The 288,358-nt window shown below is 41.9% G+C and overlaps 1 protein-coding gene across 1 annotated transcript; it reads left to right on the top strand.

The window, feature by feature from the left end:
• Positions 1-61,328: 61,328 nt before the first annotated feature.
• On the top strand, positions 61,329-269,587 carry LOC124795255 (protein 60A-like). The gene is made up of 6 exons (XM_047259200.1): positions 61,329-61,794; positions 210,512-210,683; positions 233,979-234,130; positions 256,940-257,125; positions 269,049-269,125; positions 269,210-269,587. The coding sequence occupies exons 1-6, from the start codon at positions 61,425-61,427 to the stop codon at positions 269,465-269,467; spliced, it is 1,215 nt and encodes a 404-aa protein (XP_047115156.1). The 5' UTR covers positions 61,329-61,424; the 3' UTR covers positions 269,468-269,587.
• Positions 269,588-288,358: the final 18,771 nt, after the last annotated feature.

The following is a 288,358-nucleotide window of genomic DNA, read 5'->3' as shown; positions in this document are numbered from 1 at the left end:
CAGAGCCATTTGAACCATGAAGTTTCATTGTCCTATGATCACTCGTTTTTCAGGTGGCCCTCTCAAGTAGCGAAAGTTTGTTAATTAGTTTGTCCATAAGTCCGTAGCGTTTTTCCGTAAGTTAAGTGAACACAACAGATACACACAACATAGACTTCAGTCATCAACAGTATGTTCTTTAATATTTACAAGTCTGCCAACGCTGGGGTAGCTTTTCGATTCAGTGACAGTGGAAATCACGCGATTTTGGGCGAAGAACGCGTCGAGCTATTTTCGGGGCGCATGTTCATCCGGAAATGAATTTCCTTAAAGGTTGTTCGATAGAGAGCGGCAAGTGTGAAAATCTGAGGGTGCAAAATCAGGTTAATAAGGTGGGTGCGGAATGCCTTCCCAAACGAATTTCTATGCAGTGTTTTTTGTCAAACAGTATTTGGGCAATCGTTATCGTGGAGCAGCATCACTTCACGCAGTCTTCCTGGTCGTTGTTCTTGGACTGCATCTGCAAGATGTCTCAGTTTTTGACAAGTCGAAGTACACCACACCGTCGCTGTTCCACCAGAATCATTATCTTTTGTGGATGCACGCAGGTCTTTGTGTGGGAAATTCCTGCTTTGTCTGGGCTCATTCATTCCTTTCTGTCCCTCGTGTCAGCCTAAAGTAAAATTACAGAATAGAAATGGTCGCTATTGTCCACGAGCTAAATGATGACGAGCACCAGAGATGCACATATGGCAACCCACTGATGATTTTGGCTTAGAGCGTGCGGTTCCCACACACACGATTTTTCACCAACCCCATAGCATTCAAAAGTCTCACGATGGAATGATAACACTTCATATTTTCCAGTTCTTGAGTACCGTAAAAGAGGGTAAAATCGATCACTTGCGACTTTCTTTATGTTGAGTCCGCTAGTTCGATAAATTTTAGTATTTCGCTAGATGGCAACACTGACATACAGTTAAAATAGTATTTTCAGTTATCATCTATAAAACGAAATCAAACTGCAGCACAGAGAGCCGTGTTTTCAAGTCGATCATGCCAGCGAATTACAAGAACAAGGTTGGACCTGCAGGAAAAAGAAATTATTATTCCAAGTATCTGGAACTGACATTCAGGGCTGTTCAGTCTGGTAGAATGAGTATCAGGCGAGCATCAGTGGAGTATGGGTGCCATACGCAACTTTGAATGACAGAATCCACAACAGACATCCCCTTACTAATGGCCGCCAAACTGTACTTAATGTTGTAGACGACAACAATTTAGTTGAAGGTATCAAGCTTAGTGCAGCACGGGGATTTCCACTACATGTTAGAGAGATGTTGCACATATTGTCCGGTACTATCTGAATCGTGAGGGTAGGCGCGAGAAGCGTTTCAAAGATAATAGACCTGGCAAAGATTGAATGAAAAGTTTCCTCCGACATCACAAGCAGCTTTAACATACAATGTCTAAGAATGTGAAGCGATCAAGATGCGCTATAACTAGAAAAGAAATGAAAAACTACTTTGACAACCTTCAAGAATCTATTGATGGAGTGCCCCCAGAAAACATAATAAATTTTGACGAAACCAACTTTTCCGATGCCCACAAAAGTCTTAGTTAAGGGAAGACAGACGCGAGCTATCTTCCATATGCCGGCAACGCAAATTTCCGAGTTATTCAGATACTGTTTCCGAACAAACTATTAAACATAGAACCTTGAAACCTGGTAGGCATATTATCAGTAATAATTGCTTTAATCTAGTACAAATTCATGCACATCGAATTAGTAGAGACCGTTTGACATTTTTTCAAACATTTGGTTTCTTTTATACATATAATTGTTTTTGGCCTACCTCAAAATAAATACACACACAATGCCAAATGTGCATGTGTTTGTTCATTTGGTGTCTTGGAACAACTGCACAAAATTTCAACGTTCTGTGAAAAACCATTCAGGAAATAATGGTACCTACAGGATAAAAAATGTAGTTTACAGAAAACTTGGTTTAAAGTTTTATTTGTATATTATTTACAAATTTTTGTTACAGTACATACAATTAATATTTTCCTGCACCATATTCAGCATCATCTGAATTGTAGGCATCTTCCCTTCTTTTATTCTTGGCTCTTCTTCATTTTCTCTCTTCTTTTGTGCAATTGAGAGCAGCTATGTCCGCTTTACGAATTCTTGAAAAATCTATATTACGCAATGCCAGTCTAAGTGTTTGCACCTACATTTACTCCAAGTCTCTCCAATACCTCAATTATTCTTGATGTTTCATGATTAAAACACAGAACAGTGTCTAATACCCCAAATTTTAAAGTTTCATTGTGTACAAAGACCGTTTTCGGTTGGCGATTCCAAATTACAGAGTTCAAACTTTTATTCAAATTTTGAGTTTTTTCCATGTAAGCACTTCTTGAGTAGATCAGTACTAGCTAAGTCCCTAATAGGTTTTATTGCAGTCATAACTGCTAGACGTAAAGAGTGTTTGTGTTTATAATTTTCACCAGAACATAATGCTCAATTATATTTGCACAAAGTTTCAGGACCGTTTGGGCAAAGGCTGTGTTGTGGGTCTTCATCACTTGATACTTTATGGAAAAATATTGCCCGTACAGCTCTTCTCATATTTTCCAAATCATTACAGTTCCTTGCCGGCCGCGGTGGTCTCGCGGTTCTAGGCGCACAGTCCGGAACCGTGCGACTGCTACGGTCGCAGGTTCGAATCCTGCCTCGGGCATGGATGTGTGTGATGTCCTTAGGTTAGTTAGGTTTAAGTAGTTCTAAGTTCTAGGAGACTGATAACCACAGCAGTTGAGTCCCATAGTGCTCAGAGCCATTTGAACCATTACAGTTCCTTCTTATGGCTAACCCATGGTAAACCTGCAGATTCTCTATTTCGCAGTTTGTAAGACGTCCTTTTCCTCCAAGTTTTTTTCCATCTTCTAATTTATTTCCTGCCTTTTTCTTTAGAAGCTTACTCACCCTTGAGCCAAGTCTTTTCTGAACATTTCCTATGCATTCTAGTTTTGTAATTTGAATTTCAGGGCCATGTGGCTTCTCTTCACAGATTTTTGCGAAGGCTTTACTGTCTCCATCACCGAGATATTTCGTGTACATGACGCCTCTTGCACTGACAGAGTGCTGAAATATTTTTCGTACCTCAGACACCTCCATACCCCCACTTGGTCCACTATAATTTTTTTTAAGGAAGTGTTTTGATCCTGGGTCATTTTGACAAACAAAGCAAAATTTACTCATCACTTCTACATCTAAAACTTTTCCAGTGTCAAAAGATGTGACAAAAATGATGCCATTGACAGACGTGTGCCCTTGTTTTTGCCATGAACCATCCAAACAAGCTGTTATGTGTGTGGAATCTTCGGTGTTTTCATTTATCGCTTGTGGAGCTGGTTCTTTCATTGGCCTCATTGAAAATCCCGTAGGAGGCTGAGTGTACCGAAAGTCTTTCCTGCCTGCTTACCTTTACCTATTGATCTGAGTCCATATACAAGGCGTATATTATTGTCATGTAACTTCGTTGGACCTAAGCTAAACGTCATTGTTGCCGCAGTATAATTGCACTTAGCACATTCTAAAACTAGCTGACTCACAATACCCTTGCGAATCTTTCTGTTCACGCCCAAAGATATAATACCACCAAACGCCTTACATCGTTTATGTGAACTGATAAATTCACTCAGTATGTTCAAGTAAATTATAATATCTCTGTTTTGAAGGTTTATGCGACAGTCAGACAAAGAATCAAGTTTTACTTTCAACTTCATTCTTGATGCACTTACGGGTTGCTTGTTTGAAGTACGTGAAGGCAGACATTCTTCTTGTTTGTTGCTGCTTTTATTACTCGTGTATTGATTTCCTCCGAATCTTGTCTTTGGTGAAAACTTCTTTGTTCTCCAGCATTTCCTTTGCAGAAATGAATCAGAACAGCAGTTCACGTATGTAAATAAACAAAAGAAAGTGATCACCGTCTGTTGTCAAACGACGTTCAATTGTCACCCTTATTACAGTCTGGAAAACAATTGAAATGTAAATCAAAGATAACATCACAAGGACATACTACGAGGTCATATCATAGAGTAAATATCTCTGGAATGAGCTTTCACATGCGCAGAACAGATTCTGTGTTGTCAACATCCATTACCGGCCTGGTCACGTGTTCTCGGGACGTCAAGTGTTTGTCCGTACAGCACCCTGTATATTTAGAATGTCACTACATCCCTAGTACAGACGGATTCTTTTCGTACGTGTTCGCAATTATTTGTATATGTTGCGCAGACATTTTAACAGTATCCATTTGATACCGGGAATAAACCAGCTACGTAACTTTTAAGGGCAAGTGATATTGCATTCTGCTTCTTTGCGATAGGTGTCAGTTCAGATGCACTCGATTTTTGGTAGTTTTCGGTATGATACGACACTTTATAGTATTACAGAGCCTGATGTACATTTTTGCAGTGATAGTGTTGCAAAACGACTTGACTACGCTAGTATTTTTGAAAGTGTCCGAAAAACACCGAATTTGCCACACATTAGTGATTATATCCCTGCTAATTCGTCCTTTTTTTCTGCTATTTCTGCGTATTTATTTTCTCGTTTTTGCGACCTAAAGCACAATGTTTCTTACTGGTGACACTTTGAAGTATTTATTCAACGCGTTTTACGTACCTGCTCCCAGTTTATTAAATAAATAGTAGACTGATTAAGAAGGGGGGAAAAAAGGCGATCGGACAATAAATGTACTGTAAAGCAAATACAGTTGGTCATGTAACAGTCAATCCATATAACACCATTAAGGTGGAAAGCGACACAAATGAAAGAGTTTGGGGACATGTTTACTAATGTTTTACGCTTCTTAATCAAATGGCGAAGAAAATAAATTGAAGGTAAAACACACCAAAGAAGATGAACGTGTACTTTGATAGCTACCTTCAGCCACACACGTCCAAATTTTTCTCTGTCTAAACATTCCTCTTCGAAGTGTTTTGAACATACCGGTACTTTGGAATATTTTGTGGGGACAAAATTACTCCTTGTTTTCTGGCGCCACATCATTACTTGTTCATCCTTCGGGACACTAAAATATAAATCACACATAATCATTCTCCATGTCCTAGACACACTTAACATGGTCTCCTACTGTAACTTTATAGTAAACAAAAAGGTTTGGGCACACATATTATACGAAGACAATTACGGACTCCCACTCTATTGAATTTATCTGTCTCCCGTCTTTCAAATCTATATACATAATCGACAAGTCACTGATAATTGCATGGAGGATAGTATTTGCTGAAACAACTAACCATTCCCTTTCCTGTTCCACTAGAAAATTTACGAGAGCAAGCGACTGTTTGTAAGCTTTCGTACGAGCCGTAAAATCTATTATACAGTCATAAAATCGTAGAAAAATAGGTCTACAGAATCAAGCCTTAATTATAATACGTCTCGAAATTTTTAAACATATATAGTGTCTCTTATAACAACTTATGATAACTATAATTAGAGCTACATGGTATGTACCCATGAAAAGTTACTATCCCTCCTTTCACATATTTTTTTTTTTTTTTTTTTTTGCATCCCTAACAACAACAGTAATTCACCATCGCTATTACACTATCAACTAACGGTGAAAACACAACAAAACTCTTGATATTATAAACTTCGAACTCTGCGGAAAGCACACACGCACAGCGAAGTCCCGAAAACACGTGACAATCCTGGTTTAATGTTGACAACATGCGCAGAAAGCAATGCTCACTCCAGAGATATTCACTCCAAGGGTCATATGGCACGAAATATTACAGTAATACGAAAATGGGTGTGGCACTTGCAGACAGCGTATTGTAAAATTGACGATATCTCGGAAAATTATTGTCAGATTTGCATGAGACAAAGCTTATTTTACAAAGAAAACTAGAAAGCTTTTGAAATGACCGTAAAAGAAATCTCGATTTTTTGAGCCGATTTCGCGCATATCTCCCCTTCAGCGTGGTGTAAAGCGTGCTGAAAAGGTCGTAGACACATCAAAGGCTAGCACGAGTGTAGTGGTGTCTGCAGCTGCTGGCGAATCCTCTCCCTCCATATACGGTTTATAAAGCCAAACACTTATACCCTGGGTGGCGTGAAGGAGGGATATAAGGTTCAGCATTCAATAGAAATTCAAATGGCTGTTTCGACATAATAATTTTGAATGGTTGGTTCATCAAGATTCTCCTACCATATGCAAAACGAAAGGATGGGCGTAAGGTGATGAAATGAAGTGCCGTGTGTCGAGGGCCTCCCAGCGGGTAGACCTGATAGCCTGGTGCAAGTCTTTTGAAGTGACGTCACTTCGGCGGCTTGCGCGTCGATGAGGATGAAATGACGACGATGAAGACGACACAAACACCCAGTCCTAGAGCGGAGAAAATCTCCAACTCTGCTGCCTTATCCAATCACGTGTTCATTCACGCCGGCCGGTTTGGCCGTGCGGTTCTAGGCGCTTCAGTCTGGAACTGCGTGACCGCTACGGTCGCAGGTTCGAATCCTGCCCCGGGCATGGATGTGTGTGATGTCCTTAGGTTAGTTAGGTTTAAGTAGTTCTAAGTTCTAGGGCACTGATGATCACAGATGTTAAGTCCCATAGTGCTCAGAGCCATTTGAACCATCTTTGTTCATTCGCATAGTCCGTTTCAGCGAAGAAAACAACATAAGTTTTGAGCTACATCCAAAATAACTGCAATGACAGGAGATGAGTTTTCTGAGGAAGAAGGTGACTCCCAAGGGAACGTATTTTCTGCGTCCCACCTCAATTGATGAAACAATTGTCAACCCAAGTGATATTATGACAGGAGCTGCAGCTAGGGAAATAAGACAGAGAAGATTTCAACTCATTGTAAGATTAATTTAAAAGATGTTGAATAAGAAAAACTTTCTTTGTGACCATTTCATTTCCATTAAGAGTGATCATTTTTTTGTATAACGTGTAAATCGTTAACAGCTCACAATAATTTTTGTTCATTTTATTAATGACTTCACGTTAATTACACTGAAGCGCCAAAGATACTGGAATAGGTATGCGTATTGAAATGCAGAGATATGTAAATAGGCAGAATAACGGCTCTGTTGCCGGCAACGCCTATATAAGACAAGTGCCTGGCGCAGTTGTTGATCGATTACTGCTGCTACAGTGGCACGTTATTAAGATTTAAATGCATTATTCCAGCGCACTAGCGATGTGGCATAGCATATCCGAGGTATCGATAAAGCAGCGATTTTCCCGTACGACCATTAAACGAGTGTACAGTGAATAACGGGAATCCGGTAAAACATCAGATCTCCGACATCGCTGCGGCCGGAAAAAGACACTGCAAGAACGGGACAAACGACGACTGAAGAGAATCGTTCAACGTGCCAGAAGTGCAACTCTTCCGCAGATTGCTGCAGATTTGAATATTGGGCCATCAACAAGTGTCAGCATGCAAATCATCCAACGAAACGTCATCGATATGGGCTTTCGGAGCCGAAGGCCCCCTCGTGTTCCCTTGATGGCTGCACGACACGAAGCTGTACGCCTCGCCTGCGCCAGTCAACACCGACGTTGGACGGTTGATGACTGGAAACATGTTGCGTGGTCGGACGAGTATTGTTTCAAACTGTATCGAGTGGATGGACGTGTAAGGGTATGGAGACAACTTCATGAATCCATGGACCCTGGATGCCAGCAGGCTGTTCAAGCTGGTGGAGGATCTGTAATGGTGTAGGGCGTGTTCAGTTGGAGTGACATGGGGCCCTTGATTCGTCTAGATACGACTCTGACAGGTTACACGTAAGTAAGCATCCTGTCTGATACTTGCATCCATTCATGTCAATTGTGCATTCCGACGGACTTGGTCAATGCCAGCAGGGCACCCCACAGGTCCAGATTTGCTACAGAGTGGCTCCAGGAACACTCTTCTGAGTTTAAACACATCCGCTGGCCACCAAATTCCCCGACATGAACATTATTGAGCATATCTGGGATGCCTTGCAATGCGCTCTTCGGAAGAGATCTCCACCCCCTCGTACTCTTGCGGATTTATAAACAGCCCTGCAGGATTCGTGGTGTCAGTTCCCTTCAGCACTAACTACTTCATACTTCAGCCGAGTCCATGCCACGTCGTGTTGCGGCAGTTGTGCGTGCTCGCGGGGGCCCTGCACGACATTAGGCAGGTGTGCCAGTTTCTTTGCCTCTTCAGTGTATATGAATAACAGCTGTAACCATGTCCGCTGTATTAAAATAAATACTAAGATATTCTTTTTGTATGTGACTGTAATTAAATAATTAATAAAACATAAATAATTAAATTCAAGACATATAGATAACTAATATATTTATTCATTTTTACTGGTCGATTTCAGTCTTATAGCCGGCCGGAGTGACCGAGCGGTTCTAGGCGGTACAGTCTGGAACCGCGCGACCGCTACGGTCGCAGGTTCGAATCCTGCCTCGGGCTTGGATGTGTGAGATGTCCTTAGGTTAGTTAGGTTTAATTAGTTCTAAGTTCTAGGGGGTTGTTGACCTCAGAAGTTAAGTCTCATAGTGCTCAGAGCCATTTGAACCATTTTAGTCTTATATTATTCTAAAGTCGATTTCCCATTGAATTTAACCAGTGACCGACTTTACTCTATTTAGGCGGGTTACTTCGATCATTAAAAAAATGACATTCTTTTAAAATAGTTTAAGCCTTCTGATAACGAAAGAATGCTGTAATAAAATATCAAATTTCTGGTCATCTGACTTTGTAACATAACATCAAAATCAATTTAAAAAGTCGTAAAATCTGATCGATTTTACACTCTTTTACGGTAACTGACGTGAATCATTCTGGATTAATGCTTTTAAATTATTTTCATGAAATCCCGAAGATGGAGAGTCGGTAATGTCAAAATGATACTCCTTAAATCTAGATAACCACTTTCTTGTCGTGCTCTCTCCAACGGAATTATCGCCATACACAGCGCAAATGCTTCTGGCTGCCTCCGCTGCTGTCACTCCTCTACTGAACTCAGACAGAATAATGTATCGAAAATGTTCCGATTGAACCAACTGGACTCCATTTTCTGACGTCCACAGCCCCACTCACAATCTTCATATGACAAAATGACAATATATAAACTCAAATAGGAACAGTGAGCTACGAAGAAAAAATGACAATTGATAAATAAACCCCTAGCAACTGGAATACTAACAAGTAACGCAAAAACGCTATGAACTTATGCACCATCCTAATGGATCAAACAAAGACAGCGATACCTGACCACCTCCCTCAAACACACGCTAAATAAACAAGATAATCGAAAAACACACACACGAATTTCTCTAGAATAAACCGAACAAAATAATGAAAAATCGCACAATTGGTATCGAATTTTTTGCTTGACCTATATAACTCATACGAAGACAGCGATACCAGACACCATCCACCGCCCCCCTTGTACACACACACACACACACACACACACACACACAAAACGAACAACGACATAATCTACAAATTTGAACAAAAAGCCCTCCAGAATAAACCGAAGGAAAACAAAAAACACACACACAAGTGGAAATGCAGCGTGCACTTGTTCTATGAATCTCAAACGAACACAACGGTAGGAGATCCTCCCCCCCCCCCCCCCAAAAAAAAGAAACCACATAATCGAGAAGTGACATCCACGAATTCCTCTAAAATAAACCAAACAAAAAAACACTGAGTGAGAATCAAATATATCACTGGACCTATTTAGCTGAAATGAAGACAAGGCTACCAGCTTACCTGCACAAAACAACAGCTTAATCGAAAAATAACACACACAAGTACCGCATAAATTCTAGTGTCCGATTACACCCATCGGCATTGACCAATGACATAATACATAAGTCAAAGCGTTACATAGAGGCGATGTTTCAAGGCAACGAGGCTTATTCACAAACGAATGTACATGGAGGTAAAAAGAAAGAAAGGGTTTGTCATTACGTCACAAACTTGAAGCCGAGGCACACGAGAAAGACAGGCCGCGGCGCGTACGTCACGAAGCTAGTCCTGAGCTCGCTCGCTCGCTCAGCTCAGCACACAAAATGCGTTTCTAATGAAAGCTGAGCGTGTACATACCAACGAGAATTGCACCTTACACTGGAATCTACTATTATGAAGTTTTACTGATTAACAGTACTGCAGCAAAATTTAATTTAAGGTCAGTACTCGATATAAATGGTATAAAGGCTTGTTTATAGCATTTAGTCTCTTCTGCTTAACAGTACTCATTACATGTTGGAAGTGCTGCCTTATGCAACTGATAAACATTTTAGTACGATTTTATTTTACTGTACGCCACTACAGCCGTAACACATTATAAGTAGGCCCATGGACTTCCCATCATTATAGGACTAATAACAGTAAGATTCCATAATAGCGGATTCCAGTAGAAGATTAAGTTTTGTTTGTATGGACACGCCTAGTTACGAGTTAACAGGTGTAGAGTGTGTCTGCTGATTTGAGCGAGCGCAGGACTACCTTCGTGACGTACGCGCCGCGGCCTGCCTCGCTTGAAGCCGACTTCCGCCGTATTAAGTAGCCCAAAACATTAGGTTCGTCGCATTCATATCCCCACGGTTCACAGCGGTGAAACTTCCCCATGACGTCACGTTGACATACCCGTGCCCAAATTCGAGCGTGTTGGGCGCTTTGACTGAGTGGAAACGTAGTGTTTCATGAAAAATGCCAGCATGCGTTGTTTACTGGCGTACTAATCGATACAGGAACCACATTTCATTCGTGGTGGAGCCGTTCAAGCAATTTACTTTTATACATGAATCATGGTTTGGGCTCTGAGCACTTAACATCTGAGGTCATCAGTCCCCTAGAACTTAGAACTAATTAAACCTGACTAACCTAAGGACATCACACACATCCATGCCCGAGGCAGGATTCGAACCTGCGACCGTAGAGGTCGCGCGGTTCCAAACTGAAGCGCCTAGAACCGCTCGGCCACTCCAGCCGGCTGAATTATGGTTTGCTTTTGTTGTAGTTGTTTTATTTCTGTTACTTGACTTTAGATATGCTTTACTTTACTCAGTGTCCTTTCATTCTCTTCATTCCTGTGATTTTTATTGCTTTCCAAGCTGCAAACGTTCCGACACCCTAGCGACATTGTATCAATGGTCTCGTACCCACATACCACAGGGCGCGTAACCGGCCTGATTTCTGGGGCAGTATCTCATGCCCTTTATTCCGCCCGCCGATATTTATTCATTGTTCACATTTCCTATTCCTTTAAAAAAGATTCTGGCTAGAACAGCCAGAGACAGCAGTCGTGTGTGTGTGTGTGTGTGTGTGTGTGTGTGTGTGAGAGAGAGAGAGAGAGAGAGAGAGAGAGAGAGAGTTTTATGTGTATGAAAGTGTACGTGTGCTTTGCTCCCTTTCTGAAGAAGGCTTTGGCTGAAAACTTACGTGAACGCTCTTCTCGTCGTTCCTGCCTGCTGCTCGTCGTGTAAGTTTCAATCTGACCGTTTCACAATATAGTTATTCCCTCATGAAGTTTGTTGGAAATAATCCACAGCACTTCAACAGGTGCAATGATGTACACAATTACAATACCAGAAGAAAAAAACCACATTCATTAAGCCACATTCAGGTTTGCATGTGCGACAAACAGGGGTTCACAATGCTGCTGTCAAAAATTTTGATCACCTACCCGTTGATATAAAATGTCCGACAGACAGAAAAGCATAATTTGAAACTAATCCGAAGACGTTCCTCTTTGACAACTCCTCCTGTTCCACAGAAGACTGTCTACTAAAGTAATGTGTAAATGGTGATGGGTAGGAATTACTAACATCTGTCCTTAATTAAAAACCAAAAAAGAGATAAATGATCAAAATGGAAGCATATTTACAAAAAAAAGAGGATGTTAATATAAAATGACTCGTTCCACATCATTACGATTTATAGGGCAAATGATACATGGAACGTGAAACTAACACACTATTGGTATCTCAAAAATCACGGTATAAGACTTATATACTTTTAAAACCGCAAAATGAAATTACAAGCCGGCCGTTGTGACCGATCGGTGCTAGGTGCTTCTGTCCGGCACCGCGCTGCTGCTACGGTCGCCGGTTCGAATCCTGCCTCGGGCATGGATGTGTGTGATGTCCTTACGTTAGTTAGGTTTAAGTAGTTCTAAGTCTAGGGGTCTGATGACCTCAGATGTTAAGTCCCATAGTGCTCAGAACCATTTGAACCACTTTTTTTTAAAAAAATTAAAACATAAAATCAAGTAGATGATCAAAGTAGAATTACATTGTAATTGCGATGTCGGTACTTTTGGCTACTCTCGAAAAACTGACAAGAGTTACCAGCGAGAAGTATTCCTGGAAGAGAAGCAAACAGGCTGCTGTTGGAGAAATAGGTCTACAAGTTATATACACAGGTTAGGTTATCATTGGCAAAAAATGACTTACATACATGTTTCATATTTACAAGATGACGCAGATGCACATATGTTGTGACCCTTTGCAGTTGCTTACTTCCAACAGTTATATTTCCTTCGGTGTCCAATCACTCATCGTGATCTTGGTTTTATCGTAGTTCATTTTTAGACTAACTACAGAGCAGACGGTGTTCTAAAGTGACAGAAAAAAATTTGTGCGTGCGCAGTCCGGGTCCGCGCTGTATTTTTTCCGTGAAAACGCCGGGATAAAATCATAATAATTGGTTGGTATTAATACGCAGTTTAATTATCAGACTCTTTAATACAATGGTAACACAGTAGTATAACGGCTACAAACAGCTATATCACAAGCTTGGACTTTCGCTAACCGCTATGCCCGTTGGCCAGATACGTAACCGCTTTAGGCCGTCTTTTCGTTTCCGATGCTCGCATTCTTACGGCACTGAACTTTTTTTTAGGCTTTTTGCATACCTTTCGACACGAGATTTTCTTTGGCTTACATTTCCCACAATTCCAAGCATATTTACTAGTCATGACACTTTATTTTTTAACCTTCAATTTAATAACGATTTTCACATATATTCTGGCGAATACGTTTACTGTCTCACTTTGGCTTCTAGTTAGTGTTGCCAGACCTCCCGTATTTCCGGCATAATTTTAAATGTTCTGCCGGGACAAACTCTGTCCCGTATTTCAACCTTGTTCGATTACTGTTGCGAAATCTTTCGCCCTTAGCTGGCAAGTACCAATTATCTACGCACGCGCCGCATGAAGATACGATTAGCTCAACTGTCAGTCTATGATAGTGCCGGGCTTGGCCGATATTCACCGATTTCCACCCTCTCTCCCAGAGCCGCGCGTCTCTGTTTGCCTCTGCCTGTTTGTTTTACATTCTTCCATTTGTTTATTATCCATCTCACTTTAAGCAAGGGGAAACTATAGCCGTAATTTTTCCCGAGGGTATGCAGCTCTTCTGTATGGTTAAATGATGATGACATCCTCTTGGATAAAATATTCCAAAGGTAAAGTAGTATCCCATTCGGATCTGGGGTGGAAACTGCTCAAGAAAATGCTGTTATCAGGAGAAACAAAACTGGCTTTCTACGGATCGGAGCGTGGAATGTCTGATTGCTTAATCGCGGGGCACGCAGGTTAGAAAATCTAAAAGGGGAAATGGATAGGTTACAGTTAGATATAGTGGGAATTAGTGAAGTTCGATAAATACAAAATTAAATAGGGGTAATGCATATGTGGGGTTAATAATGAATAAGAAAATAGTAGTGTGGGTCACCAGATCTGTTTGCAGGTGAGAACTTAAGGGCCGTCATCGGACGCCAATCCAAAAATATAATCTGTACTAAAATCTCATTTTCTGGAATTCCGCACTGAATGTCCTCGTCTAGCAGAAAAGATAATCACATGTGAAGAGAAGAAGAGAAAAAACTTTGGCGTATTCGTCGTTTCTGCATAATGTAATGTTTTCGGTAGAAACAACGAAAATGATTGAATCAGATTCCGTGTCGGTTGTCGAGATGAATTCTGAAATGCGCGGGATTCCTGAAAAGACTGAGAAAAGAATAAAAGACAACTTTTTCGTAAGTAAGTCAAGCGGAATAATGGATGAATTAAGCATTAACACAAAAAAATCTATTCGGAACGATTGTCTATAGTTCTACACCAGTTTTGTAGGATATTTGTTTCCACGATATGATTTCTCAGAAAACAACATCCTTTCCAAGATACTGCTTTTAAACCTAAAATCACCAATACATTAAAGACTATTTTCAAAAAACTGCGCATCTTTTAAGGACCGATCAACTGAACATGGATACCTTAAATGATGAATTTCAAATAATTAAAATACGCCTGGAAATGGCATAGTGTTTTGATGATAAAAATAAGGGTGGGACTGAGAAATGGAATAAAATCATGGTAGGGTTTTCCAAGAATGACATCCCTAATATTTTGCACGTCTTATTGTTCAGCTTTACTATCTCTAATTCCAACTGCTTCGTAGCAAGGGTTTTTTCACAATTACTTTAAAATACACTGATGTACGAAATAAAAGTAACCCGAGTTTGATAAACAAATAAATTAATGACAATTTTCAACTATAATTATAGCTTTACTGATATTTTTAAATATGTAAGATCAAACAAAAGCACGTTAAAACTTCTTAAACAAACTTCATTAAAATATAACAAAGACCAATAAAACACAAGAAAATAATTTTTGCTTTTCACTTGTCCCGGGTAAAAAAATGGAATCCCGTTGGTTTTTTTCCCACCTGAACATTTGTCCCTTACAGAGTAAAAAAATCTGACAATACTAGTCTTTACTTACTTACTCTATTGTATCATGATCGTCCAGTAAAATACCATGAATCTGAGTGACTTTTCACGTGAAATACGTATAAAATAAGTATAAAATTCTATCCTTCAGAGCATTAGTTTAGATAAATTTTAAACGTTACTGAGTGGGGCAGCACATTTCGATTTCGCAGTGAAATGTTATTGTGATTCTGTACAAGATAAATTTCTGAAAATTTAACGAACAAAAATGTACTTAAGAAAAAAAATTATTGTCAGGGCATAACGACCACCGTGAGCAACTCAATAAGCTATTAGTAGTCTCCTGTCCCTAATTTAAGGCCACTGACTAGTGTAGGGAAAGAGCCAGAGCCTTTAGGCAAACGCAACATCTATGCCTCACCGGGTTTCGAACTCGGACCCATCTCGAACGAATGATCAGAAGCCAAGCGCTTACACCACTGCGCCGGGTAATAAAAGTTGTAGAACTCTCACTAGAAAATACATACAAGGGGTCATTTATTTACTTTATCGCAAGAAAGTGAATCCTGGAGAGGATGAGCTTTATTCCTCAGTTTCAGTTAAAACAGAGACGAAATAACACCACAATTATCCAGATGGCCAAATGTGATGCTTCGGTATGTCTGCCGTCAGTATAGCACAATTTCTAAATTCAAGAAAAAATTCACTCGTGCCAGAAAATAGTTCCATACCTATATTAGTTCAGCTTTTTGCAATAAAATAAAATAAATAATAGGTGCTCCATTGGTATATTCAACTGAGTTTTAGTTTAAAATGTTCAGCACATTTTTTCTATTTCAATTATTTTTGGAAATTTCAAAAACTGAGAACAAAAAATAAGAAATTGAGGGTATTTGTTGTTCTCAGTCAGTTTTAAAGGAACTGAGGACAAAGTATGGGCCGGCTGGAGTGTCCGTGCGGTTCTAGGCGCTACAGTCTGGAACCAAGCGACCGCTACGATCGCAGGTTCGAATCCTGCCGCGGGCATGGATGTGTGTGATGTTCTTAGGTTAGTTAGGTTTAATTAGTTCTAAGTTCTAGGCGACTGATGACCTCAGATGTTAAGTCGCATAGTGCTCAGAGCAATTTGAACCATTTGACAAAGAATGAAAAGTAAAGACTGTCTCCAGAAAATGAGAACTTCTGGTCGTCTTAGTTCAATGATTAAAAGTATAACAGGAGATTTGCATTGTTGTGCCGTTGGATATTGTTGGTGATGGAGGTGAGGGGGGAATATCGGGGAGACCGATGGTAGCAAAAAGCAGAGGCGTCATTTTTGGGCAAAACACTAGCAATGGCAACTTTAAAGAATGCAACGCTCGGAGATGTAGATACATTTTAAGCAATAAAAATACATATTATAGAAGTCTTTCGTAAATTAGCCTTTTAGTTTTGTTTTATTTTCCTCATAGGAACTGATGAAAGAGTAATAGGTAATGAAGAATTTGTCAACTACAAGATGTAACGTACACTTCTAACAGAAAGAGATCAATACTCTTTTAAATTATACGCCCAGTTATTTCCAAAAACAGTTGCTAATTTCGCCAAAGAGGATGTTACACTTTCAGGTCCCTGTCAACAACATACATTTCTTTAAAATGACCTGGTAAACCTATTTAGAAGATGATGATGGTTCATTAAACTTGTGAAAAAAGAACTGAATCTTATGCATGGACAAGTTCCATTTTAAAACGTAATGAAAACGACGCCCAAGCATATCGTTGCTTGCCCATGCGTACGATCAAGCGACTCTGCAGTCTGCACTCTGCAGGGTGCGGTGTAAAGTTCTGGTAGCGTGTCGACACGCCCGCCACCTACCCGCCGAAACTGGAAGCACGGCAATCCTCAAGGTTTCAACCGACACGCCGTGCTCCGTGTCAGTCGTCTTGCCTAGTTCCCGCCAGTAGTAGCTGGTAATAACGGATGCAGCCAAGTGGAACGGAAAGGATTTCCTTACTCTAAGAAACACACTTTGTTCAATTATTATGACTTGAATATATTGTCTGGTCGATAAAACTTTCATTCCCAGTTTTGAATATTTTATAGTTCTTTTATTTTACTTCAACTTAATGCCATTTTTACCCAGCGAGATTTACTGGGTAAGTGGACCTTGTGGGGTTAATAATAATTAAAATGACAACAACGTCATGAAAAACGTGAACGGGGGGAAGAGCAGTAAGCTCGGACAAGCGGGAACGACACGTCACCCGGTTCAAAGGTAAGTACTGCCGGCTGGGAGTTCTGGCGCACTCCTGTAATCCAAGCTACTGGGAGGCCGTTGTGTGGGAGAGATCTGTAACAAGTCTACAGATGCGGTCGTTACAAGAGCTCAGAAACGTCCGCGGTGCCGTCATCGAGTTCTGGAGAAGCACCAAGCCAACGCTGAGATTGTTGACAAATGTCGCTCCCGGAGTTAGAGACGCCGAAAACCTCAAATCGTCGGGAAACCGCAACAAAGGATCACAAATCACAATTCGGGAAACCGAAGCGCTAACTCATGACAGATCTATAACGATCGGCATCAATTGCGAAAGCAAACCTTCGAGAAGACGAACTTCAGAGCAATCATTCAGCTGACATTCTCGCGGCGCAGTCAATGCTAGAACAGAGCTTGGCGTCGATGCCACTCCACCACACAACATTTTTTTTTTTTTTTTAATAAAACAGTTCTTGGTTTGGTGATGTTTCACTCACAGAACGCCCTGAAACACGCACCTTATCATCTTATATTCACATATACGTGAACATCATTGCGCAAGGTAAGAAAGCTGCGAACTGTAATTACTTCAGTAATACGTAGATGAAGAGAGAAAAATTAAGGAAATACTGCATGCCAGCAAGAAAAAATGAAGCTTCCATGCAAGTGATTTTGTGTATCAACTCTACATCTAAACCCAAAATCTGCGAATTAAAGTGAAGTGTGTGCAAAGGGTAATTATTATTATTATACAATTCATTTACGTTTCTTTTTGTCCCATCTACTGGACGGAGACTGGAAGCAAAGGGTGTATGTGTGGGTGCGATTATTTGTTTTCCTGGTTTTATCTGCACTATCCCTGCAGGTTGGATATACAGGGGCCTGAAGATTTTTTTAAGCAGGTTTACGCGAGATATACGGCATCTTTCTTGCAGTGCCTGTACGTTTAGTATTTTCATCTTTTCTCCAACAATCTCCTGCTACTGACACACGCCTGCGACGATTCACTTCGCACTTCTTTGTACGCAGTCATTATCCCCTGTTATTCAGGCCTGTTCTAGGCACCATACGTTCGAACAACATTCAGATGTGGGTGGTACAAGTGTTCTGCGCGCAGTCTCATTTCTAGAGAAACACCAGTTTACCTGTATCCCACTGTTGCTGTTGTGGTCCTCAGTTCGAACCCTGATTTAACGCAACTCTCCATGCTACTCTATCCTGTGCAAGTTACTTCAACCCCGAATAACTACTGAATACTACATCTTTCTGAATCTGCTTACTGTATTCATCTCTTGGTCTCCCTCTACAATTTAACCCCCCACACTTCCCTTGATGTCTCATAATATGTCCTATCAACCGATCCGTTCTTCTAGTCAGGTTGTCGCGCAGGTTTCTTTTCTTTCCCAGTTCTACACAGTAGCTCCCCATTAGTTACATGTACCCATCTAATCTTCAGCGTTCATTTGTAGAACCATGTTTCAAAAGGTGCTATTCTCTCCTTGTCTAAACTGCTTATCGCCCATGTTTCACTTCCATAGATGGCTACGTTCCAGACAAATACTTACAGAAAAGACTTCCTGACACTAAGTCTATATGCGATATTAACAAATTTCGTTCTTTAGAAACGCTTTTCTTGTCATAGTCAATCTACATATTATATCCTCCCTACTTCGGTCATCATTAGTCATTTTGCTGGCTGATTCAGATCGTGAAGATATCCCAGGGCCAAATACTGACGGAGGTAGAAGCAGTCCCAGAGACAATCTTGTGCTTGGAAAAAGTGGACGAAAACGGAAGCAGCTTGAATCTGAAAATTCTAACGAATCCATATCTGAAAGTGAAGAAAATGATAGAATTTCTTCAGCACCAAGAAGTACACGTATTGTGTTGCCACCAAGAAAGGTTCTAAAGATAAGAACAATTACCGCTGGTCTGCAATATCTACCAGTCGTTGAAGTTGTCGCACACCAAGCAGAAACATCCATTTCGTTCAGGCGCCCATTGGACAGGCTAAGGCAGCCAAGACTCCTCGGGAGACATTTTCTTTGTTTTTCACGACTGAGATGGTAAACGCTGCAGTAGCACATACCAATGAAGAAATAGATAGGAGAAAATCACTATACAAAACAACACACACACACACACACACACACACACAACCAAACCTGCATAGCATGGTTAAAAGGCATTCTTTGAATCTTCCTAAAAACAGCATCTTTGAAAAACAACCATCTGTTTGTAAGGAAATTTTCAAGACAGATTTATGCTGTTCTCTGTACAAAGCCACAACGAGTTCCGAAAAGCTCGAATTTTTAGTTTATTTATTTATTGTTCCGTGGGACCAAATTAAGGAGAAGTTTCCATGGTCATGGAACGATTCAATACATGAAATTATAACACGATATTAGAAACAGATAAAATGAAATATAAAAAAAAAAAAACATATTCAGGTGACAAGTCGTAAGTTTAAATAAAGAAAATCAACACTGTTTAACACTGGAATTTGCTTAATTTTTTGGCTCTTCCAGGAGCTCCTCAACAGAATAGAAGGAGTGAGCCATGAGGAAACTCTTCAGTTTAGACTTAAAAGAGTTTGGGCTACTGCTAAGATTTTTGAGTTCTTGTGGTAGCTTATTGAAAATGGATGCAGCAGAATACTGCACTCCTTTCTGCACAAGTCTCATGCTAGATATTTGATAGCACAGAAAGTCGTCAAGCAAGAAGAAAAAGCGATTATTTCGAACCAACACGCGAAATTTGCGAGCAGTTTGTTCATAACTGCAGAACCTGTTATAAGCCAGGCCCATTTGTTGCTGTAGATAAGCAACTGTTGGGTTTTCGTGGGCGATGTCCTTTCCGCATGTATATCCCAAATAAACCAAGTAAATATGGGATCAAAATGGGAATGGCCTGTGACACAAAAACACTTTATGGGCAACGTTACTGAAGGAAATGCACAGAGACAAATGAAATGCCTCTCGGGGAATTTTATGTAAAGGAAATGACCAAGGCTCTTCGAGGGTCAAATAGAAATATCACAGTAGACAACTGGTTTATCTCAGTGAAACTTGCAGATGACCTTTTGAAGTATAAACTCACATCGGTTGACACTTCGCTCCAACAAACCTGAAATGCCGCCTGAGCTTCTGTCCACGAAAAACAGGAATGTAGGTACGTCTATGTTTTACTTTGACAAAGAAAAAAACCCTGGTTTCATACAAAGCAAAACCAAATATAATGGTTGTCCAGCTGTCAATCGCTCACGATCAGCCCACTATCAATGACAGCAGTAAGAAATCACACATAACGGAGGACTACAATGATATCAGATTTGGCATAGACCTGCGGCACGTATTCATGTAGTCTGTAAATCAGAGGATGGCCACTATATATTGGGTGTGTGATTGCTTGGGTTATCCATACACACAATAATCAGCAGCAGAGAGCCAACAGATTGCCAAGAAAGGGCTTTCTTATACGCCTAACTGAAGAACTCGCTAAACGCTGGATGACGAAGACTCCCAGTCTACAAACACACCTTCGAATAGCCAGACAAGATGTCCTAACTAAAGACTCACCATCGCAGAGGTAAGAACAACCTACGACTGGCAAGAGAACTGTTTGTCACACCTGCCCTTCTAAAAAACAAGGAGAATGACAGTCACATATTGCAGAGAATGTCGTCGTGCTTACTGCATAGGACATCGAGCAAATTTGTGCACAAACTGCTCTAAATGAAACAATAAAACTGTAAAAGTGCAATAAAAAGCTTAAAGAGATGTTTTTGTTTTGCATTATACCATTTTCGTTATATCTTCAATTTATTGTAGTGAGGATATGTGTTTATGTACTATAGGAATAGGCTTTGTAATCTAGGGTTAACATTGTCAGAAGGTTTCTCTATCCTACAAATGCTAGAAACGTATTTTTTAAAAGAATACATCGGCATTTACTGTCTTATTGTTTATTTAAGTACATCGCAGGTTTCGGCCTTTTGGTTACCAACGTAAGCATATTTTTATTAAAAATGACGTGCTCCCTCGATTATTTACTTATCTATTACAAGATGGTGAATTTAAATACATCTGACACTTCGTGATAAGCCTATATACATATATATATATATATATATATATATATATATATATATATATATATATATATATATATTTTATTTTTTTTGCCGACTTTGAGTCTGACAACATGTTAAATGTCCTGCAGTGTATGTTAAAGACATAATATCATATACTTGAAAATGGCATAAAAGACTGACACCTGGTTTGTACTTCGATAAACAATAACACAGTCAAATGGTGCTGCACCCCTTTGAAAAAAATATTGTATGACTGTTGATCAGCAACAGCAAAAACTGCTATAAACGTAGTTTTGCATTTTCTTAACCTATCCTATAAGGTAACTAGTAGGGTCAGCATTGCCTCACGTGTTCCTACACTTCTCCAAAATCCAAACTATCTTCCCCGAGGGCAGCTTCTACCAGTTTTTCCAATCTCTTGTGAAGAATTTGTGTTGGTATTTTGTAACCATAACTTATTAAGCTGATAGTTCGGATTCTTTGCCCACTTCTAAATCTACACAGTCGTCCCACTTCATATCTTTACACACTGTTTTTCCCAAATGTTTGTGACTCCAGCTCTGTAGTCACTTTTCATGACATTCACAGCTCCAGATTTCTTTGGAGCTGGTTGCCAGTCTGTACCAAGTTGATATTTTGTCCAGACATAACTGCAAATTTTACCAGATGGCATTGCCTCATAGAAAACTGCACTACGAACTCAGCTTATTGCGAAGTCTCGTTTTAACTACATTCACTTTGTAACGGCGCTTATACGCGATCTGAGCAGTAAAAGAACTGCAAAGAATCGTTACGTTTAAACAATGTCCAATGTGGGACTGGTTCAATAGCGAACCATGTTCCAGATCTCATTAAATACGCCGTAATATCAGAGAGAGAGAGAGAAAATTGACTTAATTCATCTCGTAGTAATAACAATATTGTTTCCCTATCAACTACGTGAAAGAAACGGAAAACTAAATGTTTCTTTAGAAGTGACTGGCTTGGTTTAAAGAATTCAATGGCCGCGAAAATTAAAATAATACGTGTGTCAATTTCTGTTCGCATTTTTGGGTAATTTCCAAGAATGTTTGCCTATCGAAGCCGCGGGCTGCAAACGATATATACCGAACGTGCGATTCTAAATCGATCACGCGACTGTGGTGGCGGGCGATATGATAAATTATTTGTGAGTGGCTAGGAAAACCCACACGATTTAAGTCGGTGGTTAGTGGGATGTCTGGCACTGTAGACGTTTCTTCGACCGATTGCCACACGTGGAAGAAGCTACTTACATGCTTACGCAATGGAGAAAATTGTTTGGATTTCTGTCGGAAATGAGACACTATACCCATACTTGCGCGTGACATTGTCAGAGTCTGCCCAGGTCACGGCAAAAAGGGAATGCTTCCCGTAGCATACACATCAAATGGACTTTCTCATGACGACAACGTCTACTACGAGCTAGGTAAGTCGTTTCCTTTGTAATTACAACTATTTCAGTAACGCTATTCTTTTGTCGTTCCTGTAGTGACCGCTATAAACGTGTTCATAACGTCCGCCACCACAGTCGCGTGATTGAGTTAGAATCGCACTTCGATATCTATCGTTTGGAGCCAACGGCTTCGATAGGCAAACATTCTTGGAAATTACCCGCTTTTGCAATGGAGTTCGTCAAATGAAATACACATCCCTGTGAGACAAAGGTAAGTAATTATTATGTCACTGAGCTGAACGAAATGGCGGCTGAACGGATTGCGACCACGCCGGTTAATTCTGGTTATAAAAGCTCACCGCTTGTTCCTTCAGATGAGCTGTTAAAATGCAGTATTGTGGTTAAAACGAATAAAACCAAAATACAGTGGATTCATTTTGATTTAAAGTTATTATTGGAGAAATAACTGATTCACTTAGGCCATATCCACACAGACATAACTAAGAACAGATAACAAGAGAAGAGTAAAGGAAGGAAGGCAAAAGAAAACACGAAGAACTGACGAAGGTACTGTCTTACTCATGTTGTAAAAGTTAAAATAAGCGTTATTAAATATTCATGTCCCAACATTATACAAGTTCCTTTCTCGTCCTAGTCATATTGTTTTCCGTTCCATTAAATATCGCTGTCCATTCAGATAAATTATATATGCTGAAGTAAACCTCTGTTGTTAAACAACAGGTTTGTGGGATCGACGGTGTTAGACTGAAATGCTTTCATTACATGCTGTAATTCCTTTAAATCAGAATGTACACATATAAGAAATGCACAGTGTCCTCGTTGTCGGCCGGACGTTAAACTCCTAACCTCCTCCTCCAGCAATATACAGGTGGTACACTACTACTGCTCTGTAACATTTTTCTTTTGCCTTCCGATACTGAAATGGGTCCGCAGTTAGAGTTGCCACGTGTCCCGATTTTGTCGAGAGCCTCCCAACTTTTCTATAATTGTCCTGTGTCGGTGTTGTTGTGGTCTTCAGTCCTGAGACTGGTTTGGTGCAGCTCTCCATGCTACTCTATCCTGTGCAAGCTTCTTCATCTCCCAGTACCTACTGCAACCTACATCCTTCTTAATCTGCTTAGTGTATTCATCTCTTGGTCTCCCTCTACGATTTTTACCCTCCACGCTGCCCTCCAATACTAAATTGGTGATCCCTTGATGCCTCAAAACATGTCCTACCAACCGATCCCTTCTTCTAGTCAAGTTGTGCCACAAACATCTCCTCTCCCCAATCCTATTCAATACCTCATCGTTAGTTATATGATCTACCCATCTAATCTTCAGCATTCTTCTGTAGCACCACATTTCGAAAGCTTCTATTCTCTTCTTGTCCAAACTATTTATCGTCAATGTTTCACTTCCATACATGGCTACACTCCATACAAATACTTTCAGAAACGACTTCCTGACACTTCAATCTATACTCGATGTTAACAAATTTCTCTTCTTCAGAAACGATTTCCTTGCCATTGCCAGTCTACATTTTATATCCTCTCTACTTTGACCATCATCAGTTATTTTGCTCCCCAAATAGCAAAACTCCTTTACTACTTTAAGTGTCTCATTTCCTATTCCAATTCCCTCAGCATCACCCGATTTAATTGGACTACATTCCATTGTCCTCGTTTTGCTTTTGTTGATGTTGATGTCCTTTCAAGACTGTCCATTCCGTTCAACTGCTCTTCCAAGTCCTTTGCTGGCTCTGACAGAATTACAATGTCATCGCCGAACCTCAAAGTTTTTATTTCTTCTCCATGGATTTTAATTTTTCTTTTGTTTCCTTTACTACTTGCTCAATATACGGATTGAATAACATCGGGGAGAGGCTACAACCCTGTCTCACTCCCTTCCCAACCACTGCTTCCCTTTCATGCCCCTCGACTCTTATAACTGCCATCTGCATCCTGTACAAATTATAAATAGCCTTTCGCTCCCTGTATTTTACCCCTCCCACCTGCAGAATTTGAAAGAGAGTATTCCAGTCAACATTGTCAAAAGCTTTCTCTAAGTCTACAAATGCTAGAAATGTAGGTTTGCCTTTGCTTAATCTTTCTTCTAAGATAAGTCGCAAGGTCAGTATTGTCTCATGTGTTCCAATATTTCTACGGAAACCAAACTAATCTTCCCCAAGGTCGGCTTCTACCAGTTTTTCCATTCGTCCGTAAAGAATTCGCGTTAGTATTTTGCAGCTGTGACTTATTAAACTGATAGTTCGGTAATTTTCACATCTGTCAACACCTGCTTTCTTTGGGATTGGAATTATTATATTCTTCTTGAAGTCTGAGGGTATTTCGCCTGTCTCATACATCGTGCTCACCAGATAGTAGAGTTTTGTCAGAACTGTCTCTCCCAAGGCCGTCAGTAGTTCTAATGGAATATTGTCTACTCCCGTGGCCTTGTTTCGACTCAGGTCTTTCAGTGCTCTGTCAAACTCTTCACGCAGTATCGTATCTCCTATTTCATCTTCGTCTACATCCTCTTCCATTTCCATAATATTGTCCTCAAGTACATTGCCCTTGTATAGACTCTCTATATACTGCTCCCACCTTTCTGCTTTCCCTTCTTTGCTTAGAACTTCGTTTCCATCAAAGCTCTTGATATTCAAACAAGTGGTTCTCTTATCTCCAAAGGTCTTTTTAATTTTCCTGTAGGCAGTATCTATCTTACCCCTAGTGAGATAAGCCACTACATCCTTACATTTGTCCTCTAGCCATCCCTGCTTAGGTATTTTGCACTTTCTGTCATTCATATTTTTGAGACGTTTGTATTCCTTTTTGCCTGCTTCATTTACTGAATTTTTATATTTTCTCCTTTCATCAATTAAATTCAATATTTCTTCCGTTACCCAAGGATTTCTACTAGCCCTCGTCTTTTTACCTACTAGATCCTCTGCTGCCTTCACTATTTCATCCCTCAGAGCTACCCATTCTTCTTCTACTGTATTTCTTTCCCCCATTCCTGACAATTGTTCCCCTATGCTCTCCCTGAAACTCTGTACAACTTCTGGTTTAGTCAGTTTATCCAGGTCCCATATCCTTAATTTCCCAACTTTTTGCAGTTTCTTCAGTTTTAATCTACAGTTCATAACCAATAGATTGTGGTCAGAGTCCACATCTTCCCCTGGAAATGTCTTGCAATTTAAAACCTGGTTCCTAAATCTCTGTCTTACCATTATATAATCTATCTGAAACCTGTCAGTATCTCCAGGCTTCTTCCATGTATACAACCTTCTTTTATGATTCTTGAACCAAGTGTTAGCTATGATTAAGTTTTGCTCTGTGCAAAATTCTATCAGGCGGCTTCCTCTTTCATTTCTTAGCCCCAATCCATATTCACCTACTATGTTTCCTTCTCTCCCTTTTCCTACTACCGAATTCCAGTCACCCATGACTATTAAATTTTCGACTCCCTTCACTATCTGAATACTTTCTTTTATTTCATCATACATTTCTTCAGTTTCTTCGTCATCTGCAGAGCTAGTTGGCATATAAACTTGTACTACTGTAGTAGGCGTGGGCTTCGTGTCTATCTTGGCCACAATAATGCGTTCACTATGCTGTTTGCAGTAGGTTACCCGCACTCCTATTTTTTTTTATTCATTATTAAACCGACTCCTGCATTACCCCTATTTGATTTTGTATTTATAACCCTGTATTCGCCTGACCAAAAGTCTTGTTCCTTCACTAATTCCCACTATATCTAACTTTAACCTATCCATCTCCATTTTTAAATTTTGTAACCTACCTGCCCGATTAATGGTTCTGACTTTCCACGCTCCGATCCATAGAACGCCAGTTTTCTTTCTCCTGATAACGACGTCTACCTGATTAGTCCCCGTCCTTTGTCGGTACAAGAGTAAAAACTGACGAAGTTTAGTACGAATATTAAGTGCTACAATTTGTGTGAAGTGCCTCGACTTTCGACTTGCCAAAGGTGGCAACCCTAGTTCGCAATCCCAGCCACTGGTCTAAAATTCTGCTAACCACAGACTCCGTTGATCGTCACATTGTTATACAAGCTGTTAAGATCCTCAGTGGGCTATTGCCGTTATTAACTGAACCATAAATCTCTCTCTAAGCGTGTTGCCTAATAGATGATTTGGAAAACCAATTGTAAGTTTCATGAACAATGAATTCAAGATGATATGTAAGCGCAACTTCAGATATGGCTGATACCGCTAGCAGTAATGAGTGGGCGCACACGCTTTCCCAAAATTAAATTCGGCACGTACTGTTTCAACTTCTGATACACTCCATCAACAATGCCTACATTAACAGTGGTGTTATTGGCTCAAAGTGCTTGTAGATTAGACGATTTAGGACTGTATTCAGTTAACGTGTTCTTAACGCTAAATACAGTAGGATTGCCTTTTTCAAGATCAGATAGTCCAAGAAAGGATAAAAAAATATTTCCATAGTTCTCACTGGAGTACTGAAAACTGTACTCAAGTATTTGCTTAAGCAAATGTCTGTTGACTCTTCGGTACGCAAACTAAATGGCCTATCACCTAATCCTTTGCAGGGATCCTCGCTGAAGTTTCAACGAATATTATGAGCATTTAATGTTTACTATCATTTTAAGCGTTTTTAGACCCATTTCTCCCCACAAAAGGGATGCCAAGTGTAACGAATATTAGGGTCGGTGCTAAAATGTAGTCTCACTGTAAAGGCTGATCTGACCCCCATAAGGTACACAGTGTGTTACAGGAAGTGGAACTTAACAAACACGGTGTATTTTAACTGGAAATGTCTGCTGTCACTTTTCCTAGCACAACTGGAAGCAACTTGCTTACCTCACATTTTCTACAGATGTACCGTAACCGTTGTCCCACTTCGTTTCATCTACGTCGGTCGCCAGCCCTGCTTCTGCCGTACACAGTGAATAATATTATGACAAGTAGTAGGTTTAAATGCTATGCGTAATAAGAATCGTACAATGTCAGCATGCCAGCTATTTTGGTTTTATTTCATTAGTCGCAAAATTAGTAAAATGATTTCTAAAGCCAGTCTATGATTAATATTCAAAACAAGACTTCAGGTCGTTAATCATTAGTCCCAAGCATCGCGAAAGTCACAACAATGCTTCACATAATCTTAGAATCAACATGAGAGCGCACAAATATTTTCTTCCGAGGCAACTTTAACAATTAATTATGTATCTACGCGGAGTTGCACTTTACACTCTACATCACGTGTTGCCACCTCGAAAATCGATCGTAAACCGGAAGTGAGCTGTCTTCGTAATTTGGCGCCTGTCCTTCCAGGGCGCACTTGTTATTGGTCGATGCTGTCTATCAGTAAGCAGTGACAGTAACTAAATTTTGTAATTAGCATTTCCTGATGAATTGAGTGATAATGAAACTGTTAGTAACAAGTTCTCAGTGCAAGTAAGTTCATCAGAACAGTTGGAGCTGTATATCAACAGTAAATATAAATCATAGAGGGTTCGCTTCTTAGCGCCCAGCGTGGTAGGGCAATCCCCACTGTCTCTGCTCCAGTACGATACCGCTCTTGCTCGCCCCGTTGTTCTCACGCTATGTGACCATTTGGCGCGTCTTCTATGAGTCTGCTTTGTGATCCTACCAACTCGCTAGCCTCCCATAACATAATCTACCTATACTGTGCGTTAAAACATAGCAACGAAATGTAATAAATGCGAGCAGCGACGTCGGATAAACGCATGTTGCTTGCTAGGGCATTCTTAATAACAGCGCTACATTTAGTACGTAGCATGTGAATATATTGGGCTGTGTTGCTATCGGAGAGTTCTGAACGGCAAATTTCACCAAAGTGAGGAGTTGCTGTTATAGCAGTATGTGCGCATACAAACAGTACATGAGTTCCCTCAGAATGACGTTTTCTCAATCTTAATAATGGGCTGGTACTCTAGTTTCCTCGGGGATGAGAATGGTTTCATAGCAGAGCGTTGTTAGGAGTCCACATCGACACAATTTGCAATAACACTATGTTGCGTCAACTTCAGCAAGCCTATCCTTCCTCTCTAAGCCACTCTTTGCGGAATTTCTTGTGTAAGGTACTTGTCGAGGCATTTCGAACACTCAGTGGTTACAAGCCCGCAAAACAATAAAGAAGCTATCGTCGGTGATCTATATTTTACTGCAGCAGGTATTTAAGGGGTGGGGGTGGGGGTGGGGGGTAGACTGTTATATACGTCCAGCCGTACGAACAACAGTTTGATCTAATTTTGTGCAACTCCAAGCCAAAATGCAATCAACGCTTATATATTGTGATAGATATTTTTTTATTTTGGAATCAAGTTCTTGAAAAATAATTTACTCGGATTACTGATACTGGGTATGTAAATCAGTTTAAAACAGTCTCAGGAGATAACTGTTCCACAAGATTTTGCGTCGGGAAATGGGTGTACGACGTTTCATTTTTATGGCTTTAATAGCCAGGGAGATAATGTTTAAATACATAAAAACGCCAAATTTCGGGAAAGCACGGAAGAAGAAAAATTTAGAGACGTGCTTTGTGAAACTCATTACGAAAATAATTTCTGGATGCACTTATACTTCGAACGCAGGCATAACAATTTCATATTTTGTTTCTACGATATGCATGTAAAATATCAAATCATTTTTAGAACGTCTACAGTCTGACGCAAAAAGTAATGAAATAAACATTTTCGCATCAGTTTCTTTCGCACAACTTTCTTTTTATCACAAAAAATATAAACAATGTTTCTGCTACGCACTTACTGGACAAACGTCGTAGTATCACACTCTAATTTCATTGTTTCTTACACGTAGCCAACTACTGCACTGAAAAGAAATTCCCTCTTCCTTTCCCCAGTTCAGTCGCTGGCCCATTGTTTATTCTTATTCGTCCCGAATAAATCAAAATCTGCTTTACGTAGGATAGATTCCTTCATTATTGTGAAGTTGCGAAACTTTGCTGATGTCAGATACGTAGCAACAGCTTTAACACTCTCCACTGCTTATATTTCGTGGTTATGTTTTTGGTCTTGCGTATGTGTATTCTGACGAGCGCGTTAAACACACCAACACAGCTTTGTGCTTTTTAATTCAATCTAATAATACATTTTAATGGGATATTAAAGCGTGTTTTGAAATCTCAGCTCAGTGCAAATAATTTTCTTATTGCCAACGTGAATTTTAATGCTTTCACACAGCCAAGGAAAAAGGCCAGAAAAAAAGCAAAATGATTGTGAAAAGACCCGAAGCCAGAGGTAGCTGATTTGGCAATAGTGGGCGGTACACTGTGCATAGGATTACCGTCTTTTTCCCGGCGCCGTTGAGCAATAAAACAGTGAACAGGGATTCAAATCCAACAGAGGTAATATAACGCAAAAAAGTTCAGGTAATGAGAATATCGAAACGAAGTTTTTCGGACGGCACTTATGTATAAAACATTCTCGGTATTCTTGCTGCGTCAGTTCTAGATAAAATCTCGAGCTTTCGACGATTACCTCCATCGTCATCGACAGGAGCTGACTGTCTCCTCTGTTGCTATGGTAGCCTCCTATATAGCCCGAAGACGGCTTCTGATTGGTCGGCTTATGATTGCACAGGGTTTCCATCATCCTGCTCAGAAGAGAGCCGTTTTGAACACGTTGGTATATAGAGCCAAAACTGTTTCTGACGAGGACCACTTAAGGTCCGAGATTAACCACCTGAAGAACGTGTTCCGAAAGAATGGCTATGGTGCACGCGATATAAAGGCAGCGTTCTCCAAAAGAAGGAAACGTGAAAATGCTGCAACCTCACAGGATGAAACACCGATTGCGGTTCTTCCTTTTTGTGGCGAGATTTCCAGCAAAATAGGAAGAGTCCTGCGTAGACGTGGTGTTAGACCGATTTTTCGTCCTCCTAAGAAAATTAAGGAGATGCGCTCTGTTAAGGACAATCTCGGCCTCAGGCTCCCTGGAGTTTATAATATACCCTGTGAGTGTGAAGCAATTATATAGGTCAGACGATTCGTACCGTTTCCGGCCGCTGTGCAGAACATCAACGCCGTATTAAAAGTAGAGAACTGGAGAAATCGGCAATTGCGGAGCACAGACTCACGAACAAACATAAAATATTGTTCGATGAAACTAAAATTCTGTCCCATGCCTCCAAGTACTGGGATTCTGTTATTAAGGAGGCTGTTGAAATAAGAATGAGCCAAAAGAACTTTAACCGCGATAGCGGATACCATCTGAGCTGTGCGTGGAAACGAGCGCTTGATGCAGAGAAGCAGCAAAGACGTTCCTTCCAAGGTTTACGTTCAAACGGAAACGGTGGCGCCACCGGCGCACACAGTGACACCGTCTGAGACAGCAGTACGTAATCGCCGACCAATCATAAGGCCACCAATCGGAAGCCGTCTTCGGACTATATCGAGGCTACTACAGCAGCAGTGGAGACAGTCAGCTCCTGTCGATGACGATGAAGGTAATCGTCGAAAGCTCGAGATTTTATCTAGAACTGACGCGGCAAGAATACCGAGAATGTTTTATACACAATGAAAATATCATAAGACGAAATCCTTCGTTAAAAAGCCTCAAAAAGGCACTTATGTATGAGCAGAGAGAACGTTGAGATGTTTTTGATCGTGATTTAAGTAAACTGAGAGCCGCATCTTACGGTTTACTTAAGCCTAGAGTGACCTCACGGTACCTCACAGATATCAAAAGCGCTTTTATTCGACAGACGCAATGGCGGATTTGTGGTGTCATCTGTCTTGTAGTTAATTTAATGCAAACTTATTTTGGTTATCGACACCGCATTAGTTGCAATACAGTGCTGGAGGGAAGAGGCTGTTTCAGAAGATGCATCGCTGGAGTCTACCAACCGCCCCGCGACCTTTGCCATTACTAAAGTTAAATACTTCGTTTTCATATCATCTTGTAGTTTTTAATATTTGTTGGTAATAGCTGTTGCTAATAGGTATTTATTTATATTCAGATCCAATATGACCTCACAGATGTTCAACATCTACAATATGGGAAGTGCGCTTAACAGGGCAATCGTACTCTGGCTGTTGTAAGAAGAGGATGAAGCAGCTGAAGACTTTCGTATTTATAGTGTAGTGCAAGAAGACGGTGTGGAAACAAAAGAAATGAAGACACTGAGCATGAAATGTACTGCAGCAGTAATGATTGTGATATTCATGTTACGAATGTTTTCTAAGGAGAAACACTTGTACAAAATGGTCAAAAGTGTTTCTATCAAAAAATGTTCTTACCTGAACACGAAAACACTGGCAGTCATTTACCAGGAGTGAAAGGTGTCTCGAAGAACACCACAACACCAATGGAATGTTGGGAATGCTTTTTCAACAATGAGTTGCTCTCTAGCATTGTTGAGTACACTAATAAAAAGATATCTGAAGCAGAGGGACAATATATCAGAGAAAGGTATGCTCGTCTGAAAGAGGGAACTGAAATAAAAGCTCTGTTTGGAATATTGTATTTATATGCAGCAAGAAAAGACAACCATGAGTACACCCAAGATACACGGGCCTCCAACAAAATGGGAATTGAGGTATGTCGTCTGGTAATGACTGAAAGACGATTTGCATTCCTCTTATACTGTTTGAGGCTCGACAACAGAGATACCGACACGAATGAAATAAGGTTGATAATTTGGCACCTATACGTGAAGTATTTACGTCCTTTGTGAACAATTGTAAAAATGATTATTCAGTTGGGAAGCACTGCACTATTACTGAAACGCTAGAAGCTTTCAGCGATAGTTGTTTTTTCAGGCTGTACGTCACTAGCAAACCGAGTAAGCATACGCTAAAAATATTTGCTTTGGTGGATGCTAGGATGTATTACACCGCAAATCTGCAAACAGATGCTGGCAAACAACCTGTAGGGCTTTTGCAGTTAGTAACAAACAACAGATGGTGAAACACTTCTGTGATCTCAGGGACTGGGCGTAACACGAGGTTTATTCGGAAAGCAAGGAACGATAGGTCGCAAAATGGAAAATATGGTGGAAATCTGATGAAGCTTTGCACAGATGCGTTGGGCACTGTGTCTCGTACTCCCATCGATCGCATCACGTCGCTCTTCTCAGTTCTGAGCTCACAGTGAGAATGTAAAGATGGCTAGAAATAAGCGTCTCCCGCCAAGTATGAGGGCCTGGCGAAAGATTTCGTCTGCAACCCACGTACCATAACTGTCACACCGTTCTCTCTACACGACAATTCTCGGCCGCACTCTGCAGGGGCAATGAAGATGCTCCTGAAGCGTTTTGGATGGGAAGTGTTTGATCACTCACAATACAGCCCGTAATTGGCTACCCCTAAGGTTCATCTCTGCTCAGATGAACTGCTGGCTATGAAGACAATATTTTGACAGAGACAACGAGCTGCAGTCCAGAGCAGAAAATTGTCGAAAAGCAGTGGCGGCTGTCTTCTTTGACGAGGGAATTGAAAAGTTGGTACAACTCTACGACAGATGTCTAAGTCTGAGCGGCGACTGTGTAGAGAAGTAGCTGGAAGGTGTAGCTAACCGTTGCAAATAAAACAGTTTTGATTTTCACTGTGGTTTCCATTTCGCGACCTATCGTTGCTTTCTTTCCGAATAGCTCTCGTATAACCACTGGTAATTAGTTCACCTTCTTAAAATTAGCTGATTTCTTGCTTCAAAACAGTGTTACTCTGGTTGTAACTATGAAGAAGAATAAACCAGAAACTTCCCCAGAGTTTACACGAACAAAGAGCCGGGAGGTGGGAACAACACTGTTTTTGGTTTCAGAAAAACTCAATACTATAGTCACACGTCGCCAAGAAAAACAAGGCAGTTCTAATACTCTCCAACATGTATCATCATAATGCAACTGATTACGCATCTGGCGACAAGGAAAAGCCATACATGGTAACCTTTTATAATGCAACCAAATCAGAAGTCGATCAGCTATGCAGTATGTATAACGTCTCCAGAAAGACAGATGGCCTAAGGTGATTTTTTATAGCATGACGATCATTGCATCTATAAACGCACAAGTAATACGCCGTGCATATAATACTGATGCTAGCACGAGGCGCAGTCGATTTCTGAAACTTCTAGCACGTAATCTAGCTGACCATCATTTGCGTCGACTTTGGCAGTTTTCATCATTGCCAAGAAATCTCATTTCCAGATGAAAGCGCAGTCCAACGCACAGACAGAGATGATCTGAATGTGGTGGTTCAGAAAATCGATGCACCATGTACAGATGCCACTGCTATAAGAAATTTCTCTGTTTGGAACATGCGCAGGAGGTATGCACCGAACTGCGGATTGTACAGCTCACTCAGTGTGGTATTTTTATTACAAACGGAATAATACACTGTTATATTATTTTCTGAAAAGGGGGTGGTAATGTTTTTTCGACTTTATGGTGAATGAGATCAGTACTTTTAGATGAGTTAGAATGTATACATCTCTCTCATTTCACTTAATCAGTACTTTTACACTCTTAAATTTGAACAGATTAACCTAAATACACATTGTTAACGCAGTAATGTTGTTGACGTCTGTGAGACCCCATTAAGACCTCTGTCTCAGTTGATTAAATCATCTGCCTCCTTTATTACACTGTACCAGAAATTCGTCGCCTGCACCAGGTGCTAGTTACTCATCATTTCATTTCACGCTCGCAGGTGACCCACTGTTCGGCGACAGCTGATTTGTGGGGCGTTTGAGTCGTGTGTAACAAGGATTGCCGTATCTAGCTCAGCTAGGACCTCGTCGGGACACTCTGAGATGGGGTGTAAAAACGAAGTAAAAAATTTTATTTAATATAATTACTTTTTATCTAGAACACAGTTACATAGACCTTGTTGCGGCAGAAGTTGTTGGTGCACCAAATTTTTCAGAAGATTTCACCGTTTTCAGGAAGTCTTTTTTCCCTATTACGAATTAGAAAACCCCATGCAAGTCAGCTTGCAGTTAAACTGGCACTGTAAGACTGATTCCACAGACCCTGACGGCAGTCGATTTCCTTCATCAGTCCATTGGGCCGACATCAGCGAAAATACTCTTTTCACAGCGGCGTTGTTTACGGGAATAGGAAACAATTACTCGCATAATTTTAGCAGTTGGCATTTGCGTCTAGGATTTTCTGTTTCTTTAAGAAAGTAAATCCTCCTTTCTTCCATGGAGTGATTAGACTCGCATTCTTCCGAGTCACGCTTAGTTTCTAAAAAGCTCTTGAGGTACATATATTCCTCAAACCAAATGTCGCCTGAAATCTTCACATCATTTTTAGTCAAGTATATAATACTTTTTTCAATCATAAACCAATCTGGGGTTTCAGGCAGCGTCATCCAATCAAATACTTGATATTTAATAAAAGAAATAGCTCAATTCTCTAAGAAATCAATTGCTGTGGTACAGAAAGCCATTGTCTTCCTCAGATTTCGAAATCAAATTAATTATTTCTTGGTTAGGGTTCTCATTATTTAATTTGTTCAAGTTGATCTTGGTTTGCATGCCAAAAAAGCTGGCAGTCTTCCTTTCATTCAGACACCTTTGAGTGTCGATTAATATAGTTCATATTTCAATATCGAGACTTTATTCTTCTCCACGCTTTTATATTTTTTTTCAAACAGAGACAAGTTTGACTGCAGAAACATGAAGTAAATTTCACTGATCGGACTATGAAAAAATCTGAAATTATTTTAAGTAGTCTGGCTTCGGCATCAAAAAATTGTTTTAATGGAATCCAAGGCTTAAGAATTCTCTTAGCTGCGGGAATTAACCACAGTCATCTTGTTTTCGAGTGAGAGAGAAGAGCCTGATGATTGACACCAACGTACAAGCAGAAATATTTCAGCTTCTCTGTCCTTGCAGCATATACTGAAAAATAATGAAATATTTTCATGACGATTATTTTAATGTTGACAGTTAACACTCCAGCAGCGCTTGCTGTAGCACTGTGGAGAACGTGGGTAGGGCATACAATTCCTACTACATTTGTTACTACAGTCCGATCCCCGAACGATAGCGGTTCGCGCATGTCAACGCACAGACGGGGATTGTATTGTTGCCGGTTCCAAACGACGGTTGCAGTGCATGTGTACACGTGCTTTGAGTTGAAGAAAGCGTGTATCCTGCAAATTAAGTCTCCCGATTGCTTATGCACAATTTGTTGCTTAACACCACCATCAGCGATGACAACTCGCAACAAATGGAATAAGAAGTTGAAAGGGTACAGTACCGCCCGACATTGAAAATAGGTACAACATTCTTCGTTATTCTTGTCAGAACAACATATTTTTTCTAATAATAACTCAATTTCAATTAATACAGCGAAGCCAGATACCAGTGTGGGAAAGAATGACAATTTATTTATTTAATTGATCACATGTGCACTCCCACAAAATAAATCCCTACATCCAGTTTGATGAGATCTGTGAAATGAATAAATGTATGGTCGTCTGTTAACCGCAGATAGTGAATGTGAATATATGATCATCTTTGAGACAGTACTTGGGTCACCTTTGGTGGGACCAAAGAGATGAAATTTACCTGAGCTTTGAGCACCTGAAATGTGGCTGACCAATACGGTAGCAAGGTGCTCCCCCACTTCGGCAGAGGTGCGAGAGGACCTGAAGAATGGCCATGTTTCAGCACTCTGCCGCTGGATCTAGTGTTGGTGAGACCTGTCTTAGGTGTGCTCCGTAAAGACAAAAGAGTGGAGATATGGTATGCATGTGGAATACTTAAGAGTAGTTTGAAATAATAATTTCTCTATTTCAGGAACTTTTGAGGGAAGAATTAAATGTCAGGCAGGTAATATTAATGAGATCGTAGTAATCTTCGGAAGTGACCAACGGTCACAATGAAACCATGTGTAGCAATAAGTTGAAATACTTCCGTGTGCTTAAGTTAAGCTGAATTACTAGCGTGTGTGCTATAAGTTGAAATATTTAAGAAATGGCGTGTGCAGGACTTGAAATTAGAGACGAGTGCTTCCACGTGGTAAGTACTGTGTGAGTGTCAATCTGTGTATGAGACAAAGGATAAAGAGAAGTACTCGTCCATGGTATCAGTTGAGGACTCGCGTGTGTGATGAATATGTTCTTAATATTACTTTGCGTGTTATGTTTCCGTGTGACTCTTGATTCAAACTATAATACTCTGAGAGAGAAGCAAGGTGAGTCAGCTGTCTAACCTGCAACGCCACTTGGCTTGCATTGCACAGGAAGACGTGCATATATCCTCCAGAGTTCGTATTAGGAAAGAAAAGTTACGAAGTGGGGCAGTGTCGTGTGAAACTGGGATGAATAGTAATTGAAGTGGAAAAGCTGAAAGTGATAATGTTGTGACTATTCCTTGTTTTGTATTCCATGTTCCAGTGTGGTGTATGTCATGTAATTTAAGTATGTGTGGTTTGCATGGAGAGTAACAAGGTAGTTTCAGAGGTAGTGGGTATGCTTGTTCCTTTTGTATCGCTCGGTCTGGAGGAAAGTTTCGTGATGATGGTTGTGAGAGTCGAAGTGTGAGATACAGCAAAAGATCCACCTTCCTATCCAGAAAGTGCACTGTAGCGTTAAATAATTACGAGACCATAAGATAGAGAATCACCAATGTAAAGCCATGCCCACTGGGCGGAATTTCTCATGTGTTATTGTTATAGGTTATAGAATTTGTGTGTTTAGGTTATAGAATTTATTGGAATAAATAAGATAGTGAAAAGAGAAAGATTGGTGGCCTTCGAATAGTATGTTGTCATGATACCCAGAATTTATAATGTGTGCGCCATTCATATTCAGTGCGATGGCCACGTGTTGTTCAAAGCCGTTGAATGAGAAAGAAAATGTGGTATTGCCAGTGTGTAGTGAACAGTCAGAGTTGTGTAAATTACTAACAGTCAGATGTGCGTTATCCGTTGCGTAATATTCATACAGGAGGATAATTTGTAACTTAATTGTGAGTACTAGAGTTCATGTTACTCGATAAATAAGAATGAGTCCACTCGCTTGGCAGACCACTCATCTTGCAGGCCTGACTGCTTGATGCCACAGTATGAGCAGGGCATGTGGGTGCCTCTCAAAGTCACCAAACAACTCGCTACGATCACTTTTAATGTTCGCATGAACTACGACATTCAGAGTAGAGCATTCAGAACACCGCTGAACGCTTATTGGGTGTCGGAGAATGCGTGACGTTGGTGCGCAGAACAAACCTAAACTCTATTGCCATCATTCGTGACTCTAACTATAGTTCCTCTTTCATTTGCTGAAACACATTCCGCTGGCCGCGTCGATGAAGCCCTGCGAAGTTGGTATTGGTACTGTCTCCGCCTAAAGCTATCAATTTATGTAATGAAATTTGCAGTTGCATTAAAGTTTCTAGACAAAACTTTGCAATTGTCTGCGATGTTTTGTTATTCAGCGAGTCAAACTTCAACACCTTCTGTTGGATTCCGTCAGTTTCAAAAAAGTATTGAATAGCGACAGGAAACATCTTTTCAGCCTTGTGGTTCGCTGCATCGGTGCCAATGCCGTAAAATGAACCTTTCTGTAATTTTTTATGCATTCGGACACAGAGTGTGGTGCGAGAATATTTTTAACATCCGCTGTAGCTTTTGGTCCTGGCTGTAGACTGCTTTGCGTCCAGTTTTACGGTACATTCAAGAATTGACAGCTTTATAAGCTATTGTTAGTTCTGCAGCAGCAACGAGCAATTCTTCCTGCGTTCTTCTTTAATCATGAATTTAGAAACAGACTTTGTTGTCGATGCCACCGCTAGTCTGTTTGTACGATTCTTCGTAGAAATGTGATGCCTCACATCTGCCTTCCCTCTGTGAGTTATACTTACAAATCTCATACAACTCTTCCTGATCCGTACGTCCTTTCTTGACCAAAGACCACTCTTTTGTGTAATCGTCCGAAAAGTGACACTTTCTCTTTCCATCCTTCGGCATTTTCGTAAGGTAGGGTAAGATAAGAAACTTCCTGACAGATTAAAACTGTGTGCCCGACCGAGACTCGAACACGGGACCTTTGCCTTTCGTGGGCAGGTGCTCTACCATCTGAGCTACCGAAGCACGACTCACGCCCGGTACTCACAGCTTTACTTCTGCCAGTACCTCGTCTCCTACCTTCCAAACTTTACAGAAGCTCTCCTGCGAACCTTGCAGAACTAGCACTCCTGAAAGAAAGGTATCGGCAGAAGTAAAGCTGTGACTACCGGGCGTGAGTCGTAATTCGGTAGCTCAGATGGTAGAGCACCTGCCCGCAAAAGGCAAAGGTCCCGAGTTCGAGTCTCGGTCGGGCACACAGTTTTAATCTGCCAGGAAGTTTCATATCAGCGCACACTCCGCTGCAGAGTGAAAATCTCATTCTAGGGTAAGATAAGTTTATTAGAACGTAAACATTCGACAATAAAACTATAGTCATCGAAGTTGACGTTAGTATACACTTCAGGAATACTAACTTGCACTCGTTGTTCGTATTAAGTTTAGAAAGAATCGACTTATCAGATCGCTATTCAAATATGAACTGCCCGATTTTTACGCGTGGTGCTCCTCCAATACACTCATGCTCATAAATTAAGGATAACTGCAGAATGTGGTGCCACACAACGTGGCACTACACAAAACTGGCGCTAATAGCACACGACACAGATCTGTAAGTCCACGGTATTGGTGATAAGTTGAGAAAACCATCCCGAAACACATGTGCTACAAAACGCCACTGTTTCCTGCGCGTGTACCCTGACATCAATTTGGGATATGATCACCATGCACATGTACACAGACCGCACAACGGGTTGGCATACTCTGGATCAGGTGGTCGAGCCGCTGCTGCGGTATAGTCTCCCATTATTGCACCAGTGCTTGTCGGAGCTCCTGAAGTGTCCTAGGAGTTTGAAGACGTGCAGCGATACGTCGACCGGGAGCATCCCAGACGTGCTCGATGGGGTTTAGGTATGGAGAACAGCCAGGCGACTCCATTCGCCTGATATCTTTTGTTTCAAGGTACTCCTCCACGCCGGCCGGAGTGGCCGAGCGGTTCTAGGCGCTACAGTCTAGAACCGCAGGACCGCTACGGTCGCAGGTTCGAATCCTGCCTCGGGCATGGGTGTGTGTGATGTCCTTTGGTTAGGTTTAAGTAGTTCTAAGTTCTAGGGGACTGATGACCTGAGAAGTTAAGTCTCATAGTGCCCAGAGCCATTTGAACCATTTTACTCCTCCACGATGGCAGCTCGGTGGGGCCGTGCATTATCATCCATCAGGAGGAAGGTGGGACCCACTGCACCCCTGAAAAGGCGGACATACTGGTGCAAAATGACGTCCCAATACACCTGACCCTGTTACAGTTCCTCTGTCAAAGACATGCAGGGGTGTACGTGCACCAATCCAAATCCCACCCCACAACTTCAAACCATGATCTCCATACAGGTCCCTTTCAAGGGCATTAAGGGGTTGGTATCTGGTTCCTGATTCACGTCAGATGAAAACCCGGTGAGAATCACTGTTCAGACTATATCTGGACTCGTCTGTGAGCATAACCAGGGACCACTGTTCCAAAGACCATGTACTGTGTCCTTGACATCAGGCTTTACAGGCTCTCCTGTGACCAGGGGTCGGTGGAATGCACCTTACAGGTCTCCGGGCGAATAAATCATGTCTGTTCAGTCGTCTGTAGACTGTGTGTCTGGAGACAACTGTTCCAGTGACTTCAGTAAGGTCCCGAGCAAGGCTACCTGGAGTACTCCGTAGCCGTCTGCGGGCACTAATGGTGAGATATTGGTCTTCTTGTGATGTTGTGCACTGTGGACATCCCGTACTGTTGCGCCCGGACACGTTTCCTGTCTGCTGGAATCGTTGCCATAATCTTGAGATCACACTTTGTAGCACACGGAGGGCCCGTGCTACGACCTGCTGTGTTTGACCAGCCTCCAGTCGCCCTAGTATTCTACCCCTCACAACGTCATCAATATGTGTTCTTTGAGCCATTTTCAACACACAGTCACCATTAGCACGACTGAAAAGGTCTGCACACTTACTCGCTGCAGCGTACTCTGACATGCACCAACACACCTCTGCATATGTGGACTGCTGCCAGCGCCACCGTGCGACGATAGCAGCTCAGATGCACTGCATGGTCGTACCCGGGGTGATTTAAACCCACAAACCGCCCACCAGAGTGTTGTTTCATCATGTATCAGCATTATCCTTAATTTATAAGCATGAGTGTAGTTACAGCCCCATATTACCGGAGAAGCCTGGTATTTTTCATGTTTCATCGTCGATACAGGATACACAACTTGCAACGCCGTCTCTGAGACCTTGTCAACATAAACTTATTGGCATAAATAAAACTAACTGATGTTGCACTTACATGTTGCGCTAACAGATGCTGTTAGTTAGGTATTTGAGCCAAGCTCGTAACAGTATTTTGCAAAATCGGTACAAAATTGATTTTTGTCGGGATATCGGGACAAGAAGGTCCACAACAGTGACGGACCCGATATATTGGGACGGACGACAACTATAGACGTAATGCTTGTGTTCTTTACACCTTGTTTGACAGCATTTACAGTTCCATAAGAACTATTGGGTTGGGTTGTTTGTGGGAAGAGACCAATCTGCGAGGTCAACGGTCTCGTCGGATCAGGGAAGGACGGGGAAGGAAGTCAGCCGTGCCCTCTCAGAGGAACCATCCCGTCATTTGCCTGGAGCGATTTAGGGAAATCACGGAAAACCTAAATCAGGATGGCCAGACCCGGGATTGAACCGTCGTCCTCCCGAATGCGAGTCCAGTGTGCTAACTTCTGCGCCGCCTCGCTCGGTAAGAACTATTGAACAAATATGTAAACATAGGATTGCCAGTGTCCCGATTAATCGGGGATGGTTCCGGTTTGGAATTTGAAGTCCTGGTGTCCCCCCTACATCTTACGGGGAGTTCAAATGTCCCGATTTATCGCCTTTTTTAGACTTCATAGTGTTTGCAATGGCACACTGGCAGTACCTCTTCTACTCGGCGCACAGCACGCCCTATTCCGTACAAACGAGTTGTCACGTGTATGATAAAGATTATACGCATACCATAATTTCAGGTCCTATGTTATGTATCATCCTAAGTGAAGGATTATACAGGAAAATATGATAATTTTGGGGTTTTTGCTTAGTGAGCGAGAAACCGTTGCGAAACAAATCAACTCTACATACACTATCAGGTTACTATCAAGCTATTACGGAGCACGTGCGCACCAACGGACTACTAGCACATTAAGATTATTTATTTGAGTGTAAGAACGATTTACAATACACGCGCCTCGCAGGGACATTGTTGTGGGGTAAGATTCATTTTAACGTGGTGTGTCCCTTACACTTCGGCTTAATATTTAAATATCTAACTACAATGTATTTTGGCTAGGTGCTTCCTGTAGTGCGTGATTTTTCATTGCGCCTGGTTGTACCGGCAGCTGTGCTATGAGCTGTTCAACAACCATTCTCAGCTCTTCGTGCTCCAGTTCGGTATGTAGCATGCTGTGTCAAACAACATATGTATAACATTAATATTTTCTGTTAATTTGTGTAATTTATGAAGCAGATGTAGTGTCAAGAAGCGACGAAGAGATGTGCGGTATTTCTACGCCAAAGAAAAAGAAGATGGAAAGAGATGAGTTGCCAAAAAGTGACAAACTTCAGCACAGGCTTCAAAACTGTCGCACTGCATAGTAGGAGGTTCCGGCATTTCGTTCATGGGTGTCAAGGGACCCTAATAACTGGTATAAGGTAAAATGCAAACACAGTGCTGATTCTAAAGTAGCTACTCTTATTGTATTAAAGAATCAAATGCAGTCAAAAAATGGTTCAAATGGCTCTGAGCACTATGGGACTTAACATCTGAGGTCATTAGTCCCCTAGAACATAGAACTACTTAAACTTAACTAACCTAAGGACATCACACACATCCATGCCCGAGGCAGGCTTCGAACTTGCGACCGTAGCAATCGCGCGGTTCCGGACTGAAGCGCCTAAAACCGCTCGGCCAGCACGGTCGGCATGCAATCAAAAAAGCATACTAATAAAATGAGTGGTATCGTGCCCAAGTTCTGCGAAGATTTTCTATGAAGGCACGACAACATTCAACATACTGCGGAAGCCGAGGTTAAAATTGCCGCATTCCTATTAGCTCACGATATTCCTTTTAATAGAACTGACCATTTGACAGCTATGTTAAAAAGTGCTTTTCCTGATTCTCAGGTACCGCTAGCACGAAATGCTGTTATGAAAAGGAACAAAAACATGGCTATTATAAGAAATGCTATTGCAACTCATAAAAATGATCTTATTTTCCAGCTTCAAAAAGTAAAATTCTCCACTCTTACAGACGAAACTACCAATATTGCTTCAGTCCTTTCCGCATGGATTGTTGGGTGGTGTTCTGATGGAATGGAAGTCTAATTTTAGTATACTCTTCTATTTGATTGAAATATTAAAACTGTTTGCAATTGGGAAAATTGTGGAAAACATGTATGAGAAACTCATGCCTTAGTAAACATAATGTTTCACTATAAAACGTCAATGGTTTTGGCTGAGATTGGGCAGGTGCTATGGTGGGGAAGCACAATTAAGTATCCACTCGACTAAAAGAGTTTCTTCCTGGAATCGTATTAGCAAAATACATTTGTCTTTCAGTTCACTTGCGTGCTAATGATGGTATGATGACTGTAAGGCACTTCCTAGTCTTTGTGAGGAATTTGTAAGAGATGTATATAATTACTATATAATTACTTAAGACTAAGCTGCAGACGGCAATGTCATCTAGCTCAGTTTCAAAAATATATTCAATTTAAAGTACACAAAATAATTCACCCAGCGCAGATTCATTGGCTTTTACTTCTTTCTGTTATTGAACGAATATTCGAATAGTGGGAGGCAATAGAAAAGATTAGTAAATCCAAGGAAATCCTAAACATGCTCCGTGATCCATTTATTAAACTGTATTTCCGAATTTCTAAAGTGTATTTTCCCCAAATTTAATACAATGAATGCTTACTTCCAATCTTCAAAAGTTGTAACTGTAAATTGAAAGAAACAAGTGGAAAATTTTTTAAAGACTTTTGTTAACCTCCATGAAACATGGTCGTGTTCACAGAAAGTCTCTGGATACTATTAGCGCGGAACCTGAGAGCCTGCAGATTAAACCAGTTTTTCGTGTATTAACAACATGTACTCTAAAAAGCCAAAGAAACTGGTACACCTGCCTAATACCGTGCAGGGCCCCCGCGGGCACGAAGAGGTACCGCAACACGACGTGGCATGGACTCGACTAATCTCTGAAGTACTGCTGGAGGGAACTGACACCATGAATCCTGCAGGGCTGTTCATAAATCCGTAACAGTGCGAAGGGGTGGAGATCTCTTCTGAACAGCACGTTGCAAGGTATCTCAGATATGCGCAATAATCCAGAATGAGGTTTTCACTCTGCAGCGGAGTGTGCGCTGATATGAAACTTCCTGGCGGATAAAAATTGTGTGCCGGACCGAGACTCGAACTCAGGACCTTTACCTTTCGCGGGCAAGTGCTCTACCAACTGAGCTACCCAAGCACGACTCACGCCCCGTCCTCACAGCTTTACTTCTGCCAGTATCTCGTCTCCTACCTTCCAAACTTTACAGAAGCTGTCCTGAGAACCCTGCAGAACTAGCTCAGTTCGTAGAGCACTTGCCCGCGAAAGGCAAAGGTCCCGAGTTCGAGTCTCAGTCCGGCACACATTTTAATCTGCCAGGAAGTTTCATGCGCAATAATGTTCATGTCTGGGGAGTTTGGGGACCAACGGAAGTGTTTAAACTCCGAAGACTGTCCCTGGGGCCACTCTGAAGCAATTATGGACGTGTGGGGTGTCGCATTGTCCTGCTAGAATTGCCCAAGTCCTCGGAATGCACAATGGACATAAATGGATGCAGGTGAGCAGACAGGAAGCTTACATAAGTGTCACCTGTCAGAGTCGTATCTAGACGCATCATGGGTCCCACATCAAACTTCACACGCCCCATACCATTACAGAGCTCCACCAGCTTGAACAGTCCCCTGCTGACATGCAGGCTCCATGGGTTCACGAGGTTGTCCGCATACCCTAGACATCCATCAGCTCGATACAATCTGATACGAGCCTCGTCGGACGAGGCAACATGTTTCCAGTCATCAACAGTCCAATGTCTGTGTTGATGGGCCCTGGCGAGGCGTAAAGCTTTGTGTCGTGCAGTCATCAAAGGTACACGAGTGGGTCATCGGCTCCGAAAGCCCATATCGATGATGTTTCGTTGAGTGGTTTGCATACTGACACTTGTTGATGGCCCAGCACTGAAATCTGCAGCAATTTGCGGAAGGGCTGCATTTCTGTCACGCTCAACGATTTTCTTCAGTCGTCGTGGTCCTGTTCTTGCAGGATGTTTTTCCGACCACAGCGATGTCGGAGATTTGATGTTTTACCGGATTCCAGATATTCATGGTTGTTGTTGTTGTTGTTGTTGTTGTCTTCAGTCCTAAGACTGGTTTGATGCAGCTCTCCATGCTACTCTATCCTGTGCATGCTTCTTCATCTCCCCATACTTACTGCAACCTACATCCTTCTGAATCTGCTTAGTGTGTTGATCTCTTGGTCTCCCTCTACGATTTTTACCCTTCACGCTGCCCTCCAATGCAAAATTTGTGATCCCTTGATGTCTCAGAACATGTCCTACCAACTGGTCCCTTCTTCTTGTCAAGTTGTGCCACAAACTCCTTTTCTCCCTAATTCTGTTCAATACCTCCTCATTAGTTATGTGATCTACCCATCCAATCTTCAGCATTCTTCTGTAGCACCACATTTCGAAAGCTTCTATTCTCTTCTTGTCCAAACTATTTATCGTCAATGTTTCACTTCCATACAAATACTTTCAGAAACGACTTCCTGACTCTTAAATCTATACTCCATGTTAACAAATTTCTCTTCTTCAGAAACGCTTTCCTTGCCATTGCCAGTCTACATTTTATATCCTCTCTACTTCGACCATCATCAGTTATTTTGCTCCCCAAATAGCAAAACTCCTTTACTACTTTAAGTGTCTCATTTCCTAAACTAATTCCCTCAGCATCACGCGACTTAATTCGACTACATTCCATTATCCTCGTTTTGCTTTTGTTGATGTTCATCTTATACCCTCCTTTCAAGACACTGTCCATTCCGTTCAACAGCTCTTCCAAGTCCTTTGCTGTCTCTGACAGAATTACAATGTCATCGGCGAACCTCAAAGTTTTTATTTCTTCTCCGTGGACTTTAATACCTACTCCGAATGTCTCCTTTGTTTCCTTTACTGCTTGCTCAATATACAGATTGAATAACATCGTGGACAGGCTACAACCCTGTCTCACTCCCTTCCCAACCACTGCTTCCCTTTCATGCCCCTTGACTCATAACTGCCATCTGGTTTCTGTACAAATTGTAAATAGTCTTTCGCTCCCTGTATTTTATCCCTGCCACCTTTGGAATTAGAAAGAGAGTATTCCAGTCAACATTGTCAAAAGCTTTATCTAAGTCTACAAATGCTAGAAATGTAGGTTTGCCTTTCCTTAATCTATTTTCTAAGATAAGTCGTAGAGTCAGTATTGCCTCACGTGTTCCAACATTTCTACGCAACCCAAACTGATCTTCCCCGAGGTCGGCTTCTACCAGTTTTTCCATTCGTCTGTAAAGAATTCGCGTTAGTATTTTGCATCCGTGACTTATTAAACTGACTGATCGCTAATTTTCACATCTGACAGTACCTGATTTCTCTGGGTTTGGAATTATTATATTCTTCTTGAAGTCTGAGGGTATTTCGCCTGTCTCATACATCGTGCTCACCAGATGGTAGAATTTTGTCAAAACTGGCTCTCCCAAGGCCGTCAGTAGTTCTAATCCCGGGGTCTTGTTTCGACTCAGGTCTTTCAGTGCTCTGTCAAACTCTCCACGCAGTATCGTATCTCCCATTTTATCTTCATCTACATCCTCTTCCATTTCCATAATATTGTCCTCAAGTACATCGCCTCTGTATAGACCCTCTATATACTGCTCCCACCTTTCTGCTTTCCCTTCTTTGCTTAGAACTGGGTTTCCATCTGAGCTCTTGATATTCATACAAGTGGTTCTCTTTTCTCCAAAGGTCTCTTTAATTTTCCTGTAGGCAGTATCTATCTTACCCCTAGTGAGATAAGCCTCTACATCCTTGCATTTGTCCTCTAGCCGTCCCTGCTTAGCCATTTTGCACTTCCTGTCGATCTCATTTATGAGACGTTTGTATTCCCTCTTGCCTGGTTCATTTACTGCGTTTTTATATTTTCTCCTTTTATGAATTAAATTCAATATTTTTTCTGTTACCCAAGGCTTTCTACTAGCCCTCGTATTTTTACCTACTTGATCCTCTGCTGCCTTCACTATTTCATCCCTCAGAGCTATCCATTCTTCTTATACTGTATTTTTTTCCCCCATTCCTGTCAATTGTTCCCTTATGCTCTCCCTGAAACTCTGTACAACCTCTGGTTCTTTCAGTTTATCTAGGTCCCATCTCCTTAAATTCCCACCTTTTTGCGGTTTCTTCAGTTTTAATCTACAGTTCATAACCAATAGATTGTGGTCAGAGTCCACATCGGCCCCTGGAAATGCCTTACAATTTAAAACCTGATCCCTAAATCTCTGTCTTACCATTATATAATCTATCTGATACCTTCTAGTATCTCCAGGATTTTTCCATGTGTACAACCTTTTTTATGATTCTTGAACCAAGTGTTAGCTATGATTAAGTTATGCTCTGTGCAAAATTCTACCAGACGGCTTCCTCTTTCATTTCTGTCCCCCAATCCATATTCACCCACTATGTTTCCTTCTCTCCCTTTTCCTACTCTCGAATTCCAGTCACCCATGACTATTAAATTTTCATCTCCCTTCACTACCTGAATAATTTATTTTATCTCATCATACATTTCATCAATTTCTTTATCATCTGCTGAGCTAGTTGGCATATAAACTTGTACTACTGTAGTAGGCATGGGCTTCGTGTCTATCTTGGCTACAATAATGCGTTCACTATGCTGTTTGTAGTAGCTTACCCGTACACCTATTTTTTTTATTCATTATTAAACCTACTCCTGCATTAGCCCTATTTGATTTTGTATTTATAACCCTGTAATCACCTGACCAAAAGTCTTGTTCCTCCTGCCCCCGAACTTCACCAATTCCCACTATATCTAAATTCAACCTATCCATTTCCCTTTTTAAATTTTCTAACCTACCTGCCCGATTAATGGATCTGACATTCCACGCTCCGATCCGTAGAACGCCAGTTTTCTTTCTCTTGATAACGAAGTCCTCTTGAGTAGTCCCCGCCCGGAGATCCGGATGGGGGACTATTTTACCTCCGGAATATTTGACCCAAGAGGACGCCATCATCATTTAACCATACAGTAAAGTTGCATGCCCTCGGGAAAAATTAAGGCTGTAGTTTCCCCTTGCTTTCAGCCGTTTGCAGTACCAGCACAGCAAGGCCGTTTTGGTTAGTGTTGCAAGGCCAGATCAGTCAGTCGTCCAGGGTGTTGCCCCTGCAACTACTGAAAAGGTTGCTGCCGCTCTTCAGGAATCACACGTTTGTCTGGCCTCTCAACAGATACCCCTCCGTTGTGGTTGCACCTACGGTATGGCCATCTGTATCGCTGAGGGACCCAAGCCTACCCACCAACGGCAAGGTCCATGGCCATGCGTACACTCGTGAAATGGTCGTAAGTGAAAATCCGCACTTCATAGCTACCTCGGAGACGCCGTGTCCCATCGCTGGTGCGCCGATTATAACACCACGTTGAAACTTGCTTAAATCTTGATCACCTGCGATTGTAGCAGCCGTAACCGATCTAACAACTGGGCCAGACACCTGTTGTCTTATATTGGCGTTGCCGACCACAGCGCCATATTGTCTGTTTACATATATCTGTATTTAAATACGCATGCGTATACTAGTTTCTTTGGTGATTCAGTGCATTTATGTGTAGAAATTCTGGAAACAATGAAGTCGAAGGATGTTTTGGCGCCGGCCGCGGTGGTCTAGCGGTTCTGGCGCTGCAGTCCGGAACCGCGGGACTGCTACGGTCGCAGGTTCGAATCCTGCCTCGGGCATGGGTGTGTGTGATGTCCTTAGGTTAGTTAGGTTTAAGTGGTTCTAAGTTCTAGGGGACGTATGACCTAAGATGTTGAGTCCCATAGTGCTCAGAGCCATTTGAACCATTTTTTTTATGTTTTGGCCATGCGTTATGTCATAAGGGCATTTAGGGAGAAGTGCCCCAGCTTCTTCATTCGTGGATGTAAAGAAATTCTGATGCGGTTTAAATTTAATGAACATTTACCTGTATTATCTCCAAAAAGAGCCTTGTCTCGTACAGAGAGAAAGAAGTTACACCTACTTTAACAACACTGGCAAAACTTGTATCACAGATTAAACACACTGAAATGCAGAAAGTGTATGATGAATGGCGCTGTTTGCCCTTGGATGTGCTTCCATCAGATGTTTCTTCGGAATCTGAAACTGATTTAAGTTTTCATAATATTATGCGGCGTATGACCTTTTAGAATAATTTTAGTTTGAATCAGTACACGAAGGGAAAAGCGTTATGTCATCCTTTAAATGCCCATAAATACAGGCCTTATTAAAGGACAATGTATATCCAGGTTCCGAGTTCGAGTCTCGGTCCGGCACACAGTTTTAATCAACCAGGAAGTTTCGACAATGTATGTATTTTTCAGATTGGACAAATCTCATCCGACGTCAGTATACAATTGTACTACGCTTTAGCTGACTTCGCCCTAGCACTACTATCACTTCCGTATTCCACAACAGAATACGAGCGAGTATTGAGGTAAGATAAAAATCAGTATTGTCAGATGATCGCAAGCTGTTCGGTTGTTACTGTTACCATCCTTATCGGCAACAAGTGAGATTATTTAATGGCGAGGAACAGTGAAAGGTGAGACAGCCCAATTTAAAAATCATCTGTGTCATTTTTTTAAATTAATTTTTATTGAGATTTCGTTTTCAGCAAGATATTCAGATTGAAAAGCAGATTGAGAAACTGACTGTCTACATCAACAATGAATGGAACTCTCCTGACATCACAGTGCTTCAAATGGTCCGACGGCTGCTGCACTGCATTTCAGCCGATCAAGGCTACGATAGAATGACCACAGCTCATCTTTACCCTCCTCCGGCCGTTGTGGTCGAGCAGTTCTAGGTGCTTCAGTCTGGAACCGCGCGACCGCTACGGTCCTTAGGTTAAGTTTAAGTAGTTCTAAGTTCTAGAGGACTGATGACCTCACATGTTAAGTCCTTAGTACTGAGAGCCATTTGATCCACGTTTCATCTTTACCCATCGAGGGATGTAGATGAAGTTGATAAGTTTTCAACTATATCAGACGATTATATTGATCTCAGTGCCACTGAACAGACTAATCCAGACAAGTGCAAACAGTTCTAGTAGTGACATTGTTTATTTTTTTTATTTTGTTAAATAATTTTAATGCTTTTTGGTAACTATGCAACATAGGTCAACTGCTACTATCAACGTAGGTCGAGATGGTAGTAGTGGGCAGAGATTTAAAAATAAAAATACATGATTTTTCAGTGGTAACATGACATTTTTGTAGTTGGTTGTATCATCCACTCGCTATGATTCCCTAACAACACTGCCTCACAACCATGTTCTCACAACACTCAGTCGGCAATTGAAGGCGCAGCGGTTCCGACTTTTATTACAAGGGGCATTCTAATGAAACCCGGTCGCTAGTGTAAAGCAACGGTAACGGTTTCATTAACTCAAAAATGTAGCTATACGCAGTACACATACTCAAAACAGTCGCCGAAACTGTTGGCTCATTTATCCGTTTGCGACACTAGCCGGTCGATTCCGTCCTTGGAGAAGCTAGTAGGCTACTGTCGGAGCGCATGTCTCCACTGCTTGCTCTGACGCTTGGTTTCCGGTTCAAAACGGTGACACCACGTTTCGTCACCTGTGACAATACGCGACACAAAGCCGTATTCCTCCTCATCATAACGTTGCAGATCGCTCAAAGACAGCGCCATTCGATTATTTGCTGTTCGGCGGTCAGTTTTTGGGGAACCCACTGCGCACAGATTTTACGAAATTTGATGCATTATGGTGTGGACGGTGCCCACGCTAATACCCAGTAACCGATGGATCTCGTCCACGGTGATTCTGCGGTTGTCCAAGACTAAAGCATTCACTTTCGCAACCATTTCGGGTGTGATGACAGGATGAGCCTGTCCAGGACGAACATCGTCTTCCATTGACTTGCGCCCCTCAAGGAATCATTTGCGCCATTCCACAACACTTGAACGACTCAGACTGTACTCACTGTACACAACCTTCATCCGTCGATACATCTCACGGCCTTCAACTTCCTCCGCCGCAAAAGAAATGTTCAAATGTGCGTGAAATCTTATGGGACTTAACTGCTAAGGTCATCAGTCCCTAAGCTTACACACTACTTAACCTAAATTATGCTAAGGACAAACACACACACCCATGCCCGAGGGAGGACTCGAACCTCCGCCGGGGCCTGCCACACAGCGCCTTAGACCGCTCGGCTAATCCAGCCCCTCCGCCGCCAAACATCCAATCACTCCTCCTTACTCGCCTGCATATTCGGTACTGGACGATAACTTGTGTGACCACCTTGTCTTCGGCGTGAAACCACTGGCGTTATACAACATCAAACGGTGTACACGCGTCAGTCTCTCTTCAAATAGATGGCGCCACCATACCCGGAGGTACGTGGTGCCACTTTACGTATAAAACAAAGGTAGACGCACTGACCAAGTTTCATTTGAATGAACCTCATATATTCAGCTGATTAGAAGGTGTTTGACGACAAGATTTGAAAATATTTATGTAGATATCGTATATTTCTACAACTTCTGTCTAGAGCTTGCTATCGATGTAAGCAAGTTTTACTAAAGTTAGTAATTACAGTGCGACAACTTAAGCCACCCTCCGGTCAGGTAGTGTCAGTAGAAGTCCACAGATATTGTTCCTTTTCTTGTTGCTCTCAAAACTTGCGGTCTAACAGTCTCACATGGAGTAAATACGCTAATGATGTTTAAAAGTCGGCCGCGGTGGCCGCGCGGTTCTAGGCGCTTCGGTCCGGAATCGCACGACTGCTACGGTCGCAGGTTCAAATCTTGCTTCGGGCACAGATGTGTGTCATGTCCTTAGGTTAGTTAGGTTTAAGTACTTCTAAGTTCTAGGGGACTGATGACCTCAGATGTTGAGTCCCATAGTGCTCAGAGCCATTTGAACCAATTTGATGTTAAATATGTAATTGGTGTTCTACTTATTCTACATCTACCTGCATATTTTGCAAATCACATTTAAGTGCCTGGAAGAGGGTTCATCGAACCACCTTCGCAATTCTCTGTTATTCCAATCTCGTGTAGCGCGCGGAAAGAACGAACACCTATATCTTTCCGTACGAGCTCTGATTTCCTTTATTTTATCGTGGTGATCGTTTCTCCCTATGTAGGTCGGTGTGAAAAAATATTTTCGCATTCGGAGGAGAAAGTTGGTGATTGGAATTTCGTGAGAAGATTCCGTCGCAACGAAAAACGCCTTTCTTTTAATGATGTCCAGCCCAAATCCTGTATCATTTCAGTGACACTCTCTCCCATATTTCGCGGTAGTACAAACGTGCTGCCCTTCTTTGAACTTTTTCGATGTACTCCGTCAATCCTATCTGGTAAGGACTCCACACCGCGCAGCCATATTCTATAAGAGGACGCACAAGCGCAGTGAAGGTAGTCTCCTTAGTAGATCTGTTACATTTTCTAAGTGTCCTGCCAATAAAATGCAGTCTTTGTTAACCTTCCCCACAACAATTTCTGTGTGTTCCCTCCAATTTAAGTTGTTCGTAATTGTAATTCCTAGGTATTTAGTTGAATTTACGGCCTTTAGATTTGACTGATTTATGGTGTAGCTGAAGTTTAATGGATTCCTTTTAGCACTCATGTGGATGACCCCACACTTATCGTTGTTTAGGTTCAACTGCCAATTTTCCCATCATTCAGATATCTTTTCTAAGCCGTTTTGCAATTTGTTTTGATCTTATGATGAGTTTATTAGTCAATAAACGACAGCGTCATCTCAGATTGTCTCCAAAATTGTTTATATAGATAAGGAAAATCAAAAGGCCTATAACACTACCTTGGGGAACACCAGAAATCACTTCTGTTTTACTCGATGACTTTCCGTCAGTTACTATGAACTGTGGCCTCTCTGACAGGAAATCACAAACCCAGTCACATAACTGAGAATATATTCCATAAGCATGCAATTTCACTACAAGCCGTTTGTGTGATACAGTGTCCAAAGCCTTCCGGAAATAAAGAAAAACGGAATCGATCTGAAATCTCTTGTCAATAGAACTCAGCACTTCAAGCGAATAAAGAGTTAGTTGTGTTTCACAAGAACGATGTTTTCTAAACCCATGTTGACTGTGCGTCAATAGACCGTTTTCTTGTAGGTAATTCATAATGTTCGAACACACTATATGTTCCAAAATCCTACCGCATATCGACGTTAACGATATGGGCCTGTAATTAGGTGGATTACTCCTACTACCTTTCTTGAATATTGGTGTGACCTGTGCAACTTTCCACTCTTTGAGTACGGATCTTTCGTCGAGCGAACGGTTGTATATGATTGTTAAGTATGGAGCTAATGCATCAGCATACTCTGAAAGGAACCTAACTGGTATACAGTCTGGACCAGAAGACTTGCTTTTATTAAGTGACAGAAGTTGCTTCACTACTCCGAGGATATTTGCTTCTAAGTTACTCATGTTGGCATCTGTTCTTGATTCGAATTCTGGAATATTTACCTCACCTTATTTTGTGAAGGCATTTCGGAAGGCTGTGTCGCTGCCACTTGAATTTACTTTATTTAATATTTATTATTACCAATAATACCATATCTGAATGTGTGCGTCCTTACAGTGTGCAATCGCGAAACCTTGTTAATTGCGTGTGACATTTGTAGCGTAGCGGATGCTCGGGCAGAGCTCACATCGCCAGCAATGCAGGAGATACTGTCAACCTGATCACCCCTGCACTGCCCCTCCCCCTTCACTCCCTTCTAAAGCGAACTTTTTAAAAAGTTGTCGTGCTATATGAGAAGTACAGTTCTTTATTAGATTAATCAGGAAGTTTCTAAGTACTGTTTTTATAGTCTTTTAGTCCTCTCCAAAATGTCAAAGAGAAAGTGCAAATTTTCCAACAAATATAGCGAGAAATATCCCTTTATTAAAAAAATCAGAACAGGATATGAAGCCTTCTGCAAACTCTGTAATACATATTTAAGTATTGGTCATGGAGATATTGCACATATAAATGACTATGTTAGAAAAGAGAAACATAAATCCAACGTATCATCCTCAAGCACACATAAAACTCTCAGAAATTATTTTGTAACGCACCATAGTTTGGAAGGAGAAAAAATTACTGCAGCTGAATTGCGTTTTGCTTATCATGTATTCTAAACACATCATTCTTTTGCTTCTGCAGGCTGCCTTAATAAGTTAATAAAACGCATATTAAGTAACTCAAAAACTGCCACTCACTACGTCTCAGATAGAACGAAAACAACATGTTTGATTAAGGAAGTTCTTGCACCTCTTTCAGTTTATCTCATTCGTAATTAAGTTCAAAGATGCTCGTTTTATAGCATTATCACCGAAGAAAGTAAACATAAAAGTCAATTTTTGATTCAGTATTTTACCAAGACAACAAATATTGAAACTGGGAAGTTTAAGAGAGATGTCAGATACGGTGATTAGTAATGCAAGTTATTTAGATTTTATTTAGTGCAAATATGTCTGATTAATTTTTGCATTAGCAACTGACTTGGTAAGTCTTCGTTATTGGGATTGGCTTATATTTAGTTTGCCCCCACCCAAAACCCCTTAATTCCTGTGCTTGTCCCTTTGGTTTGATTTTCTTTCTCCAATTAAATATTTTTTATGTTGTGATCGTTTTATACTCAAAAGCCCCATTTTCTACCCACTACAAACCGTTCTAAAAATGAAGTGTTTTCGAAAGAAGCAAATGTAATTACGTGAACAGTTAAATACAACACGTTAGCTTTGGAGAGCAAAAAAATAGCTTCGTGTCTTCCTACACTGTGTGTGTATAAATACCTGTGATTGTGTCTACCTGCATTAATGAATGACGTCAAGGTCGGCCGTATTTTAAGAGTTGACCACCATGTTGATAAAGTCACGAGTCAAATTCCAGGTTTGGTATCGCAATCTTTGGTACCCATATGTGTCCCGTATTTTTATTTGGAAATCTGGTCAGCCTACCATACGCGTGTTACAGACATCTTAACAACTGGATACTGGGAACTGAAGTTGGCTTAAAGACGTCTGTGGTAACGTGCTGACCTGTAAAAAAGCGTCTGTTCTGGTTCGCGGTTCCAGTCTCGCTGACAGTAAAGTTTTTGCTTTTTGCGGATGATGCTGTAGTATATCGAGAGGTTGTAACAATGGAAAATTGTACTGAAATGCTGGAGGATCTGCAACGAATTGACGCATGGTGCAGGGAATGGCAATTGAATCTCAATGTAGACAACAGCAATGTGCTGCGAATACATAGAAAGAAGGATCCTTTATCATTTAGCTACAATATAGCAGGTCAGCAATTGGAAGCAGTAAATTCCATAAATTATGTGGGAGTAGGCAGTAGGAGTGATTTAAAATGGAATGACCATATAAATTTAATCGTCGGTAAAGTAGATGCCAGAGCCAGACTGAGATACATTGGAAGAATCCTAAGGAAATGCAGTCCGAAAACAAAGGAAGTAAGTTACAGTACACTTGTTCGCCCACTGCTTGAATACTGCTCACCGGTGTGGTATCCGTACCAGATAGGGTTGATAGAAGATATAGAGAAGATCCAACGGAGAGCAGCGCGCTTCGTTACAGGATGCGTTACGGAGATGATAGATAAACTCCAGTGGAAGACTCTGCAAGAGAGATGCTCAGTAGCTCGGTATGGGCTATTGTTGAAGTTTCGAGAACATACCTTCACCGAGGAGTCAAGCAGTATATTGCTCCCTCCTACGTATATCTCGCGAAGAGACCATGAGGATAGAATCAGAGAGATTAGAGCCCACACAGAGGCATACCGACAATATTTCTTTCCACCAACAAAACAAGACTGGAATACCTGGAAGGGAGAACCGATAGAGTTACTCAAGGTACCCTCCGCCACACACCGTCAAGTGGCTTGCGGAGTATGGATGTAGATGTATATGTAGATTGAACGGCGCTCGGGAAAAACGAACACTTTAATTTTTCTGTGCGAGCCCTGATTTCTCTTATTTTATCGTTATGATCATTTCTCCCCGTGTAGGTGGGTGCCAACAGAATGTTTTCGCAATCAGTGGAGAAAACTGGTGATTGACATTTCATGAGAAGATCCCGTCGCAAAGAAAAACGCCTTTGTTTTAATGATTGCCACTCCAATTCACGTATCATGTCTGCGCCACTATCTCCCCTGTTTCGCGACAATAGAAATCGAGCTGTCCTTCGAAATTTTTCGATGTCATCAGTCAGTCCCCACCTGATGCGGATCCCACACCGAACAGCAATCATTGCGCAGATTCCATTTTATTTGTGTTTTTTCGGTAACAAGATAAAAAGAGACAGCTATTAATGTTTTTTTGTTTCTGTTACACTTATTTATATTGTCGATTCTCTGTTCTAATTAATACGTTACAGTGGCGCTGTAGACGATGCCAAAGTGTCACGAACAAAGAACGCATGTACAACTACGAAACTGTTACAGTAACTGCGGTAAGCGATTTGCACATCTGTTTGTCCATCATTATTTTCATCTTTCCTTTATTTACACTTCTACTTTTTATAGCGAAGTAAAATATCAATAACATTTTTTCTCCATCACATCAGAAAAGTTGAACTATACATGACGTTCAGACAAATAAAAAATACAAAATCAGTGCTCGAATTCTGGAGTAAGAAAAGAAGTGACTGCCAACAATTTTTTTAGGTTTTGTATTGCACTGTTTCATATTGTCGAATTTGTTCTAATTAATTAATTGCAGTGACACTGTATAGGAGACCCGTTACATTTCTGGCTTGACAGACATCATATTCAGCTACAAGAAGCTCTTGTTACAGCGGTTGAGAAGGCAGCAGTGGCAAGATGTACGAGTAATGCGGTGTGAGGAACCGGTTGTTTATTCGGTACGTGTATCGTGAGGAAGACCGCCTAAATTGTGCTCCTTCTCCGCGATTGACTGCTGCGTTCGGAGATTGCGGTCCAAAATGATAAACTTCTGTTATTAATATTACAGAAATTAAACAGTGATTTTAATTACATTTCATATAGCCTCTGTAGGAGGCTGTGGTTCCATTATTTCAAAAGTGCTAATTACCATCAGAATGATAAATGAGAGTAATAAATAATTAATAAAGGCAAGCGCAGCACTTCAGAGATCTTCGGATCACGTCTGACTTTGATGGCGGGCGAGGTGGTTTGGCTGTAAGATCAGAGCTGGTTCTTCAGTCTCGGGGGAGAGACATGTTGTCTGCAGCTGTCGGTATCAGTTAAAACCTAGTTAGCAATTTCTAATTTGTAAATATAAAAGCTCAATCGCCAGTCTTGGAGGGCAAACACGTTGTCTGCCGCTGTAGGTGTCGATTATTAAGAACTTAAACAGTAGTCTCTGGTTTTTTGGACTTGTAATTGAGAACTAGTTTGATAATAATTACGCAAACAGGCAGTTCATTACTTTGCTCATTTTCTGTGAAAGTGTCAAGAGTGGAAATTGTTTGTGATTCGTAAAGTTGATTATAATTCTGAAGTTTCTCGTATTCTGCTAGCAAAAAAAGCCGGTGGCATCCTGTTTAAACAAACCAATTCAAAATTGAATCATTTTTACGATAGCAGTTCCTCGCTAACAGTTTATAACAAGCACAAGATAACAGACTCACGACATAAGTGCTGTTTACTGCGAAGGGACAGCAGCTGTACAACACTGTGAACACAGTTCAGAAATTATGCATTCCTTCCAGGGTGGCGGAAGCAGCTAGGTGCCTTCCGTGTACTGCAACCTTAATACTAATGAGATAGTGACACGCATCTGTGGTAACACAGAGGACGTATGAAGGAGGAAATTTTCGAGGGATGAGATTAATCATATTTAAATCCCTATCGCTATCTCTCTCTCTCACTCTGTCTCTCTCCCTTTCCCTCTCTCTCTTTCATTTGCCGTAGATTGTCTCATGCAAAAATAGTTCGATACAGACATGGGTTGGAGAACCTCCATGGAATGGAGAAAATGAATTAAACTCTCGTGTATAAATTCATCTGTGTATGAAGGTACCACCAATATGTATATACTGACTGGCGGTTTACTCACACTCGCAAATTTATCTAGCCCTTATCTCGTAAACATATGACCATAAAATCACATAAATTATCTCTATAATACAAGACTTTATAATACCGTGGCTCGATACTTTTCAACATACAAAGTGCCTCATATCAATATGACATTTACAATTATACATTGGTTGTACATACCTATCTAAAGTTACTGGTCCTCCTTTCACATATTTCTCTTTACATCCGTAGCATCGACAGTGCTTCAGCACAAATGTCACTAAACTAAAACTCAAACATGCAGAAATGTATACAAAACAAGGCGAATACGTGTAATATTTAAGTTTCGCTGTTACCGCAAATTGCAGCGTCGTCCAAAATCACGTGACTAGCACTGTTTGATGCTGAGAACATGCACAGTAGACTATGATCACACACTATGGTCTAGACGTATTGCTGATGCGACTCTAACGCCCCAAGCGGCGAGAAAGCAGACGTAAAATTGAAGTTTGTTTTTATTCATTTTTCTAGTTAATTAGCGAAATAATTATTAAATTTTTGCGTTCCAAGCTTTATTAAATTGTCAAAAGGCGATTGATCATGAAACACATATAAAAACAACTGAATCTACTAGATTCAACGACATAAGCTACAACTGAATGCTGAAGAAATACTTTCCAACATGTGTATTACTGCAGCGCTCTCAACTGAAAACAAGAGAATATAAACACATATTTCAGACATGAGACGAATGTATTTCTTTTGTTACCTGTTATTATTATGACAGGCATTTTCCTTGACACAGAACTTTATAAGGGGGCTAAATTGTCGCAGACTCTTACACTTCACTCTACTTTGTAACAGATATTTATTTTTGTAACTGTAGTTACTTTTGTTTCAAAAGCGAATGTCCTGAAGAAAAAAATGGCTCTGAGCACTATGGGACTTAACATCTGAGGTCATCAGTCCCCTAGAACTTAGAACTACTTAAACCTAACTAACCCAAGGACATCACACACATCCATGCCCGAGGTAGGATTCGAACCTGCGACCGTAGCGGTCGCGCGGTTCCAGACTGAAGCGCCTAGAACCACTCGGCCACAACGGCCGGCTGTTCTGAAGATTCTTGCCGGTTTTACTCAAATGCAGCAACGATTGTGGAAATGGTTTCTTCTGTGTTGGGAAACGGTTTTATTGCTTTTGTTCTTTTATTATCACGTCCGTGTATTTTTTTCTTCAGCTACACTTGTGGTAGCTTATCTGCTACGTTAAATAATGTAGTCATTGCATTCCATACACGCTACCTATGTCGCACATTCACTGATTTTACTGGAAGTGTAGCGAAGAAAACTTCACGTTTTTGAATAGGTATACAACGCCTTTCTGCAAATAAAATGGGTCTTTTGCTGTTTACTAGCAATTATTTTGTTCTTGAAGGATACGAAATTCTCTAGCAAATATCCTTAGGTTACAAGAGATGCGTAAATAAACAGTCGTTTAATGTAGGAGTCCAGTCTCCTACGTTAGTTAGGAAACCTAAAAAAAGGAAAATCTGGTGCCTTTTTCTTGTTGCACCAGTTTATTGCTCTACAAACGCTCCCGTTCGCAAAAACCACTCTACAGACCAATATAAACAATAACAATTCGCTTTCACTTTCACAAGATCTCGACGAACTCAACAGTGTAACTTACTGGCCGCTTGGCGCCCTGCAGTGACGGTGGATAACGAAAAAGAGACGCAGTGTTGCGACCACAGTCTAACATAACAGTCGTGACACTTCGCCTCAGTTTTGTAACCTACCGCGCCAGCAGCGCCCCAAGCGGCCAGTAACTTAAACTGTGAGTTCGGCGCGATCGTGAAAGCGAATAGTGGTTGTTTATTTTGATTTCTACGATGATTTTTTACAAGTGGGAGTGTTTGTAGCAACAACAGGGAGAAGACACCACAGCTGTCTTTTATTAGCTTTCCTAAGGATCCTGAGAGGTATATACCATCATGTTACTAAACTGTATCGTCAGGATTCACTTGCAAATTACATGTGTATTAATGATTAATGTTTCGTTTTAGGAGCAGAAAATGGCTAGTTAATAGCAGATGAGAAGACCTTATGAAAATAGACCCAGTTTACCTGTATAATATTAGGTTTTGTTCGCTGCATTTAGAATAGAACCAGTTCATGAGCGCAGACAATAATAAGCTTGTGTGGAATGCAGTACCCACACTGTTTGACACCCCAAATAAACCACCTCTACTGAATATGAAGAGGAAACTGCCACGGAGATTCGACAATCCATCCAAAGCTGTAAAACAGTCCTATGATACAGAAGCAGCCAGTTCAGCTCTCCATGTATCAGTGCCAGATCCGTGTGAATCGTCAACACAGACCTGCTTTGAGGATGGCTGGTTCAAATGGCACTGAGCAGTGTGCAACTTAACTTCTGAGGTCATCAGTCGCCTCTTTGAGGATGAAGTGGTTAGATTAAGTGCAGTTATTCGTGTCTTACAAAATCGTAATGTTTGGTATGTATTTAATTAACTTCTGTTGCTAGTCACATAATTTTCCTTGCTTCCTTCGTGTGATGACATTATTTTGTTAGCACTTTGTTCGCTGACAGATTGTTTGAAAATTATTCAAATATTTGGTTTTGTGTGGAAGGTAATGTAATGAGCTCCTTATAATGTTTTCGACATATTTCACCCAGTATTTAGCAGTTGCTTGTACCACTTAGAATAATATAAAGACGAAGGTCGTACTTGTGGCAATAGGCGACAATGACAAACACAGTAGGCCTACAGAACGATAAATGAGCTGTCGATCGCTTTTGCATCTAGAGGTACATGTCTGTGCTTCTTATGTGTGAATCTGTGTGTTTCTAAACTTTTGATATCAACGAGGTAAGCTGCAATTCTATCCAACGTCACAAGTGTTTCTTCACATATGTGTTGTAACTTGTCACTCGATCCATACTTGCACTTATTTTAGAATCATTTTTAGAAACATATATGCCTTCTGATACTACACAAACCCTTGGAGGCAAGAAAATAACTCAAATATTTCGTAAATTACGTAGGAAATGGATGCAAAACAAACATTATGCTTACGACGTGTCCGATGTTCACCTTACTCGCCGTTTGGAGCGCTAGTGTCGCTCCATCTGTCAAACGGTAACAACTTTTACAGCAGTGAGTGTCGCGACCGCTATGTTAGACTGTGGTTGTGACTGTGGTACCGGTTGTTGCCACAGGCATAGGGTGTACGGAACAGCAGTGGCTCGAGCGGACCGCGCCGGCAGGTTGGCAACCCTGCGGCGGCCCGTCTGGCGCGGCGACAGCCTCCCCGCAGTCTGCAGGCGAGACGCGAGCATGACCGGTCAGTGCGTCAGCGTCCGCCAGAGAGGAAAGAGGAGTCGCGGTGCGCCGTGCTGTGCTAGTGAAGTGCCGTGCTGCTGCTGTGATGCGGTCTCGCTGCGCGCTGCTGCTGCTGGCCGCGCTGGCGGCGGCGTGCTGGCCCGGGGGCGGCGGTTCACTGTCGGGCCTGTACGCGGACAACGGCCTGGACCAGACGGTGATCCAGCGCGCCACGTCGCGCGCCGAGAAGCGGCAGGTGGAGCGCGAGATCCTCAACCTGCTGGGGCTGCCGCGCCGGCCGCACGCCGCGGCGCCTCAGCTGCTGCACAGCGCCGCGCCCCGCTTCATGCTCGACGTCTACCAGTCGCTGCTCGAGCCGCGCACCACTAGGAGCTCCCGCTCAGAGTTCCGCCTCAGCGGGCAGGAGCTCAGCGCCATCGACACCAGCGACGCCATCATGAGCTTCATCAGCCAGAGTGAGTTCCCTCCTATCTCGCTGTCCTACTGTAGTCCGATCGAAAGTAATTGACATTTGAGAGTTTGCGGGCTGGACTGCTGCGGCTAGCAGCACACCAGTGGGAGCATGGCACTGTCTACTCCCACTGCGTTGCCTCCTCTTGTTCACAAACCATTGCGACTGCTACTTCTGAAATATGAAACATTCATGGACAAAAAAATTTCGTCTATTTCATAGCAAAAGTAATGCGAAGCCCTAATTAAATTCAAGAAAACCATTTTGACACACTTAGACACACTATGGAACTGTGTACCATATGTGAATTTCAGATTCTTTGCGTGATTTTTGTGGTAGATAAAAACTTCAAAGCGAATTTCTCTCCCTGTGAGTCCAGGATGCTGTGATGGCTGTCTGAAGACAGTACTTGTTGCGACAACATCGCAGTTTTCGACCTCAGAGTCAGATGCTAACTAATTTAAATCGCATTGTAGCATTGAGACACTACTGTATCATAGACCCGGAGTCAGCTGAACGTACACCCCCCCCCCCCCCCCCTGCAATTCGCCCTGTGAAACTATCTTTCTGCACTTTTTTTCTAAGCATTTCTAATAAATTTTATAATCTTATACATATAAAAAAGGATGTATGTGTATGTAATTCGTGGTAAACCACTGGATTACCTTCAACCTAATGTGGTACGATATGTTGCATTGTCTGGAAAGAAGTACTGTAGGAGAAACAACTATGTCACTTTGGAGTGGGTGTGAGGATGAAGAGGGGGTGACTAGGATGTGGACAGGGAGATGGGGAGGAGGATGTGGACAAAGAGAGATGGAGGAGATGGACAAGCGAGGGAGGAGAGGAAGAGTTGAAGATAGAGAGGAGGGCAGATGGAGAAAGAGGGGAGGAGGAGTGGAAAGAGAGAAGTTAGGAGGAGGTGGATGGAGAGAGGGTGAGGAGAAGGAGGGTGCAAGGGGGCAAGAGCAGTTGGCACATGGGGAGATGGTATGAAATGGGCAGAGAGGAAGATGGGAGGAGATGGAAAGAGAGAAGCAGGAGAGGAACAGTTGGACAGAATGAGTGCAGGGAGGTAGAGACGGGAGAAAGAGTGCAGGGAGGAAGGTATGGTTAGAGGGAGAGGAGAGATAGAGAAAGAGGAGAAGGAGGAGGTTGAAAGAGAGGAGGGGACGTAGAGGTGGACAGAGACAGGATGGAGTGGCGATGGACAGAGAGAGAGTGAGTGAAGAGGAGAAAGGCAGAGAGGGGGTAGGAGGAGTTTGTCATATAGTGAGGGAAGGGGAGAGGGGTAGGACGAGGTCGACTGAGAGAGGATGGAATCAGAATGGACGGAAGTGAGTGAAGAGGAGAGGTGGCAGGAGGAGTTGGATAAATAAAGGGGGGGGGGGGAGATGGAGGGCAGCTGGAGAGGCGAAGGAGGAGAAGGATAAGGAAGGATATTTGCAGTATGTGACATATGCATAAGTGGGTGTAGCTGCAAGTGAAAACCTGTTTTTTATATATAAAAGTGATGCACGAACCTGCAATGGTAAATCAAACCCACTAATTGATGGCGCATGTAACTTGCTAGGGCTACTCCACTCGTCGTGGTTCGCTCGGATATGTGCATACGAATGACGCATCCCTATGGGCTCCATTGGCAGACACTTCTAACCGCCTGTTCTGTGAGATTTGATACAAGAACTACTTCGTTTACACGGTTAGTACAGCAATTATCAAAGACACGTAAGAATTTCAATGCATTAGCATGTGCCAAAGTGTAATTCAGGCTAGATCAACAAGAAAGGAGCTAATACATAAGCAAGTACTCACTTCCAGTGAAATCACATTCTTGACTAATGCAGCCGATGACAAAGGGCAGCACATATTTGTTTACACGAAGGTTCAACAGAGTTCTGAATATATCAACTGAAAACTAGCACAACGACTAAAGCTCCCAAATGTTAATCACTCAGAGAAAGCTTATTCTTGAATTCTGTTTTATGTACATAAATTACTTATCTCCTCAAACTTTTTTGATTGTGTCCTCTACCATCGCTTCCCTCTCCAATCCTCAGCCATCAGAAATCTGCAAAGATCAGAAGCTTGGAACAAATAGCATACGAAGCAGCAGCAGGAACTCCGTTGATAAACATGAGCGAGCGATTTAGGTGGCAGCTGTGCTAACCAACCGCACTGTTGTCACATAAATCAAGTAGCGACAGACGTCATTTCGATAGGTGGTCGTTACTGTTTGATGCTACTGGGACAAAAGAGACTGTGACAATAGCCTTCGTGTACAGTTGCACCCCGAGGAAAGGCTTCTTCTCGTAACAGGAGATAGTCACAGACACAATTTCGCAGGTCAGATTAAACAGCTTCACCTAGCAGATGATACAGCGTTCAGTGGCTGTGCATACTCTTTTTTTTTTATTCGTGTCAGAAGCACCACGGATACAGGAATATAAAAAAATGAATAGCACACAGAAAAAAAATTAATTACAGGCATATGAAAATATATATAAATATATATACAAATATGTGTGCACAGAAACAAAATGTTATAGGCATTTGGCCCATAAGCGGGCTACGTCGACAGCATTTGGGGTTGCCAACATCAGATCTTCTAAAGTGCAGTGTGAAGGACATTCAGGGCAGTTATACATGTGCTGGGTCGTCTGCACCTCTCCACAGTCGCAGAGATTAGATGTAGAATATCCCCACTTCAGAAGGTTATCTCTTGACCGTGCAGTGTTGGTGCGTAGCCTGTTTAGTTATCTCTAGACCACCCAGTCCTCATTGTAACCTGGTGCCAATTCTTCCTTTGGTTCCATCCAGTGCCCTTCTCCCGACCGCTTCCATCTCTCCACCCTAGATCCAGGTTGGTCGCTAAAATCTTCGGTTGCTCTGAGAAAACTGCGTCTAGATTTCAAGCGTTTGGTGGCTGGCTGAGTTTTGTGGAGGAGGTGGCTCTCTGCCATCTCAGCCCTCGCTCTTTCACTATAGGCTACCGCTTCTCTTCGCACTGCAGGAGGTGCAATCCCATCAAGATGGTAGAGCTTGTCTGTTGGCGTCGGTTTCAGACATCCAGTGACGAGCCTGCAGGTCTCGTTCAGAGCAATGTCGACCTGTTTAGCGTGGGTAGAGTTGTACCAGACACTGCTTGCATATTCGCCTGCTGGGAAGCAAACTGCTAGTGCTGTGGTCCTCACTACCTCTGGCTTTGCGCCCCAGGAGGAGTTCGTTATTTTCCGAAGAATATTATTTCTGCCGCTCACCTTCATTTTGGTGTTAATACAGCGCTGTTTATACGTCAGAGCCCTGTCTAGGGTTTCTCCTACGTATTTGGGGTTAACGCAGTGTTCGAGGAGTGTGTCCTTCCAGAAGACACGCAGCTTACGGGATGCCTGCTTATTACGGAGATGGAAGGGGCAAACTTGTGTTTTGCTAGGGTTGGCGTAGTACTGACAGAGCATGTCTAGCGCATCCGTGAACTTTGTCTCAACATGCTCAAAGGAGTCACCCTGTACGGCCATAGCACGGTCATCGGCGTAGATATAGTTTTACGTACCAGCTGGCAGTGGTTGATCGTTGGTGTATATGTTAAAAAGTAAGGGTGCCAGTACGCTGCCCTGAGGGAGACCATTTTTCTGGGTCCACCACCTGCTATGCATCCCTTGGAATTCCACAGCGAACCTACGGTTCTCTAACAGACTTCTAACTGTGGATGTGAATTTAAAGTCCCTGGTAATGGCATACAGCTTCTTCATTAGCAGACGTAAGTTGACGGTGTCATATGCGGCTGTCAAGTCTATAAAGGTGACACCGGTTATTTTCCGGTTCTCATAGCCGTCTTCAATCAGCTGCGTGAGGTTAATTACCTGAGATGTAGTGCTTTTCCCTGGGCGGAAACCTGCTTGTTGGGGGATTAGGTAGGGTTCTGTGGCACTGGAGAGGCGATCCTGGAGTATTTTTTCAAAGATTTTAAAGATATGGCAGAGAAGTGATACGGGTCCGAAATTTCTGGGGTCATCAGCATTTTTGCCTGGTTTTAAAATGGCAATAACTTTAGCCTTCCTCCAGATTGTGGGAATCTGACATGTTTCCATGCAATTGTGCGTACTCGTAAACAAACTATATTGTTAGTATCAAACACTGGAAAGCGTATGTCGGGTGTACAGGGTATGTTATCAGTATCACAGAACGACATTTACATGGAAACAATACAATACGTACAACAATGTCAGTGTGTAAGCTGGCAGTATTGAACGGTAATGTCAGTAGCTATCGGAAAGAGATGAATTTCGTCCGCCTTCCGGCCTCTATCGAAACTGTTACTTCCATCAGTCACCACATCACCTTGAGGGCTTACGCACACATCAGTTTATCGGCCGACCGACCAGAGATACATCTACAGAAATGTGGTCACGTAGAAGTATGCTACGACATTCTGTTTAGAAGTTAAAAACTTCCATTATGCGTGTAGTTGTAAGTATAGTTCTTACTCAAGGTGGGCAAAGCGAAACTAAACCTAACCTAACAACGCTTAACATGTAGTCACAGCCATATTGTCACACTTCACATGCGATTCATCAGATTTCATGGCAACTGCGAGCGATCAGCAATCGATCGGTGTGATCTGTAATTTATCCCGAATATCTACATGTACATCTACATCTATGTCTATGCTCTGCAAACCACCATGAGGTGCATGGCAGAGGATATGTCACATTGTACCAATTAATAGGGTTTCTTCCTGTTCCATTCACACATGTAGTGCGGGAGGAATGCTCGTTTGAATGCCTCTATGCATGCAGTAATTATTCTAATCATGTCCTCACGATCCCTACGTGAGCGACACGTAGGGGGTTGCAGTATATTCCTAGAGCTATCATTGAAAGCCCCGTTCTTGAAACTTTGTTAATAGACGTCCTGGGGATAGTTTACATCTGTCTTCAGGAGTCTACCAATCCACTTGCTTCAGTATTTCTGTGACGCTCTCCCATGGATTAAACAAACCCGTGTCCCTTCGTGCTGCCCCTCTCTGTATACGTTAAATATCCCCTGTTAGTCCTGTCTGGTATGGGTCCCACACACTCGAGCAATATTCTACAACCGATCGTACGAGTGATTTGTTAGCAATCTCTTTCGTAGACTGATTGCTCTTCTCCAGTATTCTACCATTAAACCACAGTCTACCATTTGCTTTAGCCACGACTGAACCTATGTGATCATACCACTTCATATCTCTGCAAAGTGTTACACCCAGGCATTTGTATGAGTTAGCCGGTTCCAGCAGTGACTCATTGGTATTATAGTCATAGGATACTACATTTTGTGAAGTGCAAAATTTTTAGTTTCTCAACATTTGAAGCAAGCTGCCAATCTCTGCACCACGTGGAATCTTATGAAGGTCTGAATATTTGTGCAGCTTCTCTCAGATAGTATACTTCATTATAGAGAACTGTATAATCTGCAAAAAGTCTGATTTTACTATTAATAGTGTCAGTAAGGTCATTAATATACAACACGAAGTGCGATCTGTGACGTTCAGAATATAGCTGACGATCTGCGACTCGTTCGTGTAGTTTATTAAGGATGGTTGTATAGTTCTGTTTGCTTGCTTCAGTAGCTGCATTTTTATATTTTCTCCTTTCGAAATTAAAATCAATACGGTTTCACGCGTGTTATCCACGTATTTCTGCCGAGCCTTATCTTTTTGCCTATTTGATCCGTTGGTGTCCTCATTATTTCATTTCTCAAAGGTACCCATTCCTCTTCTGTGTCATTTCTTTTATCCGTTTCCGTTAATCGTTGCCTAATGCTCCCCATGAAACTCTCTCAACCTCTGATTACTTCAATTTATCCAAGTTCTATCACTGAAATTTCGTAGCTTTCTGCAGATTCTTGAGTTTTAATGTGCAGTACATTTTGCTACGAGTTTCTAGCGTTGCGGCTTCTCTACATACAAGAGCATCATTCGCTGACAATTTTATGGGTCTTCCGACGTTAAGCATGAAGTCATTTATACATACGCATACATGCTGACTCATCCGTCCCTACCACTGCAGTTTCATGCAACCTGCAACATTATATCAGGCCTTTAAAAAAACCACGTGCGAGATTTTCATATTCTCTGGCTTGCTATGCGCGAACTAGTAGTCACAAAGAAAAAAATTTCGAGACCTCTTTGTAGGAAATTTAATGTTATTAAATTTTGTACTGGGATGCATTTTGCTGTAGACCACGGTTTCCGAGTTACTTAAGTAAAACGTACAAAAGTTACCTTCAAACGAAACTGCACCCTGACACACATTCCTCATCCCTGATACTCGATTTATTTTTTATCTCTATTGGTTGGGCTATTACTCCAGCAGCATAGTCGGCCATTTCGTTAACATTACTAATTTTGACGAGCCCTTGAGGGTAATGAAAGAAAAACGACTTTTGTAAACGTTACGCTAAAACTAAGTGCGTGGACAGTTCGATCCAAAATTAACTTTTACACAAGCACAGCAGTTTCGTAGTCAGAAGGCCTGTCGAATACATCGATGTGATTATCGATTTTATGCTGTTAAAATTCATAAAATTGTGAAGTAAAATTTTCACAAACGTCAGTTTTACAATTTGTAGGTGTGCGACCAAGCCGGCGGCGTAATAAGCCACTCAGTGAAGATTAAAAAGGTCGAATGTGTGAAATGATTCGATCAGTAGAAAATTTTTCTACAGTGCTAGGAGGGAGCAAATCAACACCATATTAGAAGTCCTGACTTATAAGGGCTGAGTGTCGGATTGTGTGTGCGTTTGACGGTTACTTTTGTACATTTTTCTTGAATAACTCGAAAACTAGCGGTTCTAGGAAAACTTACCCAGTACAAAATTTAGTTGCATCAAATTTCTTACAAAAAGATCCTGTTCATTTTTTCCTGTAGGACTAATAGTTTGCGTGTAACGAGAGAGAGAATATGAAAATTCCATTTTGGACACCAGATATTACATTGCGAGTTGCCTAAAACTACATCGTTAGGGGCAGCTGACTCACCCTGTGAACAGTAGTGGCCCTATAATTCTCCCTTGCCATGACCCGAAGTTACTGTTACGTCTGGAGATTTCTGTCGTTTAATAACCACATGTCTTGCTGATCTTTATTACAAATGCCTTTAATTTGAGTCCCCACTAATTCCGTAGATTCCCCATATCCGCAACAAGATATACTTATCTTGCAGTCTGTAGTCTAGAGTAGCAGGTCAACAGCATCATATATATGATTGAGGTGATATTTTAACTATGTAAATGACAAACAGATTTTCGAATATACTCGGTTTATTATTATTCCGTACATAAACCATGCCTTGGGACCGAGGCACAAAAATATCTTGCTGCCTCAGTGAGTCACTGTTGTCTTCCTCACCCTAGATGCAATACTATCTTCTACATCTACAAGGATACTCTGCAAATCACATTTAAGTGCCTGGCAGAGGGTTCATCGAACCACCTTCACAATTCTCTGTTATTCCAATCTCGTATAGCACGCGGAAAGAACGAACACCTATATCTTTCCGTATGAGCTGTGATTTCCCTTATTATATAGTGGTGATCGTTTCTCCCTATGTAGGTCAGTGTCAACAAAATATTTTCGCATTCAGAGGAGAAAGTTGGTGATTGGAATTTCGTGAGAAGATTCCGTCGCAACGAAAAACGTCTTTGTTTTAATGATGTCCAGCCCAAATCCTGTATCATTTCAGTGGCACTCTCTCCCATATTTCGCGATGATACAAACCGTGCTGCCCTTCTTTGAACTTTTTCGATCTACTCCGTCAATCCTATTTGGTAAGGATCCCACACCGCGCAGCAGTATTCTAAAAGAGGACACACAAGCGTGGTGTAGGCAGTCTCCTTAGCAGATCTGTTACATTTTCGAAGTGACCCGCCAATAAAAGGCAGTCTTTAGGTTAGCCTTTTCCACAACATTTTGGCCGGCCAGTGTGGCCGAGTGGATCTAGGTGCTTCAGTCCGGAACCGCGTTGCTGCTACGGTCGCAGGTTCGAATCCTGCCTCGGACACGGATGTGTGTGACGTCCTTAGGTTGGTTAGGTTTAAGTAGTTCTAAGTATAGGGGACTGATGATCTGAGATGTTAAGTCCCATAGTGCTTAGAGCCATTTAAACCATTTGAAGAACATTTTTATTGAGTTCCTTCCAATTTAAGTTGTTCGTAATATTGTAATTCCTAGGTATTTAGTTGAATTTACGGCCTTTAGATTTGTTTGATTTATCGTGTAGCCGAAGTTTAATGGATTCCTTTTAGCACTCATGTGGATGACCTCACACTTATCGTTATTTATGGTCAACTGCCAATTTTCGTATAATTCAGATATCATTTCTAAATTGTTTTGCAATTTGTTTTGATCTTCTGATGACTTTATTAGTTGATAAACGACCGCGTCATCTGCAAACAACCTAAGACGGCTGCTCAGATTGTATTCCAAGTTGTTTATATACATAAGGAACAGCAAAGGGCCTATAACACTACGCCAGAAATCACTTCTGTTTTACTCGATGACTTTCCATCAGTTACTACGAACTGTGACCTCTCTGACAGAAAATCACGAATCCAGTCACATAACTGAGAAGATATTCCATACGCACACAGTTTCACTACAAACCGCTTGTGTGGTACAGTGTCAAAAACCTTCCGGAAACATATGCAGTCTTGGAAATAAATGCAGATCGGTCGTCTGCTAACGCGTCTGCCAAGGCCGTGACCGCAACAACCGCCCACCCAAGTCCTCCTACCAAAAAGTGCATCCTTAAGCGGAGGCCTTTGCTTTTATTCTAGTTCCCAAGACCTGCTTCAGAATTATGATTCAAATTAACTATTGTGTAAATTTACGTTATGTTGACGGCTAATTAGACAAAACTGAGTATCAGAGGTGGGCATAAAATGATAACTGGATCCTACTATCGCGCACCTGACTCATCTCCTGATGTAACCGAAAGCTTTAGAGGAAACCTCAGTTCACTTGTATGTTAAGTTCCTCAATCGTACTGTAATCATCGGTGGAGATTTCAATCATCCAACAATCAATTGGGAAAATTACAGTCTTGTTAGTGGAGGACGTGATAAGTTGTCATGTGAAACATTACTAAATGCCTTCTCTGAAAACTACCTAGAACACATAGTTTGGAACTCCATTCATGATGGAAGTATGTTAGATCTAATAGCAATGAATAGACCAGACCTATTTGAGGATGTCCACGTCGAAACTGGTATCAGTGACCATGACGCGGCTGAGGCAACAATGATTACCAAAGTACAAAGGACACTAAAAGAAGCAGATATGTATGTTCAGTTATAAAAGTAGATAAAAATATCAGGAGTGTCATATCCCAATGAGGAACTTGAAACCTTCAGCACAGAGCAGGAACACGTAGGGGAACAATGGCTCGAGTTTAAAAGAATAATTGACTGTGCGCTGGATATATATGTACGCAGTAGAACAGTTCTTAATTGGAGGGATCGTCCTTGGTACACAATCACCGTAAAGAAACTTCTAAAGAAACAGAGATTACTACATAATCGGTATAAAACAAAGCGTAAGACTATAGATAGAAAGAAATACTGAATGAACACGTTTGGCGTTCAAGAGAGCAATGCGTGATGCCTTCAATGACTACCGTAGCAAAATATTGTCAAATGGTCTTTCACAAAACCCAAAGAAATTCTGGTCCCTGGTGAATGAGACAGGAACTGAAATTGAGGGTGGCAAAGCAAAATCTGAAATGCTTAGCTCCGTTTTCTAATGTTCCTTTACAAAGGAAAGACCAGAATAATTGCCCCACTTCAGTCCTCGTACCTTGAAAAGATGAGTGGGATAACTGTTAGTGCCACTGGTGTTGAGAAACAGCAGAAATTGTTACAATAGAATAAATCCCCAGGATTCGATGGAATACATGTCATATTCTGTACTGAATTTACCACTGAGTTAGCGCCTCTTCTATTTGTAATCTATCGTACGTGCCTGGAGCAAAAAATAGTGCCCACTTTCTGCAAAGATACAACTCGTTGAAGGATAGTGGAAATGATCCTCAAACTCAAACTCATAGAAGGATAGTAAAAATAATCCTCAAAACTACCGTCCAATATCGTAGCCATCGATTTGCTGTATAATGCTAGAATATTTTTTTAGCTCAGACATAAAGAGGTGTCTCGAAAAGAATGACCTGCTACATACCAGTCAGTAAGGATTCCGAAAAAACTGATCATGTGAAACACAACTCGCATTTTTGTCTCATGACATACCAATGACTGTATAAGACATTTAGGTAGATGTAGTGTTTTGTGATTTCCGAAAAGCATTTGACTCAGTACCACATCTACACTTATTGTCAAAAGTACGATCATAATGGGGTATCAAGTGAAATTTGTGATTGGACTGAGAACTTTTTGGTAGGGAGTACACAGCATGTTATCTTGGAGAGTGGTCGTCAGATGTAGAAGTAACTTTGGGTGTGCCCCAGGGAAGTGTGTTGGGACCCATACTGTTCATGTTGTGTATTAATGACTGATTTTGCAGCCAAAATTAGTAGTAATCTCAGACCTTTTGCAGGTGATGCAGTTATCTTTAATGAAGTACTGTCTGAAAGAAGCTGCATAAATATTCAGATCTTGATAATATTTCAAAGTGATGCAAAGATTGGCAACTTGCTTCAAATGTTCAGAAATGTAAAACTGTGCACTTCACAAAACGAAAAAAAACACAGTATCCTATGACTATGACGTCAATAAGCAATGAGTGCAATCGGCTAACTCGTACGAATACTTTGTAGGGATATGAAATGTAATAATGATCACATAGGTTCAGTTGGGGGTAAAGCTCGTGGTAGACTTCAGTTTATTGGTAGGATACTGGGGAGGTGTAATCAGTCTACAAAGGAGACTGCTTACAAGTCATTCGTGCGACCAGTTCTAGAAAATAGCTCAAGTGTGTGGGACCTGTACCTGATACTAACTGTGGATATTGAACGTATACAGAGAAGGGCAGCACGAATGGTCACAGGTTTGTGACAACGAGACTCTCATCAATCGAGATAGCGGTTATCAGCTGAACTCTGCTTGGAATCCTGTTATAGAGAAACTTCGTAGTCGACGTAGTTATCTGCATAAAGATGGAAATCGACCTGACACCGATACGCCAGGCTTTCACAGTGGAGGGCGCGAGGCGCAGCGCACGGAACCTTTATGAACGCGCACGCTGAGCAGCGCATGCGCAATGTCACCTCAGAAGGCTTTAAATAGCGGAGCTCAGCGCTTACTCGCCAGTACTACTCTTCAGTGGCATTCACCTAAAGATGGCCAGAAGACTCTGCGCCGAAATATCGTGGCAGGAAGTTACTGATATCTGGCAGTTCTCCCGTGTTTTTATGGAACATTACAGCCTCTTATCTGTTTTAAATTTTTTAACTAGTGGCGCATCTCGCCATGAGTTTTAACACATGTGTCCCTCTCAAAACAAAATTCGTTCCACATTGATTGGCTAATTAATGGTGTCTCCTTTGTGTGGTTGTTGCTTTTGTGGTCCTCAGTCCGAAGACTAGTTTAATGCAACTCTCAGTGCTACTACAGCCTCTGCAAGCCCCTTCATCTCTGAATAACTCATACAATCTATATCCATCTGAACCTGCTTAAAGTTTTCATCTCTTGTTCTTCCTCTACAATTTTCATATCCCATACTTCCCTCCAGTACTAAATTGATGATTCCTTGACATTTCATAATGGGTCCTATCAGCCTTTCTCTTCTTTTAGTCAGTCTGTGCCACAAATTTCTTTTCTCCCCAATTCGATTAACTCCTCATTAGTTACGCAATCTTTTCATCTAATCTTCACCGTTGTTCTGTAGCACCACACATTAAATACTTATTTTCTCTTTCTTGTCTCAACTGCTATCGTCATTTTTCACTTCCTTACAAGGCTACGCTACAGACAAACACCTTCAGAAAAGACTTCCTAACTGTTAAATTTCTATTAAATGTTATCAAACTCCTCTTTTTCATAAATGCTTACCTTTATAAAGCCAGCGTGCTGTTTGTATCCGCCGGCCAGTGTGGCCGAGCGTTTCTAGGCGCTTCAGTCTGGAACCGCGCGACCGCTACGGTCGCAGGTTCGAATCCTGCCTCGGGCATGGATGTGTGTGATGTCCTTAGGTTAGTTAGGAGTAAGTAGTTCTAAGTTCTAGGGGACTGATGACCTCAGATGTTAAGTCCCATAGTGCTCAGAGCCATTTTGTTTGTATCCTCTCTAATTCAGCCATCATTAATTATTCTGCAGCCCAAGTTACAAAACTCATCTACTACTTTTAGTATTTCGTTTCCTAATCAAACTTCCTCAGCATCAACTCATTTAAATCGACTACATGTCAGTCCACATGCTTTGCTTTCGTTGATGTTTCTCTTGTATCCTCCTTCCAAGACACTATTTCGTCGCCGGCCCGTGTGGCCGAGAGGTTCTAGGCGCTTCAGTCCGGAACCACGCTGCTGCTGCGGTCGCAAGTTCCAATCCTGTCTCGGGCATGGATGTATGTGATGTCCTTAGGTTACTTAGGGTTAAGTAGTTTTAAGTCGAGGGATTGATGACCTAGATGTTAAGTCCCATAGTGTGTAGAGCCATTTGAAACTGTTTCGTCAAATGTCAAAGTTTCAATTTCTTCTCCCTGGACTTTTAAATCCTTCTCCAAATTTTTCTTTACTTTCTTTTGCTGTTGGTTCAATGCTCAATTGTATAACGTCGGGATAGCTTACTAATTTGTCTTACTCTCTTCTCAATTGCAGCTTCCCTTTCTTCCACTTCGACCTTTATAACTACAGTCGCGCCTGTGTACAAGTTGTAAATAACCTTTCGCTTTCCGTGTTAAATCCCTGCTATTTTTCAAAGAGTGAAGCCCAGTCCACATTGTCGAAAGCTTTCTCTAAATCTGTAATGCTATAAACGTAGCTGCTTTTCTTTAACTATCCTCTAAGAAAAGTCGTACGATCAGCGTTCACACTACACTTCTCTGGAACCGAAACTGATCTTCACCGGGATCAGCTTCTACCAGTTTTTTCAATTTTTCTGTAAATAATTTACGTCAATATTTTCCAACCATGACTTATTAAATCGATAGTTCTGTTATATTCACACCTGTCTTCACCTGCTTTCTAATTGTTACCCTGTTCTTGAAGTTTGAGGATTTCTCGTTTGTCTTGTACATCTTGGACACCAGGCTGAATATGCGTTTCAAATCCGTAAAGTAGAAAATCATATATTCACATCGTGTATGTTTACTTGGTATTCGGCCGTCTTCACTGTCGGTGAGAAGCACAAACTCCCATTCTTCCTATTAACAACGAACCCAAGATGGGACGGTAATTTTCTTTTTTGCCACGTTAGAAGTCTGAAATTGTTTCTACAGAAACTTGATCAATCAGATGCAATTTCCTCGAAACTTGCGGCGTCGCTATTACGATGTTTTTGCGTAAAAATGCTCATTTACGAGTAAAGTGTTATTGAAATCAGTGACGTTCTAATCTACCGGCGTCAGGTTCAGCAACATTTTCGTATTGGATTGTACCGACAGACTAAATGTGTCTGCAAGACATTTAACGCGTCGCTGGGTGAAAGCAGTGTACTCTTTTGTCACGGGCAAGTTTAAACGCGAAATCCATTAACTATGGTACTTTTTGCTTCACAGAGATGTAACCCAACACGAAGTATGCTATGTCTCAGTCTTTGTGACTGGTAGCGGTAATTTTTTTTTTAACCTTTACATATCTCTTGAGGCAGTCATGGTCGAAAAATAGTCAACATGGCTTCAAATTCTTTTATACCAACAAGCCAAGATGTTCGAGTATTTCACGCATATAAAAACATTAAAGTTGTTTTTATAATGCCATTTAGCCTGAAGATGAGGTTTAACTCTCGAAACATGTCGCTAAATAAATAAACAATACAATAGTTGACAAAATTTGTGACTGGTAGCGGTAATTTTTTAAAAAAACTTTACATATTTCTTGAGACAGTCACGGTCGAAAAATAGTCAAAATGGCTTCAATCTCTTTGATAGTGGCTGACGCTGGACGTTCGAAAGTTGACAGTTAACAGGTCCCGTAGCATGTCCAGGAATTCCCCGCTATTCCCGTGGGTCCGCTTGGCTTTGTTCTCTCCGTCACCCCAGCCCTTATACAATAGATGGTCTCCCGATCCCTATACCTGCGTAACTGCCTGCCGCTGTTTCCTCGCTTACCGCTATCTCGTTGGCCTCCCCTTTTAGCGGTGCAGGTGCCTCTGAAAGCGTCCACTTAGTCCATCACTACATCCTGTTTACCTGCCGCCACCGGCTGTAAGCTGTGACTCGTCTCACCGTGCTGTGTAGCACGCACCAGTTTTTCCACTCAACACATCTAATGAAACTGATTTACTGCAAATAAAATACAAGTGAGGTGATTTTACAAGATATCCAACTGCGTGTGCGTTTTGCAAGCCACTGTACAGTACATAATGGATGCCTTTTTGTACATGTATTAGTGACTTCCTGCCTAATCCGTTCGCACACGAAGCAAAGCAAAAACACAGTTTAGCCAATGACGTGCAGTTCCCAGTTGGCTACAACGGGTATACCTGACAGAAGTTCGGAGATTCTTCAGGGATATTTTCACTGTATTTTCGTGAAAGCACCCGTAGTTGCAGAGTAATTGCATTTTATAAAATTTGTTACCCTTCATTTGTTTTTTTAATCTGTATTGCACTGGATGTAAACTCTAAGACAAAAATCAAAAAGAAAAAAAGGAGCAAACCATGCACCACAGGAGAATTATCCAAATAGGACAGAAATCGGTATCTGTTATATACATGTACATGTACAGCCAAACAAATGATTACAATTTTGTACGACTTGGCATTGATTGCCACAATTGTTGGACATCCTCCTGGGGAATATCGTGCCACATTATGTCCAGTTCAGGATGTCAAATTAAACGTCTTCCAGCTGTCTAGTTTCCAACCTTATTTTTTTTGGCTACCAGTTTCAGCGTTTTACTACGCCATCTTCAGGCCCCTGACTGACGTGTAGGAAGATTCTTCCTCAGCTGTGATCAAAACAGGGACCAGCAATACTGGTGTCAGTATATTTTTGCTACATCGATCACTTCAACCAACTGCCGACACGTCGGTCATGGGCCTGAAGATGGCTTCGTAGAACGCTGAAACTGGTTGCCAAATAAAATAAGGTTGGGAACTAGACGGCTGGAAGGCGTTTAGTTTAACATCCTGTATCGAACAGTCGAGTCCCGTAACCAGCACTAAAGAGATAGACAGACAGAGACTTCTGTCCAATTGGCAAGTTAGATCGACAAAACCCCGAAGTGGTTGGGAGGCCACTACCCGTAATGCTCCAAACGTACTTCAATGCGAGATGCTTTTAATAATTTCCACAACGAAATTCTGTCTCGAAATCTGACAGAAAACCCAAAGAGATTCTGGTCATACATAAAGCACACCAGTGGCAAGACGTAATCAATACCTTCACTGTGCTATAACAACGGTGAAGTCACGGATGACAGTGCCACTAAAGCAGAGTTATTAAACATGGCTTTCTGAAACTCCTTCACCAAAGAAGATGAAGTAAATATTCCTGAATTCCAATTAAGAACAACTGCCAAGATGAGAAACATAGAAGCAGATATCCTCAGTGTAACGAAGCAGCTTAAGTAACTTAATAAAGGCAAGGCCTCCGGTCCAGATTGTATACTAGTCAGGTTCCTCTCAGGTTAAGCTGATAAAATAGCTCCATATTTAGCAATTATATACAACTACTCGCTGAGAGAAAGATCCGCACCTAAAGACTGGAAAATTGCTCAAGTCACACCAATACCCAAAAAGGGAAGTAGGAGTAATCCGCTGAATTACAGGCCTATGTCACTAACGGCGATTTGCAGTAGGGTTTTGGAATATATACTGTATTCGAACATCATGAAGTACCTCGAAGAAAACGATTTATTGAAACATAGTCAGCACGGTTTCAGAAAATATCGTTCTTGTGAAACACTACTAGCTCTTTATACTCATAAAGTAATAAGTGCTATCGACAGGGGATATCAAATTGATCCCATATTTTTAGATTTCCAGAAGGCTTTCGACACCATTCCTCACAAGCGTCTTCTAACCAAACTGCGTGCCTACGGAGTATCGCCTCACTTGTGCGACTGGATTCGTGATTTCCTGTCAGAAAGGTCACAGTTCATAGTAATAGGCGGAAAGTCATCGAGTAAAACAGAATAATAACCGGCGTTCCCAAAGGAAGTGTTATAGGCCCTCTATTGTTTCTGATTTATATTAACGACATAGGAGACAATCTGAGAAGCCGTCTTAGATTGTTTGCAGTAGATGCTGTCATTTACCATCTTGTAAAGTCATCAGATGATCAAAACGACTTGCAAAATGATTTAGGTAACATATCTGTATGGTGCAAAAAGTGGCAATTGACCCTGAATAAGGAAAAGTGTGAAGTTATTCACATGAGTACTAAAAGAAATCAGGTAACTTTCGATTACGTGATAAGTCACACAAATCTGAAGGCTGTAAATTCAACTAAATACTTAGGGATTACAATTACAAATAACCGAAATTGGAACGATCACATAGATAATATTGTGGGTAGAGCAAACCAAAGACTGCGATTCATTGGCAGAACACTTAGAAGGTGCAACAGGTCAACTAAAGAGACTGCTTTCCCTACACTTGTCCGCCCTATTCTGGAGTAGTGCTGTGCGGTGTGGGATCCGCATCAGGTGGGACTGATGGATGACATCGAAAAAGTACAAAGAAGGGCAGCTTGTTTCGTATTATTGCGATATAGGGTAGAGAGTGTCACAGACATGATACGTGAATTGGAGCGGCAATCATTAAAACAAAGGCGTTTTTGGTTGCGACGGGATCTTCTCCTGAAATTTCAATCACCAGTTTTCTCCTCCGGTTGCGAAAACATTCTGTTGGCACCCACCTACATAGGGAGAACTGATCATCACGATAAAATAATAGAAATCAGGGCTCGCACAGAAAAATTTAAGTGCTCGTTTTTCCCGCGTGCCGTTCGAGAGTGGAATGTTAGAGAGACAACTAGAAGGTGGTTCATTGAACCCTCTGCCAGGCTCTTTATTGTGAATAGCAGAGTAATCACGTAGATGTGGATGTAGATGTACTCAAGTGGAGAGAGATCTGGCTACCTAGCTGGCCAAGCTAGGATTTGGCAAGCACGAAGACAATCAGTAGAAACAATCGCCGTATGCGTACGGGATCTTGCTGAAATGTAAACACAGGATGGCTTGCCACGAAGGGCAATAAAACGAAGCGGAGAATGTCTACGACCTACTGCTGTGCTATAAGGGTGCCACGGATGACAACAAAAGGGGTCCTGCCACGAAGGTACCCCATACCATCACTCTTGGTTGTCGAGCCTTTTGGCAGGCGACATTCAGGTTGGTATCCCACCGCAGCCTGGGGGGTGTTCAGACACGTCTTTAGCCTGGAGCCTTATTGACTGGAGTAGAATTCCCTTCATTGATGAGTCTCGCTTCGAAATGCGCCCCTATGAGCAGTGAAAACGTGTCTGGAGACCCCCTGGACAGGGGTGGGATACAAAGCTTACTGTCGCCCTCCACATGGCCTGACAATCAAGAGTGATGGTCTGGGGTGCCTTTTCTTTTCATAGCAGCACCCCTGTGGTTCTTATTCGCGGCACCTTTACAGCACAGCAGAACGTCGGCGATATTCTACGCCCCATTTTGTTGCCCTTCATGGCAAACCATCCTGGGCTTACGTTTCGGAAAAATAATGCCCGTCTGCATACAGCGTGAATTTCTACTGCTTCGCGCTTGTCAAACCCTGCCTTGGCCAGAAACGTCGTCGATCTCTCCCCAGTTGAGAAGTTCTGAAGCATTTTGGGCAGGACCCTCCAACCAGTCGGGGATTTTGACAGTCTAGCGCGCCATTTGCACAGAACTTGGCTCTATATTCCTGAGGAGGGTATCCGACAATTCTGTGAATCAGTGCCAAGCCAAGTAAGTGCCTGCATAGGGCTTTCTTGAATAAATCATCCTAGTTTTCTGAATGTTTTTACTTCGAGCGTATTTGCACAAGAATGTGTTTGCACAAGAATGTGAATGTCAATAGTTTATTTAGCGTATGGCTTACAGAATTACAGTTACAAGTATGTACGTCATACTGATACACGATGCTCCTGAAAGTCGTCAGGGGCATTTTCTTTGGTGTTTCTGCAGATGTTTGCCATTTAGTTTTACAAAAGTGTAGCTGCAAGCTCATACAAATAGCACACGCCACGTCTTTCGAGCGACGCTCAGTGTCGATACAACATATCGATTTGTTTGTAGTTACAAACACAATTATTTTTGAACAGGGATTTTACGCGCCTGTTCGATGGAGGGATGACGTATTAGTACAGTGCGATACTCGTTCTATCGACAAGCATTAAATGGGGTCGTAAAACACGAAGAATAACCGGTACTCTTAACAGCGCCAGCATCGCCTTTGTCCGTGCTAACTGCTACTGTTATGCAGCAGCGCTTCTCAGCCACTGCTGGAGTACTGATTATTCTTCGTTTTTTATCGTCCCTGTTAATACGTATTGCACAGCCAAAGACTCCAGCTGCTTCAGCGACGTCTTTCCAGGTATCTACGAATTTTCGTTTTGGGCAGTCGTGCAAAATGTGGTCCAGTGCTTCTTGCGATGTTCTACAGTCGTTCGCCAATTATGTAGTACTGCTTTGGGCATGACGTTGTCTGTTCTGACACTGTTGAGGAAGCTCCAGATATTTCTTGGTTGGATCTATTTTACGTATCGTGGAAGGCTCATGATCGTGGAAGGACGTCCGCTGAATTCTCCAATCCTCTCTTAGATTGTAGCTTTTTGGGGCGAGTTGGCCAGTGTTTATCTAGATGGGTTCTCTAGATTTTAGGAGAGTGTGCAGAAAATTGTTCAATGTTTCATGTTCTCTGGCTCTTTGTCACTATGTTCAGTGCGTCGTTTAATTGCATATCTATTTTGTTGACATGTCATTAGTATGCGTTTTGTGTTTTGTTTGCACCGCTGACAGTACTTACCGTTGACAAAATTAATGCCCACTTTTATCCTTCACCCTCAGAGCTCACATTCAGTACTGCTTGCTTCTGTCTCGGGTTTGTGTTTTCAGTTGCGTTAGTTGTACATTAACTGTAATGTAGGAAAAGGTTTGCTAACGAAGAGAGTCGCACCTCGTGTATGGGTTCAGTGACAGCAGTGGAAAAGCGGCATAACGACGCTATGGCCTGTTTTTCCCTCAGCGATGGCAACCACATCGCATTACTTCTGCATTTGTGTGAGAGTTGTTAGATTATTCACTGTTTTGTGTTGTATGTCCTGTTGATTGTATGTTACAGGCTCTTCCATTGTTCTGAAGGAGTTTTCACAGAAACGAAGGTAACTGGGGTAGAAAACTGCTTAAATCATATTTACACTATTTCTCTGTAACGGGTCCCCGAAAACGCCGGGTCCCATGTTTATAATACACTCACAAAACATCCGTGAACAGTCACCAACATTTCGTCGGTGGATTTAGGATTTACCCTGTTCGTGTGACTGCATTAAAGTTTCCCTGCAGTGATGCGCAAAGTTCGCTGCATAATTACCACCCTGTAGTCGTTGAATGTAAAGTGCTCACCATCACTACAAATTCTCGGATTGTACGAGCGCAAAATTTGCGGAAATAAGACGCTCTTAGGTATATCCTGATCGATGGCGATATTTCTTGAGCCAGTCTGTGTCTGTGGGTGGCAGTCCTTCGTTTCTGGTGCTGTTGTTAGCAAGTCTACTCTCAGAAACGTGTTGATGATGTCCGGCGTCTGAACAAAAAAACTAGGAATTCCGTCGTGGGAAAGATAGACATTGTTGCTTATGTACGGGGAAAAATACAAGCAAGCGAATGAAGCACGACAAAAGGAAATTACACACTTTATTTTAGATGGTTTACGATACTATTACAGAATGGGGAACCCAACGGATCCTAGTTTCCTAACCATGAGCACAGGAGGAGAACAAATGCCACCTTTGAGCTTCTTTCTTATAATTACTTTATTTAAAGAAACGTTTTTATTCGTGTAACTCGGCAGTGTTTTGGCCTTGAATTCTAACGCTGTTGGTATGTGTGGTGTAGTACACTCCATGCAATTTGTTTACGTGATTTAACCAAATGTAAATATTTAATATAGATTAATATTATTATACATTATTAATATACCGTGACAATAAAAAATAAAATTTTATTTATTAATTATTAGTCTCATACCGGTAGTGCTTGAGGTAATTGTTTCATCTACTGTCGTCAGACACTTTCGGCCGTTCTCTAAGGAGATTCACATTTTGTTTTTGATTCACTTGGCCCTTAATAAGTTCTAGAGACAACTTCTTCTAAAACCTTCGACGTATATGTTTGGTTTTGGGATTAAAATCAAATTATTTGTACATTAATTCCTGCCACATTCATTCCCGCCACTGCCTGCTGTCAAATTATTTGTACATTAATTCCTGCCACATTCATTCCCGCCACTGCCTGCTGTTTATCGACACATCTTAGGAGGCAGAAACTTCAGCTACAACATCAGTAACACAGTTTGTGGAAAAGTTTTGTCCTCATGAAATCCGAAAATGGTGGAGTGATCTCTTCGACCTCGTGTGTTTACCAATGATGGTGGAATCACTCTCCTATTTCTCCACATTGTAGCACCCATTTTTGCAAGTTTATTTTCCTGTAGAATTTGGAGACAAAGCTGCAACTGCTGTAATATCCCTACCAGAATCCGAAAGAGGGCGTATAATTAATTTAACAAAGTCATATGTTTTATTGCTAACTCTGAAAGGGTTATCTGGCTCCTGACGTACATAGATTTCTAAATTCACGGTGTAATAGGTCCTGACGTCAACTAAGGCAAAGATCTTCAGATCTTATTTTGCCAGCTTTGTGGGCTCCTACAATCTGAAGATGCAGTTCCAACGAAGCACTTCTAATTTTGCGTCTAATGTAACGTATCCACCGACTGAGAAGTTACAGTGAGTCATTAATTGATCAGGAACATCTATAATCTAGCAATAAAACATATGACTTTATTAAATTAATTATACAACCTATTTCGGATTCTGGTAGGGATATTACAGCAGTTGCCAATTTTTCCACTTCCCTCCTGGCTGCTCGAATATCCTCGTGAAAACGAGGATATCACAAGTGTAATTGGAGTCTTTGGAGGGCTATAGTAGCCCGAATTTTTTTATCTCAGTTTCATCAGATGCCCAATGGCATTCAAAATTCAATTTACTTGACTTGTAGGTTCCTGCCAAATACAGGAGCCCATTACTATCATTTCGTGCTCTGTTGAAGACTTTAATATGTTTTCTTGTGAACTTTGTATGTATGCGCTTATTTGGAAACAGAACAGTTTGTTCAATACAAATGTAAAAAGATAGAAACACTCTAATGGTGAAGCACATTGTTGGGTCTCAGCAATGACGCCTGAGGGTCGGTAATAATATTGTGTGACCTTGTTGTAACATTGTTGTTGTTGTGGTCTTCAGTTGTGAGACTGGTTTGATGCAGCTCTCCATGCTACTTTATCCTGTGCAAGCTTCTTCATCTCCCAGTACGTACTGCAACCTACATCCTTCTGAATCTGCTTAGTGTATTCATCCCTTGGTCTCCATCTACGATTTTTACCCTCCACTCTGCCCTCCAATACTAAATTGGTGATCCCTTGATGCCTGAGAGCATGTCCTACCAACCGATCCCTTCTTCTAGTCAAGTTGTGCCACACATTAGGACGAGGAAATTCTTTTCTTCATTTAGTAGAACCATCTTTTCCCATGTAATAACTATAATTGACCTCATCTTCATCGTTTTCATCTTCTCCTGCCCTGACAGTTCGTCGTGGTCACTGACGGTAACAGTATTCTCTTGCTCTCCATCGTCGGAATCAAGTAAATCATCAATCAGTGCACGTACTTTATACCCTTCTGGCCCATAACTATCCATCTATGCAATATTTGCTATTAATTATGCACTCAATTATCATATCTTATGCTCACCCCTCACTCCACTTCCGGGTTAATTGACGGTTATTGACTTGAACTGTATATGCCTTTTTTAATTTCTCAGTCCAATTACTCTTGGGGGAACCAAGTTATTTCTCCAGCTTATCAGCGACGTAACTTGCATGGGCGTTGGCAGATTTTCCTGTTTGCCACAGCCGCTGGCCCCCAACAGTGATTTTCAAGAACCCGCGGCCACTCGCGTACCACGTGGCTCCGCTGGCTGTGACCTACCACATCCCACCAGTGCTCCAGGCGTATGTCTCATGTAAACCTCCTCAAGTCGCTTGGAGAAGCTGCTTCTGCAAGTTCTTTCAAGTGGGAACAACCCCAACAAGTCGACTTCCGCAGGTTTCGCCAACTTGCAGGAATAGCTTCTGCAAGTTAGTGGAAACATTGCCTTGCATCTTGCTGGGAGGACTTGACAGAGTTGGTAGTTGCTGGAAGTTTTTTTCAGACTTGCAGAAATTTTGTGTGTTCAATACTAATACGAGGATTTCAGTGTCGGAAAGGAGAATGGCGCAAAGACAGATGGGCCGAAACAAATGTACCATTGAGCCGCGTAAGATAGATAATAGACCGCTGCGACCTGTGACTGTGTAACAATGGAGATAAAAAATCGAATTTCTCATTTAATATATTTCGGACCATTTAATACGATTTGAAAAACAAACAAATTAATTTCGGACTATTGCACCATATTTGGAAAAAAACCAGACAAGAAAAATTTGTGGGGTCACAGCAGATAAACCAGCTGGTCTCGAAATAGTGCTCGTCCGCATCTCATGGTCTAGTGGTTAGCGTTCCTGCTTATGGATCACGGGGTCCCGGGTTCGATTCCCGGCCGGGTTGGGGATTTTATCTGTCCGGGAACGGGGTGTTTGTGTTGTCCCCATTATTTCATCATCATCACCATTCGTGTCAGTGGTTAGATTGACTGTGAAGAAAAGATTGGACAGTGTAAAAATTGGGACTTTCTACGGGCACTGATGTACGCGCAGTTGAGCGCCTCGCAAGCCAATCATCATCATCGAAACAGTGCTTCCTCCCCCTAGCACTTCTTGTAAGGAACTTCTGAGGCAGCTGTTCGTAAGTGAGACATACAAAGTGCGCTGCGGACTGTAACTTGTACTAATGACAAACACCATCAGATAAAAATTTGTACACCATTTTAGAGGTTCCCATTTCTCTCAGGATTTATTGTTGCAACAGTGCATATGGAGTACATGAAATGATTATGGTTACGGATCAATAACACAAGCGGTTCTGAGGTACCAGGTATTGACCCGTGCTGAAACATCCGTAATATGAGGGGTATTTGGAAAATAAGATTCCCCTGTTGACTGTGGTCAGAGTTGTGTGTGAAAGGAAAAAAAAGAGAATGTGACATTAAAGATAAGACATATCTTTATTTTCCTTCATAATTTCCAAGTACATTTACACATTTGTCATACCGCTTTATAGGCTTCAAAAAGGCTTCCAGGACAAAATCAGGGCGTTGCATACGGAAGAAGCGTTGAATGGCTTGTTTGACGTTAGCATTGCTGCCGAAGCGCCTTCCGCCGAGGGTCTTCTTCAAAGCAGGAAAAAGTTGGAAGTCACTTGGTTCAAGATCCGGACTGTAAGGCGGATGGTGCAGGCGCTCCCAACCAAGAGTTGCAAAATGGTTTTGCGATGCTGTCGCCGTGTGTAGTCTCTCATTGTCAACCAACAGCAAAACGCCAGATCTGGGAAGACCAGGCCGCTTTTTCCGAATCACCTCTTTCAATTTCGACAGAGTGGCACAGTACTGCACAGCACTGATCGTTGCAACCAGCAGCAAAACTCCTTTTGCTCCCAGAAAACGGCGAGTAGCACTTTACCTGCAGACGGAGTGCTTTTGAACTTCTTCCGGACAGGTGATGACGGGTGTTTCCACTCCATGGATGCAGCCTTCGATTCGGGCGTGTAATGGTGGACCCACGTTTCATCCCCCATCACAATCCGAAACAGAATATCATTTCCAGATTCATGGTAATGCACGAGCTGTTCCACGCTGAACGCCATTCGTTGCTCCATGTGTGTTGGGGTCAGTTAGCAGGGCACCCATCGTGCTGACACCTTCCTGTATGGAAGAATGCCGTGGATGATCTTGTGAGCTCGGTCATATCCGATTCCAAGTTCTGCCGCTACTCCATCGATGGTGATATGCCGGTTCGCTTTAATCACGTCATCCACCTTTCTGACATTTGCATCTGTAGTGGCCGTGCGCGTCCGTCCAGGTCTCGGTATATCCTGCACTTTCTAACGTCCATCACTGAATTGCTGGCACCATCTCCGCACCATTTGCCTCGACATACACCTCAACAAGGCGGTTATAAATATCTGTGCCTGATACTCCACATGCCCATTCATAGCGGATAACAGCTCTCACTACCGCTTGTGACCACGACTCCAAAACGCACCTTCTCTCCGTAGCTCCGGAAAAAGACCGAGCGGCTGGCCTCTGCTTTGCGCAGGCACTGCGACAGCGCCATCTGCTTGATCGCGGTAGTCCTCTACCCAATGGTGCCTTGCATGTGCGTGTTCATCTGCCGCGTCGTCTTTCGCCCATATCACACAGCTCTGCCCACAGTCCACAAGGGGAAACTTATTTTCCAACTCCCCCTCGTAATACGTGGTGTAGCCTCCACGTGCGGTAATGCAGACGCTGACACTGGCATCCAGTCGACTGTACAGATGATGAATACTGTCCTGGGATTTGTTATGCCACGACTGTTAGGCCTTTTCACATAGTTCTGTAAGAGTTGTTAGCTGACGAGTCGCACGAGTCACTTCTCGTTCCAACATATCCAAGCGCTCGACTGAAAGCAAGTCCGGAGATCGTGCTGGCCAGGGAAGCTGCTGCACGTTTTGCAGAGCACGTTGAGTTTCACAGGCAGTGTGTGGGCGAGCACAATTCTGTTGGAACAACACAACAACCGGCCGTTGTGACCGAGTGGTTCTAGGTGCTTCAGTCCGGAACCGCGCTGCTGCTATGGTCGCAGGTTCGAATCCTGCCTCAGGCATGGATGTGTGTGATGTTCTTATGTTAGTTAGGTTTAAGTAGTTCTAGGTCTATGACCTCAGATGATAAGTCCCATAGTGCTCAGAGCCATTTGAACCATTTTTTCGCCAACACAACACCTACTTATAGCAAGAACGGAAAAAGAACGGGTCTAACTACATTCTGCACCTATCGAGCTCTGGTTAGTGTCCCCTCCAGAAACACCAAAGGTAAACAAGAGCTGTAGCTTTTCGCACCCCTGACCATAAGGACAGGGGTGGGGCAGTTGTCTTGGACGAATGCACAGCGCTCATCAGGTGTACATCGTACGCATCACTTGCATACGCACAGAATCTGCTTACATCGCTGAAGACCACAGGCGCGACATTCCAGCTCCCAGACGATTCTCTGACCACATCAGTCGAGCCGTTCATGTCGATGTTGTGTGAGTGTTTGTGCGTGCCCGTGGTCCCACAGCTGGTAACCGGTTCGCAAGAGTCTGGGCTCACAAGCCTTCTTACCTGTGCTGTGGCGCTTGTACGATCTGCCACTGCTGCCCGTTCAATACGACGATCCTGGCGGGCGTCTGTGCTGTGTGGACGTCCAGACGATGGTCATTTTACCACTGACATCAACATCATTGCATAAATGACGCAGTACCTCCAACTTACGTGGCATTTCTCCGAAAGGACCACCTAACACTCGGAAGGCCACAATTTCATCCCCTTCAAACTCGCTCAGTTGGCTGTAGCAAGCACGAGTGCTTCTTCGTGGGATGGTTGCCATCATGCACACATCTGCACCACATTGAGCTTCCTGGCTGTAAGCATTCCCTATTAAAGGGTAGAAACAAATGACGCTCGGGTAGCTGTACCATTACGTTATCTGTTGGCAGACGACGTTGAAACCATTATCAGCACATCTACTTTCCCCCAGGTGGCATATGCCGTCATCCGATCGAAATCGACGTCGGTTTTCCAGGTGTACAAATTCTTTGCCACACTTACCCCTTGCCTACAGTCGGTGCATATACGAGGGTGAGTCAAATGAAAACCTTAAATTTGTAATAACAGATCGAAATTTCGCGCCGTTATCCTGTAAGCTGGTAAGCGTGCTACAAACAGCGTGCAGAATGGCCTGTAGGTAGTAACACAGTGCAGAAGCACACATACCGTCGCAGTATCAGTACAAAGATGGCCGCTTCACTTGCGACTTGCACCAGGGAAGAACAGCGTTCTGTTATTCGGTTTTTGCGTAATGAAGGTGCGAAACCTATTGAAATTCATCGACGAATGAAGGTTCAGTACGGTGAAGCATATTTGTCACAGCAGCAAGTCTACGAATGGAGTAGCAAGTTCGCAAATGGGGTGACTTTAGTGGAAGATGCTCCTCGTCCAGGTCAGGCACAACGAGTTGTGACTCCACAGAACATTGCAGCAGTTGAAGCCATAATGAAGGAAAACCGCCGGGCGACACTGAATGACATTGCAGCATGTTTACAGATTAGCCATGGGTCAGCACGCCACATTATGCATGATGTGCTCCAGTTTCACAAAGTGTCTGCAAGATGGAGGCCACAGGAGCTGACTCCTGAAATGAGAGAACGACGTGTTGATGCTTGTGAAGAACTTCTTCGGCTCTTTGAAGGAGAAGGTGGCTTCCTTGCAAGAATCGTTACTGGGGACGAAACCTGGTTTCACTTCCACCAACCGGAAACGAAGAGAGGGAGCAAGGAATGGCGCCATTCCCCATCACCAAAACCAAAGAATTTTCGAACAGAACCATCAGCAGGGAAGGTTATGCTGACTCTCTTTTGGGACGAAAAAGTCGTCATTTTGGAGCATTACATGCCTATATGGACCACTGTCACCAGTGCATCATACACAGATCTAAAATATCATCTGCGGCCTGCAATCAAATCAAAGCGACGTGGATTGGTGTCAACAGGCGTCCTTTTGCAACATGACAATGCAAGGTCCCACACTGCCCGTACAACAGTTGCAACAATCACAGACCTGCATTTTCAGTGTCTTCCTCATCCATCATATTCACCAGACCTTGCTCCAAGTGATTTGCATATGTTTGGGCTGCTCAAAGACGCAATGGAAAAAAAGAAGTTACCTTCTGATGAAGAGGTATGCATGAGTGGTTGTGCGGAGTACCAAAAGAATTTTTTTCTAAAGGAATTTATGCACTTTGTAAGCGCTGGAGGACTTGCATTGAGTGTGGGGGAGATTATGTTGAAAAGTGATACAGCTTTGTACCACTTGTACACAATAAAAATATTTAAAAAAATATTTAAGGTTCTCATTTGACTCACCCTCGTGTAACCGCATCAATGTCGTGCAGGGTTGAAGATACGCTGCAGCATCGTCCTCAAACGGAAACTTTTTGAGCACCTCTTATATTTGTACAAAGACCAAGTGGATCTCTTCAAAAAATTTGTGGAGTACCTATCTGAGGAAAAGTGTGTAATATAATGAAGGGAAGCATCGACATGCCCTCCCGCAAGTTCTGTGTTAATCTATGTGGATGGTTCTTCCCAAGTGTAAGGCGGCGATTCTCTACAACCTGTTGCGACCTATTGCGAATAATGTGCTTTCCGTCTGTGATGATACAGGCTTTATCCGGGAAAACACGTTCACTGAAAAGTGCGGGTCGACCACGAGGACTAAAAAAAAGGTCGAGTAGGAAAATAATTCTTGTAACCGCAAATTTCGGTTCAGTGGAGTCCCGTGAACAACATACTAAAAACCATGACTATTGGGGGTGAATGTGGGGGTGAGGGGGCGTTTCAAGGTCACTTTTGTACGTGTTTCTTTGATAACTCGTAAACCTTGATCCTTAGCGAAAATGTATCACAGTACAAAATTAAACTACATTAAGTTTCCTACAGTAAAGGTCCTATTCATTTTTCTGTAGTACTAACAATTTGTGCGTAGAGAGCGAGAGAATGCGAAAATCTCTCTCGAGGCGCATGCACTGTTGCGTTGTTGATTTTTGTAGGCCAATTTGAGGTAGTTTCCCTACTTGATGAAGCGCAAGTGACCGGTATAACATCGTCTCGACTTCCTCAACGCCTTTGTATTGCGATGTAAACAAGTTAATAGTTTTCTCCCTGTACAGTACAGGTTTTCGTGGGCAGTGTTTACGTGCTTGTAAGAGTTTGGCTGGCCGGATTGGCAGAAAGCGGTTCTAGGCGCTACAGTCTGGAACCGCGTGACCGCCATGGTCGCAGGTTCGAATCCTGCCTCGGGTATGGATGTGTGTGATGTCCTTACGTTAGTTAGGTTTAAGTAGTTCTAAGTTCTAGAGGACTGATGACCTCAGATGTTAAGTCCCATAGTGCTCATTTGATTTTTTGTAAGTTTTTGTTATAGGGGCTATAGGCCGTGTCAACTACCCTTGTCTCGGCACATTTGTGTCATCTTCTTGTAAGCTATCTCTAGTCACTGGTGTCTCCCTATGGCCTATGAGGTACTGTATTTGTATACAACTGCTCACAAGATTAAAAAAATATGACTAATTCTATTAACAGAAAATATAGTGCAGCTGAGACTGTAATATGATAAAATTATTTGAAAAATCTTACCGGCTGACACACGAAGAAAGACGACGTACATCTCGGGAAACACTGATTTGAACCATCTTTCACAGGTGCCTGTACAAAGTAAGATTGTCCATCAGCCCCATACGAATGTGTCTCACATAGGTTGTGCGAATTAAATCATTTCTTGTTTATTAACTGTGCTTTTCGTAACAATTTTTGTTCAATAATAATAATAATACAACAACGGTGGCGGGTTCTCTGTTTCTAACCACCACAGTGTAAACTGTCGAGACGTAACTCTAGAGGAAGCACTTCTTTAGGTACTGTACTTACCGACAGTTCCTGAAATTGCCATAGTGACTGGCGGAAGTTAGCTTGCGAAAGTTTTTGTCCCGATGTAAGCACCTCGGCAAGTGTTTGCAGAAGTTACTTCCTAGTCGTAGCACACATTAAGTTTCCGGATTTGAGTTGCATGTTTCGAATAGAATAGACAGGAAAGTACCTATAGTATTAGTTATTTGATAAGCAGAGGAGCGGGAGGTACGTAGATTACAGCAAGCAAGATAGGGAAAAATTAGAGACGAGTTGGCAGCCTTCAAGAGGGAGGCAGTTGCATTTAGTATAAGAAAGGGCACGGAGAATTCCGCTTGTGCATTACGCATGACGCTGATGTGATCTGGGGGCAAAGTCTTCGTTAGGAGTCAGCTGCGCTGCCCAAGGCCCGCAATTTGCATGGCCCCGAGAATTACGCTTGTGCATTACGCGCGACGTTGATGTGATCTGGGGGCAAAGTCTTCGTTAGGAGTCAGCTGCGCTGCCCAAGGCCCGCAATTTGCATGGCCCCGAGAATTACGCTGGTACATTACGCGTGACGTTGATGTGATCTGGGGGCAAAGTCTTCGTTAGGAGTCAGCTGCGCTGCCCAAGGCCCGCAATTTGCATGGCCGCATCGCCAAGCGCTCTCTCTCTCTCACATACACACCTCATCTGCTTTTCCTTTTTTTTTATCAGCTCAGGAATGCGTTCGACCTCCGCTTCGCGGTGGCCACCTGTGTGTGTGGTCGGTCGGTGGGCCCCCAAGGTGGGGTCGCTGTAACACAAGGCTAGCTGCAGAAGTGGGGGCGGATTCCGAATGGAGCCCTCAAAATAATAAAAAAAGAAGCCGACGGGGAAAAAGGGTGTTCTGCTTCTGGTTGTTAGCAGAGGCGATGACGGCCCGGTTACAGACTCGGCAGAAAGAACTGCACAGGCGCTGCCTGTAGCAGTCAGCAGTCCACGCTTACGGCTAATATCTCTGGGCTGCCATTTGCCTGTACGTACACAGATTTCTTTTGATGTTCCCTGACGCACAACACAAAAGGAAGTCAGCAGCATCCGGAGGCTGGCAACAAATTATGTACGAGGTGTGATCAAAAAGTAACGGGAACTATTTAATTTCACGGACTTTGTACATCCCATTTTCAGATTTTTTATCATGTTGGTACACATGTTTGCATTCTCAGCTGTTTTGAACATTTTGTTTATTATTCACAGTCGGAAAGGTTACACGTGTTTTCGAGTGCTCTGACAATGTTTGCTTCTAAAACGATGGATCAAAGGATTTGCATTAAATTTTGCTTGAAAAGTGGAGATAGGTGCGGCGCCGCATTCTAAATGGTTACTGTGGCTTTTGGCGAATCTACTATCAGTAAGACAACGCTTTACGGGTGGTACAAACGTTTTGAAGAGGGTCGAAAAGACGCTGAAAACGACGACAGCCCTTGACGCCTTAGCACATCAGTTACTGACGACATTGTGGAAGAAGTAAAGAAAATGGTTTTGGAAAATCGCCGAATCATCAACAGAGAGTTTGCTGATGATGTCGGCATACCTTTGGTTCATGCCAAGCAATTTTTTCGGTCGTTTTGTGGATGAAACTTGTAGCAGCAAAGTTTGTTCCGAAGTTCTTGTATTTCGACCAAAAAAGGCGTCGCGTAGACGATCGAGATTATATCAGGTGACGATACATGGATCTACGGGTATAACATCGAAACCATGGTCCAGTCGTTCCAGTGACTGAGGAGCCAAGACCGAAAAAGTTTTACAAGTTCGATCACATGTGAAAGTTCTGCTCATCGCTTTCTTCGATTATAATGGGATAATGCATCATGAGTTCCCGCACTGTGATCGTACGGTCAATAAGGAATGCTGCACTACCTGGAAGTTAACGGGCCGTTTGCGTGAAGCAGTCTGAAGAATATGACCAGAATTGTGGCAAGACCACTCGTGGAAATTGCATCACGGCACTGTACTCGCCCACACTTCAATGCTTCTTCTTGCTTATTTGAAAAAAAAAAAAAAATCGACGAAACCATTATGTCGTCTAAGCTACCGCATTCGCTAGACGTGGTCCCCTGCGACTTCTTTCTACTCCCGAGGCTAAAGAGAACCATGAAAGGATGTCGTTTTGCCACATTAATGAGATAAAAACAGCAGAATCGCCGAAAGAGTTAAAGACCACCGTAAAGTGAGTTCCAGAAGTGCTTCCAAGATCGGAAAAAGCGCTGACACAAATCTGTGATATCTGAGGAGGATTACGTTGAAGGGTACAAAGTTGATATTGAGGAATAAATAAATATTCATTAAGAAAAACAAAAATTCACGTTACATGGATACAGGAAGGTGTCAGCACGATGGGTGCCCTGCTAACTGACCCCGACACACATGGAGCAACGCATGGCATTCAGCGTGGAACAGCTCGTGCATTACCATGAATCTGGAAATGATATTCTGTTTCGGATTGTGACGGGGGATGAAACGTGGGTCCACCATTATACGCCCGAATCGAAGGCTGCATCTTGCTACTTATAGCAAGAACAGAAAAAGAACGGGTCTAACTACATTCTGCACCTATCGAGCTCTGGTTAGTGTCCCCGCCAGAAACACCAAAGGTAAACAAGAGCTGTAGCTTTTCGCACCCCTGACCATAAGGACAGGGGTGGGGCAGTTGTCTTGGACGAATGCACAGTGCTCATCAGGTGTACGTCGTACGCATCACTTGCATACGCACAGAATCTGCTTACATCGCTGAAGACCACGGGCGCGACATTCCAGGTCCCAGACGATTCTCTGACCACATCAGTTGAGCCGTTCATGTCGATGTAGTGTGAGTGTTAGACGGGCTACAGATGTGCGTGCCCGTGGTCCCACAGCTGGTAACCGGTTCGCAAGAGTCTGGGCTCACAAGCCTTCTTACCTGTGCTGTGGCGCTTGTACGATCTGCCACTGCTGCCCATTCAATACGACGATCCTGGCGGGCGTCTGTGCTGTGTGGACGTCCAGACGATGGTCATTTTACCACTGACATCAACATCATTGCATAAATGACGCTGTACCTCCAACTTGCGTGGCATTTCTCCGAAAGGACCACCTAACACTTGGAAGGCCACAATTTCATCCCCTTCAAACTTGCTCAGTTGGCTGTAGCAAGCAATTGTGCTTCTTCATGGGATGGTTGCCATCATGCACACATCTGCACCATATTGAGCTCCCTGGCTGTAAGCATTCCCTATTAAAGGGTAGAAACAAATGACGCTCGGGTAACTGTACCATTACGTTATCTGTTGGCAGATGACGTTGAAACTATTATCAGCACATCTACTTTCCCCCAGGTGGCATATGCCATCCACCGATCGAAATCGACGTCGGTTTTCCAGGTGTACAAATTCTTTGCCACACTTACCCCTTGCCTACAGTCGGTGCATATACGAGGGTGAGTCAAATGAAAACCTTAAATTTGTAATAACAGATCGAAATTTCGCGCCGTTATCCTGTAAGTTGGTAGCGTGCTACAAACAGCGTGCAGAATGGCCTATAGGAAGCAACACAGTACAGAAGCACACATACCGTCGCAGTATCAGTACAAAGATGGCCGCTTCACTTGCGACTTGCACCAGGGAAGAACAGCGTTCTGTTATTCGGTTTTTGCGTAATGAAGGTGCGAAACCTATTGAAATTCATCGACGAATGAAGGTTCAGTACGGTGAAGCATGTTTGTCACAGCAGCAAGTCTACGAATGGAGTAGCAAGTTCGCAAATGGGGTGACTTTAGTGGAAGATGCTCCTCGTCCAGGTCAGGCACAACGAGTTGTGACTCCACAGAACATTGCAGCAGTTGAAGCCATAGTGAAGGAAAACCGCCGGGCGACACTGAATGACATTGCAGCATGTTTACAGATTAGCCATGGGTCAGCACGCCACATTATGCATGATGTGCTCCAGTTTCACAAAGTGTCTGCAAGATGGATGCCACAGGAGCTGACTCCTGAAATGAGAGAACGACGTGTTGATGCTTGTGAAGAACTTCTTCGGCTCTTTGAAGGAGAAGGTGATGGCTTCCTTGCAAGAATCGTTACTGGGGACGAAACCTGGGTTCACTTCCACCAACTGGAAACGAAGAGAGGGAGCAAGGAATGGCGCCATTCCCCATCACCAAAACCAAAGAATTTTCGAACAGAACCATCAGCAGGGAAGGTTATGCTGACTCTCTTTTGGGACGAAAAAGGCGTCATTTTGGAGCATTACATGCCTATATGGACCACTGTCACTAGTGCATCACACACAGATCTAAAATATCATCTGCGGCCTGCAATCAAATCAAAGCGACGTGGATTGGTGTCACCAGGTGTCCTTTTGCAACATGACAATGCAAGGCCGCACACTGCCCATACAACATTTGCAACAATCACAGACCTGCATTTTCAGTGTCTTCCTCATCCATTATATTCATCAGACCTTGCTCCAAGTGATTTGCATATGTTTGGGCTGCTCAAAGACGCAATGGAAAAAAAAGGAGTTACCTTCTGATGAAGAGGTATGCATGAGTGGTTGTGCGGAGTATCAAAAGAATTTTTTTCTAAAGGAATTTATGCACTTTGTAAGCGCTTGAGGACTTACATTGAGTGTGGGGGAGATTATGTTGAAAAGTGATACAGCTTTGTACCACTTGTACACAATAAAAATATTTAAAAAAATATTTAAGGTTTTCATTTCACTCACCCTCGTATAACCGCATCGTTGTCATGCAGGGTTGCAGATACGCTGCACCATCGTCCTCAAACGGAAACTTTTTGAGCACCTCTTATATTTGTACAAAGACCAAGTGGATCTCTTCAAAAAATTTGTTGAGTACCTATCTGAGGAAAAGTGTGTAATATAATGAAGGGAAGCATCGACATGCCCTCCCGCAAGTTCTGTGTTAATCTATGTGGATGGTTCTTCCCAAGTATAAGGCGGCGATTCTCTACAACCTGTTGCGACCTATTGCGAATAATGTGCTTTCCGTCTGTGATGATACAGGCTTTATCCGGGAAAACACGTTCACTGAAAAGTGCGGGTCGACCACGAGGACTAAAAAAAAGGTCGAGTAGGAAAATAATTCTTGTAACCGCAAATTTCGGTTCAGTGGAGTCCCGTGAACAACATACTAAAAACCATGACTATTGGGGGTGAATGTGGGGGTGAGGGGGCGTTTCAAGGTCACTTTTGTACGTGTTTCTTTGATAACTCGTAAACCTTGATCCTTAGCGAAAATGTATCACAGTACAAAATTAAACTACATTAAGTTTCCTACAGTAAAGGTCCTATTCATTTTTCTGTAGTACTAACAATTTGTGCGTAGAGAGCGAGAGAATGCGAAAATCTCTCTCGAGGCGCATGCACTGTTGCGTTGTTGATTTTTGTAGGCCAATTTGAGGTAGTTTCCCTACTTGATGAAGCGCAAGTGACCGGTATAACATCGTCTCGACTTCCTCAACGCCTTTGTATTGCGATGTAAACAAGTTAATAGTTTTCTCCCTGTACAGTACAGGTTTTCGTGGGCAGTGTTTACGTGCTTGTAAGAGTTTGGCTGGCCGGATTGGCAGAAAGCGGTTCTAGGCGCTACAGTCTGGAACCGCGTGACCACCATGGTCGCAGGTTCGAATCCTGCCTCGGGTATGGATGTGTGTGATGTCCTTACGTTAGTTAGGTTTAAGTAGTTCTAAGTTCTAGAGGACTGATGACCTCAGATGTTAAGTCCCATAGTGCTCATTTGATTTTTTGTAAGTTTTTGTTATAGGGGCTATAGGCCGTGTCAACTACCCTTGTCTTGGCACATTTGTGTCATCTTCTTGTAAGCTATCTCTAGTCACTGGTGTCTCCCTATGGCCTATGAGGTACTGTATTTGTATACAACTGCTCACAAGATTAAAAAAATATGACTAATTCTATTAACAGAAAATATAGTGCAGCTGAGACTGTAATATGATAAAATTATTTGAAAAATCTTACCGGCTGACACACGAAGAAAGACGACGTACATCTCGGGAAACACTGCTTTGAACCATCTTTCACAGGTGCCTGTACAAAGTAAGATTGTCCATCAGCCCCATACGAATGTGTCCCATACAGGTTGTGCGAATTAAATCATTTCTTGTTTATTAACTGTGCTTTTCGTAACAATTTTTGTTCAATAATAATAATACAACAACGGTGGCGGGTTCTCTGTTTCTAACCACCACAGTGTAAACTGTCGAGACGTAACTCTAGAGGAAGCACTTCTTTAGGTACTGTACTTACCAACAGTTCCTGAAATTGCCGAAGCGACTGGCGGAAGTTAGCTTGCGAAAGTTTTTGTCCAGATGTAAGCACCTCGGCAAGTGTTTGCAGAAGTTACTTCCTAGTCGTAGCACACATTAAGTTTCCGGATTTGAGTTGCATGTTTCGAATAGAATAGACAGGAAAGTACCTATAGTATTAGTTATTTGATAAGCAGAGGAGCGGGAGGTACGTAGATTACAGCAAGCAAGATAGGGAAAAATTAGAGACGAGTTGGCAGCCTTCAAGAGGGAGGCAGTTGCATTTAGTATAAGAAAGGGCACGGAGAATTCCGCTTGTGCATTACGCATGACGCTGATGTGATCTAGGGGCAAAGTCTTCGTTAGGAGTCAGCTGCGCTGCCCAAGGCCCGCAATTTGCATGGCCCCGAGAATTACGCCTGTGCATTACGCATGACGCTGATGTGATCTGGGGGCAAAGTCTTCGTTAGGAGTCAGCTGCGCTGCCCAAGGCCCGCAATTTGCATGGCCGCATCGCCAAGCGCTCTCTCTCTCTCACATACACACCTCATCTGCTTTTCCTTTTTTTTTATCAGCTCAGGAATGCGGTCGACCTCCGCTTCACGGTGGCCACCTGTGTGTGTGGTCGGTCGGTGGGCCCCCAAGGCGGGGTCGCTGTAACACAAGGCTAGCTGCAGAAGCGGGGGCGGATTCCGAATGGAGCCCTCAAAATAATAAAAAAAGAAGCCGACGGGGAAAAAGGGTGTTCTGCTTCTGGTTGTTAGCAGAGGCGATGACGGCCCGGTTACAGACTCGGCAGAAAGAACTGCACAGGCACTGCCTGTAGCAGTCAGCAGTCCACGCTTACGGCTAATATCTCTGGGCTGCCATTTGCCTGTACGTACACAGATTTCTTTTGATGTTCCCTGACGCGCAACACAAAATGAAGTCAGCAGCATCCGGAGGCTGGCAACAAATTATGTACGAGGTGTGATCAAAAAGTAATGGGAACTATTTAATTTCACGGACTTTGTACATCTTATTTTCAGATTTTTTATCATGTTGGTACACATGTTTGCATTCTCAGCTGTTTTGAACATTTTGTTTATTATTCACAGTCGGAAAGGTTACACGTGTTTTCGAGTGCTCTGACAATGTTTGCTTCTAAAACGATGGATCAAAGGATTTGCATTAAATTTTGCTTCAAAAGTGGAATTAGGTGCGGCGCCGCATTCTAAATGGTGACTGTGGCTTTTGGCGAATCTACTATCAGTAAGACATCGCTTTACGGGTGGTACAAACGTTCCAAAGTTCTTGTATTTCGACCAAAAAAGGCGTCGCGTAGACGATCCAGATTATATCAGGTGACGATACATGGATCTACGGGTATAACGTCGAAACCAAGGTCCAGTCGTTCCAGTGACTGAGGAGCCAAGACCGAAAAAAATTCTACAAGTTCGATCACATGTGAAAGTTCTTCTCATCGCTTTCTTCGATTATAATGGGATAATGCATCATGAGTTCCCGCACTGTGATCGTACGGTCAATAAGGAATACTGCACTACCTGGAAGTTAACGGGCCGTTTGCGTGAAGCAGTCCAAAGAATATGACCAGAATTGTGGCAAGACCACTCGTGGAAATTGCATCACGGCACTGTACTCGCCCACACTTCAATGCTTCTTCTTGCTTATTTGAAAAAAAAAAAAAATCGACGAAACCATTCGCTAGACATGGTCCCCTGCGACTTCTTTCTATTCCCGAGGCTAAAGAGAACCATGAAAGGACGTCGTTTTGCCACATTAATGAGATAAAAACAGCAGAATCGCCGAAAGAGTTAAAGACCACCGTAAAGTGAGTTCCAGAAGTGCTTCCAAGATCGGAAAAAGCGCTGACACAAATCTGTGATACCTGAGGATTACGTTGAAGGGTACAAAGTTGATTTTGAGGAATAAATAAATATTCATTAAGAAAAACAAAAATTCCCGTTACATTTGATCACACTTCGTACGCACGTTCTCAGCACTGTTAGACCTACTTTCTTATTAGCGTTTTTTAATTCGCTAGCAGACAAATCAGGTATTGGCCAGGTAATAATTCCGCTAATTTTCATTAGAAACGAAAACAAGAAGTGAACTGTGTTTGTAGTGTAATGTTGTAGTGGTTGTTGTTGTTGTTGTTGTTGTTGTTGTGGTCTTCAGTCCTGCGACCTGTTTGATGCAGCTCTCCATGCTACTCTAACCTGTGCAAGCTTCTTCATCTCCCAGTACCTACTGCAACCTACATCCTTCTTAATCTGCTTAGTTTATTCATCTCTTAGTCTCCTTCTACGATTTTTACCCTCCACACTGCCCTCCAATACTAAATTGGTGATCTCTTGATGCCTGAGAACATGTCCTACCAACTGACCCCTTCTTCTAGTCAAATTGTGCCACAAATTTTTCTTCTCCCCAATTCTATTCAATACCTCCTCATTAGTTATATGATCTACCCATCTAACCTTCAGCATTCTTCTGTAGCACCAAATTTCGAAAGCTTCTATTCTCTTCTTGTCCAAACTATTTATCGTCCATGTTTCACTTCCATACATTGTCACACTCCATACAAATACTTTCAGAAACGACTTCCTGCCTCTTAAATCTATACTCTATGTTAACAAATTTCTCTTCTTCAGAAACGCTTTCCTTGCCATTGCCAGTCTACATTTTATATCCTCTCTACTTCGACCATCATCAGTTATTTTGTACCCCAAATAGCAAAACTCCTTTACTACTCTGAGTGTCTCATTTCATAATCTAATTCCCTCAGGATCACCTGACTTAATTCGACTACATTCCATTATCTTCGTTTTGCTTTTGTTGATGTTCATCTTATACCCTCCTTTCCAGACACTGTCCATTCCGTTCAACTGCTCTTCCAAGTCCTTTGCTGTCTCTGACAGAATTACAATGTCATCGGCGAACCTCAAAGTTTTTATTTCTTCTCCATGGATTTTAATACCTACTCCGAATTTTTCTTTTGTTTCTGTGGTGTCACCGCCAGACACCACACTTGCTAGGTGGTAGTTTTAAATCGGCCGCGGTCCATTAGTACATGTCGGACCCGCGTGTCGCCACTGTCAGTGATCGCAGACCGAGCGCCACCACAAGGCAGGTCTCGAGATACGGACTAGCACTCGCCCCAGTTGTACGGACGACTTTGCTAGCGACTACACTGACGAAGCCTTTCTCTCATTTGCCGAGAGATAGTTAGAATAGCCTTCAGCTAAGTCCATGGCTACGACCTAGCAAGGCGCCATTAGCATTATATTGCATTTATCTAGAGAGAGTCTCACTTGTATCATCAAGAACGCTGTACACAAATGATGGATTAAAGTTAAGTATTCCAGCAGCTACGTACTTTTCTTTATAGCATTCATTACGTATCCTGTTTCAGACCTAACGGCCGCCTGCGTGAGTTAGCGCGTGCATCTTGGCCGCCTCTTTCAATTAGTGTGCGTAGTGTTGGCAAGTCTACCGACACTACAGTTTCCTTTACTGCTTGCTCAACATACAGATTGAATAACATTGGGGAGAGGCTACAACCCCGTCTCACTCCCTTCCCAACCACTGCTTCCCTTTAATGCCCCTCGACTCTTCTAACTGCCATCTGGTTCCTGTAAACATTGTATATAGCCTTTCGCCCCCTGTATTTTATGCCTGCCACCCTCAGAATTTGAAAGAGAGTATTCCAGTCAACATCTTCAAAAGCTTTCTCTAAGTCTACAAATGCTAGAAACGTAGGTTTGCCTTTTCTTAATCTAGCTTCTAAGATAAGTCGTAGGGTCAATATTGCCTCACGTGTTCCAATATTTCTACGGAATGCAAACTGATCTTCCCCGAGGTCGTCTTCTACCAGTTTTTCCATTCGTCTGTAAAGAATTCGCGTTAGTATGTTGCATCCGTGACTTATTAAACTGACTGATCCGTAATTTTCACATCTGACAGTACCTGCTTTCTCTGGGTTTGGAATTATTATATTCTTCTTGAAGTCTGAGGGTATTTCGCCTGTCTCATATATCTTGCTCACCAGATGGTAGAGTTGTGTCAGGACTGCCTCTCCCAAAGCAGTCAGTAGTTCTGATGGAATGTTGGCTACTCTTGGGACCTTGTTTCGACTCAGGTCTTTCAGTGCTCTATCAAACTCTTCACGCAGTATCGTATCTCCCATTTCATCTTCATCTACCTCCTCCTCCATTTCCATAATATTGTCTTCAAGTACATCGCCCTTGTATAGACGCTCTATATACTCCTTCCACCTTTCTACTTTCCCATCTTTCCTTAGAAGTGGGTTTCCATCTGAGCTCTTGATATTCATACAAGTGGTTCTCTTTTCTCCAAAGGTCTCTTTAATTTTCCTGTAGGCAGTATCTATCTTATCCCTAGTGAGATACCGAGCGAGGTGGCGCAGTGGTTACACACTGGACTCGCATTCGGAAGGACGACGGTTCAATCCCGCGTCCGGCCATCCTGATTTAGGTTTTCCGTGATTTCCCTAAATCACTCAGGGCAAATGCCGGGATGGTTCCTCTGAAAGGGCACGGCCGACTTCCTTCCTCATCCTTCCCTAATCTGATGAGACCGATGACCACGCTGTCTGGTCTCCTTCCCCAAAAAACCAACCAACCAACCTAGTGAGATAAGCCTCTACATCCTTACATTTGTCCTCTAGGCATCCCTGCTTAGCCATTTTGTACTTTCTGTCTATCTAATTTTTGAGATGTTTGTATTTCTTTTTGCCTGCTTCATTTACTGCATTTTTATATTTTCTCCTGTCATCAGTTAAATTCAATATTTCTTCTGTTACCCAAGGGTTTCTACTAGCCGTCGTCTTTTTACTTACTTGATCCTCTGCTGCCTTCACTATTTCATCCCTCAAAGCTACCCATTCTTCTTCCACTGTATTTCTTTCCCCCATTCCTGTCAATCGTTCCCTAATGCTCTCCCTGAAACTCTCTACAACCTCTGGTTTAGTCAGTTTATCCAGGTCCCATCTCCTTAAATTCTTGCAGTTTCTTCAGTTTTAATCTACAGTTTATAACCAATAGACTGTGGTCAGAGTCCACATCTGCCACTGGAAATGTCTTGCAGTTTAAAACCTGGTTCCTAAATCTCTGTCTTACCATTATATAATCTATCTGATACCTTCTAGTATCTCCAGGCTTCTTCCATGTATACAACCTTCTTTCATGATTCTTGAACCAAGTGTTAGCTATGATTAAGTTATGCTCTGTGCAAAAATTCTACCAGGCGGCTTCCTCTTTCATTTCTTAGCCCCATTCCATATTCACCTACTATGTTTCCTTCTCTCCCTTTTCCTACTATCGAATTCCAGTCACCCATGAATATTAAATTTTCGTCTCCTTTCACTACCTGAATAATTTCTTTTTTCTCATCATACATTCCATCAGTTTCTTCGTCATCTGCAGAGCTAGTTGGCATATAAACTTGTGCTATTGTAGTAGACGCGGGCTTCGTGTATATCTTGGCCACAATAATGCGTTCGCTATGCTGTTTGTAGTAGCTTACCCGCACTCCTATTTTTTATTCATTATTAAACCTACTCCTGCATTACCCCTATTTGATTTTGTAATTATAGCCTTGTATTCACCTGACCAAAAGTCTTGTTCCTCCTGCTACCGAACTTCACTATATCTAACTTTAACCTATCCATTTCCCTTTTTAAATTTTCTAACCTATCTGCCCGATTAAGGGATCTGACATTCCACGCTCTGATCCGTAGAACGCCAGTTTTCTTTCTCCTTGTAGTGTAATATCGAAAACAAATTTATTTCCATGTATTCGTGAAAACATCGTCGAACTTATGAAACAGTCGTACAAAGAAATATGCATAACGAACATACGTGTAAGTACAGTATCCCGGACAATTTGTGCACGCATGTCGCAGTTGCTTCGCGTGCCTACAACGTAAGTTTGTAAACTACTCTACGGCACCGCCTCCTTATAGCTCTATATAGATGGCTGTTGTTTTCGCCTACAGCCGTTTGCACTTCTCAATTGAAAGCTGTCAAAAGCGCCGCCAGGTGTCAGGGATTTTCTTACGCTGACTCGACTGCAGTAGCGTCTTAGTAGTAAAAAATAAATTTACGAGGGTTGAATGAAAAGTAATGCCTCCACCTTCGTTAATTGGGTTTGGATGGGAATATTTTAATAAATCAAATGCATAAATAAACCTTAGAATGTGATCTTTAATTACCAATATTCACTTTTCCACATAATCACCCACCAATTGGATCATTTCTGCCAACGATGAAGAAATTTTCTGAAGCCGTCACGGCAGAAGTCAACACTCTGTTTCCGCAACCACAGTCTCACAGTTTTCTCAGTGTCTTGATCAGAAGCATAATGATGTCCCAGCATATCGTCTTTCATTATCGGGAACAGATGGAAGTCAGACGGTGCTAAATCTGGACTCTATGGAGGATGCCGTACGGTGGTGAGATTTAGTGTCTGAAGTTCTGCTGTGGTGGGACGTGAAGTGTGTGGTTTGGCATTGTCGTGCTACAGGAAAACATTTCCCTTTTCCTTTCCGACCCTTGTTAGCTGTCGTTTCAGAGTTCGCAGCGTTGTGATGTAAAGCTCTGAATTTATTGTTCTGCCACGATCAAGGAAATCAACATGGATAACACCATCTGCATTCCAGAACACTGTGGCCATGATTTTTCCAGCTGAGGGCTGCGTCTCGAATTTCCTTTTCTGGGGCGAGTCTTTGTGTCGATATTCAGTAGACTGATGTTTCGTCTCCGAGTCGTAATGGTGACCCACGTTACGTCTCCTTTCACAGTGGAATCGAGTAAGGGCGTCACTTTCATTCTCTTAACGCGAGAGGAGTTCCTGGCAGATTTCAAGTCTGTGTGATGTCATTTCAGGAGTCAGCATCCGGGGTACCCATCTGTAAGTAGGCTGTTTATATTTTCTTATTGGCAAAGTTATGTAGCGCTCTATGTGAAAATGAAATCACTGGCTGTGCTGTGTGCAGTCTGTGGCTGCTCTACATTGTTGTAATACTCGCCATTGTAGTGTTGGGCAGCGGCAGCTGGATGTGAACAGCGCGTAGCGTTGCGCAGTTGGAGGTGAGCCGCCAGCAGTGGTGGATGTGGGGAGAGAGATGGCGGAGATTTGAAATTTGTCATGAACTGCTATATTTATATATGATGATATCAAGGTAAATACATTGTTCGTTCTCTATTAATATCTTTCATTTGCTAACTATCCCTATCAGTAGTTAGTGCCTTCCATAGTTTGAATCTTTTATTTAGCTGGCAGTAGTGGCGCTCGCTGTATTGCAGTAGCTTGAGCAGCGAAGATTTTTGTGAGGTATGAAACGTCCCCTTTTTTTACTATTTATGCATGACTGTGCTTAAACTGACACACAATATTTTTAGCGCAACGCAATCTGACTTTCAATCACTGGCTGTGCTGTGTGCAGTCTGTGGCTGCTTTACATTGTTGTAATACTCGCCATTGTAGTGTTGGCAGCGGCAGCTGGATGTGAACAGCGCGTAGCGTTGCGCAGTTGGAGGTGAGCCGCCAGCAGTGGTGGATGTGGGGAGAGAGATGGCGGAGATTTGAAATTTGTCATGAACTGCTATATTTATATATGATGATATCAAGGTAAATACATTGTTCGTTCTCTATTAATATCTTTCATTTGCTAACTATCCCTATCAGTAGTTAGTGCCTTCCATAGTTTGAATCTTTTATTTAGCTGGCAGTAGTGGCGCTCGCTGTATTGCAGTAGCTTGAGCAGCGAAGATTTTTGTGAGGTAAGTGATTTGTGAAAGGTATAGTTTAATGTTAGTCAGGGCCATTCTTTTGAAGGGAATTTTGAAAGTCAGATTGCGTTGCGCTAAAAATATTGTGTGTCAGTTTAAGCACAGTCATGCATAAATAGTAAAAAAAGGGGACGTTTCACATCGTCCACAGGTCTTCCGATAGCCAAGCAAAGCAATAATGTGACCCACGCGTTCTCGTGAAATGCCGATTGTGCTTGCAGTTTCTCTATGAATGATACGACGACCGTCCTGAATCAGTCTGTCAACATTTTGCTTGTGATACTCGGTGGTTGCTGTCACAAGACGTCCAGCTGGTTGTCTGTCACGCAGGTCAGATGTTCTCGTCTCAACATCTTTAAACTTACTCGCCCAACAGTACTCACATCAACACAATCATCATAGACTGCTTTCATTCTCTGATGAATCTCCTTTGGGGTGACACCTTCTGCTGTCAAGAATTCAATGACTGCACTTAGATCGCATTGACGGACCGTCTGCGCAGGGTTCCATACTTTACACTGTAACAACATGACCGTTCAATACTAAGGCTTCCCGCCAGCTGGAGCTGTAGAGAAGAGGCTACGGAGCAAGCCAGTACCTGCCGCATACCAATACTGCCAACTGTTGAAGAGTTACGAAGGTGGAGTTACTACTTTTCAGTCAAACCTCGTATTAAAACTTTATGGACGATGCGGCTATTTTTCACGCATCTCAGTCTTTATGGCGTCGTATCTCTTGAACTTTGTGTTGTACAATGATATATATGTGGATACTGTCTGCAAAATGTGTTGCGAATAGAGTTAGTAGCAAACAAATAATCAACTTAAACCTCACACGCAATGCAGCAGTTTTTCACGCATCTCAATTTTACGACTTCATATCCCCTTAAAAAAAGTTAAGGGAAATTCAAGAATACAGAAATACAAGTCGCTGATGAATGAAATAAATACGATGTGCAGGGAAGCTATGACGAAGTGGCTACATGAAAAATGTGAAGAAATCGAAAAAGAAATGATTGTCGGAAGGACTGACTCAGCATATAGGAAAGCCAAACCAACCTTCCGTGACATTAAAAGCAGGGGTGTTAGCATAAAGAGTGTAACGGGAATTCCACTGTCAAATTCAGAGGAGAGGGCGGATAGTTGGAAAGAGTACATTGAAGGCCTCTATGAGTTGGAAGATTTGTCTGATGTGATAGAAAAAGAAACAGGAGTAGATTTAGAAGAGATAGGGGATCCGGTATTAGAATCAGAATTTAAGAGAGCTTTGGAGGACTTAAGATCAAATTAGGCTAGAGGGGTAAATAACATTCCATCAGAATTCTAAAATCATTGGGGGAAGTGGTAACAAGACGACTATTCTCATTGGTGTGTAGAATATATGAATTTGGTGACATACCATCTGACTCTCGGAAAAATATGATCTTGACAATTCCGAAGACTGCAAGAGCTTACAAGTGGGCGCACAATCAGCTTAACAGTTCATGTACCCAAGTTGCTAACAAGTATAATACGTATATAGAAGAATGGAGAAAAACTGAGGATGTGCTAAATGACGATCAGTTTGGCTTTAGAAAAGGTAAAGGTATCCAAGAGGCAATTCTGACGTTGTGGTTGATAATGGAAGCAAGACTTTAAAATAACATGAAAAACGTTCATTGGATTCGTCGATCTGGAAACAGCTTTCGACGCTGTAAAATGGTGCAAGATGTTCGGAATTCTGAAAAAATAGGAGTAAGCTATACGGAGAGACGGGTAAACTAATAGTATAACACATGCAAGAGCCAAGAGAGAATAATAAGAATGGACGACGAAGAACGAAGCGCTCGGATTAAAAAGAGTGTAAGACAAGGATGTAGTCTTTCGCTCTCACTGTTCAATCTGTACATCGAAGAAGCGATGATGGAAATAAAAGAAAGGTTCAGGAGCGGAATTAAAATTCAGGATGAAAGAATATCAATGATACGATTCGCTGATGACATTGCTATCGTGAGTGAAAGTGAAGAAGAATTACATGATATGCTGAATGGAATGAACAGCCTAATGAGTACAGAATATCGACTGAGAGTACATCGAAGAAAGACTAAAGTAATGAGAAGTACCTGAAATGAGAACAGCGAGAAACGTAGCATCAGGATTGATGGTCACAGAGTTGATGAAGTTAAGGAATTCTGTTATGTAGGCATCAAAATAACGAAAGACGGGCGGAGCAAGGAGGAAATGAAAAGCAGACTAGCACTGGCAAAAAAGGCATTCCTGGCCAAGAGAAGTCTACTAGTATCAAACATAGGCCTTAATTTGAGGAAGAAATTTCTGAAAATGTACGTTTGGAGCTCAGCATTGTATGGTAGTGGAACATGGACTGTGGGAAAACCGGAACAGGAGAGAATCGAAGCATTTGAGATGTTGTGCTACAGGCGAATGTAGAAAATTAGGTGGACTGATAAGGTAAGGAATGAGGAGGTTCCGCACAGAATCGGAGAGGAAAGGAATATGTGGAAAACACTGACAAGGCGAAGGCACAGGATGATAGGACATCTGTTAAGACATGACGGAATGACTTTCATGGTACAAGAGGGAGCTGTAGAGTGCAAAAACTGCAGAGGAAGACAGAGATTGGAATACATCCAGTAAATAATTGAGGACCTAGGTTGCGAATGTTACTCTGAGATGAAGTGGTTGGCACAGGAGAGGAATCCGTGGCGGGCCGCATCAAACCAGACTGATGACCTCCCTCCCCCCCCCCCCCCAAAATCTCCTTAACTAAGTGTGGTAGCGTGATATAATTTTGTAGCTGCATGTAGCGGCATATGCGAATAGTGTCTGGGCAGTTTTCACTCATTTCATTGTTTGTGACGTCGTATCTACTGAAATGTGGTTGGTAGGTGGTTCTTATCCACTCAGCGACTGTTGCCTGATTGTAAAGGACATGAGTACCAATTTTGGTCGAAATCGGCCCATTGGCGTAGGAGAAGACGTGGAACATACACAAATACATAAGTACATCCATTTTTATAATATTTATGGTCTTTACTGATGTATTTACTATTTTGCTTTGGGTCATCAGTTTTCTAACTGGTTTGATACAACCCACAAAAATTTCCCCCTTGAGCCAACACCTTCGTCTCAGAGTAGCATATTCAAGAAACGTCCACAAATATTTTTTGTACGAAGAGACTTCACATTCCGAAATTGTTTCACCGTGGAAGATTGTAACATGGTCCGTCCTTTCAACTGTCGTACGAACGTCGAAATGGCAGATATTGAAATAACTGATTGCGGAATAGGAAAAAAAATCTACAATCAGTTATTAGTGTAAAGGCCTCAGGACCAGATGAGATATTCGTATGATATTCTAGAAGGATTGTGCGAAAGAACTTGCTCCGCTTCTAGCGGTAATTTATCGTAGGTCGCTTGAGCAACGAAGGGCACCTAGCGACTGGAAGGGCTCAAAAATGGCTCTGAGCACTATGGGACTCAACTGCTGAGGTCATTAGTCCCCTAGAACTTAGAACTAGTTAAACCTAACTAACCTAAGGACATCACAAACATCCATGCCCGAAGCAGGATTCGAACCTGCGACCGTAGCGGTCTTGCGGTTCCAGACTGCAGCGCCTTTAACCGCACGGCCACTTCGGCCGGCCAACTGGAAGGGCCGTAGAAAAGGTGCACACAATTATAGACCTGTACCGTTGACTTCAATCGTTGTACAATTGTGGAACATGTTTCATTGTCAAGAATTATGACGTTCCTGGAGGAGGTTGGTTGGTTGATAAGCGGGGAAGGGACCAAACGGCGAAGGTCATTGGTCGCATTGGATTAGGGAACGACGGGGATGGAAGTCGGCCGTGCCCTTTCAAAGGAACCATTTGCCTGAAGCAAATCACCTGAAGGGTAATCACGGAAAACCTAAATCTGGATGGCCGGACGCGGGTTTGAACCGTCGTCTTCCCGAACGTTCTTGGAGAAGGAAAATCTCCTCTATAAAAATCAATATTGATTCCGCAAACAGAGATCCTGCGAAACTTACTTCGCTCTGTTCCTCCATGAGATTATGACATCTCCCTTACATTATGAATGCATATGATTTATTTACCGGTGCGTTAATATAATTACTTATATATTTGCACCTGGCGTGGAAGTAAGTATGGGCGATGCATAACAAAGAATTTTTGTTGTACTTATCTTGTAAGTTGCCAGAGTCGGGTAGCTGGTGATTCCTTCTAATTAAAACTCCATGTCATACAATTTGCGAAGGTTTATTTGTTGATGATAACATTTTTCCAAAGTCATTGCAGAATACATCAAACTTCACATACAGTCTCTTTGACAATCCAACAGCTGACAGGCTGATTTGCTGACCGAAAAGACTTGACTACAAAGTGAACCCCTAGGCGAACTGACGCTGCATTGCCGCGTTTGCTTATACACATTCCAAACAATGAGTGTTCATTACTTCAATTATTACACCATCGTGAAATTAATAGTTACAATTAAAAGTTCCAAATATACAAAAGGTTGACAATTAGATTACTTACAGCATAAAATATTAGTTCATCACAGATGAGTTTTAGGTTAGGAATTGTACAATTTAAGATTGAAAATTAAATATGACTTATTTACAATAATGCGTTTCACTAATTTAATAAATACAAATCAATTATCGATCGGAAAATATTGCTAAAATTTACGTAATATATACACAAGTTGTTTAACCTCTTTAATGGCTCGTAAGTAATGGAGTTAATTACATGTGCTAACAATGATCAATTAATTATTTTAGTAATGGTATTAATTCTGGCTTACAAATTTGAGTTTGAAATTACGTATCACTTGAAATTACGTGAATTTAAATTTGGTTCTTGCTTTTTGATCGATTTACAATAACGTTTTCCAAACTGAACTTTCGAGATCTAATTGCAGTTAATTAACGAAAGTAATAACAAAGCTAACATTTATAACTACTTCTAATCAAATGAATTACATACTGATTATTATAGTTCTGAGTAAATGTTGATGGTTCATAGTGATTATTATGTTACATATTTACATATTATTTAATAAATTATTCGTAAATTTTGTTTAAATATCATTCATAGTATTATATAGTACAATTACATAACAGGAAAAGGTGTCATTGTGGCATGATTTTTATTCTTTGTTTAACAGAAAGTACCGATACCCGGCTACAAATTCCGGGTATCGAATATTATAGTAATGCCGGGGGGGGGGGGTATGTTACAAGATCCAGAGCGCTGTAGACTTTGGCGCTCAGGTTTGACTTCAGGACACCGTCCTGCACTGCCATTTAGTAAAAAAAATAAAAAAAATAAAAAAATAAGAGCTTATCGAGTATCGGGGCAGATTTGCGACCTGATTCGAGACTTCCTTACAGACAGAACTCGATACGTCGCTCTTAACGAAACTGAATCGACAGATGTAAATGTACCCCAGGGAAGCGTGATAGGATCGTTACTATTTACAATATTACAAATGATGTAGTAGAAAGCGTCGGAAGCACTCTTACGGCCGTTTGCAGATGACGCGGTTGTCTATACCAAAGTGGCAACGCCGGAAGATAGTAACGATTTGCAGGATGACCTCCAGAGAACTGATGAATGGTGCAGACTCTGGCAGTTGACCGTGAACGTAAGTAAATGTATCATATAACGTAAGTAAATGTAGCATATTGTGCGTACATAGGAAAAGAAATCCACTACTTTACAGCTACACTGTTGATGACAAAGTGCTGGAAATAGTGTCTGCCGTAAAACATCTAGGATTAACTATCCAGAGCGACCTTAAGTGGAATGACTACATAAAACAAATAGTGGGAAAAGCACATGCCAAACTTAGATTCACAGGAAGGCTCTTAAGAAAATGTAACTTATCGACGAAGGAAGTGGCTTATTAAGGCACCTGTTCGACCGATTCTTAAGTATTGTTCATCTGTCTGTGATCCTTACCAGGTAGGACTGATAGAAGAGCTAGAGGAGATCCAACGAAGAGCGGCGCATTTCGGCACGGGATCTTTTAGTCGGCACGGGAGCGTTACGGAGATGCTCAACAAACTCCCTTGGCAGACGTCACAAGAGAGGCTTATGCATCACGGAGGGATTTAACATTGAAATTTCGAGAGAGCACTTTCCGGGAAGAGTCGGACAACATATTACTTCCCGCACATAACTCTCACGTAATCATCATGAGGCGAAAATTCGAGAAATTAGAGCCAATCTAGAGGATTGTAGAGACAATAAAGAGGGTTGCCGACAATCATTCTTCCACGCGCTATTCGCGAGTGGAACAGGGTGGGAGGGCTCAGTTAGTGATAAAAAAGTACCCTCCACCACACACTATTAGGTGGCGTCACGTAAATGTAGATTATGACAGTCCAAATAAGTTCTGTTGAATGCTGTAATACACTTCAGAGTGATACAGATGCGCAACACTATGTTTCAAATAGTCTCCAAGTCTCTGCAAACAACGGTCGGAATGTTATACGAATCGTTCAATTCCTCGACATTGGAAATGTGATCCTTCGTCACGGACCCATTTGAGAACCGCCGTGTGAACATCCTCATAGGTGGAAAATCTCTCTCTTTCCAGCCGTTCTCTCAGCTTGTCGAAAAGACAGAATTCGCATGTTCCAAGATCTGGACTCATAGAGGATGCTTCCAAATGACACGTCAAAAATGTTGAAGCAAAGCTGTTGTTGGGCGCGCTATATGAGGTGTTGGATTGTCGTGCTTAATTTTCAAAAATGGTTCAAATGGCTCTGAGCACTATGGGACTTAACATCTGAGGTCATCAGTCCCGTAGAACTTAGAACTACTTAAACATAACTAACCTAAGGAGATCGCACACATCCATGCCCGAGGCAGGATTCGAACCTGCGACCGTAGAGGTCGCGCGGTTCCAGACTGAAGCACCTAGAACCGCTCGGTCATACCGGCCGGCGGCTTGCTTTGTGTTGTGAACAATTTCGTCTTCATTACAGTGATCACTGTGGTGGATCCACGCACGAACAATGCTTCGACGTCATCTTCTAGGTTAAAGGTACTACAGCAAGCGAAGTGAGAAGTATACAGTGGTGAAATTTGATCAAAGCTAGGCCCACGCTCTACCTTTAATCAAGGATATTTGACAAAAGCTTCCCTCGTTCACTGTCATGTGTTTGACTAAAGTGCTTTGATCAGAGATACTTGTGGAAGATCTTTTACAGTGTAATACTCACGGGGGTGAAACTCATATATAGGAACGCCCAGTAACACGACCTTGTTTTGCTGCCAGGCCACTGAGAGCGCTGCAAGTTTATGAGTCTATAGTCTCGATTCCTTATTGGTTGATAAAAAGTCTTCCATATTGGTTTTGGTTTCGTTCAGCACATGAGGACAGAAGCTAGCTTAATAGCAGTGTGTACCTAATCACGACTTCGTGCGAGTGTGTTGCACTCTTTGCTTTGCGTTGTATGTTGCTCGTAACCTGCCTGATTTTTGTTTTCTTCCTTGATATTGTGTAGAGACAACACGATTAAACCAGTTTCTGTGGCATGCCGCCCGCATCTCGTGGTCGAACGGTAGCGTTCTCGCTTCCCACGCCCGGGTTCCCGGGTTCGATTCCCGGCGGGGTCAGGGATTTTCTCTGCCTCGTGATGGCTGGGTGTTGTGTGCTGTCCTTAGGTTAGTTAGGTTTAAGTAGTTCTAAGTTCTAGGGGACTGATGACCATAGATGTTAAGTCCCATAGTGCTCAGAGCCATTTTTGTGGCATGCCGTAGCACTGATCTGTAAGTTACAATGTGTGCTAAGGCGCTGTTATTTCCACTTCATCTACATCTACATACTGTACATTCTTCCCAAGCCACCGTCCGGTGCGTGGCGGACGGTACCCTATACCCTACTTGCTTTTCCTTTCCTGTTCCACTCGCAAATAGAGCGAAGGAAGAACGACTGTATGCCTCCGTATGAGTCCTAATCTCTCGTATCTTATCTTCGTGGTCCATACGCGCAATGTATGTTGGTGACAGTAGAATCGCTCAGCGGTCAGCTTCAAATGCCGGTACTCTAAATGTTCTCAATAGTGTTTCTCGAAAAGAACGTGGACTTCCCTCCAGGGATTCCGATTTGAGTTCCCGAAGCATTTCCATAACACTTATGTGTTGTTCGAACATACCGGTAACAAATCTAGCAGCCCGCCTCTGAATTGCTTCGATGTCTTCCTTAAAGTCGACCTGGTACGGATCCCAAACACTCGAGCAGTACTCAAGAATAGGTCGTACCATAGTCCTATATGCGGTCTCCTTTACAGGTGAACCACTCTTTCCTAAATTTCTCCGAAGAAACCGAAGTCGACCATTCGCCTTCCCTGCCATATTTCTCACATGCTCGTTGCATCTCATATCGCTTTGCAACGTTATTCCTACATATTTAAACGACATGACTGTGTCATCGAGGACGCTAGCAATACTGTACCGAACAGTACAGGTTTGTTCTTCCTACTCATCCTCATTAACTTACATTTTTCCACATTGGGCTATCTGCCATTCATCACACCAACTGGAAAGTCATCTGGTATCTTCCTGCAGTCACTCAATTTCGATGCCTTGCCGTACACCACGGCATAATCAGCAAACAACCGGAGATTGCTGCCCACCCTGCCCGCCAAAACATTTATGTTTATAGAGAACAAAGCGATCTTATCATACTTGCCTAGGGCACTCCTCATGATTCTCTTGTCTCTGATGAACACTCGCCGTCGAGGACAACATACTGCGTTCTATTATTTAAGAAATCTTTGAGCCACTCACATATTTGTGAACTTATTTCATATGCTGATACCTTCGTTAACGGCCTGCAATGGGGCACAGTGTCAAATGCTTTCTGTAAATCTAGAAATATGGAATCTGGCTGTTGCCCTTCATCCTTAGTTCTCAGTATACCATCTGACAAAAGGGCAAGCTGAGTTTCGCACGAGCGATGCTTTGTAAAACCGTGCTAATTCCTGCACATAAGTTTCTCAGTCTCAAGAAAACTTAATATTCGAACTGAGAATATGGTCAAGCATTCTGCAGCAAACAGAAGTTAGAGGTATTGGTCTGTAATTTTGCTGGAGTCACCTGCGGGTTTTCCCAGTCGCTTGGGACTTTGCGCTGGGCGACAGATTCACGATACATGCAAGTTAGGTAAGAAGCCAATGCCATAGAGACGTAAAATCGAACTGGGAATCCATCCGGCCCTGGCGATTGTTTCCTTTCACTTCTTTCAGTTGGTTCTCTACGCCAGGTATGCTTATTACTATGTCGTCCATACAGGAATCTGTCCGATGGTCAAATGACGGTATTTTTGTACTATTTTTTTGTGTAAACGATTTCTTGAACGAGAAATTTAAAACTTCAGTTTTCGTTTTACTATCTTCACCTGCCACACCAGACTGGCCAACAATGGAGTGAATGGAAGCCTTAGACCCGCTTAGCGATTTTACATACGACCAGATCCGTTACTAAGGTGTTACGGTGGTATTTGTAGTTGTTGTATGCTTCACGCACTGATCTTTTAACAGAGGCACAAATCTCTACTTACCTTCGCTTGTCGTCATTTATGCGTTCCCTTTTGAACCGAAAGTGCAATAGCCTCTGCTTCCTCACATCCTCCGAATTTCGTTATTAAACCATGCTGGGTCTTTTCCATCCTTTATCCACTTACTAGGCACATAACTCTCCAGACCATGATTTGCAATCTGCTTAAACTTTGCCCATAATTCCTCTACATCCATCTAAGTGATGCCAATTCATTGTCTAAATTAGATGTTAATAACTGCTTATCTGCTCTATCCAGCAGAAACATCTTCCTAGCCTTCTTGACTGATTTATTAACTGTCTTAATCATAGTTGCTATAATTACATCATGATGGCCACACGATCGAAATTGCAACATCGGGTTTTACAGATAAACACTTTTACACTCTAAGGGCGACCACGGTATCATTTACAAATTTTTACATGACCGAACCGCAGGTACGAGAAGTTAAGGTTTCTCGAATATATTACTCTGCAAGGCCACAAAAACGTTTCGGTTTCCCGGCACGCACTTTATTACTATACTACGAGGCCCATTCGTAACGTATAAATTAAAATTTTGCCATCTACGTCGCGTAATTCGAATTTAAAATATGGATTTTTCACTTAATATTTTCTCGTATTCGTCGTTCACTGCCAGGCCACTAGAAGCGCTGCTGTCGATCTGTTTCCGTGTCGTAACACGGGTTTCGTATCTTATATTTTGGTGTTCTGCAGTAATACGATCGTTACGGCTGATACAACCTTGAGACAAATCATTTTTAAGAAATCCTCTTACATGTAGTTGCCAATGAAGTGACGCTCTGCCCTCCTGAAAAATGAAATTTGCTGCATGACCTCGCAGTTGTGGAAGAAGCCAGGTCTCGGACATACCCATATACGATTCCTGTAACATCCTCTTCCACAGAAATAAACAGGCCCCATATGCTCCCTACGTAATGGTGCAAAACACATGAAGCTTTGGAGAGTCTCTCTTGTGCTCAACTATGCTATACGGATGCTGTGTTCTCCATATTCTTACGTTGTGGTGGTTCACTAATCCAAAGTGGAATACTAGGAGACAGTTCACACAACTCTACTCATCGCCGTTCTTCGCCATTATAAAGGACTTATAGTAACTTAACCCTTTGTGATTTGAAACACTTACATTGAGGAATAGCTAACTGTCGTGTGGCAAGGCTAGTAGAATTTTGCAACTACGTGCAAAAAACTGTTGAATGCGCTCTGTGTACTGGACGAGCACACGCGGGGCGACATGTGGATTTCCCCTTTCATAAACAACCAGCGTCTTGAAACTGCTGTCACCATCGTTGAATGCTTCGAGAGGTAGAAAGAGCAGTGTTGCTTTTTGGACAAAAATATCGGCATACAGCTCTAACTGAAGTGCACCTGTTGAAACGGAAAACGCAAAATACCATTTGTTGTTGTTTTATAGTCACCGGGACTCGACGCACATTGGGTAATGAAAGAGCGAGTGAGTGAGCTGCGCCAGGGAGACATCTACCGGCATATCTTCATTCACGAAGAAGACATCGGCTTGCGAAATCGGATGAATCTTTTTGAAAAAAATTCTGTATTGCAGTCTCTTCGTTCGCCTACAATTTTTGAGCTCTGTTGCTCCCTCTAGTAACATCGCAGTTGCTCCTCAACACATTTCATATCATCATGTCCCCCCTTCCCTTGTAATTCATTTACTTATTTACCCGCATACCTTATTTTTATCAGGCCATTTAATTTTCGACCACCTTCTGTAGCACCACATTTCAAACGCTTTAGTTCTCGCGTACATTCTCAGAAATTTCTTTCTCAAATTAAGACCTACATTCAACACTAGTACACTTATTTTGGCGTGGCACGCTCTCTTCGTCTCTGCTACTCTTGCTTCTTATGTCGTCTCTCCTGTATCCCTCATGGATTAACTTGCTTCCAAAGTAAGAGAACTCATTCACTACTGCGTCTGCTACAACTCATTCTCTGCATCTACTACATGTCCACAATACTGGTGTTGTTTTGTCACTACTCTTTCTTTCTGTCGCTCCTCAATTCTTTTCTGCCCTTTTCTTCTGCCACTCCTCAATTCTTTCGGCTTTCCTTAGTTTACTTGCAATCAGTATTACCTGTTCACAAGGGGGCCACAAGACAGTCGGATTTTTAAATTTTGATATTTATGTCATCGTAAGTTCAAAATTCAAATATCACTCACCCGAAGCAGTTTGATGCCAGTTCTCAAAAATTCTTCAGAAAATCGACTTCGAAAATTTTCATGTGTCTTTCCTACCTAAAATAGGATCTAATTTTTGACAACCGGTGTGGGTATCAGGTAAGTTGCTTCTACGCCACGTAAGGGTCACTGGTTCAATTCCCAATTGATATCAAATAAAGTGCGTGTTGTACAAGCATTCCCGTGAAGCACAAAGCACATAAAAATGGAAAAAATCAGTGCACTTGAGACTGATACTCACAGGATCAGTGGTTCGAGTCTTGTTTCGGTCATTATTTTTTTCGATTCAACCGCAATACCTACGACATTTAAATATAAAATTCATCATATATATGCGAATTAACACATATCTAATTCATGAAATGTGTTCGCAGTTGCGAATAGGAACAACCGTTGGTTGTGTAAGCGAACGACGATAGTGAAAATTTGTGTCGGGCAGGGATTCGAAAACGGATTTACCACTTTACGCCATCTGTCGCCTTAATCGATTCGGCTATCCGTGCACGACTCATGGTCACATCCAAAGTTTAATATGTCGTCGTTCCAGCCTCACAACCTGTACTCGTACACATAGCCTTTGTAATTCCCTTACAGGAGAGACATTTTAATTAGAAATCGTTGCTTAATATCGGTGGGTAAATACGATATTGCCGTTGCAGTTCAGAAGTAGGACGCAGTATTCGTTCTGGCATGTAAGCATGTTTGAAGGAACATTGTATCGTTCTTCTTAACAACACAGGCATTCCAATACTGTACATATCTAATTGTTATTACTATGAAACACGCACGTCGTCTTATTTCCAATTACATATCCCACACAAAAATACAGGTATCATTGTAAATATATATTCTTTATTATATATCTTTTATAAAAATTGTTAACACATTATTTTAATTAAAAAAAATAACTAATTAAATTTGTTATCATTTTGTGTATTGTACACTTCATCGAAATATTCATGCAACATGCATCTTTTTTCTAAAGACTTACCATGGACGGAACCGAACCTGGGCTGCACAAGTGGAAAGCAAGTATTCCACAACACAGCCCACGGGCCACCGAAAAAAGACAATGCTTGTGGAAAACTAGAGTTGCGTGGAACTGATTGATCCAAATATATACTCTGAAGCGCCAAAGAAACTGGTATAGGCATGCGTATTGAAACACGTATGTAACGCAGCAGCGATGGCGAGGCATTGTAGCATCTGTGACCAGAGAGTATGCGCTTGACCGCGCGAGTGTTGCGAGCGGTTCTCAGTCTGTCAGTAGTCGTTGCTCAGTCTGTTAGTAGCTGTAGGCCAGTGCAGTACAGTCAGTCGTTGCGAGTCTGTCAGTTCTGTCGTTGCGAGTCTGTCAGTTCAGTCGTTGCGAGTCTGTAGCTCTGTCTAGTTGAGAGCAGTACTCAGTCTGTAGTCGTCATGCAGAGCGGTCGGTCAGTAGTAGCAGCCCAGTGCGGTTGTGTGATGTAGGCGGTCGGCAACACTGGTCAAGATGAGGAATAAGGTATACTATTAATTAATATAATCATTAGATAATGTAAAAATTTATTTATTGTAATTATTCTCCAACAAGTTCCCCAATAATAATTTTTATTTCAAAAGCATTTTTTCAAAAAATTTAATTTTTATTGAACTAAAGATCTCGTTGCACTTCCCATTTCATTCCACTTCTTTTGAAGAAAAATTTCACTAGAATCAAAAAAAAAAAGGAGAATATTATTATTTGCAATGCAGTTCCTCCAAGCGGTGCGCAACAACAAGAGCAGATATGTGACATCCATTTATTCTGAGGTAAGACTTTAATTCTGATTGTTTTACACAGGGCCAAAGACCGATATTTCGGTTTAATTGAATTTTCTTGTCACTGAACGGACTTTAAATTTTTTTTGAAGGATTTTCATTCGAGTCAGATTGCGTATTTCACATTTTTGTTGCCATTGTCAGTACATTTCATTGTGGGCAGGTTACGCTTAGAGCAATGTCCATCAGCATTTCTAGTTAGTATCGTTATTTTTCTTTTAAAATTTTTGTGGGGAGGTTACACTTGGCGACACCCAGTCCAGGATCGTATTTCGTTGAGAGTCTTTTGAACAACAGTCAGATATCTGCTCTTGTTTGCTTAGATATAATTAGGATTTAGCGCAACGCTGTTAATAATATTGTGACTTTCTCTCTACAGGTTAACGGCAATTTGTTGCTTTGTTGTATTTGTGTGTTGCTTTTGTATTGTGTTGATTTGTTTTGTGAAAAATTTTGACTATTGTAAAAATGCCGCGAAAGACTGTGAATAGTGTATCGCGAAGTATTGTGAATGAAATTACCGACTTAAACAACGTGACCGATAGTAATTGTGATACGCAACGTAATGATGACAATCCTGCGTTCACTAACAATCAGTGCATTCCAACCACTAATGATGACTTTCACCTTAATGATGAACAAACGAACTCAATTGTCTCGTCTGTTAACTTGACGACAATTGATGACGCAGAATGCTCTATAGTAATGAGCGCTGCCGAGCCTAACACACCCGGTTTGAAAAATTCTCGTGAAAGTGGTCAGTGTACCGAAAATACGACGGACTCGAGTGAGAAACCTTTTTGTAAATTACAGAATGACCAAATGGTCACGCAAAACAAGACAATTCCAGATCCACCACTAAACAGCACAGAGAGTATAAACGCTAATTTTGGCCTTGATCGATTTTTGGCACTAGTGTTGCAACGAATTGACCAAATGATAGAAAAACAAGACGACTTTCACAAACAACTTAGCGAAACAATTAATGAAAGTTTCAAACTGACAAGCGAAAGACAAGACGACCTTAAAGAACAGAGCAAACAAGTTAGTGAGCAGATTACAGCTGTTACCGTTCAATGTCAGGACAGTAAAGAACAATTACATGCGGATACTAAGGCTTGTGCTAAAAACAGTAATAAAGAAGTTGGCACTGTTGCACAGGAATTAAGTAGTACACGTGTAGGCACAACAGAATCACATAAAGACGAGATTATTGGAGTCACCGAACAATGTTCAGCAAACGAAACACAGGTACACGAAATTAATGCAGTCACCGAACAATGCCGTAAAAACGCAGTACAGATTCGCGACGAGGTTAATTTAGAGTCAGTGGAAGTTTCACACACTCCGAATACGGAAGTTGACGAGAAATTTGCACGACAGATCAACCAAATTGACGAAAGTGTTACAGTAACAGAGTGGAAAACTATTTCAGTCACCAATACGTCACAGAATCCGCCACGTTGCGAGCATTTGTCAGAGTCACGCAGCGTGTATAATGCGAACAATTTACAGAGAATACGCGAATTAAAATCCGGAAAGCCACGCGACTTAAAATCTGAAAAGCTATGCAACTTGAAACCCGAAATGACACAGACGAACAGATTCACACACAAACCCGAACGTGTTCTCAAATTCAGTGACGAGAACGTTGATAATAAGCAGTGTGCATTTGTAAGAAAATGTAAGGAATTTAATAATGGGAGAACACAGATACACGCTTTGCACTATATACGACAATTTGTTTTTATGCTTTCACCGCTATTGCCTGTAATGCAGAAGCTAGCTTTGAACCAGATGCGACAATTTAATTTTGTATTTACAACAGCATTGCCTATAATGAAGAAACTAGAATTAGCATGCAGACAGCAATTTATTTCTGAATTTGTACCGCTATTGCTTGCAACGCAAAAGTTAAAATTTATTTGCAGTGCGTAATAGACCTCAGGGGATTCATTACGCTTTAATGAATATGTGCCGTAGCGAGCATAGGGCCCCGAGCTGTAGTAGTGCTGTTTCATCTTTAGTTTTCTGCACTGCTGCCTTCTCTTCTACTATCCTTTATATCTATCAAAACTGCTCTTTAACTATTGCTCTACCTAGTATTAAGAATATGTAATGAAAACCCGATAAGACAAATTTTTACCGAATGTGACAATTTTCATTAGGCACTCAGAATCACGAGAATTTTAATAACGGATAAAATCGTAATCATCAGTATGTGTAAAATTAATAGCAAACCACATTTTTGTAACAATAGTTGTTTTTCACCACAATAGCATGAAAGTCAGCCGCTTAGCACACGTAACCAACAATGCAGTCTACAAGGTCAACCAAACTTTAATGTTTCGCCGCGTGCACGTATAGACCCAGCTCCAACAAATAGTAACGCATGGCAGCAAAGAAATAACTACGTACAGACAACACACCATTTCAATTCGTATCGCAATGCGCCGTATAGAAATTACTATCATGACAGACGTAAAAATAACGAACACAATTTTCAGCGTACATTTAACAACAGTCGATCTTATTAGCAGCAACAACATCAACAACAACGAATAATCACGAATGAAACAGACAATAGGTGTCACCGATAGCGTAACACGTCAGTAAGAAATAAAAGAACAGTTCATATAGTGGATATGCCACAACATTCTCCCGTAAATAATAACACATACGATAGATTTTAACCAGATACAGCACAGATTGCATATTACAGTAACGCAAACATTACTTTTGACACGCAGAATTTTGTTCACGAGAATGTAATTTGAAACATGCTCTGTTGAATGCTCCACTGTTATCGCACCCAGATCTTACTAGAAATTTTTTCATTGCCACCGACAGTTCTAACACCGCTTTAGGCGAACACATTTTCCAGGAAATTGAAGAAGATGGTTCAATAGTAATCAAAAACATCGCATTTGCAAGCCGCATTTTGTCACCTGCTGAGCGAAATTACTCCGTTACAGAACTTGAAACATTATGTGTTGTATGGGCTTTTACGAGATTTCGGCACTTTCTTTATGGCAGACATACCACCGTCTACACAGACCACAGAGCAATACAATTTTTGCTTTCAGCTAAATTTACTCACGACAGGTTAAGTAGATGGAAACTATATTTACAAGCATTTAATTTTACAATAGTTCACATTCCCGGCACGCAAAATGTTATAGCAGACGCACTATCGCGTTCTCTCGGCAACAATCAGCAAGACGTAGCAACCAACTTCTGCAAAACAAATTTCAGTGTCATGTACATTCAGCAAGTTGCATTTGAAAACTTTATTTCATCGTCATTACAGGACATAGCACAAGAACAAAATAAAGACAACGTGTGGAAAGAAATTAAACACCTATGGCAAGATAGGAATAATGTTACGATTAGAAACCACTACACTGTACGCAATGACATTCTGTTTCGCCGCTCTCATCCTGACAGCAACAATTGGTTATTATGCATTCCTGACGAACTGGTTAACAAACTAATTTGGTACACTCATTTAAGTTACGCACATTACGGAGCACGAAAATGTTTTCTTATACTGAGACAGAACTGTTATTTTACCAACATGGAGAAACGTATACGACGAGTTTTAGCGTCTTGTAAAATTTGCCAGAAAGCTAAATCAGACACCACTTCACATATTCCTCCATTATATCCCATTATACCTGTTAAATTAAGACACATGGCCGCAGTAGATATTTTTGGTCCGATTCCCAGAACTAACAGAGGTTTTTGCTACATCTTTGTCGCTGTTGAGCTTACTTCAAAATTTGTTACTTTCACTCCGTTACGCAAAGCTACTGCTAAAACTGTTTCGAAAGCATTTGTGAAACATTTTCTATTTCATGTAGGGCATGTAATGAAAGTAATTTCTGACAATGGATCACAATTTCGTAGTAGCGTATGGACACGCATGTTACGAGATAGAAACATTTCTCCGATCTATATATCCAAGTACCACGCTTCTTCGAACCCCTGTGAAAGATTAATGAAGGAAATTGGTAAACTGTGCCGAATATACTGCCACAAAAGACATATTGATTGGGATACACACATACTCTCATTCCAAGATGTAATTAATTCCATTCCAAATGAATCCACTATGCTATCTCCGTCTGTTATACTGAAAAACGTTGAACCACCGAACAAAATTAAAGAATTAATAGAATTTCCCAAAAGTCGTCGCCTACGACACCATGAAATAATTGACATTGCGCTGAACAACATCAAACGTGCCGCAGAGCGCCGGAGAAGACAGCAAAAACAGGTTTGTACACGCCGCGTCTTTCACGTTGGACAGAAGATACTAGTACGTACACACTATTTATCCAGCAAATTAAAAGGTAAGTGCAGTAAATTTGAACTTCTATACGCAGGTCCATATCGGATTCGCAGCATCCCTCACCCCAATGTTGTACACGTCGAAACTTTGAGAACCAGAAAATCGAAAGGCAATCACCATATATCAAACATTAAACCGTTTATTGAGTGAAACCACTGTATGATTCAACACACTATGATGCCATTTACTAATGCAATTATTTCACGTGACTAATTACTGATGATTATCGTATTTTTCTTGGCAAGTGCCCGGCAAGGTAAGGTTAGCAGGTCGCTCTTCTTGTCGTTACACATCAGACCGTGCATATTTTTCCAGATGAATTTACACATTTATGACTATTTTTGCAATTATATTTATGTGACTACTTATTGATGATTATCGTGTTTTTTCTTGGCAAGTGCCCGGCAAGGTAAGGTTAGCAGGTCGCTTTTCTTGTCGTTACACATCAGACCGTGCACATTTTCCATTTTTTTGTGTATATGACTGTACTCCAGTTTTGTTTGTATGGACTATGAAATAGTTAAGATATAACACACACCAGTCGACTTTGACATTTTTTTTGCCTTATGACATCTCAACATCGTGACTATTTCACATTTTTTTTTGCTGCTGCATTGTATTATTCTGTGTATATTTTTGTTTTTGAACACTGTCAATGTTTTTGACATATTACGTTTTCTGTCATGTTATGCTGTAGGGTTAATTATGTTACCATAAACCAGTCATTATCTAGTGGGTATATGATTTAAATGCAGGACATTAATCTTTGTTCATCAATTTCAGAAAGGAATGATGATTCTAAGAAATAAATTTAACATAAATGGAATTTCACCTACGGAATAAACGAAAGGAGATGCAATAACTTTATGAGGAAGAGTAAATGGATCAGGATTAACAAACATTAACAAGAATATACTATACTCATCACAGAATAGCAGTCTTAACTAATTTTTTCTTTCAGAATACAAGGTGATTGATGCAGGCTGTCAGAGAGAACTACACATCTTAGTTTTAGTGATGAAATATGCTAGAGATAAGGAATAGTTATGTAATGAGTAATGAAGTGATTTTTTGCAGATGATAATGAATACTGATGAATAATGATGAAGGATATGATGTTATGAATAATGAAGTTTTTCTTTACAGGTGATGATAATAATGAAGTTATGATAATGTGGATAATGAAGTGATTGATAATGAAGTTTTTTCTTTACAGATGAGGATAATGTTGGAGTTTTATATTTATGCTATGTAGTTATTTAAGTATTTGTTGCAGTTTGCTTTGACAGCAGGTGTTATATTGCATAGTAGGATGACGGAAAGTTTTGGAAAGGACAGCTATGAAACACATTTTTATACACATTTCACTGCCTGTTAATTCGAAGTTCACTACTTTTCAGCATAGTGTGCGTTTCCTCTTTCCGGTCAATAATCCATTTTGTATTTTTTTCAGGAGAAGCTTTTCATGATACTTGCTAAACCTGTTACTTATTATACCTGTTCTAGTACTTGCATTTTTATATTTTTACCCATTTGTGTTTATCATTTATAAATGTGATCACATGTACTGCCTTGTTGCATGACCTTGCTACAGCTGACTCATGACGAATGACGTTACCTATCCTCATTTGCAGCAACAGGTCAAAAGCAAATAGTGTTATGTTTCAGCAATTAATTATCGATCCCAACGCAATGCATTGCTACCAAAAAAATGTGTTACCAGTCCCACATAATGTCACTAGTTTATGATAATTCTGAATAATACTGATCAACTCTGAATAGCATGTCACTTGAGTAATGACCTCTTAATGAGACTATATTCAAAATAATGCTTTGTCACTAGCTAATAACTGCCACTGTTTGTTGTAATGATACTACTTATAATGCTTGTGATTACTAATGATTTGACTGTAATTAACTGATTTTAATAATGACTTTGTAATGGTCTGAATACTACTGAAGGAGGAACACTGTTTATTGTAATGATACCACTTATAATGCCTGTGATTATTGATGAATTGACTATAATTAACTGATTTTAATAATGACTTTGTAATGGTCTGAATACTACTGAAGGAGGAACACTGTTTATTGTAATGATACCACTTATAATGCCTGTGATTATTAATGATTTGACTGTAATTAACTGATTTTAATAATGACTTTGTAATGGTCTGAATACTACTGAAGGAGGAACACTGTTTATTGTAATGTTACCACTTATAATGCCTGTGATTATTAATGATTTGACTGTAATTAACTGATTTTTAATAATGACTTCGTAATAATCTGAATAATACTGAATGATGATTCTATTCAATACTTGCTGGCCACTGAGTGCCAATAATTAATGTCACTCCACGAATTGTTATTAATTATGCCATTGATTAGCTCTTGTTTCCAATGTTGATACTTTGTAACCAGAAAAGAATGTGACTGTTTAATAATGCTTTGTAATTAGAAGAAGGCTAACGATTCTTAATAGATTGGAATGACACATAATTAATTAACTATGGTACTGTTTAATAATGCTTTGTAATTAATTAAGGCTACAAATGATTAATTAATTAACTGTAATTAGACAAATGATTAATTAACGACAAATGATTAATTAACTGTAATTATACAAATGATTAATTAACTGTAATTAGACAAATGATTAATTAATGACAAGTGATTAATTAACTGTAATTAGGAAAAGGTTAATGAATCTTAATTATACTCTGTAACTGAAAAGAATGCGATTATTTCATAATGCTTTGTAACCAGGAAAAGAAGGCTACTGATTCTATGTACAACAATTAATGAACATTTTTCTGTAATACTACATACTTGGTACAGAAATGTTCAATAACTGGGCTATGAATGCCACAAACTACTAATTAAGTCTGTAATTGTCAATATTATGTGACTTGATGTCCTTCACCTCATAAGCTGACTACCCTGAATTACTGCAATGTCCATTTGTCCTGTTTATCCTAGTGATCATGGAGCACTATCTTTGGTTTTGCACTAATTCTACGTTGGTGTGCCTTGTAAGAGCGTGGTGTTGACACGACATGCTGTCCACCACCGTGAGCGATGAAGACATTATTATGGTCCCACTGTTTGGTGTACCTAATGTACTGCCAAAATGAAAACATGGAACATTACTACGACAGTTCAGTGTCTTGGCTACACTGATAAATTCTGATGGGAAAAGAACTTCAAGTTGTGTCACTTGGTGTTGTACTTCTGTGGAAAGATATGGACTTTCAGAGCAGCTGTGTGCAATCTAAAGTGCTACAACCATGATGCAATCCTTCCCTTTCCTATCCTGATTCTTGTCACATAAAGAAAAAATTTTTTTTTGGTAACATCATTTATGTTCATAGGTTATACATTTTTCGATTCGCTGAACTCCAATGCGAATACACTTATGTCACTTGTCAATATAATATTTTTGCCAGTCTGTTCATTTGTTCTGAATATGCTAAAGAATTTTTTCAGTGCCTGTGCACTTTATCTGTCAAATAATTTGTATATACTTTTCTGATTTGCTACTATGTTTTGTACTCACTTTTTGTCTTTGTCTGATATATTTTGTACTTAGTGCGTGTGCACAACATTTACTTTATGTACTACATCTAATTATTCTTGCCAGTCTGTTTATTTGTTCTGCATATGCTAAAGAATTTTTTCAGTGCCTGTGCACTTTATTATCTGTCAAATAATTTGTATATACTTTTCTGATTTGCTACTATGTTTTGTATTCACATTTTGTCTTTGTCTGGTATATTTTGTACTTAGTGCGTGTGCACAACATTTAAATATTCTGTAAGTTGTAGAATTTTGTTAGTTAAAGAAAAATTTTGCCGCGCTTGGCAAGTCCAAATGACTCACCATCGCTGCCAAATTTTTGCCCCCCCAGTGGAGGGTTATGAAACACGTATGTAACGCAGCAGCGATGGCGAGGCATTGTAGCATCTGTGACCAGAGAGTATGCGCTTGACCGCGCGAGTGTTGCGAGCGGTTCTCAGTCTGTCAGTAGTCGTTGCTCAGTCTGTTAGTAGCTGTAGGCCAGTGCAGTACAGTCAGTCGTTGCGAGTCTGTCAGTTCTGTCGTTGCGAGTCTGTCAGTTCAGTCGTTGCGAGTCTGTAGCTCTGTCTAGTTGAGAGCAGTACTCAGTCTGTAGTCGTCATGCAGAGCGGTCGGTCAGTAGTAGCAGCCCAGTGCGGTTGTGTGATGTAGGCGGTCGGCAACACTGGTCAAGATGAGGAATAAGGTATACTATTAATTAATATAATCATTAGATAATGTAAAAATTTATTTATTGTAATTATTCTCCAACAAGTTCCCCAATAATAATTTTTATTTCAAAAGCATTTTTTCAAAAAATTTAATTTTTATTGAACTAAAGATCTCGTTGCACTTCCCATTTCATTCCACTTCTTTTGAAGAAAAATTTCACTAGAATCAAAAAAAAAAAGGAGAATATTATTATTTGCAATGCAGTTCCTCCAAGCGGTGCGCAACAACAAGAGCAGATATGTGACATCCATTTATTCTGAGGTAAGACTTTAATTCTGATTGTTTTACACAGGGCCAAAGACCGATATTTCGGTTTAATTGAATTTTCTTGTCACTGAACGGACTTTAAATTTTTTTTGAAGGATTTTCATTCGAGTCAGATTGCGTATTTCACATTTTTGTTGCCATTGTCAGTACATTTCATTGTGGGCAGGTTACGCTTAGAGCAATGTCCATCAGCATTTCTAATTAGCATCGTCCTTTCTTTAAAAATTTTGTGGGGAGGTTACACTTGGCTCCCCATTTCTATTAAGTATTGTCATTTAATTTTCCTTTTAAATTACGGTGGGGAGTGTAACCTCCCCACCGTAATTTAAAAGGAAAATTAAATGACAATACTTAATAGAAATGGGGAGCCAAGTGTAACCTCCCCACAAAATTTTTAAAGAAAGGACGATGCTAATTAGAAATGCTGATGGACATTGCTCTAAGCGTAACCTGCCCACAATGAAATGTACTGACAATGGCAACAAAAATGTGAAATACGCAATCTGACTCGAATGAAAATCCTTCAAAAAAAATTTAAAGTCCGTTCAGTGACAAGAAAATTCAATTAAACCGAAATATCGGTCTTTGGCCCTGTGTAAAACAATCAGAATTAAAGTCTTACCTCAGAATAAATGGATGTCACATATCTGCTCTTGTTGTTGCGCACCGCTTGGAGGAACTGCATTGCAAATAATAATATTCTCCTTTTTTTTTTTGATTCTAGTGAAATTTTTCTTCAAAAGAAGTGGAATGAAATGGGAAGTGCAACGAGATCTTTAGTTCAATAAAAATTAAATTTTTTGAAAAAATGCTTTTGAAATAAAAATTATTATTGGGGAACTTGTTGGAGAATAATTACAATAAATAAATTTTTACATTATCTAATGATTATATTAATTAATAGTATACCTTATTCCTCATCTTGACCAGTGTTGCCGACCGCCTACATCACACAACCGCACTGGGCTGCTACTACTGACCGACCGCTCTGCATGACGACTACAGACTGAGTACTGCTCTCAACTAGACAGAGCTACAGACTCGCAACGACTGAACTGACAGACTCGCAACGACAGAACTGACAGACTCGCAACGACTGACTGTACTGCAATGAAACACGTATGTAACGCAGCAGCGATGGCGAGGCATTGTAGCATCTGTGACCAGAGAGTATGCGCTTGACCGCGCGAGTGTTGCGAGCGGTTCTCAGTCTGTCAGTAGTCGTTGCTCAGTCTGTTAGTAGCTGTAGAAATATTCATGCAACATGCATCTTTTTTCTAAAGACTTACCATGGACGGAACCGAACCTGGGCTGCACAAGTGGAAAGCAAGTATTCCACAACACAGCCCACGGGCCACCGAAAAAAGACAATGCTTGTGGAAAACTAGAGTTGCGTGGAACTGATTGATCCAAATATATACTCTGAAGCGCCAAAGAAACTGGTATAGGCATGCGTATTCAAATACATAAGTATGTAAACAGGCAGGATACGGCGCTGCGGTCGTCAACGTCTATATAAGACAAGTGTCAGGCGCAGTTGTTGGCTCGGTTACTACAGTTACAGTGGCAGATTATCGAGATTTAAGTGAGTTTGAACGTGGTGTTACAGTCGGCGCACGAGGGATGGTACACATCTCGAGGTAGCGATGAAGTTGGGATTTTCCCGTTCGACCATTTCACGAGTGTACGGTGAATATCAGGAATCCGGTAAAACATCAAATCTCCGACATCGCTGCGGCCGGAAGAGATCCTGCAAGGACGGGACCAACGACGACTGAAGCGAATCGTTCAACGTGACACAAGTGCAACCCTTCCGCAAATTGGTGCAGATTTCAATGCTGGGCCATCAACAAGTGTCAGCGTGGGAACCATTCAACGAAACATCATCGATATGGGCTTTCGGAGCCGAAGGCCCACTCGCGTACCCTTGATTACTGCACGACACAAAGCTTTACGCCTCGCCTGAGCCCGTCGATACCGACTTTGGACTGTTGATTACTGGAAACATGTTGCCTGGTTTGACGAATCTCGTTTCAAATTGTATCGAGCGGATGGACGTGTGCGGTTATGGAGACGACCTCATGAATCTATGGAGCCTGCAAGTCAGCAGGAGACTGTTCAAGCAGATGAAGGCTGTGTAATGGCGTGGGTCGTGTGCAGTTGGAGTGATATGGGACCCCTGATACATCTAGATACGCCTCTGACAGGTGACACGTATGTAAGCATACTGTCTGATCATCTGGATCCATTCATGTCCATTGTGCATTCCGGCAATTCCAGGCGGACAATGCGACACCTCACTATAACTGCTACAGAGTGGTTCCAGGAACAATCTACTGAGTTTAAACACTTCTGCTGATCACCAAATTCCCCAGATATGAACATTATTGAGCATATCTTGGATGCCTTACAACGTGCTGTTCAGAAGAGGTCTCCACCCCCCGTACTTACGGACACCCCTGCAGGATTCATGGTGTCAATTCCCTCCAGCACTACTTCAGACATTAGTCGAGTCCATGCCACGTCGTGTTGCGGCACTTCTGCGTGCTCGCGGGGCCCTACACGATATATTAGGCAGGTCTACCAGTTTCTTTGGCTCTTCAGGTGTATATATACAGGGTGGTAGTATAGGGTGGTAGTATAGACGAACTGCAATAAAAATGCCATATAATAAGTGTCCAATTTTTACTGGGTACAGAGATACAGCTGGGTTCAATGCGTTTTCGTTCCGCGTGTGACGTTTAAATTGTGAAGTTGTGCTTTAAAATGGTTCAAATGGCTCTAAGCACTATGGGACTTAACATCTGAGGTCATCAGTCCCCGAGACTTAGAACTACTTAAACCTGACTAACCTAAGGCCGTCACACACATCCATGCCCGAGGCAGGATTCGAACCTGCGACTGTAGCAGCAGCACGATTCCGGACTGAAGCGCCTAGAACAGCTCGGCCACAGCGGCCGGCGAAGCTGTGCTTTGTTTTATAATGAAGTTTTCATTGCAATTTGTCGGCCAAGTCTGCTGTACTGTAGCGTGTGAACATACCGCACGTATTTACACATGCTGAGTATGCCGAGATGGTATTTGCGTATGGGCTTTGTAATGGAAACGCTGCTGCTGCTTGTTTAGAATACGGTATACGATTTCCTAACCGCAGACTACCAGTTTCAAGAGTGTTTACTCGTGTGTTCAATACGCTGCGTGACACTGGTACAGTGCCCAGAATTAAATTCACATCTAAACGTGCATGAAGTAGAAGACGTTATTCAGTCGGTCTTTCAACAAACAGACGTAGAAATTCTGCTCGTATAGGTGTTCCTTTGCCGCGGAGTCCGGCAGTTATGTGTGTGGTCCTGGACACTGGTGTTCCTTTTGTGCGTCACAGAGCAGGGCTGTCGCTACCTGCGGCAGCCAGACTGCTCCTTCCAGAGTGTATCTACTGCTCGCAAGGTATGTGTGAAAGAAGCAAGTTTTGTTTCACACCAGTGCTGTTTCCTAAATTCGTACCGATTCTGTAAGAAAAATATCTTTTCTACACAGAACGTCAGAACGTTGGAGCTGTAATCTACCACCCCACTTTGCTGGCAAAATAATGCTGATGAGAACGGCTTCTACCATCGGTAGCCGGCCGGGGTGGCCAAGCAGTTCTAGGCGCTACAGTCTGGAACCGCACGACCGCTACGGTCGCAGGTTCGAATCCTGCCTCGGGCATGGATGTGTGTGATGTCCTTAGGTTAGTTAGGTTTAAGTAGTTCTAAGTTTTAGGGCACTGATGACCTCAGCAGTTAAGTCCCATAGTGCTCAGAGCCATTTGAACCAACCATTTCTACCATCGGTACCTGGTAACCAGGTACATTCTGTCTTCCTACACATTCTAAAGGTTTTCAACACTGCAACAGGGTGTTGACTAATAACGATCGTGCGGAGTGTCTCCACAAATTTGCGATTGACTTGATGACTTGTTTGACTAATAGAACGCAGTGCTTTATACTCGACGGCAGATGTTCAGCAGAAATGAAAATATCATCCAGTGTGCCCCATGGAAGCGGAAAAGGTTCTCAAATGTTCTCAGTAATACATCAAGAATTCAGGAAACGGGGCAGAAAGCAATATCGGATTGTTTAAAGGCGATGCTGTTTTGTACGAGAGTGTGTTACTGGAATACCATAAGGAAACTCAGTGAAACTTGTGCAAAATTTCAGTTTGGTATAGTGAATTGCCAGTGACTGTTTTCGCTTCACTATTTGTGCCTTTCATTTGTAGTTGATAGAGGTTTCGAAGCCCTGAAAGTCTACAAGTTGGATTATCGAGATAAGGGTCCTCTTAAGAGGACTCCGCCACTATAGACCTGTGGGCAGCTCACGGCCACAAGTAGCGGGGCTAGCCTTATCTCTTCCCCACCTCGCTATCGGGGTTACGGAACGCACATTCCTCTGTCGAAGGAAATGTGGAATTCTTCGCAAAAATCTTTTAGCCAGGTAAGAGATCTCTAGGCAAGTGTGGCTTCCCCAAGGGTGTGTCAATGCACACTACGATGCTTCGGAGTAGCATTCGTTTTAAACTTTTACAATACAACCATCGGATCGGGTCATGCTGTCATATTAGGGAGAGCACGCATTCTCGCGCTGTGTCTATGTGCAGAGTCTTTCATTCGTCAATTCCAGTCATGTCATGGAGTGGGAAAAGTCTTCTGGCTCCGGCAGCCTGCGTCTAAGCGATTGGTTGAAGTTTGATGAGACAGAAAGGAGTCGGTACTCGGAACTCCACAACCATGAGGCGACGACTGCCATCCCTGGCAGCACCACAGCCGAGTTTCAGGCGGCTCTTGGAGAACATACTTCTTTTGAGGCTGTTGTAAATACTTTGTGTTAGTCCCCACGCCATAGATGAGATGACTAATGAGACACACCGAGCGAGGTGGCGCAGTGGTTAGCACACTGGACTCGCATTCGGGAGGACGACGGTTCAATCCCGTCTCCGGCCATCCTGATTTATGTTTTCCGTGATTTCCCTAAATCGCTTCAGGCAAATGCCGGGATGGTTCCTTTGAAAGGGCACGGCCGATTTCCTTCCCCATCCTTCCCTAACCCGAGCTTGCGCTCCGTCTCTAATGACCTCGTTGTCGACGGGACGTTAAACACTAATCTCCTCCTCCTCCTAATGAGACAAGCCTTGTTGCCGTTGGAAGTTTGTTTGTACATAAGCACTAGGTACGAGAGGAGGACTGAAATCACATCTTCCAGCCGCTGTCGCCGCCAGCCTGCTTACTTACGCACTGGCGAATTGGCAAGGAGGAACATCGTCGCGGCCGCCGAAGCAGTTTAGAAGCGACTCTTTCTCTTCAGGAGCTAAATATCCATTGTTAAAGTCGCGTATCCAAGTTGCTCTCAGTGCCCATGTGGGAAATTCTGTGGCGTTCGCTCCTATCTTTCCGTGTACTTTCTACATCTAATTAACAACTTCCTCAGTCTCTGTTCGTGACGTAAATTACTAACGTAACTGTGCTTAAATTTAAAATATACACCTGGATAAACTGAAAGAACCAGAGGTTGTACAGAGTTTCAGGGAGAGCATAAGGGAACGATTGACAGGAATGGGGGAAATAAATACAGTAGAAGAAGAATGGGTAGCTTTGAGGGATGAAATAGTGAAGGCAGCAGAGGATCAAATAGGTAAAAAGACGAGGGCTGGTAGAAAGCATTGGGTAACAGAAGAAATATTGAGTTTAATTGATGAAAGGAGAAAATATAAAAATGCAGTAAATGAAGCAGGCAAAAAGGAATACAAACGTCTCAAAAATGAGATCGACAGGAAATGCAAAATGTCTAAGCAGGGATGGCTAGAGGACAAATGTAAGGATGTAGAGGCTTATCTCACTAGGGGTAAGATAGATACTGCCTACAGAAAAATTAAAGAGACCTTTGGAGAAAGGAGAACCACTTGCATGAATATCAAGAGCTTTGATGGAAACCCAGTTCTAAGCAGAGAAGGGAAATCAGAAAGGTGGAAGGAGTATATAGAGGGTCTATACAAGGGCGATGTACTTGAGGACAATATTATGGAAATGGGAGAGGATGTAGATGAAGATGAAATGGGAGATATGATACAGCGTGAAGAGTTTGACAGAGCACTGAAGGACCTGAGTCGAAACAAGGCCCCCGGAGTAGACAACATTCCATTAGAACTACTGACAGCCTTGGAAGAGCCAGTCCTGACAAAACTCTACCATCTGGTGAGCAAGATTTATGAGACAGGCGAAATACCCTCAGACTACAAGAAGAATATAATAATTCCAATCCCAAAGAAAGCAGGTGTTGACAGATGTGAAAATTACCGAACTATCAGTTTAATAAGTCACAGCTGCAAAATACTAACGCGAATTCTTTACAGACGAATGGAAAAACTAATAGAAGCCGACCTCGGGGAAGATCAGTTTGGATTCCGTAGAAACATTGGAACACGTGAGGCAATACTAACCCAACGACTTATCTTAGAAGACAGATTAAGGAAAGGCAAACCTACGTTTCTAGCATTTGTAGACTTAGAGAATGCTTTTGACAATGTTGACTGGAATACACTCTTTCAAATTCTGAAGGTGGCAGGGGTAAAATACAGGGAGCGAAAGGCTATTTACAATTTGTACAGAAACCAGATGGCAGTTATAAGAGTTGAGGGACATGAAAGGGAAGCAGTGGTTGGGAATGGAGTGAGACAGCGTTGTAGCCTCTCCCCGATGTTATTCAATCTGTATATTGAGCAAGCAATAAAGGAAACAAAAGAAAAATTCGGAGTAGGTATTAAAATCCATGGAGAAGAAATAAAAACTTTGAGGTTCGCCAGTGACATTGTAATTCTGTGAGACAGCAAAGGACTTGGAAGAGCAAAAGTGAGTTTGAACGTGGTGTTATAGTCGGCGCACGAGCGATGGGACACAGCATTCCGAAGTACCAATGGAGTGGAGATTTTCCCGTACGACCGTTTCACGAGTGTACCGTGAATATCAGGAATCCGGTAAAACATTAAATCTCCGACGTCGCTGGGCCGGAAAGAGATCCTGTGCAACGACGGGACCAACGACAACTGAAAATCGTTCAACGTGGCAGAAGTGCAACCCTTCCGTGAAGTGTAATGTACTTTTTCTTGACCAACCAATATTCTCCATCGCGTCGAGGTATGTGAAAGTGTGACGACTCATCACAATATGTTATGCAGTCAATGTTTGTTGATTATATCGGTTCTTTGCACTAATTTCAGTCAGACTCTTCCGTTAATACGTTTAGATTAAATTTATTACTATCACCTACCTCTGTTGTTAGCGGTTGTCGCCAAAGATACTTTTAACAGTTACTAGGCGGCCGATCCGCGTTTCAAAATGTAGTGATATCTTTGATTTACGTAGCACATGTACACGGAATTAATTCCTTCAAAAGTCACAGGGTTCATTTAACAAAGCACGATGTTTTGTTGTTGAAAATTTAATATTAATGTGGAATAAATTATTATTATCATTATTGTCCAGCGATAATCTAATACATTGTTCACTTCTCGTGATACTCTGTTCGAAATCGTTGGACACTGTAGTTTTTCCTTAACTCGGTTTTTATTAACACAGTTTCTTTGATATGATTCTCTACTACGAATGGTCACACTTTAGCCCGATAATAAATGTCCAAACTAGGTATATAATCGAATCTCAAGTTGCGACGTGGTTTTTGAAAAGAAGCTTCGGCAACAACTGAAGTTCTTAACTTGTAGTTAATGATATCGGTCTTTTATCGATTGGGATATTAGCTGGATGTTAGCGTTATCTCAGTTCTGTCAGTTCACGTACTTTTGACAATAAATTAAACGAACAGAAATTTACTTTTAATGAGCCTGGCTTCCACTGACGTTAACTATTTCACGCAGTGGCGCATGAACTTACGAGACGCGAATACTCAGGACTCAAATGCTAAAAGCTCGGAGACTAAAATCTCGAACACAAAGACTCCGAGATACTAAAAGTCCCAGGCGCTACAGACGTTAACAGTACGTGCATTGGGCCTATATAGTTGTTATGAAACAGAAGGGACGTTCGTTAGAAACTCTTTGAATAAAGCCCCTTGCTTCTTTGCATATAGTACTCTATCCCATTGGGCCTTATTATTCTTTTATTTAATTTTCTCTACTTTAAAACGGGAATTCGTGGTTTTGTATGAAACATAGGAATTGTTCATGGTAAGTTCGAATAAAATTTAGTTACAAAAAGACGAAATGTGTAAGGAGGGGTTACAATAGAACGCACACAAACTGAGAAGAGGGCGCCGTCGCTCGTCCTTGTTGTAACTGTGACATCACATATCAGCCGGCCGGTGTGGCCGTGCGGTTCTAAGCGCGTCAGTTTGGAACCGCGTGACCGCTACGGTCGCAGGTTCGAATCCTGCCTCGGGCATGGATGTGTGTGATGTCCTTAGGTTAGTTAGGTTTAAGTAGTTCTAAATTCTAGGGGACTGATGACCTCAGTAGTTAAGTCCCATAGTGCTCAGAGCCATTTTTGAACATCACACATCATTTTCGTGCGACTACAATAGCGGTTGCGAAAATGTGTTACGTTCTCAACTTGCAGAGTTGACTGCGGTGCTCTACGGCGGCGCCTCATGCGCGCTTTTGAAGAGGACGGCCTCCGTCACGCAGAAGAGAGTTTGACGACGAGTACTCGAAACATTGCCATGGCCTCTTGGAGACCACATAAAAGCTAGCTCATTATCTTCGCTGTGCGCGTACCTTGAAGCGGGAGATTTGAAAGTGACGCGGTCGTCATAATTATTTTACGAGGGACGTTTGAAAAGTCCGTGGAAAGTCCGAGAGATGGCACCACCTGCGCCTATCGAGGTCATGTTTAGTTAGTAGCATCTCTGGAAAGAACGCACCCCAAGTTTCAGCCATATTGGTCTATTTCTGTGTGTTTGGCATTCGTGTGAATCAAGGAAGTCGAGTGGTTGTCAAAAAATGGACGAAAAAGAATTTCGTGTGGTGATTAAACTTAACTTTATGAAAGGCAAAACGCCTCAGGAGACAAAAGAGAAGCATGATAAACATTACGGTGACTCTGCACCTTTGATTAGAACAGTTTATAAGTGTGATTCTTGAGTTTCTCCCGGCGTATTTGATAATCAAAATATCCACGGGTATGCTGCCGGTCTATAGTGTCTAACCGGCAGCATACCCGTGGATATTTTGATTAGTTTATAAGTGGTTTCAAAATTTTCGGAGCGGCCATATGGGCACAAGAGATGCTGAACGTTCTGGACGCCCTGCGGTGGTTACGACTCCAGAAATCATCGATAGAATCCATGATATGGTGATGGATGACAGAAGAGATAAGGTGCGTGAGATTGCTAGTGCTGTGGGCATCTCGAATGAACCGGTACATAATATTTTGCATAAACATTTGGACATGAGAAAGCTATATGCAAGATGGGTTCCGCGATTGCTCACGCTTGACCAAAAACGGAATCGTGTGAAGTGTTGCAAGAGTGGTTTGCAGCTGTTCTGGAAGAATCCGCAGGACTTTAAGCGTCGTTTCGTCACTGTGGATGAAACATGGATACATTACTATACCCATGAGACCAAAAAACAATCTATACAATGGGTTATCAAGGGAGAATCTGCACCAAAAAAGGCGAAGACCATTCCTTCACCCGGAAAGTTATGGCGTCTGTCTTTTGGGATTCGCAAGGGATACTCCTCATCGACTATATGGAAAAGGGTAAAACTATTAGAAGTGAATATTATTCATCGTTATTGGACTGTTTGAAAACCGAGCTGCAATAAAAACGCCGGCGATTGGACCGCAAAAAAATCCTTTTCCATCACGACAATGCACCAGCACACACCTCAGCAGTTGTGGTCGCAAAATTAATGGAAATAGGATTCCAAGTCGTTTCACATCGCCTCTGTTCTCCAGACTTGGCTCCCTCGAACTACTATTTGTTCCCCAATTTGAAGAAATGGCTGGCAGGACAAAAATGTTATTCAGACGAGGAGGTGATCGCAGCAACTATTTTGCAGACTTGGACAATTCCTATTATTCGCAAGGGATCAACAAATTAGAACAGCGTTGGACGAAGTGTATAAGTCTAAAAGGAGACAATGTCGAAAAATAAGAAAGGTTTACCCCAAACACATAAGTAATTTTTATTCTTGCACGAACTTTTCTAACGCCCCTCGTACATCCAAACGGTGCATTTCTGGACGAGGGTTGCGTACCAAAGCATTATATAGCAAATCCCCCCCCCAGCAAACCCTAAAAGCATGTAACTAACAGGAATCCTGAAACACCGTGCATGTCTCGGCAAAGAGAAGCAGATTACACTGAGATGCCAAAAGTTATGGGATACCTCCTAATACCGTGTCGTATCTCGGCGTAGTGCTCGATTGGCATGGACTCAACAAGACGTTAGAAATTACCTGCAGAAAATATTGAGCCACAGTGCCTCTAGAGATGTCCATAATTGCCGGTGCAGTATTTTGTGCACGAACTGACCTCGCGGTTATTTCCCATAAATGTACGATGGGATTCAGGTCGGGCGATCTGGGTAGCCAAACCATTCTCTCGAATTGTCCAGGATGTTCTTCAAAGCAGTCGTGAACACTTGTGGCCTGCTGACACGTCGCACTGTCATCCATAAAAATTCCATCGTTGTTTGGGAAATGTCTATGAATGCTCTCCAAGTAGCTGGACATAATGGTTTACAGTCAAGGGTCAGTCCATCCCATGTAAACACAGCCCACACCATTATGGAACCACCACCAGCTTGTACATTGCCTTGTTGACAACTTGGCTGTATGGCTGGGGGGGGGGGGGGGGGGGTTCAAATGGTTCAAATGTCTCTGAGCACTATGGGACTTAATTTCTGAGGTCATCAGTCCCCTAGAATTAGAACTGCTTAAGCCTAACTAACCTAAGGACATCACACACATCCATTCCCGAGGCAGGATTCGAACCTGCGACCGTAGCGGTCGCGCGGTTCCAGACTGTAGCGCCTAGAACCGCCCACAGTCTAATCCTATCATCAGCTCTCATCAAGTGAAATCCGGACTCGTCTGACCAGGCCATTGTTTTCCAGTAGTGTAGGGTCCGACCAATATGGTCCCGAGCCCAGAAGAGGCGCTGCAGGCGATGCCGTGCTGTAAGCAAAGGCACTCGCTTCGGTCGTCCGCTGCCATAGCCCATTTGCACCACCTTTGGCCGCAATGTCCTAACGGATACGTACGTCGTACGTTACACGTTGATTTCGGTGGTGAATTCAAACATTTTGCTTGTCTGTCAGTCCTGACTACGCAGACGCCACTGGTAAGAGGTGATGCTCTGAAATTTGATATTCTCGGTACACTCTTGACACCGTGGATCTCATAATACTGAATTCCCTCACGATTTCCGAAATGGAATGTCCCATGCGTCTAGCTGTCTGTTAATTCCCTTTGTCCGACCATAATCACGTCGGGCACTTTTTCATATGAATCAGCTGAGTGCAAATGAGAGCTCCGCCAATCCACTGCCCGTTAATAACTTGTATGAGTGCATATACCAGGTGTACCGGTATGAAATGAGCGTTTTTTGTGAAAATGAAACACTAATTTTGAATTGAAAAGTAAAAACATTTTATTCAAAGTACTGACCATTGCTTTCTATACATTTTGACCACCTTTCTGGCAATTTGTGGACACCACGCCAATAGAAATGTTCGTCTTTTGAAGCAAACCAATCAGACACCCAATTTTCGACTTCTTCGTAGGAACCAATTTTCGACTTCTTCGTTGGAATCGAATTGTTCCTCAGCCATTGCGTGTCCCAGTGATGAAAACAAATGGTAGTCGGAAGGAGTCAAGTCTGGTGAATACGGCGGGTGGGGTAGCAGCTCCCAGCCAAGTGTTTTGATTGTATCCTGAACCAGTTTTGCTTTGTGTGCAAGTGCATTGTCGTGTAAAAACATTACTTTGCCATGCCTTCTGGCCCATTCTGGTCTTTTTTCGATCAATGCATAGTTCAAATTGATCATTTGTTGTCTGTAGCGATTAGTATTCACAGTTTCACCGGGTTTTAGAAGCTCATGATACACCACACCTTTCTGATCACACCAAACACAGAGCATTGTCTTCTTGCCGAATCGATCTGGTTTTGCAGTCGATTTTGATGGTCGTCCCGGATTAACCTATGATTTTTCCCGTTTAGGATTCTTAAAATAAATCAATTTTTCATCACCAATAACAATTCGATGCAAAACTGATTTTCTTTCATGTCTTTGAAGCAAAATTTGACAAACGGTTTTTCGGTTTTCCATCTGTCTTTCATTCAATTCATTTGGTACCCATTTTCCACACTTTTGGATCTTTCCCATAGCTTTCAAACGGTCTGAAATTGTTTGTGGTGCAACATTTTGCATTGCTGCCATTTGCTTCTGACTCAAAGTATCATCTTCATCGAATATTGCTTGCAATTCGGTGTCTTCGAACTTTTTTGGTGGTTTTCCACGTTCTTCATTTCTTACATCAAAATCATTATTTCTGGACCGTTGAAACCATTTTTTGTATGTTGCTTCTGATAGAGCATGATCGCCATATGCCTCGTCAAGCATTCGATGCGACTCTGCAGCACTTTTTTTCAAATGAAAACAATAAATTAATGCTTTCCGCAAATCATCACTTTCTGGTACAAAATTCGACATTGTTAACACGATGAAAACATATGATGTTGTTTGTTCCATGACTTGATGTATACTAAATATCTTTGACAGATGTCATACCAACCAAACAAAAAAAAAGTTAAGGCTCGTTCACAACAAATGTTCGCTATCGACACATTTGTATCTTAACGCTCATTTCATACCGGTACACCTGGTAACTATTGCATGACGTTTGTCACCTCATTGTATGCGTTAGTGTATTAACTTAGATTCCAGGTCTCCCCACAGTGTCTCACAGAGTGAAGCCATTTGACACGCCGGTGGTGGTGCTATTCCAGGGGAGCAAGCTGTGTACCGGCATCGGCCTCACCTTCCCCCTCTGCTTCATTCCCTTCAGCGCCCACACAGTAATCGCGTCCAGTACCCATTCACGCAGTGTCCATACTCACAGCGAGAAGGCCCTCACTTAGTATTTCCAGATTGTTCCTCTGCACAACTTCCAGATTAGAAGAAATACTGAGGTAGGCATCTCGTATGTTGTCTCCCGCACAGTGTTGTTAAAAACCTCTCATGGCGCAGCTGCAAGCATCCACCCTTAATGCGAGTAGCTATCAACGTTGATAATTCGCAGGCAGATGACGACGACAATAAACGAAGCGTGTGTAGCAAGTGTGGCCCCCGCTGCCCTGGCTGGAGCGGACTCCTCTGAAGTAAGCGAGATACGGCGAGGCGAGCCGACGCAGGGGTCGGAGAGTTTATCTGCAGCCGCGCACATCTGGTTGATTTGCGCCCGGCACTGCTCTCTCTGCCTGCCACGACGCCGTCTCTGGGCTGCGCTCAGCCGGCCGGCCGGCTCGTGTCTGTCTTAAGTAGCAGCGGAGTGTGCGCCGCCGTCAGCCAGCTCACGAAAGAGCTGAATAATGAGGGCAAGGCTAAACTCTTCTGTTTGGCAGATGATGTCCATATACACTGAAGCGCCAAAGAAACTGATATATGCAGGTGTATTCAAATACAGAGATATGTAAAAAGGCAGAATGCGGCGCTGCGGTCGGCAACGCCTATATAAGAAGTGTCTGGCGCAGTTGTTAGATCGGTTACTGCTGCTACACTGGTACGATATCAAGATTTAAGTGAATTTGACCGTGGTGCTATAATCGGCCCAAAAGCGGTGGGACACAGCATCTCCGAGGTAGCGATGAAGTGGGGACTTTCCTGTACGACCATTTCACGATTGTACTGTGAATATCAGGAGTCCGGTAAAACATCAAACTCCGACGTCGGTGGGCCGGAAAGAGATATTGCAAGGACAGGACCAACGACGACTGAAGAGAATCGTTCATCGTGACAGAAGTACAACCCTTCCGCAAATTGCTGCAGATTTCAATGCCGAGACATCAGCAAGTGTCAGCGTGTGAACCATTCAACGAAATATCATCGATATGGGCTTTCGCAGCCGAAGGCCCGGTCGTGTGCCCTTGATGACTGCACGACACAAAAGCTTTACGGCTCACCTGGGCCCCTCAACACCGACATTGAACTGTTAATGACTGGAAGCATCTTACCTGGTCGGACGAACCTCGTTTCAAATTGTATTGAGTGTATGGACGTGTACTAGTATGGAGACAACCTCATGAATCCATGGACCCTGCATGTCAGCAGGGGACTGTTAAAGCTGGTGGAGGTTCTGCAATGGTGTGGGGTGCGTGCAGTTTGAGTGATGTGGGATCATGATGCGTCTAGATGCGACTCTGACGTGCGACACTTACGTAAGCATCCTGTCTGATCACCTGCATTCGTTCGTGTCCATTGTGCATTCCGACAGACTTAGGCAATTCCAGCAGGACAATGCGACATCCCACAAGTCGAGAATTGCTACGGAGTGGCACCAGGAACGCTCTTATAAGTTTAAGCACTTCCGCTGGTCACCAAACTCCCCAGACATGAACAAAGCTAAGCATATCTGGGATGCCTTGCAACGTGTTGTTCAGAAGAGCTCTCCAACGCCTCCTACTCTTACGGATTTATGGACAGACCTGCAGGATTCATGGTGTCAGTTCCCTCCATCACTACTTCAGACATTAGTCGAGTCCATGCCACGTCGTGTTGCGGCACTTCTGCGTGCTCGCGGGGCCCTACACGATATTAGGCAGGTGTTGGAAGCTTTCCATAACTCGGCGTAACGTATTCCCTGGGATATTGCCGACGGTAGTTCTGATGAGATCCGTCAACTCAGGAATGGTGGCACGTGTTCGGAACACTTCTTGCTTCAAGTAGCCCCAAAGGAAAAAGTCTGCACATGAAAGGTCAGGTGAGCGAGGTGGCCAGGAAATGTCACCAAAACGGGAAATTATGCTATCGGGAAATGTCTGTCGCAAGAAATCCATGCAAATTCTAGTCTCCATTCCTGAGTTGAAGGATACCATCAGAACTGCCATCGGCAATGTCCCAGGGAATACGTTACACCAAGCTGTGGGAAGCTTCCATAGCCGCCTACATGAATATGTTGTGCAGAGGCGGCATCATTTGAAAGGAGTCATATCCAAAAAGTAATCCACGCAATGGACAATGACTTACACATTAGTAAATGGCATACCTTTAACTATTAATTGACATAAGAGGTAATAAATAAATTACAGCTACTGCTTGATGGCGTGTTTTTAATATCCTACTATGAACGCTGCCGCACCCTGTATAATAAGGATCAGCTGGCTGGTACATAAGGGAAGTGACCAAGGGGCGGAAGTAGGTTTGATTGATAGTTTCTTAAATGGTATTTGACCATACTACAATCTTCTGCGAACACATTTACATAAAATACACACTAAGAGTAGTAAGTGTAATTAAGGTACTAAACAGGTCAAGTAATAGCGAAGAGCATTTAAAAGCAAGTGTTAAGCTGAAGAGAATAATTATAGCTGTTGTAAGATATACGTCACAAACACTTCAGAAATTCTACAAAGTTATGATTCATTGTCTATGTATTGTTATCAGTGTATATCTTCATACAGGTGTCATCAACGTGCGCTGTGTGTATAAACTGCTGTTGTTGAAATATTTTGTCAGAATTTCTGTGATGGCAAATACTTCTCATCCCAATAAACTAATGCTGTACATAGGGAGAGGTGCATGTCATTCATTAAGTCCTTCATTGGCTCTTCTTGCTGAATTAGGAGCAGGGCGCTAGCAAAATGGAGATGATTGACAACGCTAGCTGTTTCATTAGCACCTCACCAGCTGTTTCGTTACCACAACCACCCATTATCTTTCCAAAGAAGTTTCGTGTAGTACACAATGATGTTATAAGATTCCTTAATGGGTTATTTTATATTTGAAGATGTCCCTGGAAGTGCTGCTTACTTCGCAACTACACGTAGCCCTGCGTTGTGTCTGATCCCCGCAGTGTACTTTCGCTCACGTCATTTCAATCCGTTTCTCTTTCCTGTTACGTTATATGTACTGCTTTGTTGTGTTTATAGTAAAATTATTCGCAAATATTCTCCAGTTTCGACGTTGACATTGTCTTAAATGGAGACAAAGAGTCAGCGGTTGGCTACCAGTATTTTATTTGGAATTGTGTATCACAATGCTTCAAGCGTAGGAACTTATTAAGTAGTAAAAATTTAGATCTCAGGTAAGGTAACCATAACTCCTCTGACAAGAGTGGGATTTTCATACCTTTTCCTGCTCAAGACCCGGGTTCCCAGGTTCGATTCCCGGCGGGGTCAGGGATTTTCTCTGCCTCGTGATGACTGGGTGTTGTGTGATGTCCTTAGGTTAGTTAGCTTTAAGTAGTTCTAAGTTCTAGGGGACTGATGACCATAGATGTTAAGTCCCATAGTGCTCAGAGCCATTTGAACCAACCTGCTCAAGAACTGGGTCACTTTTTGATCCCTCATTAAATGTCGCTTTTAATTTTAACATTTCCTCTCCCTTTGGAATTGTAGCCTTTACTGAAATGAGTAATGGTAATCTGGTGTATGTGTGTATATAAGCAGTGGAAAAACTGTAAAAAGAGCATTTCAGGATTTCAGAAATTTACTTATTAAGAAATGTAACATTCATAATACAGAATGTGCGGTAACAGACATCACAGAGAAAAAGTTTTGAATGAGCACTAGGAGTTTACGTTCATGTGAACTCCATACAGCAGTCATATTTCTTTAAAGATGAAATTTCATTGAGCAGCTCAGGTCTGCCTAATACGTGTGAATAGAAATGGTTCAAATGGCTCTGGACAGTACGAGACTTTCATCTGAGATCATCTGTCCCCTAGAACTTAGAATTACTTAAACCTAACTAACCTAAGGACATCACACACATCCATGCCCGAGGCAGGATTCGAACCTGCGACCGTAGCAGTCGCACGGTTCCGGACTGCGCGCCTAGAACCGCGAGACCACCGCGGCCCGCACTGGCGGTTACCCAAAATTTTTTTGGTGGCGGTGAATCTGTGTGCTTCCATTGAGCTGACTGGCGCTTTGTTTCTGGATTGAAAACTGGCATCCACGTCTCATCCATTGTCACAACCGACGAAAAGAAAGTCCCATTCATGCTGTCATTGCGCGTCAACATTGCTTGGCAACATGCCACACGGGCAGCCATGTGGTCGTCCGTCAGCATTCGTGGCACCCACTTGGATGACACTTTTCGCGTTTTCAGGTCGTCATGCAGGATTGTGTGCACAGAACCCACAGAAATGCCAACTCTGGAGGCGATCTGTTCAACAGTCATTCGGCGATCCCCCAAAACAATTCTCTCCACTTTCTCGATCATGTGCGAGCCTGAGGTTGTTTCGGTTTGTTGTCACACGATGTTCTGCGTTCATTAAACTGTCGCACCCACGAACGCACTTTCGACACATCCATAACTCCATCACCACGTCTCCTTCAACTGTCGATGAATTTCAATTGGTTTCACACCACGCAAATTCAGAAAACGAATGATTGCACACTGTTCAAGTAAGGAAAACGTCGCTATTTTAAGTATTTAAAACAGTTCTCATTCTCGCCGCTGGCGGTAAACTTCCATCTACCGTACGGTGCTGCTATCTCTGGGACGTATTGACAATGAACGCGGCCTCATTTTAAAACAATGCGCATGTTTCTATCTCTTTCCAGTCCAGAGAAAAAAAATCGGAGGCCTTAGAACTTGAATGCACCTCGTAGATGTCGGATTGGTTACGGTCAGTTATTGCGCTTAGTTCACGCTGCCGACCTAAGACGAAAATGAATCGCAGAGTGCAGAGGAAATACTGGGTAGCCAGCAGACAGTTCGTCGTAAGTACTAACACAGTTATCTTGCTTATGTAGCTACATTTTAATAACGCAATGCGATAGTAACCCTTGCCCCGGCCTACCTCCTCCCCCCCCCCCCCTCATTTTCATACACCCCAAGTTCGTCTTTCGGGGAGGGGGGGGGGGGGGACAATTTGAAAACCCGTGGCCTAATGTGTACGCACTCTAACGACAAAGGCGGACCACTGTTACGGCAAATTCTGCGTGGATAATTGCGTCCTACATGTCTTCAATGCTGTCAAAAGTAAACATAGGTAATCATTTACATGTACCAGCGTGACATAAAACGAACACTTTAGTCCATGATTCTGAATAATCATAACCTAATTTCGTACTAGCTGCACAAGGTAACAACGAGTGCTTAATAAATACGAACCTAGACCTCCCAGAAGTTTCAATATGAGTAATTAGCAGCGTTACAAAAATATCAACTTTCGCATTCAACGACGAAAACACCGTAAACAAGCCTGAGAGACCGAATATGTACCCTTGTGGCGCTGGTGCAGACTTATACGTTGTGCGTATCGTGCAATAGGCATAACGGAAAAGTTGGCAGTTCCAGACTTGTACGCTTGGGGCACTGGTGTAGACTAGAGTACGATAGGTGTGTCTTGTATTATCGACCGAGAGCACAGCTGGACCCCCCATGAACCATGGACCTTGCCGTTGGTAGGGAGGCTTGCATGCCTCAGCGATACAGATGGCCGTACCGTAGGTGCAATCACAAAGGAGGGGTATCTGTTGAGAGGCCAGACAAACATGTGGTTCCTGAAGAGGGGCAGCAGCCTTTTCGGTAGTTGCAGGGGCAACAGTCTGGATGATTGACTGATCTGGCCTTGTAACATTAACCAAAACGGCCTTGCTGTGCTGGTACTGCGAACGGCTGAAAGCAAGGGGAAACTACAGCCGTAATTATTCCCGAGGACATGCAGCTTTACTGTATGATTAAATGAGGATGGCGTCCTCTTGGGTAAAATATTCCGGAGGTAAAATAGTCCCCCATTCGGATCTCCGGGCGGGGACTACTCAAGAGGACGTCGTTATCAGGAGAAAGAAAACTGGCGTTCTACGGATCGAAGCGTGGAATGTCAGATCCCTTAATCGGGCAGGTAGGTTAGAAAATTTAAAAAGGGAAATAGATAGGTTTAAGTTAGATATAGTGGGAATTAGTGAAGTTCGGTGGCAGGAGGAACAAGACTTTTGGTCAGGTGATTACAGGATTATAAATACAAAATCAAATAGGGGTAATGCAGGAGTAGGTTTAATAATGAATAAAAAAATAGGTGTATGGGTAAGCTACTACAAACAGCATAGTGAACGCATTATTGTGGCCAAGATAGACACAAAGCCCACGCCTACTACAGTAGTACAAGTTTATATGCCAACTAGCTCTGCAGATGATGAAGAAATTGATGAAATGTATGACGAGATAAAAGAAATTATTCAGGTACTGAAGGGAGACGAAAATTTAATAGTCATGGGTGACTGGAATTCGTCAGTAGGAAAAGGAAGAAAAGGAAACGTAGTAGGTGAATATGGATTGGGGGGAAGAAATGAAAGAGAAAGCCGCCTTGTAGAATTTTGCACAGAGCATAACTTAATCATAGCTAACACTTGGTTCAAGAATCATAAAAGAAGGTTGTATACCTGGAAGAATCGTGGAGATACTAAAAGGTATCAGATAGATTATACAATGGTAAGACAGAGATTTAGGAACCAGGTTTTAAATTGTAAGACATTTCCAGGGGCAGATGTGGATTCTGACCACAATCTATTGGTTATGAACTGCAGATTGAAACTGAAGAAACTGCAAAAAGGTGGGAATTTAAGGAGATGGGACCTGGATAAACTGAAAGAACCAGACGTTGTAGAGAGTTTCAGGAAGAGCATAAGGGAACAATTGACAGGAATGGGGGAAAGAAATACAGTAGAAGAAGAATAGGTAGCTATGAGGGATGAAGTAGTGAAGGCAGCAGACGATCAAGTAGGTAAAAAGACGACGGCTAGTAGAAATCCTTGGGTAACAGAAGAAATATTGAATTTAATTGATGAAAGGAGAAAATATAAAAATGCAGTGAATGAAACAGGCAAAAAGGAATACAAACGCCTCAAAAATGAGATCGACAGGAAGTGCAAGATGGCTAAGCAGGGATGGCTAGAGGACAAATGTAAGGATGTAGAGGCTTGTCTCACTAGGGGTAAGATCGATACTGCCTACAGGAAAATTAAAGACACCTTTGGAGAGAAGAGTACCACTTGTATGATATCAAGAGCTCAGATGCCAACCCTGTTCTAAGCAAAGAAGGGAAGGCAGAAAGGTGGAAGGAGTATATAGAGGGTTTATACAAGGGCGATGACTTGAGGACAATATTATGGAAATGGAAGAGGATGTAGATGAAGACGAAACGGGAGATAAGATACTGCGTGAAGAGTTTGACAGAGCACTGAAAGACCTGAGACGAAACAAGGCCCCCGGAGTAGACAACATTCCAGTAGAACTACTGATGGCCTTGGGATAGCCAGTCATGACAAAACTCTACAATCTGGTGAGCAAGATATATGAGACAGGCGAAATACCCTCAGACTTCAGGAAGAATATAATAATTCCAATCCCAAAGAAAGCAGGTGTTGACAGATGTGAAAATTACCGAACTATCAGTTTAATAAGTCACAGCTGCAAAATACTAACGCGAATTCTTTACAGACGAATGGAAAAACTGGTAGAAGCGGACTTCGGGGAAGATCAGTTTGGATTCCGTAGAAATGTGGGAACACGTGAGGCAATACTAACCTTACGACTTATCTTAGAAGAAAGATTAAGGAAAGGCAAACCTACGTTTCTAGCATTTGCAGACGTAGAGAAAGCTTTTGACAATGTTAACTGGAATACTCTCTTTCGAATTCTGAAGGTGGCAGGGGTAAAATACAGGGAGTGAAAGGCTATTTAAATTTGTACAGAAACCAGATGGCAGTTATAAAGAGTCGAGGGGCATGAAAGGGAAGCAGTGGTTGGGAAAGGAGTGAGACAGGGTTGTAGCCTCTCCCCGATGTTATTCAATGTGTATATTGAGCAAGCAGTAAAGGAAACAAAAGAAAAATTCGGAGTAGGTATTAAAATTCATGGAGCAGTAATAAAAACTTTGAGGTTTGCCGATGACGTTGTAATTCTGTCAGAGACAGCAAAGGACTTGGAAGAGCAGTTGAACGGAATGGACAGTGTCTTGAAAGGAGGATATAAGATGAACATCAACAAAAGCAAAACGAGGATAATGGATGTAGTCAAATTAAATCTGGCGATGCTGAGGGAATTAGATTAGGAAATGAGACACTTAAAGTAGTAAAGGAGTTTTACTATTTAGGGAGTAAAATAACTGATGATGGTCGAAGTAGAGTGGATATGAAATGTAGACTGGCAATGGCAAGGAAATCGTTTCTGAAGAAGAGAAATTTGTTAACATCGAGTATAGATTTAAGTGTCAGGAAGTCGTTTCTGAAAGTATTTGTATGGAGTGTAGCCATGTATGGAAGTGAAACATGGACGATAACTAGTTTGGACAAGAAGAGAATAGAAGCTTTCGAAATGTGATGCTACAGAAGAATGCTGAAGATAAGTTGGGTAGATCACGTAACTAATGAGGAGGTATTGAATAGGATTGGAGAGAAGAGAAGTTTGTGGCACAAATTGACTAGAAGAAGGGATCGTTTGGTAGGACATGTTTTGAGGCATCAAGGGATCACAAATTTAGCATTGGAGGGCAGCGTGGATGGTAAAAATCGTAGAGGGAGACCAAGAGATGAATACACTAAGCAGATTCAGAAGGATGTAGGTTGCAGTAGGTACTGGGAGATGAAGAAGCTTGCACATGATAGAGTAGCATGGAGAGCTGCATCAAACCAGTCTCAGGACTGAAGACCACAACAACAACAACAGCACAGTTGGCCTAGTCAACCAGTGAGGACGGTGTTTACGTCTTCCACTCAACTTACCTACTTGCGGCATTTCAGTTCCTGTACGTGAATAGTATAATGAGAGTGAAACAGTTTCTGTAAATAAATCAAGAACTTCGGCGACGGTGTCCGCTTCCTTCCGAACTTTTAACTGTATACAGTACATTTCGGAGGTAATGCAGAAAATTGACGAAAACAAGAAACGATACTAGTACTACCAACCTTATAACTTTCCTGTTAGTTGATGATAAGATCATTGCAGAGAAGACTGAACATGAAGTTCCGTAGCTAACTGCAGCCAGGCAGGTTTCTGCCAAATGCAGAATGACAATTTCGAGAAACATAGAAAGCAAAATTATACAAATTAACAGTGAAGTCGCAGAGCCCGTTGTACAGTTTTTGTATTAGAGGCAGTTGAAGAAGACAACTTGGTGAACAGGAAAAAAAGAATAATCAGTGCTTTAACAGTTTCTTAAGTGCTTTTAGTGAAATTAAGAACGGTTTTGAAAACAACCCTAAATTTAGATGGAAAGGAACGTTTGCAACCAATGTGAAAATTAATTGAAAAACCGGTGTTTTTCGGTGTGCAATGGTGAGATTCGTATTTGGAATTACCATGAGTGACAAGAAAGCAAACTAACAGGCGAACAGAGATATGTATAAGAAATAAGTATCACCATGATGAAAATGAAAAGAAGGTCAGCGAGACACGTAGGCAGCCAGCCACACAGTGGTAGATGGGCAGAAGCAGTTCTCTGCTGGGTTTCAAGAAACAAAAAAAAGAACGAGACAGCGACCTGATGGAAAGTGTGGTGAGTTTAAAATGCCTGGCTGTGTGTAGCAGAAGATGTGACGCAAGCGGAAGTCTGGAGGTGACCATTTTCTGGCAGCGGATATAAAATAGTTGACATCTGGATAAAGCTTTAATTTCATCTTGAAAGCAGGATGATTTTTGTATAAGGCGCAGGTTAGAGGGTAGTTAATTACAGAACCATATAGATGAAACAAGAAGGTAAATGGATAAAGATCTAGTGTAGTGCAAAGATAAAGCCAAGCTGCTGGACGTATCCGATCTGGTCCTGAAGTTATGGAACAATGAATAACGAATGAGAAGAAAAATTATCGATGAGAGTTCTAATTTCACCGATTTACTCATCGTGGCCGTTTCGCGAGATATAAGTGGGATTAAGTGATGTGTCGTGTGCCTCCTTTTGTTATGTAAACTCTCGAATTTCAACAGACCTCTCCGTGACGACACACAAATGTCCCCTTGCAGCGACTACCACAGCAATTTGTTGAGCATCTCCGTAGCTCTCGCGCGTACTAAACGATCCTGTGACGAAATGCGGCGTTCTTTGTTCATTCGATCTTCTCTGTCTCTTCAGGCAATACAACCTTGTAAGGCATGGACTCGCTCTACAGTCTGCAAACACTGATATCAGTTGGTAAAGATAAAAGGAGTAGCTATTTACTATTCCAGATAGCTGCTTCTGTATCAGAGCTACAAAGAAAGGGCACAGAAGGTTTTCAGACACTGCTACCAGTCACACAATTTGTTGACTACTAAATTATTTATTTAGCGACATGTTTCAAGGTGATATCTCATCATCAGCTTATATTGACATTACAAAAACAAAAGTGTATAGAGATATTAAAGTTTCTTTACAAGCTGATGTGGTCATCCTGCGGAGAGAGAGACAAGGATAACCTAGTATGAGACGATGTCACTTCGTATATTGGTCTGTTGCTCACATGAAACTTTTTATAAAACACTCACATTGTTCTTACGTCCTGGCTTTCTTCTTGTGATGTGTTGAGGTATGGCTATTTCCATAACTCTTCTAAACATTCTGCGTGGTGTCTGTTCTATATCGTGTCTCCCTACCACTTTCGCGCAACGAAATTTGTGTGCTAGCGTCCAGTGTTCTGGTAATCCTACTCGGAATTGGTCAATAAAAGTTCGTGGATGTAATGAGTTTCCTTCTCGAAAGTGTTGAAATTTTCTGACTGTGAGGAAATGATCGTTGTCGTACTTCGTCATAGTTCCATATGAAATTCGCGATTCTTCGCCACTTTTGTTTCTGATCATTTCTCCCGTCGTTCTTTCCGGTTGTGGTAGATCCATTGGATATTGTCCACTGTAACTTTCGCCTACCCTTGCGTAGTATCGTTGGAGTGGTACGCAATAATTTTCTTCCATCGGTTGTAAACGTGTAGCTGAATGCGTTGCACTGTACTCTTCGCGACCTGGCTTTCCATTGTCACGTATTGGTTGGGTATCTTGTCTGGCTAACCTTGCTGCTTCATTGCACGATCCAAACTGTGGTTCCGCATGTGTTTGTGATGACGTTTGTTCATCAAGAATTTCGAAACGTGTTTGTTGTTGTGCAGGCTGTCTGATTTCACGTATGCAACTTTCCGCCTGTGATTGGAATCGCAAATGTGTAATATCTTCGTTAATTGTTTGTTTTTCCGGTGCTGTTACAGATACGGATGTGGTTGCAGACTCTGTGCTTGTTCGATTCTGTTCACTACGCTCTTAAATGGTTTGCAACAACTCTGTTCGCAATTTCTGAAATTGTCGCTTCGTTTGCGCTTCTATTTTGACTATGCGGTTATCATACCTTTTCAGCGCTGCTTTTGTGATGGTTTGTGTAACACACTGTTTTCAACAATTTCACGCGCTGTACCTGCTGCTTGTCTAGTAATTACGTTTATCTGTTTCTCTAGTTTCTTGACTTCTCCGTGGGTGTTGTTACGTAATGTTTTGATCTCATCCTGAATGTCATTACGCAATGTTTGTACGTCCTCTTGTACCTTGTCAATGTCTGTTCTCACTTCTCGAGATTCTATCACTTTTCGAGATTCTTTTGCCTCGGCATCAATATGACTTAGGTGTACCTGAATTTTTTTGTTTTGTTCTTTAATCTCACGCATTTGTCTCGTGGTTTCTGCATTCTGAATTTTAATTTGGTTCGCAATTTCTTTATTTTGTCTTGTCATGGTTTCCGTAATTAAGTGTAATAATTCTGTCAGATTGGTGGGTACTATTGCGTTTTCTTCCGACGTCCTACGCTCTGTGTTTTCGCCCAAGTGTTGGGACGCAACCGATTGCATTGAACTGTGCTGTGACACGTTTCTGCTCGCATTCCTTGTACTCTGTGGTGAGGGAGCTCTGATTACTTGTACTATCGGTTCTACGTATTCAAGACGCAAGTTAGAATCCTCATCGACTGTCCCTCTACTTTCCTGCTCCTCTGTCGTATGCTGACGTACGTTTTCTGTGCCTTGACGTACATTATCCTCGCTATGGTGCGTTATATATCCTATTTCTCGCGATACTGCATCGTCTGTTGTACTGTCCTCTATTCTCTGTCCATTTTCATGCTGGGTCTCTACCTCAATTCGGTCAAGGTCTCGATCTGCCATTGCTAATCTTTCCGAATACCTTATTATCTGTTTTAAAAGCAATTCACGCGCCCTACTTCGCGTCAACATGCGCTCATGCGATCTCACGCGTTTCATAAACTTTTTGTTCACACGACTTGACACTACCAAGACTGACAATACATTCACTTACTTGTTGGGTCAGAACCAACTTGTCAACGATGTATCCGCCACCTGTGCGCTTGCATTGGAGAGAAAACTTAATTCTAACAATATTAACATTCATAACTTAATTATGCTATTCTCTGACAGACTCACTTCTTCTTGAATACCTTTACTATCTATCGCTGCAGCTACTGTTTTAGACTATGTATAGCTGTAAGAAAAAAAATTTTTTTACTGCGAAAATTTTTCAACAGGTTATTTTTCTGACCTAGTTAGGCATGTGGTCGACCTTCAATATGGTATCGTACCATCCTGGCAGGGTCGCCATTTTCTAAACATTCTGCGTGGTGTCTGTTTGTTCTATATCGTGTCTCCCTACCACTTTCGCGCAATGACGCTCTGAGCGTGTTTTTTAGGGAATTGACTAGGTTGATCCTGGGACCTGTTGCTGGTAAGGAGACTCCAGACCATACATGACATGTAGAATTCAGAAGAGTTCAGTGAGACTAGCGATGATATAACCAAATACTTAATGATTTCAGCGTCAGCTCCACTGAACTCCCTGTAAAAGAATCTTACTACTAACTAAATTTAGTGGAAGGGGTTCAATGCTTTCCTATTTTCAGTTAGCTGGTAAAATAACGTCGAAAAAGCAGTTAAGTTTACCATTGGAAATTTTATTCTACTCACAAAACATTGTTTATAAATTGCACTATTGATAAAAGGAAATGTTTTAATACAGGATGGTAAAAACCAACTGCGTTCAACAAAAATGTGAACGAATATTCCCTGAATGGGTTTCCAAGTTCTACAATGGATCGAAGGATGACCTATGCCATATCACATCTATAATCTAGGTTTAAATTAAGTTTCACAAAAGAGAAAACTATCAAAATGGTCTACAGTGACCCTCAATTATCTTTAATTACTTATCTAACTTGTCGTAAATTACAGTGGCTGATGTGGCTTCTCAATAACTATATAACAGAAAAATCATCGCGTTTCAGATTTTTACTTCAAGTGGCAAACGTGAACACCATGAGCTTTAATTGACGATCGACACTAGTATTACGCAAAAAGGGGATGTAACAGATGAGACTTCTGCAGTTCTGAGTGAAGCCTTATGCGCTCAAAAATGCGGCATCGCGTGCGTTCATTACCTTGTCGGTGTTCGTCAGGGAGCGGCGGCCAGCGCAGCTCCGTCCAGCTCGCCCTCTCGGAAGCAACTCTCTTCTAACTTCTCCTTACTACAATTTAACAAAGTTGGTTTAAAAAAATTATCTGGCTGTGTATTCATCTGACCAATCAGGGTCTCAATGTTAACCTTAAGCTCCGCCTACAAAAATTCTGTCTATCCAATGAGAAACGTTATACTTTTCGTGATAGGGCAATGTTTTTAAAGTTTGCAACGTAACAGAGATGCGAAAAAGTCTCACGCTAAAACTTGCAGCTGGTGTGGTCCTTTTAGCGTTATCGTAAGATCTATACTGTTCTTCTGGAGGGCTCGATCTTTTAACATGGGCTGGGGGGTGGTCCTAACGTAACAGAGACGCGAAAAAGTCTCACGCTAAAACTTGCGGGTGGTGTGGTCCTAGCAGTTAGCTGGCGACGTGGGTGTCCGTCCGTCCCTTATCGTAGGGCCTTCCAGCTTAACACGGTTCTGCTCTCGGCTTCTGTTCTCGTTTCTCCCCTCGGAACTGCGTCTGTCCCACGGTGGGAAGGTATGACATGCATTTAGGCATTCTTGTGTTAGTCTGTGGTATTCCATTTGCTCACTCGTTACTCGTATTACTTTGGTTAATTTAATGTCTCGATTTATTCAGAGCTATGTGACATACTACTGGATTTGCTTATCATGTCAGGGTTTTCATCGAAGGTGTTGGATTTGCCTGACACCTTACACTCTCTAGGAGCTCTTCACCATTGTTCACAAACTGTACAAGGGTGCATTTATAACACGACACCACAAAACATATCAGCGGCGTAGAAAACAAGATGGCGATCAAAGCAAGGCTAATTTCAATTAGACTATCGATATGTCGATCCTGGTGTTGTCAGTAGCATATCTTGCTATCGTATTACTGATATTAGGCGTAATGTAATACAAAATGAGCGACTGTGGCAATTTTATAATACAAATGAAAGCATAAAAACTTTTTATTTTAAGAATTACAAAGATTTTTCGTATATAACCTTAATGTCATGTACGTACTGTTTTAAGAGTACTGAATTAATGTTCGCATAGAAGCGCGAATTTTTGAACTCTGTCATTTCATTTGGGACGTCGTTTTTAGACTTATGGCCATGGATGAACATTTATATTTCTTCCAAGATGGCAGTGTAGCCTGTTGCAAGCAGTAAAGGAAACCAAAGAAAAATTTGGAGTAGGAATTACAATCCATAGAGAAGAAATAAAAACTTTGAGGTTTGCCGATGACATTTTAATTCTGTCAGAGACAGCAAAGGACCTCGAAGAGCAGTTGAACGGAATGGACAGTGTCTTCAAAGGAGAATATAAGCTGAACATCAACAAAAGCAAAACCAGGATAATGGTATGTAGTCGAATTAAATCAGGTGATGCTGAGGGAATTAGATTAAGGAGTGAGACACTCAAAGCAGTAGATGAGGTTTGCATTTGGAGATCAAAATAACTGATGATGGTCGAAGTAGAGAGGATATAAAATGTAGACTGGCTATGGCAAGGAAAGCATTCCTGAAGCAGAGAAATTTGTTAACATCGAGTATAGATTTAAGTGTCAGGAAGTCTTTTCTGAAAGTATTTGTAGGGAGTGTAGCCATGTATGGAAGCGAAACATGGACAATAAATAGTTTAGACAAGAAGAGAATAGAAGCTTTTGAAATGTGGTGCAACAAAAGAATTCTCAAGATTAGATGGGTAGATCACGTAACTAATGAGGAAGTACTGAACAGAATTGGGGACAAGAGGAATTTGTGGCACTACTTGACTAGAAAATCGGTTAGTAGGACGTGTTCTGAGGCATCAAGGGATCACCAATTTAGTATTGGAGGGTAGAGCGGAGGGTAAAAATCGTAGAGGGAGACCAAGAGAAGAATACAATAAACAGATTCAGAAGGATGTAGGGTGCAGTAGTTACTTGGAGATGAAGAGGCTTGCACAGGATAGAGTAGCATGGAGAGCTGCATCAAACCAGTCTGTGGACTGAAGACCACAACAACAAGGTAACACCTCGAAACATGTCGCTAAATAAATAATTTAGTAGTCAACAAATTTTGTGACTGGTAGCGGTATCTGATAACCTTTACATATGTTTGAGATAGTCACGGTCGATTAATGGTCAGTATGGCTTCAAATTATCATTTGTATTGATCAAAGGACATGCCTGAATTGTGGGAATGAGAAAGATGATTAGTTAGCGAAGAATGGAACAAAGAATGGAATACAAGAGCGATACATTCCAGCTGAAGATTGGATTGCTGTAGTCAGAGACAGGGCCAAAAGAGAAAGGGACAGGCAAAGGTGCCTTGTGCAGACAAGAGCATCCATATTTACCGTAGGCCCAATAGCACAGTGAAAAATGGGATATGAAATGAAACTCAACTGACATAGGGAACAACATGCAGTTCGTAAGGACTATTGCCAGGTTGGCATCCATCCAAGGCTGCAACCATCAACACCTCTATAGAATCGACGTCTTACCGTCGCCATACTGCGACTATGAGGAGATCCAGGACGTTAACCGTGTCTGCTTTGGTTACTCCAGATTCAGAAAAGAATCAGACTTGCTACTTACGGATCTGAGTGTTAACACACTTGATTAGAGTGAATACAGACATGGAATTCGTGTTAAAACATGGGATTAAACTGTAACATTTCTGCATGTTTATTTCAGTTTATTAAGACCCTGTCGGTAAACCTAGGAGGCCACTGTATTTAATTATGTGCCATTAACCACGTAAGTGAAACTTGTGTTTTAAATTCGTCAAAGAATAGTGCCTTCCAGGGATAGCACAGCACTTTGTAATGCGGGCAGCCTCATCCATTAAACTTCATAAAGAATGGAAGTAAAATGAACACCAAGACATCTGTAATTGGTGATTTCCTTATTGTTGCAACAGGTTTTGCTGAGATCATCGGTCCCGAGGCTTACACACTACTTAATGTAACTGTAACTAACTTACGCTAAGGACAACACGCACACGCTCATACCCGAGGGAGGACTCGAACCTCCGACGGGGGGAGCCGCTTGAACCGTGGCAAGGCGCCCAAGACCCCGAGGCTATCCCGCGCGGCTCTGAATTAAAACAGCATCCTCAGATGAACTGCATAAGAAGGAAAAGATCCCATGTAATATATATGTTCAAAGGAGTATAAGAATTTTTGTAAAATAATTTTAAAAGTTTTAAGTTTTTCCGAGAATTAAAAACAAAAAAATTTTTTGTAGATCTTATGAACAGTATTTAAATAGGCAGAAAAAATCAAAATTAAAATGTACTTGCAACAGAGTCACATTAGCACACCAAGACGTCCCCAACGTTTGTAATCTAAAAATCAAACCTCTGAAGAGGGGAAGTCTTCAAAATAAATAAAATAGGACATCGGAACGAATAGTGCGGTGGCGCACTATGAGGAAAAAAAAATCATATATAGGTACTGTTGTGACTTGGCAAGACAGCCAAGTCACTATGAGAGGACGCCGAAAGGCACGCGTTAAGCTCACGCAGACTGGAGTGAGGTCTGGAACAGTTAAGGGAATTTATAGTAGCAAATAAAGTACGTAGTTGATATAATACTTAACTTTAATCCATAATTGGAGAACATCGCTCTTGTTGATACATTAATAACAATCTCAATATAAACTGGTAATGGCGCCTTGCTAGGTCGTAGCAAATGACGTAGCTGAAGACTATGCTAACTATCGTCTCGGCAAATGAGAGCGTATTTTTCAGTATATCATCTCTAGCAAAGTCTGCTGTACAACTGGGGCGAGTGCTAGGACGTCTCTCTAGACCTGCCGTGTGGTGGCGCTCGGTCTGCAATCACTGACAGTGGCGACACGCGGGTCCGATGATACTAATGGACCGCGGCCGATTTAAAGGCTACCACCTAGCAAGTGTGGTGTCTGGCGGTGACACCACAGGTACAATGAGTGAAAACGAAAAACATAAATAAAGAAAGATCAAAATCGGGCCTCTAGCGACTAAATAGCCAAAACACGTGGGGGGCTGTTGGTTATTTAGCTCGCTGGAGGCCCCAGCTTTGCTTTCCTTTTTATGTTTTTCATTTTAGTTTATTGTATTTACACATGATTTTTCCCTCGTAGTGCGCCACCGCACTATTCACGCCGATGTCTTATTTTATTTGTTTTGAGGACTTCCCTTCTTCAGGTGTTTGATCTTTTGACTATGAACGTTGGGTTCGTCTTGGTGCGCTAATGTGACACTGTTGCAAGTACGTTTTAATTTTGATTTTTTTCTGCCTAAATAAATACTGTACATAAGACCTATAAAAATATTTTTTTAAAAATTATTAAAAATCGTCGGAAACATTTAAAATTTAAAAGATTCTAATAGTATTTTGATCATATGTGTTACATGGGGTGCTTTCCTTCTTATATAGTACACATGAGGGTGCAGTTTTAACGCAGTGAACCTGGTTCTGACAGTAAAGAAAGCACCAGTTACCGTTGTCTTGCGGTTCATTTTACTTCCATTCATTCATAGGATAGGCAGCACTGTGAATTTTTGACTGGCCATATTGGTGTACTCAAAGATCACTAAATGATGAGGAATACTCCAGAATCAGTGGAATAAGTTGACTTGTTTCGTGGATAAATAATATTTCTTTGTTATTCGTTTAGAGAATCTCAACCCGGCTTTTCCCGTGGTCATTCCAGTCCATGTCGCTCTTGATGATTGCTTCTAGGTATTCTATTTTGATACGGTCTCAGATTAATCGCCAGTAGTGTAATCGAACAGTAATAAATATCTTCATCCGTTTATGTTCAGTATGTTACATTTATTTACGTTCAGGGTGAACTGCCATTCCCTGCACCAGTCGTCGGGCCCCTGCAGGTTTCCCTGTAGCCTCCTGGCATTGCAGCCTCCGTATAGACTGGGAAGAGCCTGGACCAAGCTCTCGACACATTAGCATATTTCATCCCGTTAAGAATAATGTGTTGAGTCCCATCTTCTAGACACGTCTTGAATCCAGTGACAAATCTGGTTCGATACTCGGTGAGCTTGTATTTTGCTGATTAAACGGCAGTGCAGAACTGTATCAAGTGCGTTACGGAGCACGGCATCAACCTGGGTACCGGTAGCTACTGCCTTCTGGAACTGCTCTTTTTTGCGAAATTCATGCTGATTTCTATCGAAGAGATTTTGGTTCTGCAAGAAGAAACCGTATTACGGTCTTCTGCAGTGAATAACAGGCCGAATACATGTTTTCGGTAGTCTCTGTATCGCCTCCCATTTCGTTGGCAGTATGGCCACTGAGCGGCAAAATAAACGATTTCGACTTGTTTGCTGACTTCACGTTAAGACCAAAACACCTTGGGATTTTTAGTGAGGTCGGTTGGCAGAACATTACTTTCCAATTCATGGAACGCTTCTCGTATTGCTGTTCTTACGCTCATTCGGTTTATTTCGGCATTTTTTTATCAACTTGACATTGACGTACCTTAAATCTGTGGTAAAGCTGTTTTTTTTCTTTCGTAGGAAACACGACTGTTCATCGACGGTGTGTCATCCCCATCCCTAACAACGTTGCTCGGTACACGCTGATCACGCTGATGTAAAGCCGACGGCGCACGGGACGAGTTAGCTAAGGTTTTCTTCCTGCTATTTCACGCTGAATAGCCGTTTCGTCATGCGAAACACAAAATAGGTTCTGCGATATTTCGGCGACGAGTTACGTGAAGTAGAACCTATAGAAAGTGAGAACATACCCTACGTCACAAGCAGAAAGCTTGAAACGCGCACAAATCAAGACGCCGTATTGTATTCGTCGTGTTGAATAGAGTCCCATATTACACCTTACACCGCATGAATGTAAGCTGTTGCCTAAGCACCAGCATACTGAATGTCTCTAGAACGAATCGTTCTTCGTACGGTTAGTTGTAAAAAAACGACGGGAAACGTCATGTTGGTGGTTAAAGAATTTTAATATTTAGTTATTAACGCGTTATGACTCGCATGTTATGAGAGTAAGTTGTTTTAAGGCAACATGACAGTGAATATTCATGTTATAATTAAATGTAAGTTAATAACATTTCGGCGATTAAAGCCCATAAAAGACTTGAATAAAAAATATAAGTCTTTTATGACAGAGCTGCGGATGTAAGATAAAAAATTCGTAGCTGTTTGATGCTCGACATGTGGAACTCTGGTTAGGTCGACAGAGGTTTCGGATCCTGCTATCAGGTTTTTGTTTCATCACTGTCGTTTTTCCAAAAAGTTATGGGCCTTTCATAGTAAATTAATAGAAATAAAATGTGTAATACTTGATCTTTGTTTTCCAAAAAGTTATTCGCCTTTCTTACGAAATTAATAAAAATAATTTCTGTAATACTTGATCTTACGTAAATATAAGTAGGTTCTCTCTATGAGGAGTGACTTTGTTCGATTTTGTGAACTTTTATGAAATGATGTCATTATTGACTGGACGCGTATCTTTTCTTTTTGTTGTACTACATGTTCACAGATATTGAAGTTTTTATTTATGTGTACCACGGACAGATCAACATGAATAGCATATGGACAACAGAGGAAATGTGCATTTTAATACAGCTGTCGTAGCACTTTTACGCTCCTCCATTTTCATCAACAAACGGTAACCGTTTGCGGGCGAAATAAAGCCGACAACTGCGTATGGAGAGTGCTGACGGCGCTGTGTCTCGAGACGATGGATATCCCATCTGCGTGCACATCAACGTTAGGTGCCTTGTCTTATGTGCCAACGACTTAAGGCAGATTGTACAACAATTTTGAATTCTGTCTACTTTTGCTCTACATCTTGATCCACATAGCTAAACAACTGGTGTTGACCGAGCGAGATGGCGTAGCGGTTGACACATTGGACTCGCATTCGGAAGGTCGACGGTTTGAACACGCGTCCGGCCATCCTGATTTAGGTTTTCCGTGATTTCCCTAAATCGCTCCAGGCAAATGCCGGGATGGCTCCTTTGAAAGGGCACGGCCGACTTCCTTCCCCGTCCTTCGCTAATCCGATGTCACCGATGACCTCGCTGTTTGGTCTCTTCCCCCAAACAACTCAACCCAACCTAAACAGCAAGCAAGCAAACGATGGCATAACCAGCAGGACAATGCAACGTGTCACACAACTCGCAGTGTACGTGCGTGGTTCCAAAGCACCAGTATGAGTATACCGTACTACTCTAGCCACCAAACTCGCCAGTTTCAAACCCAATCGAGAACCTGTGGGACCATCTCGATTGGACTGTTAGTCGTCAGGATTCTCAACTCTGAAACCTAGCGCAGCTGGCCATGACATTGGAGTCATGGATCCACATTCCTAATGGTACCTTCCAGAACCTCACTGACACTCTTCCTCAAGCTTTTTCCACATGGCCACATTAATTTGACTGGACCTTGTAAAAGTGGCAACGGCCTTGCCGCAGTGGATACAGCGGTTCCCGTGAGATAACCGAAGTTAAGCTCTATCGGGCGTGGCCGGCACTTGTGTGGGTAACCATCCAGGCCGCCATGCGCTTTTGCCATTTCTCGGGGTGCACTCAGCCTAGTGATGCCAAATGAGGAGCTACTCGACCGAATAGTAGCGGCTCCGCTCAAAGAAAACCATCATAACGACCGGGAGAGCAGTGTGCCGACCACATGCCCCTCCTATCCGCATCCTCAACTGGGGGTGACACGGCGGTCGGATGGTCCCGGTGGACCACTTGTGGGCTGAAGACGGAGTGCTTGCTTTTTAGTGCTTTGTTAAAGTAGTATCAGCTCACAGAGCTCTGCACAAATCATACTGAGAACTGAAACTTCCCCTTTGAATGTACAGAAAGACTGCGCTGGTAAATTTCTACGTTATTTGATGCAGAAACAGCTGAGTAAAACTGACCGTGCTCAGATAGTTTTCTCTTTACTTATTCTGATCATTTCAAAACTGACACACAATAATTTAGCGCAACGAAATCTGACTGTTAATAATCCCTACAAAAGAATAGCCCTGACTAATAATAACCTATACCCTTCATGAATCACTTACCTAACAAAAATCTTCCTTACTCGAACTACTGCAATACAGCGAGCGCCAATACTGTCAGCTAAATAAAGATTCTAACTACTGAAGGCACTAACTACTCATAGGCATATAGTTAGCAAATGAAAGATTTTGATAGAGAACAAATGATGTATTTACCTTAATAGTGTTCAAAAGTCATAATACGTATATAAATTCTTGACATCTATTTTGACAAATTTCCTTTTTCTGACAGAAACACGTCCAGATCATCCACTCATATTAATATCTCAAAACTCTGGCATCACTCTCTCCACAACGACAACTGCTGGCGGCTCACCTCCAACAGCCCAACGCTACGCGCTGTTAACATCCAACAGCCCAACACTACACTAGCAAATATTCCAACAATGAGTACAGCCAGCCACAGACTGCACACAGCGCAGTCAGCGATTTTCATACAGAGCGCTACGTGGCATCACCAACATAAAAACCTAAACAGCCTACTTACAGAACTTACAAAGTGGTGGCAGTGCATCGAGCCGTGTGGAGTGGCCGCGCGGTTTAGGGCGCCATGTCACGGATTGCGCGGGCCCTCCCGCCGGAGTTTCGAGTCCTCCTTCGGGCATGGGTGTGTGTGTTGTTCCTAGCATAAGTTAGTTTAAGTAGTGTATAAGTTTACAGATCGATGAGCCCAGCAGTTTGGTCCCTTAGGAATTCACACACACACACACATTTTAGTGCATCGATCGATAAATTCCGATACTGTTGCTGAATGTCAGTACTGAAACTGACTATAGTAGCCTGTGCGTGATGAGAAGTTGATTCTGAAATGTTCGTTTTTTCTGATTAAGCATGGCTGCATTTAAGGGGGAACGTGACATCGTAGAGCAGCTGATGTTTGAATTCTGAAAAATCGTCATTATTTACATCAAGAGTCTCTGCATGACGTCCTGGCGAAAGTGTCGTACTCAATTAGTTCATCACGAATTATTGGAAGGATTCATTTTGACGAAGGATAAGGTCGGTATTACACTACCAAATCTCCTTTGACAAAGCTTCTTTCTCAAATAAAATTTGATAGTGTAATAAGAAACTTTTTCACAGTTAGACGTCGGTCAAATTTTCTTTGATATAATCTTGGGCCCCGCCTTGGGTTTGATGATTTGCTAAAAAAAAAAAAAGCGTTCGTCGTCTGTTCACTGTGTGGAGAAATGTAACCGCTTGGAGCGCTAGCATCGCGGCAACTATCGGACATCTAATGTTTATCAACATGGCTTCGTGATCACATGTTGTGTCGCATCTACAATGAAATTGTACCCCTGAGGATATAAAGGAGAAATTCTAAAAGTTTTATAGTAATAAAAATATTTCTTAATGGCTATAATATATACTAAACATTTATTTGCCTTCAGATATTCCCCCTCCAGTGCTTCATAAATTGCTTCACACGATTCTGATACTATTTTCGCCAGTGTGGACTGCAGTATTTCAGCGCTAACCTGTAAACAAGAGTAGCTGGCTCCTATTGCAATAAATCGCAATGTTACGCTAAGCCTGCCTGTTGCGAATATAGCATTTCTGAGGTTAGTGTTCTGCTTCGTAATATGAGGAGCCACTTTCTCGAAAGTGTACTGAAATGTTCTCTCGTGCATTCCAAAGTATGACTTTACGTCCTTAACTTGCAGCATTTAGCGTCTCACCGTGAAACCCACGACTTCAACCAACTACGTTTTGATTTAATTTTTCTTCTGCTCCTCTACCAAATGTAAATACATTGTGTAATACCCCTATTAGCGCCAAGTCAAAAATCTTTATCAAAGAAAATATGATGTATGTTTGGTCACATTTCCTTGTCAAACAAAATTTGATAGTGTAACACCGGTCTAAATTCTGATAAGCGCGTGAATAAGACAGCAACCTTTTTTTTTTTTCGCGGAACTGGCACCTAACGAAAATAACGTACAGCTATTTCGAGCGGAAAAATGCAAGAAAGAGCGAACACTGTCGAAGGGACGAGTCTTGCCTGGTGACTTTGATGAGAGGAACTGCCCAATCTCAAATGGTCGGTCTATGCGCTACCGTTCCTTTGTAAGGTTGCTCTCAGTGTGTACTTTGTAAGCAGACACTACTACGACACCGTGTGTGAAGTGGCGAAGGCGCTACGATTTGCCCGACGTCTTTCCACGGCTGCTCGTAGATACTTCGATAAATATAACTTTGTGATTGATTAGGGGCCGAGCATCAGTTGTTTTCTGGGCTCCAGGTGTTCGCAGTCTTGCTTGTACTGTAGGCACAAGCAGCAAAGCTTTGCCGGGTAAAATTTTCCGGGATTTCACGTATTACAGCAATTACCTTTTAATCTTCCCGTTTCTCTTGTTGACCATCGGTCTCTCCCACATATTTCGTCAGCGTTCTTTGTTATAAATATTAATACCACGAAGTACTGTCGGCAGTTCAAATTTCCTGACCGACGGATCTCGAAAAGTTTTCATATGATAGTCGACACCATTGTCGGCACATAATTTGTTTTCTGCTCGTGCTTCTGGGGAAAGAAGACGTTTTGGCTCAAAGGAATGCGATGAGCGGGGAAAGAATGACATGGCCTACGCGTCTAAGGTTCAAATGGTTCAAAGGGCTCTGAGCACTATGGGACTTAACATCTAAGATCATCCGTCGCCTAGACTTAGAACTACTTAAACCTAACTAACCTAAGGACATCACACACATCCATGTCCGAGGCAGGATTCAAGCCTGCGACCGTAGCAGTAGCGCGGTTCCGGATTGAGCGCCTACAACCGCTCGGCCATCGTCGACCGGCTACGCGTCTAGGGGGATCGTGAAAGGGGGAATGTTTACTTGTTTTACGGTCAGTACTGACAACCCACGGCTGCGCTTGCCTCCTACCGATCAGCAGCTATAGCATAAATAACACACGGAAGTAACAAGGACTCGCAAAAGCGGCTTATAGAGACACTCACGTTTAAACACACGCTACATTATTTATTTCTCAGTTGACAGACACAACACGACATTTCATAACGCTTCGAAAGAGAGATAAAACACCTCAATTTGGCCGCAATCGAAAACAGAGGATCCCGGGTTCGATTCCCGGCGGGGTCAGGGATTTTCTCTGCCTCGTGATGGCTGGGTGTTGTGTGCTGTCCTTAGGTTAGTTAGGTTTAAGTAGTTCGAAGTGCTAGGGGACTGATGACCATAGCTGTTAAGTCCCATAGTGCTCAGAGCCATTTGAACCATTTCGAAAACAGAGGATGGTCATTGCAAAGTGTTCCGATTTCTGTAGCCTTCTTTCCGCAATCGTACCCGCTACATTGTTAAGCCTTCATTTGTTTCATTAGCTTGTAAAGTGAATAAAATTTTCCCCTTGTGCTCTCGCAATGAGACTGGATATATAAAGACGAATTATGTCTGTCTTTTTATTTTTATATCAAGGTTGTTATCGATTCCATGAAAAGGTGATGTATTTTGCAACTTGAAATTTACTGCGAATAAATCTCCCCTAAACCTGTCTTAAAATCATGATCAGATTTTGGTCATCTCCCTTAAAACCAAGATCAAATATTGGTCGACGCTGGTGGGGGGGACAGACAAAGCGAGCCGCAATGGGTACTTCTTCCTTTTTATTGGTGCGTGTGCAACAGCCGATCGCACGAGCACGTGTCATGTTGCGTGTCAGCCGGCAACTCCATAGACTTACTAATGGCAACTCCGCTCCCCGCAATGAAATGGAAATGAAGTCCCATGCTTCTTTACAGAGCGTAGGGGAACGATGCGGGAGACCCGCACCGCCTTACTAGGCAAGGTCCTAATGGAGGTGGTTTGCCGTTGCCTTCCTCCGACCGTAATGGGGATGAATGCAATAGACATCACGAAATTATTTTAATCAAAGTATAGTAGAGTCAGTGAGGATAGATCCCTAACAGTTGCGGTGGGTCTGGCGCGTCTGCTTCGCGCGTCTACATTAACCGCTTACGTAGTGCAATTTTGTATACATACTACAAAAAGGTGGGAGTTTAAGGAGATGGGACCTGGACAAACTGACTAAACCAGAGGTTGTACAGAGTTTCAGGGAGAGCATAAGGGAACAATTGACAGGAATGGGGGAAAGAAATACAGTAGAAGACGAATGGGTAGCTCTGAGGGATGAAGTGGTGAAGGCAGCAGAGGGTCAAGTAGGTAAAAAGACGAGGGCTAGTAGAAATCCTTGGGTAACAGAAGAAATATTGAATTTAATTGACGAAAGGAGAAAATATAAAAATGCAGTAAATGAAGCAGGCAAAAAGGAATAAAAATGTCTCAAAAATGAGATCGACAGGAAGTGCAAAATGGCTAAGCAGGCATGGCTAGAGGACAAATGTAAAGATGTGGAGGCTTATCTCACTAGGGGTAAGATAGATACAGCCGACACGAAAATTAAAGAGACCTTTGGAGAAAAGAGAACCACTTGTATGAATATCAAGAGCTCAGATGGAAACCCAGTTCTAAGCAAAGAGGGGAAAGCAGAAAGGTGGAAGGAGTATATAGAGGGTCTATACAAGGGCGATGTACTTGAGGACAATATTATGGAAATGGAAGAGGATGTAGATAAAGATGAAATGGGAGATACGATGCTGCGTGAAGAGTTTGACAGAGCACTGAAAGACCTGAGTCGAAACAAGGCCCCAGGAGTAGACAACATTCCATTAGAACTACTGACAGCCTTGGGAGAGTCAGTCCTGACAAAACTCTACCATCTGCTGAGCAAGATGTATGAGACAGGCGAAATACCCTCAGACTTCAAGAAGAATATAATAATTTCAATCTCAAAGAAAGCAGGTTTTGACAGATGTGAAAATTACCGAACTATCAGTTCAATAAGTCATAGCTGCAAAATACTAACGCGAATTCTTTACAGACGAATGGAAAAACTGGTAGAAGCCAACCTTGGGGAAGATCAGTTTGGATTCCGTAGAAATATTGGAACACGTGAGGCAATACTGACCCTACGACTTATCTTAGAAGATAGATGAAGGAAAGGCAAACCTACGTTTCTAACATTTGTAGACTTAGAGAAAGCTTTTGACACTGTGGACTGGAATACTCTCTTTCAAATTCTGAAGGTGGCAGGGGTAAAGTACAGGGAGCGAAAGGCTATTTACAATTTGTACAGTATCCAGATGGCAGTTATAAGAGTCGAGGGACATGAAAGGGAAGCAGTGGTTGGGAAGGGAGTGAGACAGGGTTGTAGCCTCTCCCCGATGTTATTCAATCTGTATATTGAGCAAGCAGTAAAGGAAACAAAAGAAATATTCGGAGTAGGTATTAAAATCGAGGGAGAAGAAATAAAAACTTTGAGGTTCGCCGATGACATTGTAATTCTGTCAGAGACAGCAAAGGACTTGGAAGAGCAGTTGAACGGAGTGGACAGTGTCTTGAAAGGTGGATATAAGATGAACATCTACAAAAGCAAAACACGGATAAAGGAATGTAGTCGAATTGAGTCGGGTGATGCTGAGGGAATTAGATTAGGAAATGAAACACTTAAAGTAGTAAAGGAGTTTTGCTATTTGGGGAGCAAAATAACTGATGACGGTCGAAGTAGAGAGGATATAAAACGTAGACTGGCAATGGCAAGGAAAGCGTTTCTGAACAAGAGACATTTAACATCCAGTATTGATTTAAGTGTCAGGAAGTCATTTCTGCAAGTATTTTTATGGAGTGTAGCCATGTATGGAAGTGAAACATGGACAATAAATTGTTTGGACAAGAAGAGAATAGAAGCTTTCGAAATGTGGTGCTACAGAAGAATGTTGAAGATTAGGTCGGTAGATCACGTAACTAATGAGGAGGTATTGAATAGGATTGGGGAGAAGAGAAGTTTGTGGCACAACTTGTCTAGAAGAAGGGATCTGTTGGTAGGACATGTTCTTAGGCATCAAGGGATCACAAATTTAGCATTGGAGGGCAGCGTGGAGGGTAAAAATCGTAGAGGGAGACGAAGAGATGAATACTCTAAGCAGATTCAGAAGGATGTAGGTTGCAGTAGGTACTGGGAGATGAAGGAGCTTGCACGATAGATTGGTTCAAATGGTTCAAATGGCTCTGAGCACTATGGGACTCAACTGCTGTGGTCATCAGTCCCCCTCGCATTCGGGAGGACGACGGTTCAATCCCGTCTCCGGCCATCCTGATTTAGGTTTTCCGTGATTTCCCTAAATCGTTTCAGGCAAATGCCGGGATGGTTCCTTTGAAAGGGCACGGCCGATTTCCTTCCCAATCCTTCCATAACCCGAGCTTGCGCTCCGTCTCTAATGACCTCGTTGTCGACGGGACGTTAAACACTAACCACCACCACCATCATCAGTCCCCTAGAACTTAGAACTACTTAAACCTAACTAACTTAAGGACATCACACACACCCATGCCCGAGGCAGGATTCGAACCTGCGACCGTAGCAGTCGCACGGTTCCGGACTGCGCGCCTAGAACCGCGAGACCACCGCGGCCGGCGCACGATAGATTGGCATGGAGAGCTGCATCTAACCAGTCTCAGGACTGAAGACCGCAACAACAACAACAACTTGTGTTCTCGCAGCTTTACAGAAGACTAAGGTTTTCGCTAACAGCACTGTCAGCTACCGGGGATTGTCCCTCAAGCCACTGCTCTTTAACTCGTTTGATTCGGACAAAACCGGCAGTCTACTGATCACAGTCCGAGGAACGTTCCAGAATGTATTTCGGGGATGGCAACTTGCCTCCCACGTATTGTTTCCAGCATAGCGACGGACTCAGTGCGTTGTGCTTGGAACACCCTGTACTCAGAACAATTAGAAAGTAAAATTACGAGGGAGTGAGATGGAAGTAACGAGCACAATCATTTTAGTAACGATAGTACACCAATACAGTAAAAGATATGTTTGTTTTCGTGGCCATCTTTTGCAGCAGCTGTTATAATCATTCTCAGGCCAGTCTGCTAGGGGCAATACTCACATCCATCACAGAGAACAAATGAATAAACGTAAACACTGCTGAGTGCGGAACACGTAAATTACAATACAATTTCTCTTGTGAAATTTGAAACAAACGAGGTGAAGTGGTAATAACACCAATACAACGTAAGAAAACGTAGGTTAAAATAAGGCGAAATATTGCCAAGGATGAATATGTAACCAAGTTTCTTTCGACTTCAACCTCCGCTACCAACGAAGAAAACAGCAATAGTTTGCAGAATATGTAAACAAGAGGCAAAAACACCGTAAACTCCAGTTGTATAAGGAAGTACCAAAATGCCGAGGCATATTATGCATCCATGTGTCCAGAATGACCGCAGAAGATGTTTCATAAGTAAAAGTAAAACGCATCTGATTAAAAATGATCTTCATTTGTAGTAAGCTACAGACGAAGAAACCACTATTAATTAATAACAGATTAAATATGCGCATACTACTGGGCGGATAGACATTATATTGATCAGTGTCTTCTTTACATTGTGGACTCTGAAAACACTGGAAAGCATTTAAAAAGTGGGTGCATTGTGAATTGCTGTTCGGCTATCTACTGAAGTTACATAGAACTTAACTGTCGCTTTGCAGAATTCTTTATTTATTTATAAGAATTGTCTCTTTATTATTTAACTGAATGACAATCTCAGGTCTTAGTCGTACAGTTACTGGTTCCAACTGTAATCTATAGCTTTCCTTCAGCTTTGATGATGACTGCCGATTACAGTTGAACTTCACCGATAAATAGTGTAATAATGCATGCACCTGGTAGTGTGTAACTGTATAATAAGCTAACGTTATTTTCAGATCTGAAGATAACTGCCTTACAGCTGAAACCGATAATTTTACTGATAAAGCCAGTTCTTGTTGTCCGATTTAATAAATAAGAATGAATAATGAAAAGTACTCAGGGATGGAAATAGATGCCCTCGGACAACCACTCGATTCGCTTGGCGACAAATATCACTTTCTCCGGCTCCGTGTGAGAGGAAAAATCAATGATAAACGGAGCTTAGATCGATAGGTCGATGGGTGGTACTGGACTGGCAGTATTCCGACTGCGGAGGAATTAGGATAAAGTTCTTTCGTGCCGGAAGACACATTTCCAACCGATCGCTAAGTGTTCGGAAGACCAGGCAAGGTACACTAAAGAAAAGAATTAAAAAAGGAAATATTTTAGCTTTGAGTTGAGCCGGTATTAGACGGTACTTTTTATTTTTTTTATTGGCCTTTTTATATTTACAATGTAGAAACCAGCGTGTTGTTGTGGTCTTCAGTCCAGAGACTGATTTGACGGAGCTCTCCATCCTGCTCTATGCTGTTCAAGCCATTTCATCTCCGAATAACAAGTGCAACCTATGTCCTTCTGAATCTACTTAGTGTATTCCTCTCTTGGCTTCCTTCTACGATTTTTACCCTCGACGCTTCCCTCCAATACTAAATTGATGATCCCTTGATGCCGCAGAACGTGTCTTACCAACCGACCCTGTCTTCTAGTCAAGTTGTGCCACAAACTTCTCTTCTCCCCAATCCTATTCAATACCTCCTCATTAGTTATGTGATCTACCCATCTAATCTTCAGCATTCTTCTGTAGCACCACATTTCGAAAGCTTCTATTCTCTTCTTGTCCAAACTAGTTATCGTCCATGTTTCACTTCCATACATGGCTACACTCCATATAAATACTTTCAGAAACGACCCTGACATTTAAATCTATATTCGATGTTAACAAATTTTTCTTCTTCAGAAACGCTTTCTTTGCCATTGCCAGTCTGCATTTTATATCCTCTCTACTTCGACCATCATCAGTTATTTTGCTCCCCAAATAGCAAAACTCCTTTACTACTTTAAGTGTCTCATTTCCTAATCTAATTCCCTCAGCATCACCCGACTTAATTCGACTACATTCCCTTATCCTTGTTTTGCTTTTGTTGATGTTCATCTTATATCCTCCTTTCAAGACACTGCCCATTCCGTTCAACTGCTCTTCCAAGTCCTTTGCTGTCTCTAACAGAATTACAATGTCATCGGCGAACCTCAAAGTTTATATTTCTTCTCCCTGGATTTTAATACCTACTTCAAATTTTTCTTTTGTTTCCATTGCTGCTTGCTCAATATACAGATTGAACAACATCGGGGAGAGGCTACAACGTTGTCTCACTCATTTCACAACCACTGCTTCCCTTTCATATCCCTCGACTCTTATAACTGCCATCTGGTTTCTGTACAAATTGTAAACAGCCTTTTGCTCCCTGTATTTTACGCTTGCCACCTTCGGAATTTGAAAGAGAGTATTCCATTCAACATTGTCAAAAGTTTTCTCTAAATCTACAAATGCTAGAAACGTAGATTTGCCTTTTCTTAATCTAGCTTCTAAAATAAGTCGTAGGGTCAGTATTGCCTCACGTGTTTCCACATTTCTACGGAATCCAAACTGATCTTCCCCAAGGTCAGCCTCTACCGGTTTTGCCATCAGTCTGTAAAGAATTCGCGTTAGTATTTTGTAGCTGTGACTTATTAAACTGATAGTTCGGTAATTTTCACATCTGTCAACGCCTGCTTTCTTTGGGATTGGAATTATTATATATATAAATTATTATATATATAAATGCATTTCGCCTATCTCATACATTTTTATCACCAGATTGTAGAGTTTTGTCAGGACTGGCTCTCCCGAGACTGTCAGTAGTTCTGATGGAATGTTGTCTACTCCCGGGGCCTTGTTTCGACTTAGGTCCATCAGTGCTCTATCAAACTCTTCACGCAGTATCATATCTCCCATTTCATCTTCATCTACATCCTCTTCCATTTCTATAACATTGCCCTCAAGTACATTGCCCTTGTACAGACCCTCTATATAGTTCTTCCACCTTTCTGCTTTCCCTTCTTTGCTTAGAACTGGGTTCCCATCCGAACTCTTGATATTCATACAAAACGTTCTGTTTTCTCCAAAGGTGTCTTTAATTTTCCTGTAGGCAGTATTTGTCTTACCCCTCGTGAGATAAGCCTCTACATCCTTACATTTGTCCTCTAGCCATGCCTACTTAGTCATTTTGCACTTCCTGTCGATCTCATTTTTGAGACGTTTGTATTGCTTTTCGCATGCTTCATTTACTTTATTTTTATATTTGCTCCTTTCGTCAATTAAATTCAATATTTCTTCAGTCACCCAAGGATTTCTACTAGCCTTCGTCTTTTTACCTACTTGACCCTTGCTGCCTTCACTACTTCATCCCTCAAAGCTACCCATTCTTCTTCTACTTTATTTCTTTCCCCCATTCTTGTCAATTGTTCCCTTATGCTCTCCCTGAAACTCTGTACCACCTCTGGTTTAGTCAGTTTATCTAGGTCCCATCTCCTTAAATTCCCACCTTTTTGCAGTTTATTCAGTTTTAATCTGCAGTTCATAACCAATAGATTGTGGTCAGAGTCCACATCTGCCCCTGGAAATATCTTACAATTTAAAACTTGGTTCCTAAATATCTGTCTTACCATTATATAATCTATCTGATACCTTTTAGTATCTCCAGGCTTCTTCCATGTATACAACTTTCTATTATGATTCTTCTACCATCATCCATTATTTTGCTTGCCAAATGGTAAAACGCATTTACTAGTTTAAGTGTCCCATTTCCTAATCTAATTCCCCTAGTATCACCTGATTTCATTCTACTACATTCCATTAGCCATGTTTTGCTTTTGTTGATGTGCATCTTGTATCCTCCTTTAAAGACACTGTCCATTCCGCTCAACTGCTCTTCCAGGTCCTTTGTTGTCTCTGACAGAATTACAGTGTCGTCGCCAAACCTCAAAGTTTTCATTTCTTCTCCATGGATTTTGATTCCTACTCCAAATTTTTCTCTTGTTTCCTTTACTGCTTGTTCAGTACACAGATTGAATAACATCGGGGATAGGCTACAACTCTGTCTCACTCCCTTCTTAATCAATGCTTCCCTTTCATGCACCTCGACTCTTATAATTGCCATCTCGTTTCTATACAAATTGTAAACAGCCCTTCGCTCCCTGTATTTTACCCCTGCCATCTTTAGAATTTGAAAGACAGTATTCCTGTCAACATTGTAAAAATTCTACAAATGCTAGACGTAGGTTTGCCTTTCGTTAACCTATCTTCTAAGATAAGCGGTAGGGTCAGTATTGCCTCGCGTGTTCCAGCTTACATTACATTAAAACAATCCAGGCAAACAACATTTTATAGAACGTCATTGTTAAAATTTTACGCATCGTACTAGAGTACAATTATGAGGTCTTCGATAAAAGCTGTGAGTGACAGTTTTTTCGAGTTCGGACAAAAGTCTTTTACAGTATAATACGAGTCTCAGTGGTGTTCCAAGCTACACGTACAAGAAAGTTCACAGTTGAAATCAACAACTTGATTGCCGACATCTGTCGGCAAATGACGGATCCGCTCGTACGCACTCTGGTACTAAGTATGAGAAGCTACACTACTAGCCATTAAAATTGCTACACCAAGAAGAAATGCAGATGATAAACGGATATTCATTGGACAATAACGGCGTTGATACGCCTGGGCATTGAGTCAAACAGAGCTTGGATGGCGTGTACAGGTACAGCTGCTCATGCAGCTTCAACACGATACCACAGTTCATCAAGAGTAGTGACTGGCGTATTGTGACGAGCCAGTCGCTCGGCCACCATCGACCAGACGTTTTCAATTGGTGAGAGATCTGGAGAATGTGCTGGCCAGGGCAGCAGTCGAACATTTTCTGTATCCAGAAAGGCCCGTACAGGACCTGCAACATGCGGTCGTGCATTATCCTGCTCAAATGTAGGGTTTCGCACGGATCGAATGAAGGGTAGAGCCATGAGTCGTAACACATCTGAAATGTAACGTCCACTGTTCAAAGTGCCGTCAATGCGAACAAGAGGTGACCGAGACGTGTAACCAATAGCACCCCATACCATCACGCCGGGTGATACGCCAGTATGGCGATGACGAATACACGCTTCCAATGTGCGTTCACCGCGATGTCGCCAAACACGGATGCGACCATCATGATGCAGTAAACAGACCCTGAATTCATCCGAAAAAATGACGTTTTGCCATTCGTGCACCCAGGTTCGTCGTTGAGTACACCATCGCAGGCGCTCCTGTCTGTGATGCAGCGTAAAGGGCAACCGCAGCCATGGTCTCCGAGCTGATAGTCCATGCTGCTGCAAACGACGTCGAACTGTTCCTGCAGATAGTTGTTGTCTTGCAAACGTCCCCATATGTTGACCCAGGGATCGAGAAGTGACTGCACGATCCGTTACAGCCATGCGGATAAGATGCCTGTCGTCTCGACTGCTAGTGATACGAGGCCGTTGGGATCGAGCACGGCGTTCCGTATTACCCTCCTGAAACCACCTGTTCCATATTCTGCCGAGAGTCATTGGATCTCGACCAACACGAACAGCAATGTCGCGATATGATAAACCGCAATCGCGATAGGCTACAATCCGACGTTTGTCAAAGTCGGAAACGTGATGGTACGCATTTCTCCTCATTACACGAGGTATCACAACAACGTTTCACCAGGCAACGCCGGTCAACTGCTGTTTGTGTGTGAGAAATCGGTTGGAATCTTTCCTCATGTCAGTACGTTGTAGGTGTCGGCACCGGCGCCAACGTTGTGTGAGTGCTCTGAAAAGTTAACCATTTGCATATCACAGCATCCTTTTCCTGTCGGTTAAATTTCGCGTCTGTTGCACGTCATCTTCGTGGTGTAATAATTTTAATGGCCAGTAGTATATGAGCGTCGAGCCATGTGAAGAGACGAGCAACGGGAGAGCGTAGTTAGAGGGGCAGTGTGTGTGTGTGTGAGAGAGAGAGCCCACATCTCGTGGCCGCTCACCAGCACCCAGCTCTGCATCTGTGCGCCCTGAGGAGCACGTTCAGTGCTCGAAACGTTCCACCGAATAAAAACCAATCAGTGGCGGCTGCTGTGTAAGAGCACAACAGCACGTGGACGCCCTAACTTTTGACACCTTGCGGATTTATTGGCTATTTTTCTTTGAATGTTGTTTAATGTAGATGCAGTAATTTGAAATACACGCCACTAAATCAACCGCACTGTGCTACTGTTCCTCTAGACTCGGTAGAACTTACCATCTACATCTACATCATTACTCTGCAATTCACATTTAAGTGCTTGGCAGAGGGTTCATCGAACCACAATCATACTATCTCTCTACCATTCCACTCCCGAACAGCGCGCGGTTAAAACTGTGAGTAGGCTGTTTATGTTTTCTCTATGTAAGTAGGCTGTTTATGTTTTCTTATTGGCAACGTTTCGTAGCGCTCAATATGAAAATCACTGGCTGTGCTGTGTGCAGTCTGTGGCTAGTTTGCATTGTTGTCTGCCATTGTAGTGTTGGGCAGCGGCAGCTGGATGTGAACAGCGCGTAGCGTTGCGCAGTTGGAGGTGAGCCGCCAGCAGTGGTGGATGTGGGGAGAGAGATGGCGGAGTTTTGAAATTTGTCATGAACTGATATATTTATATATGATGATATCAAGGTAAATACATTGTTTGTTCTCTATTAATATCTTTCATTTGCTAACTATCCCTATCAGTAGTTAGTGCCTTCAGTAGTTTGAATCTTTTATTTAGCTGGCAGTAGTGGCGCTCGCTGTATTGCAATAGCTTGAGTAGCGAAGATTTTTGTGAGGTAAGTGATTTGTGAAAGGTATAGTTTAATGTTAGTCAGGGCCCATTCTTTTGTACGAATTATTGAAAGTCAGATTGCGTTGCGCTAACAAAATATTGTGTGTCAGTTTAAGGACAGTCATGTATAATTGTTCAAACGGGACGTTACATATGGCGACCCTTAGCCGAGGATACCTCACTGGAATCTTCTGATTTTTTGTTGTAGTTTGTGTAATTAGTGTAGATTTTGTTTATTGCTAGCGCGTAATTGTAGAGAAAGTCTCCTTTGTAGTTGCAGACTTTCATTGTTGTACAGTAAAACAGTTGTGGCATGCATGTAGATTTGCACCAAGTATTTCGCAGCTGCAATTAACTAGATATTATTTTCAGTGCTATGTTAATGTGTTCTCTTATTTTTGATCTTCAAATTGTGTTTTTCTGTGTTGTCGTGTGAAATACTGTGACAATAATGGCGTGTGAAAAACGTAATACTAGGCTCCAAAGTAAACTGAGAAATGACAGTGAAAATGAAAGCAGCGTGTTAGCGCCACCGAGTAATCAATTAACTGATGTTCAAAGTAGTAATTTGGTAATTGTGCATAGGGAAATGGAGCGGGCGGCAAACAATGGCGTGGACAGTGAAACAATTAGTGAAGAGGGAAGCATTATCGATCGATCGATCGGCAACAGCTCGCCTCAGGAATCCGAAATGACAGAACACAATTTTGCAAATACTGTAGATTCAGGTTTTGCGTCCTCACCGTTTTCTCAAATGAGTCAAGAAACATTTTCTGCTTGTCAAAATGTGAATGTTGCCGGTGCAACTTCACTGCCGAAAAGCACTGAGGAACATGTTTCAGACACCAGTGCATTGTTATTACAATTAATGCAACAAATGGGACAAAAGCTTGAAAAGTTAGACACAATGGAACAACACCAGAGACAAACACAGCAACAGTTAGACACAGTGGAACAAAATCTCAAAAAGTTAGACACATTGGAACAAAATCTCAAAAAGTTAGACACAGTGGAACAAAATCTCAAAAAGTTATACACAATGGAACAAAATCTTCAAAAGTTAGACACTACACTTGAACAAACACGTGAAGATTTAACCACTGAGTTACATAACATCGAATCGAAATGTCAAAAGGTCTGTAATGACGTAAAAACACAAATTTGTGAGCATTTCCAACCTATTTTTTCGCGTCATGAAAATGTATTACAGAATCACGAAGTAGCCATAAAAGAACTGCAAACTATTGTTCATGAAAATCATGAGATCTTGCAAGCTAAAATTGACTCAGTTGCATCTACCGATTCGGTTACGCAACTTGAAAGAACTCAGGAAAACTTGAAGGACACAGTAGATACCCTGAAAATTGGTTCAGAAAGACACATGGAGGAAATAAGTACACTATCGGAGAAAGTAGCTGAACTTTCGGATCAGGTCACTAACTTATCTACAAAGGTAGATGATGATCTACAAAGGTAGAGTATGGACAAATTAGAAAATTCAAACAAAATCAAAATCAAATCAATACACAGTACAAAAGAGAAATCCGGGAAGTGCAAGATCAGTTGGCACAAGTAGTACAAGAATTACGTATTTCCGAGGACACTCGCGCCCCAATACGGGAAGAGGGACATAGAAATACGGAACAACCACAAAATAATAACACAGCGCATTTCGGAAATTATGAAAGAAATTGGCAATGTGCACCGAATTTTGAGATTGAACAGCCGACACGACGTAACAATGACCGACATGCAACTCGCCGACATGATGATTTTGACTATAAGCTGTTCATTACTACACGTAAATTCAAAACATTTAAGAATTCCGGCAACGACATTCATCCACAAGCGTGGCTCCATCAATACTCTCATTGTTTTCCTCCCAACTGGTCATTGGAGCACAGGTTAGAATTTATGTGTGGCTATTTAGAGAATGAACCAGCTGTAAGAATGCGATCGGTCATTCACGATTGTCACAGTGAAGGAGAATTTTACCATGCCTTCCTCTCAGCATATTGGTCTCAAGCTACACAAGACCGAGTAAAACATGGCATCATAATGATGAAACATTTCGAACAATCTGAATTCTCCAGTCTTGTGAAATATTTTGAAGACATGTTGCACAAGAATCAGTACCTGTCAAACCCATACAGCCCCTCAGAACTCATCCGCATTTGCCTAATCAAATTACCTGAACATTTACGACATATTATTTTGGCAGGACGTTGCAAAGACGACATTCAGGGACTGTTACAAGAACTGGAAAGTGACACTGACAATCGCGGAACGCAGGAGCACAACAATTACAGATCACATCAGTCGCAATTCCGCGATGAAAGAAATAATAACTGGACGCGACAAGGCTATTCTCACAACACAAATCGTGACCAAAACAGACACCACCCGTATTACAACCGTTGGCAGAGTAGTAATAATTACAGGGAAAGATCACCTCTCCGCAGTAGTGACTATCACAGAGACAATCAGAGAAACAGACAATTTGGGAACCAAAATAATTATTATCAAGGGAGACAGAATAACTTTAGACGCAACGGTCCAGCGCGCAGTTACGATTCAGGGAGAAATTCTCCACCACTTAACCGACAAGAAAGAAACTACAGGAACTACCGACATGACGACAGACGATGTGATCGTAACGACAGACCTGAATTGCAGCAGAACTGGCGGGATTCAAACAGAGCAGGGCCTTCTCGTCACGGTGAATTTGTAGAAGTTAGGTCTCCAAATCCCAATAATGACGCGCGCCAACAACGAGACCATAGGCAATGACTCACACCGCTGGCTGCCACAAAACGTACTTATGAAACTGACGACGCAGCTGCCGTAGCTATTAATTACGTAAAAATGGAAGACATTAGGGACATCTTACTCCAAGAACACGATGTAAAACATAACAACATTGCATATCCTGTGATTCACATTACAAAAAAATGGCTCTGAGCACTATGGGACTCAACTGCTGAGGTCATTAGTCCCCTAGAACTTAGAACTAGTTAAACCTAACTGACCTAAGGACATCACAAACATCCATGCCCGAGGCAGGATTCGAACCTGCGACCGTAGCGGTCTTGCGGTTCCAGACTGCAGCGCCTTTAACCGCACGGCCACTTCGGCCTGCTGATTCACATTACAGTAAATGACATAAAATTTACGGCAGTACTTGACTCTGGCAGTCCCATTTCAGTAATCAGTGAAACAGCCTTTAGCAAATGCAACAAATCGAACGATTGCCCCACACTTCCGTTACGTAAGATTAAATTACAAGGTGCAATCTTTGGAAAAAGTGTAGATGTACGCCAACAAACCAACTTAGAATTCTTTTGTCAAAGCCACAGCTTCTCTATGAACTTTCTTATTGTTCCATTATTGTCGACGGAAATTATACTGGGAGTAGACTTTTTGAATGAATACAAAGCAATCTTAAACTTTCACGATGCTGAAATAACTTTAGAAAAAGAAGGTAAGTCAGTAGCTTTGAAATTTGAAGATTGGCTCTCAAACCATGACGAAGAAATTAATCGGCTTTACCTCCTGTTAGACAACAGTTCGGAATTTTCGACGGAACTTGACGCTAACAATCATTCTGCAAGTACTGACAGGGATGATATCGACGGCGCATTTGACACTAATAAGTTAATTCAGAATAAAATTCAAACAATTGAGAATTGTAATGACACTGATAGGCAGGACCTTTTTGAGATTTTACGAGCACATTCCACAGTTTTTACTCACAAAACAGGAACAATCAAGAGATTTCAATACCAATTTCGTGTTCGTGAGCATACTAAATTTTGTGTTAGACCATATGTAATTCCAGCACATTATAGGGACCGTGTTAGAACAGAAATACAATCTATGCTTGACGAGGGCATTATTGAGCCTGCAGTAAGCTCATACAACAATCCATTACATGTTGTTGAGAAGAAAAATGGATCGATCAGGCTTGTCTTAGATTCGAGACAAATCAATACTATCATTATTCCTGAAACAGATAGGCCGCAAAGTTGGAAGAACTTCTTCAAAATTTTAATGGTGTAAAAGTGTTGTCTTCCATTGATATCAGATCCAGCTTTTATCAGATCGAACTTCATCCAGAATGTAGAAAATACACAGCTTTCCTTTGTTTCGGCGTTTGTTATCAGTTTCGGAAACTTCCTTTTGGTTTGAACATTTCTTCAGCAGCATTCATTCGCGGGCTAAATTCCATATTACCTGAGTTCTTAAAACGTCACATCACCTTATATGTGGACGACATTCTAATAGCAGAAGCTTCATGGGAACAACATAATCGCATCCTCAACAGTTTGTTATGTATTTTTGCAGAATCTGGAATTACAGTTAACTTGGAAAAGTCTGAATTCGGTAGGTCAAAGGTGAGGTTTTTGGGACATATTATTTCTTCTGAAGGCATTCAGCTGGATCCCGAAAAGTTAGAAGCAATCAGAGCCATTCCAGTTCCATCCACAAAAAGACAAGTCCGCAGTTTTCTAGGTCTCGTAAATTTTTACCGTCGTTTTCTGAATATGCAAATTCTTGTTACACCAAAACTTTGTTCTCTCACTGGAAAAAATACTATTTGGAACTGGGACGAACAAGCACAGTTGGAATTCAATTCTTTGAAAGAATCGCTACTTAACGCGCCAATACTTGCTCATCCAGAACTGTCACAAGATTTCTGCCTTAGCACGGATTCTTCTAAAGTTGGTCTTGGTGCCCATTTATTTCAAGAAGCCATAGAAAATGACACTACCGTTGAGAAAACCATTGCTTTTGCTAGCCGAGTGCTAACAAAATCTGAAAAAAATTATTCCGTTACTGAATTAGAAGCTTTGGCTATCGTTTGGGCATTTAACAAATTCCGTTTCTTTCTTTCTGGTAAGCACGTAAAAGTATACAGTGATCATCGTGCATTACAATTTCTTATGTCTTCAAAATTAAATCATGACAGGTTAAAACGTTGGGCATTGTTTCTGCAAGAATTCCGCTTCACAATAGTCTACATTCCCGGCAAGGAGAACATTGTTGCGGACGCACTGTCACGCGCAACGGCTGGGCTTGAGAAAAATAACACAGAAGGCAACCTCGAAAAAAATTTCAGTATTCTTTACATTCAGAAAGTCGCCTTTGAAAACTTCATCACCACATCTTTAAAGGACATTGCTCATGAACAAGATAAAGATCCGATTTGGAAAGACATCAAGAGCAAATGGCATGAAAAGACACACACACAGATTCGGCATTATTACCTGGTTAGAAACAACATACTCTTCAAACGCTGCACTGTTGATGAGAAGCTATGGGTACTTTGCATTCCAGACGATTTTGTTAATAAGCTCATTTGGTACATTCATTTCAGCTACGCACATTTTGGTCCACGAAAATGTTATCATATTCTTCGAACGACTTGTTATTTTAACAATATGGAAAAGAGAATTCGAAGAGTCTTGTCTATTTGTAAACTTTGTCAAAAGGCGAAACCATCTACTGTCTCCCATCGTGCTCCGCTGTTTCCTATCATTCCTTCTAAATTAAAAGAATTTGCTGCTGTTGATCTCTTGGGACCGCTTGTCAGAACATCTAATGGATTTTCGTACGTTTTAGTCGCTGTTGAACTTACTTCAAAATTTGTTTCTTTCACACCGTTACGTAAAGCCACTGGACGGTCTGTATCCAACGCCTTTGTTAAAAATTTCTTACGTGAAGTTGGACACGTTAGTAAAGTCATTTCAGATAACGGACCGCAATTCAGATCTGCTGTTTGGTCACGCATGCTTCGCAACCATAAAATCAAACCTGTTTTTATTTCATTGTACTCACCACATTGTAACCCGTCTGAACGGATTATGAAAGAAATCAATAAGCTTTGCAGACTTTATTGTCACAGAAAGCATCAGCATTGGGACAGATATTTACACTTATTTCAAAATGTGCTGAATGAAATGCCTCATGATTCCACTGCTTTACCACCTACTCTTGTACTAAAGAATGAAGAACCACCGAACAGAATCAGAGAGCTTGTACCTTTCCCGAATACACATAAACTTCGACACAAAGACATAATTGATTTGGCCCTTAAAAATATAAAATCTGCAGCAGACAAAAGGAGAAAACTACACGGTAAAGCAAATGCAAAGAAATTGTATATTGGTCAGAAAGTTCTCATTAAAGCTCATTCATTGTCACATAAGAAGAAACACTTGAGTCACAAATTCTTTCTAGTTTACAATGGACCTTACAGAATCCAACGTATACCACATGATAATTGCGTTGAAGTTGAAACTCTGTGTACTAGGAAGAGTAAAGGTTTACACCACATTTCACATGTAAAACCGTTTATTGAAAGATAATCTGCTTTTTAACTTTGTCTTTGCCATATAACTTTTCACTTTACATTACTAGTATGCTGTGTCAGACTTAAGAAACTGTTAACATACAACAATGTTTGAAGTAAATATTCAGTCTAGAACCTAGGGAACATTTTTAAACAAGAAATTACGAATGCATTGTTATAGTGAACAGACGACACAGTGTTGTATTTGTACATTCTTGCTTGTTAGTTGCACGATTACGTAACGACTATCAGGCTGGTACTGCTAATGAGATTTTAATGCAACATTTTGGTTTACTTGAAAATACATTCTGGGTTTAAAGTACTTTCTGTGAGATACCAGATGACACAGTGGTTAGTTTATGTGACAGCTACACGATTTTATCACGACGCTACTAATGAGTGACAATATACAATGTTGCTTTTGCGGTGTTTCTGTTTTATATCTGCACAGTTTTTCTGTTTTATTCTGGAAAGAAGTTAAGTGGCCACCTGCACGTGCGTCGTCGGCACACAACTGTGTCAGACACCTGGAGAACAAGCCATTAGGGTGTGCCTTTCCAGAAGCACAGGTAGAAAAAAAAAAGGGGAGGCCATTATCCTCGCTATTGACATTTCCTTGTCGAAAGCATACTGTGGAGCTCGTAATTTATGATATTTACCGAAATGCCTAATGAAATGACGAGAAATATTTTTACATCTGCACACCTGATTACGACAAGCGTCTTTCTACGAGAGTTGAGAGAATTTCTACTAATTTACGAAATGTCACATGACTATTGAATGATATTTTTATGCTTTGCTTTTTGTAGTTGCTTATTTCACTTGATATCTGGTTTCCAGCTGTGTTGCAGCATTGCTTTTATAAAATAAAATGCATTTGCTAATGTGAACACTTTCTGTCAACAGATCTATTAAATAATAATTTTGTAATCCACATTCTTTAAAAAAGGAGCACTTGGAAAGGAAAGAACAATAAGAAGGGACTAGTAACAGTAACTGGACACATAATTTTCTTTTCAAGTACATGGTAATATTTTTTTTACAATAAGTTGTTGTGGTGCACCACTTTAATTTACATAGACATTAAGATGTGAATATACACTTCCCTTATCTGCATTGTTGTTTTTACTGTAATATCTTTTCTGCTTGAGCTTTGTCATGCATAGATATAAGTTTTATATTTTTTATATTTGCTGCTGCTGTTTGCCAGGCATAGTGCTACTGAATTTGACTTTGTGTTACTCTGCTAAGCCAGTTTTACTACTCATTTATTTTTCTTGTTGCTGCACATTGGCTCATATTAGTTGTAATGTTGCATTGCTTGGTAATTTAGATTTACTGTAGCTTGCTTTGCAATTTTCCATTTTTTTGGTCATTGCTGTTTGTGTTACTTATTTTGTGCTGCTGCATTGCCTCGTCCCTTAGTTTAGCATCTGAGCTCAGTAGATTTAAGTTAGCTTAAGAGGGGGTAGCCTCTAAGAGAATGAATTGCGATGAATTGGAAGAAATGCATTGAGAAGTTATACGAAAAAAAGTACAGAAAACAGGTTTAGGTAGGATTTTCTTGGAAATAAATGTTGAGGTAAGAAATGTGTGAACATATAAATACAGAAAGCATGCTTAGATAGAATTTTTTTGGTGGAAACAAAGGATGAAATAAGAGGAAAGATATATGAAGTTTTGGATTGGACTGCAGTACCAAATGTTACACTGAAAACGAACCCTGTCCTTTCCTATTGGTGTTGCCCCACTATGTGTTTGTGTACCCTTGTGTATTTGTTTTCTTCCTGTCTCTGTGTAGTTTCATAGAATTTTTTCTCCTTTTAATATTGAGCTACATTCACTATGATGAGGAATACTGTTATCCTCAAATATAATTGGCATTAATAATATGTTATTTACCTTATAAATATGCTTATACATTATTTATTCTGTTCTGTTTAATGCTCATGTGTGAAGTTGATGTTTCAAAAGTTATTGTGATCTTTTATGTATGTACTCATGTCATAATTCCACTGATGTATATGTTAGTTCGACTCTTTTGTAAAGCCTGTACTACAAATGTTATCTGCATTGTTATGTTTTTAATGATGTATTTTGTACCTTTGTTATTGTATTCTTATGTTATAAAATTGTAATTGTCACCAGTTCATGATATTATTAACATGTAAGTTCCATTTCACTGCACACGTTTCTGTTGGTCATAGTATATGGACAATATGTAAGAAGTAGGGACTGTTAGTGTTTGCACGTGTGTTGATAATTCAGCAAGGGACTGGATAACAGCATTGCTCGTTCTAAGGACAATTCCAAAAAACTTTGTGAGTGCACAAGTAGTGGTTATGGACTTGCTATATTAACTGCAAGACTCTTCACTGGTGATTGTGCACCTGCACAATCACAACAGATGGCTGCTGGTCATCTCTACCAGGACTACAGTGGGTCTGTCCACACTTTCTACAAGGACTGCAGTGGGTCTGCACCTCTGGTGGCCCACCAATACCATACTCTCTACCAGGACTACAGTGGGTCTGCTCTGTGATGACCTACCTACCAATCTTCTTCAAACCGTCAAATGACTCTGCTGTGGGTTTGCTCTGTTGTGGCCCATTACCTGTCAGCATCTCAAGAGTCAGCACTGTCTTTCAGTTGGAAGGACAACAGTACTTCTTCAAGACTGCATGGAAATCCGCTACTTCCGTGTGCATTTTCTTCTACTGCTCAGACTTTGAGAAAAACACTACTATTTTACCATGATGAATGATCAGGACTATCTTTATGGACTGTGAGAAAATTTTAGCTTTTGACCAACATTGTATCAATAAGTGTGTGGATTTGATTTCTTTGTTATTGTAATTATGAAAAATTTTTTCAAATCTGTATTGCCCACTGCCCAATCCAATTTGTAAAATTTTTTGTGGGGAGCATGGGGGCTATTTGAGTAGGCTGTTTATGTTTTCTCTATGTAAGTAGGCTGTTTATGTTTTCTTATTGGCAACGTTTCGTAGCGCTCAATATGAAAATCACTGGCTGTGCTGTGTGCAGTCTGTGGCTAGTTTGCATTTTTGTCTGCCATTGTAGTGTTGGGCAGCGGCAGCTGGATGTGAACAGCGCGTAGCGTTGCGCAGTTGGAGGTGAGCCGCCAGCAGTGGTGGATGTGGGGAGAGAGATGGCGGAGTTTTGAAATTTGTCATGAACTGATATATTTATATATGATGATATCAAGGTAAATACATTGTTTGTTCTCTATTAATATCTTTCATTTGCTAACTATCCCTATCAGTAGTTAGTGCCTTCAGTAGTTTGAATCTTTTATTTAGCTGGCAGTAGTGGCGCTCGCTGTATTGCAGTAGCTTGAGTAGCGAAGATTTTTGTGAGGTAAGTGATTTGTGAAAGGTATAGTTTAATGTTAGTCAGGGCCCATTCTTTTGTACGAATTATTGAAAGTCAGATTACGTTGCGCTAACAAAATATTGTGTGTCAGTTTAAGGACAGTCGTGTATAATTGTTCAAGGGGGACGTTACAAAACGAACACCTAAACCTTTCTGTTCGAGGTCTGATTTCTCTTATTTTATTTTGATGATCATTCCTACCTATGTAGGTTGGGCTCAACAAAATATTTTCGCATCCGGAAGAGAAAGTTGGTGACTAAAATTTCGCAAATAGATCTCGCTCGCCTAGACGAAAAACGTCTTCGCTTTAATGACTTCCATCCCAACTCGCGTATCATATCTGCCACACTCTCTCCCCTATTACGTGATAATACAAAACGAGCTGCGCTTCTTTGCAACCTTTCGATGTCCTCCGGCAATCCCACCTGGTAAGGATCCCACACCGCGCGGCAATATCCTAACAGAGGTCGAACGAGTGTAGTGTAGGCTGTCTCTTTAGTCGACTTGTTGCATCTTCTAAGTGTCCTGTCAATGAAACGCAACCTTTGGCTCGCCTTCCCCACAATATTATCTATGTGGTCTTTCCAACTGAAGTTGTTTGTAATTTTAACACCCAGGTACTTAGTTGAATTGACAGCCTTGAGAATTGTACTATTTATCGAGTAATCGAATTCCAACGGATTTCTTTTGGAACTCATGTGGATCACCTCACACTTTTCGTTATTTAGCGTCAACTGCCACCTGCCACACCATACAGCAATCTTTTCTAAATCGCTTTGCAACTGATACTGGTCTTCGGATGACCTTACTAGACGGTAAATTACAGCGTCATCTGCGAACAACTTAAGAGAACTGCTCAGATTGTCACCCAGGTCATTTATATAAATCAGGAACAGCAGAGGTCCCAGGACGCTTCCCTGTGGGACACCTGATATCACTTCAGTTTTACTCGATGATTTGCCGTCTATTACTACGAACTGCGACCTTCCTGACAGGAAATCACGAATCCAGTCGCACAACTGAGACGATACCCCGTAGGCCCACAGCTTGATTAGAAGTCGCTTGTGAGGAACGGTGTCAAAAGCTTTCCGGAAATCTAGAAATACGTAATCAACTTGCGATCCCCTGTCGATAGCGGCCATTACTTCGTGCGAATAAAGAGCTAGCTGCGTTGCACAAGAACGATGTTTTCTGAAACCATGCTGATTACGTATCAATAGATCGTTCCCTTCGAGGTTATTCAAAATGTTTGAAAACAGTATATGCTCCAAAACCCTACAGCAAACCGACGTCAATGATATAGGTCTGTAGTTCGATGGATTACTCCTACTGCCCTTCTTAAACACTGGTGCGACCTGCGCAATTTTCCAATCTTTAGGTACAGATCTATCGGTGAGCGAGCGGTTGTATATGATTGCTAAGTAGGGAGCTATTGTATCAGCGTAATCTGGACCTGAAGACTAGCCCGTATCAAGCGATTTGAGTTGCTTCGCAACCCCTAAGGTATCTACTTCTAAGAAACTCATGCTAGCAGCTGTTCGTGTTTCAAATTCTGGAATATTCCATTCGTCTTCCCTGGTGAAGGAATTTCGGAAAACTGCGTTCAATAACTCCGCTTTAGCGGCACAGTCGTCGGTAACAGTACCATCGGCACTGCGCAGCAAAGGTATTGACTGCGTCTTGCCGCTTGTGTACTTTACATACGACCAGAATTTCTTCGGATTTTCTACCAAATTTCGAGACAATGCTTCGTTGTGGAACCTATTAAAGGCATCTCGCATTGAAGTCCGTGCCAAATTTCGCGCGTCTGTACCATCAGAGTCGTGAGCACCCCTTCACTTACGCACGGTTAAGGAGCTTCTGCACATGCGCAGCTGGCGTGATGTAATTGCCTTCGGGCCAAATACGTACGGATTTGATAAACAGCGTGCACGATTCGTGGAGTGACGTGCCGTGCTAGCCCTTACCACTCAACTGCTAGTTTACGCATTGCCACAAGGTGGTAGTACACTGACGCAGAATTTTGTCTACGGTCGCCATAAATCCCACTAGGTGGTAACACACTCCATCGATGTACCGAAATTAGATCGGACATCAGTATATGTTACAGTTACACTGACAAAAAAATCTATTTTGTGATATTCTGAATGAGATACGTTGCGTAAAGTTTTGGATTTTATCATAGAGTAATCCATTTGAGGCACTGAGAACCGTAAAGTACATCCTCATCGATTGAGACTGCAGCATTTATACGTGCTTCTGACATCTGTTGCTCTTATGGTTTATCTGTACTGTAGGTCCAGATTCTACTTATATTTGAGCTTTCACGAAAAGCTGTCTCGCTGGTTTCTCTGATAATCACTTAAATAGAGAGGGGACGGGAGCGAGGGGAGCGAAGACGGGGTGCTTTTGGCCCTTATGGCTCTCAGCGCCTCATTTGTACACTCCTGGAAATGGAAAAAAGAACACATTGACACCGGTGTGTCAGACCCACCATACTTGCTCCGGACACTGCGAGAGGGCTGTACAAGCAATGATCACACGCACGGCACAGCGGACACACCAGGAACCGCGGTGTTGGCCGTCGAATGGCGCTAGCTGCGCAGCATTTGTGCACCGCCGCCGTCAGTGTCAGCCAGTTTGCCGTGGCATACGGAGCTCCATCGCAGTCTTTAACACTGGTAGCATGCCGTGACAGCGTGGACGTGAACCGTATGTGCAGTTGACGGACTTTGAGCGAGGGCGTATAGTGGGCATGCGGGAGGCCGGGTGGACGTACCGCCGAATTGCTCAACACGTGGGGCGTGAGGTCTCCACAGTACATCGATGTTGTCGCCAGTGGTCGGCGGAAGGTGCACGTGCCCGTCGACCTGGGACCGGACCGCAGCGACGCACGGATGCACGCCAAGACCGTAGGATCCTACGCAGTGCCGTAGGGGACCGCACCGCCACTTCCCAGCAAATTAGGGACACTGTTGCTCCTGGGGTATCGGCGAGGACCATTCGCAACCGTCTCCATGAAGCTGGGCTACGGTCCCGCACACCGTTAGGCCGTCTTCCGCTCACGCCCCAACATCGTGCAGCCCGCCTCCAGTGGTGTCGTGACAGGCGTGAATGGAGGGACGAATGGAGACGTATCGTCTTCAGCGATGAGAGTCGCTTCTGCCTTGGTGCCAATGATGGTCGTATGCGTGTTTGGCGCCGTGCAGGTGAGCGCCACAATCAGGACTGCATACGACCGAGGCACACAGGGCCAACACCCGGCATCATGGTGTGGGGAGCGATCTCCTACACTGGCCGTACACCACCGGTGATCGTCGAGGGGACACTGAATAGTGCACGGTACATCCAAACCGTCATCGAACCCATCGTTCTACCATTCCTAGACCGGCAAGGGAACTTGCTGTTCCAACAGGACAATGCACGTCCGCATGTATCCCGTGCCACCCAACGTGCTCTAGAAGGTGTAAGTCAACTACCCTGGCCAGCAAGATCTCCGGATCTGTCCCCCATTGAGCATGTTTGGGACTGGATGAAGCGTCGTCTCACGCGGTCTGCACGTCCAGCACGAACGCTGGTCCAACTGAGGCGCCAGGTGGAAATGGCATGGCAAGCCGTTCCACAGGACTACATCCAGCATCTCTACGATCGTCTCCATGGGAGAATAGCAGCCTGCATTGCTGCGAAAGGTGGATATACACTGTACTAGTGCCGACATTGTGCATGCTCTGTTGCCTGTGTCTATGTGCCTGTGGTTCTGTCAGTGTGATCATGTGATGTATCTGACCCCAGGAATGTGTCAATAAAGTTTCCCCTTCCTGGGACAATGAATTCACGGTGTTCTTATTTCAATTTCCAGGAGTGTATTTTGCACTGCTGGCCATTAAAATTGCTACACCACGAAGATAACATGCTACACACGCGAAATTTAACCGACAGGACGAAGTTGCTGTGATATGCAAATGATTAGCTTTTCAGAGGATTCACACAAGGTCGGCGCCGGTGGCGACACCTACAACGTGCTGACACGAGGAAAGTTTCCAACCGATTTCTCATACACAAACAGCAGTTGACCGGCGTTGCCTGGTGAAACGTTGTTGTGATGCCTCGTGTATGGAGGAGAAATGCGTACCATCACGTTTCCGACTTTGATAAAGGTCGGATTGTAACCTATCGCGATTGCGGTTTATCGTATCGCGACATTGCTGCTCGCGTTGGTCGAGATCCAATGACTATTAGCCGAATATGCAATCGGTGGGTTCAGGAGGGTAATACAGAACGCAGTGCTGGATCCCAACGGCCTCGAATCAGTAGCAGTCAAGATCACAGGCATCTTATCCGCATGGCTGTAACGGATCGTGCCGCCACGTCTCGATCCCTGAGTCAACAGATGGGGATGTTTGCAAGACAACAACCATCTGCACGAAAAGTTCGACGACGTTTGGAGCAGCATGGACTATCAGCTCGGAGACAATGGCTGCGATTACCCTTGACGCTGCACCACTGACAGGAACGCCTGCGATGGTGTACTCAACGACGAACCTGGGTGCACGAATGGCAGAAACTCATTTTTTCGGATGAATTCAGGTTCTGTTTACAGCATCATGATGGTCGCATCCGTGTTTGGCGACCCCGCGGTGAACGCACATTGGAAGCGTGTATTCGTCTTCGCCATATTGGCGTATCACTCGGCGTGATGGTACGAGGTGCCATTGGTTACACGTCTCGGTTACCTCTTGTTCGCACTGACGGCATTTTGATCACTGGACGTTACATTTAGATGTGTTACGACCCGTGGCTCTACCGTTCATTCGATCCCAGCAAATCCGTATATTTCAGCAGGATAATGCACCATCGCATGTTGCAGGTCCTGTACGGACCTTTCTGGATACAGTAAATGTTCCACTGCTGTCCTGGCCAGCACATTCTCCACATGTCACCAATTGAAAACGTCTGGTCAATGGTGGCCGAGCAACTGGCTCGTCACAATACGCCAGTCACTACTCTTGATGAACTGTGGTACTGTGTTGAAGCTGCATGGCAGCTGTACCTGTATACGCCATCCGAGCTCTGTTTGACTCTATGCCCAGGCTTATCAAGGCCGTTTTTACGGCCAGAGATGGTTGTTCTGGTTACTGGTTTCTCAGCATGTATGCACCAAATTGCGTGAAAATGTAATCACATGTTAGTTCTAGTATAATATATTTGTCCAATGAATGCCCGTTTATCATCTGCATTTCTTCTTGGTGTTGCAATTTTAATGGCCAGTAGTGTAGTATAGTGACCTTGTTGGAAGATAGTACTGCTTGAATTTGATCATTTCCTCAAACGGCAGTTGTTGTACAGTAGCTGGTTGCCTACTGTGCGGGAATCGGCTTTCCTATGGCGTGTCAGCATGAACTCTGTTGAACCTGTATTAAGCGCTAACAGAAACGGAAATTATTAGGAAAAGTTAGCCGCAAAGAAACTAGGGCATTCCAGACCAGATTCGTTGTCTTAGAAAGTGACAAAATCTAGTAAGCGTGACTACAAGCGAACATTTAACGAAGAAGTGTATAATAGAGTAAGTCGTTATGTGAGTGCAACGTAAGCCATATTTTCAGCCCAGAATTTAATTCGTTAGCTAATACATGAATTAGGGATCTGTACATATTTATAAAAAGCACGAAAACTCCCACTTACATAAAAATGCGAAACGGAGAGTGGCGAAGGCTTAAACATTATTCCGTTCTCGCCATAAACTGTACTTAATTATGTACAAAACAACAAAATTCCTTTTTCAGACGAGTTTTATTATTATTCTTGACAGCTGCTGAAGTTGTATGAATATGCTGATAAGCATAACAGTTACACAGCAGATGCTGTGTCCATCTCTTACTCTTCCCTCTCTCTGCCCATCCCCTCCTCCTCCCTTTCTCTGTCCATTTCCTCCTCTCCCTCTGCCTGTTCCTCTCCTCCTCCCCTGTCTCTCTGCCTATCGCTTCCTCTCCCTGTGTCTCTTCAACTCCTCCTCTTTCCTTTGTCTGTCCGTCTCCCCCTCTCCCCGTCCATTTCCCCCTTCCCTATCTCTCTCCATCTCCTTCTCCCCCTCCTATCTGTGCCTGTCTCCCATTTCTCCGTCGCTATCTGACCATCTCCTGCTCCCCCTCACCTCTCCACATTATCAGGCTCACTGCAATATAAGACTGGCGGGTTTTGTCCTTACAGTATTTCTTTACAGATTGCAACTAGTTTGTGTACCAATTTTGATTCAAATCTTTCCGGGGTTTAAGGATGAGCATTTTACCTGTGGCCTTGCTCGCATACTCACAAATCAAATTTATTTCACATATATTTCTCATGTATTTGTTCACTCATTTCACCTATATGCCTTGAGAATTTCACCCTACAGTTTCACTTTCACGCACCTCTATGTATATAACGACGTATCTACTGAACTGTGTGCTGTAAAATAACATAATTCTGCAGGTACATCCAGTATTATATGTGGCTAGTGTCTGCGAAATATGTTGTGAATAGAGTTTCTAACAACCCTACCACAACAAAGGACAAAAATTAATTATGATTGTAGTGTTGCTCACGCTACTAAATATTGCATTTTCGGGCAACAACAACGTTATATTATGTGGCAGGTGTCATTAGGGCACAGTTAATAAAGTCATTTCATGAAATAATGGATAAACTATGCACTCATCTTTTCGTGTTTCCCACGCTGGTCTCGTTGTGAACTCGTGGCTCAATCGTCGAAAATCTAGGTGGTGATGATTCCAAGCTCGGATGCTAAGAGGCCTAGGTGTTATTCTGCGATATTCAAAAGTTTTATAGATATGTTTCATAAACCTTTCTTGAAGATTAAACTTTTGCAAGTTAGCACAATGGTGATGTAAAAAAGTAATCAGCACTCCAAATTTAAGTTACACTTCTTTTTTATTACTTTTGTTGCAGTATCACGTAACTCACAAACATCATTTCACAATATAAAACATACTTGAAAATATCTTCCTGACTGTTAAAGTCAACATTTTATAAACTGACTACAATTTGCGTCTTTTCAACATGACGACCAAGACTTGACTCTCTAATAACGCTTACGCGCCCAAAAATCAGAGTTACAAGTACGACAAAGGTCATAGTGACAAAAGAAAGAATACACATAGGAATAATATCATTGCAACATAAACATATCGATGTATGAAAGTACCTCTACATTAATGAAATCAAATCTGAATGTTGTCTCAGAAATATGTTAACTACTTTACAGAAACACAGTAGAATATTGCTGGTATCGAGAGCTTGAGGTGAGGTGCCGTAATGGTCACGTAATTCAAGACCCATTACAAGTTACTAGTAAATAAGTAATAAATTAAAACCTCATTCATGATGGCGCAGTTTTTAACGCATCTAAGTTTATGATAGATATCCTAAATTAAGTGACGTAATATGATATATTATTCTTGGTACATTCAGTAGCACACGTGGATAGTCTGCGAAAATTGTTGCGAATAAAGTGCGTAGCAACGAAGTAATAAATTAAAACGTCTTGCGTGATTAGGTAGTTTTTCACAAATCTCAGTCTTTATGAGGTATCTCCTGAACTAAGTAATGTAATTTTTCTAGTACATTCAGTGGTATAAGCGAATACTATTTGCAAATTCTATCACGAATACAGTTAGTAGTGAAGAAGTTGTAAATTAAAACGTCTTGCTTCATCCGGCAATTTTACAGCATAAACAGCGAGATTGTCGTAAGTGAAGAACTGTTTCCTTTCATCATTTTACAGGGATCGTGAACAAGAAAAAGTTTCTGAAAGGTTTGAAATTATGTGTGACGTTTGTTACAAGTCCCCAAGTGCTCTCGGTCCTCTCAAATACTGGATGACATAAGTACGAGTTTTCGCGCGTCGTGCAGCTACACCGCTTTTACACCCCCACCCGACCCCACCTTTTTGATAGGGGGAGTTTCTTATCACCACCGTGATTCTTTCCAGATGAAGAGTGATATGTGTGCCGGGTTTCGTTGAAATCGATTCAGTGGTTTAGGAGATGTGAAACATGCATATATATATTTACACACATACTAGTATACACATAAGAGACTGTCGGGAAAAAAATCGCAACACAAAAAATAGTTAATGTATGGTAATAATATTTGGGGAATGCATTTGTCTAGGTAAAATGTCTTAAGAGACTAACAAAGGAAAAATGTTGGATGGAAGTGTGCAAACGTGCATGCATTGCATTGTACAGGTGCCGGATATCAGTTTGTGGAATGTAGTTCCATGCCTGTTGCAGTTTTATCAGTCAACACAGGGACGGTTTAATGTTGCTTGTGGATGACACTGGAGTTGTCGCTCGATGATGTCCCAAATGTGCTCGACTGGGGACAGATTTGGTGAACGAGCAGGCCAGGTTAACGTGTCGGCACCCTGTAGAGCATGGATTACAACAGCGGTTGTGGGCGACCGTTAACCTGTTGTAAAACTCGCCCTGGAATGATGTTCATGAATGGCAACACGTATCGTTTCACCCGATTGATGCACAAATTTGCAGTCAGGGTGCGTGGTATAACCACGAGAGTGCTCCTACTGTCATACGAACCATAACTCCAGGTGTAGGTTCATGTACCTAGCACTCAGACAGACTGGTTGCAGGCGCTAAAGTGGTCTCCTCCTATCCGACACACGCCATCACTCCACCGAGGCAGAACGAGCTTTCATCAGAAAACACAACGCACCTCCAACCTGCCCTCCAATGAGCTTTCGCTTGACATCACTGAAGTCGCAAATGGGGGTGGTCTGCGCGTCTGGCACGGAGCTGTCCTTGAAGTAAGCGATATGTAACACGTCTTTTTGTGTCATTGTGGGGCGAACTGCTGGTCAAATTGCCGTTGCAGATGTAGTACAATGCGCCAGAGCTATATGCTGAACACAACTGCCACGTGGCCGGCTGGAGACCTGTTTTCCCGCGTCCGTACATTCTCGTGACCACCGCTGCCGGCGGTCACGTACAGTGGCTACATTCCTGCCAAGTATTTCTACAATACCGCAGAAGGGACATTCAACTTCTCGCAGCCCTATTATACGATCTCGTTCAATATCACAGAGGTGCGGATAATGGTGCCTTTGTAGCCTTAAATGTATTTCTTACTAACATCAACTCACTACGTTCAATCGCAAGGCAAATAATGTTCACGACCGTTACAGCGTGTATATAAAGCAAACCTGATTTGCATCCTCACAGTGGCACTACTAGCGTGTGAAACTTGAATAGACATCTTTCAGATGTAAAAACACGCTTATACTTTTGTTTACGTCGCACACCTTCTTAGCGTTGCGACTTTTTTCCGTCAGTATACATACGTACGGAAAACGGTTTTTACAATTTGTATGGATTCGATTTCTTCTCCCCTGCTCTGACGTTACAATACTCCCAGATTTTCCATTCTGCACCCTGTGTAGCAGCTATTTACGAACGACGTGAGGCGTGTGATTACTTACTGTAGCTTTGGCCTGCAGTCGTGGCCATCTCGGGGCCCCTGTTGCTGCCCCACCAAGCAGCGCGCTCTAAATATTTACGGTCCGCGAGCTGTGCTTTCAGCGGCTTCACTTGACTGCATCGCGTTGTTTCCCATCCGCTGCTCTCGTATCACTATGGCTCATGAGACGAAATGCAGTACCATTTACTTATTTTCTGACTGACGGTGCTAGTGAGTTTAATATAATGCACTGGCTCACAGAGGCAAACACGGCGCAGACACTCCCACACACGGCCTTTCAGGTTCTAAGAAGAGGGTTTGGCAAGGCATGTGCCAGAAAAAAAACCACAGACCTCACGGATAGTTTGCGTTCACGTGCAAAACGTCTGACCTCCATTTTAAAACTACTTCCGACTTAACCGAGAGGAAGTTCGTACAATCAAAAACTGAGACACTGTTACAAAAGAAGACTGTATATGGAGTGTAGAGCCATTGCAACATATGGGAAACTAGCAGTGTGTCTCAGGTAATAATTTTTATCTCAGTTTGAAACACAAATGGTGGATGGTTACCTGACACTGTCAGCGGGAGAGCGTTTTCTGAATTTGAAAAATGCAGTTCTGTTACTAGATAAGTTTTATTAGCCCAGCCGGCCGAAGTGGCCGTGCAGTTAAAGGCGCTGCACTCTGGAACCGCAAGACCGCTACGGTCGCAGGTTCGAATCCTGCCTCGGGCATGGACGTTTGTGATGTCCTTAGGTTAGTTAGGTTTAAGTAGTTCTAAGTTCTAGGGGACTAATGACCTCAGCAGTTGAGTCCCATAGTGCTCAGAGCCATTTTTTATTAGCCCAGATAGCTATAAATACATTTACGGACAACTAGTTTCCACAATTTTTTCATCTACACACTTCAACCATTATGCCACTTCATGTAGTGCACTGTCGTCTACTCCTAAACATATTTGGGAGCAAGAAGATGCACCAGTCTGAAGTCATATGAAATCATACGTTTCTGGTAGAATACATTTGGTTCACAGGGTATTGTTGCTGTGTCTATATTGACAGCTGACGGCACACTGGCGCGTCTTCTTCAACAACTGGCTCCCAGATATGTTTGTGACTAGCTGACAGTGCACTACATGGAGTGGCACAATAGTTGACGTATTTAGATGATCTGAAGAACACAATTTAACAATTTAAATTAGTTGTCTGTATATGTATTTATTGGGATCTTGGAAATAAAACCTGTCTACTACGAAGATTACATTTTTCATAAATAATGGAATTTCTAAATATTGCACACTGCAGCAGACATCGACCTTATACAAGGGAAGGTGGTACAAATGGTTGCAGCCTTATTCGAGGTAGTGTAAAACAAATGGTTCAAATGGCTCTGAGCACTATGGGACTTAACTACTGTGGTCATCAGTCCCCTAGAACTTAGAACTACTTAAACCTAACTAACCTAAGGACATCACACACACCCATGCCCGAGGCAGGCTTCGAACCTGCGACCGTAGCAGTCGCGCGGTTCCGGACTGCGCGCCTAGAACCGCTAGACCACCGCGGCCGGCAGTGTAAAACAGAAATGTTGAACAAACTTATGTGGGAGGAATTCTAAGAACCATCCCATAGAGATGAAAAGCGTCGAACCATTAGGCCTCGTCATTTTTTATTTCGCAATACTTATTAAGCGAACTAGCGACATTTCATATGCAGATTGGGTCAGTCTGACGTGCAGATCAATTATGTTTAAAATTTAATCAAGGAGACTGCGGAAACGTCCATTTTCAATTAGCATATAACAACAGTAATTGTGTAGGTGATTTGTTTCTTTTCTTCCATCTCGACACTTGTAGATATTCCGCTGCCTGTTCTGGGTACAGGCTACGACGATTTCTGCGTGTTGTGCCAGCTACAAAGCAACAAGGGAATGTCAACAGATGAACCATCCCAAACACCCCCCCCCCCCCCCCCAGTGCATGGCTCATTGTCAGGTAGGGGAGGACGGGTGTTGGAGGTGCCGATCACTGTGTTGCATCTATTTCCTGGAGAGACTATGTCAGTCCGTCGCAATGTGCAACGTTTTACTGCTAAGGACAATCAGCGGAACGTTTCCATGGTGAAAAGAGGATGCGGTAAACAACACGGCCAGTTCTTTGAGCCGTTCTTAAGAAAAAGAAGGCCTGCTAGGGTAGATACGGATCTTGAAAGGTTTCTAAAAGACGCAGACAGTCCCTGGGAAAGACGGTCACACGCTTTGGCCGCCCGTTCGGCATTTAGCCCAACATTTTCCCTTTTTTTTTCTTTTATGTTCTGACGATAGAAAACAGCGCGAAATGCGCCCAGGATTGGCAAGAGTATCGTGATATAAAATTTTTAGACCCAAGTTTCTGGAGGAAAGGTATGAGTACACTTGATTGGTAGGGCTGTATCTTCATATGGTGGTGGGAGTACACACGGCTTCTGCTTAATCTATTCATTGACGGAACAAAAATGGTAATTTCTGTTTGAGAGGCGGGAAGCGTCCACAGAATTGATGTTCTCGGCGCTTTTAATTTCTCTTCGGATTCTGCCCTGAGTGGAGTGACTTCAGGCTCTGCTCGCAGAGAGGATACTTCGGGTTCCACATGCAGCTGGAACACGTTCCAGTCAGGATGCTCCAGGCGGAGACTTCGCCCAGCGGACTTCTGGTTGACTTCGCCCAGAGGACGACGATGCAGGAGTAGGGATGGGAAAAACTGGCGGGTTAAAACCGATACCGGTATTTTAGTTGAGTAATCAGCATTTTACGGTATTTGTTCCGTCTCGGTTCTAACAAGTATTTTTATTTTTTTACTGATAACCAGATGTAAAACTGAAATATCAGTTTTCAATAGCAGTGGTGGTAAAATTTTGGATTTTTAAATAAAACTCTCGATTACAACGTGATTTTTGAGCAGATATTAAAAAACAAATAGAATGAGTGGGACAATACTGGCGAATTTTTTGTCGTATTCAGACCCTCAATTTTCGGTAGAAGGAGCGAAAGGGGATGGACTAAGTTTTCTTTTATTCACGTATTTTATTTAACTATTTTATTCGATATTTTTATTTGATCTATCTTGGAACGTATAATGCAAAAGTTTGAGCGAATCTTAGAATTTTTAAGTCTTTTTTCAATGTCTGCGTTTATTGCTCGAAATAACAGCAATAGAAAACCTCTTGGTTCAAATGGCTCTGAGCACTATGGGACTTAACTGCTGTGGTCATCAGTCCCCTAGAAGTTAGAACTACTTAAATCTAACTAACCTAAGGACATCACACACATCCATGCCCGAGGCAGGATTCGAACCTGCGACCGTAGCAGTCGCACGGTTCCGGACTGAGCGCCTAGAACCGCAAGACCACCGCGGCGGGCGAGATTCTTTCCGCAGTATAGTTTTGTCATTTCTTTCGGCATAGTATCAGCTAGCTAGAGAGCGGATTCCAGTATGCCGCGCTGGCGACGTGGAACTAAACTGTGTCACCACACTTAGCAGCCATACGGCAGGAATTACACGGAGGCGACAACAGTTATGGGATAGCGATTTGCAAATTTACAGGTGGCGGTAGTATCGCGTATAGAAAGTATGAAAGGCCAGTGCACTGGCGAGTTGTCATTCATACTCAGGTGATTCGTGTGGAAATGTGTTCGGCGTGATTGTGTCCGCACATGCTTTGAACGGGAAATGGTAGTTGGAGCTAAATGCATGTGACAGTCCATTTCGGAATCGTTAGAGAATTCAGTATTCTGAGTTCAACAGTGTCACGAGTGTGTAAGCTGCAATATCTTTGGTTTACTTATTCTAGGATTGAAGACAACTGTGTAAGTTGAAATGACATGTTTAATGTCGCGATATTGGCACAAAAATACACGCTTTTACACAGTTTTCAATATGACAACAAAAAGCAGTTGTCAGGATATCGCATCTCATCAGCATCAAAAAGTGAAATAATCCTAAACACAACAATATTATATATTAACTCTCAGAAGGTTAAATTTTCCTAAACATGACAATATTAAAGTTTAACTAGAAGTTTCTCTGCCGGCCGCTGGTGGCCGAGCGGCTCTGGCGCTATGGTCTGGAACCGCGTGACCGCTACGGTCGCAGGTTCGAATCCTGCCTCGGGCATGGATGTGTGTGTTGTCCTTAGGTTAGTTAGGTTTAAGTAGTTCTAAGTTCTAGGGGACTTATGACCTCAGCAGTTGAGTCCCATAGTGCTCAGAGCCATTTTTTGAAGTTTCTCTACAAAATTGTTCCTACACTTACGTTATGATGTTGGTCAGTACTACAAAAATCGTCGGATTCCGGTTCAAAGTTCGGTACTTTTTTTAGGATGACAATAAAGTCTACAGTGGATGGTTAGTTATGTGACAAATTGAGTAAAAGATTACCGAAGGTTACTCAAGTTTACAGTGGTCGCAACCTTGTGAACCAACAAGTTTAAGCCTGTGCACACGGTATTTACCTCAAGCTGCGATGAGCTGTCGTCTGCTAGGCCGCTCTCTTCCGCTGAAATTCCTATAAAACTAATTAACCTTTGCTGAATTTTCCAGCAGAAACTTACCCTATGTCTCTCGTTATGTGAGAGAACATGTACTCATCCCTAGTCTTATAATGTGGCGATATACACACGCATGCTTGGAGCAGTGTGTATATTATAACGCCCTCTCAGTTCTCACAAGAACAATTAACTAATTGGCTGGTTCAGTTCTCCACAGTTGGAGCTAAACAACGCTACAGCTAATTTCTAGCTGGATATCAGCCGCTGTGAACGCAGTGTTCACACAAATTACTCCTCTGCGCCGTACTGAGCGTTATGCGCTCCGTTCTGCACTTGACGCCAGTTCAGAGAAGAGTCCCCGAAAATTTCCGTCTTGTCTTACTCATAGCCGAACTGTCTCCCCACCTGGGTTCTTTCGTTCTTCACGTCACGGCTTTTTTCCACCAATAGGAGCGTTCCTCTTATTTTGTGGAAACTCTGTCTACCAATCGCAAGGTCCCTACCATTAAGTTGCGTCGAAACTTTGGCTCTTTTCTCCTTCCCAGCGCGTTTCCGCCAATCGGACGTTTTGTGCCCATTCCAGACGCCTAAATGCGTACATTGACTTTCTCACGCGTGTACCACTCGCTGGAACTGTGATCCAAAATGCGTCACTGGTCTTGTTACGTATCCATTTGGAATTCCGAAATGAAGTTTTCTAAAAGATTTCTTTCCTGTCCTCCATCAGACGGGTCGTTATACTCGCTCTCCCCATCTGAGTCACTTGGTCAGTCGTTGACTTTCCACCTGGGACACCCCTTTAAGTGGTTTCTGTAGCACCCCCTGTAGTGCGGCCTTGCCAACGTGTCGTCCCTCTGAATTCCAAACCAAAACTCCTCTCGCTGCTTGTTTCACATTCCGCTCAAACATGCATTATAGGAACGATGTGTTAATTACCGCGGTTTGAATGTCATCCTTTTTGCATTACATACTGCTAGACAAATTTGCTCATTACCGCAGAATGAAGTTAGATGCCATATTCACCTTCCTGTTGCGAAGTATAAAGCTCTCATGTAACGTGCGAATCTGACCTTCATTTATTCTGCCACCTTACAAGTGTGCCGAGAATACGATATTTCAGGTATTATATGTCACCGCCGACAGCGCAATGGCCGACAGCCTTCACTTGACGACCGACAACAGCGGCGTTTGCGTAGAGTTGTCAGGGCTAACAGACAAGCAACACTGCGTGAAATAACCACCGAAGTCAATGTGGGACGCACGACGAACGTATCCGTTAGGGCAGCGCGCCGAAATCCGGCGTTAATATGCTATGGCAGCAGACGACTTACGAGAGTGCCTTTGCGAACAGCATGACTTCGCCTGCACCGCCTCTCCTGGGCTCGTGGCCATTTTGGTTGGACCTTAGACGACAAGAAAACCGTGGCCTGGTCGAGCGTGCTTCGATTTCAGTTGGTAAGAGCTGGTGGTAGGGTTGGGGTGTGTCGCAGATCCCACGAAGCCATGGACCAAGTTGTCAATGAGGCATTGTGTAAGCTGATGGTGGCTTCATAATGGTGTGGGCTGTGTTTACATAGAATGGACTGAGTTCTCTCACTCAACTGAACCGATCATTGACTGGGAATGGTTACGTTCGGCTGTTTGGAGACCGTTTGTGGCCTTTCGTGGACTTCATGTTCCCAAACCATTCGCCAGGCCACAGTTGTTCGTAACAGGTTTGAAGAACAGTCTGAACACTTCGAGCGAATGATTTGGCCACCCAGATCACCCGACATGAATCCTATCGAATATTTATGGGACGTAATCGAGAGGTCAGTTCGTGCACGAAGAGATGCTGCACTACGCCTCGCGAAAGGAGGTCAGATACGATATTGGGAGGTTATCACATGACTTGCCACCTCAATGTGTAGTCGAGACTACGTTTACATGTACACGAGTTCCGCAAACCTATTTTCTCTGTTGTGTTTACTTGTTACGCCTCAATCGCTTTTTAACAGCCCTTTCAACTGTTGGTGTCCAAGAGCGCCATTTGTTTTACACGATTGGCGTCTTTAACTCAAATCTTCGATTTCGTCATAAAGATGAAGTGACTTTATAGTACCTTCGCAGTGTTCTTAATAAAGAGTCAAAACTTTTTCCGTGACCGATATTTGTGAACTGGTAAGAACTGTATTATTGCATTAGATATGTTTCAAAATCGTATCCACCCCATTTAATACTTGCGAAATTGTTTTATTGCACGCACCTAGATCATACGCTTTATGGCAAAAATGCGAAACAGTTACTGATGGAACTTTATTTTATTCGAATGTTTTGGAGACTCGCAGTGGCTAGAAAACTTCCGAATCAGGAAGACACATTTCTGTTCTTGTGCACAGAAATAGCAATTAATATTTCTTCACCAGCTGTTGATAGCGTGTGAGAACCTTTGCCAATAAGAGCGAGTGGCTATAGCAGTTTACAATTTGCCGGCTAGGCAGGACATAGCTTTGTTGCAAAGCAGTTCTATTCTGCTACTTCAATGAATACATCAACATGTAAATATCTCTTTCCTGCTAATAAAGATAAAATATGCTACTCTTCATTTAACCTGATAGCTCAGTCACGAGCTAGCTACGTAGACCGTTTACAGTGTAAACTTTTATATCGAGGGAACGCTCGTTTGTGGAAGCTCAAACCCATCAGTCAAATCGAGGTCACCCTATTCGATGGTAGGCCTAACTGTGTTGCCTTATACTGCATGGATGATGTTCATTTCTTTCGTTTACGAAATAAACACATAAGGGATCAACTGAAACTGTGTGCCGGGAAGTTTCAAATCAGCGCACATGCTGTACTCTGCTGCAGAGTTAAAATTCATTCTGGGAACATATTAGGTTGACTATCATTCTTAAAATCAGTGTTTTCGGAGACCGAAGAAATCCTATGAAGAAATTGGAATTGTTTCCGTTATTGGAGATCATGTGTAATCCAGCTTCCTAGAATCATACGGAGTGTAGGGTCTCCCAGAAAGCCTTCCACATTGTTTCACTTAATCGTTTAGCAAAAAAAAAAAAAAAAAAAAAAAAAAAAAAAAAAAAAAAACGTGATTATTGTAAAGATATACTGAAGTTCCTTGCACACAGTATGCCTGTCTTCATGGAGCGTCATTGGAGGAATGACACCAACGTCGTTTATGCTTCAGGGCAGTGTCATCTGTAAATGACCTGGCGGATAACGTCTGTACCCCATGAGTATGATCGCAGACGATTCAGTTTAGAACGATCGTGGTTTAATTTCAATGTACAATGTATTTTAAGCCACGGAGGCTCATCTTCAGATGCTTTTAGAGTCTACATCAATCACTTTTCAAATGTAGGTTAATTCTGGTGCTGGTAATACTACGTTTGTATATTACAAATTGGCACATTGTGAGTATAAGTTTACAAATCTAGGACAAATCGAAAAATATACTGTCGGAAAAAAAATTAGTACACTCTTTTAGAAGTTTCTAATTCACCTAAGATTTATTGTTGCTTCAGTGCATATGGAGTACATGAAATGATTACATCTACAGATCAATAGCACAAGTGCTTCTGAGGTACCAGTTATCCATCGATGCTGAAACACGCAGCTAGTACGTGGCGTAGCCACCATGGGCGGCAATGCAGATGGTGAATGGGATCCAGTCGATCGTACAGATGTTGAATACTCTCCTGGGATATGTTGTGCCACGCCTCCTCGACCTGTTCACGTAGTTCTGTAAGAGTTGTTTGTTGATGATTTGTACGAGTCACTTCTCGTCCCATCGTATTCACACATGTTCGACTGGAGACAAGTTCAGAGATTGCGCTGTCCAGGGAAGTTGCTGCACGTCTTGTTGGGCACGTTGAGCTTCACGGGTAATGTATGGGCAGCATTATTCTGCTGGAACAACACATCACCCCGCTGTTACAAGAACGACAAAATAACGGCTGTAACAACTTTCTGCACGTACTGAGCGCTGGTTAGCGTCCTCTCCAGAAACATCAAAGGTGAACGACAGTTGTAGTTTAACGCACCCCAGACCATAAGGCCTGGGATGGGTCCAGTTTGTCTTGGGTGACTGCACTCTACATGGCAGCACTCGTACGCCCAGACGACCATCACTTTCGTCGCTGAAGACAATGGCGTCCCATTCCATTTTCCAAGTGATTCTCTAATGGTACCAATTGAGGCGTGCATGTCGATGCTGTTGAGTGGGTGCAAGACGGGCTACAGATGTGCGTGCGTGTAGTCCCACTACTAATAAACGATTCGTAACAGTTTGTGTTGACATGTCTGGGCTCACAAGCCCAGTTATCTGTGCTGTGGTAGCTGTACGGTCTGGCACTGCTGTCCTTACAATACGACGATCGTGGCGGGCGTCTGTGCCGTGTGGACGTCCAGAACTTCGTCTATGGGTTTGAGAATGTTTACGTAACTACTGATACCAGCATCGTTGCACAACTGATGCAGCACGTCCAACTTGTGTGGCAGTTCTCTGAAAGCACCATCCCGCCACTCGGAAGGCCACAAATTGACGCCTTTCAGACTACCTGAGTCGGCTGTAGGAAGCACTAGTGAGTCTCCGTTTCGTGATTTCCTGCTTGCTTCACACGTTCACACCACACTGAGTCTTCTGGCTGAGAGCATTCCCTATTAACTGGTAGACTCAAATGGCGCTGTGGTGGCTATGTCACTACGCTATCTGTAGGCGGACAACGTCGAACCATTATCAGAACACCTACTATCCAGGAGGTGGCATATGCCGAATCCCGAGCTGGTTGTAGAGCCCCGCCCGAATTGCTCCAAACATTTTCGACTAGAGAGAGATTCGGCGATCCAGCTGGCCATGATAGTGTTTGGCAAGCACGAAGACAAGCACTGGAAACTTTCGCTGTTTGCGGGCGGACATTATCGTACTGAAATGTAAGACCAATATGGCTTGCCATGAAGGGTAACAAAACGTACCGCCGTGCTGTATGGGCGTCGCGGATGACAACCAATGGGGTACTGCTATGAAAAGAAATGGCAGCTCAAACGTTCAATTCTGGTTGTCGGGCGATATGGCAGGCGGAAGTTTGGAATCCTATCGCTCTCCGAGACGTCTCCAGACACATCTTCTCTGGTCATCGGGACTCAGTTCGATGCAGGACTCATCAGTAAAGACAGTTTTACTCCAGTCAGTGAGATTCCAGGTGGAGGACGTGTGTGGAGACACCCGAGACAGTCGACCGCCATACGGCCCAACAAACAGAAGTGATGGTCGGGGCTGCCACTTCTTATCATTGCAGGAGCTATTTGGTTGTCTTTCGCGGCACCCTTACGCCACAATGTGTAATATTTCTCTTTACAGCAATCATATTCAGCTACAAGAAGCTCTTCTCAGAGCAGTTGAGAAGGCAGCAGTGGGAAGATGACACAATATGGTGTGAGGTACCGGTGACCGACGTTTTTTTCGGTACGGATATCGTGAGAAAGACCGCCTAAACTGTGGTCCTCCTCCGCGATTGGCTGCTGCTTTCGGAAGCAGTGCGCCAAAATGATGAACTTCTGTTACTAATTTTAGAAAAACTAAACAGTGAATTTACTTGCTTTTCATATGAAAACATCTCTCAATAGCAGGCTATCGTTCCATTATTTGAAAAGTGTTAATTACCAGCGGAATAGTAAACATAGCAAGCTATCGTTCCATTATTTGAAAAGTGTTAATTACCAGCAGAATAATGAACAATAGCTGAACGAAAAGGCAGACGAAGCACTTCGGAGATCTTCGGATGGTGGGCGAAGTAGTTCGGCTGTAAGATCAGAGCTGATTCGTCAGTCTCGGAGGAGAGACATGTTGCCTGCCGCTGTCGGTGTCCGTTAATAACTTAGTTAGCAATCTCTGTTTATTTGGACATGTAATTGAGAACAGTTTGAAAGTAATTACACTAGTAAAGAGTTCATTACTTTATTTTCTATGAAACTATGAAGAATGGAAATTATTTGTGATTCACAAAGTGGAATATAATTGTGCATTTTCTCCTCTTCTGCTAATAAAAAGCGAGTGGCATCCCGTATAAACAAGCTAACTGAAAATTTAATTGTTCGTATAATATCAGTTCCTCGTTAAGAGTTTATTACGGCTTCGAGATAATCGATTCACGAGCTACGTGCTGTTTTCTGCGCAGGGGACAACTACTACAGAAGACTGCAGGTTGGTGAACGTTATTCAGAACTTATGCATTCCACTCTAAGCGGTGGAAGCAATTGGCCACCTCGCGTGTTATGCAGTCTTAATACAAATGAGTTCGGTGACACATCATCTGTGGAAACATGGAAGAGGTATGGAGGAGGGAAATTTTCGGGGGAAGGGATTTAGCATATATACGTAAACCTGTCTTACTATCTATATGGTGCGCTGTCTCTCTTCTACTTGCCATAAGCGGTCTGTCGACGGCATTATACACGCCGTTCATGCCGAGCCACCCTGGGTTTACATTTCAGCAAGATAATGCGCGCCCGTACACGGTGACAGTTTCTTTCCACTGCTTGTGTCCGTGCTTGCGAAACCCTACCTTGGCCAACAAGGTCGCTGGGTTTCTCCCTAATTGACACCGTCTGGACCATTACGGCCAGCGGGATTTTGACGATCTAATGCGCCAGTTGGACAGAAGTTGGCACGAATCCCTCAGGATGATATCCAGCAACTCTCATCAATCAACACCAAGCTGAGTAACTGCTTGCATAAGGGCCAAAGGTAAACCAACGCGTTATTGGCTTGCTTAATTTGTGAAGCTCTTTCTCTTGTATAAATCGCCCAGTTTTTTTCTGAAATTGTAGTCATTTGTTTGTCAATAGATCACATAAACGATTTCCGTCCCAATCGGATAATTCCTTTCAGCGCGTCGTTTTTTTTCCCCCTTAGAGTATACAGGGTGGTCCATTGATAGAGACCGGGCCAAATATCTCACGAAATAAGCATCAAACGAAAAAACTACGAAGAACGAAACTCATCTAGCTTGAAGGGGAAAACCAGATGGTGCTATGGTTGGCCCGCTAGATGGCGCTGCAATAGATCAAACGGATATCAACTGCGTTTTTTAAAAATAGGAACCCCCATTTTTAATACATATTCGTGTAGTACGTAAAGAAATATGAATGGACCACTTTTTTCGCTCTGTGATAGATGGCGCTGTAATAGTCACAAACGTATAAGTACGTGGTATCACGTAACATTCCGCCAGTGCGGGCGGTATTTGCTTCGTGATACAGTACCCGTGTTAAAATGGACCGTTTACCAATTGCGGAAAAGGTCGATATCGTGTTGATGTATTGCTATTGTGATCAAACTGGCCAACGGGCGTGTACTATGTATGCTGCTCGGTATCCTGGACGACATCATCCAAGAGTCCGGACCGTTCGTCGGATAGTTACGTTATTTAAGGAAACAGGAGGTGCTCAGCCACATGTGAAACGTCAACCACGACCTGCAACAAATGATGATGCCCAAGTAGGTGTTTTAGCTGCTGTCGCGGCTAATCCGCACATCAGTAGCAGACAAACTGCGCGAGAATCGGGAATCTCAAAAACGTCGGTGTTGAAAATGCTACATCAACATCGATTGCACCCGTACCATATTTGTATGCACCAGAAATTGGATGGCGACGACTTTGAACGTCGTGTACAGTTCTGCCACTGGGCACAAGAGAATTTACGGGACGATGGCAGATTTTTTGCACGCGTTCTATTTAGCGACGAAGTGTCATTCACCTACTGCGGTAACGTAAACCGGCATAATATGCACTATTGGGCAACGGAAAATCCACGATGGCTGCGACAAGTGGAATATCAGCGACCTCGGCGGGTTAATGTATGGTGCGGCATTATGGGAGGAAGGATAATTGGCCCCCATTTTTTCGATGGCAATCTAAATGGTGCAATGTATGCTAATTTCTTACTTAATGTTCTACCGATGTTACTACAAGATGTTGCACTCCATGACAGAATGGCGATGTACTTCCAACATTATGGATGTCCGGCACATAGCTCGGGTGCGGTCGAAGCGGTATTGAATACTATATTTCATGACAGGTGGATTGGTCGTCGAAGCACCATACCATGACCCGCACGTTCACCGGATCTGACGTCACCGGATTTCTTTCTGTGGGGAAAGTTAAAGGATATTTGCTATCGTGGTCCACCGACAACGTCTGACAACATGCGTCAGTGCATTGTCAATGCATGTGCGAACATTACGGAAGGCGAACTACTCGCTGTTGAGAGGAATGTCGTTACACGTATTGCCAAATGCATTGAGGTTGACGGACATCATTTTGAGCATTTATTGCATTAATGTGGTATTTACAGGTAATCACGCTGTAACAGCATGCATTCTCAGAAATGATAAGTCCACAAAGATACATGTATCGCATTGGAACAGCCGAAATAAAATGTTCAAAAGTACCTACATTCTGTATTTTAATTTAAAAAACCTACCTGTTACCAACTGTTCGTCTAAAATTGTGAGCCATATATTTGTGACTATTACAGCACCATGTATCACAAAGCGAAAAAAGTGGTCCAACTAAAACATTCATATTTCATTACGTACTACGCGAATATGCAATAAAAATGGGGGTTCCTATTTTGAAAAACGGAGTTGATATCCGTTTGGGCTATGGCAGCGCCATCTAGCGGGCCAACCATAGCGCCATCTGGTTTCCCCCTTCAAGCTAGACAAGTTTCGTTCTTTGTAGCTTTTTCGTTTGACGCTTATTTCGTGAGATATTTGGCCCGGTCACGATCAATGGACCACCCTGTATACGCAAGCCCTCTCACTATCTGTATGGTGCGCTGTCTCTCTTCCACTCGCCATGAGCGGTCTGTCGACGGCATTCTACACGCCGTTCATGCCGAGCCACCCTGGGTTTACATTTCAGCAAGATAATGCGCGCCCGTACACGGTGACAGTTTCTTTCCACTGCTTGTGTCCGTGCTTGCAAAACCCTACCTTGGCCAACAAGGTCGCTGGGTTTCTCCCTAATTGACACCGTCTGGACCATTACGGCCAGCGGGATTTTGACGATCTAATGCGCCAGTTGGACAGAAGTTGGCACGCTATCCCTCAGGATGATATCCAGCAACTCTTATCAATCAACACCAAGCCGAGTAACTGCTTGCATAAGGGCCAAAGGTAAACCAACGCAATATGGGCTTGCTTAATTTGTGAAGCTCTTTCTCTTGAATAAATCACCCAGTTTTTTTTTCTGAAATTGTAATCATTTGTTTGTCAGTAGACCACATAAACGATTTCCGTCCCAATCGGATAATTCCTTTCAGTGCGTCCTTTTCTTTCCTTCCTTAGAGTATACACGAGGTTAGCTCCAAAAGAAATGCACACTATTTTTGTAAAAATACAGTTTTCATTCAGGAAATGAGAAAGTTTTACAGTGTGTAGATACATCCTTGCCGCTTGTTTTCAAACTTAATTCAACCTGTTCCCTTGAGTTGCGCCGTCATAGTATGTCTTCAAGATGGCTGCTACGCTTGACGTTAGTCAGAAGCAAAGTGCTGTCATGGAATTTTTGTGCTGTGAAAACGAGACAGTTGGAAACATCCACAAGAGGTTGAAAAAGGTGTATGCTGCTGTCTATCGCAGTACAGTTAGTCGGTGGGCGAGCAGGTTACGTGATGAAAGCGGGCACGGCAATATTGAGGATTGTCCTCGCAGCGGCAGGCCTCGTACTGCATACACTCCAGACAATGTGCAGAGAGTTAACGAATTGGTGACTGCTGACAAATGCATCACAGTGAACGAATTGTCACGCTACGTTGGGATAGGGGAAGGAAGTGTTTGCAGAATACTGAAAGTGTTGGCGTTAAAAAAGGTTTGTGCCAGGTGGGTTCCCAGGATGTTGACAGTGGCTCACAAAGAAACAAGAAAAACGGTATGCAGCGACCTTTTGGACCAGTACGAGAATGGTGGAGATGAATTTCTTGGAAGAATTGTGACAGGTGATGAAACATGGCTCCATCATTTTTCACCAGAGACGAAGAGGCAATCAATGGAGTGGCATCATGCAAATTCACCCAAGAAAAAAAAAATTCAAAACTACACCTTCTGCTGGAAAAGTTATGGCTACGGTGTATTTCGATTCCGAAGGACTCTTGCTTGTGGACATCATGCCAATTCTAATGCATATGTGACGACACTGAAGAAATTTCAAGATCGGTCTTCGACCACACCGGCAAAAGCAGGATGTTTTGCTGTTGCATGACAACGCACGGCCACACGTCAGTCAAAAAACCATGGAACTGATCACAAAAAAACCGCGCGGGATCAGCCGAGCGGTCTAAGGCGCTGCATTCATGGACTGTGCGGCTGATCCCGGCGGAGTTTCGAGTCCTCCCTCGGGCATGGGTGTGTGTGTTTGTCCTTAGGATAATTTAGGTTAACTAGAGTGCAAGCTTAGGGACTGATGACCTTAGCAGCTAAGTCCCATAAGATTTCACACACATTTTTTTTATCACAAAACTCGGATGGACAACACTGAAACACCCGCCTTACTGGCTCCATGTGACTATCATCTCTTTGGGAAACTGAAAGACTCTCTTCGTGGAACAAGGTTTGAAGGTGATGACTCCCTTATGGACGCTGTCAAACATTGGCTGTAAGAGGTTGGTCCAGAATTTTACTGTGCGGGTATACAGGCGCTGGTTCCAAGATGACGTAAGGCAGTTGAGAGGGATGGAAATTATATGGAGAAATGAAAATATTGCTCCTAAATGATGTATCTACACACTGTAAATCTTTCAAACATGTAGAATAAAAGATGGATGAAAAAAAATAGTGTGCATTTCTTTTGGAGTGACCCTCGTATAATGAACAAGATCGGACCCTATATCGGTCCCTGTGGTATACCTACAGTGCTTATTGTTACTTTTGGTTGCGCGCCCATTAGCTGTAGTGGTTGATGCTAGAAACGGCCGCAGCAGCGCCGCTCGGTGTGAGAGAGTGTCGGGTGTGTGTGCAGGACACCACGGGATGCGGCACGAGCGCGACCGGCTGCTGTCGTTCGACGTGTCGGAGGTGCCGCTGCAGGAGCGCATCCTGGGGGCGGAGCTGCGGGTGTTCCAGCAGGCGCGCGCCGCGCCCGCCGCCTCCTTCAGCCTCACCGCCTACCAGCTGGTCGGCGACGACAAGATGTGAGTAGCCCGGCCGCGCCGCTCTGCTGCCTACTGCCACGTCAGTACGTTGACGACCTGCTACTCAGGAGTGGCGTTAGTATCATTTTAAACATTGGCATTTGTTACTATTAAAGCAATGGCAACACAGACGTTTTTATTTATTTATTGCTTATTCACTTTTGCCAGATAAGGACCTAAGGGACTTGAAAGTCTCTTCGGGTTTGCTGCCGGATCCTAAAATGAACTTGACTCGATATTTCGGCGGTCCAACTGGTCGCCATCTTCATGGAGAATGCTGCTTCTGCTGATGAGTCCCGCTGAGAACTGTCGATAGGCTGCAAATCGACGTCCTATATAGGCCACCATTCAGTACACGGCGCATGCGCCGCCCATCACGGTTGCTGCCCTCCAAGACAGGGAGGTGGCGCCGCCCTTAGTGGAACACTGGCGGCAACGATATATCGCACTCAGGACCGCACCGAAGAGCGTTCAGTTGTGATACGAGATAGTACAGGAGTCCACGTCCTGCTAAGAGGAAACCCATTGTCCCTGTTGATTAAATTATCCGCCAACCTTGATCGCCTCTTTATAGACACTGTTCCAAAAACCGTATATATTGGCAACTGCCACAGTATCATCAGATTTCATACTGTCTCCCTCATTTAAGCAGTGTTCTGCTACACCGATTTTTCCGCCTGTTGTAGCTTCGTATGACGGCAATGTTCCACACACCTATCATGAACTGTGCGAATCGAACGGCCAATGTAAGCCTTCACACATTGACACGGAATTTTGTATACACCAGGTTTCCTAAGCCCCAAATCATCTCATAGAGCCGAGTAGTGCCCTAATATTAGAAGGTGGACGGAACACACTCTTAATGTTAAAGTTCCTCAAAATTCGTCCAGTCTTAAAAGATGTGCCTCCAGCATAAGGAATAAAGGCCACCGATTTATGTTCCTCTTCATGCACCTGTAGAGATGGTCCAAACTCGATAGTACGACGAATCTGCTTCTCTGAGTATCCATTTTCCTTAAAAACAGCCAAAGAAAATCGTCAGTTCTCAGCGGGAGTCATCAGCAGAAGCAGCATTCTCCATGAAGATGGCGACCAGTTGGTCGCCGAAATATCGAGTCAAGTTGACTTTAGGATCCGACAGCAAACCCGAAGAGACTTTCAAGACTTATTACGCTGGGAAAGACTACGAACGCACACCTAAGGGACTTTCTTACATCTGACCAGGAACAACACATACAAAAACATTACATAATAATAATAATAACAACAACGATTTACACTATTAATGAATATAATAATTGGTAATAATACTAATGGTAACACTAATAATGATGATAAAATAATGGAGGAATTAAGAATTATATTAATTAGTTATTACATTACAAACTCAATAAATAATGTGCATTATTAGTAAAAAGTAATAATTTCCAGTAATAATAATAAACAACTTCGAGAATACAAGGAGCTTCCGGAAAGGCCGCTCCTGTGCTAAACAAATTTTTAATTTGAAATCAATAATCCGACACACAATACTAAATGGCAAAAATATAGTGGTTTCTTTCATTGACTTTAAAAAAGCCTTTGACTCCGTGAATAGAGAGACCCTAGATGGCATCGTCAGAGAATTTGTGGTCAACAACAGGCTAGCAAACATTATCAGAGAAACTTTAACAGGCACGACTTCCGAAGTGAAGTGTATGGGAGAATTGTCCCAACCATTTGGAATCAAGACATGCGTGCGACAGGGCGATGGATTATCACCAATACTATTTAACTGTGTTCTGGAGAAGATTGTGAGAATTTGGAATTCCGAACTTGAAAATCAAGGGATTAGCCCAGTCTAGGAAGAAAATCGGGAGGAATCGAAGTCAATTGCATGGCTTTTGCTGTTGATTTTGCAATGCTTTCAGAGAATTTAGAAGAAGCGCTCATACAGATCATCCTACTATAAAGGATCGCTGGCAAGGCAGGAGTTAGGATCTCGAAAGAGAACACCAGATTCATGACAAGTGACAAACATGGACGACAGTTCATCGAAATAGAGATTGGACGGATTGAGAGAGTAAAAAATTTCAAATACCTCGGTGAAGCCATACAAGAGAACGGACTGGAGAAAGCTGCTGTGGGGGCCGGATCTCAAAAATGGAGAGACCTTACGGATTAACTAAAAACATTTACAACAAAAAGTGCATCTCTTGTAATGCCAAAATAAAGCACACCAGTGCTGTGGTAAAAACAGTCTCTGTATGCCAGCGAATGCCTCTCAGTGAATTACAAGTTGGAAAAGCTGGAGATACTACAAAGAAGAATATTACGGAAAATCATGGGTCCAACACAGGTTGAAACTGGCTGAAAAATTCGAAGCAATAATGGAATCTATAAAAAGGTGGAGAAAATCTCGGAGACAGTGAAGAAGAGGAGGTTATCATGTCTAGGACACCTGTACAGAATGAACAAAACTAGGCCAACCAAAAGGATATTCGGCTATCTCTGGAAAAAGGAAAAAACAGCGACATGGATTAAGCATGCTCGTAAAGCTCTGGAAAGGTTCAACATTCAGGAAGTTCAGATATTAAATAGGGATATATTTCGGACCATGATTCAAAATTTGGAAGGATTTCAAGTGGAAAGAACTAAGAAGACTGGAAGAGCCTGGACGGATGAACAGAAGCAACAGCACAGCGTCCATATGAAGGAATACTGTAGAAAGAGGAATCTTCAGACAAAGGAGAAATAAAATTGTAGAGTGATCCTAAGTGGTCAATTCGTAAATAAAAAAATAATAATGGCAACACTAATAATAATAACAAAATAACGGAGGCGTTAAGAATTATACTGATTAGTTTAGCACTTTTGAAACCTTGTTTGGTATTAGAATAAGTGAGAAGGTTAATGAAAGAGGAGAGAATTGAATTACACTGAGGTGACAAAATTCTTGGGGTAGCGATATGCACATACACAGACCGTGGAAGCATCGCGTTCACAAGTTATAAAAGGGCAGTGAATTGGTGGAGCTGTCTTTTGTACTCAGGTGATCATTTGGAACAGTTTCCGACGTGATTGTGGCCGCACGACGGGTATTCATGGCTTCCAGAACACAGCTCAATATTTACAGCAGGGCTAGTCGCCCTCTTTCAGGCCGGATAGTACATCCGGTGACACGGGCTTTTTAATTGTGTCATCTATTCCGATTCTCTCATTGCCCTTCAGAGCCTCTGTGTGCTGTACACAGTCAATGCCCTAGCGCAACTTGTGCTAGAAAGCTTCCACTTGCTCGCTGTTGAGGGAGCTACTGTGATGTTCATGTGGGTTCCTAGCCACGTCGGTCTGACAGGAAATGAGGCTGCTGGCGCTGGGACCAAGGCTGCAGCCCTCCTAACTCTGTCTGTTAGCTCTTCCATCCCTTCGGATGATCTCAGTGTTACCACCTTTCGGCAGGTGGTGTTACTTTATCGTCACCATTGGTCTTCTGTTCACGGGAGTAAGCCCTGGGGAATTAAAACTCTTCCCTGGCTTGGCCGATCTCATCCCGACCCACTAGCCGCGAGATCATTTTAGCTAGGTTGAGCATTGGGCATTATCGTTTTAGTCGTCGCCATTTGTTAAGTGGTGATCCCCTGCCACTTACTGCTCATTGTCTTCATCTTTTGACGGTTCGCCATTTCCTGACCGCATGCTCTTTTTTTAACAACTTATGTTCTAATGTATGTTTGCCGTCTGTGTTAACGGCTGTTTTAGCGAACGACGCGCAGGCTGTCGACTTCGTTTTCACTTTTTATCCGTCCTAGCAATATGCCAAAGGAATTTAATCTTTGGTTCCGGACCTCTGCTGTCTCTACAGTGTATTTTTTGGACCTTTCTCCTCTGAGAAGTCTTTATTCTTAACTCGCTTTCTTTCCGTCGATTGGGCTTTACGCATCGTCGTTTTTAAGTTCTTTTACTTCTTGATGAAGTCAGGTTACGACTTGGGCACGTATGATCTCAATTGTTTTTGCGCCCTAAAGCGAACCAGAAAAAAGAATAAAGCGAACGACGGACGCGAGTGCCATTGCTAATAACACGACATCGCCTACAGCGCCGTTCTGTGGCTCGTGACCCTATCTACATCCATACTCCGCAAGCCACCTGACGGTGTGTGGCGGAGGGTACCTCGAGTACCTGTATCGGTTCTCCCTTCTAGTCCAGTCTCGTATTGTTCGTGGAAAGAAGGATTGTCGGTATGCTTCTGTGTGGGCTCTAATCTCTCTGATTTTATCCTCATGGTCTCTTCGCGAGATATACGTAGGAGGGAGCAATATACTGCTTGACTCTTCGGGCCGGCCGAAGTGGCCGTGCGGTTAAAGGCGCTGCAGTCTGGAACCGCGAGACCGCTACGGTCGCAGGTTCGAATCCTGCCTCGGGCATGGATGTTTGTGATGTCCTTAGGTTAGTTAGGTTTAACTAGTTCTAAGTTCTAGGGGACTAATGACCTCAGCAGTTGAGTCCCATAGTGCTCAGAGCCATTTGAACCATTTTTTGACTCTTCGGTGAAGGTATGTTCTCGAAACTTCAACAAAAGCCCGTACCGAGCTACTGAGCGTCTCTCCTGCAGAGTCTTCCACTGGAGTTTATCTATCATCTCCGTAACGCTTTCGCGATTACTAAATGGTCCTGTAACGAAGCGCGCTGCTCTGCGTTGGATCTTCTCCATCTCTTCTATCAATCCTATCTGGTACGGATCCCACACTGCTGAGCAGTATTCGAGCAGTGGGCGAACAAGCGTACTGTAACCTTCTTCCTTAGTTTTCGGATTGCATTTCCTTAGGATTCTTCCAATGAATCTCAGTCTGGCATCTGCTTTACCTGTCGGTTGAACGAATGGAAAACCGTGGTTTGTCACATGACTCCTGATTTCATTTGGTAAGAGCTGATGGGAGGGTTCTATTAATGCCCAGATCCGGTGAAGCCATGGACCCAAGTTGTCAACAAGGCACTGTCCAAGATGGTGGTCACTCCCTGAAGGCGTGGGCTATGTTTACGTGGAATGGTCTGGGTCCCCTGGTCCAACTTAACCAACTTGGAGACCGTCTGCAGCCATACATGGACTTCATGTTCCCAAACAACGATGGAATTTTCTCGATGTCACATGCCGCAATTGTTCGCGATTGGTTTGAAGAACATTTTGAACAATTCGAGCGAATGATCTGTCGACCCAGATCACCCGACGTGAATCCCATCTAACATTTATGGTTTATAATCGAGAAGTTAGGTCTTGCACAAAATCCTGCACTGACAACACTCGCAGTTAGGGCGGCTACAGAGGCTTCGGCTCAATATTTCCTCAGGGGACCAACGACTTGTTGAGTGCATGCCACGTCGACTTGCTATACTAAGCTAGGCAATAGGAGGCCTAACACAATATTAGGTGGTATCCCGTGACTTTTGTCGCATCATTGTACAACAAGCGTTTAAAGGAACAGTGCTCTGAAAAAGTGTACATTTCTCGTATTGGCTATCGTTGGATATTCTTTATGGCATTGGTAAATGCTTAACACTGCAACAATGCCTCGAATCGCTTCCTACAATTTCGGTAACGAATCACCTTCGGGAAAGACTGTTTGCAATTGGTTCGCAGAATTTTCTGTCGGAAAAATGGTTCAAGTGGCTCTGAGCACTAAGGGACTTAACACCTAAGGTCATCAGTCCCCTAGAACTTAGAACTACTTAAACCTAACTAACCTAAGGACATCACACAGATCCATGCCCGAGGCAGGATTCGAACCTGCGACAGTAGCAGTCGCGCGGTTCCGGACTGAAGCGCCTAGAACCACTCGGCCACCGTCGGCGCTTCTGTCGGGATGAATTTCATGAAGGTTGATGAAAATCGGTTATTGTCCCAAAAATCATTCATGCTGCGCACATGGCTGAAGAGGATTGGCATCTGACTTACTGTAAGACAGACCCATTCTTACAAGGGAAATCCAATCGGGTATGTCGAAACCTGCCATGAAATTTTTTATAGAGAAAAAATTCATCGAAAGAAAAATTATGTCAAAATTTTAGCTGCTAAAGTGCACTCCAAGCACGTGTATTTTAAAAACAAATGTTGAAAATTGCCAAATTCGTAGCTCGCCATTTGGCTGTAAAAATGTATCATGCACATATCATTGGTTGACGACACCTTGGTAAACAGGAAACGCGGCACGACGTAATCGTAATTTATAAAGCGAACTTCAGTTTCCGTTGATAGTGTAAGTAGGCTGTTTAAGTTTTCTTATTGGCAACGTTACGTAGCGCTCTGTATGAAAATCACTGGCTGTGCTGTGTGCAGTCTGTGGCTAGTTTGCATTGTTGTCTGCCATTGTAGTGTTGGGCAGCGGCAGCTGGATGTTAACAGCGCGTAGCGTTGCGCAGTTGGAGGTGAGCCGCCAGCAGTGATGGATGTGGGGAGAGAGATGGCGGAGTTTTGAAATTTGTAAGACTGTCATGAACTGCTATATATAATATGACTAGATTTATTTTTCTTGTTTGCTGCACATTGCCTTATATTAGTTGTAATATTGCAATTGCTTTGCTAATCTCTATAATGCTGCTTCCTTTGCAAATCTGCATTTTTTTGTCATTGGTGTTTGTGTTAATTGTTTTGTGCTGCTGCATTGCCTCGCCCCTTAGTTTAGCATCTGAGCTCAGTAGATTTAAGTTAGCTTAAGACAGGGTAGACTATATAAGAGAATGAGTTGCGATGAATTGGAAGAAACGCATTGAGAGGTTATACGAAAAAAGTACAGAAAGCAGGTATAGATAGGACCTTTTGGGAATAATGAAGAACGAAGGGAGATCTCCGAGAAGAAAAGAAAGTGTTTGTGGACCCTTGTGTATTTATGTTCTTCCTGTCTTAATATGTTTATCTGATAAGACTTATGTTGTAGAATGTTTCTAATACTCAGCTACATGAACTATGATGAATAATACTGTTATCCTCAAATATAATTTGCATTAATAATATGTTATTTACTTTGTAAAGATGTTAGACATTATTAATTCTGTTCTGTTTTAATGCTCATGTGTGAAGTCGATGTTTCAATAATTATTCTGATCTTTTATGTATGTACTCATGTCATAATTCCTGTAACACTGATGTATATGTTATTTCGATTCTTTTGTAAAGCCCGTATTACTACAAATGTTATCTGTACTATTATGTTCTTTAATGATGTATTTTGTACCTTTGTAATTGTATTTTCATGTTGTAAATTTATAATTGTATAGACACCAGTTCTTCAAATTAAGTTACATTTCACTGCACACGTTTCTGTTGGTCATAGTATATGGACAATATGTGAGAAGTAGGGACTGATAGTGTTTGCACGTGTGTTAATGATTCAGCAAGGGACTGGATAACAGCATTGCTGGTTCTAAGGACAATTCCAGAAACTTTGTGAGTGCACAAGTGGTGGTTTATCGACTTGCTATATTGTCCGCAAGACTCTTCGATGGTGATTGTGCACCTGCACATTTGCAACAGATGGCTGCCGGCCGTCTCTACAAGGACTACAGTGGGTCTGCGTCTTTGCTGACTCACCAGTACCATTATTTCTACAAGGACTGCAGTGGGTCTGCGCCTCTGGTGGCCCACCAATATCGTAATCTCTACCAGGACTACAGTGGGTCTGCTCTGTAATGACCTACCAATACTCTTCAAAACTTCGATTGACTCTGCTGTGGGTTTGCTCTGTTGTGGCCCATTACTTGTCTGCATGTCAAGAGTCAGCACTGTCTTTCCATTGGAAGGACAACACTACTCCTTCAAGACAACATGGAAATCCACTACTTCTGTGTGCATTTTCTTTTACTGCTCAGACTTTGAGAAAAAACACTGCTATTTTACTGTGATGAACGATCAGGACTGTCTTTATGGACTGTGAGAAAATTTTAGCTTTTGACCAACAGTGTATCAATAAGTGTGTGCATTTGATATCTTTGTTATTGTAATTATGAAAAATTTTATCAAATCATTATTGGCCACTGCCCAAAACAATTTGTAAAATTTTTTGTGGGGAGCATAGGGGCTATGTAAGTAGGCTGTTTATGTTTTCTTATTGGCAACGTTATGTAGCGCTCTGTATGAAAATCACTGGCTGTGCTGTGTGCAGTCTGTGGCTAGTTTGCATTGTTGTCTGCCATTGCAGTGTTGGGCAGCGGCAGCTGGATGTTAATAGCGCGTAGCGTTGCGCAGTTGGAGGTGAGCCGCCAGCAGTGATGAATGTGGGGAGAGAGATGGCGGAGTTTTGAAATTTGTAAGACTGTCATGAACTGCTATATATAATATGACTATTAAGGTAAATACAGTGTTTGTTCTCTATTAAAATCTTTCATTTGCTAACTATGCCTATCAGTAGTTAGTGCCTTCCTTAGTTTGAATCTTTTATTTAGCTGGCAGTAGTGGCGCTCGCTGTATTGCAGTAGTTAGAGTAACGAAGATTTTTGTGAGGTAAGTGATTTGTGAAACGTATAGGTTAATATTAGACAGGGCCATTCTTTTGTAGGGATTATTGAAAGTCAGATTGCGTTGCGCTAAAAAATATTGTGTGTCAGTTAAAGCACAGTCTTGTATAATTCTTCAAAAAGGGGACGTTTCAATAATTACTTTGACACAACTATTCAGTTACTATTTGGTCTGATCTGCAGGTCACTTAATATCCATAATAATTACCAGTTGCCTTTCTGGTGTCACTAGGTGTTAGCAATGGAGATGAAAATGAATTAATTTTCTTTGTGTTTTCTTCATATATGCCTCATTATAGCATCTGTATTTCTGCAGAGTTTCATAGTAACGTGGAATCCAACTAATTTTTCAACCTTGTAAAGATGAAATATAGAGAACGTGGTCTGCAGTCGAAATCACGTACTTCTCGTGAACACCTACATATATGTGACATTCGTTTGAAATATGTCTACATTTCGCTAGGAATTGTGAAAACTTAGGAGAAACGAAATAACTCTGACGAGTCTGTGAACTGTGTTCGAACAATGATTGGTCTGCTAATTAAATTCCAGAACAAAAATACATACCTTCCTAGCCCGAAGAAAACATGCATCCGCATCTACACTATTACTCTGCAATTAACATTTAAGTGCCTAGCAGAGGGTTCATCTAACCGCCTTCAAGCTACTTCCCTACCGTTGCACTCTCGAACAGCACGCGGGGAAAAGAACACTTAAATCTTTCTGTGCGAGCTCGTGAGTTCTCTTATTTTATTATGACGAATATTTCTCCCCATGTAGGTGGGCGCAAAAAAAAGAAAAAAATTCGCACACAGACCTGAGAAAGCTGATGGTTGAAATTTCATGGAAAGGTCTTGTCACTGCGAAAAACGCCTTTGTTTGTATGTATCATACCCGTGGCACTTTCTCCCTTATTTCGCGATAATACAGAACGAACTGTCCTTCGGTGAACTTTTTCGATGTCGTCCGCCAGTCTAACTGATGCGGATTTCACACCACAGAGCAGCACTGCAGAAGAAAGAGGACAAGTCTAGTGTAAGCATTCTCTTTAGCAGACCTGTTACATTTTCTCATTGTTGTACCAGTCTCTGGTTTGCTTTCCCCACAACATTGTCTTTGTGATCGTTTCAATTTCGCTTATTCTAATTGTAATCCCTATGTGTTTAGTTGAGATAATGATCTTTAGATTTGTGTGATTTATCGTGTAACTGAAATTTAGCGGATTCCGTTTAGTACTCATATCGATGAATTCACTCTTTTCTTTATTTGGAGTCAATTATCGCTTTTTTACATCATATAATATCTTGTCTAAATCATTTTGCAATTCGTTGCATTTTATGGAAAAGAATGTCGGTAAATTACTATGTTCACTTCAAGTAACCATGAATAGGAGATGTTAATAGGTAAAACTATAGAGAAATTCGCAGCTGACATGAAGATGATGCTTCTTGTTACCACCTCAAATGGCGTTTAAAAAGCAAATCAGTCAGGTTCTGTGCAACAACTGCCTGCAAATCACACATTATCGATTCGAGCGAAAAAAAGGGAGTCGCTTGTACAGACTATGAATGCTATACAACAAAGCCAATGAAAAAAAGAAATGTTTACTTGCAAAAATCCTTTAACTGACGTGGTGAAATCTGGAACGTTGGAGAGAATAATTTTCAATATTACATCCGAAACTTCTTCTTATCAGTTGTAGAAATTAATTAATTGGTTTTGTTGGACTCTTGCGGTGCACATAATGATACCTCTTTTTTGTCTTTAGGAGGACAACGAAAAGATTGTTAATATAATTCGGATTGCACCTGGAACTAATAGTGCGATTCAGCCTCCCGATAAAAGAAATTTTTCGACAATGTTAAGCGCTCTTCAGAAAGTTCTCGGTCAGTATGATTTCCGATAGCTCTTCGTCATTTTAGGTTTATCAGTGGAGCAGTGTTGATAAAGCTCAGTCATTTGTGCATTGTCAGTTTGCGTCAGCAAGTTTTACGAATCTGATAAGGTACGCCTGATGCAAAGCACAATATGCGGGACAACGGTCACTGCCATTTCCCGTAATTCTGCCTAAATGTAACAAGTAATTACTGTGAAGTGCCTGAATGCATTAATTTTTCTCTTATCAGATATGTCAGAAAAATGTTTGTTTTCGTCATCCTATAGAACACTTTGCATTTTTGTGGCTGCTGCAGGAAATAAACAAGGAACTGTTTCATTGTTAGTAACACATACATGATTAAAAAATTATCGCAAGAACTATGCTACAGGACTTGTTGTAAAATACAGGGTGTACATAAAGTTCGGGAACACTTTCAATTATTTATTGCATAAGGAGGGTGCGCGATCGTGAATGAACATTATCGTGCTAAACTACATTAAAACGTTAAAATATAAATTGTGACATTAAAAACTAGATCTTATTTAGCCGTGGACATATTAAATTAATAAAATTGCCATTTTTTTAAATTTTAATTGTAAAATTATGACATTAGAAATCAGTTCGTGTTTAGCTGTATACACATTAGAATTAATAAAATGGGCATTTTATTAATTTTAATATATGCAAGGCTAAATACGTCATAATTTTAGTTGGTTCAAATGGCTCTGAGCACTATGGGACTTAACATCTGAGGTCATCAGTCCCCTAGAACTTTAAACCTAACTAACCTAAGGACATCACACACATCCATGCCCAAGGCAAGATTCGAACCTGCGACCGTAGCGGTCGCGCGGTTTCAGACTGAAGCGCCTAGAACCGCTCGGCCACACCGGCCGGACCATAATTTTACTTTTAATCATTGTATATATAACTTTATACAAAAATTTGTAGACACAATAATGTGCTCTTTTGTTTTCTTCCTCGCAGTCTGTTTCAACAGAAAACTTGAATATTAGGAAAATTATATTTATTGTTTCTGGGCTTATAATTAGAATACTTCTACGCAGTCTGAAACGTCCAAAACATTGTGATACTACTTGTTCGCAGATTAAAAGTAAGCGAGATAATTTAAGTGAAGCTACTAACCTGGGTGGAAAGTCTCTATCATTTCATTTCATTTCATTTCAAGCAACTTCAATTCCATTCGACATCAAGTTTCGTTGTAATGTAATAAAAACAAACAAGCCTCATGGGCAAACATTCAAATAATTTGGAACTTGCTTACGATCAAGGTGTTTCTCGCGTAGTCAGTTGTATTTTGCCTTTTCAAGAACTGGTAGTTCAGAAAGCTAGTTCATGCTGTTAACACAAAAGTACCCAAAAAACGAAAAATGTTTATCAACATTAAAAACAAAAAACGATAGCAAAAGTTTTTTTCATTCATATTCTGTAGGATTTGCGAGGCCGGGATTCGAACGTGGTCTCCTGTTCACTAGTCAGATGCGGTAACTACTACGCCACCCTGGCTGGCACTGCAGCTAACACAACTGCACGGAATACGCTAGCATGTCTCCCTCGCTAATACAAACTCCAGTTCAGCATCAGCCCATCTTGATGTTTCCCTTCTTACCTCACAGATAAAGTTGAGACTTAATATGTCTCTGAAACATATAATTTATCTGATCTATATGGTTTATTATAATTTTGAGTTCCATATCTACAAAGCGGGCGAATTCGCGACGTGGTGCCAAAATTTGCGTCCTGACACAATTCCTGTGAATACCCCAGCTTAGGACGTACATATAGTTTCCGTACATATAAGGAGCGATCAAAAAGTTTCCATTTGAGGGCATTGCTGCACGGTATATGCAACGTAGCACACGACACGACACCGATGCAGGTATGTTGTTGTTGGTGTTGTTGTGGTCTTCAGTCCTGAGACTGGTTTGATGCACCTCTCCATGCTACTCTATCCTGTGCAAGCTTCTTCATCTCCCAGTACCTACTGCAGCCTACATCCTTCTGAATCTGCTTAGTGTATTCATCTCTTGGTCTCCCTCTACGATTTTTACCCTCCACTCTGCCCTCCAGTACTAAATTGGTGGTCCCTTGATGCCTCAGATTATGTCCTACCAACCGATCCCTTCTTCTAGTCAAGTTGTGCCACAAACTCCTCTTCTCCCCAATTCTATTCAATACCTCCTCATTATTTATGTGATCCACCCATCTAATCTTCAGCATTCTTCTGCAGCACCACATTCCAAAAGCTTCTATTCTCTTCTTGTCCAAACTATTTATCGTCCATGTTTCACTTCCATACATGGCTACACTCCATACAAATACTTTCAGAAACGACTTCCTGACACTTAAATCAATACTCGATGTTAACAAATTTCTCTTCCTCAGAAACGCTTTCCTTGCCATTGCCAGTCTACATTTTATATCCTCTCTACTTCGACCTTCATCAGTTATTTTGCTTCCCAAATAGCAAAACTCCTTTACTACTTTAAGTGTCTCATTTCCTAATTTAATTCCCTCAGCATCACCCGACTTAATTCGAATACATTCCATTATCCTCGTTTTGCATTTGTCGATGTTCAACGTATACCCTCCTTTCATGATACTGTCCATTCCGTTCAACTGCTCTTCCAAGTCCTTTGCTGTCTCTGACAAAATTACAATGTCATGGGCGAACCTCAAAGTTTTTATTTCTTCTCCACGGATTTTAATACCTACTCCGAACTTTTCTTTTGTTTCCTTGACTGCTTGGCTCAATATACAGATTGAATAGCATCGGGGAGAGGCTGCAGCCCTGTCTCCCTCCCTTCCCAACCACTGTTTCCCTTTCATGTCCCTCGACTCTTGTAACTGCCATCTGCTTTCTGTACAAATTGTAAATAGCTTTTCGCTCCCTATATTTTACCCCTGCCACCTTCAGTAAGATAAGTCGTAGGGTCAGTATTGCCTCACGTGTTCCAACATTTCTACGGAATCCAAACTGATCTTCCCCGAGGTCGGCTTCTACCAGTTTTTCCATTCGTCTGTAAAGAATTCGCGTTAGTATTTTGCAGCTATGACTTATTAAACTGATAGTTCGGTAATTTTCACATCTGTCAAAACCTGCTTTCTTTGGGATTGGAATTATTATATTCTTCTTGAAGTCTGAGGGTATTTCGCCTGTCTCATACATCTTGCTCAGCAGATGGTAGAGTTTTGTCAGGACTGGCTCTCCCAAGGCTGTCAGTAGTTCTAATGGAATGTTGTCTACTCCTGGGGCCCTGTTTCGACTCAGGTCATTCAGTGCTCTGTCAAACTCTTCACGCAGTATCATGACTCCCATTTCATCTTCATCTACATCCTCTTCCATTTCCATAATATTGTCCTCAAGCACATCGCTCCTGTATTGACCCTCTATATACTCCTTCCACCTTTCTGCTTTCCCTTCTTTGCTTAGAACTGGGTTTCCATCTGAGCTCTTGATATTCATGCTAGTGTTTCTCTTTTCTCCAAATGTCTCTTTAATTTTGCTGTAGGTAGTATCTATCTTACCCCTCGTGAGATAAGTCTCTACATCCTTACATTTGTCCTCTAGCCATCCCTGCTTAACCATCTTGCATTTTCTGTCGATCTCATTTTGAGACATTTGTATTTCTTTTTGCCCGATTCACTTACTGGAATTTTTGTATTTTCTCCTTTCATCAATTAAATTCAGTATCTCTTCTGTTACCTAAGGATTTCTACTAGCTCTCGTCTATTCACCTACTAGACCTTCTGCTGCCTTCACTATTTCATTCCTCAAAGCTACCCATTCTTCTTCTACTGTATTTCCTTCTCCCATTCCTGTCAATTGTTCCCTTATTCTCTCCTTGATGCAGGTGTATAAGCACCGAATCTATAGGCAAGCGATTAGAGTGGCATTCGTGTCTTTCCGACGTGTGTGCGGCAAACGCAGAAACGTGTACTCTGCCAACGTTATTACCAAATGCGTCCAAACAGGACGAACGTGCTGTTACTCTTTTCTTGGCTGTTGAAGGATAAATATTGGTAGACATACGTCGGGTAATGAAGAATGTGTATGGGGCAGCTCGTGGAATGGTGCACCAAGGAGTGTTCCTGCTTCATGATACCGCATGTGCCCATACCGCGAATGTCGTAACCCATGTCACTCCAACTCAGGTGGGAGATCTCTACCCATTCGATTCTTACGCCTTAGATCTCGCGTAATAGACGAGACGCCGAAATTGGGAAAATTTTCCACTGGACTTCGGGATACGGACAGTGCTTCTTCTCTCGCTACATCCGCGATTGGTATAGGAAAAGGAGGGAGGGGGGGGGGGGGTTGAGGAGATGATATAAGTCCACTGTGTACCCCCCTCGCTAAGAGCCATACGATGGTTTGCGGAGTGTAGGTGTTGGTGTTGTCTGCGAAAAAATGGTTCAAACAGCTCTGAGCACTACGCGACTTAACTTCTGAGGTCATCAGTCGCCTAGAACTTAGAACTAATTAAACCTAACTAACCTAAGGACATCACACACATCCATGCCCGAGGCTGGATTCGAACCTGCGATCGTAGCGGTCGCTCGGCTCCAGACTGTAGCGCCTAGAACCGCACGGCCACTCCGGCCGGCTCTCTGCGAAAACTGCAACAGTGAGTGTATAGGAAGCGTGCTAAACAGAGACCTGGAAAGGGGTAAAGATACTTTGTCGGTTCTCTAGTACACGTGTCCCACTGTCATGGACTTGCGTCATTAGGTACGCGATGTAGAAGTCGAGAAAATGTGACAAGATGGCATGAGCGTGGATTTACTCACCGAGAACAGTGGTGCCGGCTAGACGCGCTGGAATTGTACTCAGATCCCCGTCCAACCATTCAAATTTGCATTTTCTGTGACGAAAATTCCGGGATGGTTCATTTGAAATGGACCCGTTCGATTGCCTTCTGCATCCACCAGTTCGCGGTCTCTAATGATGTCATCGTCGAATACACATTATTCTCCTTTCGCCCCTCTCTTGAATTTTGTCTACCGTTGGCGGTGTTGCTCTTAGCAACGCCTCTGCCGCTAACTAACCTTTTGTCATGTGAGAACAGCTGTAAATATTGGTCAACAGAAGCGAAAGGGGCCGGCCGCCAAATGAAATCTGTTGTGTCGCTTGTTGCTGAGAGTTTGATCTCTCCTAGACTTTTCAGTCGTGTTTGCCAGGCAGCGGCGCTTCTGAGCTGTAGGAAGCGACGCCCAATTGAAGGCTGACGTCACGCTAGGCACTTGTTCCACGGAATGCGACAAGCGCACCCTACGCCGAGATTCACACGCGCACATCTTCCTCTGCCTCACGTTATTCCCCAAATTGTTGAGGCTCCGTGTAACTGTGCAGTTCTTTGCGAAAACTGTGATTTATTACATCCGCATGTTTTGCATTCTACCGTATTTTTGGATGGTGATAGTTTCCTCTTGGCTAAGAGATTCCGAGCGCGAAGGTGCTATTGGGATCTCTCGACGGGGATGTCGTCAGAACAAAAAGCATGTTCTTCTCTTAATTTTCTTTCTTTTCTTTTCCTTTTGTGTGAGGATTTTTTTTTATTTTTACAGCCCGGTACAGAGTTATAATGGGACGAGGAAGCATGACACACCAATATACAGTGCATACTTCGAGCTTAACCTCGCCCACGAAGGATGTCTTTATCATCTTTGAGGCTCTGTCTTGCTCAGTGGCGCAGCTAAAGGGGCGGGAAAGGGGCGGGAGGGATGCGGTTCGCACCGGGTACCAGCTCTGTGAGATTGGTGAATCTTGTTAGGTTTTCTGGCACAAGTTGTAAAAATATTTATTTTTTTCGCCATTTCATCCCTGACACCTACGGAATTGGACGGGCAACTAGAGAGCTTATTGTCTTGGGCCTGGTGCTTTTGCACACATACGAAATTGGATACTGACAGGTTTCAGATAGATTATATAATGGTAAGACAGAGATTTAGGAACCAGGTTTTAAATTGTAAGACATTTCCAGGGGCAAATGTGGACTCTGACCACAATCTATTGGTTATGAACTGTAGATTAAAACTGAAGAAACTGCAAAAAGGTGGGAATTTGAGGAGATGGGACCTGGATCAACTGAAAGAATCAGAGGTTGTACAGAGTTTCAAGGAGAGCATAAGGGAACAATTGGCAGGAATGGGGGAAAGAAATACAGTAGAAGAAGAATGGGTAGCTTTGAGGGATGAAGTAGTGAAGGCAGCAGACGATAAAGTAGGTAAAAAGACGAGGGCTGCAAGAAATCCTTGGGTAACAGAAGAGATACTGAATTAATTGATGAAAGGAGAAAATACATAAATGCAGTAAATGAAGCAGGCAAAAAAGAATACAAACGTCTCAAAAATGAGATCGACAGGAAGTGCGAAATGGTTATGCAGGGATGGCTAGAGGACAAATGTAAGGATGTAGAGACTTATGTCACGAGGGGTAAGATAGATACTGCCTACAGGAAAATTAAAGATATCTTTGGAGAAAAGAGAACCACTTGTATGACTATCAAGAACAAAGATGGAAACCCAGTTCTAAGCAAAGAAGGGAAAGCAGAAAGGTGGAAGGAGTATATAGAGGGTCTATACAAGGGCGATGTACTTGAGGACAATATTATGGAAATGGAAGAGGATGTAGATGAAGATAAAATGGGAGATATGATACTGTGTGAAGAGTTTGACAGAGCACTGAAAGACCTGAGTCGAAACAGGGCCCCGGGAGTAGACAACATTCCATTAGAACTACTGACAGCCTTGGGAGAGCCAGTCCTGACAAAACTCTACCATCTGCTGAGCAAGATGTATGAGACAGGCGAAATACCCTCAGACTTCAAGAAGAATGTAGTAATTCCAATCCCAAAGAGAGCAGGTGTTGACAGATGTGAAAATGACCGAACTATCAGTTTAATAAGTCACGGCTGCAAAATATTAACGCGAATTCTTTACAGACGAATGGAAAAACTAGTAGCAGCCGACCTCGGGGAAGATCAGTTTGGATTCCGTAGAAATGTTGGAACACGTGAGGCAATACTGACCCTACGACTTATCTTAGAAGCTAGATGAAGGAAAGTCAAACCTACGTTTCTAGCATTTGTAGACTTAGAGAAAGCTTTTGACAATGTTGATTGGAATACTCTCTTTCAAATTCTGAAGGTGGCAGGGATAAAATATAGGGAGCGAAAGGCTATTTACAATTTGTACAGAAATCAGATGGCAGTTATAAGAGTCGAGGGACATGAAAGGGAAGCAGTAGTTGGGAAGGGAGGGAGACAGGGCTGCAGCCTCTCCCCGATGCTATTCAATCTGTATATTGAGCCAAGCAGTAAAGGAAACAAAGGAGACATTCGGAGTAGGTATTAAATCCATGGAGAAGAAACAAAAACTTTGAGGTTCGCCGAAGACATTGTAACTCTGTCAGAGACAGCAAAGGACTTGGAAGAGCAGTTGAACGGAATGGATAGTTTCTTGAAAGGAGGATATAAGATGAACATCAACAAAAGCAAAACGAGGACCATGGAATGTAATCGAATTAAATCGGGCAATGCTGAGGGAATTAGATTAGGAAATGAGACACTTAAAGTAGTAAAGGAGTTTTGCTATTTGGGGAGCAAAATAACTGATGTGGTCGGAGTAGAGAGGATATAAAATGTAGACTGGCAATGGCAATGAAAGCGTTTCTGAAGAAGATAAATTTGTTAACATCGAGTATAGATTTAAGTGTCAGGAAGTCATTTATGAAAGTATTTGTATGGAGTGTAGCCATGTATGGAAGTGAAACATGGACGATAAGTAGTTTGGACAAGAAGAGAATAGAAGCTTTTGAAATGTGGTGCTACAGAAGAATGCTGAAGATTAGATGGTTAGATCACATAACTAATGAGGATGTATTGAATAGAATTGGGGGAAGAGGAGTTTGTGGCACAACTTGACTAGAAGAAGGGATCAGTTGGTAGGACATGTTCTGAGGCATCAAGGGATCACTAATTAGGTATTGGACGGCAGCGTGGAGGGTAAAAATCATAGAGGGAGGCCAAGAGATCAATACACTAAGCAGATTCAGAAGGATGTAGGTTGCAGTAGTTACTAGGAGATGAAGAAGCTTGCACAGGATAGAGTAGCATGGAGAGGTGCATCAAACCAGTCTCAGGTCTGAAGACAAGAACAACAACAACGAAATTGTACCGCTAAAATAGCGTGTAAACAAAAGTTATTCTCACACCGTACATGAGACAGTGATGTGAATTATCTTACACTGTCCAGTCACATTAATGTGACAACCTACAGGGATGTGGAGCCACGCCGACTGCAGTGACGCGGCCAGCTGCAATAGGTTTCTCGTTTGAGGACCCATGCCGCTAACAGCCCGATAGAGATGGTCCCACAGTGACTTGATTGGGTTTAATGGCTCAAATGGCTCTGAGGTCATCAGTCCACTAGAACTTTGAACTACTTAAACCTAACTAACCTTAGGACATCACACACATCCATGCCCGAGGCAGGATTCGAACCTGTGATCGTAGCGGTCACGCGGTTCCAGACTGTAGCGCCATTTGAACCATTTTTGAACAATCATAGCTCCGTAGGTAACCGCAAACTTTTTTCCATGAAGGCAGTGGCCATTACTTTGAAATAGTAAACAATTTTATTAATTGTGCTCATAATGGCTGCGTTTCGGAACCGTGACTGTGTGAAATAATTGTTTATTTGTATTTTCTGCTACCAGTTACTTTTATTTCTTCTGTGTTTAATTCAACATATTGCAACTCGTTTGGAGCCTGTTCTGCCCGTTATCAGGCGTTTATGCATACAGAAATTGTTACTTAATAATAAATTGCCCCGTTTTGACATAAACGTTTTGTTCGCTTTACGCTGCTTGAGTGGTAGCCGATTTTTTTTTTCGATGGTGGGGGTGGGGTGGGAGGGGGGGACAGTTGTTGATCAGAAATTGATGTACAGTGATGCCTTCTTCTAGTGTGGATCTGTGTCTCATTATTTATTGTGACTGATGCCACAGCCTTTGCGGGATGCAGATAGTTTTGCATTAGTTATGGTGCGATAATCGTATGATACATTTTTTATACGGCAGTTGTTCACTCACGATTCTGGCATCCCAAAGCGTCGTTTGCATTATTGGTACACTGGCAGAGCTGTTGTGTAACATTACACAAGTGCACTCTTTGTTTGGGCACTGTTTCTTGACCTAATTCATTGCACATATTTCTCTCTATACACGTAAACAATATAAACTTAATACAATATGGAGGTCTTGCAGTATGTGGATGTGTACCGACTATCGAATTTGTAGCGATATTCGCGATAATGAGAGTCTTGAGGTCGTTTGTTTCACATTGGCTCATCTTAAATCTGTTGCGTTAGAACTAGCTGAAGGCTGCTGAAGAATTTTGAGTTTTTGAATTCGGTTAACTGATTAAGAATATTATCTCCCTTTTTTGTATTGAGAAAGAAAATTTTCAATTCGTCTACGATATCCATTCTTTTACTTTTTTCTTTTTTGTGCAAAATTTCAAAGTTGTGTTCGATTTTTAAAGGGTGATCTTAGTCTTTAACGTGTGTTTCTATTGCAGACTGTTACTTTTATCTAGCGGTCTGTAGCAGTGTATACGTTCTTTAAATCGAGTTCTGAAATTTCTGCCTGTTTGGCCTATGTAATATTTGTTGCATTGGCTGCAGGTAGTTTTGTAAATGCCAGATGCATCAAGATCTGTATCTGGCGATTTTATTGAAGTTGTTGCTGGTGCCGAAGCTGATTTTTACATCTGTGTTTTTGAATAGCCAGCTAATTTGTGAGATATTATACCAAGATATGGAAATTTTACCTATTTAACTGCTGGGGTGCTGTCAGTTTTGAGTGTAGTTTGATGTTGTTTTTCAGTTTTTTTATCTGTTGTGACATTTTATTAAAGAGTAAAGGATCGCGTGCATTGTTTATTGCGGTTCATTTTATGGTGTCTATTTATTTTTCGAGTTCTGTATGATGAACTCGGAATTCGTGGGCTTTGTATAGCTGCGCCTGTACCAGTAGGTTTTCTGTAAAGACTGAAGCCAAATTTCGATTTGGTTTTGATATTTTCATATCAAGAAAAAGCATGGTGGTGTTCTCTTAAGGTTCAAGAAAGGGATCCCATTAATGAAGGACCAGAGTGGGGGAACGATGCTTTACAATAGCAGATGAGAGCAAATTCAAAGACTTTGAGACAGACAGAAGAACTGTGATACAGCGAAATCCAAATGCGCTACAGGCCAAAGATTTGCAACCGATTGTAAAACTTGGCTGGGGAAAGTTTTTTGGTAAGAAGGTGGATTGGTCATCTGATGCGACGGAATTTATTTATGACCGACAGCAAGCAATATCTCAACATCCAAAAGTATTTACAGACAATCGTGAAGAAATTGTGAATTAGATTTACTCCCAAAATGTTCCTCTTCATACCTTGCTAAAGAATAGTCTCTTTATAATGGTAAGTAAATTATTTAGACACCATCTCAGTTATCAGAACTTAATCCATAGAGTTTTTATCACACGAACTCAGGAGTACTACAGCCAACTCGAAATAAGATATGAAAAAGGAGCTGAAGAAAGAATGGGAACTAATTAGGCCTGAGTGCACCGTAAAAAACAGTAACATGCAAGAAGTTTTGGAAGCTGTTATAATGTCAAAGGGATATACTACGAAGTATTCAGTTCCAGTATTATTCCTGTTTTCAAGAGCAGTTACGTTGCGACTCACAGACAGGCCCGTGGACGATATACGCAGATGTCAGCATTTGAGGGAGGAGGTGTAGCTGGGCTCAAAGAGAGCTGTTTAAGTAATCTGCGAATCCCTCGACATTTGAATAGGAGCGATGCACTATTCAACAATGTTGCCAGAAAGGGGTGAACCATGACCGAACACAGCGTCAAGAAGGAAGCGATCGGCCTAGAGAGCAGATACAACGCGAGGACGGAGCAATCGTTAGAGAGGCTCTCAGAGCCCCGGATTCATCCGACGTGCAACTGGTGCTTCAGTGATCAAAAGGACCGTTAACAGGCGGCTAACAGAAAAGGGACTGAACGCTTTTACAGTGGTGTCAAACACATTCGACCTGAAGTATTATTGCCTGGAGTAGAACTGTTTTCGATGACGAGATCAGCTTCGAACTGAGTACCGGTGCCAGCAAAGACATGTCTGGAGACGCCTTGGATGGCGATGGGATACAAACCTGACTGTGGCCTGCCATGAGTGATGGTCTGCGGTACCATTTCATTTCATAGCAGAACCCCTTTGGTTGTTATCCGCGGTACCCTTACGTCCACGATATTCTACTCGTTTTGTTGCCCACCATAGCAAGCCATACTGGAATTACATTTGAGCAAGATAATGCCCGTCCGCATACGGCGAGTGTTCCTACCGCTTGTCTTTGTACTAGCCAAAGCCTACCTTCGCCAGCAAAGTGGTCGGATCTCTCTCCAAATGGCGACGTTTTGGAGCAGGGCACTCCAACCACCTTGGGATTCTGACGATCTAACTCGCCAAATGGACATACTTTGGCACGATATCCCTCGAATGTCATCCAATGACTATAGCGATCAATGCCAAGCCGAGTAAATGCTTGCATAAGGGCCAGAGGTGGACCAACGCATAACTGACTTGCTCAATTTGTGAAACTCTCCTTCTTGAATACGTCATCCACAATCATTTGTTTGTCTCTATATGTACGTCACATCTATCGATTTTCGTCCCGTTCGGTTAACTTTTGCGTAGTGCCTGGTTTTTTTTTTTTTTAATCTCGGAGGGTATTATTTAAAAATTGTCTTATTGTCTTACTTAAGAAATCATTTTCCATAGCATAAATTTATTAAGAGAATAGTTTTTCGTTTCGCGAATTTAATTTGTTTCTTACATGTAAACTGCGGGCACCCCTTTTACAAGTTTCCAATTCACTCAGGATTTCTTAATGCAACGTGCCTATGGAGTGCATAAAATGATTACTTTTACAAATCAATAGCAGAAGCGCTTCTGAGGTATTAGGTATCGACCCATGCTGAAACTCCCATATTAATAAATGGTGTAGCCTCCATGAGCGGCAATGCAGGGGCAGACTCTGACATCCAGTCGGTCGTACAGAAGGCGAATGCTGTCCTGGGATACGTTACGCACTGCCTGCTCGACCTGTTCATGTAGTTCTGTAAGGGAGTTGTTGCTTGACGACTTGCGCAAGCCACTTCTCCTTCCATCATATACCACACGTGCTCGATTACAGACAAGACCAGGGAAGTAGCTACACGTCATGCAGACCATGTTGAGTTTCACAGGCAATGTGTGGACGAGCATTATCTGGCTGGAGCAACACATCACCTTCCTGTTGCAAGAACGGCAAAAGAACCAATCTGACAACATTCTGCACTTTCCGAGCGCTAATTAGCGTTCCCTCTAAAAACACCAAAGCTGAACGAGAGTTGTAGCTTATCGCACCCCAGCGGTAGCGCCAGCGTGTCGTCGAAGAATGCACTCTGTGTGACAGCACTCACCAGGTCTAGGTCTACAAGCAAATGACCATCACTTGCGTGCAGTCGGAATCTGCTTTCATCACTAAAGACTATAGCGTGCCATTGCATCTTCAAAGTGATCCCCTGACGGCAACAGCGGGGCCGTGCACGTCGACGCTGTGGCGTGACTGGAAGATGGGCTGAGGCTTATGTGCCCGTAGTCCCACTGCTAATAACCAGTTCGCAACAGTCTGTATTGACATTACTGAGCTCACAAGCCGTGTTATCCGTGCTGTACTAGCTGTACGTCTGCCTCTCCTGCCCTTAAAATACGACTATCCTGGCCAGGTAGGAATGACAGACTATATGTAGCTGAGGATAACGGGACCGACTTTGACGAATTGTGTTTGTGTTCTGATCGTTCTAGGGAGCACCTGTCGTACCTGGACAGCGTCAACTCGACCACCACGACGGAGGGCTGGCTGTCGCTGAACGTGACCTCGGCCTTCATCGACTGGGTCGTCTTCCCAGACACCAACAAGGGGCTCTACCTGTCGCCGCAGCTAGACTCGCGACCAGGTGAGTGCCTGCTCTCGGCACAGTGCTAACTGCACTGCACAACTCTGAGAAAAGACCTGACCTACAGCATCAATGCTTCTTCCATTCTTGTTGCATTTTTTGTTTCATTTGTTGTTGTAGCTTGACAGTTGCGTCCCAATTCTGGATCAGTCGAGAAGGAAAATTGCACACTCTCTCAAAAATAAAAGCTCATATGGTTTTGATGGTGTTTCCAATAGAGTGCTGAAGATTTGTCCCCATTTAATAAGCCAAGTCTTATCTGAAATACGTAATGCGTCTCTAACTCAAGGCATTTTGCCAGAATGAATTATGCATTGGTAAACGCCTCTTTTGGAGAATGAATTGTTAAACGCCTCTTTTGGAGAATGATAAGACAGAAGTCAATAACTACCGACCTGTAACTTCCTGGCAGATTAAAACTGTGTGCCCGACCGAGACTCGAACTCGGGACCTTTGCCTTTCGCGGGCAAGCGCTCTACCATCTGAGCTACCGAAGCACGACTCACGCCCGGTACTCACAGCCTTACTTCTGCCAGTATCTCGTCTCCTACCTTCCAAACTTTACAGAAGCTCTTCTCCGAAGAGCAGAGATGTATTTTGTAATAGTATCTCACCTTAGTAGCAATAATATCCACAGCAAATCGCAGTTTTGGGTTTCAGAAGTGTTGCTCTATTGAGAATGCCATTTACATGTTCACTCACCAAATTTTACAAGCAATAAATAATAAAATAATGCCGGATAGTATTTTCTGCGCCCTATCTAAGGTATTTGACCGTGTGAATCACGGTATTCTCCTAGACAAATTGAACTTTAATGGAATAAATGGTATAGTCAACCAATAGATCATGTCGAATCTAACCAAAAGAATGCAGAAAGTTGTACTTACTAATTCGACCAATATAATCTGGAGACATAGTACTGATTAGGAAGAAAAGACGCAAGGGGTTCCTCAAGGCTCCGTTTTAGGTCCACTATTATTCCTCATGTATGTAGACGATCTTTCACCTAACATACAACAAGCAGAATTAGTTCTTTTGCAGATGATACTAGTACTGTACTCAATGCCAAGCATGTGTATGAAAACAGAAGAAATGGTAAAAGTTGTTCTCATGGTGTCACTCTTAGTTTTAAAAAGACAGCATATTCAGTTCTGCACATCTAGGAGTATAGTTCACGAAAAGGGGGTGAATCTCATACAGGGTATTCCGTTAACACGACCTTCGTTCGCTGCCAGGCCACTTGGAGCGCTGCAAGTTTATCAAAACCATAATTCGCTTTCTTATTGGCTGGTTTCTAGTTTTCCGTGTTTCTTTTTGTCTCGTTATGGTTGCACCACATTGTGCTTCTGATTACGACTTCTGGTGTGTATTGCACTCTTCGAAGTGCATTGTAAATATGTTGCTCGTATTTTGATTGAGTTCTGCTCTCATCCGTAATACTAGGTGGGATAAATGATCACATATTTGCTTTGTTTCATACAAAACAGACGCTGGTTCGTCACATAACTTTTTGTGAACTTACGTATATTTTTTATTGCTTACGAATATGTGTGTGGACTGCTCGATTTAGATGTCTGGGGTGAGCAAGGGGCACTCTGCATGGTATTAATTGTGTGTCGATGGGCAGGTGGAACATGCTGCAGGCGACTTCATGTCCACCATCACAGCTACAGCCACCCACCTCTTCATCGTGAAACATCCAGTCAGCTTTTCAGCACGCCAGAATAGAGGTGCCCAACTCGAAAATAAAAAAAATTCTTTCTTAGCTCTCCATTCTACTTTGTCTATTTTTGAACTCTGGATGCCACAAGTTAAAAGGCGCTTCATCTGTTTTGTACTTTTATTAATTCCATAATTGTTGGAACACTTATTCCATTAATTAAATTACTGAAAAATGAAAACAATTCTTATTGTCCATATAGTGTACTGAACATTTATTTACCTTCACATATTCCCCCTTCAGTGATTCATAAGTCGCTTCACACGTTTCTGGAATTATGGTTAATGTGCAACGTCATATTCGAGTGCTGTGTTGTAAACAAGAATAGCTGTCACCTGTATCAAGAAATCGCACTGTCACAGTTTGCCTGTCTTCTGTACATATAGCATTTCTCTAGAGAGTATTCTGTTTTGTGAAATGAGAAGCCACTTTACTTAGCAAATACTCTCATCCATTCGTAAGCAATTTTTATATTAAAACTTGACTTCCTCCACTTGCAGCTCTCGAAACAAGTTTTGTTGAATGCATTTACTAACTTGACGTAATACCTTTGGCTTATTCCAAGTATGTTTCCTTTTTTGCCGTCGCTTTTCTTCAAAATACACACACAATGCAAGTGTGGTACTAACAACTGTAGCCCATAATAACAAGTTGTTGTTCGCCATCTTGATATTTGACGAAAAATATGATGACAGTGCAATACCCCGTTTTAGCGCCACGTCAAACATCTTTGTCAAAGCAATTTGACGAGTATTTGATCGTATTTCTTTTCGAAAGAAATATGATAGAGTAATACCGGCATATATTCAACATAAGCAAGCGAGACACAATGTGCAGGATAAACGTTTTTTTTTTTATTTCAAATGCAAAGCACGTGCATGAGCTTACCCAAACTGTTGCTGGCAACCGGCAACAATGCGAATTCCGTGCCCGTGTCTGGACCTGCGCTCTAACCATCGTCCATGACTCGGACAGTAGTGCATCTGAATTACGCGGCATACTGTGAAACATTTCTTAAACTAACTCGTGCGCTACCCCTTCGGCGCCGCTGTTCCCTGCGGCGAGTGACCTGGTTAAGTCTACAAAGAGCGCCCACTGTCTTGTAAGTACTCCCCACCTCCCACAAGCTCGCAGCTTCCGAGGCGACGCGCCTCCTGGCCAAAGTGTTACAGCCTCACCTCCTGCTGTCGTCATGCAGCCTTGCAAAATGCGAAACGAATAAAACGAGCGGCCTGCCGGGCAAGGCTTTCGCTCCTGTAAACAAGTCGTCCCCCCTCTTCGCGTGTGTGTGTGTACCACGCAGTTGCCTCGCGCATGGCTCGCTAAGACATGAATCCAGTTGCCTTCTTCCGTTTTCCTTGAAATACGCAAAGAATGTACCGAGAAGCTGCAAATAAATAATTCCAGCTGAAGAAAATAAAAGAATGTACCGAGAAGCTGCAAATAAATAATTCCATTTTACAGCTGAAGAAAATAAAGTGGATAGAGTCAGTATGAATTAAACCAATGAATACTAAATGATGCAGGTCAGAAATTCGTATATCAGCTTATAGAATGTGTGTAGTGGTCCTCAGTCCGAAGACTGGTTTGATGCAGCTCTCCACACTAGGCTATCGTGGGCAAGTTTATTCACCTCAGCGATCTTCATGCACTTCAACCTGCTTACTGTGTCAAACCTCTTTCCTCCCTTACAATCACCTCTCCCCACCCCCGAAACGCCTCACCACACCCCCGAAACACCCCTGCACATACACAACTTTCCTTTATTATCTAATTAACTATTTCCTGATGCAGGAGGATAAATTTCATCACTGGAGCCCTTCTTTTACTCAATAGATGCCATAACTTTCCTTTCTCTTCAGTGAGATTCAGTACTTTCTAAGGTACTCCACCCACTTATCTAATCTTCAGCATTCTACTGTAGTTTCACATGTCAAAATCTTCTATTCTCTTCTTGTCTCTTCTGATTATTGTCCACATATCACACCTGTGAAAGTGGGCACTCTTTCAAACACTTCCAGAAAAGGATTCCCAACACTTAAATTTATGTTAGATGTTAAAATATCTTTTTTCGTAAAAGTGTTCCTTGCTGTCGCTAATCTGCATTTTATGTGCTCTCTACTTCAGCCATTGTCAATTATTTTGCTGCCAAAATAACAATGCCATTTGGCATCAATATTCTGGAAGAAACTTGTCTGATCGGGGTGGACACACACACACACACACACACACACACACACACACACACACACAAACTGTAGGATATTGTGGTAACGAGGGGCGTTTGAAAAGTCCGCGCAAAGTCCGAGAGATGGCACCACCGACGTGTATCGAGGTGATGTTTAGCATCTTTGGAAAGAACGCACACCAAGATTCAGCCATATTGGTCTATTTCCTTGTGTCTGGCATTCGTGTGAATCAAGGAAGTCGAATGATTGTCAAAAAATAGACGAAAAAGAATTTCGTGTGGTGATTAAACATAACTTTATGGCCGGCCGCGGTGGCCGTGCGGTTCTGGCGCTGCAGTCCGGAACCACGGGACTGCTACGGTCGCAGGTTCGAATCCTGCCTCGGGCATGGGTGTGTGTGATGTCCTTAGGTTAGTTAGGTTTAAGTAGTTCTAAGTTCTAGGGGACTTATGACCTAAGATGTTGAGTCCCATAGTGCTCAGAGCCATTTGAACCATAACTTTATGAAAGGCAAAATGCCTCAGGAGACTAAAGAGAAGCTTGATAAACATTACGGTGACTGCACATTCGATTAGAACAGTTCATAAGTGGTTCCAAAATTTTTTAAGTGGCCATATGGGCACAAGTGATACTGAAAGTTCTGGACGCCCTATGGAGGTTACGAGTCCAGAAATCATTGATAAAATCCATGATATGGTGATGGATGACAGAAGAGTTAAGGAGCGTGAGATTGCTAGTGCTGTGGGCATCTCAAATGAATGGGTACATAATATTTTGCATAAACATTTGGACATGAGAAAGCTATCCGCAAGATGGGTTCCGCACTTGCTCACGCTTGACCAAAAATGGAATTGTGTGAAGTGTTGCAAAGATGGTTTGCAGCTGTTCAGGAAAAATCCGCAGGACTTTAAGCGTTGTTTCGTCACTGTGGATGAAACATTGTTACATTACTATAGACCTAACAACAGTCTAAACAATGGGTTACCAAGGGAGAATCTGCACCATTCCTTCGGCCAGAGAGGTTGTGGCGACTGTCTTTTGGGATTCGCAAGGGATAATCCTCATCGACTATCTGGAAAAGGGAAAATTATTACAGGTGCATATTATTCACCGTTATTGGACCGTTTGAAAACCGACTGCAAAAAAGTCCTTTTCCATCACGACAATGCACGAGCACACACTTAGCAGTTGTGGTCGCAAAATTAATGGAAGTAGGATTCCAACTCGTTTCACATCCCCCCTGTTTTCCCGACTTGGCTCCCACAGATAACTATTTGTTCCCTAATTTGAAGAAATGGCTGGTGGGACAAAGATTTTATTCAAACGAGGAGGTGATTGCAGCAACTAATAGCTATTTTGCAGACTTGGACAATTATTATTATTTGGAAGGGATCAACAAATTAGAACAGCATTAGACGAAGTGTATAAGTCTAACAGGAGACTGTCGAAAAATAAAAAAAAGGTTTACCCCAAACACGTAAGTAGTTTTTATTTTTGCACGGACATTTCAAACGCCCCTCGTACACTTTGAGTGTGGGCAATCAGTTCCTCCATGAGCGTCGTTGGTGCATGTGAACGTGCTGCTATGTGTCTCCCTACCGCCTCCCACACGTGCTCGATAGTATTTCAGTTTGGGGAATCAGCAGGCCTGTCCATTCACCAATATGCTCTCTTACTAAGAGCTCTTCCATTTGCGCGGTTCGATGCATTCGCGCATTGTAATCCATAAAAACTAAGTCAGGACCGAATGCTCCCTGGAAAATATGTTCATGGATAGGAGAAAAAGTTTGGAAATTTGAGATAAGTTCCTACCAAGCTGCTGAGGTCATGGGTCCCTAGGCCTACACACTACTTAATCTAACGTCAACTAACTTGCGCTAAAGACAACACACACACACACACACACACACGCACACACACGCGCGCGCGCGCATGGCCGAGGGCGGACTAGAACCTCTGAAGGGTGGAGCCGCGCGATCCGTGGTAAGGGTAGGGAAGGAGCAGAGTGTCAAAATAAGGCTCAGCAGTGAGTGTACGGTGTTCAAAGATATGGAGCTCTGCACGCCCATGCAGCATTATCCTTCCTCACGCCGTAACACCTGCACCACGAAAATGATTATCTTCGACAATGTTCCTGGCCATATTACACGTACCAACCTTTCGCTAGGTGAAGGTACGTCCAGGACTGTGGAACATGATCATTTTGGTGGCCCAGGTGTGGGGAGGTATACAAACCTCACTTCCCAGTGTGTTTGTGACGCTCTATTCCTTAGCCATGTGTGTCTTTTCAGGGGGTGAATTCGGCCCTGATTTCAGTTTCATTGTTATGGTGAAAATGCACGACCGCATCAAACACCGCAGCTAGAGGAGCTCGTAGGACGAAAGAATATTCGGCGAACTGACTGCCCTGCCCATTCCGATGATTTAAATTCCACCGACCATACCGACCATGTGTGGGATGCGAGGCGTGATAAAAAAATAACAGGATTTTTTTTTAATTTCGCGGGCTTTATACATGAGATTTTAATTTTTTTCGTGCTTCTGATGTATCTTAAATCACTTAATAAAGGCAAGGCCTCCGGTCCAGATTGTATACCAGTCAGGTTTCTCTCAGAGTATGCTGATAAAATAGCTCCATATTTAGCAGTTATATACAACCACTCGCTCACAGAAAGATCCTTACCTAAAGACTGGAAAATGTTCAAGTCACACCAATACCCAAAAAAGGGAAGTAGGAGTAATCCGCATAATTACAGGCCTTATCACTAACGTCGATTTGCAGTAGGGTTTTCGAAACATATACTGTATTCGAACAGTATGAAGTACCTCGAAGAAAACGATTTATTGACATATAGTCAGCACGGATTCAGAAAATATCGTTCTTGTGAAACACAACTAGCTCTTTATACTGATGAAGTAATAACTGCTATCGACAGGGGATGTCAAATTGATTCCATGTTTTTAGATTTCCAGAAGGCTTTCGACACCATTCCTCACAAGCGTCTTCTAACCAGACTGCGTGCCTTCGGAGTATCGCCTCAGTCGTGCGACTGGATGCGTGATTTCCTGTCAGAAATGTCACAGTTCATAGTAATAGACGGAAAGTCATCGAGTAAAGCAGAATAATATCCGGCGTTCCCCAAGGAAGTGTTATAGGCCCTCTATTGTTCCTGATCTATATTAACGACATCGTCTTAGATTGTTTGCAGATGATGCTGTCATTTACCGTCTTGTAAAGTTATCAGATGATCAAAACGACATGCGAAATGATTTAGATGAGATATCTGTATGGTGCGAAAAGTGGCAATTGATCCTGAATAAGGAAAAGTGTGAAGTTATTCACATGAGTACTAAAAGAAATCAGCTAAATTTCGATTACGCGATAAGTCACACAAATCTGAAGGCTGTAAATTCAACTAAATACTAAGGGATTACAGTTACAAATAAACTAAATTGGAACAATCACATAGATAATATTGTGGGTAGAGCAAACCAAAGACTACGATTCATTGGCAGTATACTTAGAAGGTGCAACAGGTCTTCTAAAGAGACTGCTTCCACCACGCTTGTCCGCCCTATTCTGGAGTATTGCTGTGCGGTGTGGGATCTGCGTCAGGAGGGACTGACGGATGACATCGAAAAAGTACAAAGAAGGGCAGCTCGTTTTGTACTATCGCGAAATAAGGGAGATAGTGTCACAGACATAATACGTGAATTGGAGTGGCAATCACACACACACACACACACACACACACACACACACACACACACACACACGCACATTCTGTTGGCACCCACCTACATAGGGAGAAATTATCATCACGATAAAATAAGAGAAATTAGGGCTCGCACAGAAAAATTTAAGTGCTCGTTTTTTCCCGTGTGCCGTTCGAGAGTGGACTGGTAGAGAGACAGCTTGAAGGTGGTTCATTGAACCCTCTGCTAGGCAGTTAATAGTGAATAGTAGAATAATCAAATAATCACGTAGATGTAGATGTATGTATGTATTTCCAGCTGTTCTGAATATTTAGTTTATTGTTGACAGTCGAAAAGGTGATACGTGTTTTCGAGTGCTCGGCGAATTTTAATTTCGAAAAAGATGGAGCAAAGAATTTGCATTAGATTTTGCTTGAAACATGGAATGAACTGCAACACCACGTTCGAAATGATGACTGCGGCTTTTGACGAATCAACTACGAGTAAGACCAGTGTTTACGAACGGTGTAAATGTTTCAAAGAGGGAGAAGACACAGAAGACGCCGATCGCCCTAGACGCCCTACCACGTAAAGTACTGACGTCAATGTGGAAGAAGTAAGGAAAATAGTTCTGGAAAATTGCCGTGTCATCATTAGAGAGTTTGCTGATGGTGTCGGCATAACCTTTGGCTTATGCCAAGCATTTTTTGGATGTTTTTGATATTAAACGTGTAGCAGCAAAGTTTGTTCCGAAACTGTTGAATTTCGACCAAAAACGACATCGTGTAGACGTGGCCCAGAAATTGCTGGATGAAGTCGACACGATCCAGAACTTCTAAGCAGTGATATAACAGGTGACGAAACATAGGTACACGGGTATGACGTCAAAACTAAGGCACAATCGTCCCGATGGAAACTGCCTGAAGAGCCAAGACCGAAAAAATTCTGTAAGTTCGATTACATTCGAAGGTTCTCCTCACTGTTTTCTTCGATTACAATGAGTGTGGATCATGAGTTCATGCCTAACGTTCGTTCTATCAATAAGAAATACTTCGTGGAAGTTATATTCCGTTTGTGTGGAACAATCCGAAAAAAAAACCCCGACTAGAATTGTGGCAAAACTGCTCATGATAAAGCTCCCGCTCACATGTCAATGATTGTTAGTGATTCTTTGGCAAAAAACGAAACTGTTATGTTATTGCAGCCACCGTATTCACGGCGTATGCCCCCCTGTAAACTTCTTTCTATTGCCGAGGCTGAAGAGAATCATAAAAGATCATAAAAGGACGTCGTTTTGATACCATTCGTGAGATAAAAACGGAATCGCTGAAGGAGCTGAACGCCATAACGAAAAGTGAGTTCCAGAAGTGCTTCCAAGAGTTGAAGAAGTGCTGGCACAAGTGTATTATACGCGAGCGGGACTACTTTGAAGAAGACGAGCTGATGTTGGTGGATAAGTAAACATTCTTTGGGAAAAACGAAAATTCTCGTTGCTCTTTTATCATACCTTGTATGTCACGGAAATGCGTCCAGCATATCCATAAGCACCAATTACCATCCAGCAGTTGTCAACCGCAGTCATGGAGGAATGCAACGCCCTCTTACAGGAATTCTTTACCACCCTTTTGGCCAGCATGAGAGAACGTTGCAAAAAGCATTCATTGCAATTCGTGGTGATCAGACACCCTATTAGAAACCGTATTCTGCTTTATGCAATGTCCAGGGGACCATCATGAATCGCAGTGACTTTAGTGTAATTATTGTATTTCAACAAAGTGTCATTTCTTTTCGTCTCGTTGTTTATTTCTTTCAGTTACCTACTGCGCTATACTGTAGCAGTTCTTTCTATGTCTGGTCCAAGTTTCGTCAAGCTGTGTTACTTGGCAGTTACACATCATACGAAAGTTATTTTCATTCTTAATTTTTGTACAGCATTGTATATTCATTGACCATTTTCTAAATCATTGATCGTTAAACTTCTTTGCGGGACAGCACCGCTGGCCTCATATGTACCGATCCTATTATCAGTTGGTAACCTACATAAATTAGTATGTTGCGAGTCCCAAAAGACTAGGCACACTAAAGGCACGTTAAGTTGGCCGTCGTCCTCCACTTATTGATCGTTACAAGTCGACACTGTTTGGAACACTTCATGTTGACTGTTTTTGACTGCTGCCACCCTTAGCGACCTCAAAGTTGTGACACTGTGATTGCCTGACGACGTGTTATTGTGTTGTTTTTGTGAGCAGATATTAAATGATAACAGTAACTGTGTTTACATTTAAATGCATTGTGCAGCATGAGATACCATCACAAATGTTTATCAAATGTTTAGAATATAATTTTTCTTCTACTCGTTGCACTGTATTACAACATCATCAATTTAATTCATATTCCTTACTACAGATACGTAGCTCATTTGAAGATAACCGTCTCCACAACATCCATTCACGAATGACTACAGGGCAAATGTTTTTAAGAGTAGTTTGCAAGAAACAACCTGAGATGAAATTTATAAAGAACAAAATGTCAATATAATATTTAATCTGTTCCATGATAAATTCTTATCAGTATGAAAATAGCTTTCCACATAACCCAATCAGCAGGGACGATAAGCAGGGATGTAGACAACCATGGATCACTGAGAGTATTAAAGTATCTTGTGAAAAGAAAAGGGAATGTATCTTTTGGCAAGAACAAGTAGAGACCTTGCAGTCGTTGCACACTACAAAAACTAAGAAAGGTTATTAAAAATCAAGAAAGATGCACATAATGTCAGAAATTAGTACGTCTGACAACAGAATTAAGGCAATGTGGAATATAGTGAAGCAAGAGACGGACAACCAACCACAGAAGAGAATAACATTACTATTGAATTGAATGGAAGGATTATGAATGACAAGTCACAGGTAGCAAATGTATTTAATAAACTTTTCTTAAACATAATAGAAAGCATAGGAACCAACAGTTCAAGAGAAAGGTCACAGCAATATGTTGAGGAAGTTACTCTCATAAAATTACATCATATGAACTTTCTACTTCTGAAATTAAGAGGTCTACTTCTGAAATTAAAGAGGGTCATACATTCTCATAAGAATAAAAGCTATTCTAATTTTGATGGTGTTTCCAACAGAGTGTCAAAGATTTGTTCCCATATAAATAAGTTTGGTATTGTCCAAAATGTGTAAAGCTTCACTAACTCAAGGCATTTTTCCAGAGTGACTAAAATATGCCATTGTTAAACCCCTCTTTAAGAAAGGTGATAAGAGAGACATCAGTAACTACCGACCTATTTCACTGCTGGCATCTTTTTCCAAAATTTTTGATAGGTGATTTATTCTAGAATAGTATCTCACCTTGGCAACAATAATATCCTCAGCAAATCACAGTTTGGGTTTCAGAAGGGTTGCTTTGCTGTAAATGCCATTTACATGTTTGCACACCAGATATTACAAACATTAAATAACAAAATAGCACCAGTAGGTATTTTCTGTGACCTATCCAAGGCATTTGATTGTGTGAATCTTAGTATACTCCTAGATAAATTGAAATATTATAGGATTGGTGGTATAGCCAACCAATGGATCATGTCATATCTAACCAAAAGAATGCAGAAAGTTGTAGTTAGTAGTAATTTAACCAACAGAATCCAGGGACATAATTCTAACTGGGGAGGAATCACGTATGGGGTTCCCCAAGGCTCAGTCTTAGGTCCATTACTGTTTCTCATATATGTAAATGAACTACTGTCTAATGTACAACAAGCAGAATTAGTTCTTTTTGCAAATGACACCAGTATTGTAAGCACTCCCAGTATACATACAGAGCCCGCCCGGTTGGCTGTGCGGTCTAACGCACGGCTTTCTGGGCGGGAAGGAGCGCCTGGTCCCCGGCACGAATCCGCCCGGCGGATTTGTGTTGCGGTCCGCTGAACCGGCCAGTCTGTGGATGGTTTTTAGGCGGTTTTCCACCTGCCTCGGCGAATGCGGCCTGGTTCCATCGTACAATATGCGTTAGATGAGTATGTGCCAAGCAAGATCGTAAGAGATGGAAAAGAGCCACTGTGGTACAACAACCGAGTTAGAAAACTGCTGCGGAAGCAAGGGGAACTTCACAGCAAACATAAACATAGCCAAAGCCTTGCAGACCAACAAAAATTACGCGAAGCGAAATGTAGTGTGAGGAGGGCTGTGCGAGAGGCGTTCAATGAATTCGAAAGTAAAGTTCTATGTACTGACTTGGCAGAAAATCCTAAGAAATTTTGGTGTTATGTCAAAGCGGTAGGTGGATCGAAACAAAATGTCCAGACACTCTGTGACCAAAATGGTATTGAAACAGAGGATGACAGACTAAAGGCCGAAATACTAAGTGGCTTTTTTCCAAACTGTTTCACAGAGGAAGACTGCACTGTAGTTCCTTCTCTAGATTGTCGCACAGATGACAAAATGGTAGATATCGAAATAGACGACAGAGGGATAGAGAAACAATTAAAATCGCTCAAAAGAGGAAAGGCCGCTGTACATGATGGGATACCAGTTCGATTTTACGCAGAGTATGCGAAGGAACTTGCCCCCCTTCTTGCAGCAGTGTACCATAGGTACCTAGAAGAGCGTAGCGTTCCAAAGGATTGGAAAAGAGCACAGGTCATCCCCGTTTTCAAGAAGGGACGTCGAACAGATGTGCAGAACTAAAGACCTACATCTCTAACGTCGATCAGTTGTAGAATTTTGGAACACGTATTATGTTCGAGTATAATGACTTTTCTGGAGACTAGAAATCTACTCTGTAGGAATCAGCATGGGTTTCGAAAAAGACGGTCGTGTGAAACCTAGCTCGCGCTATTCGTCCACGAGACTCAGAGGGCCATAGACACGGGTTCCCAGGTAGATACCCTGTTTCTTGACTTCCGCGAGGCGTTCGATACAGTTCCCCACAGTCGTTTAATGAACAAAGTAAGAGCATATGGATTATCAGACCAATTATGTGATTGGATTGAAGAGTTCCTAGATAACAGAACGCAGCATGTCATTCTCAATGGAGAGAAGTCTTCCGAAGTAAGAGTGATTTCAGGTGTGCCGCGGGGGAGTGTCGTAGGACCGTTGCTATTCACAATATACATAAATGACCTTGCGGATGACATCGGAAGTTCACTGGGGCTTTTTGCGGATGATGCTGTGGTATATCGAGAGGTTGTAACAATGGAAAATTGTACTGAATTGCAGGAGGATCTGCAGTGAATTGACGCATGGTGCAAGGAATCGCAATTGAATCTTAATGTAGAAAAGTGAAATGTGCTGCGAATACATAGAAAGATAGATCCCTTATCATTTAGCTACAGAATAGCAGGTCAGTAATTGGAAGCAGTTAATTCCATAAATTATCTGGGAGTAGGCATTAGGAGTGATTTAAAATGGAATGATCATATAAAGTTAATCGTTGGTAAAGCAGATGCCAGACTGAGATTCATTGGAAGAATCCTAAGGAAATGCAATCCTAAAACAAAGGAAGTAGGTTACAGTACGATTGTTCGCCCATTGCTTGAATACTGCTCAGCAGTGTGGGATCCATACCAGATAGGGTTGATAGAAGAGATAGAGAAGATCCAACGGAGAGCAGCGCGCTTCGATACAGGATCATTTAGTAATCACGAAAGCATTACGGAGATGATAGATAAACTTCAGTGGAAAACTCTGCAGGAGAGACGCTCAGTAGCTCGGTACGGGCTTTTGTTAAAGTTTCGAGAACATACCTTCACCGAAGAGTCAAGCAGTATATTGCTCCCTCCTACGTATATCTCGCGAAGAGACCATGAGGATAAATCATGGAGATTAGAGCCCACACAGAAGCATACCGACAATCCTTCTTTCCACGAACAATACGAGACTGGAATAGAAGGGAGAACCGATAGAGGTACTCAAGGTACCCTCCGCCACACACCATCAGGTGGCTTGCGGAGTATGAATGTAGATGTAGAGATGTAGATTCCACCTCAGTTACACTGTGTCGGTGATTGCTGCGCAAACAAGTTCTCCACGTACGCGTACACCACCATTACTCTACCACGCAAACATAGGGGTTACACTCGTCTGGTGTGAGACGTTCCCTGGGGGGGTCCACCGGGGGCCGAACCGCACAATAACCCCGGGTTCGGTGTGGGGCGGCGGAGGGGGAAGTGGACTGCGGTAGTCGTCGTGGGGTTGTTGACCACTGCAGCTGCGGCGGGGATGGAGCCTCTCCGTCGTTTCTAGGTCCCCGGTTAACATAACATACATACCATACCATACATACAGAAATGGAAGAGATGGTGAACAAAGTTCTCAAAAGTATCATTGACTGGTTTTCTGCAATGGAAAAATACATTTTGGAACTCCTAAAACAACTTAGTTCAACCACATTTGCACTTATAATCTTAGCAAATTTTGGGGAGAGAAATCACTAAGTTGACATATTTTGCTTATTTCCATTCAGTAATGTCATATGGAATAAAGTTCTGGGGTAACTCATCTTTAAGAAAGGTCTTCATTGCCCAAAAACGTGCAGTAAGAATAATATGTGGTGCTCCGCCACGATCGTCTTGTAAACATCTGTTTAAGAAGTCGGGCATTCTGACTACTGCTTCACAGGATATTTATTCACTCATGAAGTTTGTTGTAAATTATCCACTGCATTTCAAAAGGAACAATGAGGTACATAATTACAATACTAGAAGAAAAAAAATGACATTCATTATTCAACATTAAGGTTGTCTTTAGCACAGAAAGGGGTGCACAAGGCTGCAACAAAAATTTTTGACCACTTATCCAGTGATATAAAATGTCTTAACAGGCAGCTAGGTAACATTTGAAAATAAACTGAAAAAGTTTCTCCTTGACAACTACTTCTATTCCGTAGAAGAAATTCTATGTTTGTAATGTGTAAAAGGTGGTGGGTAGGAATTGCTAACTCTATCTGTACATCTTGATCTTGTTTTCATTTCGGGGGGGTGGGGCAGGAATGGTGATGTTTAGAGCCCAAACAGATGTACAAATTAATTTGCAATATGAATGTAAAATGACTAGTTCCACATCATGACAATTTATCATGCAAAATGATCCATGGAACATGAAAGTAACTACCTAACCCACATAACTTCTGTGCCAAAATTTACCCCGTACCAGCTGACCGGTACAAGACTAGCACGCCTGTGAAGTGTCAGTACTGGAAGACAAACAATGAAATATTCTCCCTTTGCTCACATACTGTAATCCCCAATGGCGGTGCTACTCACACACTGTCGCTGAGATAAGCAGCCGAATTCACCAGTGTCAATTAAAATTAAGCATATATTAAAATAGTGCTACCTCTGTAACTACTGTTGTTTCTTATTGAGCAAGAAAACTACATTGTTTGGAAGCTCTTAACGTTAGTTGACGTTTTTGGATTCAGCTGTTAGTTACTGGCAGCAAATGATTTTGAAATACGGCTGAGAACCGCGGGCCGCACGAATGCTTGATTAGGTCTGTATGGGGCCCAGGGTCGCAGTTTGACGAACACTGTTTGAAATGAACTGCGATTTGAACAACTGCTGGTTCCCAATCATGTATTGGGAAATCCAGTGTTCGGCAAGACACGTCATTATAATTTATATGTTTGCCCATTTGATACTGAAGTATTTTACCTTTTGGATCTTGTGCTTTCTTTCCTCTGCTTATTGTTAATACGGCTGTGCCATTACCTTTGTTAACATATTTACACACATAGTTCATTGATTTCATGGAGTTGGAGTGCGTTCATGTGTGCATGAAAAATTTTTGAGACAAGCAGATTACATGGCACCATCCATTGATTATCTCGCATTCTTGTTTTGACAGTGAAACCACCATTTTCTGGATATCGTTTTCTGCATTTATCTTCTTCTGTTTATGTGTTTTGTAAATGTGGTCCTTATAATTTTCTCTCTTGTCTACAGTGGTCTTTATCCATACATGAGAAATTCATATTTAATCATCCACATGGACCAGGAACAATGTTCTTTGCTATTATGTTGTATAATTCTGCATCCTCTTCTGGATTAGGAAATTTATCTGTAATTACTTGATCAATTAATTTGGACATTTATTTTCATGTAACCAAATCAAATTGTGTGAATGTGGCAATCCTCATTTCTGGCATTCAATTGTATGTATACAGTACATAAAGACACAAAAAATATATTTTTGATGAAATTCATGAATCCATTTTGTTTCTGTCAAAAGACTAGCTGTTATATCATGACCTTCGATGGGAGCTTGTCCGTAAATTATATATTAACCTTCGGCATTAACAAAGTTTACGTGAATGTTAAGAGTAAATAGGATTATACTAGATTAGATTCAGTTTTCGTCCCATAGACCCAAAAATGAGATGATTATCGTGAATCTTTTGAATATAATTTTTTGAATATAATACTCACTACCCTGATCATTTGTCAGGAGATTGTCGAAATAGGAGAATACTTAGAGTAAACAGGAACTTCTAATATTTACAGAATTAATACGCTGTCAGAGTGAAACATAGTTACGCCCTTTTAATAAATTTATCATACACAAAGTACCTAATGTTGACTGCTGTGATCAAGTGCTTTCAAATTGAAATCTAACAGACATTTTTGCTTAAGCTGGTCTAACAGCTCCTATTAAGATCTGGGCAGCCATATTTTCTTATGTAGGTCATAACATTTTGTGTGTACTCATGCATGTGTTGAGTTTCTAAGTAAGCTGATGGTAAATTGCCAGTCTTCCAATACCATCATCTTTGCCATCATTTCTTACCATTTCTCAAATGAATATGCTCTTTTGAACAGTTTATTTTTGTTCTGTCACATACAGGGTGTGGCACTTAAATACAGATAAATGAAACTGTTTTTTTTCTTTTTTTTACGCAAATTTATTAAAACAAAATACAAATGAAAATGAAAATCCTTTTACACATAAGTAGTAGTATCTTTCAAGAGTAACATTAATTGACATAGCCCTACCTTAAACCACAATGACTGCCTCCAATCATGTCCATCTCACTCTCTTTAAAAGAGCGCTGTCCCTATTCGCAAATGCAGTTTCGATAGCAGTGCGTAGAGATGCAACACTAGGGTCCCTCATCTTCGACTATGCTCCAAACATGGTAGACGAGGGAGTTCAAATCCAGGCTATTTCATGCCCAGCACTGCTTTGATCAGAACATGTCAACGTTATCGAGAGCCAGTTTTGGACTACATGGTTCGTATGAGCCAATGCACCGTTCTGCTGAAAGACATATTGTCTCTCAGAGGCCACAGTTATAATCCACAGTTTCACAGAACTTGCAGATAAACTTCTTTTGTGACAGTTTGTCCCTTTTCAAAGAAATGTGGCGGACTGATATCACCCACACTGGACACAACACCAAGGACATGAACCCCAGACTTCTCCAAAGCATTATACTTGGCCGCAATATCATCAACAGTTTATCGCGGGTACCCGAAGAATCGAACTATTTCAGTGGGCGAACGCCCAGCGCAGACTTTTGATAATCGCAGCTCTTCGGTTGTATTCCACACTTGTCCATAACATCTTGGCCATTTTGAGTTTCTAACTGTTTACTAGATGCCTATGGCTATCAAGAACATTAGTCATGACTTCCAGCAGAAATACGATATGACGTGAAATTAAAGTTGAAATTTGTCCGGATTTAAGTGCTGCCCTCTGTAAATACCATTCGTTCTGCCTCTACTTTTGCGTATATCAACTAAACACTGCTGAAGTATAGGGGTTGGACAAAAAACAAAAAACACGATGCATTATCATGACTAATGCATTGTAGGAAACCCGTTGATATTCAAAACAGCTTCCAGTTGTCTTACAATGGATACATACAGTCCTGTATCCATGGGCGACCACAGAAACTTTTCCAAGAGGCGGCGACATTTTGAAATTGCCGTTTATACAATTGATTCGGCGAGTTTGCAAATATGTTGTGCCCAGGAACTAAATTTAACATGAAGTACACGAAATTTATTGGGCCTCAGATGATTGATAGTGAAAATCTTTCGTGCCACAGGAATTGAATTTGACAAGAAGTGCACAAAATTTATTGTACCTCAAACGATTGATAGTTATCCAGTTAGTATTTTTACTTTGTTATCTAACGATAAGCATATTCTTTTGTGCATACGAATTACATTTATTTGTGTTAAGAGTTCAGTGATCCAAAATTTCATGTTCATATGATTAAATCCAATGAGTTATGAAATGAAGCTAAAAATATTTACAAAAAAATTATTTTTAGCTCCATAATACAATATGTAACGAAAATTAAAAATCCGAAACAAAAAGTCCAGAACTAAAATGACACGATCCTTGGCTCTCCAGTTTGTCACATTATTGTGCAGTTGTACCACCTTGGCTGCTGAATTCATAGATCTATGACTGCACATGGCACTGTGTTCTACTACATTGAGCTGACAAGATTCCAATTCCTGGAAAGGGCAACTTTTTCACTTTGAAATATCACTCTTTTTTCCTCTTCTAGTACATAAAAGTGAGATTCTTTTTTTTTTTGACTGGAGCATTTTGACTACTACACTCCTGGAAATTGAAATAAGAACACCGTGAATTCATTGTCCCAGGAAGGGGAAACTTTATTGACACATTCCTGGGGTCAGATACATCACATGATCACACTGACAGAACCACAGGCACATAGACACAGGCAACAGAGCATGCACAATGTCGGCACTAGTACAGTGTATATCCACCTTTCGCAGCAATGCAGGCTGCTATTCTCCCATGGAGACGATCGTAGAGATGCTGGATGTAGTCCTGTGGAACGGCTTGCCATGCCATTTCCACCTGGCGCCTCAGTTGGACCAGCGTTCGTGCTGGACGTGCAGACCGCGTGAGACGACGCTTCATCCAGTCCCAAACATGCTCAATGGGGGACAGATCCGGAGATCTTGCTGGCCAGGGTAGTTGACTTACACCTTCTAGAGCACGTTGGGTGGCACGGGATACATGCGGACGTGCATTGTCCTCTTGGAACAGCAAGTTACCTTGCCGGTCTAGGAATGGTAGAACGATGGGTTCGATGACGGTTTGGATGTACCGTGCACTATTCAGTGTCCCCTCGATGATCACCAGTGGTGTACGGCCAGTGTAGGAGATCGCTCCCCACACCATGATGCCGGGTGTTGGCCCTGTGTGCCTCGGTCGTATGCAGTCCTGATTGTGGCGCTCACCTGCACGGCGCCAAACACGCATACGACCATCATTGGCACCAAGGCAGAAGCGACTCTCATCGCTGAAGACGACACGTCTCCATTCGTCCCTCCATTCACGCCTGTCGCGACACCACAGGAGGCGGGCTGCACGATGTTGGGGCGTGAGCGGAAGACGGCCTAACGGTGTGCGGGACCGTAGCCCAGCTTCATGGAGACGGTTGCGAATGGTCCTCGCCGATACCCCAGGAGCAACAGTGTCCCTAATTTGCTGGGAAGTGGCGGTGCGGTCCCCTACGGCACTGCGTAGGATCCTACGGTCTTGGCGTGCATCCGTGCGTCGCTGCGGTCCGGTCCCAGGTCGACGGGCACGTGCACCTTCCGCCGACCACTGGTGACAACATCGATGTACTGTGGAGACCTCACGCCCCACGTGTTGAGCAATTCGGCGGTACGTCCACCCGGCCTCCCGCATGCCCACTATACGCCCTCGCTCAAAGTCCGTCAACTGCACATACGGTTCACGTCCACGCTGTCGTGGCATGCTACCAGTGTTAAAGACTGCGATGGAGCTCCGTATGCCACGGCAAACTGGCTGACACTGACGGCGGCGGTGCACAAATGCTGCGCAGCTAGCGCCATTCGACGGCCAACACCGCGGTTCCTGGTGTGTCCGCTGTGCCGTGCGTGTGATCATTGCTTGTACAACCCTCTCGCAGTGTCCGGAGCAAGTATGGTGGGTCTGACACACCGGTGTCAATGTGTTCTTTTTTCCATTTCCAGGAGTGTATATTAAATACAGATGGCAGTTTCTTCACGGGTGTCTTCTACAGTAGCTCTCCTGTACATGGAATTTGCAAGCCATTACGGGTCTTCTTTGTCCACCGACAAATCGTAAAGTACTATTGAGATTAAATTGTGCTGCAAGAGGAGGGGGTGTTTGTTAGGAAGTTGGGGATGGATGAATTCATGTATACTGGTGTCAAGCTTGTGTTGTAATGACATCCATACTTCAGAGTTTTGGATCGGTTGCCTTTCAGTTTGAAGAGGTCTGTGTGAGGAAGAGACAGAGAAAAAATTGGCAGCACTATTTCAGGACTGTTCGTTAAAAGTTTGCATCTATCTTGACTACGGAGTAGTGTCAAAACTGCCACAGCACCAAAGAATTGACATAATTTCTTGTGAATGGAGAGGGGGGAGGAGGGGTGGGGGGTCAAGACAGGTAGCTGTTGTTAAAGCCACAGTATGTCCCATGGCACCAGGCAGTGTTAATCTGCAGTTCAGTAGTGTTGCTGGTATTAATTTCTAGAAATTTAAGGGAACTATATAATGAATAAAAAGCCTGTACTCATATCCAAAGAGATTCAAAGGGACAAGTGCCCCTCTTGCACTTAACCCACCTGTATGATTTTCAAGGGAATCTTGCTGCAAAGTGCAAGAGTCCTGACTTTGTCTCGGTGCGGCTCATGGTTTTAATCTGGCAGGAAGTTTCACATCAGGGCACATTCCACTGCAAAGTGAAAATTTCATTCTGGAAACATCCCCCAGGCTATGGCTATATCCTTTCTTCCAAGAGTGCTAGCCCTGCAAGTTTTGTAAGGGAACTTCTGTGAAGTGTGGAAGATAGGCAATAAGGTACTGGGAGAAGTGAAGGTGGGAGTACAGGTCATGAGTCATGCATGGGTAGCTCAGTTGGTAGAGCACTTGCTCGCAAAGGACAGAGGTCCTGAGTTATGGAAGCATCCACGATATGAGCACCGACAATTGGTCCACATTCAAATTCACTTAGCTTCAACATAATGCACTCACAACCACACATAAGTCTGTTCTAACCATGACTGACACTATTGAGGACATTGCACAGGTGCCTTTCTTGGTTCATTAGAACAATGCAACATACAGCATGACTAGTATCTGCATTTATGTTCAAGCATGCATTTCTAGACGTGTTTCCATATTTTTGTCCAACCCTCGTATGTGACAGGATTTGGTAACCCACATTGTCTCTGATCATTATGCTGTATTCATAAAATTGTTTGAATTTATTTTACTCTTTGTCTCTCCACCTGCATTTGGCACCACTTTTTCAAATTATAATGCTGACTGTGTTCTCCTCTTATAAAAATTAAAGAATATTGAAATTAATTGTAAGAATGGTGCATTTCTGTGAACATTGTAATCCTCTTCTTCATTAAATAATCATATCAAGACTAGTGCACGCACTGTCCACAATTGCAATACAATTTCATTGACTTGAGGTGCACTGTATTGACATTTGTGTTTTTCAACTCGTCTTTTCTCAGCTCGAATCACAACTATATACTCATTGGATTCCATCTGATCCAGTATTGTTTTGAGTAGAATATGTGAACCAATTGATTATATTTATGTAAAAACCTCTGCAATTTTTCATTGATTTCTCATTTCTACCCATTATATTTGTATGATATCAATTGACTTCTGTTTGTCCATTGCCAGAAATTTATAAGATTAGTTTTCAGTGGTAACAGTGATCCATTTGATAGAAGATTTGCCCTTTAATCAAAATCGCAGAACTGAGTTGGGGTTCTTCACTGCTCATGATGTCATTTGAAAGCATGCATTATATGCTTTCATATTTTGTTGAGCTGTTTCAATTCCAGAGTTTCCCAAGTCACATAATGAAATAATTCTGATGGAGGCATTTCCAGTGGTGCTAAGTGAATTTTTCCACTCATGCAGCACATTCTTGTTGTTTCCCTACTGAATTTCTGGACGCCACAAGACTAACATATTTGATCTGTTTTGCCAGTGACAAAATTTTTGTGTTTTTTGTACTCTGAAGTAGTATTGTAATGGACTGTTTCAGCTACCCAGCAGTTATATACCCTTTCGAGCTGAAATGTATGACCACCACAACAGGTTAATGGGACACTTTGGAATGTCCTGGAGCACATTAGAAAATTCTAGAATGCTCAGGAACATTCTCAAACCTTCCATAACATTTTAAAAACTGTAACATTTTCAAACATTCTGGAATATTCTACAACATTCTTGAAAACTCAAGAAGAAACATTCTTCTAACCAGTCTTGTTGCTATAGCACTCTATTCTGAAATGCTTCGCCTACATCCCATAAGAAGTCCATCGGTGTGCTGCACTCTTTTGACATCCAAGTCTTCTAATCCATTCCCTGCAGTTCCAGCTAAAACCTTTTTGATGGATGAGAGATGAAGGACTACTAAACCATGTAACTCCCATGGGTGTGTGGGAGTAGGTTGCATAGTTACAGTGGCATTCATGGATGAACGATGCTTACACTTATTATGTATTGATAAATTTGGCATGCTTAGTGTCATTATAAAATGATCTGTATATACCTAAAAACCTAAGTAAATATGCCAGAATATAAGAACATGTAAGATGCAGCTTTGATTTAATGTTTATTGTTTATTGTGCCTATTTCCTGTCTCGAGATGACTGGGTGTTGTTGTGTCGTCATCATCATCATTATTCATCCCCATTATGGTCAGAGGAAGGCAATGGCAAACCAGCTCCACTAGGACCTTGCCTAGTAAGGCGGCGCGGGTCTCCCGTGTCGCTCCCCTACGCTCTGTAAAGAAGTATGGGACTCATCATCATCATCATCATCATTATTGTGCCTAAGACCTATTAGTTGCCTTTTGTAGCATCACCCAGAATTTAAGTTTTTTTGTGTGTATTAGCATGTACTTTAAACAATTAAAATACATCAAATTAACTAAAAATTCTCAAACTGAATGAATTACATCTTTAATGAATACTACCTAACTCGTCAACTACAAAGTGCTACAGTTTTTAACACAGAATTCATTTGAAAGTGTAACCTATTTTGTGACACTCTTAGTGGAACACCAGCAACATTCAGCTGTACAGCTTATCAAGAATTTTTCTCTCTGTATAACGTCCTATAGAAAAGTTTACCCCACACAGATCTGGATTTTAATTAATTACATTTACTTTCTATCCACTTTTCAGGTCATGAGGTTCATCTGGAAGACATTGGAATAATAAGCTCTGACAGTGAAGAAGACAAGTTACCATTCATGGTAGCCTTCCTGAAAGCATCGGGCAATCGAGATGTGCACACACGTTCTGCTCGACAGGCCCTGGGTCGAAAGCGGAAGTCGGAGAACAGCCATGTACAGAGCAATCCATTTACAGGTGCGGAAGTTACTATCTGACTGCCTCTGGCTTCTAAAAGTAGACTAATAATTATACACTCTCTGACAGAAAAATTAAGCACCTAGAAAAAGAGAGTATGTAGTAAAATTAAACCTCATGAAGATGTTACATGGTTTTAGTTAACTGATTACAGAATTATGTTTGATGAACAGTGACATTTTCAGTGCACACACACACTGCTGTTCTCCCACCAGTAGGATATTGCACATAGACTTGGATATATTCACTGATTTTTTGTCATATAGCCATTATGTCCGTTACTGAGGTAAGTTTGTCTGCAACCGCTATTAAGAACAATATACACAAATTTGAATTAATAGGAAGAGCCAACTCTTCAACTCATTATTTTTGACCATATTCAGGACTTTTCATAACAGTGCACAACAATTCAGGACATGGGAGAATTACCATCAATATAGGATTAATAATAATTTATCTTTGCATAATCCACATCGGTGGTGAGAGGTTAACAGCAGTATTGCATATACAGTTTTAATGTAAATATAAACACAGATTTCATTCATTTTGCATTGGAGATAATGGTACAGACTCACTGGTACTTGTGTAATACTTTTTAGTGGTGGAGGTTTACTCAAGAAGCTTGTTTTTGTTAAACATCGAACTGCAGATGCCCATAAAGTGGAGGTTTACTGTTCCTAGTTCTTTTTCCACAAAGCTTTAATTAATGAAAACACTCTTTCAATAGATGCATTAAAACCTGGAATAGCTAGTGAAGATTCAACAAAGCATTTAATATGTTTTGGATACATTCACTCATTATGAAAATGAGTGAAAATTTTCTGTCATTATTCACTGACACTTAATATTTGGCAAACCAGTCTTACAGTTTACTTTCACAATATTTACTTACACAACAGTACTCATCAAACAGTTCTCCCTCATATACCATGAAGCTTGTGTTTCTAGGTTTTACAAAACTATACAGTTCTTGAATGCTACTGCAGGTAATGGTTTTATTTCAATGATCCACTCCATTGGCTGAAGAGGTTCCTAAAATGGTTCTCACCCTTTACAAATGTACCCAATGTAGGTAGCACGGAAAGCTGTTGTGATATTGTTAAACTGATCCAAATGTCACTAGCTACTCACTTTCCAACTTGTGTAACTGCGGTTTTACTACAGATGTCAAAAATCTTTCCTTTTCAGTGCACAAAGTGCTGACTTGAAAGGAACTGAAGGGTAAAGAAAGAGAGAAAATTTTCAAAGGAAGATCTTCAAGTTTATAGGACACTTCTCAAGAGACAGGAAGTAGGACTGTGACATCTGGAAAACATCAGTGATTCTTTTAGACAATTGGCAGAAGAGAGAACTATGTAGTGCTCCTACAACATAAAAGTTTTTTATAGTGTGGTAAAACAGCCATTAGTATTTTATAAAATGCATTTTATCCATCAGCTGTTTGTTTGTCCCGTTAATCATCTACTAGTTTCAGTTATTAACCATCATCCAGGATGTAGAGTAAAACAGATATGTTAAAAGCACTCCATATACCAATGAAGCTGAACAACAACGAAATTATCCAATGAAATTGCACAAACATCTGACATCATTTGTCTTAGAATACTACTGTCATTTCTCATATTGATTTGACATAAGATATGACTACCAGTATTCTAAGACAAATTATGTCAGATGTTTGTAAAATTTCCCTGGATAACTTTGATATTGTTTAGCATCAGAGGAATGTGGGATGCTTTTAACTAATCTGTTGTACCCTACGTCCTGGTTGATTGTTCATAACCAAAACTTGTAGATGACTAATAGGACAAATAAACAGCTAATTGTTAAAATGCATTTTTAACTGATCTGTTGCACCCTACATCCTGGGTTAGTGTTCAAAACCAATACTGGTAGATGACTCCATAGTAGGTGTTTGTATTTTCAGTTGAAATTGCTACAACATGTGTCTTAGGCAGTAGCTTTTCCAAAAGCTGTAAGACATACGAAGTCAAATGCTCTACCCTTTTAACACCAATGTTAACCAACTGCAACACTTTAACTATGGCGCCTTTATCTGGACTGTGAAACCTAACCACTAAAGGAACCACTTTGATGTGGCAGGAAGAATCTGTCATTACTGAAATGAACTATGCTTCTTTCCATTCCTTCATTATTTGTTCCATAGCAAATCGTACCATCACATTCTTGGTAACTCATATTATTTACATCTGTGAGCATGAGAACTTGTTGAACTGTGATTTAATTACATCAGTGGTACAGTCTATGGACTTGAAATTCTGGTTGTGCATGACTGTGTGGTATGCAAATGTGGCTTCTTGTGCCAAAAGTTACTTAACCCTGTGTGAAACTACCTTCACCAATAAATACGTATCAGTTGCTGATCTTGAAGGATTAGCCAGAATCACAGCTATGTTTGTTACCAAATGCTAATTTTACACCACAAACTGTACACTCACCACTCTTACCATGTTCTTTAATGAACAGGAATCATTGCAGGGTCTTAGTGTTTAATTTGCACTTGCATTTTTCAGGAAATACTGTATTAAGAGAAAGTTTATCGAAGTCACTGTCACAAGCATTGGAAATGTTAAACTACAATAAAACACACCAGCCAGTGGCTGAAGGAGCCACAAGCTGCTGGTTGCAGGGCTTTGACATCATGATATTTACCTGTAACTGATTCAAATAAGTCCTTGCAATCATCAAAACCCTCTAAGGAGAGGAAAGACAAGAAAATGTCCTCCAAGAAGAAGAACATTTCAGTGGGCCCCACACCACCAGATAGTGCCTCTTCCACTCCTGTGTCCAAGGTGGAGATTCTGGCAGCCTGAGGCCCTGGTTCGCACCACATGATGGAGCCCTGAATGTACGTGTATTGATGCCATAACCCCTCAGCCAGTGGCAGCAGGTGACACTAGGGCATAACCTGCCTCCTTGGTCACTTCATGGCCTCACAATACATCAACAACATTAATCTCCAGTGGAAGTGTAGTGGTTTTTTCCACCACCTGTCTGAGCTACAACATCTTTTAAACACTTCCTCTGCCTTTTGCATTGGTCTTCAGGAGACTTGGTTTCCATCAACAAGGAGCCAAGTCTTCGTGGATACCAGGGATATTTAAGAATCATACTACCTGTGACAGGATGTTGGGCAGAGTTTGCACTTATGTTTGGACACTCTATATAGTGAACTTGTGCCTCTTAATACACCTTTGGAGGTGGTAGCTATCTGGGTAAGGGCATTTCAGGATATTACCATCTGCAGCGTTTACCTCCCTCCCAATGGTGACATGTCTCAGATCATATTGTTTGCATTGGTTTCTCAGCTTACCCTCCCCCTCTCCTCCCACCTCCCCTAATCTTGGATGATTTCAACACCCATTACCCATTGTGGGATGGAATCACAGTAACGACCTTGAAAACTTTTTGGCACAAATTGAACTTTGCATCTTGGATACTGGTACCCCCATGCACTTTAGTGTGGCGCATGGAACTTTCTCGGCCATTGATCTTTGGTTTCTCAACATTGCTGAATGAGGTGCTTTCTCCTCTGCTGTCACCTTTAGCTCCCCAGCACATGGAGATGTTGATGAGGTGGTCCAGAATACATCTACAGCAATTCTTTTGGCAGCTGATTTAGCAACCCCCTGTTCCTTGGGCTGCCCCTACGGAAGACAGTACCTTGATGGTCGTGAGAAATTGCAGAGGCCATTAGAGATGGCACCTCATTGCCTTTAAGCGGCTGCATGCCTAGGTCTGTCACCTAATAAAACAATGGAAGTGAGAATGCTGGGAACGGCAAGTTTCAACCATCGAACCACGTTCCTCTGCTTTGCAGGTTTGCGCCAAGATCAGATGTCTCTATGGGTACCAGACATCTGCAGTTGTACTGATAGTACCTGAAATGGTGTGAGCCAGATGCTGTCACTGAACATTTGACTCTGCTTTACACTCGAGCCTCAGCATCTGAGAATTATCAACCTGCCTTTGGAGGCATATAATAATTCATTCAGTGAGTGGGAATTTGTCTGTGTCCTAGCCCACTGCCCTGATACAACCCATGGCCGGACCAAATCCACAACCAAATGATCAAACATGTACTTCTGAACTGTCAGTGGCATACCTTTGCCATCTTTAACTGTATCTGGAATAATGGTGAGTTCCTGCAGCAATGGTGAAAAAGCATCATTGTTCCAATGCTGAAACTGGGTAAGCACCATCTACAGATGGACAGTTACTGCCGATTAAGCCTCACCAATGTTCTCTGTAAGTCACTTGAACGCATGGTGAGCTTGCAGTTTTGTTGGCTCCTTGAGTCCTGGGGTCTTCTGGCTCCATTCTGGGGTGGTTTTCGCCAAGGCCATTACTCTATTGATAATCTGATTTACCTGGAGTTTGCCATCTGACCTGCAAGAGGCTTGTGACACAACATGGCGAAACCACATCCTTGCTACCTTACATGAGTGTGGTTTCTGGGGTCCGTTTCCAAATTTTGTGCAGAACTTCTTGTTGTGACACACTTGCTGGGTTAGAGTTGGTGCTTTCCACAATAGCCCCATAACTAAGAGAATGGAGTCCTGCAGGGCTCTGTATTGACTGTCCCTCTCTTTCTAGTAGCTATCAATGGCCTAGCAGCAGCTATGTGGTCCTCAGTATCACCCTCCTTGTATACTTACAACTTTTGCTTCTACTATTGCTCCTCTACTGTGGGTGTTGCTGAGTGCCAACTGCAAGGTGCCATACAAAAGATTCAGGCATGTGCACTTACCCATGGCTTTCAGTTTTCAGCCACCAAGACTTACATTGTGCACTTCTGTCGATGTCATACCGTTCACCCACAACCAGAACATTACGTTGATGATGAGCTACTCAATTTGGTGGAGACTTAACACTTTTTAGGAGTGGTCTTCGATTCTCATTTGATGTAAACTCCCCATCTTCACCAGCGTAAGCAAAAGCACTGGCTGCACCTTAATACACTTTGCTGCCTGAGTAACACCAGCTGGGGTGCAGATTGCACTACTCTTCTGCAGTTTTACAAAGCACTGATACCATCCCATCTTGATTATGTGAGTCTGGGATTCGGTTCAGCATTTCCCTCAGCACTGTGGATATTGGATCTGATTGCCTAAGAAAGACTAGGAACATGGACATCACTGTGGGATTCGACTTGCAACAGGAGCCTTTCAAACTAGGCCTGTGAACAGCGGACTCGTGGAGTCCGGAGTCCCTCCATTGTGGATCAGGCGCCAACAATGCCTTGTCAATTATGCTAGCTATGTTCACAGCTTGCTGAAGCAACTGAACTGCCATCTTCTCTTTTCAAACACGAAAATCCATCTCCCACGGTCTTCAATCTCCCTGACTCACTAACCCTGGTGTTAGGCGACTATGCCTAAGTGGCTGACTTAGTTTTACATTTTATTCATGAAGCGGGCTAACCTGATTGGCCCATTGGACGGTTGGCAGAACACATTGTTGCCTCCTCTGCCCAGACTGAGCTGTGGCTGTCTGGATGTCCAGCCCAATCCTCACCCTTTCTGCTCTTCCTCTCCTCCTCTTGCATGATCTGTTAGACTTGTTCATCTTTTGTCTCTGTGTGTTTCTCTTGCCCTGTCCATGTTCCTAGTCTTTCTTAGGCAATTTCTGAGTAGAGTACCTCTGGTAAGTGGTGGTGGTGGGAGGGGGGTTGTATGTCCCCTCATTGCACTCTGCTTTCTGGGGCTTCTGGCTGCTCCCTAGATGGGACAGCTTGCCTCACTTTCTTCCCGTGTCTTCCTTTCTTTTTCTTGTCCTTTATCTCAAATTCATTGACCTTTGGTAAACTTCGGGTTTTCTTCCCCTGAGTTATGTGAGGTAGGCTATCTCTGATCTACAGTCATATATACCTTTCTGTTTGAGGAAAAAGGGACTGATGATGTAGTAGTTTGGTCTGTTTAATGATCCAACCAACCAACCTAAAATTAACTGCAGTATACATGCAGGTTATCTGAATCTGTGGGCACTTCCATTTAGGGCTGCTTTCACTATTTAATGGCATATTCTTGGTGATTAGCATGTGACCCATGTATGTATACTTTGATTATATTAAGTCAAAGAGGGGGGGCTCATAATCAATCAATTCACTGATAGAGCACATAGTGAACTACCTGATATGTGACTGAATCTTGTGATAGAGCATATATCCATTTTAACAAAGAGATAGAGGGGCTGGCCAGTACTTACCTCAGCTCAGTACAGCCAATAGATACACAAAAAACAGAACCAAAAATTTACGTTCCTAGCTTTCGGAACAAATGTTCCTTCATCAGGGAGGAGAGAGGGGAAAGAAAGGGAAGAAGGGAAAGTAGATTCAGTTACTCACAACCCAGGTCATGAAGCAACAGGGAAAGGAAAACAGGGAGGGTAGCAAGGATGGAGGCATGGTTGTCAGAGGGAAGCCAAAGATATTCTACTGTAAGTACTGTGCCAGCTTCAAACCAAAGAGGATGCATACAGAAGCAAAGAGGTATATAGTACAAAGATAAACACAACTATGTAGGATGAAAAGATGCGTGAATGTCTAAAGAGGAAAGGGAAAGAGGAGAAGACTGAAGAGTAAATGGGAGTGAGATGGTTTAACGTAGGAGCTCCAGCGTTAGGTGTGTTATGGAGACCCTTAGGCAGATAGCATTCAGGTCTGGAAAGAAAGACAAAGTGCACTCGGTTTATCTGCCGGAGGGCATCATCTGAGATGTGGAAGCGGCCTTGCCTGATGATATCAAACATGCTGGATACAGTCGTGTGCAAGTTGTGGCTCATATCGGTATCAATGATGCATGTCACTCGGGTTCTGAGGCCATCCTCATTGATACAGGTGGCTGGCAGAGATGGTGAATACAACCGGTATTGTGTGTGTATGGAAGCGGAGCTCACAATTTGTTCTCAGAACTGATCTGGGTCCTTAGATTTGGAGACTTGTGGAGGGTCTCAACCAAAGGCTTTGTTGACTCCGTGAAGTCTCGGTTGCAGATTTCTAGACCTGCTTATATTAAACGGGGATTTGTAAGACTCCCCTTGATAGGTCAGGGGTGCACTACACAAAGGAAGCAGCTACTTGAGTAGCAGAGTGCACATGAGAGTTTTTTAGGCCAGATGGTAGTCAGAGGTGTTCTGATGAACAATTGCCAGTTGATATGCAGTGAGGGAAGTCAGCCAGCATTAAGAATAAAGACACTTTGACTGTCAAAATTTTATCAGTAAACTGTCGAAGTATTCCTAATAAAGTATCTGGATTTACTGGCCTCCAGGAAAGTTCACACACTCAGATTATTTTTGGGACCAAGACCTGCTGAAACCTGAAGTGGAATCTTCTGAAATATTTAGCGAGTCATGGAACATATATCGGAAAGACAGATTAGAGGCCATAAGAGGGTGAGTGTTCATTGCAGTTGATAAAAGTATTGCTTCTATTGAGGTCAAAGTTGAGTGTGACAGTGAAGTTATCTGGTCATGTATAACAGCTGTAGATGAAATCAAGTTAATTGTTGGATATTTTTACCAGCCATCTGATTCTGCTGTAACAGTCGTAGAGTCAATCAAAGAAAGACTATGGTCAGTAGTGCATAAATATCCAGATCATGCAATTCTACTTTGAGGCAACTTTACCGTACTGGGTGTAGACTGGGATGACTGTGGATACATTTCAGGGGTACAGACAGGCAGTCATGCAAAAAACAGGGTGTGCATAAAGTCTGGGGACACTTTCAATTATTTATTGCACAAGAACCAAACATTGTACAGATATCATACATATTTCATTTTGAAGAGAAAACCTGAAAGTTTTTTTCATGGATACCATGATAGCATAGTTTGGTAATCTGCTGATAGACAGCGGTAGTCGCAAACATGGGGAGTTCAGGTGCGCAGCGAGCTTTATGTGTGTTGGAGTTGGAAAAAACAAGTGTGCTACAGCTGTTCAATGGATATTTGCAACCAAGTATGGTAAGAAGCCACCAACAAGGTAGGCCATTTACCACTGGTACAACAAATTCATTACATTGGGTTGCTTGTGCCCAGCAACACACAGGAAGCTCACTCCGTGCCTGAACTCTCCATGTTTGGGACTAGCACTGACTATCGGCAAATTACCAAACTATGCTGTGGCAGTGTACATGCAAAAAACTTTCAGAGTTTCTCTTCAAAATGACATATGTGTGATATCTGTACAATGTTTGATTCTTGTGCAATAAATAATTGAAAGTGTTCCTGGACTTTATGTACACCCTGTACTTTTGAATATGTTTTCTGTAGATGGCCTTGAGTAGCTAGCTCGGCAGCCCACACGCTACAAATTGGCGGATCTCATCAACAATTTCATTATAGAAACAGGGATTAATGTTCATGATGTCAGTGCAGTTGTTAGCATCTCTTAGACAGTGAATTGACATCACTTAGTCCATTAAGATGGATGTAAAGGAATTGTGGACAAAGTTTAAGCAGATTGTAAACTGTGGTCTGGAGAGTTATGTGCCTAGTAAATGGATAAAGGATGAAAAAGATCCTTCATGATTTAATAACAAAATTCGGAACATGCTAAGGAAACAGAGGCTGTTACTCTCTGGTTCAAAAGAGAATGCGCAAATGACAACAAGCAAAGGTTAGTAGAGATTGTTGTATCTGTGAAAAGATCTATGCACAAAGCATATGACAACCAGCACTATTGCACCTTAGTGAAAGATCTGGCAGAGAACCTGAGAAAATTCTGGTCTTACGTAAAATCGCTAAGCGGGTTTAAGGCTTCCATGCAGTTCCTTGATGACCAGTTTGGTGTGGCAACTGAAGATAGCAAAATGAAAGCTGAAGTTTTAAATTTCATGTCCAGGAAATCATTCAGACAGCAGAATTGTGCAAACATACTATCATTTGACCATCGGTCAGACTCCCTTATGGATGACATAGTAATAAGCTTCTCTGGTCTAGAAAACAAGTGAAAGATTTGAAAGCAAATAAATCATCAGGTCTGGATGGGATCCCAGTTCAGTTTTACAAAGAGTACTTATCTAGTCTGCATTTATCATGAATCTCTTTCCCAGCACAAAGTCCCAAGTGACAGGAAGAAAGTGGAGGTGACTCCAGTATATAAGAAGGGTAAAAGAATGGACCCACAAAATTGCAGGCCGATATCCCTAACTTCGATTTGCTGCAGAATCCTTGAACATATTCTCAGTTCAGATGTAGTAAATTTTGTTGAGACTTACGTCCACGAATCAGCGTGGTTGTAGGAAGCATTGCTCATGCAAAACTCAGCTTGCCCTTTTCTCACATGATATAGTGTAAACTATGGATGAAAGGCAACAGGTTGATTCCATATTTCTAGGTTTCTGGAAAGCATTTGATACGGTGTCCCATTACAGGCTGCTTAAGAAGGTACGAGCATATGGAATAAATTCACAACTATGCGAGTGGCTCGAAGACTTCTTAAGTAATAAACCTTGATGACGAATGTTCATCAGAGACTAGGGTATCAGAAGGAGTGCCCAGGGAGGTGTGATAGGACCACTGTTGCTCTTCATATACATGAATGATTTGTCAGACAGGGTGGGCGGCAATCTTTGGTTGTTTCCTGATGATGCTGTGGTGTACAGTAATATGCCGAAGTTGGGTGACTGTAGGCAGAAACAAGATGGCTTAGACAAAATTTCTAGTTGGAGTGATGATGGCAGTTAGCTCTAATTGTGGAAAAATGTAAGCTAATGCAGATGATTGGGAAGAACTAACCTATAATTTTCAGATACAGTATTACTAGCGTCCTGCTTGACACAGTCAAGTTGCTTAAATATTTGGATGTAACACTGTGAAGCAGTATAAAATGGAACAAGCATATGAGGACTGTAATAGGGAAGGTAAATGGTCAACTTTGGTTTACTGGGAGAATTTTAGGAAAGAGTGGTGTGCATGTAAAGGAGACAACATATAGGACTCTTGTGCGACCTATTCTTGAACACTGCTCAGGAGTATGATTGAAGGAAGACTCTGAAGCACTTCACAGATGGGCTGCTGGATTTATTACCAGTAGGATCAAACAACAAATAAGTGTTACGGAGATGCTTCAGGAAGTCAAATAGGAATCCCTGGAAGGAAGGCAACATTCTTTTTGAGGAACACTAATGAGAACATTTAGAGAACTGGAATTTGGAGCTGACTGCCAAACAATTCTACTGCCGCCAACATACATTGCATGTAAGGATGATGAAGATAAGATTTGAGAAATTAAGGCTCATATGGAGACACGTAGATAGTCATTTTTCCTTCATTCTGTTTGTGAGTGGAACAGTAAAGGAAATGACTAGTAGGGGTACAGGATACCCTCTGCCATGTACTGTACATCGGCTTGCAGAGTATGTATGTAGATGTAGTTTTATTGTCCTAATAGGAGATAATTTCTTGCATGCTGATCCTGGTCATTTCTGTTTCAAATCACTGAGCACCTGACTCAGTAACATTACATGTTAAGAGCCAGTAACTATAACACATTTTTCTGAAAATCATGATGACACCCTGTGAGTCCCAAAGAAACAGGTGCCATCTCTTCTACCATCAACAAAACAGTTCTGGTTTTTCAGTGCCGTATCTCCTTTGCCAGTCTTAGTGCAGAGGTACTGGGCTCTTATTGTAGACAATGGAGGTTCATTTCCCCATCTGGCCTATGGGTTTAGGTTGCTTGGATTCTCTAAAGCGCTTAAAGCTAATGCCAGGATGGTCCTGCATTATGTCAATGGAGTGTTAAGCCCTAATCTTTCCTTGTTCCTCTTTTGCCAACCTGTAGGTTGTTTGGCTACAGAAGATTAGTGACAGTTAATGCAGACTTTGCTCAGCTGCTTTGCATGTCTTCCATGACAAGTCTCATAACATGATTTTATTTACATTCCTGAGACAATGTCTCAGTATTGCTGAATTTCTAGCTGACTAATTTTAGCCATTACGAATCAGATACTTCTGCATTGTAACAGTGATATTCGCACTGTTGAGAGTTATCTGTCACCAAATGAAGTATAACATTTTGTCTCCACTCTGTTATAAGAGCACAGACCTTTACTGTCCATGAGTAGTGCTTTTACCAAGTAAGCCATCTGCTGTGGTATAACTGTGATTTTTTTTTAGTACCTGTGCTTCACTCTTTTAGTTTAGCTCACCTTCATACTTTGCTGGCCTAGCACACCTACTATAAAAACATGCCAAACAGTAACTAAATCACTGCCTGTGAGTCGAGGTATTACAAATTATGCCATTCGCTAAGCAGAGTGTGTGCCATACATTAAGCTGCCTGACAGGTTAAAACTGTGTGGTAAATCAGTATTTAAATTCAGACTGGAAGATGATGCTGTCAGAAAGTAGGCATACTCTCACTGTTTTTCCCTCTCTAACATCTTACAGCAACACATGCTAGGTCAACACTTCATTGAGGAAGAAAGTGTTCGTTGCTCAGAATGGTGTAATAAGGCTAACAACAGCTGCACAGTACATTCACTGTCCTATGTAGTTTGTTGTTAATAATTGACTGCAGTGTGAAAACATTCATACAGACAATACCAGATGGAGGAATGACTTACGCTAACCTTCACTAAACCTTAATGTGGCAACGAAAGGATTGAAGTATTCAGCCACAAAAATCATTGAATACTTTCTCAGGGAAGGATCTTCATGTAAAAGACAATCCTGTAAATGGTCAGCACGTTGCCATATTTTTCTCTGTGAAAGTGTATCTCGTTGTAAACTAACTGACACATTCCACATTATAATGATAAATTCATGTTATTGTCCATAAAACATACAAATAAGTGACTAAGTAAATAATTGCAATGAAATGAAATATATTTTCATGAATTTAATTCTGTAAGTGCTATATAGATTTTTAATTTTAAAGCCTTTTATTTTTTAGATACAATTCCTCACTGGACATCAAGGAACTGCCAGCTGCGAACGCTTTATGTGAACTTTCAGGATCTTGACTGGAAGGTGTGTAAGACATTTATAGGTTGAAGTACTGAATTGCCAACATATGATGATGATGTGAACTTACACCAGTCAAACTTGTTGCAGGATTGGATAATTGCCCCAAATGGTTACCATGCCTGGTATTGCAGTGGTGAATGTAACTTTCCTCTGAATGCACACATGAATGCCACAAACCATGCAATTGTGCAGACCTTGGTTCACCTGATGTACCCAACACACGTTCCAAAGCCGTGCTGTGCCCCTGTGAAGCTCGGTCCAGTGCACTTGCTGTATTATCTTGACAAATTAGTCACACTCAAAAAATTCAAGAACATGGTTGTGAAGAGCTGTGGCTGTCACTAACTGTGTGTGTACTCTATTCATGATCACTGTGTTGCACTTTCTTTCATTGTAAATATACCATCGTTCATGAATGTGTACTTGTGAACTTCATGGTGAAATATATTGTGCAGTGTTTTTTAAGCTAGTTTTGATAAGTAATTATATAACCAATATTTTTTTAACTTCACAGACAATAAGAAGTGATAATTAGCAATTTTTATCAGCCATAACTCTATGTAAATATCTGGAACATAGTTAGAAAATATACATTACTGTTTTAGGAACTTTTACCATGGTTTATCTTTTTTTTTACACACTGATGAGACAAAACATTATGACCACCTGCTTAATAGCATGTTAGTCCACTTTTGGAATGAAATACAGCACTGATCCTGTGTGGCAAAGATTTAACAAATCCTTGATGGATTTCCAGAGGTAGGTGGCACCAGACATCTATGCACAGATCATGCAGTTCCCATAAATTACAGATGGTGGTTTGCGGGTAAGGAATTGGTGCCCAATAGCATCCCACAAGTTCCACTGGGTTTAGGTCAGGAAATTCTGTAGCCAATACACCAATGTGAGTTCACTGTCATGCTTCTCAAACCACTGTAGCACAATTACAGCCTTGCGATGGGCTGTTATTGTGCTGGAAGATGTCATCAGTGTTGAAGAAGACATGAAGCATGAAGGTTCTCAACAATAATGTTCATGTATTCTGCAGCTTTCATGGTGCCTTCGAATACCATCACAGGCTCAATGGAAGCCCAGTTGAACATCCCCCATAGCGTAATATTGCCTCCACTGGTCTGCATCAGTGAAGCTGGGCATGTTTCGAGCAGCCTTTCATCTGTATTACCATGTATTGAGTTATAACCACCTACCTGGTGAACAAATTTCATTGATCCATGGTCCAGTCTCAGTGATCCCATGGTGACTACAGTCTTAATTGACAATATTGGTTTAACAATACAGGAATGCACATTTGTCTGTTGTGGATCCCTAATTCAACAATGTGCACTTTATGGTGTGCTCTGAAACCCTTGTGCCTGCACCAGCATTGTACTCTCTCATCAGATTTGCCACAGATCACTGCGTATTCTGCTTTACAGAGCAGGCAAGCCTTCGGCCTCCATTTTCCATGATGAGGCATTAAATATCTCGTTACGTACTCGCGGCTTCCCCATCCTTCAACCACTTTGCATAGATGCTCATGACAGCAGCAAGCAAAGACAGTTTGCTGCGGAATCCTTGAACATATTCTTAGTTCAAATATAACAAATTTTCTTGAGACTGAGAAGCTCACATCTACAAATTAGCACAGTTTTAGAAAGTGTAGCTCATGTGAAACTTAGCTTGCCCTTCCTGCAGTTGATATACTGTGAACTGTGTGTGAAGGGTAACAGGCAGATTACATATTTATAGGTTTCCAGAAAACATTTGACACCATGCCCCACTGTAGGCTGTTGACAAAGGTACGAGCATATGGAATGAGTTCATTGATATATAAGTGGCTCGAAGACTTCTTCAACAGAACCCACTATGTTGCCCTCAAAGGCGAGTGTTCATCAGAGACAAGGTTGGTTGGTTGATTTGGGGGACGCGACCAAACAGCGAGGTCATCTGTCCCATCCTATTACGGAAGGAAGTCGGCTGTGCCCTTTCAAGTGAACCATCCCACCATTTGCCTTAAGTGATTTAGGGAAACCATAGAAAACCTAAGTCAGGATGGCCAGGCACAAGTTTGAACCATTGTCCTCTCGAGTGCGAGTCCAGTGTGCTGTTCACTGCGCTACCTTGCTCAGTCAGAGACAAGGGTATCACAAGAGTGCACCAGGGAAGTTGATAGCACCTCTGTTAATTTTTATATGTATGCAAATTATCTGGCAGCAAGGGGGGGGAGAAAACTGTGGTTTTTGGTGATGATGCTGTGGTCTATGAAGGTGTTGGAAGTTGGGTGACTATAGGAAGATACAAAATGACTTAGACAAAATTTCTAGCTGGTGCGATGAATGGTAGCTAGCTTTAAATGTGGAAGAATGTAAGTTAATGTCGATGAGTAGGAAGAACAAACCTGTAATGTTCAGAAAAAGTATTACTAGTGTTCTAATCAACGCAGTCAATTCATTTAAATATCTGGGCACAATGTTGTAAAGCAATATGAAATGGAACAAGCATGTACGAAATGTGGTAGGGAAAGCAAATGGTCAACTTTGGTTTATTGGGAGAATTTTAGGAAAGAGTGGTTCACCTGTAAAGGAGATCATATAAAGGACACTAATGCAATATACTCTTGACCACTTTTAGAGTGTTTACGATCTGTACCAGGTTGGATTGAAGGAAGACATTTAAGCATTTCTGAGGTGGGCTGCTGGATAAATGAGAATCCATGGAGGGAAAAGGACATTCTTTTTGAAGAGCACTATTCCAAAAATTTTTAGAACTTGCATTTGAGCCTGACTGAAGAGCAATTCTGCTACCTCCAACATACACTTAGTATAATGACAACAAAGATAAGGTATGAGACAGACAGTTGTTTTTCCCTCATTCTGTTTGTGAGTGGAACAGGAAAGGAAATGAATAGTAGTTGTACAGGGTACCCCCCCACCAGGCACTGTATGGTGGCTTGTAGATTGTGTCTGTAGAAGTAGATGTAATGTGGCCAACCAAGTTTCCTGTTCCAAGACCCTTGTTCTCAGGTGCCAAGCAATAACAAACTGCCCATGTCAGTTGGTTATGTCAGTGGATTTCACCATTTAATGCCCCATCATCAGTGAAATGATTCCTCATTTATCTCTGCTCTGCTTATAAACTTCCCTTACTGCATTAGTACCTGCAACATCCCCAGCATGTAGTCTTGTGGTGGGCAGTGCTCATAATGTTTCTGTCTTACCAGTGTAAATTCTTTTGAAAAGGTTAAAAGCAACAGTATTAAGATGAGTAAAGATAATCAGGAAGAGCAGAGTGACAAAGCATGACTGCATGACTTGTATACTGTAACTATAGGAAAGACAGATGCTGCTGGTTACTCAAGAATTTAAAGATTCCTTTGAAGAAAACGTGGCAGCTGGATGAAAATCCTCTGATGACAAAATGGTACCAGTCACAGGAGAAAAGGCAGAAAGGTGAAAGGAATATGCAGAGTGGGTGTATGAAGGAAAGAAAGAGAAAGTAGCTGATGATGAGTTAAGTGATTTGATACTGAGAAAAGCATTTCATGGCAGTAAAAGATGTAAATTGTTATAAGATACTTGGAGTACAGGACATTCCTTCAAAATTTTTGACGCTGTGGTGAATCAACCATTGCAAAATTCTTCCATGTGGTATGTCTGCAGAAATTTTCCAGGGAGGATGGGGCCAAGGCTCTAAAATTGTCATTTTTTATATCAATGACTTGGTCACTTTCAAGACCTGTTATTCCATAAGAACTACATTTTATAGGGGACACAAAAAAACTTATATCACAGAAAACTTATGATTGTTCGCTAAATATATGAGTAAAGACTCTGTACTTCAGGTTCTGGAGGGAGGGAGGGAGGGGGGAGAAGGTGGGGGGGAGAGCAAGTGCCCCCTCTTGTAGATGTGCATGCCTATGACATACCTTGGAAGATCGGTTGAAGAAAGATAAACCCACATCATAGATTTGCAGATGTAGGACAAACTTTTGACAATTTTGACTGGAGCGCACTCTTTGAGATTATGAAGTTATGAAGTATAAAAACAGGGAACATAAAAGTTCTCTAAAATTTGCACAAAAATCGAATTGGCAGAGCTGCAGAACATGAAAATGAGTAATTAAACGGTTATAGCTTATCCATCATATTGCTACATTTGTGGACATAGCAATCAGTTAAGGAAACCAAGGAAAAATATGGCAAGAGATGTGAAGTTCAGGGAAAAAAAAGAAGGAAAAATCTTCGAGATTTGCCTTTAATGCTGTAATTCTGTCAGAGACAGCAAAAGACTAGGAAAATCAGTTGAACAGGATTGATAGTGCCTTGAAAAACAGGTTATAAAATGAACTGATGATAATGAAGAAAGAATAGTGGAGGACAGTCAAATTATGCCAGGAAATGCTGTAGGAATATGTTTAGGAAACGAGATGCCAAACTGAGTAGGCAAATTTACCTATTTGGGCAGAAAAACAGTGACAGTGCCAGAAGTACAGTGTGTTTCAGAAGTGTATGGGCAAAGCAGGGAAAAACTTTTTTGAAAATGAAAAATATGTTAAAATTCAAGTGTTAGGTATTTTAGGGTGTTTTTGTCTGGAGCATAGCATTACATGTTGTGGTCTTCAGTCAAAAGACTGGTTTGATGCAGGTCTCTAAGCTAATCTGCCTGTGCAATCCCCTTCCTCTCTGCATAACTATGGCAATCTGCTTATGGAAATGAAACATGGACAATGAACAGTAGAAACATGAAGATAACAAAATTTTTTGATGTGGCGCCACAGAAGAATGCTGAAAATTAGAAGAGATACTATATGTAAATGGGAAGAAATGAGGGTTTATGGGATAAGTAGAGAAAAAGAAGGGACAGATTAGTAGTACATGTCCTGAAGCATCCAGAGTTAGGTAATTTGATAGCAGAGCAAAGTGTGGGGGGTAACAATAGTAAACAGATAATAGAACGTAAATACCATAAGCAGGTTCGAGTGGATGTAGGGCACTGTAGCTTTTCGGGGATGAAGATGCTTACACTAAATAGACTATTGTAGAGAGCGGTATCAAAGCAACGATTGACTGAAGACTACAAAACCACCATCTCTAAGTAATGCTGAACAGATTAGTAAGTTATAACTTCTTGGGTGAGTTGCAAAACTATACATTTGTAGAAACATTTATTTTTAGATACTTTCATTGCAACCAGAATTACTCTCTTTGAAAATAGTGAAATTGGGGCAAGTAAACATATCTGTCTTCTTTTTATTAATTTTTGTCCTGCATAATAAATTTGGGGTAACTTCTCACATATACAAAGAGGCACTCAGGCCACAAAATGGTAATTGGAATAATGTATGTAGTCACACAAATACATCTCTTGCAGACTTCTATTTGAGCAGTTGGGAATGCTAACAACTATCTCTTGGCATATTTATTCGCTGATTAAATTTGTTGTCAACAATCATTTTCAGTGTGAGAATAACAGAGATATTGGAAAGTCATGAATATGTTCAGGTTTGTTTGATCTACAGAAGAGAATTACAGAAGGTCAGAAAAACAGCTAGCAGACACTTGAAGATAGGCACCAGCCACCCCGTGGTTGCCAATTTACAAAGTTTCAGAAACCAGTATTAAATGAAGAATGTAGGAATGTAGTACAAACCCCAATATTCTGCTTTTGCAGAGTTTGCATAGACAAGATTGGATTAATAACAATGAACACAGAGGCTTTATGCAGTAGGCTCCTGCGGTCCATGTGTAAATGGAATGGGGAGTGCTCCTAATATGTGGTACAATGGAAACTATTCTTTGCATTGCAGCTCATAGTGATTTGCAAAGTATAGATACAGTTGTAGAATAGAAGGAATTGCCCAGAAGAAATGATTTCAGATTAGACTTACATTTGCTTTGCTACTTTTCAGACATTGTGGACTATCAGCCAAATGCTCAGAGAATTTTGTGGCTGCATTGTGAACTCCTTTAGAAGCCACTGACATCTGTAGTAATGAGTAATGATGGTAACATTATTTTCCAGTAAGTAGATGATGATAACATTATTTTCCAGTAAGTAGATGATGATGATGGTCGGTTTCTTGGGCACTCAACTGCACCTGTACAAAGTCCCAATTTTTACACAGTCCAATTTTTACACAATCCACTCTAGCCATTGTCACAAATGACAATGATGATGATGATGAAATAATGAGGACAACACAAACACCCAGTCCCTGGGCAGATAAAATCCCCAACCCGGCCGAGAATCGAACCCAGGACCCCGTGGTCCAGAGACAGCAACGCTATCCACTAGGCCATGAGCTGTGGACCAATAAGTTGATGGAAATAAAATGTGTGACTGACAAAGTGTTTTCAAATGTGCATTAAAACTGTTTCTCATCTACAACTCCTTCCATAATCTAGAGGAATCGTAGAGCAGAAATAAGTAGTCAATGCAGATTTCTAAAGCAATATGATAGTGTCTGTGGAACATTTGACTAGTCCCTGATAACTCCCCCCGGCAATCCTCAAATGTGAGGAAATGATGCCTACAGTTTTTCTTATGCCAGAGTCTGAGTATCGCAGGTAAGTACTATAATTCACAGTCTTCCAACAGAACTTTTTCTTGCTCATTTCATCTATTTCCCTTGGCAGTCTGGCCCACTTCCTAGCATTTAATGTGCCAAGATTATTCAGCCAACAGTTCTAAAATATTCATAATACCAGTGCCATTGGTTTACCTGGCCATGACATCAAATGTACTGATAACTTAAGTACAGATCATAGCAGAAAGTATTGTACGACATAGTCATAAGCAATGGCTCAATCAGTGTGTTTAGAGAGAAATTATGGGAAGAATGCTGGGGAGAAGTTTGTAAAGAACTGAGTGTTGATGGTAGATTTAGCTCTTTGTTAAACATATTTCTGCAGTATGTTGAATCTTATCTTCATGTAATACAAATAAGGGTACAGTTTAATAGAAGTAAGGGTGGATGGATAACCTGAGATTAAAGTATCTTTTGTCAAGAAGAGAGAGCTCTAACTAATTCAGAGCTTAAGTTCCATTAGCATAAGTATTGTCAAATACTCAAATCTGCTTTTAAAGAAAGCAAAAGTCATGTACTATGCTCAAAAAACCAAAAGGAGTCTGAAACCTGTTTGGTCAAATAGAAACAGCTAATAGTGGGTCTGCACCAGTTATATTGAGATAGGCAACCAATGGTTGGAAATGTGTTATGGATTGCGTAGCATACACCACATAACCACAGTGCAATCTTGTTCAAAGTGACAACTGCCAGTCTCAATGTATACCTGGCAACAGCACATGGAGTTATGCCACACTCTACTAAAGATCCATGTTGCCTGTTATAACAGGAGACAGGCAGGTTGGACCCTAGCAAGCATGTCTTCATCTGTTTCTAGGTGGATTTAATACACCAACATCTTGACGAAACCCCAGAGGGAGAAGTCCAGAGGCATGAGATCTGGCAGTCATGCTAGCCATGGGACAGGACCTCCTCTTACAATCCAGTGATGTGATGGGGTTATGTGGACACTCAGGTACTCATGGACATTAAACACTGAAGTGGGCTGGTGCACCATCATGTTGAAATCACATCCTTTTGTGGACAACGAGGGGTACACTCTTCAAGAACTGTGGCAGCATCTCTAACAGGAATGCCCGATAATGTGGACCATTTAAATGGGGAGGCAGCAAGTAAGGCCCTATTAGATGAACTTGAACAATGTTTGCCTATATGTTGACAGAGAATCGTCACTGGTGGCAACTGATGTGGATGGCATGGGGATTGTTCTCATTCCAGACATTACTATTGTGGCTGTTGAAAACATCATCAGTGAACTAGGCCTCATCTGTGAACTATACAGACTGTATGAAGTTTGGTGCTACAGTACTGTGGGGGATAATCCATTGAGAGAAGTGAACATGGGTCAAAATCCATTGGTCTCAGTGCTCACACAGGTTTCGCCAGTAGTCTCCACACTCCACCCTTCAAAGTGTGCATTTTACAGGCAAGTTGATGGTTGGTTATTGCTGGGTTGTCAGACATGTGATCCAAAGTCTGGTGTTCGGACATGTCTTTGGCGCGAACCTTGGACAGTTCTCTGTGGCATGAACAAACCTGACTCTCATAAGGTGGCATCCACAGAGGTAAAATTCTTTCAGTTAGGATGATGTCAGTTGGGAAAGCATTCTCTGTACATTCATGCTGCTTTAAGGGCACTACATCATTCTGCACTGTACGTTAAATGCATGTCTGCCAACTCTTGTGATGAGGAACGTTCCATTTTTGACTATGCGTCATGGTCTGTACACAATAACACTCCTCACCAAGGACACATCACATCAAAAGCTGTCTTGTGCAATGGACAACTGATACTGTGGATAGTAGTGTGTGTGTGGCACAGGCTAATTCCTTGGTGTGATGGATGTGGTCATAACATGATACTTGCACTATGAGATAAGTGGGTACAGTATATCTGGTGGTCAGGGTTGTACACTGTTTATTACCTGCTCCCTATTCCAGCGTACAACACACACCCGGTATGTTTGCGACAGTGTGGCAGAACTCCATGAGCTGTTGTGATACATGCATTAAGACTGGCAGTCATCACTTTGAATGATTATTATGAGCTACATTGTTGTTATGAAGTGTACGCTGTGTATGTCTATAACACAATGCATATACATTTCTTACCATTGCTTCGCTATCTCAATATATAATCAGATGTAGACCCACTGTCACCTATTTCAATTTGACCTGCAAGGTTTGAGACACCCCATATTATACTCCAAGAATAAGGCAAAAGCTATTTGGAACATTTTTAAATAAGAAACTAAAAAAAATAATGATCCTATGAAAAGGAGCCCCAGAAAAAGTTCTTGCAGAATGCTGACACTTTTAAATTATTTTCCTGATAGTGGCAGCAAATATTGCAGTCATTAAAGATGAGCAAATACAGATGCATTAGATTTGCTTGTACACACTGCATGTGCTGCTAACAGAAATTAGTTTTGAAAGTATAGTCCCCAAGCAAATTAGAAAATTCATCAGGTCACAAAAAAGTAGTAATTCTGCTGGCCATGATGATGTTTCAAGTAGAATATTGAAATATTGTCCTGACTTTATAGGGTTACCTGTAAGTTAATATTTGTAATGATTAGGTGACTAGGCATGTTGTCTGACAGACTTAAATATTATGTAGTAGCACACATCTACAAAACTGTACGTAAGACACCACCTCTGATTACAGACATGTCACTTTTTCCAGATGTGTCTGAATTAGTGATCTATGATATAATGGCAACCTTCTTGCATGGACGGAGTCTTGCCTACATAACAGAGAGCTGAGGGTCTAATTAACAGACTATTTCACAGACATGAAACTAACCTCAGAATGAGGGTATGTAAACAGTAGGTGCAGTGACTTTAAAAAGCATTTCAAAAAATGCAGTGTTTGCTGATGACTTATATTGGACAGAAATTGCCTGCAATGAAGAGACTACGAAAGAAAATTTGCAATGAAGACAGAGGAGGGGCGAGGTTTGGTATGCTGCATTAATAATAATAATAATAATAGTAATAATAATCATGACAACATTAGCAGAAGATTAAGAGATAGACACAGGACAGCAGAGAGTGAAGAGCTTCCTATTTATATCTGTTAAGATACAGTTACACCAAAGAGGAAGATGTACTTGGCAAAAATAAAGACACAAAAGAGTTCACAGCCAAGATATTTTTATCCTAATTTAGAAGTTTCCTGGTTTTTTCATTGTGGGCTTTCTTCTCATCCTGCCCTACACATTCTCTTCACCCCTCTTCATTTGATTCTGAAAACTAGTGTTTCTGTCACCTTTTATTTACCTGTATGTCTGCTGTAGTACAGTAAGTAGAGGTCTCTTACTGTGTTCACAGAAGTATTGTTTAATGATAAATGTTAATGTGCTCATGATGATATTAAGCTTAGCAACAGTCTAATAGAAGAAGAAAAACAGTTATTTAAAAAAACTTATGAAGCATAAAATTCTTTTTCAGAGTTGCGTCTTTCCTGTTAATTTTGTTATGATAAACTAACTTGAGTGAGCACAAACATTTTAAGTGGTAAATTATTAATGCTGTATTTAACAGGTGCTACATGTTATTGATGTATTTGTGACTTGTCTGACATTCCTAAAGGTTCTTGTTAATTGTGGAACCTACAAAACATGATGAGTGAATTAATACAGTGTTTTATGTGTTTGTTACATAACTGTGAGAGTAACTGTATACTATTCTGTCTCATTACGATTTCAAAGTGGTACAAAGATTGGCAATTTGCTTTAAATTTTCAGAAATATAAAATGGTTGTTGTTGTTGTGGTCTTCAGTCCTGAGACTGGTTTGATGCAGCTCTCCATGCTAATCTATCCTGTGCAAGCTCCTTCATCTCCCAGTACCTACTGCAACCTACATCCTTCTGAATATGCTTAATGTATTCATCTCTTGGTCTCCCTCTACGATTTTTACCCTCCACACTGCCCTCCAATACTAAATTGGTGATCCCTTGATGCCTCAGAACATGTCCTACCAACAGATCCCTTCTTCTAGTCAAGTTGTGCCACAAACTTCTCTTCTCCCCAATCCTATTCAATACCTCCTCATTAGTTACGTGATCTACCCACCTAATTTTCAACATTCTTCTGTAGCACCACATTTCGAAAGCTTCTATTCTCTTCTTGTCCAAACTGTTTATTGTCCATGTTTTGCTTCCATACATGGCTACACTCCATACAAATACTTTCAGAAACGACTTCCTGACACTTAAATGTATACTCGATGTTAACAAATTTCTCTTCTTCAGAAACGCTTTCCTTGCCATTGCCAGTCTACATTTTATATCCTCTCTACTTCAACCATCATCAGTTATTTTGCTCCCCAAATAGCAAAACTCCTTTACTACTTTAAGTGTCTCATTTCCTAATCTAATTCCCTCAGCATTGCCCGATTTAATTCGACTACATACCATTATCCTCATTTTGCTTTTGTTGATGTTCATCTTATACCCTCCTTTCAAGACACTGTCCATTCCATCCAACTGCTCTTCCAAGTCCTTTGCTGTCTCTGATAGAATTACGATGTCATCGGCGAACCTCAAAGTTTTTATTTCTTCTCCCTGGATTTTAATACCTACTCCAAATTTTTCTTTTGTTTCCTTTACTGCTTGCTCAATATACAGATTGAACAACATCGGGGAGAGGCTACAACCCTGTCTCACTCCCTTCACAACCACTGCTTTCCCTCTGATGTCCTTCGACTCTTATAACTGCCATTTGGTTTCTGTACAAATTGTAAATAGCTTTTCGCTCCCTGTATTTCACCCCCGCCACCTTCAGAATTTGAAAGAGAGTATTCCAGTCAACATTGTCAAAAGCTTTCTCTAAGTCTACAAATGCTAGAAATGTATGTTTGCCTTTCCTTAATCTTTCTTCTAAGATAAGTCGTAAGGTCAGTATTGCCTCACGTGTTCCAACATTTCTACGGAATCCAAACTGATCTTCCCCGAGGTCGGCTTCTACCAGTTTTTCCATTCGTCTGTAAATAATTCATGTTAGTATTTTGCAGCTGTGACTTATTAAACTGATAGTTCAGTAATTTTCACATCTGTCAACACCTGCTTTCTTTGGGATTGGAATTATTATATTCTTCTTGAAGTCTGAGGATATTTTGTCTGTCTCATACATCTTGCTCACCAGATGGTAGAGTTTTGTCAGGACTGGCTCTCCCAAGGCTGTCAGTAGTTCTAATGGAATGTTGTCTACTCCCGGGGCCTTGTTTCGACTCAGGTCTTTCAGTGCTCTGTCAAACTCTTCACGCAGTATCGTATCTCCCATTTCATCTTCATCTACATCCTCTTCCATTTCCATAATATTGTCCTCAAGTACATCGCCCTTGTATAGACCTTCTATATACTCCTTCCACCTTTCTGCTTTCCCCTCTTTGCTTAGAACTGGGTTTCCATCTGAGCTCTTGATATTCATGCAAGTGGCTCTCTTTCCTCCAAAGGTCTCTTTAATTTTCCTGTAGGCAGTATCTATCTTACCCCTAGTGAGATAAGCCTCCACATCCTTACATTTGTCCTCTAGCCATGCCTGCTTAGCCGTTTTGCACTTCCTGTCGATCTCATTTTTGAGATGTTTGTATTCCTTTTTGCCTGCTTCATTTACTGCATTTTTATATTTTCTCCTTTCATCAATTAAATTCAATATTTCTTCTGTTACCCAAGGATTTCTACTAGCCCTCGTCTTTTTACCTACTTGATCCTCTGCTGCCTTCACTACTTCATCCCTCAGAGCTACCCATTCTTCTTCTACTGTATTTATTTCCCCCATTCCTGTCAGTTGTTCCCTTATGCTCTCCCTGAAACTCTGTACAACCTCTGGTTTCGTCAGTTTATCCAGGTCCCATCTCCTTAAATGGCATAGTTAACAAAATTAAAACACTAGAATCCAATGATTAAAATATCACAGAGAACTCGAATCTGTTCACTCACATAAAAAACCTGAGGGTAGCAATTTATGGGGATATGAAAAGGAACAATCACATATGGTCAGTTATAGATAAAACAGATGGCAGACTTCAGTTCATTGGTAGAATACTAAGGAAATGCATCAGGTTGCAAAGCAGATTGCTTACAAAACACTTGTGCGACACATCCTAGAATATTGCTGAAGTGTGTGGGACCTGTGCCAAATAAGACTAATGAGGGATTCTGAATGTATACAGTGATGGACAGCATAAATGGCCACAGATTTGTTTGACCCACGGGGCAGTGTCATAGAGATGCTGAAGAAACTGAAATGGCAGACACTTAAAAGACAGACACAAAGTATCCCAGTAAAGCCTGGTGAATGTTTCAAGAACCAGCTTTAATTAATGAACATAGGAATGTCCTACAATCCCCTATGTACTGCTGTCATAGGGACTGGAAGGACAAGGTTAGATTAACCACAGCATAAACAGAGACATTTAAGCAATTGTTCTTCCCACACTCCATACATGAATGGAACAGGAAGAAGACCTATTAGCTCATACAATGTGAAGTACCCTCTTCCAAAGCATTTCACAGTGGTTTGCAGAAGATGGATGTAGATTTAATAGAAACAACCATATGGGGACATATAAGATGTAACAAAAAAGTACTGTCAGCCTTGCAGGATATATTTTTGACACGAAGAAGAAAAATATGTATTATGGGCATACATCTGGAGAGACACTTTATTTCCATGTCGGAACTCATTTTTTACTACTCTCTATAGTGCATTAATTATGGCAGACACACCAGAGCAGAGCAAATCAGGTATTAAGTTCATTTCTGTCAATACTCACATGCATTTTTAATGGCTGTATGATTTTGACTGACTAGTCATTACCAATAGCCCATAAATATTTCTTGGCCAATGGCCGCACCAAAGCATGCTTGGAGTTGACATTTCTGTGAAATATTTCTTGGCCAACAGATGCGCCAAAGCATGCTTGGAATTGACATTTCTGTTAATAGCATGGCAAGTATAAAGAACAAACCAGTATAGGGTCTATCACATTAAACTCTTTCTTACATGTTCAAAATGGACTCTCTTAGCATTGATGTATGGCTCAACCCATGATCACGTTGAACACCATCTTCACTGATGTATCCCAGGAGTATTGTGCATGGTTTCACAGCTTTCAACAATATGGGCATGAAGACATACCTGTTTTGATGCATTAGAACTTTCAAGTACACTGACAAATAAAAGTCTATGGATTTAGGCCCAAGGGATATCGAGGTAAGGCAATCGGTCCACCACTTTCTAACCCTCTGTCATAGAATTGGATATTGAGAAAGTAATGAGTATTAACACTGAAACAAGGAGCAGATCCATTTTGCATGAAGTACATATCTGTAGAACTCCTTCTAGCAGAAACAGACTGTTCTTTAATGGAGCACTGCAACTTCATGGCTGTAAGAATATGCGACTGTAAAATATATTCACCAACAATGACGGGCCAAACATTGACAGAGAGTCTTTATTGATGATTTGATTTAACAGCTGCATGGGGATTCATATCAGCCCTTGCATGGTGACTCACACAGTTTGTAATCTGACTACATTCAACAAAAATCTCATCTACGAACAGCACAGCTGCACAAAATAAGGGTTGAGCTGATATTGTCTGCACACCCTGTAAATGGTATGGATGTATTAAGTTATCATGTAACACTCACCATATAGTCCGGAAGTAACATTACTTACTGCCACAATTACCTTCTACTGACATTATTATAGGATTATCATCAGTTGCACGAGGAATTGCCTCCTCCATTTGTGGTGTCCTCCTTCCCATAGACCTGTCTATTTCCAAGTAACAGATTTAACTATTCCACACTTCTTAAATGACAATCAATTGTTTCAAATATCCTCTTTGGAGTACCTTGTTTCCAAGACTCTCTTTGTTAGTGCAAACATCGTGTGGCACAGCAAGTAGCACAAGATAATCCATACACCAAGTGGTCATTGCTAACTCTGCATTTGTGTACACTTCCATTGCAAGAAACCAAGTATATGATGCATACCAGTAAACTGTTATATGTTTGCAAGGTTTGTAATGATCTTTTTAAAAGTCAGTGCTAATGTATGTTGTCTACAGATCCAACGAAAATAAATAAATAAATACATGTAACTAAGGCAAATATTACAGTTACATGCTGACCAGATCCATGATGATCACTTTAAAAGTCAATGCTACATGTAAGTAAGGCAATGGCATGTGTTACATGAGATTTCATCAAACGGAAGACAAAGCACTGGCAGTGAACCTAAGAGTTACAATTTAACCATGTGTAACCAGGATGGCATTTTGAACATTTCATGTAAGAATGTGCTGTGAAAAGTTGTAGGAAATGAGTTTCAAAATAGAAAGTGTTTCTGGACACACTTGCCCATGAACATGTTTTATTTTTCTAAATATGTTGGGAAGGGAGTGAGACAGGGTTGTTATTCAATCTGTATATTGAGCAAGCAGTAAAGGAAAGAATAGAAAAATTTGGAGTAGGTACTAAAATCCATGGAGAAGAAATAAAAACTTTGAGGTGAGGTTCGCCGATGACATTGTAATTCTGTCAGAGACAGCAAAGGACCTGGAAGAGCAGTTGAATGGAATGGACAGTGTCGTGAAAGGAGGATATAAGATGAACATCAACAAAAGCAAAATGAGGATAATGGAATGTAGTCGAATTAAATTGGGTGATGCTGAGGGAATAGATTAGGAAATGAGGCACTTAAAGTAGTAAAGGAGTTTTGCTATTTGGGGAGCAAAATAACCTAATGATGGTCGAAGTAGAGAGGATATAAAATGTAGACTGGCAATGGCAAGGAAAGCATTTCTGAAGAAGAGAAATTTGTTAACATCGAGTATAGATTTAAGTGTCAGGAAGTCGTTTCTGAAAGTATTTTTATAGAGTGTAGCCATGTATGGAAGTGAAACATGGACGATAAATAGTTTGGACAAAAAGAGAATAGAAGCTTTCGAAATATGGTGCTACAGAAGAATGTAGAAGATTAGATGGGTAGATCACATAACTAATGAGAAGGTATTGAATAGAATTGGGGAGAAGAGGAGTTTGTGGCACAACTTGACAAGAAGGGACCGGTTGGTTGGACATGTTCTGAGGCATCAAGGGATCACAAATTTAGCATTGGAGGGCAGTGTGGAGGGTAAAAATCGTAGAGGGAGACCAAGAGATGAATACACTAAGCAGATTCAGAAGGATGTAGGTTGCAGTAAGTACTGGGAGATGTAGAAGCTTGCACAGGATAGAGTAGCCTGGAGAGCTGCATCAAACCAGCCTCAGGACCACAACAACAACATGTGGAAAGTATCTCAAATATTTGGCTGTACATTTCTGTTAAACCCTGAACAATGTTGTAGAGTGATTTAATGTGAGACATATAAGCAAACCATTACTTACCTATCGGAGGTGAAACTCCCAGTACAGCAGATAAATACACCTGAATGTAAATAAAGATAGTATTCCTACTACTTGTGACCACGTGTTCAGTCTGAAATGTAGGTAAGACAAAGTAGTTGAGCGTGTTTAGGACGGTAGAGGGGTGAGAGTGTGTGCCAAGTCACTCAGAAGCCAGTTTAAGAGTGACTGACCTTGTCAGAGGAGGAAAGGTGGGTGTGGGGGAAACTTGTTGTTTATTTCTATGTGTCTATCAAAGAATTATCCTTTTTAAAAATACAAAATGGGTGATTTGTCATTCAATTGGTACCAAAATGGCACAGTATGCACACTAGACACGGACAGCATAAGGATACGCTACATAATTTTGTTTTTATGTATCCATTCTGCAGTAGTACCCATCTCTAATGACTTGACTGTCAACAGAATGTTAGACTCTAATCTTGGAGTATCCCAATATCAAAATCTATATTTTATGATTTTGACTGAATTCTGCAACATCAGGAAAGTATTTTCTTTTTTACATTAAAAGTCACAGTAATCATGTTATCCAAATCCTTTCCACAAACAGTTCCATTCTGCTGTGTTTTCATCACTTCACTGAAACTCTTCAGTTGCACTTCGATGAAGGACAAAGTAAGAACATACAACACAGCAATGTCTCTTTTTGGAAACAAGGCTTTCTAAGAATTGCATGAGTTAACAATAATTGTTTCTAGCAAATGTTTAGCGTTTTGTCAAATGATATCTCATTTATGACTGTTGCAAGTCTGCTGATCATAATGTTAGATTAGGCATTATTGCTGACTAATGCTAACCTTCAGGAGGTGAAATATTACACAGTATTGTTTCTTTAGTGACCTGGGCTTCTGTAATCTTTACTTCTCATCTCTTTATTTTAAAATAATTTTTATTCAGTTCCACCAGTTTAAGCTGGGTTGCTTCACTTGTTAGTATGCTAATGCTCTTCTTGTTCTTGGCCTTCTGCTTTGTACACAGTTATTTAATTGTGGATATAACTATTTCTATTATAGTACTGTGTGTCCAGCTGATAACTTGTAAAGCAAGAAATAAGATTAAATTAGATACATTTCTCGTTCAGTGGTCCCACAGCTATGGTATGTCTGAAATATTTAGTAGTAAGTAGGTTGTCAGAAGGTAAATGAGAAAATTTCTTTGAAAACTTTGCACCCTACTAAATGTGATGTGTGTCAAGGTATAGCTCGTAATATACAGAATAGAATCACTTGTGAGGTAGTTTTGAGCCATAGTTTTTTTCTTTGAACATAAAACCCTGATGCAACCATTACTAGCATAGAGGCCAAAACAGGACTCAACAAAATGTCCCTCTGTTACATACAATAATGTGATGACCATTGCAGTGATGATGACACTCCTAATGTTGTCAGAGATGGACTTGGTCCAAAATAGAACTTTTGATATTAATTTTTATCTGTTAAATTTAGCTAGAATAACCACAAAAAGTTTAAAGCAGTTAAAGAGTAGTTAATTATTAATGCAGTTCGAACATCTGCTTCAATTTTTTAACACATCCCCCAAATCCTTCCACATCCCTAAAGGTTCTCCTTCAGAGTGGGATTTACAAAACAAAATGGGTGGCTGAATGGATGAAGAAATTTAATCTATAGCATACTTTTCTTTAGGTGTCAGTGATGGTTCTTGATGAGATGTGCAAAAATACAAATGCCCTATAGATTACAAATATTTATGGATGTTTTTTTTTTTGGACACTGCTTAGTGTTGATGTAATTTAGTAGAGATGAGGCAGTCCACGAACCTACTATGCTGTCATAGTAGGAGGAGAGGTGATACTCCTATGTGGCACGTCCCAGGTGGCGGATAGGGAAGTCCTCACCGGTTTACTGGCGGACTTGAGTGAAATAAAATAGCTCTCACGGACCAAACACACCCTCTGCAGTTAACAACCGGAGTTGTAAATCAGAGCTTGCTCCAACTAAGGTTGACAACCTTCGACAGTCAAAAATGGAAAGGTCTTTTAGGAAAAAAATTCCACCGTCCTGCTCAAAAAGGCAGGAAAAGGCTACATCAGATTCGGTGGGTAGTCAACTAGAAGACAGCAATGAATCGGAGTGTTTGCAACCATCCAAATGCACACTAAAACACAAAAAGAAGATTAAACATGAGCAAATAAATTATATAGCAACACACAACATAAACTCACTACTTCAGACCGGAAAACTCAAGGAGCTCACAGATGAACTAAATAAACAAAAAATTTTAATAACAGGGATCCAAGAAATGAGAAACACCACAGAGGACCCATTCGAATCACAAGGATACAGAATTTATAATGGGAAACCAGGACCGAGGGCAATGAAACAATGTCCCCAGTTTGGAACAGAGTTTTTAGTAAACATAAAAATAATAGATTCAGTAACGGATTTCCAAGCAGTATCACCAAGAATTGCGACTCTAAGCTTTAAAATAATGAATAAAACCTATACAATAATAAATGCTCATGCCCCAACAAACGAAAAAAAATTGTCTAACAAAAACAAAGGAAGAGGTAGATAAATTTTGGGACCTTCTAGAACAAACTGTGAACAGAGTAAATAAAAAGAATGTAAAAATCTTATTGGGAGATTACAATGCTCAGTTGGGAAAAGAAAGGAAATATAAAGATATAATTGGAAAATAGAGTCCACATAAATTTACAAACAAAAACGGTCAAAGACTTGTAGAACTCTGCAGAGAACACAACCTTATATCTAAATCAACATACTTTAAGAGGAAGCCAAGTAAACTTAAAACATGGAAACATCCAGACTGGAGGAAGGGCGAGTGGCAGCTAGACCATGTCTGTATGGACAAAAATTTTCATAAGGAGATCCACAATGTTAAAGTACTGAGAGGAGTAGACACAGGCTCAGACCATTATATGGTTAAAATTAAAATCAAATTCACACCGTTAAAGAAGAGGACCGGAAAAACTAATAAAATAAAAAGGAGGTTTGACCCACATCAGCTAATTAAAAATAATAAGTACCAACCAATAACACAAACCATCAAATTAACATATGATCTAGAACAACGAGTGCCTAATCTTAAAAAAGAAGCAGAGAATCTAGCTCCCTTGAACCCACGAAGGAAACATGCATGGTGGACATCAGAATGTGACAAATTCCATGAAGATAGACACCAAACATGGTTAAAGTTTCAAACACATAAAACTGAAGAAAATGCCACAACCTAAAAAATGAAAGAAA

This window comes from Schistocerca piceifrons, chromosome 4, assembly GCF_021461385.2.
Source record: "Schistocerca piceifrons isolate TAMUIC-IGC-003096 chromosome 4, iqSchPice1.1, whole genome shotgun sequence".
Classification (NCBI taxonomy): Eukaryota; Metazoa; Arthropoda; class Insecta; order Orthoptera; family Acrididae; genus Schistocerca; species Schistocerca piceifrons.
The sequence above is the reverse complement of the archived record's forward strand: the minus strand, read 5'-3'. Positions and strand labels throughout refer to the sequence as shown.

Coding starts and splice junctions, on each gene's coding strand:
- LOC124795255 (XM_047259200.1), top strand. CDS start 61,425: ATGCGGTCTCGCTGCGCGCTGCTGCTGCTGGCCGCGCTGGCGGCGGCG. Junction 234,131..256,939: donor GCAGCTAGACTCGCGACCAG/GTGAGTGCCTGC, acceptor TCCACTTTTCAG/GTCATGAGGTTCATCTGGAA. Junction 269,126..269,209: donor TTCAGGATCTTGACTGGAAG/GTGTGTAAGACA, acceptor AACTTGTTGCAG/GATTGGATAATTGCCCCAAA.